The sequence below is a fragment of the Neltuma alba genome, unplaced genomic scaffold, assembly GCF_004799145.2.
Source record: "Neltuma alba isolate B1F8T4 unplaced genomic scaffold, ASM479914v2 tig00011960_pilon, whole genome shotgun sequence".
NCBI classification, from domain to species: domain Eukaryota; kingdom Viridiplantae; phylum Streptophyta; class Magnoliopsida; order Fabales; family Fabaceae; genus Neltuma; species Neltuma alba.
The window spans coordinates 44449-266448 of record NW_021636538.1 but is presented as its reverse complement, the minus strand read 5'-3'; the positions used below and the strand labels follow the sequence as shown (position 1 = coordinate 266448).

The window sequence follows — 222000 nt, the reverse complement described above, 5'->3', positions numbered from 1 at the left end:
TTTTTATCTTATTTATAGGGTACTAAAAGAAATTTTTTATATAGATATACAATTTCACTCTTTATTTATTATCATGTTAACTTTATTTAGATGAGGTATAATGTATATTAAATAGGGATAAAATTGAAAAGTTGTTAAATTTAAGTGAGAGTTAATGAAATTTAAGGGTTTTCTTGGTCTATGTAAAACATGTGGAAGTGACTTATAAATAGAATCAAATAAGTATATAATAATTACTCCTTTCATCCTATTTATAGGTAAAGAGAGAAGATGTTTTTTGGTCCTATTTATAAGACATTGAAAGAAAATTTTTGTATGAATGTACAAGTTTACCTTTTATTTGTTATTATGATGACTTTATTTATATAAGGTATAATGTATTTTAAATATGGATGAAGTTAGAAAGTTATTAAATTTTAAATGAGAGCTAATGAAGTTTAAAATTTTCTGATTTGTGTAAAATATGTTAGAAGTAACTTATAACTAGGACTAGAAGAGTATCTTTATAATGGAATTGGAACATCCCAAAAGTCACTTTATAGTTTCTAATTGATTCTCCTAAATATTAAATTAAATACTGTATGTTTTTTTGCCAACAAATCAAATACCATATATTGCTATAGCTTGTTTTTTATAATGATGAATCTTATTTTTGACGAGACAAAACACAATGAATGCCTCGCACCATTTTCTCTGCTGCTATTATTAGCTGTTCACGACCTAGTTGAGTCCAAATTAAATGATTAAAGCTTCAATTTTCACGGCTAAATCATCAATATATATATATATATCCTAAATAACTTATTCGTTAGCTCAACTAATTATCGTCATTTCTGCATTTTTTTAGTTTCTTCTTTAACATTTAATATGTCATTATCAATTTAAGACCATTTTATGGCACCAAAAAAATTTGACGAATCACTTTGGATCAAATCCCTTTAATAACTGCTCTTTCTCTACAATTTTTGAAGGTCCCTCTCACGGCATAACGAAAAATTAATTAGAAATATTTTTAAAACCATCAGTTTGTCCCTAAAAATACTTGAAGAATCTTCTACCCCAAAAATAAATAAATAAATTCTCAAGGAATCTCTTTGAATTAGTCCCTCCTGCTTGTTTTTGCAGCTAGGACCTTTCAAGGTCCCTCTCAGACTCTCATGGCATTAAGAAATAATTAAAAAATAATTTAAGAAATTAAATATAACCAACGTAAAAAGTCACAATTAAGATATGAATGGAAAGTTGAGGAATTAAAATGATAATTAAGCTATTTTTGATCAAAATTAACGGCGTTGTTGAATGGGGGGCTTCTTTAGTCCAACAGTAAATTAATGCTTTACGTACACGTGTGAGCCCAAAAAAAAAAAGGAAGGAAGGAAGCAAGGGTATGTGATAAGTTAAGAATGATAGACTTTAATTTATATCTCTATTATATTTTATTATCATTTTATATTTATTTATGAAGTATGATAGTGAGGATATTTTTCCATCTCGTCCTTATCTCCTCTGTGAGTAGAATGTATATCAGTGGATGTATGTGTAACTAACTACACATAGCATGTCCCATCAATAATATTTTCAACCATTCAACGAAGTTATCAATTAATGGAAGTGCATTTTTTTCAAACTAAATTAAAACCCATTGACGTCTCGTTCAGAATGTCTGGGTAAGATCAAAACTATGATTTCAGAAATATTTTTATAGTGTACGAGGTAAATATATGAAAAAATTTGTCTCGATTTATAAAAAAATACTTCTGAAAAGTACTTATTGAGTTTCCCAAACACCCCTTTATTCAAGTCTGAGCAGTTGGGGAAAAGTGTCATACATTAGATAAATTTAGGGTGAGGTTGGCCAAAAGGATAAATTTAGGGTGAGGAAAATCTATACTCGTCTGAAGCTATTTTTAAGTCACTTCCGATATATTTAACATAAACTAAAAAAACCTCCCCGCTAGGAGAGATGCCCACATTTAGTATCCGACAGTGTCTTGAATAGAATTGCCTCTAATAGGAGGATACTTATGCTTTAGCAAAAAAAAAAAACCTAAGAAAAACCTTAAACTCCATTAACTCTCATTTAAAATTCAACAACTTTACATCTTCATCCTTATTTAATATATATTATGTCTCATGTAATTAAAATCAATATAATAATAAATGAAAGGTAAAATTGTATATCTATATAAAAAATTTCTTTCTATAAACAAGACAAAACCCTATAAATAGGACCAAAGAAATACACGTGAAACACCCACATATACATATATCCACGTAAACTTATTAATGCCTTTTGATTTCTGGATATGAATTGAAAGTTATTTATATAATGTTTAATTTTAAGATTTTGAATCGCCCATTTAGATACTTTCTTCCAGAATTAAATGGACTAGTCTCAATTCTAATACACACGCAGTTTTATCTTGATGAGTAGTGCGTGCTACAGCTAGAGACCCATCTTTTATTTCTTCAACTACAGCACTCTACTGAAGAAGACTTGCATATTTTCTGGTGTGCATGGAATCAAAACGCACTATTCTGGTCCAAGTAAAATAATCTTCAACACTTTGTTAATCTTTATGAAAAGCAAGCCCATTAGTGTAGTGAACAGAGAACACGCATTAAGGGGTAAAAAAACAGAGAGAAATTAAGAGTTATTAATCAATTCTTAATTTGTCATCAACAAACAATATATCATCGATCATTAACAAACAAACAAACAAAAACCCAATTGATTTTCATAAACTTTTGAGTCAATAAAAAGAACCCTATCTATCAATTGCTTCTTCCAATGGGGAAGCAAGCATGAAGTTGTTCGATAAGAAGGCTAGTTATCTTTCAAATCAAATATATATAATATATATATATATATATATTTAAAAGAGATAAAGCAGATGCACTATACAGATAGAAGACGAAACGTTGCATGCATGATTCTTATTAAATTAATAAGCAAAAATTAAAGACATTAAAGACGAAGCTTTCATTGGCTAAATGATTGATTAATGAGTAACACTGAGGCTAGTAATGTTATCTATAACGAGGGAAATGGATATGGATCTTTGACCAGAAAACAACTTTGAAGGAAAGAGGGTGCAATAATGGAGAAGAAGATAGAGAAAATGGGTCAAAACTAAGAAAAGATGTGCTGCTAAAAGGAGTGACAACGCAGTATGATAGATTTTTGTTGGAAAGATAGATGGACGGACGATGGAGAAGACTTCAATTATTTTGTATAGAAAGGATTAATGAAATAAAGAGAGTGAGATCATTTGCTCAAAAGAATTAGAAAAAGAGCATATGGTTCCGCAAGTTTTGTTTGGAAACAAATCAGACCTAAAGTACGCAACATCATTCGCTGATATTTAGTTAAGTGGGAGCTCTTTATGTTGTTTTCGTTATAAAGACCCTTTTCCCTAAAGATGCTGATAAAGAACGGTGTGTACAGCCTTCGTCTTTCTCCTGCCATTGCATGTTTCAACTAAAATGCCTTATTCATTCCAGTTTCTTTGAACAGCCTGAAGAAAGATAATTAATCATCAGTTATCCGATATATGATATGTTCTTTCCGTTCTAAATATAAGATTTGTTTTATAGTGCGATACTCATTATTATACTATAAAATGAATCTCACGTTTAGAACCGGATAGAGTATGTATGTATATATATATTACTAATTAATTCAGATTGGAGTATTATCATCTTCAAGTACAAAGCTTTGATTGCTTCAGTACCGTTCAACTGGATGCACCAATTAAGACTGGAAGGCGAGGTGTCAATTATTGTAAGCTTGATGATATCTTCGAAGAAGTTATATATATCAAATGACTTTAATATAATATTTATTATTTTTTATGGTGCACGCTAATTTCAATATTTTTCTAGAATTTAAAAACGTCCTAATAACTTGTACCGAAAAGAAGTCATAATAATACAGAAGGAAGGTGTTTGAACTTTGAAGGCGCGCGTTGTTAGACATGCCCCTTAAATGGGGTCAAAATGTCATTTTTGCTCTGCAAGTTGACACAATAATCGAACACGCTAGCCAAAGGGTTAATTAAACCATTTAATATCTTTGTTTCGGAATGCCAAAAACAGGAGATGGCTGATTTGTCGTTTTACCTCTATTGAGGGCTATTTGGTGGCCACAAAATTAACGAATGAAATTGAATCATGATAATAGAGGGGTGGAAAAAAAGAAAAAGAAAAGAGTACAGCTTTTGCGAGATAATCTGGGCCTTGGCCTTTCACAGTGGCTTTAGGTCCAAAAAGAATTACGCCAATAATTCAAATACAGTGGATCATAAATCACCAATCACTATAATTTTACTAGAAATATTATAAATAGAGGACATGACTTATCTTAAAATGCATATTTTGCCTGCCTATATTAGTTTGCTGGGATGTTATTTTTAATATATAACTTGGAGTTTTTTTATCGGGAACTATAATTTGCCATATCAGTGATTATTCCATACATAAAAACTTATACAAGTCTACAGTAGTTTAGAATTACTCGTGCAAAGCTATATACGTGGTTAGCATTTTGTAGTTGGGGTAAAAATTTTGAGTGATTATTTAATTATCTTGTTACATATTCCTCTTATAACATACGGAATTTTGCTTTAGCATATCTGTGTAACAAGATCGTATCATTATTATTATTTTCTTTTCTTCCATAGTTGACCTCAAGGCGGCTGCCTGTGTTAAACCCTATTGTAGGGTGATAGGCCTTTTATCTTCATATATTCTTATAAGAATCACAGCAATAATATATTTTATAATACAATTGAAGGCAATTCATGGCACTTATACTTTTGCGTTCGATTCCCACCCACAAATATACCATATAACGCACAACACACACACACATTGTAGAAAAATTCTTGGCTATCACCATCTCTCTCAACTTGCCCATCACTTTGATGAATCACCAAAATATTATTACCTCCTGCGGATGATTAAGTTGTCTAGTCAGCCATTAATCCAATATACGCACCCACATTATCTATTCAATTCCAAGCATTAAATCATCTAACTTAATATATTGCATCAAAGATAGCTATTCTTCCCCCTCCCCCTCCAAACTAATCACAACTTTATTTAACAGAGAAGGCAGTACATACTCCTGATGAAACAAAGGGAAGCACGAAGAAAATTAATTATTCATCCAAAAGAATTATGTCCGGGAGTAGGGAGTAACTTCTAATTAAACCGCCCTTAATACTAGAATTTAGGTGGTATTTGACGACATGAAAAAGGCTACAAAACGAGATAAATTTCTTTATATATTTATTATAAAAATATTTTTAAAACTATGATACGGTTTCTATCTAAGCATCTATTTAATTGAATGGTAATAAATGTCAAGTTTAAAAGAATCTATCAGTAATTTGTTACTTTGTTGTCATTAATTTATTCTAAATATCTATACATGTTCTCAAAATATATCACTTCCTAAACGCCGTCCGTGGCAATACAGTATATAAATAAATAAACAAATAACTCTAGTTTGTGTTCCCACTACCCACCAACACAATGCAGAATAATGATATATGGAATACACATAATGACAGATTCTTTATGGATATATGAACTAAAGTGCCACAGTAATTAAAATAGTGGCACCAATAATCAAAGTGACGTATTAATTTATCCATAATTAGCTCTGTTTCACCAATCAAATCTCCACAACGCAACACATTCAGCTGATCATCAAGCCCTGGGTTGTTTTGGCGGGTATCATCAAATCTAAGATTAACCAGCCAAATTAAACTAAGTGAAATCCACCCCAAATGATCCACTCTCTTGTTGCATCGTGGAATCCATTTATTATAATTAATAACATGCTCATGCACGCCCAACAAATTAGAATCTTCGGAAAGATCCAAGTGCTTATTTCGTGCAACAAGTCGTATGATCGAGTTGGATCATATGGTCAGATTGGCTTCGGCAGAATTGGCCAGACAATATTTTGATGAAGCCAGTAACTGACTTGATGTCGATGTTGTGCATTCCCACGCACGTGTGAGGTATTTTCAAAGCGTGAGATTGGGGAAGGGTTGCTTCAAGAGACTCAGTTAGCCATCAGCTCACCTCACCAGAGAGGCTTATAAATAGGAGGGAGGGGCTAGGCTTTTCATTTGGGAGACAGTAACACGCTTGCTCCTCCTCAAATCTGTGATTTTTTAAGTAATCGATAGTGTTCAAAAGTGAAGAGAAATGGAAGGGAAGGGATGTTGTGTGAGTGTTATTGAGAAGTGTAGGCCGTACATAGCCATGATTTCTCTTCAATTCGGGTATGCCGGCATGAACATCATCACCAAGGTTTCCCTCAACCGAGGTATGAGTCACTATGTTCTTGTCGTTTACCGGCACGCCTTCGCCACCGCCGCCGTTGCTCCCTTCGCTCTTGTTCTTGAGAGGTACTCACTTCTTTCTCGATTCACCATGCTCATATTCCTTCCCTTCTCATTGCTTATTTCTTCCCTCTTTCTTCCTTGTCTCTCTCTCTCTCAGGAAAGTGAGGCCCAAGATCACATTCCTCGTTTTCATGCAAATTCTCGTTCTCGGACTTCTTGGGTTAGTATTTAGTTCCCTATTCCTTCAACTTCATCTCCTGCGTGGAATACAACCCCATCAACTATTCTGCTGCTTATTATCCGCTCCTCTGCTTTTACAGGCCTGTGATTGATCAAAATCTGTACTACGCGGGCTTGAAGTTAACTACCCCAACCTATTCATGTGCTATAAGCAACATGCTCCCCGCACTGACATTTCTCATGGCAGTTATCTGCAGGTACAACAAATACGACAGTTGTCGAAACTATTCTGTTTTTGTTTCTCTTCTGGTTCGATCTCAAATGGTGTAGTGTTGTTTGGTTGCCAGGATGGAGAAGGTAGACTTCAGAAAAGTACGATGTCAGGCGAAGGTGATTGGGACGATAGTCACAGTTACGGGGGCTATGTTAATGACACTGTACAAGGGCCAAGTCATAAACTTTTTCTGGTCTCATTACATGCGTCACCCCAGAGACTATACTCCTTCTACGGCCACTGATTCTGGGGGAAAAGACTGGTTTAAGGGTTCTATTCTGCTCATAATTGCGACCCTTGCCTGGTCTTCTTTCTTCATCCTTCAGGCAGTGACGTTAAGGACATACCCGGCTCAGCTATCCCTCACATCACTGGTGTGTTTCATGGGTACACTGCAATCAATTGCGGTCACGTTTGTGATGGAACATAATCCCTCTGTTTGGAGAATTGGGTGGGACATGAATCTGCTAGCCGCGGCCTATGCGGTAAGCCTTGATATCTCTCTCTCTCTGTTTTTCCCAGGAAACAAGAATCCCATCAATATGTGTTCAAATATGGTGAAACAGGGTATAGTATCGTCAGGCATTGCCTATTACGTTCAGGGGGTTGTGATGCAGAGAAGAGGGCCCGTTTTCGTGACTGCTTTCAGCCCTTTGATGATGATCATTGTAGCTATCATGGGCTCTTTCATCCTGGCCGAAATATCTACTTTGGAGGGTAAATTCTATACCCTTAACTTTTTTCCCCCAATCTATTATCCCTAGTTACCGCAACTACTGATTGTTAATTAATTTGAGTCGTGAATTGCAGAGTGATAGGGGCTGTGCTGATCGTAGTGGGTCTGTACTCGGTTCTGTGGGGAAAGTACAAGGAGAACAAGGAGAAAGAAGAGGCAGAGACAATCTCAGAGGCAATAAAAGGATGTTCAGAAAATGGAAGGATGGCACAAGTGAAGGAAGATATTGAAGCAAACCCTGTTGAAATGCAAAAGGTTGAAGGCCCTGTGGTTATAGCTATTAGTGTTCCCAAAGCTTAAAGGAGCAGAGACGAGACAGTAAAGAGAATAGCAGAGGGTGCTTCGCATGCGTGAGGGGCAGAGAGAGAGAGATTTCAGGGGACCTTTTTTGCACCTTCAATTTTTGCTGTTCTGACATTTAATTAATAACAGAGTATTGGATATATTATTAAAGCTATTTCTGAGTTAAGTACTGTTGAAGGAAAACACGTTTAGTTTACGAATTTCTGATTAAGGGATCAAATCTGGGAGAAGAAGAAGGGAATAATATGAAAGAAGGGAATCCGTTTTCAGACAATGCGTGGGGTTTAATGATTCGCGTTTGGATTCTCTGCACTGCAAATGAAATTGCCGTCTTGTCTTCTTGTGCTAATTGCTAATGTGGCATTTACGCTCCTGAATTGATCAACAAGCTCGATGTAACGTTCAGGAAGTTGACTTCAATTCTGTGAATAGATGTGAAGTAAAAGAATTCTCCCTTCTATTTTATGCTTGGATGCCTCTTCCACTCTTCACAATGTTACTGTAATTATATTTGATTTTTTAAGAACAATGTCTTCAATATTAATATCCCATGAGAAATTATTGTGTTCTTTTTAAATATCATCTCCATTTATATTATATATGCTAAAACCCACTAATTAAAGTTATTGTAATCCTGCGTATCATGCTTTTTCTCTTTACCATGATTGCACTACTTTACATTATTTTAATAATTTAACCTCTCTCTCTCTCTTTTTTTTTGTTGGGGAGGGGGTGCCTCTTCGCACTCGCATTCCTTCTCATTATTCTTTGCCATGGTCATTTTATCTTTTGTATTTGGTTATGTTGAATAGTATATCAACTTTGGGATTGAGGGTAACTCTTTAAATCTATTTTTTACATTTACAAAGTTCAAATATTGGATTTTCATTTTTTATTAATGATGTTTATGCAATAAAAATGAACAAAAAAAATAGATTTAATGTATATTACAGAACCAACTCACAACATACAAGGAAAACCTTTAAAAAGTCGCAACTCAGTTGGATCCAATAGATTTTTTTCCTTTTCTTTTGGATAAATTTCCGATGCATGTGTAATATATATATATATATATATATATATATCAAAATTGACTTCTCTTATTTATTGAATAAAAAAAACCTGACATTTTTCTAGCCAAAGATATCTTGCATGCAAATTACATAATTAAAAAAAAATATTTCTAATTAAAATCACACAATTAATGACGTTATATATGTTATGCGTGCATTGGATGGAATATGTATAATTACGTCACTCCACAGCTTCCAAGTGATGCATGCATGCAACTCTGTTCTATTACACAACTGCCTTGCACTTTCATTTGCAGGCCTCTTTCCCCACACGATGCACTTCCACGTATATTCTCATTTATTTTAATCATTTTAAGAGCACATATTTTTTTTTTTTAAAAATCCACATAATATAATTTGATTGAAAAGGTAACATTATGTAATTAATTTTTTTTTAAAAAATATGCATCCCTCATGTTTACACTTACATTTCACTACCCCTATTATTATTGTTGTCGTAATCACCAGTGGAAAATGATAAAGCAGAATCTCTGGCTAGATCGCAACATGTAGGCGTGTTTGGTTGAACCAAGAATCTTAATACAATTCGAAATAAAACTCTTCTTATATACTTATTTTATATATCATAAAATTATTTTTAAAACTATTAGTTTCAAATACCTCCATAGTATTGATATGAGCTAGAGTAAAGCTGATGAGAAAGCAACAATGGGAAGTGACCAAAAAATAAAGTGATGACCAAGTTTTGGCATATTCTGTTTCATTGCGCCAGCTAATGTGTTTATAAACAGGAAAAATTATTATCCGATCCCTCATAAGCAATTTAATAATTAAAATTTTCATAACAAATACATAGTAGCGGTATACAGTGATAAGTTTTGATGTGTGAAATAACATGTTCATACTATTTATTTATTGTAAGACTTTTAAATAATTAAATTATTTAGAAGAAGCTGCATGATAATTTTTTCACATATATATATATATATATATATATTTATAGAGGTGTACCCTTACCAGTCACATCCCTGCATATATGTGAGTACCTTGGCGTCAAATATGTGAGGATAGTTAGAAAAATTAAAAGTTATCGCATTTATGGTGCTGGGACAAGAACAGCATGAATCTAGCTTTAAAGAATAGGAATGTCTTTATTAATTTCCTTCTCCACTTAATCCACTTAATGTCTTTATCACTGGATTAACTTTCAATAGTTGAGATTTAAAATTACTATAATATTAAATATAATAAAAAATTGCAGTTGTAAACTACTAACATCAAATTCTAACCACATAATTTTTTAATCTATTTTTACTATCTAATATTTAATATTATAATAACATCTTTATATGATAAATCTCAATAGTTGAAACTTGATATAATGATGCAAACATTCCTCTCTCAATTTTTACTAACTAATAGAAAAAGAACTATGATTAGGCCGATAATAAGAATAGAGGGGTGTTTGGTATTAAACAAAAGTACTTTTAAAAAGTATTTTTTATGAATGGAGACAAATCTCTTCACATATTTACTTTTTATACTGTAAAATTACTTTTAAAACTATGGTTTGGTTTTTATCTAAACACTCATTAGATAAGTAATCTTTGCTAGGAAGGGATTTATCAAATCAAACAATATGATGCAGCTTGATTACCCTCCTAGCTACTGTATTCTGTAGGCATAGATATGTATATAAATAGATATCGATTCCTAACAGTGGCATTGAAGTGGAAATCGAGTTAACACCCTATTTTGTTCTAGTTGCGTGATACCACTATATCCATTATTCTCTGATCGCTCTCTCACTTTCACCAAATCTTAAATATTATATTCCAAACTGACCAATCTGCATCCAAAGTGATAGCAACAGGGAGCTACAACAAAAGCCCTTTATGCTTTATACCCACGTTTATGATGACCACATTATCCATGAGATTACTCTGTGGTTTTATAATATTCTTATTTGTCTTAGATATATGAGTTCGTTAAAAATCTACTCTAATTCTAAATATAATTTTTTAAATTATTTTCTCTTATAAATAATGAAGGAAGATTTTATATATGGCGACTGTTTCTTTTATAAATGATTTAAAAGATATTTTAAAAAGAAAACATAAATAACTAACATAATTAGTTTGCTTAATTTCTCTAAATTAATTACTTAACACTTAATTTTAGAATAAAAAAGCGGATAATGGGAAACAAATCAATAAAAAGGCATGATTCTATTCTAGGGGGAATCGTCCTAATTATGAAATTGACTAATATCTCAAATTAATCGAAATTTCGAAATATAGCAATTGCCAACTGGCATGCATGTCCTGTATCGACACCAGACCCTCATTGTTTGACTTTGACCCCAAGGCAGAGTTTCTGGGCTAAGAAGGCAGGGCCCAATTTGATACAGAGAAGGCATGCTTTTAGTAGGCCCACCATGGCCCAGACAGGGCTTATTGGGCCAGTGAAAGACGGGGGAAGTAGCATGGGACAGAAAAGGAAATATCTTTAACTGAAAGGTTTAAAAGGAGGGAAACCAACAACGGCTTATCCGCTCTACTTGAGACTCGGGAACGGACTCTGTCATATTTTTGACATATCAATGGCACTGTCTTCCCAAAACGAAGTGAATTTCGAACAGACAGAATTGCCTGAGACTCAAATCGGAAACGAGGGCCTCACAAAACGCATCCTCAAAACAGGACTCTCTTGGCAAACCCCATCTCCTGGGGACCAAGTGCAAGGTACGCACCTGAATACTCAGAGCATCTACCAGTCGTTAAACTCTGAGTTCTTTCTTCTTTTGCTTGGCGTTCAGTTCATTTCAGAGGTCAGGTTCTGAATGGAGCATCCCTTGAATCAAGTCACGACAAAGGGACCCCATTTCGCTTCAACTTAGGCCAATGTAAGTGCTCTGTTACTTTCACTTGTTGCCCACTCATGCCTCCCTTTTGCTTTTCTGTTTTGAATGCAACGTTTGCATTCTTGCGCACGCTTATTGTTTTCTTTCTTTTTCTTACATGACAATCTAATCAAGGACTGTGTTTAAAAAGAAAAAACTTGATATGGTACATTTCAGAAACTTTCTTTCTCAAAATTAGACCACGGTTTCATGATGTCTATAGTGAATGATATTTACAATAATCAGGAACTTTTTTTTTTTAGGGGTCAACTACAGTAATCAGACTCTTGTTGTTTTTAAAACATGCATAAGATGAACAATAACTATTTCAGAAAAGAAAGCTTAACTGTGGGTAAATTTTTTTTTTGGGGGGGGGGTGTTAAGTCCTGTGAGAATTTGAATGTTTCAAATGAATAAAATGAATCTATTAAGGTCACTTTTGAAATCTAATAAATGTCATAGTAAATAAAGATAATCAGCACTTACGTACAACTAAATATAAGGAAAACATCTAATCTGTCAATTATACATATATTAATATATATATCAATTATACTTATCAAAATTATAGCATTAACCACACTATTCAATATTCATTACCAACTACGTACAATTAGTGACGCTAACAAGGTTGGCATTCAAATCATGGTGTCATATGTGAGCAAGTTCTTTGCTTGCAGGTGAAGTTATCAAAGGTTGGGATGAAGGAGTTGCCACCATGAAAAAGGGGGAGAGAGCAGTCTTCAAAATACCACCAAAATTGGCATATGGGGAGAAAGGTTCTCCGCCGTTGGTTCCTCCTAATGCGACTCTCATCTTTGAGATTGAGATGCTGTCTTGGATTACCATCAGGGACTTGACTGGTGATGGAGGAATCCTGAAAAAGATACTCAGGGAGGGAGACGGATGGGAGACTCCTAGAGACGCTGACGAGGTCTTTGGTAATAAAAATGGCAGCTTTCTTCAATATTGATACAGTATATACATAAGACTTCACTCATTAACCCTTCCTTATTATCTGCTCATACTTCTTACTTACAGTGAAATATGAAGCACAGCTAGAGAATGGAATGCTTGCTCATGAGTCTAATGAAGGTGTAGAGTTTAATATAAGTGATGGTAAGTTCAACATGCAGCCTCACTATTTGGTTTGCGAAATTTATCCATATGTGAAATCATAAAATATGTGTGTTTTGGTCAGGCTATCTTTGTCCTGCCATGAGCATAGCATTGAAAACTATGAGAAAGGGGGAGGAAGCAGAGCTCAGTCTAAGATTCTCTTGTAAGTCAACTTTGTTCTACTTCATCTTTCCTTCTTTCACATGTTGTTTGGTGATTCAGACATTCCTTTCCAGATGGCGTGATACAAAATTCAAGTAGAACCAGTGAAACGAATGGCAGTGCCCGACCAGATTCTAATTTAACAAGTCTCAGACTAGAGCTGGTATCGTGGAAAACTGTAGTCGATGTCACGGGAGATAAGAACATACTTAAGAAGATTGAGAAAGCTGGAGAGGGGTTTGAGCGTCCCAATGAAGGATCACAAGTGAAAGGTAATGTATTATCTCTGCATTTGCAAACAAAAGCCTTGTGATTAGAAGTTAATGGTCGATAATCTATGCCCTCACAGTAATATATACGAGTAAACTAGAAGATGGAACAATTATTGAGAGGAAAGGATCAGAGGAAGAACCTTTTGAGTTCACAACTCAGGAAGGTATCCGGTCTTACTCTTGCATATGATGCTGGGGAACAATGTATTAGTTCTCCTTTCCTTTTTTCTTTTCCTCAAATGTGTCAACAGTTTTTTCTTGTATATTTCTAGAACAAGCACCTGAGGGGCTAGAAAGAGCAATCATGACAATGAGAAAAGGAGAGCAAGCCACTGTGGCTGTCACCGCCGAATATTTGTCCGATAGAAATAAGTTTCCCTCCACTCCAGCTAATAAAGTCCTTTATTATGAGGTCGAATTGGTTGATTTCATCAAGGTTCGCTTCTACTATTTATAACTACTTGTGGTTCTTCAAAAAACAGAAACCATACACACACATTCAGCATTCCACAAGCATATAACTTCTATAGATATATGTGCTATCAACTTGTACCATCATCCAGTAGTCACAATCTGTGAGTGAATATTTAAGGCTTTCAAATATATTGTCGTTTTCTTTGGCTTTAAACGATGTAAACTGAGGGTGGAAATCATTTTGGAAAATCATTCTAATGTATACAGGAGAAGCCATTTTGGAAAATGGACACTCAGGAGAAAATAGAAGCTTGTGAGAGGAAGAAACATGACGGAAATTTATTGTTCAAGGCTGAAAAGTTCAGGCGTGCATGCAACAAATATGAAAAGGCATACTATCTATCAACTATTAGAGAATTTTTCATGAACTGATCGATCTGCCTGGGAGTTTTTTTAAGCAAACAAAATTTCTTCACCATAAATGCAGGCTGTAAAATGCATAGAGTTTGATCACTCATTCAGTGATGATGAGAAACGTCAAGCCAATGCCTTACGGATATCTTGTTATTTGAACAACGCTGCTTGTAAACTTAAATTGGGGGAGTATACTGAAGCCTCAAAACTCTGCACTAAGGTATTAACTGTCCTACTCTCTTCTTCTCTCTCTTATAGTCTTCAAATCAAGCCTGAATTGCATAATTGAACAGGTTCTGGAACAAGATCCATTAAATGTAAAGGCACTGTATAGAAGATGCCAGGCATACCTGAAAACATCAACTTGGAGAAAGCTGAGGCTGACATTAAAAGAGCCCTCACTATTGATCCAAACAACAGGTAACATATCCCTTATATTCTCTCTATCTCTTTGCCTCTTTCACAGTTGCTCCTGCAAGGCATCAGGTTGAAATAGATGTTGGTTTGGCTTGTTATCAGAGACATGAGAATTGAGTACAGGGAGCTGAAACTTAAGCAAAAGGAATACAGTAGATATGAAGCTGACATTTTCAGTACAATGCTTTCAAGGATGGGCTAGTTAATTAGGAAATAAACTAGTATTGTACCGTTATTCCCCATTTGATTATAAACAACATATAGTTATATACCACTGTATTGTATAGTATTCTTTCATAAACAATCATGATTAGACAAACCGGCTTGTCACAAAAGGGAGAAACAAACCGGGCTAGTCTCGACTCACCATTCTTTTTTGTACGACACTAGATTAGAAGCCTCTGTTATTTGGAACTGGGAATGGACAACCCAAGTAGAATGATAGAACAGCAGTCCTGAAAATTTAAAGCTAGAGGCGTAAAAGTTATATTATCCGGGATTGATACTGTAAAATCGCCAATATCAAATTATTTGATGGAGTCGGATGGTAAGGAACTTTCTTGGAATCAAAGAATATGCTTTGGAAACTCTGGGAGAGATTAAAAAACCTGGAATTGGAGGGAGGACGAGATTCCTTTCTCCAAGTGCTTGGAATATAAATTACTCTTCCTGTCCTTAATATAAGACGTATTTAATCAATTTGATTAGATTAAGGAAGTTAGGTAAGTTAGTTAAGTATAAGAAAAGTGACATATTTTTTCTAAAACACCAGAATCATCTTTTTAATACCCCATCCTGTTCTATTTGATTATGGTTGAAGGAGTATCTATAGGGATAATTTAGAGAAAATTGATAAATATGAGAAATGGGTCTCATATTTAGGACTAAAACCAACTTAAAAATTGAGTCCTATATTAAGGACTAGAGGAGTACTGCACCTCCAGATTCTGCAATAATTCCCCATCCAGGTCATGCATAAATGCATAATGTGTGTAATCTGATATTGCACTCCGTTTCAATGGCTTCAATCAACAATATCATAAGTATTAGGTTTTTTTTTGGCCAACAATAAGTACTCCTCCGGTCCTAAATGTAAGACCCTTATACTAGTGTGTATAAGGGTCTTACATTTAAGACTGGAGGAGTATTAAATTTAATGGAATTTTGATTATTTCTATACGGGAGTCTTTTTTTTGGGGGGGGGGGAGAGAGAGAGAGAGACCGAGAGAGAGTATTTTTCCTGCATGATTTCTTTCCCCTTTAAATTAATGAAGCGTGCATGCATGCGCTTAGTTGGGATTTGGGCTGTGTATCTCCGCTTTTTTTGGGTGGTAAATAAAGTTATGCAGTTAAATTTCCAAAATTTTATATGTTGTTGATAATAATGACTATCATAAGTAGAGTTAATCATATTCCCATAAGCTATAAGTAATGCACAAAAATTAAGAATTCGATCATTTGATGCAGTTTTAATACTTTAATTAGAGTATTAATTTTTCATGTTAACATTCCTCTCAACACTTTCGATTTCTAAAATAAATCAGGACCCCAGAGTTTTATATATTTGAAATTGAAATGAAAAATAATTTTATATTTTAATAATAATATATAAATAAACGCATTAATCTATACATTCCTCCTTTTATTCTTCATATATTTATGCTAATAATTAGTATAACAATAATTACTGCTTAATGTTTAAATTATACTCCCTCCGATCTTATATATAAACTTCACTTTTTGGAGATAGGCCTGGTCCAAAATATAAACTTCATTTTTAAGTTTGTATAAGCATTTTTACTTTTTTTTCCCCCCTATTTTGGCCTTAGTTGACTGTATTTAGTACTCTCACACACACACACACACATTAATATTACCTCTACATATTCTCTTTTATTATTATTTTTTATTTATTGCCTCTCATTTACTCTCTTAATAAATAAGGGCAAATTTGAAAAAAAAAAATCTATTTTTGACCCATTTATTATTTTTAACTAATTTTAATTGCTAGTTTTGCTAAATGTGATTCGGTTATTTGAAGCTTATATGTAGGATCGGATGAAGTATTTTTTTTCTGTAGAAGTTTTCTAAATTATATAGATGCATACATGTATACCACTCTGGTCCTTTTTAATTATCATTAGTACGAGAGTATTTGGACCTTTTTTATTTGTCACTTGTACTCTTTTTAATACTTTATTTTTAATTCAGTTCCTATTAATTAAAGAAGACAAGTGTAAAGGTGAAAAGAGAGTGAATGGATAAAAAAATACATTAGTTATTTAAGAAGGGTAAAAGTAAAAGATTTTATGTATTTAATAATTTTTTGATATGTGAGAAATTATTATAAGTAATAATTAAAATAGATTTTTATTTTGGATCCGCAAAGGCAACCGCTCGGACGTGGATGTTCCCCCAACCCAACCCGGGAGCATTTAAGGTGTTTTATGAGCCGTGCCACCGTGAAATTTCGACCCTTGGGTAGAAAACTCCCCCCTTTTTTGCCTACGGCCAGAAAACTCTTATAATGATTCTTTTGCGGTTTTGTTTTTTTGGGCCAACGTTACATGCATGATTCTGACTCATAATGTTTTATGATTTTGACTTAATACATAGGGAATTTTAAATTTTGTTGACCTTAATGGCCAAAAAAAAATTGTTGACCTTTTTCCAAATTTAATTTCTGTACATAGATTCCTGTGCCCATGGTAAAGCCTACTTCCTTGTTATTATTAATATAACAATAACAAAAGAAAATTAAAGAAATAATTAATAATCTTTAGAAAAATATTCTAAAAGTAATAAATGAGTAGCCTGTAACCCATATTTACTAGCATTAATTATCATTAACAAAGCTTTATTCAATTAATTAATGAACATTAATCTCATAACCTGCCTATGAGTTTAAGTCCCATTATTAATATACAGAGAATTTATTGATGAACGATTTGCAAGTAATTTTTTAAACTTAAAAGCATATTCAACCCTATTGAGTCCTCGAAACTTAGTAAACTTAGTAGTTGAGTATTAAAATTAAAATTTTGATTTGTTACGTTGTGAGGGGCTAATCTTTTTTATTAGACTCAGGCCAACTTCTTATTTATCATAAAGGCATTATTATATATATAATTTTTTTGGGGGCCATCAAGGCAGAAAATTATTGATCGCCTGAAAAGGGCATATAATTAACTTCCTGGGACTAGACATAATTAGAAAAAAGTTATCTATTTATTTCTTCAAGACAAATGATGGGTTATTGCTTTTATATGGTATGCTAATATGAATGGACTTGTCATAGCTAACCCAAGTGAAACCAGGGTTGACATGAGTTTTGATGCTTACAGGGTTTAAACCACTGTTTACAGCCAGAGTTAAAAACAAACGTGACTATCCTTTATATATATAACTTGCGTTAAAATGGTAATTTTCATGGTGGCTTTAAGGTTACAATTAATTTTATATATATGTGTGTGCATATGTGATGAGAACAATCTGGTCCTTCAGAATTTATACTTTATATGGCCAAGCCGCAGCATATGAAGGGAGGGGGGGGGGACTACAACTGCAAAGAAAAACGCAAGCCGCAGCATGCTATATTGTATGCTCAGAATGTAGAATAAAAGCGAGATCCAATTCAAAATCTTCAAACAACATAAACCTTAACTAGTTTTAGTTTAATGAAATATTTGCGGCTGTAGTAGTGCAGATGAATAATCAAGAGAATGATAAATGCAGAATGAGTCATAAGGAAACCAGAATCCTGGGCAATAAATTCCAAGAAAGAAAGAAAATCCAGTTGCATAAAGTCCATGTAAGTTACAAAAGAATAATAATAAAAAAATTATCCTCCAAAGGGTTACAGTTGTAACCTGGACTCCCTCTAATCATTAGCTTACATTTAAATTTTTTCCTCTTATTTCGTATTCTCTGCTATATAAATACCCCCTCTTCTTCTCTCAGAAAGCCACACAACTTGTCTTTGTCTGGCACAAACATATCAAGTCAGTCAGAAAGAAGGAGAATAATGTCAGAGATAACGAATGTGGGAGGTGTTGAGGACAGAAAGATGAAGCGCAGGCTTGAGGAGCCGGCGGACCGGGAAGAACATGAAACTGAGGAACATTTTCTGTCTCTGAGACTCGGCAACAACGCCGACATGTCGAAACCTTTGAAGGTGTCGAAACCTTCTGGTGGTTTTGGCAATCATCAGAGACCAGAAGGAAGGAGGAAGGAGTTTAAGTGCAGGTACTGCATGAAGAAGTTCAAAAGCTCGCAGGCTCTGGGAGGTCACCAGAATGCACACAGGAGAGAGAGAGTTATCTGGAGGATGGAGAAGGAGCTCAGTACTTTTGGACACCCTCATTTGTGTCCCTGTTCCTCCATTATCACTAACAATAATCTTCCCATATTACCCTCTCGTGCTTCTTCTTCAGCCTTCAACCCTCATTTTCATCACCATCAGAGTCACTGTCATGTGCCTTATTGGACTCAATATCATCAAGGCCAACCCAAACCTAGTTTACCCTATGTGATGAACACTTCTGGGAATCGAAATGTTGAGGGAAAGAAGCCTGCTGTATCCTCCTCATCAGGTCTCGACTTGTCCCTCAAACTCTGATGAAGAACTAGTCCTGCCCGCTCTCGTGACTCCCGCCCAGGATCCAAATGATCATATAGCTAGTTTCTTCAGTCATGTTATGTTTTAGTGTCCATCGTTACTAATGTTTGTCCTCCTTGTTTTAGAATTTTCTTAGGAGTGTGTCTATATGGATCTTGGTGCTTTGCATCGAAATAAAATATCCTTCTTTTCACTGTCACTGTTTTTGTTTTCTCGTCTCTTCTGTCTGAAAGATTTCTGTGTTTTCCTGGGAACTGGACGAATGGCCGATAGGTCAAAAGGATTGTTCAATCTAAATGTTTCAATTTTATTTGATTAGAGATTTTGAAAGAAACCTCGCTCTAGATGTATATGCTGGATCATGTGTCTGATATTGAACCTTAACACTGCGAAGCGATGAATCAACTTGAAGAAGACAGGTCAACGCTAACTTAACTCCCATTTGTGCTACATTGATAATGATGAATGTGTCAGTGTCAGACTGTCAAAGTGTAGAAACCAACAGATAATTTCTTACTAATAATATTAAGGGTATTTTTGGAATAATGTTGCTCCACTCAATTTATGGAGAATGATTTAAACCCTACTAATTGTATTAAGTAAAGAATTCAATTGCATCTTCAAAGTCAATTGGGTATTGTTTTGGTTCCAAAAATGGAATAAACTGAAAAAATTATTTAAAAACTTACCCTCTATTCATATTCTATCACACTCTTGTGGTTTTTAATGAGCACGATGATAAATTTTCGTAGATTTTACTTTTAAATTAAATCCGTTAATTTTGTACCATGATTTTCGTTCATTGTCGATTTTTTAATACAATATGTTTTATAATGCTTTTAAGCGGAAACAGTGTACTCATTCAATACACCTATGCACACATTAACAGTAACAATAGTATATTTTTTACATCAAATATATACGTAAATGTTTTTCTTTTTTTCGGATGTTCCTCTGTCCTTTTTTTGTCAATTCAATCCGGAATCAATCTTCAAATAAAAGGTTATTGTTTAGCTTTGATGTTTCTCTCTTTCACTAAAAGAATTTTTTTTTTTTTACGTTTAGAAAATGGTATAATTTTTTGATGACATATTTAATGAGTTAATTCTCATTTAACTCTCCTCTTTAATTTTTCTATGCGACTAATAAATTGAACTTATATTTTAAGCCGGACCTCCAGAACTTATATGGGACCCACAACTTCTATAATCTTCTAGAACCGCTGCATCCCTTCACACTTTTTAGAATTTTTTTTTTAAAACCTTTTTTCCTTTTCAATTCCTCCCCTCCTCTTATTTCAAATTCAATATTCTATAAATTCATTTCTAAAATATATTAATATTAAATTTAATATTTTAAAATTTGATGTGAATAGTTTTAAACATGTAATGATGGCTATGGGGGAGAAATAAAAAAACGTTCACTTTATAAAACGTTTTAATAATAATCATCTCTCCATTGCATATATAAAAGAGGGGGATCAAAGTTTAACATATTTAGTTTATTATTTGATTGATATTTTAATTTATAAAATATCGAATTCGAACCATTTAAACTTAATCATGTAAAATGAGAAGCGAAGAGAAAGTAAAAAAAGAGGGATAACGATGGAATCATCTTCCCGCCCTTTTTTCCCCCTTCTTACATAGCATCGTCAATCGCTTGTTTTGATATGGATCTTGCGTTTAAGAGAGAAGGTACTATTTATTTACAACTTTGTCGTCCCCTTTTTTTTTTTTTAAGTTGCATCACCAAACAAAGCATGAACAGATGCTATTTGATGACGCTAACTAACATGTTTAATGAACTGCGGAAATATAAGAAAACGAAGGAGCATTAATTTGTCTGCTAGACAAAGCTTCTACAGGCTTACACAGCATAGCAGAATTCTGAAGTCCTTTTTTTTTTTTTGGGCACTATATAGATATCTTTTATGGAAGTCATTTTCTAGTGAAGATTCAAATTTAACTAAAAGAAATTTTTTTTGGTTAAATCCAAATTTAGTTTATTTTAAAGTTGAACAATGAAAGTAACATGCACATGCATCCTAATACAATACAATTTATATACCTTGTAATTTTACATCACAAAGGATAGGAACCCACCTGGGTCATAGTTTACAACTAAATTTAACACAAGAAAGGGATGAAAGAAGGAAAAAAAAAAAAAAGGAAAACAACAACGAAATATACCTGGCAGAATGAAAAGGATTGAATCGCTTCCCAATCACTGTTCCATCCTCGTAAAATATGACTTCACCTTTATAGACATCTACAATTGCCTACTTCTAAGGTGTTTTTTTTTTTTTTGGCATATAAATATACAATTATTAGTAAACTCTGGATTTTGACTCTATATATATATATATATATATATATATATATTGAAGATTCCTAACATCCATAGCTTGCACAAGGTTCCAACTTTTGCTTCAATTCCCGCACTTATTATCGTCAAACACTCCCAGCAAAAGCTGCTCAAAAGTTTCCAGAAACATTCCCCATTCGCCTTGGTTCATTTCTCCGAATGAAATGACCCCTGTTTCGCAATTCTGGTTCCATGAAGACATACTAACACTCTTTGTAAGAACCCCCTTTGTTTCACTCTCACCATCATCGATCTTTCCAGCATCCAAGGTTTTGTTTCGATTATCAGCCTCCTCACACGAGCCAGCCAATGATCCTGCAAGTGGAAAACCTGGCATTCCCAAGCCCTTGTTCAATCCGTTTAGAGTTGGATTGTCTGGTTGAAACATGTTAGACCCTTGTTCAGTTTCTTCTTTCATCTTCTCCACGTTGGAACCACGACGGATGATCGCCTTGGCTCGGGAGCAAATATCTTCCAGTTTACTAGGCATTTCTTCTCCCCCACAGAACTGTCGAGTCATCATTTGACCAATATCACCAATACAGATGCCCGCAGCGGCAGCTTGCTTCAAGAAAATGGTGCAAACAACAAGAACCCTTATAGCACATTCCCTCAGAGAAGGAAGCTTAGTTCTAAGAAGCTCAGCATCTTTAAATGGGTCGAGTTTGGATATGTAATCAAGCTCAGACTCAGAAAAAGCAACGGAGGCTTGTGGCCAATGAAGCCACTCGAAATATGGATCATCAAGCCACTCAGGAAGGCAAAGGCCATGGTCTATAGGAACAAGCTCGGCAACTCCACAAGCATTATAACTATGGTGACCTTGTTTCTTCTTCACAAGCATATTTCCTGCATGTCTGTCAAGATTTAAAAGCCTAATGTCTAAGATCCCGATCTTGTGAACAGAAGCAACAGAGAAAAAAGAAGGCCCCAACTCTGCCGCGTCAAAATCATGATCAACAAAGCGTTGGAGGGAAGCGATTTTACAAGGTATTGCTGATGGGACCGCGGCCGCAGCATCAGTAAAATAGAAGGCAGCATGAGAGAACTTGACTAGAGCAGTGGGAGGCACTCCAGCAAAGCTTGCATGGTCAAGGAAACAAGCAGCTAATTCACGTATCCCAGTTTCACCAACCCGAATGGAATGTTTCAACCCCGGTTGGCCAAACAATCGACCCCTCAAGCCTTTTGGATTGTTGAAGGCTAAAGGCTCCTCGTCTGCTGGCTTAGCCACGGCTATGTCCTTGCCATTTTGGCTCCGGAAAACATACGCACCACCTAACCCTTTTGAGACTGGAATAGGATGAGAGCCAGAGGCCATAGCTATGGCAACTTCTACAACTAGAGCATGTACTAGAGGAGCTCCGCTGCCACCAACTATCTCAATCTTGGGATAAGAAGCAAGCTCTTCCCCTGCTGAAGGGGTTAAAGGTAGGCATGGAGTGGAGAAACTGCGGGGAAAATTGTTGTTGGATTCAATTGATTGTTTGGAGGAGTGGTTATGACTTGTTTGGTCAAGTTCTAGAAGTTTCTGATCAATGTGACCATAGGATTGGAGTTTGCATCGGCTAATTGGCTTAAACCCATGATGTTGATCTATGGCTACAGCCATTGTGGAGAATCTCATCCAGATGAGAGTGGCAGCGGCGGCGCATCCAAATGCGATTCTTCTATTAAAGATCCCCGAAAAATTAGTTTTCTGAAGGCGACGACATCGGCAACTTCAAAATAAGAGTTTCCTGGAAATGCTGTATATGAAGAATTAATGTACGTGATTGAGATATAATAGAAGTGGCAAGATATGATAAAATGGACAAGGGAGCCAACTCATATTACAAGATAAACCAGGCCCCCATAAAGCGTACAAATGTCAGGTCCAAAATCTTCGACACATCAGGTTATAAAAAATTAATGTCTTCAGCAATTTCATGGTTGTAATGAAGGCTAAGAAATAAACATTCGTTCTTCACCAAAAAAAAAAAAGAAAAAAAAAAAAGAAATAAACATTCGTTGCCATTAATTGAAAGTGCGAGAAATGAGAGAAAGAAAACTTATAAGCAATTATGACAATTTATTGCTTCCCACAGACTTTGCTGGGTAAGACTGTAGCGGCAATTAAACCCAATTAAATCATTTATTATCCAAATAGTTCAATTTTAATTTGTTGAGGAACGATAACTTGATCAAATGAAGCCATGTAAAAACGAAATCAACACTTCGCGATATCTTTGATTTTCAATATCTTCAATTTTGAATAAATGGAGTCGATGCTAAGCATATGTTTGTTATGGCAGCTTAGCTTATCAGTTGAACATATGAGTGAATACATTATGATAAGCTAGATAAAACTCTGATGAGACATTTATCACCACAATTTAAGCTTTCAGTGAAAATCATTTGTTCGAACAATTATCCTTCAAAATCGTATTATGTTATACCCTGTTAGTTACCACTCAAATAACACATTTGTTATTTTGATGTCATTTCAATAACCTGCATGATCATCATTTTATTTGTCATCCCTTAATATCATACAAGAACATATATATGTATGTATACATGAATATAACAGATTGACAGATCAATAAAAATGCGATGCAATCCTTACTGAATATTGCTCGAAAGGGGTGCATTCAAGATGAGGGCTTAAACGTTGGATGCCGAACAGAAACGCAGGCTATTTTGTTCACATTTTTCTTGAATCCCTCATAACCTGCACGATTTGTCAAGTAGAAAAGAGGAAGCGGTCAAGTTTCAAAGAAGAGGGAGAACAAAGCAGTGAGAACAAAGCAACCCTGTATATAAGACAGGAGACACATGCAAGAACGCCCAGATAACAAGAATTATATCAACATCACGAGATCTGAAATGCATTCATTGATGAATGGCAGAGATGAAAATTGACGTGCATGACAGGGCATCCGTAATAAATGCGGATAATATAATAAATCAAGTGCAAAGCCAAAACTTAAAAACGAACATGAATAAATTCTGGAATGCCCAGAATGAAGAACAGATGATACATATGTAATGCATATAGACGAACGAGTGAAGAGAAGAGGGAGAAAGGTACCCTGAACACTGGTGAGGCATTCAGGGGAAGCGATGGAGAAGCAAAGGGAGCGCGAGAGAGAAAGAAACAGAGACGGGAGCAAATGGAAGAAGGATTCCACCGCCACTCTCACACACCCTGCCTTATTAAGCTATCCTCCGCTCTCCTCTTATGCCTCCCTTCCCCCATGCTTTTCTTCTCCTCTGCCTTGGGCGTTACTATTTTTGCAAATTTCCCTAATTTGGGGTTCCCCTTCGCGCACCATGTGACGTTCAAACCGATGCCTGAATTTCGTGACTGACAGACTACGTGGCCACCTGGGCCCACCTTTTCATCCTCGGTCCATGCACCTTCACTTCAACAGTTCAACTTCTTTTCACGTGATAATTAGTTGATTAATTTAAATTGGTTAAAAAAAATTAATCAAGTGTCATTTGATAAAATATTTAACATGTACTACTACTAAAAGAATTACCTTAATAAATAAATAAATATGAAAAACAAAATAAATTAGAATATTATATTTAAGACCGAATTAAAAGTCAAACTAATTCTTATATTAAGAATATTAAAAATGTAGTACTCCTCTGGTCCTTAATATAAGACCTAATTGTTGAGTTGTTTTTAGTATTAAATATAAGACCCATTTCTCATATTTATCAATTTTCTCTAAATTACTCCTATGGATACTCCTTCAACCATAATCAAATAGAAGAGGAATAGTGGGTATTAAGAAAGATGATTATGGTATTTTAGAAAAAATATGTCACATTTCTTATAATTAACTAACTTACCTTATTTTCTTAATCTAATTAAATAGTTAAATGGGTATTATATTAAAGACCGGAAAGTTTTTTTTTTCCTCATAAAATTCATCATCACGGTAATATCAATAATTGGCGATGAGATCTGTGCGTGCAGCAGTTGTACTAGGTTAAATTATAATAATTGCTGGTAAAAAAAGGTTAAATTATAATAATAATAATTATTATTATATTTAAGAGATAATATAATAATCAAACAAATTTCAGAATAAGTAAAGAGCATATAATAACAAATTAAATTATAAAAACCACCGAGTTCATATTAGTAAGTTATTATTGAGATTTTTTTTGGCATTACATATTTTCTTAAAACTTTATAATAATTTTTTCATTGCGTATAAAGCAACCTTATTGATCCAGACATAATTAATCATAGAATTTCAATTCATCCAAATTTCTTTTATTAAAGAAAAATAATCACTTTGGTTTTGACCGCATTTCGAATAAGACTGCCTCTCATAAGAAAAAAATACTTATACGTAACTAAAAAAAAAATCACCTTGGCTATAGGAGGTTAAATTAAATAGTACTACCTCCAGTCCTTAATATAAGATCTTATTTGATTTTTATTTTGGTCCTAATTAAAAGATCCCAATCTACTTTGTCTCTCATATTTGTGCATTTTTTTTAAGGTAGTTCCTTTAATAATAGTAGTTCTAACCAATAAACTTGATTAACAAGAATATTTTAGGAAAGACAACATCTATTTATTACAAATAACTAAGTTAATTTATTTTTTTAATCTCCTCAAATTAGTCAACTAACTCTTATAATTAAGACCAGAGGTAGCAATAATAATCAACTAGCTTATTTGTCCTCCTCCCCCAAAATGATCGCCAATTAACTCGCTTGCTTACGAATTATTGTCAATAATATGTGCTGTTTTTTTTTTTAATTTTACGATTAATTTTTATTTCCGGGGACGAAATAGATGAAGTTGTAAGACGATATACGTTCAACAAATTTAAGGAATTAATTCCAAACGTAATAAGAACCATAATATAAATATGAAAGAAGGAATAGTTTGAGGAAATTTATTTAGTGAACTGTATTCAAACTTTTATTTTTCCTTTACATGCAAGCAAGTCCCATTCATGAGCGGACAGGCAACGCATCCTTTGGTTGAATTCCATTGGAAACAGAGGACAGAGGCGTCTTCTCCCCAGCGCTGGCATTCTGCTGCTTCCCAGACGCTAAGCTTACTTCCCCTTCTAAGCCCTTCTTGGGAAATGATCTTCCACTCCCTCGCACAAGATTATTGATTATGGATGTCATTTCATTATCCTTCAACAAAGACTCCAGAGTCACATGTACACCTGACGACAGTTCAATGTACAAAACCTCAGACTCCGTTTCGTGGGTTACTAGGTAGAGCTGAGCATTATGACAAAGATGAAGACTTACGGTATCTCCAGTAGTGTTTGGGGTTTGTTGGGTCGTTGATCGTCTCTTCGTTTGCAGGGCGTGTTGCATATTCTTCTTTCAGGGCCAGCAAGTCCTGTCCACCAGAATGACAAAGACACCATGTAGGGACAAGTTTAGTTTACTGACCAACTTCGTTCTGTCTAGTTCTCCTGCTAAATTCATGGTACTAACATGCCTGTTAGAACTTGGTAGAATACCTGGAGGGGGAAAATGGCCCACATTGATGGGGATTCAAAATGTTGCCTTATGATAAAATATGCGATTTCTGGAGTACATCGATCAGGGGGCAACATGTCAGACTCCATCACGCTCCTGCAAAATCGTAGCCTTCTATCTTCGTCTTCTTCCCACCAAGCTCGCAGGGTAGCAGCGTCATGACATGATGGGGCACACACCTGCAGAACATGAACATAACTTTATAGCACAGACCTCTTAATTTTAAGACCGCCACGCGGCATTAAAAAATGTAAACTTTCGTTCTTGACAACATAAAACTAACAGGCCAAATGATGACCGTTCAATAATTTTGCTAGACCATCCAATTAGACGTTGATTGCTAATTCAACCTAGGTCCCAAGAAAGGGAAGTTTTTTCTTTTAACTTTTCAATGATACTTGCAGATATATCAGCAAATTTGAATTTTAGCAGCAACCAGAGTACTCATGAGGGAATCGTATAGGCTGCAATAATAAAGACATGCATCTGTAAAGGACAAAACGCAACCAGGTCAAAGATTTTGGCTATCGTTGGCTTTGTTAATTTAAACAACTAACTTCTCTTCAAAGGACGTTTCTCTTCCATAAGGTGGTTTCACTTGTTCACATGGGATAAAGTGAATTTGGAAAATATTATTTTCTTCTTGTGCAACCATACACACCACAATATTATAAGAACAACCACTTTTACAAAAGGCAACATAAAAAATAAAAAATCTCACCGTCATGTAGCTATACTGAGAAGGAATACCAAATTCCAGATCAGGTTCACTGGGCATGCGTTGAATGCGCAACCCAAGTAATCCGAGTTCTTGCATAACCTGCATAAACAAAATTTTGAAAACAAAAAAATCTTTCTCTAGTAATTAAAAAAAAAAGATCTCTAATAATACCTATAGTATAAGTGAGATCGTGTGTGCTGTGTCTCTGATACGTCATGAATGAAGTGGATTAGACATACAGGATGAACACACGAAGGAATGAGGCCGAGATCCTCCCCACAGGTTAGCATATCCGATGAGTTCATAAGGACAGGGAGAGTCTTCAAAGCGTTTTCCCTCCAAAGATTCTCTTGCCGGTGGAAGTAATAGTCGTAGTACAATCTTTTTAGAATATTTTTGCTGTGTAATGTGATGAATAGAGAGCGATCTTGTGAGGTAATATCTCAAGGAAGTGAAGATTTGAGAAGAATTTGACTTTGCACCAGATATAGATTACAAAGTTGCAGTTAAAATATGTTATATATGCATTATTCATGCAGTAAGCCGGTTTTATTAAGATACTACCTGTGGTCATCCAAATCCTTAAAACTTGAAGTGTCTTCTAGGTTGAAGCGAGGATAAAATTTTCTAGCATCCTCTGGATCTCGTATTAGAACTATGTTCTGCAAGACAATAAACATAACATGTAGTCTGTCTTGTAAAATCTTCAAAAATACATTAAAAAAATTGAGCCAAAAAATTAGAATAGTTTCCATGTGTAAATATCCACATCAGGGGAAAGATTGAGAGCGAAAGAAGAAAAAGAAAAAGGAAGTTAAATTGATAATGCTTCGTTACCTGTATTAGATCGAAGAGGTTGCGTCGGATTTTGTCTTCACTCTCGAATAAGGACCCATCTGCAAATGATTTTAGCTTGGCGGCGATTTTCTTCTCTGTGTTACAGTTCTCTTTGAACTAAAAATCATACATGGAAAGTAATATTATTTGAGCAAGACATTAATGAACAAAATTAAATCTATGCCATGCAAGCTTACTGGATTAAGAAAAATTCCTAAAAATAATAATTAATGCGAGAATGATCACCTCAAAGCATTGCTTCTCATATTCATTAAGAAAAGTTGCTGCAACAAATGTCCAAGAATCTCCGAATTTTTCCTGAAAATAAAATATAAAGTATAAAATAGAATATAGACTCTAGACATCAGCATCACGTGTTATGAGAAACCAGATAGCAGCAGGCTGAAGCATGAAGCATTTGCAGCTTCAAAGGAAAACACTGACCTGTAATTGTCCCAGCCTAATGTATGGGCGAATCAGGCGATTAAAGTCCCATATTCCTTCACTTTCAAGTTCTTCCTACGATAGAAAGTATAGCTCACATAAATCATGAAATGTTCAAAAATAGGAAATTAGATAGTTTACCTAGCTAGCTAGAAAAGTTCGGCCTATATTCACCAAGAAAGTGCCATTCCAATTTAAGAGACCAGAAGGATACCTGACCAAGGGGAATGGATGGTCGAAATTTTCCCACTAGACCTGTCATAGCATGATCAGGAAGCTCCCAGATTCGGAAGAATCCCAATATGTGATCAATCCTATAAGCGGTAAAATATTTTGCCATCTTTCATCGACAGAAGAAAATAGTAAATGTCAGATATTTTTCCCCATTAAGAACGGAAAAAATTATAAATCTTATGAGACAAAACCTGTGTTAACCGAGCTCGCCACCAAGCATAGTTATCTTTTGACATTTCCTCCCAATTATATGTAGGAAAGCCCCAATTCTGGCCATTTTTATCAAAATAATCTGGCGGTGCCCCAGTTGAAGTGTTCATTCGGAACAAATTTTGATAAACCCAGGTATCTACACTGTTTTTGTCAACACCAATAGGAAGATCTCCCTTTAGTACCACTCCCATCTTTCTTGCATATTTTGCGGCTTCCGACAGCTAGAAGTTTGAGATGAATGCAAACAATTAGATTTTTATTAACATTAAGCAATTTTACTGCACATGAAGTAGAACTTATGGGATAGGGATCATTCAACTTACTTGTAGATGTAAATGGTATTGGATGTAGTAGTGGAAGCATATTATGTCATAGTGTAGGCTTTCCTTTGATACAAGTTTCTCAAGCTGTAAAACAAACGGATCTTTGTTACCAGGCTTCAACAGAAAGGGCCATTTATGTATATAATAAATAGCAATAAGTAGCATATACGGAAGAATCCCAAAAATAGATCATAAATACTTTAAATATTAGGAATTTAAAAAAATCAAAGGGATATACCTTATCTTTTGAAAAATGAGAAAAACGACCCCACTCACTGTGATCCGATGTTTCAAAGAAATCCCGCAGGAAACAGAAGGCAGCATAGGGTTTCAACCAATCCTTTTAACATAAAAAACACAGCTGAGTCGATGTATAAATTGAATACAACAATATAATATGCACAAATGTCAACAGCCAAGTTCAAAAAGAAAAAGGCCCAAAAAAGGAAGAGACCAAAAACTAAGATCAAAGATCTTTGGCCACATTATTAGAAAGTGTTGAGATGAACCAAGACCTCATTCTCAGAGAAGAATTTCTGAAAGCAGCTAGAATTTAGTATCAAATTCTTCTCCAGGGCAAAAACTTTCTTGGCAATCGAGAGTTTAGTGGCCATTGTAGCCTCATAATCAACATCCTGTAAAGAAAAACATGAAGTTAACCAAACCTAAGGAACAGGCATCCATCAATGGAGCATTAAAACCCTTATTAATGAATATGAACTCTTCGTTGTCATAGCCTATAAGGACAACCTAATCTTCCAATACACAGGATATGATCCCAACTTCTGACTCACTTACCCGGAAGATGGAATCTTACCTAGATAATAGCCATAAAATAGTCTTTAGAGTTTGACACAAAGGTTCATTTAATGCTGCACGCATATGAATCATTACAGTCTTCGTAGATGATGTTAAGATAGACATGAACAGTAGATACTATTACCTTCCTGTCCAAATGTTGCTTTGCCTTCTCAATTTCTTGCTGCCATTGAAAGGAGAAAATTTTAAATATCAGCAAAATGATATGAAGTAACTAGCCAGCATGTTCTCCAAATAGAAAGTAAAATTCCATAATATAACCTTGATTTCATCTGGAATGTTCTCTGAAAGTGCCTGTACTCTCAGATATAATGGATGCAGCGCAAAAACAGAGAGTGAACTGCAAAACAAAAATATAAATGCAAGCAGTTTTAAATAATATATAAAGTATTACTAACAACAAATAGACACAAGAAATATTAGAGTGAGATAAATTTCATGTCACAGTAGGTTTTCAAAGTCCAAATACAAAGTTTGTTGCTCTAAAATCACAAAGAATAATTGACTTGAGTAAAGTTTTTGGAATAGTTCAAGCTTTAGGAATAATTGGCCCTTCAAATTGTATTAGCATAAGCTTTGGGAATGAATTGATTTTTGACAAATTAATGTAGAGTAAAAGGAAAAATATAGACAGACCAATAATGATATAAAGAGACAAGGCATATATATGTCGCACCTGTATGGATAAGAATCCCACCACATCCCATGCACAGATGTATCATTGATTGGTAAAAGTTGAACTAAATGGAAACCAGATGCTACAGCCCAGTCAACCAGTAACTTGAGGTCAAGAAACTCTCCAACTCCAAGATCAGATTCTGATCTAACAGAAAACATGGGTATTGCTACGCCAGCACCACGCCAAGGCACTTCCTAGCAAAGCCAATTAACAACCGATTAGAATCACAAACTTTTCAGATAAGCACAAGGCCAACCTTCTATTAGTGATGAAAAGCACTCTGTTCGCTTAGTAAATGCAGCTTAAGTTTAACATCGTACCCGCAGCATGCCATCTGAAAGAAAAATATATTTTGTTTCACTACTTGAGCAGTTAGTCGAGACTTCTCGGTTTGGACCATTCTCAATAGAAGTATTTCCAGCCTTGTCATATTTGCAATATCTATATGTGGAATTTCTGTTAAGGAAGAGAACGGGACCATAATGAAAATAAAAAACACACATATCATCTAAGATCAAGGACTAGGTCCAAAATGGATATCTTATGGGAAAGTCACTCCTTTGGATCGCACAGTCAGCTTGCCAGACAGATTCACCACAGTAATTGAGTTTCAGCCCATTGGGGACCTTCCACTGTCCTAGCTGTGCATGGCTACCGATCACACATATCTGCACGAGTCCAATATAGGACCAATCACTTAAATTAAGATAATAGAAGTTAAAATATATGCATTGCAATTTTTTTTTTTGGGAGAAATTCAAGTTTGAAAAATAAACAACACAGTTAATCAAATTTTTTTTTTTTGAGGGTTGGGGGGGGGGGGACTCACTGATGTGTCTTTTTCAATATTTGGACAGCAAATTCTGAACTGGACGACAATGGCATCTGCCGCTCATCAGGAGTCACAAAGGGCAGCTTATTAGCAACATGATATCAATGACACTTCAAAAGAGGAGTTGAAATCAAACAATGTCAGAAATTCAAACCTATTATATTAAAAAAGTTACCTTCTTGAGAAAATTTGAAGTGGCTAACTCCTGCTGGCGTCGCCACACCTGCATTCCAGCTCTGCCGAAAGATGACATCTTTAAAAGCGCTCCTGTAAGGGATGGCATCTGAACCACTCTGGACGTGATGATTAACAAAAAAATCTAGATAAGATATTGACATCATAGTAAGACACTAGTGTATATTGTATACCGAGAAATATTAGTGTATATTGTATACCGAGAAAAATGAGGAAAAGAATTCAAAATCTGCATGTCTTGCTAGCTGTCTTAAGAACCTTATTTCCATTATCTTTCATTCTTTGAACAGGCAAATAAAGTACAGACTGAAATATTAATATGAAATCGAAATTACTTTAGCATAGGAAATATGCATATCTTAACAAGAAGCAACCTTCTGAGGAATTTAATAAGAAAAAATGCGGAAAAGGACAAAGGCACCACCTGCCATAGATCGCGGAACTCAACCTCCTGGCCGCTTTGGATGCCTTCATGGACTAGTAATTCACGCTTCTTTCCCATTTCATTTCTCAGAATATTTCTGTTATCATCTACAACATAATAATTATACTGGCATTGGAACCCACAAGGCACCGTGATACTTCCGCGCCAGATGAGCTCATCGCCTTGATGAAAGGGCCTGAGCAACAGACCCTTCTTCACATTCCACGAACCAAGCAGAGGTACAGAGCCACACACGAGCAAGTTTTGTCCCCAGTGAGTGTAATATGGCAACTGAAAGCTTATCTTGACCGACTTCGCGGCCTTGCTCCCGGAAAACAATCCCGTATTCACCATTTCTTCCAAAAGAAATCAATGCTTGGCAATATAATGCAATTGTCAGTGCCAAAAGAAGATCAAAAGGATCATTACATATCAGAGAACAAAAGTAACGAAACTCTAGGCACTAAAGACTTACCCTTTTGGTCGGTCACTAAACGTGAAAGGAAACAATTATACAAGACTACATCAATTCCTTATTAGATTAACGAAATGAAATGCGTCAGTTTCTATCCTTTCACACAGCTCAAGTAATCGAACAATTTTCTCACCTCTGTTTAAGTAAACAAGAGGTTGGTTTCGGAAGTCAGCTCGAAAACCAGGGTCATGTAAACTAAAATTCAGATACAAAAGCCATAAAAGAAGTCACTCAAACGAAGTCAACAAAAGCGCTAATGTATGCAGTGGAATTGAAGATAACAAAAAGAAATCTCCAAGAATTAACACGAACAAGCCAAATCCAATTCACCTTGCTTAAAACGAAAGATATGATCTTGCAGGTCTTCCTGAGGGAATTAACAGCAGACTCAATCAAGAGGCAGCGAAGAGAAAGAGGAAACAAACGAATGCGAGAGGCCTTTTGTGTTATTCGACGCAACACGAATGTGGGGAGTGATTTTGAGCTTTCAAGAGATATTTTCCTCTGAGGAAAAGTGGGCTACCGATTGAATGGGGCCACAATCGGCCGTTTCTGGGGATTGATATTTGCTACCAAAAAGGCAATGATATTTTTCTCTTGCGGCTGAGGCTGTGACTTGTGAAGCTGCCAGGCCTACTGAATCGAGCTTCCAGGAGAATGACACTGTGACCGAGTCACTTCTCTAGGCCTTCCGCAAGGTATTATCATCCGTTAATTAATACTCCTCCGATCCTAATTATAAGACCCAATTGACTTATTTGAGGAGATTAAGGAAGTAAGTTAAGTTGGTTATTTATAATAAATGAGTGTTGTTATTTCTAAAATATCCTTGCTAATTAAGTATATTGGCTAAAACTATCATTATTAGAAGGATTATCTTGAAAAAAAATGCATAAATATAAGAGAGAAAATGGATTGGGTCTTATAATTAGGACCAAATAAAAAGTCAAATTGGGTCTTATAATAAGGACCGGAGGAGTAGAAACCAAATACGTGGGTCTGCATTGCGCAGGACATTCTGCTAAATCGCAAAATTCGTTTACATACATACATATATATAAAGAAAAAGCATTTTGCAGGTCCCTTATATAAAATATAATCCTCATTTGGTAAAAACTTGACTTTTATATTATAAGCAGAATATGATGAAAGTTAAAGGGTTATTATTGAGTTATAATAATAGGGATATGCTAATAAATACCGCATGCATCTATTGTGAGAGCCTTAATTTTTGCCAACATAAGTTTTTAGATATTGGTTTGTGTCTGGGATTATTTCCCATGGTGACGTGGATATCGCCTCGCGTTTACTTTAATTGGGCAAGAATCGTGGGATTCAATTAATTAAGATAATAGATTGATTTGGTTTTGGATCCATCTCGTCCGGAGTAAGATTGGAGAGTAGGATTAAAGCAATTAATAAATGTTTAGTCTCAATTATTTATATATATTTGCCAGCTGTAATGGCAAATTCATTATTCATCACTCACAGTGTTCATGTAATGTATATGCACTTTTTATCATGATTAAGTGGGAATCAACGTCAGTGTTAGCAGAAGATAGGAACTTTATGGGAACCGAACTACTATTACATGATGAATTAAAAGACCAAAATCTTGCATCAATTACGGTTAAAAATAGTAGACATGTTGATGCAGAATGTGGGATAAGAATGGTCCTCTAGTTATCATTGTTATAAAAACAAACTTGTTAATGAAGGATTAAAAACTACTATTCCGGTTCTTAATATAGGACCTAATTATTGAGTTAATTTTGGTTCTAAATATAACACGTATTTCTTATATTTATCAAATTTTCTTAAATTACTCATATGAATATTCTCTTAATCATAATCAAATAGAAGAGGGGGAGGATATTAAGAAAGATGATTATGATGCTTCAGGAAAAACATGTCATATTTCTTATAATTAACTAATTTACTTAACTTTTTTAATCAAATTAAATTTATTAAACATGTCTTATATTAAATATAGGAGGAGTATATATCTAAGCCATGGATTTAGATAGAGATCACTAATAAAGAGGATGAAGGGACGGAAGAGGCTTTGAAAGTCAACGAACGCATCATGTGATTGCCTTCATGATTCATTGAACCAGCTGGCGGGCAGAGGCGCTTTCTTAAGTTCGCGCCGTTCGTTCGTTGTCTGGTCTCTATTGTGGAAGGCTCCAGTGTCTGATAGCAATTTGCTCTTAATAATAAAATATGGGATTCCAATAATTCTTCATGATCCGGGAAAATCCCCCCATTCAAAATGACACTCATACAAATACTTACAATTTTGAAAACATCAGCAATATTACTTCCGTATCAGATGACTAATTTGAAAAGAATGAGGCTAAATTATTTAATTATGTCATATATTACATGATTTTTTAAAAAATATTTATGTATATTACTAAATTATATATCAATTTATAAGTAAGACAAATTAATTTGAAGAAAAATAATAAATATAAATACTTGAAAGTAGCGTTCATATAATTTTTGATCTCTTAGGTTTGTACAAATTTTGATTTTAGTTTTTTGAGTTTCAAATAATAGATTTTAGTCTTTTAAGAAGTTAAATGGTTCAAATTTTTATTAAATTATAAAAACTATTATTTTAAATATAAGAAAATTTGAGAAACTAAAACTGTAATTTGATGTTTAAGAAACTAAAACTAAAATGAGGACAAATTTAAAAAGTTAAAAATTATATCCACCTTTTAAAGTAACTTAATAATTTTTTTAATCTTTCTGAATTAATGAATTGAGTTTTATATTAAAAAACGAACGTAATATATAAAATGATTTCATAGGAACTCGTGGCTTAGCATAGCAATAGTACTTTGGGTTGACACATTTGGCTTGGAAAGAGCGCTGTTTTTTTTTTTTAATTATAGTTTTTGGCATTTTTTTGAGCTGTGACAAAATGAATTCTTAAAAAAAAAAAAGAAGCTCAAGTATTACAAACAGTTAAATAACCTATATTAACTACATTAAAAGAAAAAAAACTATTTTTAAAATTAGATCAATATAGTAAGAAAAGAAATTATAAACAATAGAAATAATTTCTTGCCCTGTATCCTTTAATTTTTTTAATAAAATTTAATAGTTAAATTACACTGTCCAAGTTGCCCTGTCCGCTGCTGTCCAGTCCGCTTCAGACGCTAAATCTGGGAGATGATTCTCACCGTTGATTTTCAGACACATCGAAATTGATAAGAATCCCAGAATGCGGACGCCAAAGGTAAGAATCCTCATGCGAAATAGGATGCATCCCGACGCCAGAAGTGGGACCCATACCCTCATATTCAACAGTAACATCGATATAGTTTTAAATTTTAAAGTAAACAAGTATTTAATAAATATTAATTTCTTCAATTTCCGACCTTCATATGGTATCAAAAATAGAATTAAAAAATATTCCTTATTTCTTGATAAAAATGACTAAATAATTATTTACCATAAAATGATAATATGAACTGTAATAGTTTTTTTTTTTTTTGCCAACGAACTGTAATAGTTATTATATGCTCCCATATTTATACAAATAGTTCCTATCCTTTTTAAAATTGAGATCTAACATACCCAGTTTTAAAAAAAAAAAAAACACACACACACACACACACACACAATAGCAGTGAAGCATGATATTTAATTCTGTATTTCTGACGAAATATATTATTCTAGGGACATAAATTTCAGGATAACTACAATAATTCTTGTCTTCGTAATAATGACTGATAAGAGGAAAAATTAAGAGCCATGGCATGCATTCATAATTTTAATAAAATATTATATTTTTAATACTACAAATTCATCCCCCTAATTTAAAATTGCCGACGTTGCCTTTGAGTCTTAAAGTGAGTAAAAAAATCTAATCATTCATAAGGGGAAAAAACAGGGTCATTGACATTCTATGGACTCGAAATAACTCCATACATGCGGCATGAACATCAATAATATTTGACAAAGGGATTCACCTGCGGGGTCAAGAAACAAACTTAAATTCGAAATGCAAAACAAATTAACCGAAAGAGAATTGCATCGTGGATAACTTACTGAGGTAATTCTCAACAATAATTATGATTTCGCATCGACCGTACAGGCACATAATTAGTTTAACAATTGCAAAGCAGTAGAACAACAAATGAGAATTGCCTCTAATACGGCAACTCAGAAATAATGAAAGAGGAGGCGAAACAAAAAGAAAAACGTTACGCATTTTCTCTTGCTTCCAAATTTCCCCCGTACATAATACACAAAACAGCAAGGCCTGCCACAACTGGACTTTGACCTGAATATGCAAAAAAAGGGTGTGGATCTTTTTAACTATTTACAAGCTTAATCACATCTTTATATCCCCTCAGACTCAGACGTAGAGCTTGGCCTTCGCGTAGCTTACATTTATGGTTCTCTTGACTTATTGTCCTAATCATACATTTCACTCCTTTATGATACATAACACGAGCGCTACAAATATTAAAGACGTCCACTCACAAGCTCCTCGGCAACCTGCAAAAGCTGTGAAAACAAGATGTAATTATGCATTAAAAAAATGTTCCTTTATATCATGAATTTATTAAATGCACTATACACCTCACAATTAGCCAATCAACCTAGATGGATGGCACTAAATGCAAGACCTTACTAAGCGGGACTGCATAACAAATGGATAAGACTCTAAGCACGACACCCTCAAGTTGTAGAAGCTCAAGTTTCCTTGAACCAATAACAGATATCACATTATTCAAGACCAATTTGAGCGAAGAAAAAAGATGGAGCGGAAAACAGGAGCAAAACAATTAACAGACAGTGTGCTTCTGAGGAGTTGAAGCGCACATAAAATATTCAAAGTTGTTCATTTACACTTTACAGTTCCACTTGGACAATAAAGCTAACCATTTCCAATTTCTTGATAAAATACAAGTATTTCTCATTTTTTTAAAAAAATTGATATAACCAGAGATGATGAATGATATTGATATGCAAACAGGTATGTCAAATGAGTTGCCCGTAATTTAGACTTAAAGTGGACATTTAGCTTCAACTCAAATAACAACACCAGAACATTAAGCATACTCACATGAAGATGGTGATGGCCCATGAATATGTGTGTCAGAACGTTCTGAAGCTGGTCCAGTCTTGGGAGGGGGCTCAGCATGAGCAAAGGCCACATTTGGCAACGGACTAAAAGCAGGAACAGAATGAGATGCATGAGGAGGTGATCCAACTCGCTGTTTTGGGGAGGCAACGGGATAGGTTGGGGCTATAGCAGGGGCAACTGCAGGTGTAGGATGAGCATGTTTTCCAGTATTCCGAGCAGATCTACAATTAGGAGACCTAGCTTGAGAACTTCTCCCTGGTGCGGGCAAACTTTCCGGAGCTGCAGGAGAGCCAACATGAGGTGAAAGTGCACCTTTCCCAGCTGCAGGTGCAGGTTTAGGTGGAAATACAGGAGCTTGATGGGCAGTATGGTGATGGCGATGATGATGATGCCTCTGGTGGTAGTATGGATGAGGTACAGGAGCAGGAGAAGGTGACCCTGTGGTGCCACTTCCACCATGAAGGGAGTGCTGCAAGATGGATGAAAGTCGAACCTGCTTAACCCGGCCAAATTCAGTGTTATTCAAGCCAAGGTTCCTAAAATGAGAACCTTGTATGGTTTGTGCCAATTGCTTTAACCTCTCCTTTGATGGAGAAATCCCAATCGCCATGAAAACAGATGACTGGACAATAGTAGGCGCAGCTACTGTTGAGCCTTCAGAATTAGATAATACAACATACAGGTTCTGCATCCCAACTCCCAATCAAGAAATCTTATCAGAATTAGCATGGTGCAGACAATAACAAACATCGTAGCATGTAACCAGACATCTAAAATTACTGAGAATGACTTTATAATCTGATGTAGGGGATTCCTCATTTAGGAACATCTTTCCCAGAGCCAATGAAGACACTAACATACTAGCAAACACTATAGCCTTATTTTTCACAACGTCCAACGTTAAATATGATTAATTCGTAATGTTGCAACACAGTCTCCCACAACAGAATTCTCAAACAAGAAACTTTTGGTGTTGCAAGTGTCATCATAAGTGAAAATTGACGTCGATCACAGTAGGTGCAAGCATGATTGTGAGAAGATAAAATAACTAACCTCATAGGGTGTCAGATGCAATCCAGACTTTAGCTGACTAGTCAATGCCTCAAAGCTTAGTTGTATTTGATAGATTGAGAAATTCAAGTAAAGTTGAATAGTGTTTGCCCAGCCTGCAGAAGAAATCCACTCTGTGGTGGAATTACAGTGAGTCCTCCCTTCAATTTCAGCACTTCAAAGAAGAAGGCATCTCCAAACAAGTTCGAAGCAAGATTGAGAAATGATTGTCGTGTAACCAGAGATTCAAATGATGATCTTATCAGACTAACAACAGCTGAAGACATTTCTGAATGTTCAGTATCGGGATCAACTGCAAACACAACTTTTGTCATGTTTGTCCCACGAAAGGGATCCAGAGACAAGATGACCACCTGATTTCAAAATAAGAATGAGGTCAATAAGTAAATATTGATAAAATGCAAAAAAAGGAATTGATAAGAAACCTACTTTGGTAGAGGGAACTCCTATCTCTTCAAAAATGTCTTCTCGTAGCCGCAAGATGTTTTCTTGCAGCAAAGAAACTGGCTTTCCAACAACAAAACTTGCAACAATATCATGACCTGCAAAAGTATAAAAACATTAAGTGCAGAGCATTCATAATTGTTCTTCTATCACTAATAATATACATTCTGCACTATAAAGTTCACATTAGATATTGAAAACCACGAGTTATGAGAAACGCACGAAAGCACAGATATGGAAACCATGCCACAAATGGGAAAAAATGCCGGGACAGACAACTAGAAACAAGCTAGTTTATGTCAAAAAATGTATCAGCCTAAACTGCGAGAGTCTTTTTTTTTTAAAAAAAAAAAAAGATATTTCTTAGCCAATAGTTGTGACTAGTTGGGAACCCTTCAAAAGTATCCAAATGCAAAAGCTGCTGCTTTAACCAAATGCATCTATGAACATTGTCAAAGGACAAAAACCAAATAAAGCAAACAATGTAAGGTCCAACTCAGAACATTTAGCACCAAAACCATTGTTAATGTGCAAACCTATGATTTTAAAATCTTCAAACCTAGCTTTCGTTCAGCATTAACGGATAAGCAAATAGAAACGGAAACAATAGATGACGAAAGCCCGAAAATACTGCATCGTCCAGCATTAACTTTTCCCAGATTTAGCAAATCGCAGTAATGTCGGCGAATTATTCACAAATATGCGGCTACGATAACTATTGCCATCATTTACAAAGTTAAATTAAGAATAATAACCATATCGCTGTCCAATCTTCCGACATTTTATTTTCGGAAACAAACCAAGGATCACAATGACCCAACAAACAGATGTCACGAATTAAAACCACATATAGTTAAAAAAAAAATAGACAAAAATAAAATCCAAAAAGAAAATAGATCTATGTCACTTTGCCGACGAAACAATGCCGCAATGCAGCAACCCAAAAATGAACAAGGGAATTAACCAGAACCCACCTTTGTACTTGGCATCGGAGTTCGGATCCTTCTGATCTGAGTACCGAAAAAATGGGGGTAACCAAAATACAGCAGAGAGAAACACGGCAACAGACAACAGCAGAATGAAAATGCATCTGAGACCAATGAATTTTCGAATCGCGGAGCAGCTACACCGACACCGGCCCTCCACATTCCGCTGGGGATCTTCGGAGGCTAAACTGTAAGGCGAAGGCTGGTCTTCGTCGGCCTTTCCCATCGGAAGCAATGCAGGTGAAGTGGATTAAGGTCCATGGCCGATTTGGTGGAGCTGGGATGAGCTGGATTCGTCCATTGTGGCTTGAAGAGTGAGAAAAGTGTAGGTGAGAGATGAACCTTGAGATTGCGTCAGTGTGAGTTTATTTATATATCCGATCGGTAAAATATTTAATTTTTAGGGTTCGAGGAAAGAAGTGAACTCTGAAGTAACTTCTGCGTCAAAGGACAAGTCTAGTCTTTTTCCGGGAGATGATGGCTTATCTGTTTTATTTTTCCCCATTATTATTTGTTCCTTGTTTATAAGTATATTCTTTAGGGCTAAGGCAAATTATGACTTCTCCTCTTTTTTCTTTTTTTTTTTGTCCTTCGGGGCAGACCTTATTCATTTTTTTCCTTGTTATAATTATAGACAAACAGCACCACAAATATAAATAGTATAATTAGTTTAATTAGTATGTCTTTTCCTTGGTAAGTTATCAGGACCCAACTCATAGGATTTGTAACAACAAACATACTAATAAAACTTAGGGGGTGTTTGGATGGAAACCAAACTATGGTTTTAAAAGTGCTTTTACGGTATACAAGATAAATATATGGAAAGTTTGTCTCGTTTTACGAAAAAATAAAAGTATTTTTGGGTGTATCCAAACACCCCTTTATGTTATCATATGAAAATATAGATACTACTTAGCGATATTTAAAAATTTGAGATTAATATGTTTCCCAGAAAAATAACATAATACGCAATATTTGTTGGTTTCAAATCTTACATTTCATACTTTTATAACTAGTGGTCATTTATGTCATCTACTGTTTGTCTTTTTTTCCGGATGATTTACGTATCTACGGCTTTTTATTTTTATATTATGAAATTAATACATCGATATTAATATTAATCACTAATAGATCGTTATTATTTACAATAATAGTCTGGCTGAGTTCATAGGCTCTATGTAATATTTAAAAATTTGATATTCATTTTTGCAATATCGTCGCGTGATAATAAAAAAATTAATAATTCCACGTTGGGCATTCATTTTCGAACCTTAGCGGCGGGCCAAAGTTAAAGTCAGCCTCAAATATCGTAGTTGCCATTTTTCTGGTAAGACGATCTGATTAACTATTTGACTCGTGGCATGGTGATTTTGGATTTGTGGCTGTGAACCATTTTATCACTAGTTTTCTTCAAGCCCGGGTGGGTCCCTCACATGGTCAAGCCTTCTGCGCGTACAACAGTACCACCGCCATACGAGCTGCTGAGCAAAACACCCCACGGACTGTCTTTTTTAGGGCTCGTTTGGAATCATTTCGCGTCTTTGTGAAACACTTGGTACAGATTTTGTCTTAGATTCCATGAAAGTATTTACAAACATTTTATAAATTTTTTCTAGATGCAGTCTTATTCGGGATATTATTGGATATTAAATCTGAACATATTTTTTAATAGAGATTCAAATATTAATTCGCTTCATTGTAAGGGACCAGTTCCTTTCGTTATATCCGATACCTGTTATTAATTAGAAAACATTATTCTGATCAGCTTTTAGCCTTTAAAACATTAATTTAAACTTTAGTAATTATGGGTAGTGTGAGATTTGAGCTAATATACTAACCACTTCTTAATCATGTGTGAAGGTAATTGTTTTATGTTAATACAATTTGTTTGTCCCTCATGTGTACACTTATTTTTTGTTCATCAAATTTCAAACTCTATATCTTATAATTTAATAAAAAACTGGACCATTTTATCTCGTGAAAGACAAAACTTATCATTTGAAACCCAAAAGATTAAAATCAATAGAAAGATAAAAGATCAAAATTAAGATGAAGACAAACTTAAATGACTACATATTATACTAACCCTTATAGAGTGTTTGGATTATCTTTTTAAAAGTAAATTTGCAGTATACAAATAAATATGTGAGATGAGAACACTTTTTTGAGGTACATTTAGTGTTTTTGAAACCTTATGGGGTGTTTGTTTTCCCTAAAAATGTTTTTAAAAAACTTTCATACTTCTCACATTCTTACTTTACATTTCATAAGATCATTTTTAAAATCATGATTTGATTTCCATCTAAACATTTTAGGGAGATTATATGAATATTACTACTTTAAATGTGATCCTCATAGAAGTTCAGATTTTTTAAAAAAGAGAGAGAGAGAGAGAGAGAGAACACTGAGAGTGGTTTTTATTGAGCAATGTATCCCCTTGGGATAACAACTATAGACCATGTGACCCTTCAACGACTTTTAATCCTTTCTTCCCCAAACTCCAAGCAAGCATTTTGAAACCTAAAGAAAATATATATCAGGTCGCTTGGGTAGTAATTGCCTGATTATACACTCAACTAATGGCATTTTGGTGTTTTTATAACATATCATCGGTCTCATTAATGGTTTGATTAAAGAAAATCCCAGCAATTTTTTGTTTGTTTGACCTCTTGCTCTTCTTCACCCACAAAATCCCTCCAAGATTGCCAAGTAAATAGCGCAAAATCTCAGAGAGAATGAAGATTACTGCTGAATTCAAACCCGATTAGATATTGTGCCTCCTTGGTAAAGGCGTTTTAGGGGGGGGGGGGGGAACTTATGAGTGTAATAAGTTACTCCCTCCGTTCCTTATTATAAGAGACATTTGATGCTTATAGCATGTTCCTATATATAAGAGACACTTAAAAGTTGTCTCTACTTTTTTGTGTTGATTTCCTATTTTACCCATATTTATTGTCTCCAACTCACACTCTCTCTCCCTCCTACTTCTCTTCTTTTAATAATTTAATTGTTCTCTCTCATGCTCTCTCTCCTTATTAATGAGGGCATTTTGGGAAAAAATTATATTTTTTACACATTGATTGTTAACTAATTTTAACTGTTTTTTGATCAACGTAATTCGGTTATTTGTCTCTTATAATAAGGAACGGAGGGAGTAGTTTACAAATTTAAGAGCTGCTTGTCATAATTTTTTGTCAATCTGACTTATAAGTCAAAAATTGTATTTTAAGTAAGATTGTAAAAGCACTTACAACTTATAGAAAAGTAACTTTTTAGGATTAAAAGAAATTTTTACCCGCATGTTTACGTTGTTATTTTGCTTCTCTCCATATATTTCTTAGACTTTTCAATCAGTTTTTAGTTATTTATTTTTAGTATTTTCTTAAGTAAAAATAATTTTTAACAATTTTTTAATAACATTTTTAATTTTTTTATATAAATCATGCAAAGTATATCATCTCATTCATTATGTAATATTATTTGATTAAAAAATTTTCACACTATTATAATTTCTAATTTAACTATATTTTATTTATTAAATATAATTTTTCCTATTATAATAATTTGAAATTATTATATTAAGTAAATTCATAATTTTAATAATTTATTATTATTTAATAAAAGTAATACTCATTTTGGTCATTTTACAAACTAAATTTACTTATTCATCATAACCCATGCAATCTTTTTACTTTACAAACTAAATTTTATAAAAGTGAATCCAAACATAAATCACATTATCTAATTTAACTTTTACTTAATCTGATTTTTTTAAAAAAATTGGATAGAGAACAGGTTTTTTTTTTTTTTACTACCAATCAAAACAGACCCATGAGCTCGGGATGCCATTTCATTCTTTGTTGTTTTCACCCTCAATCCCTCGTACAACGTGGTTTTTCTCCTCGTAGTGGCTTCTCTTTCCGTCATTTTTAACTTTAAGGAATAATTTTTTTGCTATATGTTGGCGAAAAAAAAATGCTATATATATTATGACTTATCTGGTATTGTTTGTCAATATGAGTATCATTTATCACACTTAGAATGGGGAAAATGACATGAAAAAAAGTTAGAAATTGCAATATTTCAATTCAGGCACCTAAGAGGTCAAAATCCCAAAAGAGAAAGTTGTGCCTAATCTGATATTTTGCAAATATAATCAAATAACTAAAATATCCTTATATCATATTTTCTATAAAAAAAAGATATCAAAGTTGTCATTGCCAGTATATTTCTTGTTATTGTTTGTTCAACACTTGTTATTACCAATTCACAACTTCTTAATAAATAACTTGTCATTGCTAATATATTTTTTGTCATTTGCTATTCAACACTAGTCATTATAAGTTCATAACTTGTAAATAAACTTTTTGATATGATGACATTTTTATTATTTAACTACATTTGCAAAATACTAATGCCCCATTTGGTACAATGGAATAGTTTTTGATGGAAATGGGAGTGGAAGTGAAGGTAGAAATGGGAGTGGAAGTGAGTTTCAAAACATGCTTGGTATGGTAGGGGAAATGGGAAATATTATAATGTTTAACTTTTTTTATGTCATTTTCCCACTGAAACATAGACATAAACTTACATTGAATTCAATATGTATAAAATTATTTATAACTCTTATGGCTACCCACCAAATTTTGGAGAGGAGCCAAGGCCAGAATTTTTAAGTCGGGTCTGACCCGTATGAAATCCGGACTATTACCATTTCCCCGAGTAGGTGCGTTTAAAGGGCGGCGGTGCTAGGGTTAGAAATCGGCCAGTTGCCGTACAGTGGGTGAGTTCAGACTACGTCGACGGAACCAACACAGCACAGACATTTCCCAAAGCTATGACTGCCCAAACTCAAGAGGAGCTTCTTGCGGCCCACCTCGAACAGCAGAAGATTAATGTAATTTACCTTCTCTGACTCTCACTCCGCTTTCGTGTTATTTGCTCTGATTTCGCCTTTTAATGGATAGATGTCTTGCTGTAAACTCGATCCCCGAGAAAGTGAGAGCACCGATTTTGATTTTTATTAGTAGTATGAGGATTTACATCTTCTTGCCCTGGTTTGTCCATACATTTAAGGTGGCTCACGATTAGGGCTTTTAGACGCAAGACTGTCCAAAAAATAATGGTTGAACTGCTGAATTGGTACTATCTTTTCATAATGGTTGATCTCAACAACCGATGCTTTTCTCACGACCTTATCTACTGTGTTTTAATCAATAAAGGGAGCTAAAGTACTTTTGAACCCCAAATTTAGTACCACACTGAGTTTGTTATCATCGAGTACTTGAACCCGAATAAAATCTTTTGCAGCCTGATGAACCTGTGGTTGAGGATGAAGATGACGAGGATGAGGATGATGAGGATGATGAAGGAGATGATAATGCTGATGGTAAGTTGGCCATTAAGATTAGTTGAACTATACTACACTTTTCTTATTCCACCTGTAAAGGCTTAGTTAAGATCTCTGAACCTAACATCTCTGTGATGTAAGGTGCTCGCAAATTATTGTTCATAATTAATAGTGTTTTATTCTGTTTCTCTTATTTGGGATAATCTATTTCATGGTCGGAGTCTTTGCTTGCTGAATTATTGTGTCTTTACAATCTGCAATTAGTTGAAGCCTACAACTTGGTTCACCTTTTGGTCAGAACTTTTGACACTGGAATCACTGCTAGCTTCTAAACAAAGCTGGCTGCAATTTTCGCTGTGATAAATCCCTATTTTAATATATTATTTGATATCTTTTTGGGGATATTTATCAATTAAAGTGAGATAATTTGCATTGATTGTGGATATTTTGAATTAAATACTTATTGCATGAAATTGAAGATTTGAAAGGAAATTTTATCATATTTTTATCTCTTTTTAAGTAATTGATTTTGGGCTTTATGATAGTATCTCACGCTGTCATTCTGTGTGAAACCAGAGTTCTGAGTTGTCATAAACCATGCTAGTGTTATGAATAAATTGGCTGAAATCTACTTGGCATTCTGTTATTCATCAGGGTTCAGGAAGAATAAAAAAATAGTGCTCATTGTGAGCTTCAGTTGTGGATAACTGATTTAATGCTGTTCTATATTGAGGCGTGATGGATGCGATTCTGCCAATCCACTGTCTCACCTGAATTTATATTGTATGCAGGACAAGAAGGTGATGTAAGTGGTAGGTCTAAGCAGACCAGAAGCGAGAAAAAGAGTCGCAAGGCAATGTTAAAGCTTGGAATGAAACCAGTCACAGGGGTCAGCCGTGTGACGGTCAAAAAGAGCAAGAATGTAAGAGTTAAATATCTTTAGTACTCTCCCTGTCTCAATTTTCCTTGTTTTGGTTATACACTCTAACTTTCGGGCAACTTCTGTTTCAGATTCTGTTCGTCATCTCAAAACCAGATGTATTTAAGAGCCCAACTTCTGATACATACATTATATTTGGAGAAGCTAAGATTGAAGACCTGAGCTCACAATTACAAACTCAGGCAGCAGAGCAATTCAAAGCTCCTAACTTAAGTAATGCAGGGCTAAAGCCTGAATCCTCAGCAATGGCTCAAGATGAGGACGATGTGGACGAGACTGGTGTAGATCCCAAGGACATAGAGTTAGTGATGACTCAAGCTGGAGTGTCAAGGCCAAGGGCTGTTAAAGCCCTCAAAGCTGCCAATGGAGACATTGTTGCTGCCATTATGGAGCTCACTACTTGATGGGCAGATTTGGGAGAATTCTAGGTTTTCAAATGTGGAGTTATATTTGTTGTTGATTTAAGTTTTGCTCACCTGGGATTTGAAATAGCAGTTTGCCAATAGTCATTGTTGTTTTCTATTTTCTTTCTATAGTTGTGTGTAAGAAAGGAAAACAATGAAACTCATTAGCATGTTTGATGCTGTGAATGGCTGTCATCATTATCTACATTGGTTGGTAAAGTTACAATATGGTAAGACTTTTTCTATTTTGTAGCATGGGTTTGAATCCTCTCCCCAGCTCTCGTGCGACATGATGAGGATCTTGTTGGGTTTGGATAGCGTGGGTTACTCAGGTATGGTTTTAAAACTGACAGAAGGGCAGCCCATCTTGACGGGTCTCCACCTCCCATCTACATGTAATCATTTCGGGTGATGCAAGTTATTTTCTAGGCTTCTGGAGTTGAAAGTCGCCAGTATGACCCTTGTTGGCAGTTGGAACCTTTGGGAACCATTAGTTTTTTGTAATTTTGGAACGCCCTTATCAAAAAACTCCAACAAAGCTAAATACGGTCCAAGGTATTGAACTTACTGTTGCTTAGTACCATTTGGGATCCTTTAGGAGCTTCAATGAATGAGTTGAACCGAAAGACACAGCACAGGTTACTACTATAAATTTTTTTTCCTGGCGAAAAGGCAGAATGATACTAAAAGTAAGAAAGCATAGTTAGAGTTTTACGCAGTAGGAAGACAGAACATGAATTAAATACAAAAGAGGAGGAGGAAAAACTAACACGAGTTAAGAGTTATTGTTGAATAACAGGAGTGTAATAGGCATTAGATGTCTTATGCTTTATTTCCTTCGATTGCCATGATTCCTGCCATTCAGATTGGATGTTAAATTTAACTTTGACTACACAAAATTATTAAAATATATATTGGACTACTGGTTGTTTAATTTCTACTTTGCATTTTGATTCACAGCCACAGCTGCGTAAATCATCGTGCATACGCAGTCGCAGTAATTTTAAGATTAAAATGCTTTTATTTTATTCCGTTGACTACTGTGAAGGTGATCCTCGAGAAAATATTAATATTATATTTCAAAAAATTCCATGCTCCATTCAACCGTGGGTCTGGGGTCTGGTTTTTGAAGTATTGGCAGTCTGGCAGCCTGCTTGACTCCACTTGTTTCATTTTTTAAAACATTCAAAAATACAGTTTTACGAAATAAAACTCTTTTTATATATTTATCTAAAATTTCATGCAGAGGCTAAAGCAATGAACCATGGTTAGGTTACTCGGCCTTCACAATCAGCTCAGCACACTTTCCGTACAGACAAGATGACGCGTGTCAGCTCGTTTCCCCGGACGACGCGGTTTCATCCCCATCACCGCCCTATTTATTAATCTCGTTCCCCTTTCATATTTCCCATTTCGCTTCCTCTTTGCTTAGCTCCTCGCACTTCTCACTCTCCCGTTGCATCCTCTCCTTCTTTCCCCTTCTCTTCAGTCCTAGCTTCTCTCCATAAGATGTCCATCATTCCCATTTGATCCCATTCTTTATCTCTGTATTCTCTTTCTCCTAACTGAGCAAACCAGCTACAAGTCCACAGCAATGGCTTCTTCCGATAATTTGGCCAGCATCGAGCCATGGACCATACGACCCAGCTTCACAGATTCCTTGTTCCCAGAGACATTCGCTTGCGACTATGAAGTTCTCACTAAAGCCCTCCACAAATCCCTCTCCGGTTCCACCTCTGATACTGTTTCCCCGCTTCTGAACCTCGTCAACCCAGACACTACGCCCTCCTCCACCGTTTCGGACCAGGAAACGGCGCCCAAACGCCAGAGAAGCACTGTCCTCTCTGCCACGGTAAGGTTTCGAAGAGGAAGCCCCGCGCGTCAAAGAGGGCTCAGACGACGTTCATAGCGGCGGACCCAGTGAACTTCCGTCAAATGGTGCAGCAGGTGACCGGAGTGAGACTGGACAACTCACAGATGCCAATGGGGCCTATCCTAAAGCCGGAGCCACAGAGACCCCGTAGCCGGTTGCCGAGCGGCGAACTGTTCTTGCCGACGCTGGACACTTCATCCTTCTTGCTGGATCATCAGCAACAGAAGGAGGAAACGGCGGGGTCCGCCTTGGCGGCTGGACCTTCGACTTCTGGGCCGGCCCCACTCACTTTTGAGCCACCCGTTGGGGTGGTCGACGCTCATCTTGACTCTGCCGCCTTGGAGTTCGACGCTTACCTGAACTTTCCCACACACTTTCCCACTCTGGAATCGTGGAAAGTTATGTGAGACTTCCAGATTTTTGACCCTGCTTCTGTTCAGGGTTGGGGGGGTTCTTAGCCCTCTGTTTCTGAAGGATGGATAGGAAGGCGATGAATCTAGTACTCGTTGATTTTATAATAGCCTCGTCCTTGGGGATGTGGGGTGTCTGAGGTTGTTGGGATCTTTGTTTCGGATTAAACTAATCCTTGGATGTCAAGTTTATGTATTAACAATGGTGGATCTCCGCCACATTTTCTTATTCTTCTGTCCTTTCAGGCCTCGCATGCCATTCTTTTTTCCTTTCTTTGGGTCAAATGTTGAACAGAACTTCGGCACCGGCATATAGCAAGTGATAGAGATGTTATGGTAACCAGAAGATCTATGAAACCGTGTAGACGTGGGCCTCTGCAACAAACGGTCTAAATTAAATAATGTTCTGCAAAAATATAGCTTAATATGTTAAGATCATTCAATATATATCCTTTAGTTTAAAACTTAATCCCTAATATATTTCCATTTCTCTTAATTTGTAGCTATCAGTACCTTGCTCTGTGTCCCATTGCGAGTGATACGGGAACCAGTACTCCTTGTTCGTTTCGACTGGTTCTCTTTCTCTGTCGTTCTTGTTGGATAGAAAATGGCAGGGTACTTCATCTCTGTTTTTTCATGAACAACTTCTCTTGACTTTTACATCCAAAATTGAAAATTTTCTAACAAGAAAGCCGAATATTAAATCCAGGAGAGTAAGATCACGTCGATATTATTTTATATTACACACAGCAGTGGTCAAGTCGCATAGAAATGTGACTGAAGATGCATGAAAAAGCAGAACGAACGTAAAAAAAGTTAATAATTTATTGTCAGGCAACTTGGTATTAATGTCCAACGTAATGGCAACCATAGTCTCGTTAAGTCAGAGGGATTAACAATAAGAAAATGGTGTATAAATTTTGTGTTAGGTATGGGAATAATTTGACTTGGGGTCTGAAGATGTCTCTCGAAAGCGATAATTCTGCAATATATAAACAAGTGAAAGTTATATAATTTGGCAGCGTCAAGTCCACCCAGAATACAAAACAAACGAAACTTAAGACTTTAATTAATTAACACAGAGGGGGGGGGGGGGGTTTCTCCATTCCCCAGTGGTTTTCCAACACATTAATTAAAGTAACGGGCATCGAAATCTAAGGCCATTTATATTTATATTTAATCTACATAGTTCAGATTTATTATTTTAAAATTTGTATTTCAGTAATAAGCAATGGACGAAACTGGTTATTTCTCTTCCCCGGAAGAACACGTTTACCGCATTTCCAGGTCCGCTGGAAGCACATTGACCCTAGATTACGAATACCCATGTGTTAGTAATTTATCTCCACGAGATCACCTAACAATTCTTCTTCTTTTTTTTTTTTTTAATAAATATCTACAGAGGACAACATAAAAGAAATGAAAAGGCAGAGTGTCACTTTTGTTCTTTAATAAGAAACGAAATTATTTTTTTTTTGTCCGAAATAAAACGAAATTTGTTTAATCCTGAATAAGGACATTAAGTATGCATTGCGGATGTTAATTTTTAAAGCTGTGTTTGTTATCACAATTGAAATCACTTATAAATATGTTTTATGTAAGTCGAGGCAAAACTCCCCTTATATATTTATCTCGAATTTTTTAAATCACGATTAAAAGACTACTTATAAGTTCTTCTAAACGGGCCCTAAACAAATGAGAATAACTCTTCATTCAAATCAAATAGGATGCTGAGATATGTGTGTGATTTTTGTGTCCGTGTATTAGTAACATCATCGAGAACAATGTATGGGGTAATATATAAAGTTATAGGGAAAGACGTGATTTATTTTAAATTCTATGTAAAATATGCCACATTAGTTAATTGTTGAGGTTGGCGTGAGTGTGCCACACAGTTCCGCAAATTTTAATTATATAATGTGCTGGTTATTATGATTTTTTAAAAACTATCTAATTTTTAAGAAATTGAGTTTCAATTAAATAATAAAATGAAATAACTTGATCAGATTAAATGAGGGTAATAATTGATGAAGTCAATATTATAAAAATTAAATGATTAACTTTATTAAAAAAAGGAGTTCAAAAGGGAGGAAGACCGGAGATGGGAAAGAGACTGAGGGGAGAGTGACGAGTGCAATAACGTAAGCAGTTGAAAAGAGAGTGAGGGGTAGATGGATGGGGATGGCAGTGCGGACTCCCTCTGTGCCCCACCGGCGGCTTTATTACTCCCAAAATTATACTACCCCGTCTATTTATATCAAATTATTTTAACTAAATCATACAGTTGAACAGAAGAGTTAAAATTAGTTAAAAATAATTAATATATAATAAATATGATTTTTTAAATATATTTTTATATATAAATAGATAATATAATAAAGTAATAGTAAGATAAATAATAAAAAAATATATTAAATACATTAAATTAGAGATAAAATAAGTAATACTACATTAAATATTCAGACAAACTCAAAAAGAATCTCATAAAAAGAGTAAAACCTATTTAAAAAATTAAATCTTATAATAAAAACGGAGGGAGTATACTATTCTCTCTTTTCTATTAAAATTTTTTCTATTTACATTTACTAGTCATTTTTATCTCTCTAAATTCTTTCTCTATTTTTTAAATAAAAATAATTATTAAATATATTTATTGAAAAAAATTCTGCCAATAACTTATAATAAGTACCGGAGTGGCATTTCACTTCAACTAATTTTGAAATTATAAATTCATATTTAAGTATTAACAGAGTAAAAGTTATTCTATAAATGATTTATATTATAAAAAAAAATCTTCTTATAAGTGATTTACACCATGAACTGAAGAAAAAAAGTATATAAAAGGGCAAAAGAGTTGCCATGCCGTTTGGTAGAAGTCAAGGCTTGGGTGCGAGTACTTGGAAGCATAATTTTTAATATAAGTACTAATTAATTAATTTCAGTAATTAAAAAATTAGTCAAGTTAATTATTTATAATAAATAAATATTTTTAAAAAAATACTTTTACAAATCATTTGTATTAACTAAAAAATCTAGAATTATCATACAGAAACTTCTAAGATAAACAAGTACTTCAAAAATTATCTTAAAAAATAAATAAATATAAAAAAAGATAAATTAGTTATTTATATTTAAAACTAAATTCAACATCAAACATAAACGTAAGACAAAAGGTGGTGTTATCTTCTGGCTTTGTGAAACGGTCTCTTCACATTCACACTCTCTTCCCTCTTCTCTTCAGTCTATTCATCCTCACATGCTGCTCTTCATTCATTGCCTTTTTGTGGCCTTTTTCCCTTCTGCTAAAAGGACAGTTGTATATAATGATTAAAAATTGAACTTCTAATTGCTTAGTTAATTACAAACTTGTGAGCTTTTACCACTTTGTGGAACCTCTGCTGGTAATCTGTGGGAGCAGCTCCGTTTCGTTGATTCCTTATTTATTGTTCCTTCGCCGGGCAATCATGGTTTACGCGCTTTGATGGGACCCACCCTAGTCTTTTGACCGTTCACTCCAACTTCCGCTTCCATCCATGTTCAAGAACTCACAGCTTACTTTAAGATAAATATGTAAAATAAATTTCATCTTCACTCACTTAAAATATGTTTATAAATATTTGGAAATTTTTTGCTTGCTTTTTAAAAAATTTAAACATTCCATTAAATAATTGGATAATTTTGCTTATAATTTAAAACTAATTGAGTAACCTTAAATAGTAATTTAAATAATGTTTTCATTTTAAAAGAAGAGGATAATAAACAAATGTATCTCTACCCACCACATGCATTCTTCTGTTTTCTCGAACTACGATTAATATTTTTCTGTTTATTTTTTATTATTTTTGGTCCTTAGCTAGTTTAATTTTTATTTTGATTTGGAATATAAGACTTTAATATATTTTACTTTTAATATTTATCTACTTTATACCTATCTATTTTTTTTAAAAATAGTTTTTATAATAATAACAATATAATTAATTTAACTAATTTAGAAATGAAGGTGAAGACAAAAGAAAGGGCGGGGGAAGGGCTATTAATGGGAGGCGGGCGAGGGAAAGCGACCGCGTTACGGGTTGACCTGAGTAGTTGTATGTGTCGGGTAGCTTTATAGGATGGCTTTGCACATGTGGACGGTGGACCCCACCCCCAGTGACATCTCCTCTGACTTCTCCGGTCCTCGTCAAACCTATACCCCTCCCCTTGAACCCACCTTTTGTCTGCTTACTTCAGCTTTCACTACTTTCTACTGTGTCTTTTGACGGTTATGCCCCCCCACCCTTCCCTCACGTCATGCTTCCTTCACGACTTCCTCATCGCCCCCACTCCTCCTCCGCCTTTTCACCGGAATGAGTTCGGATGCTAATCTCATCAAATTTAAACTATTTATTTCTGTATAATAATATTCAGATTTAATTTTTTATTTTTCTATAATAATTATTTTAATGTGTGTAAAATTAAAAGTAAAAACAATCCTTAAAATCTATTAATTTTATCTAATTTTAACCATGTTAAATTTATCCACTTTAAAAATTAAATAAGGCACGCCAAGATGCCAACAGTCAATGAGACGTAGAAGGAAAAATTAGTAATAAAAAATTAAGGAGATGCTTTATAATTGAAACCAAGATATTTCTTCTCTGCGATGCGCACACCCATGGTTCTCTGCAGAAGTAGAGCATGCCCGGAGTTATCACGATTTTTATTCATTTATTTATTTTTTTTTAAAAAAAAAGAAGCGAGTGAAAGTTGAAAGTTGAAACACCCGTTTTATCTGCCCCGAGTTGGCTGCCGTACAATCTTGGTCAAGGTTACAGACAACTAACAGTCTGAGACACCTCACTCCTCTCCACGTTTTAAGTGGTGAATGTCACAGGCACACTAGGGGCGGCCCTAGGAAGGGGTTCGTTGTAGCTCAGGCATCTGATTGAACCAAAATCTGCAGAAATCATGTAAACTTCATAATTCCCTAATTTCAATCTCTTCCTCTGGGGATTCTTTGTTAAAATGCACTCTACAATTAGCCAACAGTTATCCCAGTAACGAATTAGAATTCAGTTACAGGAGGAAGAAGAGATCCTTGCTTCCAGCCTCCTAAACTGGCTTAAAGATGAATTTCCAAGGTAAAAAGGCAGCTCTAGATAATCCGAAGACTTCTTTCACAATGATGAAGCTAGTTGAATCAGGTGTGCATTTCCAGCAGATAAAGCACGCCTACTTCTGAACAACTTCTTTATGCGCCTTATACGAAAGAATAACATTCCATATCAAAGATATAACATTAGCAGCAAGAACCTGCAATTGATCCACGCAACAGTTACATTAAATTCAAAAATGGAGAATCCAATCCGGAGGAGAAGGAAGAACTTAAAGAGTAGGTGCAAGACATGGTCGACTCGTAATAGCACGTGTCAAAAAGACAGCATTTATGGGGACAGAGGTTACAACACCGTTCTGCAAATGCAACAACAATGACCAAGATGCCTTCGTTCTTGGAACATTTAAATTCTTCTATATGAACTTAATTTGAGATAATTCTCTTATGAGTCCACATACATCAAACATGTGGGTGGGTACACGTGTTGATCCACGAGAAACCTACTAGTGATGACAATAATCGGATAAACAGAACATGAAACAACTGCATACGTACTGAGAACCAGGATAACACCTTGTATTATTAGAAAACGGCAACTGACATCTCAATTTGTCTGTGTACTTTCTTGAACAAGAAACAACCCCACAAGATTACACCCCAAAGACACAACAGATGGTGCGAATCACCAAAGAATTAGGAAATGTAACAAACAATGCTTTCCTTATGTATTATTCCCCTCTGTTATAGAAGGAAAATAGATAGCCTCCATACAGTCGTCTAGGCAAGCCAGTAGAAAATTCTTCTTTCAAAAGACCCCGGTTTTCGTTACCAAATATAGAAACCACTTTCAGATGAGTTAGGAGCTTCCATCCTTCAAATTGTAAATCTAAAATTCTTCTTCATAGTGATTAAAAAAGAGATTATTCTTAAAGTCAAATCAACACACTTCATGTATTTAGTCTGATAGCCTAACCTGGAATTGTTGTGGGACGAATCTAAAGTTGAGAAACTGAAAAGGTATCCATAGTTGCCAGTTTGCTAGAACAGCAGAAAACCACTCCTACAAAATGAACTTGTGTATAAGCATGAACTCTTTAAAACAGGGGGATTCCATCTGGAAAACCATTTTATAAGCAGATACAAGTTTGAACTATAGCACCACCTGTTGAAGCTTGGGTATTACTTGAGATGGCCTCCCTTCTAGAGTTACCAGCGTAGCCAAAAATACTCCAATGAATGTGGGAGCAAATAAGAACTGCAGTCATATTTCACTGCATTAACGATTAAAATGTCTGACAAGTAAAGTAAAACACAATAGATACAGAGTGGCACCAACAAATAAACCACACCTGATCCAGTAAAAGCCGCAAAAATGCACCTGATGCACCGGGCATGGTGACTAGTTTACTCAGATACAAGTACCTAAAAGATTCATAACACAAAATAATAAGGGAAAAAAAGGTGTCAGGGAAGCTGATGGATCAATGAATAATAATTTTCTTCACAAGAGCCCCGCAGTAATTTGATGCAGAATAAATGCGACCATACGTTAATAACAAAAATATCATCGCACTAATTGATAATACCCACATAGGAGCAGAAGCATTACCATAAATGCAACGTCGGACCCACTAACACAAAACCCAATAGAGTAAAGAGGAGTGTCCTCTTGCTATCCAGTGACGGAACTTGATCTATCACAAGCTGCAAAAAATAAGACCAATCAGGAAAAATTAAATTCCAAACATGTAAAAAAAAGCACAAGCATGCAATGGAGCAATACTTTTTTGGAAGAATGGACTTGACAACTACACAGAACAAACAAATTTTAATGGAGAATCCCCTAAAGCTTTACCCCTACTGCAAACATACTTGAAACAATATGATAGGCATCAGCAAAGAGAACCTTGCAAGGACCCTTCCTCCAAGTGTCATATTAATCAACTTATAATTCATGCCATAATGCAAAGATATGAAAGCAAATATTCAATTGTTTTGTCATGCTTTCATAGTTTTCCCATCTCAAAAATTGTTCTTATGAACTGCACATGCTTCTGACATCCAGTTGAGGACAGAAAATATGTACCAATAACAACTAAATGAGTATTACCTGACAAATCAAATCACCAATTAATGTCAAGAGTGCAGATGTTATAGCTTTGACTGCAATAGGATATTTTCCAAGAAGAGCCATGTACCTGCAGTGTAAGTTGGGACAAGTTTACAAAACCGAGAAGAGCGAATATAAATAGCTTGTGAAGAAAAAATGACCAAGGCAACCAATTCTTGCATTCCCAGACTACTAGGCCGAAGGCACAACTCTTGAAAAAAAGCTGTAAATTCAATAATAGATTAATCTTACATGCCACATTACATGGTCCCACCCAAAGAAAGTATAAGGGCTATGCAGCATTGCCTTAAAGTTAGAATCTTAAATCAAACTGCAATCTTAGCAAAAACATAAGCATCATTATAATTGATTGGCATTGTGCTACTTGATTGATCAGTATTTTGTTAACCTCATATTTCAACTTTCTAGCAACTTCCTGGAACTTCTTTTTGTTTCTTTAATAAGTGCCCGGGTACCTATATGATCGGAAATAGGGCATGGCCTGTTTTTGACATCCAATCCATAGGAGGTCGTGCACAGTGATGGAATTATCAATTGAAAGGTAAGGATGTATAATTTATATACAGCAGAACATTAATAGCAAGACCAGATATGTTATAAGCAAGATGTGACATAACAATTAGTATTAGCTGGAACCTGAGTATTTATAAGCGGAACGAAATAAAAGGCACTCTGAATGTTAAGCTACAACAAGTACCACGGTGACAACAAAAGATGATATGCATTTCAGTGACTGAGTCAATCAGCATACTAGAATATTTAAGAGACAATAGACCGGAAATTTTCAGTCTTGGATAAAAGCAGGTGGAGAACGAGAGGAATAGACAGAGTCGAAGACAGAAAAGAAAGAAGGAAAGTGTTTTCTAGCTAAAGGGAGACACAATCTACTGCACTTTTTGTCCGTTCTCTGGATGTCTGTTCATTGTGGCATAGCAATTATGTTACAAGGTACAATTTTTTCTTATGGAGAAGAAGTTCAACTAAAAGATTAAATTGAAACAATAAACGTGCAGAACCCAGAAGAAATAACTAGAAAAGCACCATATTACCATGACAACAAGGACCACTTTTCTCCTCCACCGCCCGGTCCATCGCTTCTGCCGCCGCTGCCTCCACCACTCCCGCCGGAATTCCCACTTCCAGCACCCCCATGTCCACCAGAACCATCATCCGCCACGGCCGAAACCCGAAAATGATCGGAACCTACGTGGTTAAATCCCGCCCCAGAGGAACGCAGGCCCCTAAACACTGCTGCATGGCTACAGTTCAGAGGATAATAGTGTAGGTGGCCTGAGTTGCTTCGAACCGCATTCGTTCCAATTGGAGTTACCGGAAGATGACCCTGATGGCGGAAATGTGAAAGGGGTCCCCGTGAGAATTTCACGGCACGATAAAATAGTAGAGACTTTTGGGTTACCCCTGGAGCAGCTGTGCTGTACACCATCCCTGCTCCGGACGAGAGGGTTTTCGCAGGTTTTTCGGTTGATGTCTTTACGAAGCGGCTCCATTTATTGGAGTTTAGACAGAATTTGTATGATGAAAAATGATTTTTAATATGAAATATTTTTTAACAACAGGGGAGATGGAGCCGGGAAAACGAACCAAACTCGTCGAGTCGGTCTGTTTAGACCCTAAAATTATAAGGGTAGGGTTTGATATTTTTCTTTTAAAATGATAAATAAGCCTTGAAGGGCCGAGAGCTTAAAAGGGCCGGCACTTTTAAGTCCTTTTATAATTTTTTTATTTTTTAAATTTTTTATATAATATTAATATTATTAATTTTTTACATTGTTAATAATATTTCAAATATTTAGTTATTATTATCATTTTAAAATTAAATTTAGTTTTAGACAATAATTTATCTAATTAAATTTTTAAAAAATGAGTTAATTTGGACTTTAATAATAATTTGATTTATATTATATACGTTGATATTTTTAAACTATATATATTTGATAATAGAATATTTTTATACTTATATAACTTGTGATTCTATAATTTGAATTAGAAATTCATGAGTTTCAACAATAATGTTTCTCACATTAAAGTAAAATAATAGTTAGATTGCAAAATTTAAAAATAAAATTCTTATAAAGAAGAAAAACTTGATATTTTTGTTACAAAAGAAAAGCATACTTATGAAGAAAAGTAATTAATTATAGTGATGATGAAGTTTCAAAAGATTAATGATAGTGTTTATTTATTGCACAATTGCATTACAGATAAAACTTTTAGATGTTATCTTGTTAATGAATGTTTTAGATGTTCTTAGATGTTGATGAATATTTATATATGATGATATTTTATATTTGTGACTTAATTTTATTAATAATTTTATTGGTTTATTTTTATATTTTTATAAAAAATGATAAATATAAAAAATAGTATTTTTTTTAAAACGAGTCAAAAGCCTACGGGCCGGCCTTGGCCCTGTAGCTTAAGGGCCGGGTCTAACAAATTGAGGTATTTTTAAAATTTCAGCTCTGGAGGGCCGGCCCTTTTAAGCCTGCCAGCCCTGAAGGACCGGCCCTGATTCCGAGCTCTAAGGGGAGAGGACCTAAAAAGATATTCTTCTAATCTTAAATATAAAACCCATTTTAAATATAAGACTAATTTTATAGTATAATTTACAGTATAAAATAGGTCTTATATTTGGCACAGGATGAAGTATTTATTGAGAAGGATTTTAAAAAATACAATTATTTTAAAAAAATAAAAATTAAAAGCATAAATATACAAAATAATCATCTACCCCTAAATAAATGATTGCAACAACTTTAATTTAATTAGATGGCCAACAAAAAAAAAACGACTTTAATTTATGCTCTATTTAAATTTTATATAAGTCGAGATGAAATTTTTTTACATCCTTATCTCATATTTTATAAATAATGATTAAAAAATTGCCTATATAAATTATTCTAAATAGACCCTTAATCTAATGATCAAGATAATTAAGATAATGACAGGGTAACATAATAATTATAGTTTGAGGCATGTATCATGTTGAGGGAAAAAAAAGACATGGACCATGTTGACTATATGTTTGTGATAGATTAAAAATATATATACTCATCCAGTTCTTAATATAAAGACCTATTTAACTAATTTGATTAAATTAAAGAAGTTAGGTAAGTTAGTTAATTATAAAAAAAACATGACATGTTTTTCTTAAAATATTATAATCATCTTTCTTAATATCATCTCTTCTTTTTCTACTTGATTATGGCTGAGGGGTATCCATAGGGGTAATTTAGAAAAAATTGATAACTATGAGAAACAGGTCTTATATTTAGGATCAAAATCAACTTAATAATTAGATCAGCATATATGTAATCTTTTAAACTTACATCAAATTTTAATATACTTCCTTAAGCTTACTAAATATGTTGGCAAAAAAGTTTATAAAATATATTTTTAATTTATATTGAAATGAATTTTCATCAATGATATAGTATAATATAGATGATTAAAAATAATTTTAGAAAAATTAATACACATTTTTTATAAATAACTAATTTAGTTAGTTTTATAAAAAAAAATTTTAATAAATCAGCACGATATATACTATATTATATCCTCTATAAGAGATGTTAAGCTTGGAAAGTCCAGAAATGTAAATTAATTACACAACACTTATGTGTAAGGGCTAGAAAAACATAAAATCTGAGACGTTGGATGAACCGACGGTTCAGATCATAATAATAGATATCAGCAGCATCCAAACCGGACAAAACAAAGGGCAGACCAAAACGCCAGGAGAGGACCTCACGCGGGTGCGGCTTATCCGTTCATCTTTCTCCGACCTCATTCCCCGGAGGAAAACAATGGCTCTTCTCTGCTTCAATTCTTTCACTCTCTCTTCTTCTTCTTGTTCACCGACTTTGGCCTTTACTCCCACCGCCGGTAAGAACCTATTTCCTCTCATATGCTACGAAATTAAGAAATAGAAATGAAAATCTGTATCGTGGATTAGTTTCCAGGTTGCACCTCAAACCCATCGACCTGTCTCCAAGGACTTCGAGTGGAATTCGAGTTGCAACAGCATTCCCTGTTAAGAAGGTAAGTGCGGTCATTGTTAGAGCTGCTTCTGATGATGCTGATGGGGAAGCTTCAGCAGCTGATGATGGATCCACGACAGAAAGGAAGGAAGAGGTTGTGCCAGTTGACAAACTTCCCTTGGAATCGAAGTTGCAGGAAAGGCAAGAGCAGAAGTTGAGGATGAAATTGGCGAAGAAGATAAGGCTTCGAAGGAAAAGGCTTGTCCGAAAGCGGAGACTCAGGAAGAAAGGTAGATGGCCTCCTTCTAAAATGAAGAAGTTGAAAAATGTCTGAACTAGAGCGCAATTTTTTCTTTGCTGGTTATAATTGTCATTATTATTTGTTATCCGCCTATCAACAATCTCTATCTTATTAATCAAATGCATTGGTTCTCAATTCGTTCTTGAATTTCTATTACTGAGGCAGGCATTTCATTTGAAGTACACACATCGTTCTGATAGACTCATAGAATAGTTGGTTTCATTAGATGCTTGATTAAGTCCCTCCAGAATAAAACTAACTGCTGCTTCTAGTGATCCTGGTAAATTCATATCATAATGAATTGAACTTAAAGCTAATTGATAAACTATTCGCATCCCTTGTCATTAGAGCGTCAGCTGGTGCAGAGATATGAACTCCCTTAACCATAAATTATTTGGGATGGCTGGATGATGAACAACAAAATAATCGAAGATTGAAAAGATTTAAATTTGTGATGCATCAGCATTCACATTCGTCTGTGTCGACAATATTTTTTCCCCCTTAGTGCAGAATTAAACTAACTACTTCCATTCTTCTCACTTGTTTTGTAACCTAAATTTGAAGGTGCGTGTCTGTAATTCTTCGGAACTACTCCAAGAAATTGTTCTGCAAAATTATTTCAAAAGGCAACAAAACATAAATAAATTCGAAACAGGGCTATATAAAGCTGAAACCATACAAATTTTTATTTACAACATAGAAGGGGTCAATTACATAAGTAAGAGGCTAGCAAAGATGCCAACTAGTACAGTTAATGGGAATTTACTGCACAAGACCATGCGTGTGAATACCCTCCTTCCCTTTCCCCCTTTTATTTTTAACGATAGTTTAAATATCTAGACACTTCAAATAGAAGACCTTGTGGGAGAATCGCTCCCTGGCATCTCCAGAGTATTGGATGCTTTCAATATATCAAATGAAGAGAATGAATATGGTGGGAGTGCCACATTTATGTCCTTCCCAGCAGTCTGAAGTGCACTTTGCATTGGCGCCACCTGTATCCATTTTGACAAGAACAATACCATAAGCTTATTTGGCATGGTTCGCATTCTCAAACAATACTTAAGCCTAGTTTTGATACAAGGACTTGAGATATGAGTGAAATCTACAGGATAGAATCCAAACCTTAAATTCATGCAGAAGATCATATATTTCAAGTGTTAAATGAGAGAGAAGCTTAAGCTACCTTTTTGGGCTGAGAGAAGGAGTTCTCATCCATTACTTTAGCAGATGTGAGCACAGTTTTTGTTGCCCCACTTAACTCTGCAGAGTATTGGTCCAGTCCATTGACAGAAATCTCAAGATTCACCCCCGTGCTTCCAAAGTTCACAACCTGCACAATTGCTCCACGGTGACTATGGTGCTAATAAACACAAATAGTTGATCATAAAGTTAAGAGAGGCTTAGGCAAATCCAACTGATGCTTTATCACTATAAGACAGGGCGAAAAGAACAGGATTCTCAATTGGAAAAGTATGCAAGATGACTAAGAAATGAATATAACTAACACAAAAGTCATCTGTTATTTTACCTTTATTCGGATGTAATTTTTCTTATCTGCAGAATCTTGCCAAGAAATTGCTGATGCAACAAGTGAGAAAGATGTTGTCTGAAGTGATGAATTAAGAAGTGTTGCTCCGCTTGACTCTGAGAAAAACTTCTGCACCCAGTAGCTAGGAGTTCCATAAGACTGAAAGGAGTTGAATACAATTGCATCTGGGTTCCACCTAATGACAGAAACCGGAGAATTTGAGTATGGTCATGACAAGAACAGACACAACTAACTTTTTCAGGGTATCTTTGGATTATGGACTGTCAGAATAAAGAGGAGTAATAAATTCTGGGTATGTTTGGATTATAGAAGTTAGAGATCTCATTCGTAACATGAGAGAAATACCTCCTGTTGTTCGCATTCACGAAAAGCGGAGCATAGCTAATCATGTGGACGATATCACTGCATCAGAAAAGAACAAATGAAAAAGTTGAATATGAGGTGGTGAAGTTAATTGGCAGCTTAGATCCATACTAGCTTACTGTAACATAATTTTAGGATCGAAAAATGCGTATATTCTCAGTTAAAGGATACTTCATCAAGACAGATATGTATGGTGCCTTGCTGGAGGAGAAAGAAATAATTCCTGAGCTTGAAATGCAGCTCACTTAACAGAGGTGATTTAAACTTGACATTAGGTATATAAAAAAAAAAAAAAAACTTGACATTAGGCTTGGCTTGCTTTAGCCCATATTTAATTCTTTCAGGCCTGTTTAGGGCATTGCCTAAGCTCAATTACATGGGTTACTTGCGAATAATATCTTATCATAAAAACATCTCCATATGGCTTACATAATTTAATTCGTATCCAATATTGACTAGCCACCAGCCTCTACGTATGAACAGAGAGCTAAGGCGGTCTTCTTCACAGGAACTGATAAAGAATCTGGAAATTCCAGTGTGTGTGTGTGTGTGTGTGTGTGTGTGTATGATTTAATATCTTAAATAGTTTGCCAAATAGTGTCAAACTGCTAGATAAGACTTATAATAGTAGAACGACATTTTTTCAAGAGATGATTTAAACCTGTTCTTTTCTAGTCCAACTAGGAATCCTGCTTCAGCTAGGGCTGCTAAAAGGCTTCCTGTCCCAGCGTCTCTTCCATTGACTGCATACTCACTGACAAAAGCCTGTAGAGAATTCAAACAGCTTGAGCATTCATCCATCAGCCCCCCCCCCCCCCAAACACACACACACACACACAGAACGCTACAAGAATCCTGTTCGATAAGGACTACTATACCTTTGGACCGTCACGTGATGCGCGGTTAAATACCTGAGCCCTTGTAAACATGTCATTGGCACTAGTGTAAACCTATTCATTTAGAGTATAAGAAGGGATGAAACATTAAGTTCAACCAGAAAAGGACGGAAAAAACTAAATGCGTACATTATTTCTCAAACATGTGATATGAAGTAGACCAGAACATTACATGATAATCATAAAAATCAGCTGGGTGAGCCAGTGGTCTAGAAGAAGCATCACAATTTGAGATCATTTGGATGTCTGGATAGGCACTTCTGATTGCATTGTAGAACTTAAGGTAGTTTCCTGGCCAATCAAAGAGTTAAAAGGAAAACAAGTGTCATTTAAATACAGGATTTGTTCTTGCTTATGCATTATCGGGAAAAAAGGAAGAGCAAAAGGATCAACATAGAACTAATTTGCAAGGAGGAAAGAAAGTTATATGCGACGCGGAAAAGCTGCAGATGAATAAAATTCTATCTAAACAACTTCAACTCTCTGTGTAGCACAGCACAAAATACCTTAAGAAGACTGTAATGAGAACTAATTCATGAAGGAAACCAGATACACAAGGCCACTCATTAAAAGTATTTTTAAAAAAAAACCTAGCTGAGGCAAATCTTCCATTAGTGAATTCACATATGCATTAAGAGATAAATCAATGATTGTGTAACTCGTCACAATATATACAGCCTTATGTTAAAATATCTTGATAAAGGCGCATATGCATTATAAAGGGATTTATCAGAAACATGTGCATGCCTTGGTAATTTTTCTTGCCGCAATCCTCATTCCCGATAGCAACATATTTCAAGTTAAATGGCTCTGGGTGTCCCATAGCAGCTCTAACGCGACCCCATTTTGAAGTTGGATCACCTCTGGCAAACTCGATTCCATCAAGGGCTTCCTGCAATAAAGATCCCACAAGAGAGATGTTTCTTAAAATTCTTAAGGCAACACGGAACAAAAGGGAATGAAAAAGTTATGAGGAGGGAAGAGAAGATTGTGAAATTATACTTGCACAAAAGGTAAAACGGCGGATGTGTCAACTTCATCATTATGGCTGATACCTGAAATGAGAGAATCAATCAGTAAAAGCAGAAATTCACCATTTTCTTTGTTAACAATCAACTTTATTTAAGATAGCAAGAATACCATTGTTAAATACCCATATTGGCAATGTGCCAAGGTCCTCTGCTAGCTGCTCAAAAAGAGAGAAATTATAATTACCTCATTCAATTGTTTGCAAACTTTCCATGAGATACGAACATAAGAATCACATGATTGGAAAAAGAAACCTACTTGAAGAAACTCAAAATAGCCAAGTCCATCATCAGTCCAATACATCCAAACATCACCAAAATGCCCGGGTCTTTCTTCCCAAGGTCCAATGGTTTCTTTCCACCTAAATGCATTTCTTAACCATTCTCCCTCAACAAAACAGCCACCTAGAGCAATGTTAGAGAAGAAGAAGTTAGCTGCAACACTACTTACTCAAACTGGAAGAGGGAATTATCAGAAGAAATGCCTTGAGATGCTATAAAACATACTCTAAGATAACAAAAAGATAGATAGATCACTATATTACATGAAATTCATAAAATCAGGCTCTCTGGCATAATTGACCCTTTTACACAACAAGAAAGAAAGAAAAAGAAAGAAAAGAAAAGAAAAGAAAAAAGGCAAAAAGGGAAACAGCCATTCTGGCTCTCGAGAACATCCATTTTGTTATACCTGGAAATCTCATAAAACTTGGCTTTAAATCTTCCAGCATTTTGGCAAGATCACTCCGGAAACCATGTCCCTGGTCAAAGATCAAATTAATTATGTTACTAAGAAAATCTCAAGCTAATGAAATAAGAAATCCTATTTTGCAGCTAAATTATTGCAACAGATTCTATTGACTCAAAAAGTTATGTATTTAAGCAAAACCTATGTACATATGCTTAATGTTGAACTTTCAGAATTGCAATCCATCTCTTATGTCGAATTTCAAGAGTACATGGGTGTTTTTAATATTTCCGTCATTGTACCTTTAATTCTAAGGTTATGATGTAGCTAAATATTAAATTAGAGTTCACACACTGGAAATGAGATACGGAAAGATAAACATTAACCTTACATGTGGAACGGTGTTGTTGTTTCATCACATGATTGCTAGTGCAATATCAATTATGGTCATTATAAAAGCTTTTCTTGCTTAGAAACACAGACCTTATATGTGTCTGTGGGCATAGCAGACACTTGATCCAGCCATAGTACACCTTTGCTGGTTGTCGTGAATTGAAGTCTTGCATTGTGATTTGTCTGACTCGCTTCTAGTACAGTCTCCATCTTTGTCCAGTTTGAAACATCAGATGCAGAAGCTCTGCAAGATCAACTATTTATATTACTCACAAATACAAAACATGGTATTTTGGGGACACACTGCTGTGCCTCTACAGGCAACAGCATGTTAAAATCAAGCTCACTTGATGTCAGTCGAAGCAATCTTTGCTACACCATTAGAATCCGTCAATGAAACTTTCAGATTAATTGGTCCAGTGGAACGAACATAGAAGATCACTTTGTATTTCTTCCCTTGCTCAATATTCTGAAAGGAGGTAAAAGTACCAAGATACAAATTGCATTCAATCCCAACCACGAAAAAGAATAAGTGAGTTAACGATTGAAAATATAAAACAGCATAGATTTAAAATCATGATCTTAATTGGTGAAGAGTATCAATTAGGCTCACCATGCCCCAGAAACCGGGGTTGTAAATGCCAACACCATCAGCTGGGCAGGTATTGTCACCTTCACTGTCACAGAGAACCTCCAATCGTACTGCTACCTTATTACGTTCAAAGCATGAGGTACGATCAGTTGATACATTTATAGTTAATTCATTTCCAATAATTGTCCAAGGATCAATATTCGATGGAACGTTAGGACCACCAGCTTCAAAACCTGAAACAAATTTTCATAAAACCTCAACATTCAAAATATTTTTCTTTACTTGAACCTACTATAGGCCAAAAAGAAAAACTTAAGTATGCAATAGACTGTTCATTTTTCCAAGAATACCAAAGAAAATTTCAAAAACTCTGAATGCCTGAAGATGGTCAAAATATATCTGACTGTAAAATTTTAGTCTTTTTTTTTTTTTTTAAAATTTTATCCTCAGTCATCATTTTTTGTTCTGTTTTCATTGATAAGAGACAAGGTTAGGGGGAAGAGGAAGGGACCAAACAAAATATATTACCAGAATACTTAATTGTATTTGACACTGTCTCCCCAATTTCTATTTATGTTAATACTATAACCACAAAGACACTTCCTCTTAACATGGTAAACATTTCCTTCGCCTACACAACTTCCTAAATGCTTAATTATTCTTAACAAGAATTAAGTACAAGGGATAGTAGGATCACAGGAATGTTGTGCAATTATAAACATAAGTTGTGACCTAGCAAAATTATAAAGTAAATCATGAGAGAGTTCTTTCAGCATAATTTTTTCCACTTTTAAAAGTTTATAAACATGGATATGACCTCTGTTGCTCACAAGCTCTGCCCACAATCCCCCAGCACCAGCATGATTGATCTCCTGCAGAACAGAGTTGAAAAATCGATCATTCTCCAAGATATGAAATGTGCTGGATTATCAAATTGAATCCTCATACAACTCTATCAACTATGAAAACTTACAGAAATGTCCAGAAATATAAAACAAGACAATTAGCTGAAGGATAGGTAAGTTTAACCAAGCATAATTTCACGCAGATGATGATTACACAGTTCTAACAGAGAGGATTGACGACTCATTTATTTCTTTCTTTCATACATAATTTCAGGTCTGGAGCCCAAAATCAGAAATAGAAAAGTTCTAAAGACTTTGACGTGTCTAACTTAATGAATTTAATAGGAAATAAGATTATACGTTAAACATAGCATATAAATAAGAACAGAGAGACCAACATTGGAGGTTGATGCTACAAGCTAATAAGTTTACAGCTGCCAGAGTTATCAAAAAATGAGGCAAACAGAAAAAAAGGAACTCAATCCCAGGGTACAGGTTTATTGCTCACCTCAAAGAATATTCCAAAAAATGTTTCAGGTATGGGCTTTCCAGATGCACCAGAAGCATCTACAACTAGCGCAGCGTTCTGCTCTGCATCAACTTTAACAGCAAAGCATTGACAGAGAAGATAAAACACTGTAAGGAGTTGGATCAGAGCAACACTGCGTGAAGGCTTGGAACCCATAGTTTGTTCACAACATTCAATCTAGACACAACCTGAAACATCACAAGGTAATGGAAGCTAATAGGATGACTACGAGTACATAGCAGGGATAGAAGAAGCAAACAAAAATCAACGCTAACAACAAAATGACCCTCCAGATAATCAGGAGAAGGAATGCTCAACAATAGAAACTTCGGTGACAATTAATGCGTCACATGCACTATATCCTACAATTTGACAGAAAATACCGACACCTTCCTCCCTTCATCTCTCTCTTTTTGGCTCTTAGACATACATGACAAACACCGAGAACGAGAAAAGGATGAAAGTTGGATAACTATGCAGAGCTCGACAAAAGTTGCGGCTAAGACTAATCAGAACTATTCAGTCCCACGAAAAAAAGAGAGACATTTGAACATTTGAAAACTTTTCAATAATCTCAAATTGTTCGTTTTGAATTAGTCTTGCATGATGCATGGAACTAGCTTTTCACAAAAGAATTGACCAATCCTCTCAGAAGCCCGGAGGAATTGACTGTTGGCTGCAAGTCAGTAAGCTCACCTTAAGGAGGTTTAAAACAAGACGAAATTGCAGGTGAATAAGAACGGAAGAAGAAGAAGAAGAGGAAGAAGAAGATCACCCGTATTATCAGAATCGAAATGCTGTGTTACCGAAAAGTCAGTCTAAATTCACGACTTACAGGCAGACGAGGGAAGTGATGAGCGAGAACTTCAAAGAGAGAGTGAGTCACCCATGAGGATCAGCGCCTGGAGGTTTGTCTCTTTATAGAAGGTGGGATCGGCAAGTAGAAATGGCCTATCGGACATGGATTTGGTTTTGCCTTTGCTTCCACGCTAGTTGCGGCTAATCTTGGCTGTCGCGAATAATGAAATGTGACAATTGACTCTGAAAAACTAAAGAGTGACTTAACGGCTTTGTTGGTCTAAGCCATTAGATTGCGTCTCTGGCTCTGGACACCCCATCATCGTTTCTGCCGTCTAGGTTTTAAGCCAGCGCGCAGTGACAGCGCGTGCGCCCAACAACACAATTTGACTTTGAAGGTAAATAACACCATGATTCATATTCACAGTTTCATACAAATCCGCGATTGCTGGTAAAAAAAAAAAAAAATCCGTGATTATGGTAATTTCCTTAAAAATCGGGCAGATTTATCAACCATTGTGCTCAAAACATTACCAGTTCAGGCTCAGCTCTATAAATTTTATATTGGTGTATTAGCAATTTGAATATCAATTGATTATTAGAATAAGTCAGGTGAAATAACAGTGTCAAATTGATTTGTATACTGGATTACTTTTATTGTACTGTTCTTGAGTTATGTAGTTTGTCTAAGTTTTTTTTATATTTTGTACTGATTTTATTACTCAATCATTGATATTCTATTAGTTTTTTAAAATTTGGCATTGAATTTTTCCTTTAAAAGGTTAATTTTTCAAACTGTCTTTTGCATTGGAATAAAAAATGCATTTGATGAATTGTGTTTGCTGAGGAATAACTTATGATTCATGATCATTCTGATTAATCTCTTAGCCAAAACAAGCTGATCCAGCATTAAATTTGCACCACTCGTTAATTAATACTCCCTCCGTTCTTTATTATAAGAGACATTTGATTCTTATGGCATGTTCCTATATATAAGAGACACTTAAAAGTTGTCTCTACTTTTTTGTGTTGATTTCCTATTTCACCCATATTTATTGTCTTCAACTCACACTCTCTCTCCTTCCCACTTCTCTTTCTTTTAATAATTTACCATTGTTCTCTCTCATGTTCTTTCTCCTTATTAATGAGGGTATTTTTGGAAAAAAAATTATACTTTTTACACATTGATTGTTCTTAACTAATTTTAACTGTTTTTTTGATCAACATAATTCAATTATTCGTTTCTTATAATAAGGAACGGAGGGAGTATCTTTTTTTAGATTTTTTCGTAATAAATTAAACACACTACACATATCCACCTATTTGGGCATCTTCCAGTGAGGATTTTAGCATTATTGTGGCAACACACCATTGGCTTACGATACTTGTCCAGTTTTAAATATATTTCTGGCCCTAATTATAAAATTCTATTTATAATCTAAAAACATGGCTTTATAATTAGGACAGAATGTAATATAAAATTTAATTTGTAGTACAATTTGTATTGCAAATTAGTTTTTATATTTAGATCAAATGCAGTAATATCTTTTTAAGATCAAATACATGGTAAAACCGCGAGAGTATTGACACAGCAAAAGCTTTAAACTCAAAATGCGAGACAGCAACATGTCTTTTTTTTTCCTTTCTTTCTCTGTTTGCTTTGTTTGGTCCTATTTTCATTTGCTTGGCTAAGGTCATTTTTCCTTTGAAGGGATGTAAACTGTATCAATCATCCACTAGCAAGACATGGTTATTCCTTGAAAGAGAGAGAAAGAATACTATCCATTTTAACAATGATGTATGATATTCTAAGTGAAGATAGGGCCCACTTTTGGATATAGCTTTTGGACTTCTTTTCCCCTAAATAATAAAAATGCTGTCCTCTCCAATCATGAAGGCACATAAACGACGAGTCACGCGTGTTCGTTTTGTCAAGCCCCTGCGTTTACTCAAAGCGCTTGATGATAATTTCGAAAATTGCTGACTTCCCGTACTTATCCACAATAAGTCACTGCCTGTATCCCATCGTCATCAAACAGGTTATCGGATGCACCCCTTTTGGATTTAATTATAAGGATCTCTAAAAAATTGTTTAGGTTTATTATCCCAGGAGTTTGTTAACTAATACTTCTCTCGGCGTAATTTGAATCGTCTGTATTTTTTTTAGATCCTGGTTATAAATTTTTCATTGATATTTTTAAAACTCGTAATAAAAACCAATTAATTTAGATTTCACATGAGATGTATTTATTTTGTGACAATCAAAATATTAGTTTTAATTTACATTTATTTATTTAGAACTAAATAAACAGCATACAATTGAATCATCAAGCCAACCATCCAAAGACTAACTTAAAGGAAGGTTTCAAAACGCCGCACTCTCAGTTGCCAATTAAAATCTCTGTTTGGTCCTATTACGTGAAATATTAGCATCAGTTAAATTTTTTTCCAAAACACGTATAAGAGACATATTATCTTTTTAAATAGTAGGAAAATAGATGAAACAGATATGTAATTATTTTAATATGTAAACTAAAAAGATTAGAAGGGCGTTTGTGTCATTCTACTCCTGTTTCTGGGAAGGGCCGCCCATCCCACTCATCGGGCTTTTATAAACGGAATGATCATTCTGGCCTGGATTTTCCATCGTGTCCCTGAGTAGATTTTTTGCCGCTTTCTGTTCAAGAGAAGACCCACTGACCCAGGAACCCAACTAAACGTCCGCACACGTGATGTCCGCCAAATATTACATCATCTGCGGTGACTTGCCGGTTTCCGCTCGTCCAATCATAGGTGTCAGGGAAGAGCTCAGAAAAAGTTAAAAAGCGGGGGAAAAAATTGTTGAGATTTGATAAATATGCGCGAATGATGCCCGTACAAAGCCTGATGAGTGATGATCCGACCCCTATCAATATCGTGCATTTTTTTAAGTCATTACGTCATTTAAAAATAATACTACCTCCGGTCATAATTATAAGACCCAATTGATTTATTTGAGAAGATTAAGGAAGTAAGTTAAGTTAGTTATTTGTAATAAATAAGTGTTGTCATTCCTAAAATATCCTTGTTAATTAAGTATATTGGCTAGAACTATCATTATTAGAAGGACTATTTTAGAAAAAAATACATAAATATGAGAGAAAAAATGGATTGGGGTCTTATAATTAGAACCAAACAAAAAGTCAAACGAGGTCTTATATTAAGAACTAGAGGTAGTATAATTATGAAAAAGCCTCGTAAAAAATAAATGATAAAATTGCGCGCAATAAGTGACAATTAATTTTTTTCCAACGACAATAAAATCTATGTTACTCATTCATCATTAAATTTTGTGGTAATTCTTTTTATCGAGAAGGATGATTTATGTTTATAAATAACTTTTCATTTCAGTATGCATACAAAGTCTGAGATAAAAATAATTTTTTAATTATAGTTTCTAAGAAAATACCATTTAAAAGATTACGAGTTAAAAATTTTAAATCTAGAAAGTCAATGTCACTGAATATGGGCAAAAAAATAAAAATTAGTAAGTGTTTGGGAATCATCAAAACCATTTAAAATTATATAAGTGGGGACAAAATTATTCTCACGTATTTATTTTAAAATTCATAAAATTATTTTTTAAAAATTAATTCAAACATTTTTTAGATGCATACACAGCGAGTCTATTTTTGTTTTTGCCTTGGTTTTTTCTCATTTCTGTGCTGCCGGCTCAAATTTTTCATGGGATCGTGACTTTTAATTTATACAACGCTTGAATATTTCAGATATTTTATTTTGATAGTATCACTGGAGCAATCAAATTTTCTTTTAAAAAGGTACTAATAAATGAATAAAACAGGGGAATACCAAGGAAAAATGGGACTCGAGATAAAGTCATGAGATAAAAATAAATACATTGAGGGATGAGATTGAAAGATGTTATAAAATTAATAAATTTTTAAGGACAAATAAAAGGAAATTTGAAATGGAATAAAAGATGCTTCACAATTAATTCAAGCTGAACAAAAATGAAATAAACGGTTAAATAAAGTTAAGCAATTTAAAAATATATTTTTACTTGTGACATTGGGTCTATTTAAAATAGCTTATAAATAAAATTTTAATCATGATTTACAGAAGATGAGATAAGTATGTCCAAATAACTTTATTTTGACTTGCGTGAAATATGATTATAGGTGTTTTTAATCCCTTGCACAAAAAGGATCATTATAGTTTTACATACTACCTTTGGTCCTTAATATAATACTAACTCCGGTCATTAGTATAAGATATCATTTAACTTTTACTTTAGTTAAAAATATAAGATCCTAATCCACTTTGTCTCTCTCATATTTAAGTATTTTTTTAGAATAATCATTCTAATAATAGCAATTCTAATCAGTACACTTGATTGATATCTTAGGAAAGATAACACGTGTTTATTACAAATAATTAACCTAACTTATTTTCTGAATTTACTTAAATCAGTTAACTAGCTCTATATTTAGGATCAGAGGTGATAGTTAGTTTGCTAATTTAAGTAGGTCAAGGAAGTTTTATAGCTCAATTATTTGTAACAAATATTTGTTATCTTTCCCAGAACACTTGTCTAGTCACATATTACATATTAATTAGAACTACGGTTTATTTTAACATTTAAAATATATAACTATTATAATGACCATATTATAGCATTTAAAATATGTAACTATTATAATGACTATTTTAAAAAAAATAAATAAATACGAGAGACAAAATGATTAAGAGACTCTTTCGATCCTTAATATAAGACCTATTTAACTAATTTGATTAGATTAAGAAAGTTAGGTAAGTTGTTAATTATAAGAAAAGTGACACATTTTTCATAAAATACCATAATTATCTTTTTTAATACCCCCTTTCCCTTTTCTACTTGATTATGGTTGAGGGAGTATCCATAGGGGTAATTTAGAGAAAATTGATAGATACGATAAATGAGTTTTATATTCAGAACCAGAACCAACTCAAGAATTATGTTCTATATTAATGACTAAAAAAGTATTATATTTATGACTAAATTAAATATGAAGTTAGCTTTTATACTAAAGATTGTCATTTTAAACGTCAACTAATTTTGCATTGCCAATTAGTTATGCTGCTTTCTCTCTCTTTTTTTTAAACTATTGCACTATTTCTAATCCTTAATATAAGAGACAATTTGACTTTTATTTTGATCCTAAATATATGATCTTAATTCACTATATTTCTCATATTTATCTATTTTTTGTGAGGTAATTTTTGTAATAATAGTAGTTATAACCAATATATTTGATTAGTAATGATACTTTAAAAAAGACAGCACATATTTATAATAAATAACTAATTTAATTAACTTTTTTAATCTGCTTAGTTAATTAATCAGTTTTTATATTAAAAATCGCGATAGTATAAAACTATTTAGAACCGATTCACTCGCTCTTTAATCACGCGTGGTCGCTGGACCGTGAACTGGCATCCCAAGGACTAAGAGTTCAGTGGAAGATCCAGTTTTCTTAGCATTAACAAAATACTATTTCCTTCTTATACTTAATATAAGAACTATATGACTAATTTGATTAGATTAAAAAAATTATTTAAATTAGTTATTTATAATAAATAGGTGTTGTCTTTTTTAAAATATCATTACCAATCAAATATATTGACTAGAATTGTTATTTTTACAAGGACTATCTTGTAAAAAAAAAAAGAATAAATACGAGAGACAAATGAACTGGGATCTTATGTGCATGACTAAATTGAAAATCAAATGAGTTCTCATACTCCTCCGGTCCTTAATATAGGACCCAATTATTGAGTTGGTTTTGATCCTGAATATAAGATCTATTTATCATATTTATCAATTTTCTTTAAATTACCTATATGGATACTCTTTCAATTATAATCAAGTAGAAGAGGGATAGGGGTATTAAGAAAGATGATTATGATATTTTAGGAAAAACGTGTTATATTTCTTATAATTAACTAACTTACCTAACTTTTTTAATCTAATCAAATTAGTTAAATGAGTTTTATATTAAGGACCGAAAGAGTATTAATATTAAGGACCGCAGTAGTACATGCACATACCTGCTGTTTATTGATTATCTGTCCCGTCTCTTTATTTCTGAATGCTATTATGAATGTACATAAATTATAGCTTTGAAAACACTAATGAACCTTTGGAAAACAGAATATTTGACCGGTTCTGTCTTTTTTTACTGATTAATCAAAGGCCAGCGATCCAATTGGTAGAATCAGTCCGCCTAATCTGGTTATCATGATATTGTATTTTGCACTTAGCAAGTACGTAAATAAAGATAAATTACAAATATTCTCTAATAAAAACGTCCGTTTATTTTTGCGTGAACTGTCTCAATAATGTTTAATGTGAAGCGATTGAAAATTTAAACGCGCACAGAATGAGTAATAAGACTGCAATAACCTTAATGTACGCAAAATTATCAGCTATGATTTTTTTTTTTTTGCCAGGGAAAAATTATCTTCTACATGTATGATTACTTGTATAGGTTTAGATAATGATAGTTATAGTTATTGTCGTGGGTATTAGTGATGGTCTGGCGGCTCCTACTTCATTTTGGGAATTGAATGGTATTATTTACAATTTATGATCTATATAATTCATAATAAAATTTTCATCAATTAGTATAATCTATAATTAAAAATAATGCCAACTGTCCCCCCCCCCCAAAAAAATGCGGCTTATTTTTTGAACATCTTGAATATGTGAAAAAACACGCACATATAGATCAACCAAGACTGGGAGGAAAGGCTTCTCAGCCATTATTAACCACGTTGATGGTATGCACATTGATTATGATCATTTATGCACTGAGTATTACACAACAAATTAGAAGGGGAAGATATCTTTTCAATCCCACACTTCAATTGTATTCTGTTCTTAGCCGATGTAGCCTATTTTTTCTTTGTTCTTTTTTAATTTTTTTCTGCTTGCCTTGCCTAAAACGTCAGTTTCTTTATTGTTGGGGAAAAAAAAGTAAATTCCTTTATATTAAAAATACTTAGAAGGATGATAAACTGAATATGCCAATTCTTCTAAAGCGAACTTAACCTGCTAAATCTACCAAATGATTAAAACATATTAAGCCAAAAAAAACAAATTGTTTGATTAACAACATTAAAAAAAAGTCCTGATTCCTCAAACAAAAATATGCGAGTGAAAAGGAACAGAGAATAAGAGAAGTATTGGTTTTTTTTTTTTTTTTGATAAACAAGTACTGGGGTGTTAGATCTCACTAAAATTGTTACTTTTTTTATGGCGAGCTCGTAGTTATTCTTAGGGGTGTGTATGGGTTGGGCTGGACAGACAGGACTCCTGCCCGAAAGATGAGCGGATTGCATTAGGCCTACCCAGTAGAAGCCCTAGTTATCTTGGATCAAGCTACTGTGGGCTAGGCAGGATGAGCTTTCTTTGGCCAAATTTACAACTTAATTCATAAAACTGCCGTATGTCTTAATAGATATCCATACTTTAAGAATTTAACAATATCCATAATTTATTAAAAACAAGACAATAAAAAATCGTAATTAAAGTCTTAAAGTCCAAATGATTTGTATCAACCTCCACAAAGTTGAGAAAATAACAAAACGTATAAAAAAAATACAAGCTATATTAACATGTTCAATTATATTATTAACTTATAGTTTAATATAATTTATAAAGATCTATATATTACATTCAAATTGATATAACCAGTATCATTTCATGATATATGAAATAATATCAACATGTAAAAGTTAAAAGACAATTATAGTACGCAGCAAGACAATTTAAAAAAGTTAAAAAATATGGTATATTTTTTTTAAAAAAACTAAAACTTTAAAAATATAAAGTCTAATAATATAAAGGAGTAATGTTCCTTTTGGTATTGAAGTATAATAAAATATAGTATATTAATATTATACCATATATATTATAATTTTGAAAAAAATATACATTATAATATAAATAATTATATATATGTTTCGGACAGGACTGCATGCCGTGCCTGCGGCCTGGCCTTGCTAGTGATTAGCAGGGATTGAAAATTACAAAAACGAGAAATAAAACACTATTTAAATGTAGAAATTCGGAGTGATATTTTTTCCAATAAAAACTGATTTGTTGCCTACAAATACAATGAATCGATAAGACGATAACAACATTAAATACTTACTTCGCGTATTTTTTGATGTGCCCTTTTCTGGACAAATATCGCATGCCCTAGATATTACCTTGTCTGTCTTCAGAATAGATAAATCCTACCGTTGGTTTTATCATCATTCTCGGTAAATGAACTCTCACTCCATCGTAGCCGCTAGATGAATCAACATCCCACGGTTTGTCTGTTCCCGTCCAATAGTATAATGCCACGCTCATGTCAGAAGAACGGTACCAAATTACATACCAATCCTCCGAAGCATCTGACTATTTCACGAACTGCATAGAGACGGGCAAGAAAATATTCGGGGCTGTTATCACCCTCTCTCTCCTCAAAAGAACACACAAGGGCCTTGGTTTGGGAAAGCCGGGAAGCCTCCGGACTTAAGCTCAAATTCGAGCATAGAAACATCTGATAAACTCCTTTCGGGTATGCTTATGTTTTTCCTGCTCGTGCGTTTATATACTCTCATCTAGTCCGCGAAGTCCAACCCTATTTTCTGTCGTGCCCTTTCTCAGCCCCGGATCTGTAGTGTCGATGGATCTTCTGTTTTCTTTTAGAGTTTAGAGATGGAGTGTGCCCTAGTGTACCGCTTCTTCTCATTTTTTATTTCTTGTAGTCACCTTTTCAGTCGTTTCTCTTGGGGTTGTTAATTCGGGTTTCTTTTCATATTGATCGACTAGTGAAAATTTCGTGGTCTCTTTTACGCGTTCCTTTTGGTTAGCGGCTTTCACTTTTGTTTTTATGTATGCGTGTACATTTTAGTTGGATTTCTTTGTTCTCGTGCGCTGTTTAACTTCAGATTCCGTTGCATGTTTCAGGAAACGTGTTATGTGCTGGCATCGACTCCTAATTTCGTCATTTCGTGGCTTTCTGTATGTAATTAATGTAAAATTGCAGTCCATTGGCTTTACTCTTGAGATAAAGCGATCATCATGCTTGTTAGCCTTCTCATGTTGCTCTGTTTTGTATAGATGCGTGAATATTAAACGTGGGGAAGATTGTTGTTAGGGGAGCGTGTCGGTAAACCTTCAAAATATAAATGGAGAACAGTTTGGGTCAAGACTCTAATCCAGCACATGGGTCCTTTGATAAGTCCAGGGTTTTGAATGTTAAGCCATTGCGAACTCTTGTTCCTATATTCCCTTCACCATCTAATGCTTCTTCGTCTTCAAATTCACAAGGCGGGGCACCCTTTGTTTCAGTCTCTCCGTCTGGCCCCTTTCCCCCGGGCGTTTCCTCCTTCTACCCGTTCTTCTTCTCCCCGGAGTCTCAGAGATTCTCTGAACAAAATCTTCAAACCCCAGCAGCTGGTGTGCCTGCGGTTCCACTTAATTCATTTAGGACACCAACGCCAAGAGCTAAGGCTACTACTAATGGAGTTGCCGGTTCATCTGGAAGACGCAAGAAGGGTTTGACGAATGATGATGGCTATAGTAATAGCCAAATCAATTTTGAGGTGAATGAAACAGATGCGGAAGATGGAAGCCAGGATGGAAGGCTTAGATCGCATAAGAAGAAAAAAGGAAGGCAGGGAGGTGGCTCTGCAGCAGTGGAGGTTGATGTGGATGCGGTAGCAAATGATGTTCTCAAGTCAGTTAATCCTATTGTTTTCGATGTCTTGAATCAACCAGATGGTGGCAAAGACTCAGTTTCATATACACTTATGATATATGAAGTGTTAAGAAGGAAGATCACACAAATTGAAGATCTGAGAGACGGAAATCCTGGAGTGGCAAGGCGGCCAGATTTGAGGTCAGGCACAATTATGTTGAGTAAAGGGGTTCGGACAAATAGTAAGAAACGTATTGGAGCTGTTCCTGGTGTTGAAATTGGGGATATTTTCTTTTTTAGGATGGAATTGTGTGTGGTGGGGTTGCATGCACCATCTATGGCTGGAATTGATTACATGGGTGTCAAATTCGGTCAAGAAGAGGAGCCATTAGCTGTAAGTATTGTCTCGTCTGGAGGATATGAAGATAATACAGAGGATGGGGATGTTCTGATTTACAGTGGCCAAGGTGGGGCTAATGGAAGTGATCAAAAGCTTGAAAGAGGTAATCTTGCATTGGAAAAGAGTCTGCATCGGAGCAACGAAGTTAGAGTAATTAGAGGTCTCAAGGACATTACTAACCCTATGGGGAGGATATATGTGTATGATGGTCTTTACAAGATCCAACACTCATGGGTAGAAAAAGGAAAATCAGGTTTCAGTGTATTTAAGTATAAATTAGTCAGGCTGCCTGGGCAGCCTGCAGCATACATGACATGGAAATCCATTCAGCAATGGACCGAGAAGTCTACGTCAAGAGTTGGGGTTATATTGCCTGATCTTACTTCTGGGGCTGAAAAGGTGCCTGTTTGTCTTGTGAATGATGTTGATAGTGAGAAGGGCCCTGCGTATTTCACCTACTGCCCTTCTCTCAGGAATTTGAAGCCAGCAAATCCCATAGATCAATCTGCTGGATGTAATTGTGTTGGTGGATGCCGTGCCAGCAACTTCTGTTCTTGCATTCAAAAGAATGGAGGTCATCTCCCCTTTTCTGCAAATGGGGTACTCTTGGACTTAAAATCGGTGATATATGAGTGTGGTCCTTCCTGTCAGTGCCCGCCAACTTGTCGAAACAGGGTTTCTCAAGGTGGCTTGAGAGTTCGCTTGGAGGTTTTTAAAACCAAGAATAAAGGGTGGGGTTTAAGATCCTGGGATCCTATTCGTGCAGGAGCTTTTATATGTGAGTATGCAGGGGAAGTCATAGATAATGCTCGAGTGGAGGAGCTTGGCGTTGAAAATGAAGATGATTACATCTTTGACTCTACTCGCATTTATCAGCAGCTGGAAGTTTTTCCTAGTGAAACAGAAGCTCCAAAGATTCCGTATCCCCTCTATGTAACAGCAAAGAATTATGGGAATGTTGCACGGTTTATGAACCACAGCTGTTCTCCAAATGTATTCTGGCGCCCTGTTGTGCGTGAAAACAAACATGAATCTGATCTCCACATAGCTTTCCATGCAGTCAGACATATCCCTCCCATGACCGAGTTGACATATGATTATGGAATAGTTCTACCTCTCAAAGCTGGCCAGAGGAAAAAGAAATGCCTATGTGGATCAGCAAAATGTAGGGATCACTTTTTTTAATTACCTGCTGATGGGTTGGCTTCCAGTTGCTTAAGACTTGTGAAAAAGGTTGGTTTCCATTATGCCACATGAATCCTTTTCTTTCTTATTTCTTTTTCATGATCCAGGATTAAGCAATAATGTTGATGGTTTAAAAGAATAAAATTAAGCATGTTATTGCCGCTATTCTTTGAATTTCGGGTTCCTGAGCTGTATTACGATTTTTCCGTGCTTGATGCCAATTATGAATTTGCAAGGTCATTCTCCTGTAACTAATTTACACTGCATATTTGGGAACTGGTTCTCCGGAACAAATAATTTAATTTCCCTAATTTTCTATATGCTGAAGGAAATATGATGATTCTGTAGCCAAGAGCCGGTTGGGCTAGCAAAATGCAAAGGAGTGCAAAAGAAAATTTAATGAAAATGTCATTTCATCAACGAGAAATAAACATTTTTGTCCTTCGATTAAAGGAAAGTGATGCAGCATAATAATTGCTGTTGAGTAATCGTATCAAACTATCAATGATATAGTGTTGTATATCATGATCTCTGTGTCAAGGGAAGGGAATACATCCCCCTTGATTATACCAAACAGAGTATTAACAAACCTTTTGATTTGAGGAAGGAAATAATCTTTGTGCCTTTTTTTTGTGTGTGTTTGGTTTACATGTAATTTATTTGTGCTTCTCTCTCTCTCTCTCTCTCTCTCTCACACACACACACACACACTCTGAATACAGAAGTAATATCAGATTATCGGTATTTGCCCGTTAAAAATCATAGAATGTTTATTGCCTTCAATTCTGATATTCTCTTTACTGTTGCATAAACCGAAGGGTGATAATAGTAAATAGCATTTGTCTTTGCGACGGTTTAAAAGATTTAGCCAGTGTTACTATGTGGTTTGGTTGCATTAGGAAGAACATGAAAGTTTCAGAAGTAAAATCTTATTATTCCACTGTTCTGTTCTCTGTCAGGTTTTTGTTAATTTGACAGACAGTATTAGCAAGGAACGTTAAGCTGACGACCTGGCAAGTGCAGCAGATAGTATGTCCCGAAGTCGCATGTTTTTTTTGTTTTTGACCAGCGAAGTCGCATGTTTATTAGTTAGCAGATGGCAGATCAACTTTTCCTTTTGGCAGTTCCTGTGAATTGTCACATAAATGATCAGGCTGCTTATTTACTATGTGTTAAGTTGTAGAAGTATAAATTCTATGACTGATCGTGTAATTCTGGTTCCTTCGCAATATTAGGATGCTTTCCTTCTCGAAGTGGAGGTTTGTAGTGGCAATGAGTATTGGAGGTTCCTAAGCAACCGTTTCAGAAAATCACGTTACTCTTTCAATTTATTTCTGACGTGGTTTTTCTGTGGGAGGCCCCTGCTTCGCGTAAGCTGTTTATAGATGACGCCATCTTCTCTGGGTTTTCGCCAAGTGGCGACGGGCCCAAAAGTAACATTTATGATGTTAATATTACCATTTAATTTTGTTAGGCTTAATATCATTATTAATTCTTTTAGTTTAATTCAGTTTTGGTCTCTATAGTTTCATAAAAACTTAGTTTAGTTTGAGTTTTCATGTAGTAATTAAAATCAAAACTCATTAGAAGTATATGGATTATTCAGACAAAAAAATTATAAAATTATAATGACAAAAACTAACTATTTAGAATGATATAAAAAATAACTTTAAAGTTACAGATCAACAATCAAATTATAAAAGATAATAATAATATTAACTTTTTCGAAAGCTCCGTATTTTTCTGCCCTCGCGCGGTTTGGCGGGGTCCCCGTGCCAGCACCGTGGGTTGGTTTTCAATTTTTCATGACCCCTAATGTCACCGATTTCAAAAAGAGGACAAAGTACACAATTCAAGGCCTTGAGCTCAGTTGTGGGGTGATACGGAGTCCGAGATCTAATGCCCCGTTTGGTACATTGGAACTGGAGTTAGAGAATTGAAAGTGGGAGTAGAATCAATAAATTAGATTGTATGGTATGTAAGAAGCCACTTTCATGCGAGCCCACTTTCATAAAAAATGATGGAAGTGAATTCTTTGGGTAGACTGGGGACCGAGATGGGTTCCGAGGAAGTGAGATTTCATGACCATTATACCCTTATATATTTTATCATTTGACAATTTTGTCCCACCTGAACCGTCCCTCTCCTTGCTGTCGCCTCATGAGATGTTTAGATAATCCTGTAATCACCTTTTTTGAAAACATTTTTGACACAAACTCTTTTATATATTCATTTTATAAAAAATTTCAGCTCTATATAATTATTTTATAGAAATATTTCTGAAATTTTGGTTTTGTTCTTACCAAACTCCCCCTCAGCCTCCCTCTCCCTCTCTTGCGACGACAGCGATGGCAAACGACAACGACTTCATCGGCTGCATCTGTGACGGTCATCGGCGAACCTTCCCTCTTGTTCATCCACGACGGCAATGATAACCTTCAAGCATCAGGTTCTTCGACGTCAAATCTAGATCAGGTCAAGCCTTCAAGTTCGAGCTCAGATGTGACGGTCGCCGGTGACCTTCCCCCTCTTGTACGACAATGCTTGACTGACGACCCTCCTTCCATTCTTCTGAATCTCACCCTCATCCCCTGCGTCATTCCCACTCCTCAACCTCTTCACCTTTCTTGCTCTCCCCTTGCATGTTAAAGACGAGTTGGATCTCAACATTCCTTTCTTCCTTGCGATTCCTGAAGCTATTCAAATGATCTCAACTTCCCTTGCTTCGTCTTCTGCGATTTATTTCACTTTTGCCTTTGATCGCTCCATCTTTGCATCTGCCATATATTGGGGTTGAAGATGAATTTTTTTAATCTTTTGTTCTGGGTTTGATTTCAATGAGATCAATCATTAGTAGGTTTATTTTGTTATTTGGATTCTGGATGAACTTGTTCATGTTAGAAGTTCACTTCTTTGGGAGCAAGCCCGGTGAAGAAGACGATGAATAGGGAAAGTTTTTTCAGTTGGGCATTTTGATACTTTTACGTTATAAATGTTAATATAAATTAAAAATAATGCTACACTTCTATGATCAAACCAAACACACTTTAAAACTTACTTCCTCTTCCACTTTCATTTCGACTTCCACTCCCATCAAAACTTTTCCATTATACCAAACAGGGCATAATATGCTGACAGGCGGACACGCAGCACGTTGCGAGCTTTGTAAGTTGCTTTGTGAGCATAATGCTGCTCACTTTTCTTGGGCCTTGGATCCTCAATGCTACATTTTTTTTGGGAGAAAACCTCTTCTTAATTTTTTGGCCAAAAAGAAAATTTATTAGTGAACTAATTTTGAATATAAATATAAGACTTATTTTTTATATTTATTAATTTTTTTAAAAATTATTTATATTGATATTTTATCAATCACAATCAAGTAAGAGAGAGAAGGAGGGGATATTAAGAAATACTCCTCCGGTCTTTAATATATGACTTGATTATTCAGTTGGTTTTAGTCTTAAATATAAGACTCATTCATCATATTTATCAATTTTTTTTAAATTACTCCTATGAATACTTCCTCCACCACAATCAAGTAGAAGAAGAAAATGGGATATTAAGAAAGATGATTATGGTATTTTAAGAAAAATGTGTCACATTTTTTATAATCAACTAACTTACCTAAGTTTCTTAATCTAATCAGATTATTTAAATGTGTCTTATATTAAGGATCAGAGGAGTATTATTATGGTGTTTTAGGATAAACATGTCATATTTTTTATAATTAACCAACTTATATAATTTTATTAGTCTAATCAAATTAGTTAAATAAATGTTAGAGTTCAACGTCACGTTTTTTTTTTTTGTCAATAGAGTTGAACATTACTTCATTATTTTTTAATATATAGATGGCGAAAAATATTATTTTTTCATATGTAGAGAATCAAGATAAAAAATAATTAATCCATTAAAATATAAACAATGAGATGAACTAATTGACTCTTCGCCTTCGCCCCCTCCCCCAAAAAAAAAGAAGAGAAACGACGAACTATTTTTCTTTTTGGCCAGAGAACTAATTGACTCTACATGTTAAAAACATTCTCTCTTTTCATATTAAAATTCGTGCTGCGACGTCACAAAATTTCCGTATAAATTAGTTGAGCCCGCGAAAAAGCCGGTGGAACTTAAAGATCGTTACAGGAGTGCTGGTCTGTGGTAGAGGAGGAGGAGAAAGAGAAGCAGGGCCGGGAGATGAGATGAGACGGCCGGACAGAGAGGAATGTAACGACACAAGGGAAATATTCCAAATCCCAAGCATGGCCATTTGATCTCGTTTCATTCGCTTGCCCCACCACGATCCCTCCACATTACATGTGGTTTTTTTGCGAATAAAGGAGATCATCGCAAGAGAGCTTCAACGAGTGTGTATCCTTCATTATGATGAGCCACTCTCGAAATAACTCCAGCTCTTCCTCTGATTCCATGGCCGTAGTCTCTCTCAAACCCTCCAAACCCAAACCCAAACCCACAAGGCTTTACGAAGTCTGGAAGGGAAACAATGTATCTCTCCCTGCCTCTCTCCCCCTTTTGTTATTATGTCTTGCCCTTTTACTATTGATGCATGCCTTCTTGTTGTCAAGAACATTGGAATAAGAGGGTTGTCACTTGCCCTGTTAGTGGGATTTTTGGGGGACGTTTGAACTTGAACAACTCGGAGTGAACGCTTATTATATTTTACATGTGCCCATATGCTTTTTAACCCACGTTAGTAAAAGTTTCAAGTTGAGGTTCTGGGTTTTTAAGGTGTGAATAGACCAATCCAATAGTTCAAGGCACCATTGTTGTTGGTTACCAGGATAAATAAATTGATGTATTTTATGAGCTTGAGAATACTTGAAGGTGCATGACTTCGCTTTTCTGAACTGAGATAGATGAAGAGGCATCTATAACTGGCCTTGAAATACAGGAGCCGTTCTCCATGTTTAAGTGCTTTCTTTGCTCAGCAACAGAGATTAGAGTTGTGCTGAGCTGCAATTTGTGTAATGATACGAGAGAGACTTCCTGATTGGTGTATATGTGTTTAAAGCTCACTCTAGTTGGTTAACACTAGAAGATTTTAACTTATAAAACTGATTTGCACGACTTATATGACATTAAGAAGATTAAAAAACCAGATATCAACACATCCAGCATAGTATGCAAGTAAGGTCGGAGACTTGCTTTCTTTATAAAAGTGGCTAAGAAGACTGACTAGCAATGTAAAGTTTTATGTGGATAATACGCTGATCGAGAGAAAGAGATATAGGTGACATGATGTCTATGAATCTTCATGAATGATATACATTTGTATTATTTATATGATAAATTTTGTTCATCCATATATTTCCTAGACCAGACTATCACTTTTGGCTTTTGAAAGAGGAAGTGCAAGAGATTAAGAAATTCTTTAGCGAGAGAATGTCTGTTTCTGTTAGCGTGTTCCATTCATATTTTTGTTAAAATTTTCATGATCAAGAATAGTACTGGCTGATGCACTTAGTCTCGCCTCCTAAGGCAGAAGAAAGTCAATGCTGAGAGTTTTGTACTAGCTTAGCAAAACCACAGCTACATACTGCCCACTGACCACTTTTCCCAACTAAATAAATGAATTTTTTTTTGGCCAAACTAAATAAATGAAATTGGGAATCTTGTTTTGTAATCCTTTTGAACATGTTGAAGTCAAATTTAAGGTTCTCAGACATCTCTTATTTCGCTTGATTTTAAAAAGGTGATTTGTTAATGAGATAATAAGCTATTCTGAATGATAAATGCTTGAATTATTATCATAGCATTCATTCTGCAGGGTCGTTGACTTTTAAGAGATCGAATAAGCCATCACGTGGACCGAATTCTAATGAGGCTTCTTTCTGCATGTCAGAAATTTTTGTGTGGCGGAAGATTAGTCTTGGGTCATGATGCGTCATCTCTTTTTTTGACATCATTCCTAATTGGATGTCCTGCGATAACATTCTGCGTGAGAATGTTTTTTCACACAATCAAAGGGGGCAATCCTCTCTATGGCTATCCTGTACTTATCGGAGGAGCAATCCTCACAATTTTGGTCAGTAAAGTGTCTTTAGCTTTAGTGAGTAAATTTGGCCTCCCCATGATATTTAAATGTGACTTCTCAATGGTTGATGCAGGCCTTTACTTTTCTCTTCTTAACATCTGCTAGAGATCCAGGAATTATCCCCAGAAAAGCACCAGGAGAAGAAGCATTTGACTTAAATACACCATCTATGCGGTGGATAGACAACAGAAATTTCAGTGCCAAATTACCTAAAGTGAAGGATGTAAAAGTCAATGGCCATACAGTGAAGGTGAAATTCTGTGAAACTTGCTTGCTCTTTCGCCCACCACGTGCTTCACACTGTTCTATTTGCAACAACTGTGTGCAAAAGTTTGATCACCACTGCCCTTGGGTTGGTCAGTGTATTGGACTGGTAAGTTATCCAAATCTGCCTTCAAACCCCCAGAAATCTAACTTTTGGGCATCTCAAGGGGCCTTGGTGAAGATTGATCCAAGGGACCGGGGTAGTTTGCAGGAGACTCTTGTTTGCCACTTTTTACTTCTAATGTTTTTCTCTCTCTTGATTGAGTCTTCTAACTTTCATTCTTCTCCACGGCTCCGGCTTAAGCAGAATTTAACAGCATCTGTCCTGTTCATATTTTTGCAGCGCAACTATCCATTCTTCATCCTATTCATATCATCATCAACCTTGTTGTGCATATATGTGTTTACATTTTCTTGGGTTAATCTTCGTCAGAGAAAGGGCACCTTGTGGCACAATATGTCACACGATGTCATATCAGTTGTTCTCATTGTATACTGCTTCATATGTGTCTGGTTTGTGGGTGGCCTAACTGTTTTCCATCTCTACCTGATTTCCACCAACCAGGTATCTTTCTTCCTAACACTTTATATCTCTTTCAGGCTTTTGCTTCTATGAGCTGAAGTTGTGTCTTACAAATTAATCAGTATGCTGTATTTTATACACTTACATAAGATTCACATCTGCCTTCTCACAGACAACTTATGAGAATTTCCGGTACCGCTATGATAAGAAGGAAAACCCACACACAAAGGGACTGTTAAGTAACTTCAAAGAAATTTCGTGTTCTAAGATCCCTTCTTCACTGGTCAACTTCAGAGCGTTGGTTACAGAAGAAGGTGCACCAGGTGTTACTTCAGATCTTGAAAGAAGCCTTATAAGTTCCAAACAAAAAATGGATGCTGAAATGGGAGGAAAGTATGGCAAGGATGGCAACATGCTAATGCCAAGTATGTTAAATGATTTGGACTGCAATAGCATCGATGATCATCTGAAGAAGAAGGCAGGAGAAAAAGAAGCTGCATTTGATATTTTCGTTCCTACTAACCAAGAGCTAAAATATTCCCAGCAGAAATCGCCAAAGGGAGCCAGCACTGCACAATACAAGGAAAAGCGATAGCTCCTTCAGATTACATTGCTGTTTCTTAAGAGAGGTATCATTTTGATATCTTCTTTGGTTTCCATTTACATTTAACAATTGTCTTCACGAGGCTTAATGATACTCTGATGCACAATTTATGTCCTAATTAGTTAATAATAATTTTTAGTTTTTGGGACATTGCCTGAAAATGATCAATCACTTGCAAAATCATTTCCAAAATGACCTCAAGCTTCGATTTATGAACTAAGAGGAATGAGGGGAAGGACCTGTATGATCAGATAGTGATACACAATGAGTTGGTATGTGTAGAAGCGATAAGGCAAGGGATTATGTTGTTTTGGTGTTAAAATGTTGGTTCCCATAAGGCCACCGCGTTGGCTTGTGTTTTATGTAAGTGTCTAGGATTACCTTACAGTGTCTGTTTTTTTATGCAGATCCTTCTGGGGCATTTGCTGCAAGGGGTTATATGTAGATAAGGGGTTTCAAGGTAAGCATGCTGATTTGTCGTGACTGAAGTGGCATGGAATGATGTATAATGGAAAATAGAAAAGAAAAAAAAGAAACGAAGTGAATTAAATGAAGTAACTCTTCAGTTTCTCCCCCTATGAAAACCAGGTTATACTTTCTTTACTCAAAAAGGCAAAAAAGATTGACCAGGTTATTGTAAATTGGCGCATGCAACGGAATTTCTAGATGATGGATGACTTGGCGTCTTCTCTTTCTGTGGTCGGAATGGATTATTGATTTTGTAAAGTCTCTAATTCTTTTGGGTAAAGAAGCCTTGTGCATTCCTCTCTCTCTCAAGTCTCAGATCAATCTCCTTCCCCACCTTCTCTTCCCCCCTCCGCACATTTGGTCACATAGACGGGTTGTGGAGTGTATATTTATTGTCAAAGAATAACACACCAGATTTTCCTATGGTTGTCCCCATTGTGTATGAATGGTTATAAATACCTTCCCTTGTACTGCCCTAGTATAATAATACCTCCGGTCCTAATTATAAGAGCCAGTTGACTAATTTGAAGAGATTAAGGAAGTAAGTTGAGTTAATTATTTGTCCTAAATAAATGTTGTCTTTCTTAAAATATTCTTACTAATTAAGTGTATTGACTAGACATGTCATTGTTAGAAGGACTATTTTGAAAAAAAAAGTATAAATATGAGAAGCAAAGCAGATTGGGGTCTTATATTTATGATCAAAATAAAAATCAAACAGAGTCTTATACTCATGACTGAAGGTAGTATTTGGTATTTTTAAGCCCAGCTGGTGTCCAGTTGTGAATAATCGTACGAGCAAATTCATTCTTATATTGTTACGATAAAATACGCCACTTTAAGCTCATGGCGCCATAATAGAATCTACTATGATTTGTACTAATAACTGCATGAGAAAATTTTCAATTGAAAATGCAAAATCTCGGGATTTTAAATGTGAAGACCCAATTAAAACACGTTATCTGTTACACAGATTTCATTGTTAAATATATTTATTTAGTTATTTTTTTAAAACTCTAGTTTGAAGGCTATGCAGCCATCCTTCACATTCTAAATCCTAACATTCTTTCCGTATGGGCAGCCTTTTTAGAATTTGGTCCTACCGTCCTAGAGACAGTTGAGTTGAACGGACAACAGAAGTGTCCGTACTATACCGTTTATAAAAGTTGACCTGTAAGGTGGGTCCTATTTCATATTTAGCACCAAAAAATGCCAAATGTCACTTTCTTCGGGATAATATCTCCTGTTGGTAATATAAGAGCTAGTTGATTAATTTGAGTATATTAAGTAAACTAGTTAAATTAGTTATTTGTTTTTCTTAAAATATTCTTACCAAGTGTATTAAGTGTATTGGCTAAAATTAATATTATTATAAAGATTATTTTACAAAAATATATAAATATAAGAAAATTAAGATATTATATTTAAGACTAAAATAAAAGTTAAAGAAATTTTTTTATTAATTATAGGAAGTAGTAGCATCTTTCTGCCGGTAAACTCAACTGCCACCTATTTGTTAAGTCAAGCTTCGGCGTAAGTTGATCTTGGGACTTCGAAAATATTTCAGGGATATTCTACGTTGCTCGGAATTTTTTCACCTCTCGGTCATTTCGACTCAAATATTCACGCGCACACGGGCCGGCCGGCCGGTTTTTCTCCCACAGTATAATATATAGATTCAAAATTTATAAAAATAATTTATAGTTAAAATCTTGTATCATTCAGTAAACCAAGTATTATTTTAGTTTGATATTTGATTTTTTTGTTTATAATTATTTTTGAATAACTAATATAATATATAAAAAATTGCTTCTAAAAAAATATTCATTTACTACCTCCGGTCCTATTTATAAGAATTAATTGACTAATTTGAAAAAATTAAGAAAAGGAGTTAAGTTAGTTATTTGTAATAAATATGTCTTATTTTTTCTAAAATATCCTTACTAATCAAGTCTATTGGCTAGAACTATTATTGTTAGAAGGATTATCTTGGAAAAAATGTATAAATATGAGAGATAAAATAGATTGAGATTTTATATTTACGACTAAAATAAAAATCAAACAATGTCTTATATTGAGAACCAGATGCAGTACTATTTATTTCTCATTATCACCTTTATTTTTTTACTTTCCTTTTTTTTTTGGGGTACAATTGAATAAGTATCTCCTTTGAGATGTGGATACTCTGCTGTAGACAGCTGCAAAATATCCTTATACAAATGCATAACAGAAATTCTTTATAATTACTCATATTTGGTTTAATAAAACATATTTTCATGATAGTAATATACGGAATAAGAGATGTACCGTCGCTTACCGTTAAAAAAAACAAAAAAAGAAATGTGCTCTGGCTAGGCTCTAGCTTCCATTTGTAAATGTCACAACTAACATCATAACGAATAAGAAAAAGTTACCCGCGTAAATGCCGCAAGGAATTGGAACATGCACCCAAGAACGCCAAGGTGCCAGCAGTTCAGATTGAAGGGAGAGAGAGAAATAAATGAACTTCGGAAGGGAGAAAGAAAGGGACACGAGGACTCTCGTCTTGGTATGATCCGCCTCAGAGACAAAATTTCATGAGCCTATGAGTTTGCAGGCTCTTTCGTGAATTGTTGTGATCCAGGGATATTCTTTCTTTTCTCTTTCCCTTCTCTCTTCTCTCATCTGCATTGTCACCTAAACTGCCGATCCAGGGAGGATTATAATTTGAGATACCCAGAAAGGAATTCGAATCTGTCAGAGGACCTCTCGATTGAAATTTGGATTGGAGTATGGATTTTCTCAGGAGATAAGACCAATTTTGATATTAGAGGTGGCTGCCATGCATGGGAATAGAAATCTAGACGTGGGGTCTTCTCCACCTGGCAGTATGTCTTCCAATTTGAAGCCGAGGAGACTCTACCAAGTCTGGAGGGGTAATAATGTGAGTCATTTTCAGCTTTCTGTATTGTTCTCTTAGTTGGGATGCTTGTAATGTAGAAAGGTATGTTTGATCACATTCCAAACTCAACATGAACTCATTATAACTAGTCCCTTTTTTCAATTTGGAAACTCGAGTTTGGAAACATGACCTCACTGACAATTTTCATGGGGTTTTTCTACTTTTTCCCCCAAGGGGAAGGGAGTGAGCATTGATGAGCTTTTGACATGCACATCGATGACATACATAAATCATCTTTATGGATGCTTGCTCTAATTGCAAAATCGACTTTTCTAGTAAGTTGTGATGCAAACTTTGCCAATTTGATACGGTAAGCCTCCAAGAAAGATTCTATTCTTGCATGAGGTAGTATGCCTCCCCATGCTTACACAAAATTTATGTGGGAGATTAGATAATTCATACCTTATGCCTATCCTCCTAAAGCTACATTTTCAGATGAACTGTGAGCCCACCAACATCAACACTGTGATTCCTAAAGTCACTTGGTTGCAACTTTAGTTGGAAGGCCTTTAGTTAACTTCTTGTCTTGTAATCAAAATGTCTTAGCCATAGATGAATTTTCATGGCTATAGATTTTCTTAGCCCATAAGTGTATTCCATCTGAGAGCACTCATGGAGTTGTGTTGGGTTGAAAACAAGCAATTTACATGGCTGAGGTATTCTTGGATTTATAGGAGCTATAATAAGTGAGCTATGTTCGACTAATTCAACTTTTCCTTGCCTTTATTCCAGAAATTTTTCTGTGGTGGGAGACTGGTCTTCGGTCCCGACGCAGGGTCTATATTTCTCACCATTTTCTTAATTGTTGGGCCTGTAATTGCATTTTGTGTGAAGATATATCTTAAAAGCAGAAGTCTAGAGACCGCTGATGTTCGTTTCTGGTATTCTATAATGATTGTTGGCTCTCTTCTCGCTGTTTTGGTAAGTAATCTGTGTTTATTTACAGTAATACCTTTAACATTTTTCTTTCATCATTCTAATTTCCATGCAAATACCCCCAGAAAAATAAGAAAGAGAAAGTACCTTCCTGACCTTCACATGCGCGGATTTGAACTAATTTGCTCACTTTCCTGTCAACTATATTTCTCGTATGCTTAATTCAATGCTGATTTGTTTTTGCAATAACTGCTTATGTGGTTCGGATTGTAGTTATTTACGCCTTAAAAAAATGGTATGTTTAAGACAGCAAATGAGTTTAATCCAGATATTTGGTGTGCATGGAGGTGTCTTTCAGCTTTCATAGTTGAGGGAGGTACTTGCAAATAACTCAGTCGAAGTTTGGATTTCTCCAAGTTTATAACTATGCCATTTAAGACAAGAAAATTAAAATGAATCCGACTCCCAGGGGCAAAAATGATACTTCCCATAACCCCAGACATATGAATGATTTCATTTTATGATGTTGATGAGATCCATAATTATATTATGTTGAAGGTAAAAGTTGATAGAAACTCTTATGCAGGACTTAACATTCCTCTTATTGACTTCTGGGAGAGATCCTGGAATTGTCCCTAGGAATTCCAGGCCTCCTGAGATGGATGAAGAATTTGATATGCATAGTACTTCCATGGAGTGGATTAATGGTTCAACCCCTCGTCTGAAACTGCCTCGAACTAAAGATGTAATTGTTAATGGTCATAAAGTAAAAGTGAAGTTCTGTGATACATGTTTGCTTTATCGCCCTCCTCGGTCGTCTCATTGTTCCATCTGCAACAATTGTGTCGAGAGATTTGATCACCACTGTCCTTGGGTCGGCCAGTGTATTGGAATTGTAAGTTCGCTTCAAATTTGAAAAAGAGATCAGGTTCCATTTTTATTCGTATGAAAATTCAAACCTCAATTTTATGGTGCTTGTTAGCCAGTTTAGAGAATCATAATATAAAAGTGATTCTGGACTCCCCCTTTAAACTTGGATGATGATTGCCATTTGGCAGAAGATGAAACTTATAATTTTCCTTGAATCTACTGAGTGAGTTGTTAGAACGTTCTGCACACTTAGTTACTGGAATGTATAATTTTATTGCTAAGCTTCCTAAATCCTATCAGGTGTAGAAATTAACACTTCTAAACCATTTGACTGACTGACAGGAAAATTTAGATCACTGTTTTATTTTGCTTTGAGAAAACCTAGAGTGACTTGGTTGAGAGAGGGCCGATGGATCCCACCCTTTCCTAGACATAGTTTACTCTAGGACCATCCGTTTAAATTTCTATCTGGTTGAGGTTATGATGATCAACTGTTACTAAGGCTTACTGCGTGTGACTCCCTCCGACCCTTCTTATTATGGAGACGATGGGAAAGAATAATAAAACTGATTTTTCACGTGGCTGCTAAATTGGCTGTATTTATTTTTATTATATTTTGTACGAATTAGCAAAATGAATGGTTTGTTTTAATGGGCTTTCCCATGTTTCTTTCGATGCCGTTTCTTACAGGAAGTAACTATTCTTGTGCATGATGGTTGTTTTGCAGCGAAACTATAGGTTCTTCGTCATGTTTATTTCAACATCGACCATCTTGTGCATATACGTCTTCGTGTTTTCTTGTATCAATCTGGCCCAGGGTGACATTTCATTTGGGAAGAGGATAGCAAGTGATTATGTATCAGATTTTCTTGTAGTATACTGCTTTATAGCTGTCTGGTTTGTTGGAGGCCTTACAATCTTCCATTTCCATCTCATATGCACAAACCAGGTGACTCTCTTGCCTTCCAAAGTTTGAACTTCCAATTCTTTGAGATGCATTTTCCCTTCTGCTTCATGTGGTCTTATCTATAATTTTTAATAATTCCTGAGATGTTAGGTGACTGAATTCTTGTTAATTTCACAAAAGCCACATTGCTACAGACCATTTGTTAATTGAAATTAATTATAGGAAATGCCCTTATCTAACAGGTCTAAAAGAAGTCACTGGACGAAAATACTTTTACGTGGTTGGCACTTAGTTCAGTGTAGCTTCTATGCTGATTGAGTTTCTTTAGGTTAATATTAATGAAGACAAGCATTTGAGATATAAGCAGCTTATTACAACACCTGTCTGTATGATAATTTCTTCCAACACTGGCCATCACGTTTGCAGACTGCTTTCCTTTAACTCCTAGACTGTTGCTTATTAGTTCGAGCTTGCTTATACTAGAACTTTTTGTTGGTGCGCAGACAACTTATGAGAACTTCCGATATCGGTATGATAAGAGGGGGAATCCATACCATATGGGAATGCTGGGAAATATTAACGAAACATTTTGCTCCACTATTCCCGCTTCAAGGAATAATTTTCGATCTTTTGTGCTGGATTATCGTCCTGAGAGGGTTGAGTCTGTGACCACAAATTTTGGAGGCAGGGGATTTCTGACACCACATGAGAAAAGTGACCTTGAAATGGGATCTATGCGTGCAGAGGACATTAATATGCCAATTCCTGAAATTTTGAGAAATTTTGATTATGATCATTTCGGCATGAGATTACCAGATGAAGGGCAGTCTTCTTATGATCCGTTTTTCAGTGCTGAGCTAGATATTATGAAAGATTCAGCTCGAACTTCTGCTGCGACAGTGCTAAATTTCCATAGCATCAATGCTGAAGATGAAATGGAAGAGCCACAAAGCTCCCAAGCTGGAGATGGAGTCAGAGAATCAGCCCAAAGGCCCATCGATGTCAACAGAACAACTGCGACCAAGGAAACCGATGATAAAGAAGAATAGCTCATATTAAGCGCCACAGAGCCAGCTTTTGCTTTGTCAAGCTTAAGAGGTTTTTTCGTCGCTCTTGATTCCCAAACTTTGCCAGTTCTGAAATTTTAATAAGTTATTCTGCAGTGATCTATGGCAAGAACGTGCAGGAGTTTAAAGTTTGACCACTGGCAACTAGACTCAATATATCACTCAAAACCAAGAGGAATAAAAATCAAATTTTGTAATCCTGTATAGTGACCAAAAAGAAGGAAAAAAAACTTGATTTGTGATTCTGTAATAGTGACCTTGATAAACATTTGTAACAGGTTTGCTGCAGCCGGTGGATTCCTTGTTTACCATGAAGTAGTTGGAGCAAATAGTGATTCGTGTGAAGATGAAGATCCATTGTGCAAGCTACATGCAAGTTATTTGATGCCATTTTTGGCCGAAAATGAAGAGACTGACGTTGCACTTCTCATTCTTGCCAGGGTCAAACAAGTGTTACTGTTGTAAGCTGTAAAACACCACTTTTTGTTCAAAATAATGCACAAAGTTTGTTGTTCCCCAAATGGGTGCTTTGTTAGGTTTGCTTCTATTCTTCCAGCCAGCCGTTTGTTAAGATCTAGATTTGATGTTTGCTCATTTACTAGGGAGAAACTTAGAACTCTTGTAAGTATCACATTTGACAGAAAACTACATCGATTCGTAGATTTCACTCAGCAGGATGTAATTTATCTTCCACTCATCTCACCTCAGGCCTCAGAATCAAGAGAATATTCATTGAACATTGTAAACCAAAAAAAAGAAAAAAGAAAAAAGGAACATAGCTAAAAAGATCCATCAACTCAAAAGAAAAATCTTGGACAAAGGGCCTAGAAAAAGTTGGGTGCCTGTGAAAACTACAAATGGGGTCGCTTCACTTCACTTAACCCCAGAACCGAAGAAAAGACAAGTTTTTTAGGGCGTCCTGTAACGCAGAGCGAGCATATCGCCGAAATGTGGTTCCCATTTTGAACTGCTGCTTCTTGTTACTTCATTGGGTTGTTTTATCCTCTATACGCGCATGAAAGATCAGAGAAAATATCACCTGCAAAGAGCTAGATTATTGCCCGAAGAAAGAAAGACAGAAGCAGAATAGAATATTAATGAATTGGAAGGGAAAATTAATCCCTTACTCGCTATAATTTTCACTCATTTATAACTCAGTCTCATTGGCTCGGTGTAACTCAGTTTTTCTAGTTTTGACTCGACTGTAACTTAGTTCTTAAAATTTGACTAGCTGTAACTCGGTCCCTATATAATTTTATTTTTCACAAATTTATAAGTTAGTGCTTGTGTTTTTGAAAAATAAAATTACATAGGGATCGAGTTGCAGCGAGTCAAACTTCAAGGACTGAATTACAACCGAGTCAAAACTAGAAGGATTGAGTTGCATCAAGTCAAAATATAGAAATTGAGTTATAAATGAGTGAAAACTATAAGGACTAAAAGATTAATTTTTCTCAAAAGGGTTGTCAAATTTTTTAAAATAAACTAAGTCAATGAAAAACATAGACCACTTTTAATACGGGGAATTAATCTTTGTAATGTTCTTCTCATTAGACTGTGATAAAAGTTGAAGGGGCAAAACTGAAAGAAAATACGGAAAATGAAAAATAAATATCCCAAGAGGCCGTGAGAATGGAGACGCAGATAAATGAGGGCCACAAAATCTGATCCGAATGAAATTATCCCCGCCAATCATTCAATGAGAATGAGCTCACAAGAGCTGCCACGTGTCAAATTTCGATTTACGGTCACGGATTTCATCGGATGAGATGGAATGCGATGACTGTCCATCCGACCAAGATATAACTCCAACTTCTGCCCTTTGGCACTCCTTGGTCTTTAAGCTCAAATCTGCAGAATTTCCTCCGGAGGATCAATGGCAGCAGAAATGGCTCTTGTGAAACCCATTTCCAAATTCAGCAATGTTACTCCCAAATTCGGGAACCCAAGGATGGGTTCATACACCAAGTTCAGCATCGTAAGAATGTCTGCCTCATCCACCGCTACACCCACAAAGCCGAGCAAGAAAGGTAACAAAACTGCCATCAAGGAGACCCTTTTGACGCCGAGGTTCTACACCACAGACTTTGATGAGATGGAGACACTTTTCAACACGGAGATTAACAAGAACTTGAACCAGACTGAGTTTGAAGCTCTGCTCCAGGAGTTTAAGACTGACTACAACCAGACGCATTTTGTGAGGAATAAGGAGTTCAAGGAGGCTGCTGATAAAATCGAAGGACCTCTCAGGCAAATCTTCGTGGAGTTCCTTGAGAGGTCTTGCACTGCCGAATTCTCTGGCTTCCTTCTCTACAAAGAGCTCGGAAGGAGGCTTAAGGTGCGATGCTCGGTTTCAACTTTATTATTTGATTTTTTTTCCACTGATAATCGAGGTTCTGATTAGTTAAGATGGAAACGATTGCTAAAGTTTTGAAACCATTCACCAAAAAGACCAAAAAAAAAAAAGAAAGGAAGTTGGGACGTGGCAAATGTTGCTCTTCAATTCAGTTTGACTACAAGTTCACCGATAAAACCTAGTCGTGTCTTGTTGCGCTGTGTGCTGAATCTCTATCATTATCGTTGCTTCCTTGGCTACGTGGGGGCTTAATTAGCTTTTAGCCATGTCTTTGAGAATGTAGTTCATGCTTTACCTTAAAATAACTTTTTTAGTGTTGTTCTGTGTCTCCTATTCCTGGACTGATAAATTGGTTGGATTGTTAATGATTATATTACAGAAAACCAATCCAGTGGTTGCTGAGATTTTCTCTCTCATGTCAAGGGATGAAGCAAGGCATGCAGGGTAAAGACGCAACTTGATAGTTATAATTGCCATCGAAATTTTCTTTTCCTATCATGATCAATTGGATGGTTTATGACCTCAGTGTTAAAAATTCAATGCAGCTTTCTAAACAAGGGTTTATCTGATTTCAATTTGGCGCTGGACTTGGGTTTCCTGACAAAGGCTAGAAAGTACACATTTTTCAAGCCAAAGTTTATCTTCTACGCAACATATTTGTCTGAGAAAATTGGATACTGGAGATACATAACCATATACAGACACCTCAAGGCCAATCCCGAGTACCAATGTTATCCCATTTTCAAGTACTTCGAGAACTGGTGCCAGGATGAGAACAGGCACGGAGACTTCTTCTCTGCTTTGATGAAAGCTCAGCCACAATTTCTCAATGACTGGAAGGCAAAGTTGTGGGCCCGTTTCTTCTGTTTATCAGTGAGTTTTGCTTATGCACACAATGTCTTTTACAGTATTGTGTTGAAACCTTCATACTTTGTGCCAGTCATCGCGCCTTGTGAAGTTGCTATTTGAAGAGCAGTATTGAGAAGGGGAAGACTGTGTAATGAATATCAAAGATATTATCTGATAGAAAATCAGTTCATTGATGATAGATACAAAGCATATTAGAAGTAGATTCCACTGAAAAATGTGCTTAACATGCTTTTGTATCTATTAATCAAACTGTATCTATAGTTATACTTGAGGATATCTAACAGCAAGCATATCCAAGATGCAAAATCTTGTTCACCTTAAAACACCCGACGATCTGTTCCCATTTTTATTTATGCCAAATGTCTTCATAGTAGATTGGTCATTATTTTTCGATCTCTGAGTACTAAAACTTAGCTCTCAATTTTATCCCGCAGGTCTATGTCACCATGTACCTGAACGACTGCCAACGCACAGCTTTCTATGAAGGCATTGGGTTGGACACCAAAGAATTTGACATGCATGTCATCATTGAAGTAAGTTTATGCTACATGTTCTTGCATCCTACTTTAGAAAGCATTGTTGCAAATATAAATTTCAGTATTTCACTGTCACCTTCTGTTAATAAGTTTGAGCAATTCATGGTTGTAGCAACCGAGTTTTGTGGATTAGTCCGTTATAAAACTAAAACCATATTCTTAGCATCATAGAACAAGCCAGTAGCTCAGAGAATAACTAAAGCTGCATTCTTGGATTGCTGTATTTGCAGACAAACCGCACCACAGCGAGGATTTTCCCAGCGGTTCTGGATGTGGAGAACCCCGAGTTCAAGCGGAAGTTGGATAGAATGGTGGAGATAAACCAGAAGCTTCTTGCTGTTGGTGAAACTGATGACATTCCCTTGGTGAAGAACTTGAAGAGGATCCCACTAATTGCGGGCTTGGCATCTGAGCTCTTGGCTACATATTTAATGCCACCAATAGAGTCCGGATCTGTGGATTTTGCGGAGTTTGAACCACAGCTTGTGTACTGAGCAGGCATAAATCCCTCATGATCCCCTTCTTCTTGTTCATCTGAGTGCTATTGGTGTGAAAAACGTAGCGAGGAGTACACAGCACTGAGAAAACTTTGAAATGTTGCCTTGTGTATTATTTATGACAGTAGAGTCCATTAGTTCGCTCGTTAGTTGGATGTCCCTAGTTTTCTTTTATTTTTGACTTTACGTTTATTCGAGGGCATTCACCCAATGAGCTTAAAAGTCAGAGAGAACCATTTCCTCTGTTCAATCCTTTAAAAAGGGAAGAAAAGGAAAAACAAAATACATTGATACTAATGCTACCAACCCATTTCTTAACTTCTTTTTTGGTGTTTAGAATTGTTTCAAGCCCATGTCCATGGACATCGCCTTCGAACCGGGTACTCCGTTATGGCTGTTAATATGGTATCGGACTGGGTATTCTGTGATGACGATGAATGTGGTAATACTAAACATTACAAGCATTTTTGATCACTGAAAACTTTTTAAAACCATGACTTTCGTGGTTTTTAACGTAATACAAGATTTTTCGCTTAGATCTCCTATTACCGATAAGGAAGCATATTGGTGTAAGACTCCCCCCATGTCACGTTTTACTCGAGCTAATTTTATGATTATTGACCAAAAATATTAATAGGAGATGAATAATTGATTCCTTTGGTTGAGGAGATGAAAAGGATTGAGCTGGAAAAGGAGGAAGAATTATATAATCATGTTATTTGCAATTGAAAGCTCATGCATGATACATAGGCTATTAAGACTGGGTGCATCATTAAAGAATGGATATTGTCAAATATTGGTGGGAAATTACGCATCAAATCCAGAGCATTAAGAAGGAAAATTAATGACGCAATTGTTCTCCCTCGCTATAATGTAGATCGCCCTGATATTAACTGTATCAGCCTTGTCTCTTCAAGCTTGCTCTGGGAACAAGTGACACCTATTCCCTCCTTTTCCCTTGTATCATTCTTTTTGCTATATTCCTTTCACATCACTTCACCTTAGACTCCCTTCTAAGTTCTAATCCAATCTCTCTCGAGTTCATTTTAATTTTAAATTTTAATCCCCCTTGCTTTTCGTTTCTTTTACTTCGTCAGGTGAGCATAGCTTTATGTTACATCACCGGCTATCCATCACTGTAATTTATGTTTTGCGCTTGATTTGTCTTCTTTTACGGGCCGTACTAACAATTTGAAGGTCCATACTGCCAGTACAGTGGCCTCCATAGGGGCAATCCAGTATACAACGAAGTGTTCCTTGGTTATGTGATCCCCGCGAGCATAAGCCCACCCCATTACCTGAACAAGTGATTTAAAGTTTCTGATCAGAAAAAAGAAGGGTTTTTTGTTGTGTGATTTATGTACCAAAAAAAAAAAACGAAAGATCAGGAAGATATAGTAGTTCTTACAGAGGCTGGATTCATACAACCACCAGTTAGATCAGAACCAAATATGTGAAGTGCTAGCTTGCAGACACTGGAGATCCAGGTCTTCATGAAGAAACCTTCAGGGATTTTTGTGCCAAGCCGAAGTGATATGGTAACAACTGTAAATGTTAGGATTCCTTCTATCAGAGCACCTCGATGAATGTCGATATTCAAACGTGGTCCCCGTCCTACTTCCGGAAAGGTATCAATCATAAGCTTGACCCCCATAATAGATCCAATCACCTGAAAAAGAACGGAACAGAACCATAACCATGGAAATGCTGATCCTCAATTTAAGTTTTTTGCCGAAGATATTATATCCTGAGAATGAGATGCATGATAAGAAAATTTTTTCAGCCACACAATAACCGCAGAAACTAGAGACGATGATTTGTACACGTACAACTTTCAAATAAGGTAAGTGGTTTCTTGCATGGTTATCTCATCAATTGATGTAGTCTCAAGATTGCTAGAGATCTTCACTTATGATGAAAAATCAGTTTATAAACAGGCCACTCAGGATTTTCCCCTCTTTCGCAACTAAAATGCATACATGGTAGGAACCTTTCTGTCAGAAAACACTGTCGCTTTTTTTTTTTTTTTTCCGTCCTAAAACCAGTCACCAGGTCACATGTAGATTGATGCAGTACAGCTCTCCACAAATGATAGTGACTTCAATCACTATGGTTTTATCTTCAGCTGACATGCGTTTGATATACATTTATTGTGTAAAATCAACGTGGGAGTCTGTGGATTTGTGAATGTTCGTGAGAGAGGGGGGATTAATAGCAGTCAAGCAGTTGACTAAAGAAGCGAGGCCTCTAAATTCTAGCAAAATGATGGTTTTGGACGCTGCAGATATGAAAAGATGTAGTTGACAAGTGTTTGCAGTCAATTTTTTTTTTTTTTTCAAATGATTAAAGAAAACAGAAGAACTAATTCACAATCTACTGACCTGAACAGGAATTCTAACAGCAACGCAGTAAAGGAATTTGCTTAAATCCCCCGAAACAGCATTAGCCAAAACAGTGAGTGGATTGTAGGCGCCCCCACGGGTAATGATTCGGAGAAACGCAAAGAAGAACATGTTAGCAATGACGATCGCAATCTTCACGATCTCACGGAGTGGCTCACGACTCAATCCCAGATATTTGTTTGCGACCAGCTTAATCAGAACCCCTGAGCATACCCACATGAATGACAAAATGAAGTCTGATACGAGCAGCATAGTCCGCCCCATCCTCTGAAGCAGACGGAATTCCTGTGTATGGCACTCTATATAGTCTATGCTGGAACCAGGCTTCTTAGTAGATTCGTTCTTCACTATTTGCCATTGCCATGAAACATTGCTGGTTCGAGCCTCGAGGAATGTTATCTTCATATGTGCTGGATTTCGTTTCCTTCCCCATGTTGATCAATAATAATATCTAGATATCTTGCCTCCGCGTTGCACAGAAAATTTGATGGCAGTGTCCACTTAGCTCAGTTAACTCAATTATTTACCCATATTTTAAAAATTGGTTGAAGTTAATTTTTTCATTAAATTTATTCCAGAGTATAATTTTTTTTCGCGTTTGTCAAAATAATTAATGCTCGACAAACCTGTCAACCATTTATATTCTGAACTAAAGAAACAGTCCTGATAGGCGAGTAATATTTTATTATAGTGAACTGTAGTAATAATGTATGGAAGATATATGTAATGCAAATAATAATTAAAAAAAAATAGCTGGAGATTTGGAAAGGTGCTAACAATTTATACATTCCTTCTTGCCCTCGGAATATATTCGCCTATAGTTTTTTTATTTCCTTATTTTATGAGTCCCCGTGGAATTGGAATACATTCATCCATTCTTTTTTTTTAAATTTGAAAACACACACAAATATATTAACATCGCACTTAAGCATGATATCTATATTTATTGAAAGTTGATTATGATTTACTGCAGGACACCAGGAGAGCTTATGGCAGAACCTTCGGGACCAATGTGAAATTTATTGAAAGGTAAGAGGCATAAATGCAATTTTTCACATTTACTCTCCACCGTGATAAAATTTAGCCATTTTCTTGAGTCCGAAGAAAAACATTTCGCCCTTTTACTTCTTGCGGTGCCGAAGAAGCCCGGGTAAGCGGCATAAGACGGACAAAGTAGATTTTGAACAAGTTGATCGTTTGGAAGCATGAGTAGCATTGGAACAGGTTACGATTTATCAGTCACTACATTCTCTCCTGATGGTCGGGTTTTCCAGATCGAATACGCTGCCAAGGCCGTCGACAATAGCGGGTACCTTGCTTTTGCTCAGTTTGCTTCCTTTTCCTGCATTTTCACTTTTCTTCTTTGTGTATGTTCAGTGGAAAAATGCTGTGAGAGAAACAAAATAGGATTTTTAATGTGTGTAATCGCTACCTAGGACTGCATGAAAATTTACTTTCGTAACAGTGAAGCCTTCGCCGGGTTTTCCTGACTCAATTAGGGTAAAATGTTGCTTAGCCTTTTTGCGAAGAACTTGAATGATGGCGTTAAGATGCACGGATTTGTTTTTCTTGGCAGGACCGTCGTGGGTATCAAATGCAAAGACGGGATTGTGATGGTAAATACTTCGATTTTGCTAAGCTCATTTTTTTCAGTATCCATGCCCCTTCGTTTTTTAGCTTTTCCTGGACTATAGGGGGTGGAGAAGCTTATTCCGTCGAAGATGATGCTGACGGGTTCCAATAGAAGAATACACTCTGTTCATCGCCACTCGGGCATGGTACTATATTGTCTACAGTACTCTTTTTTTTTTTTTTTGGTAATACTCTTTCGTTCCGTCGAATCATTTAATAACGGCATGTAATGTAATTAAAGAGACATGTTTGACATGCAAGGCATGTATGAGTTAGTGAAGTGTGAATGTTAACAGAATCCATGCTTTATACGCTGCTGATGGTAGTGCTTTCGGGATCCCCGATCATGTCAAAATAACAAGACTCATTCTATGCATGATGAAGAAAGAGCTTTGAATGTGTATTATTCTTCTGAATTTCATTATGTACATCTACTTACGGGACAATAACCAAGAAAGAGAAAATAAAATTCATTAATGCATGGCCAAAGAACAAAGCAGAAATATAACAATGAATATTCACCCAAAAAATATTATAATAAGACAGAAAAATCCTCCTAAATTGTTGGGGGGGGGGGGGAGGAAATCCGTGCATGAGCATGTCTATACACTGTATTAGAAGTCACGCGAATCTTAATACTAAATGTGGTTAAGGAGAAATTCGTGGCTACAGAAGCTAGTACATACATATAGCATTGTAAATACTTAATTTTTTAAAATTTTAACATGTGCTTTCTTTTGTTACTTTTTAGCTGCTTTATTGCCCTGGAATAATTGAACATGGATTTTCTCTGTGGTCTTAGTAGTTTACCTTTTTGTCCCAGTCAGAGTTTAAGTATTCTTCTTTCTTTTCTAAATTTCTTTTTTGTGTAATCATGACTGTTCTTCCAATCTTAGGCTGTGGCTGGATTAGCTGCCGATGGGAGACAAATTGTTGCCAGGGCTAAGTCTGAGGCAACTAACTATGATAGGTTTGCTCTGTATTCCAGCAACATCTTAGGATGATTCCCTTCCCCCTTTATTTTCACTTCTTGTGTTCATATTTATATGTCTTCATCAACTACCTACATTCTTTAGTTTCCACCCTGATGTAGCACTGGTATAAAACATACGCAGACTTATTATATCTCTATAGAAACACAGTTCTCACTTTTTAGGTTTTCTTTCTGTTAGTTCTCTGTAGTTTTCTATATATCCTTCTCAAGAGAAATAAATAGCAGGTGGGAAAAGTCATCACTTTTCATTGTTTTCCTACCCTGCTTAAATAAGTTTTGGTTTTTGAGAGCATATAAAGAAACAATTGGAATGACGTCCACATATTTCGACAGTTCTCTAAGCTAACAGACAGAATATAGTATCAGCATGTACGGTTTAGCTTGTCCGAAAATGACAGTAAACATGATGCTTCACCCTTAGAATGTTACAAACATACAAATATATCCATATATCTTAAACAATTAATCTGTGGAGTCTGGTTGTTGAATCTCAAAGCCAATAGTAATTTATTTGAAGTCCTCGTCCTAGGGACACTACTTAATGTGTTGTCTTGTAGTTTCAATGTGCTAGTGATGTAAATTAAAGTATTAGGTCTTGATATATGTTGTTCAACTTATGGAAAGAAATGATCTCACCTAGATTTATTATTCTTTTTCAGTGTGTATGGTGAACCAATTCCTGTTAAGGAACTTGCTGAGCGTGTGGCTAGTTATGTGCATCTTTGCACGCTATATTGGTGGCTCAGGTTTATTAAGATTTGACTGTCATTCACTGCTCACTTTCAAATTGTATTCCTCGCATTTAAATTAATTGAGAGAATAATAATGTTGCTGCAGACCATTTGGTTGTGGTGTCATATTAGGAGGTTATGATAGAGATGGACCACAGCTGTACTTGGTTGAACCTTCTGGTGTTTCCTTTGTGAGTCCACTTTTGTTTATTGCTATTTGTTGTACGATGGATACTTCCTTCTTTTTCAATACTTCCTTTTTCATTAAGATTCTTTTTACTACAGTTTCATCTGTAATTTACGTGCTTACATGTTTGGTATTTGTCCTAGAGGTATTTTGGTGCTGCAATTGGAAAGGGTAGACAGGCTGCTAAGACGTGAGTGCAATTGATTCGTTAATTCATTGTGCTAGTACTCATTTCTTATCAGATGCATCCCCACACATTTAAATTTGCTTATCTGTCTTTTTAATGCAATAAAGTATACAGTTGCTTCTCTTTTGTTCCACATGATAGAATTCATTTTTTTGAAACCCACATGATGAAACCTTAATATAAATTCATTTATAGTAGTTATGCCCTTGTTCTCAAGCAACCAGAACATGTCAAACTTGTTTCAGTGTGATGGTAATTTTTTCAATTGTTATTATAATGCTTGGCAGGGAGATCGAAAAGCTAAAGCTTTCTGAGATGACTTGCCGACAAGGGGTTATTGAAGTAGCCAAGATGTAAGTAGTATGTATTATGTATTTGAGTAATTTTATTGTCAATTTACAATGTTATCTATGTCATCTATACTTGGAAACATTTTATACTGGAATTTTGTGAGTTTGTGGCCTTGTGTTCTGTTCTATGCTATGAGTATTGGATGATAAAAATCTTGGCTTAAACTTTTAAATCGTTAGGGAAATGAATGTAATAGTGGAAGAGTGGTTATAAACTTATAATTAGTGGAAGAACAACATGAGATGGTGCAGTTTTTCGATGTACTGCAATTCAATGACATTTGTCCAAAAGCTATGGAATTCAGTATACACGTTAAAGCTTCAGGCTTTACAATGTACTTGCTTGTCCATATCGGAATCCCTGAAAAGTCAACTATCAAGGGACCAAACTAAAGTTTTATCCATCAAGAGAAAAGTGATAATAATTTTCTGACCACTGCCTGGGATAATTTACCTGTTTCGGCAATGGCTGTGGCCTTTGAGCTTCTGAGTTTCTTTGTGTTATAGGGGTACTGAAAGTTGTTTTGTTCCTGTAATTAATCATTATAAATGTTCTGTTGGATGATTAACCTTGTAAATGATTGATTTTGTTACTTCAATAGGGGAGAATTTGTTTATACAGAAATTGTATCTTCTATCGAAGCTGAATGCTATAATTAAATTTTTAATTGCAAAAAATATGCCTTATTATTGTTGTTGTGATGATGCTGCTGCTGCTGCTGCTGCTGCTGCCGTGCAGTATATATGGAGTGCATGATGAGGCTAAGGATAAAGACTTTGAGCTAGAAATGAGCTGGGTCTGTGATGAATCAAACCGCCAACATCAAAAGGTAATGCTCATCCTGCTAAGGATAAAATTGTCATTTAAGATGTTAGGTGTATGTGGTTTTATTTGCAATTAGCGATTAGCGAAGATCTATGGATTTGTTGCCTTTTCGTTTACTTATCCAGCAATTTGTGGTTGAATTTCAATTTCTATTTGAGGGTTTGTTTTAGTCCTAAATGTGAGACCTTTATCTACTTTGCCTTTTAAATTTACATTTTTTCTCCAAATTATCTCTATTGATTGCATAAATTAAATAGAGTTTTCCCTTAAGAGGACTAGTTTTGGATGGAAACAATTTAAGGGGATTTTTTGGGGACACTAATGCACAATTTTTATAGATAATTAACTTAACTAAATTTTTAATACCTATAAATGAGTTATTTAACTTATATATTTAGGACCAATGAGAGTAGGAAATGAAATGGCTTTTGACAGTCAGATGATGGTTAGGGAAACGAATCGTATCTGGAGCTGGCCCATCCTCTTGCATTACAGCACAGCACCTTCTTCATGAGATTCGGCTAGGGCATCACTATTTTATCATCTTATTTATTTCATTGCACAAGAATTCAATCCAAAATGGCTTAGTCCGTGGATTATGGATTTCTGCTTTTTGTTGGTTTTATAATCCTCTGTTTGCGTGCTGCAAATTGTCCCTAGCTTCATCGAGAGGAACGCCCTAACCCTCATGTTGTGTTGTGTGAATTGCCGGTCACCACTGCCCTAGTGTAACAATTATTTGTGCGCATTTACGGCTTATCGTTGTCGTTTGCAAGCCCGTAAATAACATATTTCATTATAACCGTCTACAGGTCCCAGATGAGCTGTTAGAAGAAGCCAAGGCGGCGGCCAAAGCAGCCCTTGAAGAAATGGATGCAGATTAGCAGAGTAAAAAAAAAAAAAAAATTATTCAAGTTCATTATCTACGTAAACATTTAATCAACTACCTGTTACATCAATAGAAAGTGACATGCCGTCAACAGTTATGCATGATTTGGTCCCATGTATTGCATTTTTGCCTAATAGGTTAGCAAATGCTTGAAAAACTCGGTTGGCAAAAGGGTGCAAGTTTCCTAGTCACCTTTGCATGTTCAAGGTAACTTTGCACGCCGCTAGCTTCGTGAAGCTGGTGGGTTTATTTCCCCATGGATATCAAGGTTAACAGTCTCGAAAGCATTAGACCCCCTAGAAAAACATGCCGGAAGACCATGGCGAGATAATGCCGCTCATACATGGAAAATGGGCAAGCTAAAGCGAAAGGGCAGGATGAATGGTTGATATCTCACGTCTGTTTTTCTTCTTTTGTTTTCTTAATTACAAAAGGCAAGCTTTATGGGTTGAAAAAAACAAGCAAAACACACAAGAACAAGTCAGCGTTATCAGGCCGTAGGACCATTAGCAATATAGATTGAACCAAGCTTTGTCCCCCTCAATGGGCAACTATTCCAAGAAAAATGTAAGGGCAAAAATTTAAAACTACCTCTCTACTCTGAACGAGTGAATAACATTCAATAAGTCCAAATCCTGACAGATCAATTTGAGTAAGGGAAGAAAAATAACATGACAGAAAAGCAATGATGGTTTAAGCGGCTTGATCTGAAACCTCCAAGAACACCAAACCAACCCATTTACAGAAAATGACTACCCACAGTGCAGCATGAATCGCTCAAACCAGTCTTGAACCACTAGGGCATGCCAAAAGACCTATTATCTTTACAAAAGGAATATTGTTATCAATATAGCTTACATTGATAGGAATCTCATAAGAAAATTGTAAAGGAAAAAAACAAAAAAACAAAAGTGATTTGATGCTTTAGCTCCTCAACAGGCACAGGTATACATTGTATACCATCTCATGCTCCCCAAATGCCTCCGATCAGATTTATGTGATCAAAGTATGAAACCATTGGTTTCCAAGTTTTATTTACCACCAAAAAATTCAATCATTGCAATGAGAAACATGTCATAGATGATCAACAGTGCTCTTTCCTGGAGTTGGAATCAATTAGAAAGCCTAGCCGGTAGCATCGATTTCTTTTCCATGATCTCCATCATGAATATTTCTCCTCAGCCTTCTTAGCCATATATCATAGTCCATGGGATATGGTGTTCCACACAGACTGTCAACATAGTCAGCAAAAGCTTTCAGCACTGTAGAGATATCACCAAGCTTTTGCTGAATTAATCTCCTTGACCAAGACGTCTCTCTCCATTGCAGTGCTCCCTCAACTGAATCTAGTTCAGGATAGGCCCCACCACATGAAAAATAAAGCATATACACTAGGCTTTCTGCATCTGAAGCCGAACACAGCTTTCCTTCCTGAAGTGCGTAAGTTGAAGAGAAATGAAGGTTCATAGCAGGGCGATCCCTATCTTCAAGAATTGCATGCCCCCAACCAATTAGAACAAAATAAGGATGCCTCACACCAGACTTTACGCAAATTACATTCTCAGGCCTTATGTCCCCGTGTCGAATTCCAGCAGAAGCAGCTGTTGAGAGTGCTGATAAGCAGTCATGGCAACATCTAATAGCCTCATCGAGCCAAATTGGCCTTTGCTCACCATTTGAGCAACTGTTTCACCAACAGGACTGGTCACAAGAATAGGAGTCCCACACCAAGGGTGGTCGCAATTTCCACCTGAGTTAGGTCTTTGACACTGACCAGGGTGAATAATCCTACCAGATGCACTCAGTTGAGGGATATATTTGCTTGAAAGACCTTTCTGTTTCATTACTGTCAATACCTTTGTCTGCCTCTGAACTTGATACCACAAGTTCATATCTTCCCAAGCAGGTTCCAGAAGATGAGAACCCACATACAGAAAAAGATTTTTTGCTGGCTCTTCAACATAAGATGCAATGTAATATGTCAATTCACCAGTGGTGATGACTTCTTTTATCTGATAACCCTTTTGCAAATCTGAATCCTCCAGCCACAATACGGATCCTACTTCTAACTTCATTGACTCTTTGGGCTCAATTCTCACAGAATCCTCACGAACTTCAACAATTTCTGGGGAAACACTTCTCTGCTGATGTCGGAATAGACCATTTTCATTCACACTGGTATCCCCTAATTGCCTATCCACTCTTCTCGTTTGGAGACGCAAACTGTGATCAGCAGCTAAATCCTCAATAGAGTGCTTGGGTTGTCCAGCATACTGCACTATACTGTGGAAGGTTGCAAACAGCACCTGTAGAGCACCAATGTCCCCCCAGTTTGCATTTCCGAGTTTGTTCCAGATTCTATCAATGGGAGAAACAGCAATTCTTGAATGATTTTTCACCCATTCAGCTGCACATTCATAAACATTATTTGTATCAAAATTTAGTTTATTTACATCTCCTTCAACCTTTACAACTCCACCATATTGAGAATCAACTAGAACAACAAAGACTGTGTTTGGATCCTCAAAGAAATTCAGCCTGCTCAAACTTCTAGCCAAGAGCATGCGAAGAGCACAGAAAAGAGCATCCCCAAGAACTGATGAAGATGGCCTGGAGTCCCTGCCCTCCAGACTTTTGATATCAGGCCTTAAAAGAGCTATTTCAAGGACATGATCCCATTTTCCATGGGGATGTCTAGGATTATTGAGTAGTATACCAGTAGCACAAAGACCTCCAAGCTTTCCATTAGCAATTGCCTTCTCAGCCTGATAAAACTTCATGTTGGAATTATACAGACAGGCCACTGAAAAAGGCATGGGGTCATCTTGACTCCAAAAAGCCTCCCATAAGCCCTTCACGCTTGCATGCAGAAAATCTTCAATTGCAAGATAAGCAGTAGCCTCTACAGTATCAGATGTAGAAGCATGAACAGCATTAGGCATACGTATTAGTTGTTGAAATGAAATGCCTTCCAGTGCATAATCAAATTTTTGTAGTTCTATCAGCTCAAAAGGAACATCGAAGGCATGCTGTTTTGGTGCACATCTTTCTGCTAGAGATTCAAACCAGTCCACAAGTTTTTCAGTCAAGTTGTCACTCTCAAGAAATCTATAGAAAAATTCCTTCTGATTTCGAGGCCTGCTGCCTGATGATACACTAGACCTCTTTGTCCCAGACCCAACTGATTCTTGGTCAGGGGATATACCTGTAAACATCAAAGGGTGTTACAATTACCAATACAGTTCTTCTTCTTTTGGTGGAAAGTAAAATCAGTCATTCATTAGTTAAATGAATCACAATTACTGAACTACATCAAGAATAATCACATGACAAAAAATACAGAAATAATGGACAAACTGACATACAAATAGCGAAGTAGGCATTGCAAACAGAAAATAGATGCCATCTTTACCCATAGCTAAATTACGAAGGTGTCAGTTATCATCACATACTGAGAGTAAGGTTAAAATGGGAAGATATGTCTTGCTAGTTTCTCCAAGGCAACATTAAATGCAGCCTCTAATCTCCACTCAATCTCTATTTCTGTAACATGCTGCCCATTTGGGCTTTGAAATTTATAAGCACAAGTATGTAAACACCTCAAAACCAGAAAATTTGTTTAACTGCATTGCGTATCATGCGGACTTGTAAAATTTCCAGAATTCAATCTTAAATCTATATTCTTTCTAAAATTTCAAACATAAGCAGTTCTCTGGAATGAAATAAACACAGCAGGATATGAAAGGATAGTTATTTTTATTTTCAGGCATACCAACTGGCTTCCAAAAGCCACATCGGGCCCTATCTAAATCTAAACTGAGTCATGTAAGACCACACGAGTGAAATACTCCCCTCGTGATAATTTTCCCCCTCCTTAAACCCAATACCTAACTTAAGAGAAACAAATGCCAAACCACTTGTATCAACTGCCATTGGTAAAAGAATAAAGTTTTCCGATGGAGGAAAACTTAACACCACAGCTACGTCTATGATCACAACAAGAAACATTAAGCATTTTGTTCCCACAGCTTCAATTACTTCCAAATCATTTCACCCCAGTCTACTCATCATTCTACACAGCGCAGTATACCAAGTTAGAGACATAATACACAATGGCATTAGAGTAAGTAGAAGAAATTAACTACCGTATAGTCCTCGTTACCACATATTGTTAAACAAAATGTTTCATGAAATTTTCAAATGGAAGAGTTATTGCAGTTATAGACTTATAGTAGAAAGGTGATGAGACAATCTCAATATTTAATACCCTACAGGTGCAAAAGTAAAATCCTTTGGACATTAGTTTATCTGCTCACTTTGGCAAACAAACTCTGAGCTGCGCAGCTATCAACTGAGGATAGTGAACTCAACTCATACGACTCGGAATTCAGTGAGACTTCACGCAGCCTCTTCGACATTGTTACACTTGATATCTTATTGACTTGAGTTTTTTTATTCCTTCGCTTCGAGAAAGAAAATGGGATTACGGACACAGAGGATTGTCGACATTCACAAATAGAATAATTATCGCACAAAGCCAAACTCCCGGAAGTAAAGAAACCTTTCTTCTGCCTACATTAAAGAGCTGTTTCATGCTGATAATTCCAAGCAGGAAATCATCAACCTTCTGCGATACTGTCTGAGTCTAACTAAAACCAAAAGCACTATAGCCCAAAATGCCCAGCAGAGTCAACTAAAAGTTACATCAAAAAACAAACATGGACTCAAATTCAGTACCTAGGGTAGTTTCTAATTCTAGAACAAAAACAAGAGAATGCAGGAGAAGTTCAATTCAAACGAACCCACAGAAATTGATGGCGAGAGTTTTCAAAAGACGCGAATTATCGACAGCAGATAGCAGAAGGTAATGGGGAGTGAGATAAGTGGATCGTGCTACAGATGAAGTCAAATTGCGTCAAAAGGAGTGGCAACGGAAAGAGAACTTAGGGTTCCGAAAGATAAGAAGATGAAGATGAATCATATGCTCATACCTCGCATTTTTTTGGGGTCACGCTTGTTGGTACGAAGCTTTCAGATCCTCCTTCCGCTGGCGTTGCGGGTTAAAAAAAACATACGCTTCTCTCTCCCTCGCGCCTGTCCCCCCAGTTGTTTTTCTTTTTTTCCTTTTCAAAATCCAATCTTCAGTTTTCTTTTCTATTCTATTCTGCTAATACAGTACGCTGTAAAGAAAATAATTCAACAAGCCCCGACTCTGACCCAGTTCTCTTCCCTTCTCTTTTCTATTCTTTCCTGTGTCGGGAGGAAAAAATCAATAATTAATAATAATTTAAAATAAAAACATTACTTTTCTTGCATGAAAACGATATTTTGTTCCTTCTCGTGAAGGTATCCCCGTATTTTGTTTGCTCATCTCTCAAGAGGAGCTTTCATGATGTGAATTGGGCCAGCCAGCGGCGTTAAACAAAAAGAGATGCCTTTGGGAGAAACCGATGAGGTGCAGGGTAATAATGACTTTACCACTGGAATAATGGGCATTTCTATAAGAATTTTAAATAAGGTGACATGGAAAAAATAATTGAGTTGATTAATGACGCTCGATTTTTCTAGTTAGTTCCCTTTTTTTCTTTTTTTGCTGCCTATCTAGTTTACCGGAGTTTTATTCTGACTACATCTGGATCTGACTCGCGACTCGAACTTGAGATCTCGTTTAAGCAATACCAAACCACTTATCACTTAAATCAACCCCCGTTGATTAGTTAGTTCCCGTTTAATTCAGGAATGTGTATTGGTAATTGGCTTCTTGATTTTATTACAGGAATGCATTAAAAAAATGTCGTGCATCGATGACATTGCCTTTTGGCGTAAAAAATAAGTAAAAATGGGCTATGGATTCCATCTGCCTCTTTGCAGGCGTTGTCGCGCCGGTGGTCCTAGTTGGCTCTTTGCGTGTGACTGAAAAAATTGTATATATATATATATATATATGTTTTAAGAATAATACAAATTTTAGTCCTTTAAATTTATTTTTATTTTAATTTTAGTCTCTCAAATTTTAAATTATAGATTTTGGTTCCTCAAATTTCTTTTTATTTGAAATATTAGTTCTTATAATCCAATAAAAATTTATACTATTTTGTCCCTTGAGAGACCAAAACCTATAATTTGAAATTTGAGGGACTAAAACAAGACAAATTTAAAACACTAAAGATTATATTAACTTTTTTTTTAATTAAAGATCATTCTATCCAAAATAGTATTGAATAAACATTTTTTAAGTGAAGATTCATATTTTAATTCTCACAATATAAAAAGGTAAAGAATAAACGTGTCTTAATTAGTTTTTTTCGTTAGGGCTTATACTCCAACCATGGTTTAAGAGTGTGAACTTCTACCCCTCTTACTAATAAAGTTAATGTGAATTATTTAGTTTTTAGGAAACTAAATTAATTAAATTATTTATTTACAAAAACATGTATTTAATTTGTTTAAAATATTTTATTTAATCATCTACATCAAAAAATATTTAATGAATAGAATTCCTTAATACGTATAATTAAAAATACGTATATAAACTTGGAAGAGAAAGGAATGTCCATTATTTTTATTATTCACGTGCCAGCCGGGCTTCACATGCACAGAGAAGGGAGAACTTGCACTGGATCTTTTATTTTTTTGATCTGGCACTGGATTGAGTCCAAACTGCAGCGGGCTCAGGTGACTAATTAACTTGGGCCCCAAGTGGCCCAACAATGAACTCCGAGGAAGAAGCAGCTATGGCCCCTGGCACCTTCACTTCACTTGGTCGCCGGTCTCTGTGGAGTCAGAAACCAGAGCAACTTCGAGCGCATATAGATACCGGTAGTGACGATCAAATCCCTAAATTGGATCCAGACTTGTGTTGAGTCGACATGGCTTCCGGTATGTGTTGCTTTATTGATTCTCGATATGATGCGAGGGTTTAATCGTTCTTCATGTTTCGTGCCCTCGAAATTATTATCGCCATTGCTGTGGTTCCAAAGAAGCTTTTTTTTTTTTATTCAAAATTTTAGGATACTTATTTTCTATCTCGACCATCTACCCGATTCCTGTTACGACTTACGAGTGCTTTGAACTGAACCTGGAAACTTCTGGGATACTTTGGTCGCGGCCGAACGTGTTAGTGTTTATGCATGGCACTAGTGTTTTCATTTGTGTCAATAGGTGATGACGAGTCGTGGTTGATATGGTATAGGAGATCCTACCTTTGTTGATGTCACTCTGAGCCATCTAAATTATTGAAAACAGTGGAGGGTAAAGGTGGGGAAATTCAAATACAGGCCGGTGATACAATGCCAATTTGGATTATATCTTGCCATCTAATGTATGGAGATTGTTAGTCCCAGAAAGTAGCTGGTTTTGCTTCTTTGTTCTTTGAAGTATTCTTAACCTTCGAGACGTTGTCAAATATGGACTTGCATCGCTATAAGTTCTGGTTTCCTTATCCTCACTTGCCAAAGAATAATTCAGTTTGCGCTTCTTTTATTCTGTAGATGCCGATATGGAGGACTACGGATTTGAGTACTCAGAGGAGGAGCCAGAAGAGCAAGACGTTGATATTGAGAATCAATATTACAATTCAAAAGGTATGCCCGAAAATATATTAGTCGATTCTTATGACCGTTCATGAGTAAGGAATTTTTTGGTTAATCTTGGGCTTTAAGTAATGCATGAGTCCGATGCAATAAAATTGATGCTATCTACTCTTGTAAAAACTTGCTGTTTTGTCTTGGAGCTGTACTTTTTGCTTGCTTATATTCTCGTCAATAACTCAGTACGTGGTAAACATTCTTCTGTGGCAACTTGGGAAAGTTGAACTAGTTCACATGGGGGTATCAACATTATTGTTGAATTTACTAGTCAAATAAACCGATTTGTTCATTTGACATTAGATCTTGCAGTGAACAAACTCGATTGCAAGTTGTTGTGACCATTTCTCATGTAAGCATCATGATTAATTTGTCACATCCAGAAACCACTTTGTTATCCTGCTGATGTATTGTTAATAATGGCATAGCATTTTTTTCCTTGTGAAACTAATCGTAAAATGACCTGATAAATAGCACTTAACAGTTTATTTTCTTTATGATCTTGGAAGTTTAGGGTTCTTATGGTTGTTATTTTAGGGCTGCTTTATCTTTTTCACACTTGTTTTATTAGGATAGTAATATTTCTGCTGTATGTAGGTTTGGTTGAAACTGATCCCGAAGGGGCACTTGCTGGTTTTGCTGAGGTAGTTCAAATGGAACAAGAAAAGGCAGACTGGTAGGAAATCCATGCTCTGAGTGATGCTTATAAAGAAGGATAGGGAAGTAGAAAAGAAGAGCAATATCAATATCACTTGGTTGCATCTCCTGTGGTTCTTTCTTTGTATCAATTCGTGATCTATGGCTGCTTTTCTTTTGTTTTCAGTCAGTTGCAATTTTTTTTTCTTTCCTTTTGGTTGTCTCTCCAAATATTTACTAGCTGTATAATTCTGGTTGCACTATTAACTGTTGTGCTTTTCTGAATTCATCCCTATCTTCTGAGTTTAATTCTCATTCAGCAAATATTATTTTTGTTGAGCCTTAAGCATTCCACTTGATCTTCTCCTCCTCTGTATTTGTTATTGATAGTTACTTTTTTCCTTTTAACCAGCATAATATATCCTTTGAGAATTGCTAGTATTCATGCGTGCCTTTTTTGTCTTAGCTCATCACATTTTGATATATATATTTTATTTTTATTTTTTAATAAACAATTACTTATGTTATACCTATTTCACATTCCATTAGGGGATTTAAAGCTCTCAAACAAACTGTCAAGATTTATTATCGACTGGGAAGATATAAGGAAATGATGGAATCCTATAGGGAGATGTTGACTTATATTAAGTCAGCAGTGACTCGAAACTATAGTGAGAAATGTATCAATAGCATCATGGACTATGTCTCAGGTTCAGCTAGCCAGAACTTCAGCCTTTTGCAGGAATTTTACCAAACAACTCTGAAAGCCCTTGAAGAAGCAAAGAATGAGGTTAGGCAATTAGACATTATCTCTGTTGCTTTTTATGCCTTGCACCTCCCATTTTGTGATCCCACTTTTGTGCTTGTCACCCATCATGCAGAGATTGTGGTTCAAGACAAATCTGAAGCTCTGCAAGATTTTCTTCGATATTGGTGAATATGGACGAATGAGTAAGGTGTAATGTTTATTTCATAAGAATCCAACAAAATCTTGATGTCTGTGCCTGATGTTACAAGCATCTATGAGCATTTAATAATTCAATGATTCACTGGACCTGATTAGATATTGAAGGAACTTCATAAATCTTGTCAAAGGGAAGATGGCACAGATGACCACAAGAAAGGAACCCAACTTTTGGAGGTATATGCCATAGAGATTCAGATGTATACGGAGACCAAAAATAACAAAAAACTCAAGGTTAGAATTAAATAAATTCTTCATCGTTTGGCTTGTTTGGCTTGTTTTATTCAATTAACAGTTATTGGCCTTGTAATGGCTTATTGGATTTTGCTGCAATTGACTACCATCTTGCACATTTACTGTTTCTGGTTGTAGACGAATTTTTCAAATAATGCCATTTCATTTATGTCTTTTTGTTTGACAAATAATATGCTTTTTGCTAGTTTTATAAAGTTCATGATTCTAAATCCACCGAATTCTTTCAAAATGAATGGGGGAATGCAAGCATACCATTTTATGCTTGTATTGGATATTATGACAGGCACATTATGTATTTGCCTTGTTCTATATTCTTAAATTATTATTGTTCATCTGAATTTCCACCCGCTGTTGAAAAAATGGTGAAGCTTAAGAGTTTTTGGATTTATGAAGGTATAACTTCATTCTCTGTTTACACATCTGCTTACAAGGAAGTATATTTGATGTTGAGACTCTAATGTCTTTGGCTAATGAGGTTGTTCACTTAATGATTCTCCTCATTGACTTGTTGATCAAATTTATGCTGGGTTTGGTGAAGTTTGTTTATGTATCTTTACCAGTCTCCATGCATTTAATGCAGCAACTTTACCAAAAAGCACTCACTATTAAGTCAGCAATCCCCCATCCAAGGATAATGGGGATAATTCATGAATGTGGGGGGAAAATGCATATGGCAGAGCGCCAGTGGGCTGAAGCAGCTACTGACTTTTTTGAAGCTTTTAAGAATTATGATGAAGCTGGGAATCAGAGGCGCATTCAATGCCTGAAGTATGTAGCAGCATTTTCTTCATAATTAATTTGAAACAATTTTTTCACTTCACGTGGATTTTATTTACACAAAAAGCATGTGCTTGGATATGTATCAATAATTCATTGGCCAAAAGAAAGAATATGCACAATCAATTTAAACTAGGATTTTCTTCCCCACACAAACTAGGCAATCCTGCGTTTTAATTCCTCATTTTACCTGGATTGAGAATTCATGTTTAATTTTCAATAATTGACATCTGTGCCCAGCTGCACAGCTATTCTTGCTAGAAATAAATCATGTACCATTGACTTATTATCCTTGCCAGATACCTCGTCTTAGCCAACATGTTGATGGAATCTGAAGTCAATCCATTTGACGGGCAGGAAGCTAAGCCGTTAAGTCTTCTCTATCCTATTTCATTTTGCTTGTCTCATTTTTCCTCATCCTATACTATGTCTGATTTCACCTTTCATTTACTATGCACTGCAGATACAAGAATGACCCTGAAATTTTGGCAATGACAAATTTAATAGCAGCTTATCAACGGAATGAAATATTAGAATTTGAGAAAATTTTGAAGGTAAAATGATGAGTCTGGCATTACGTTATGTTATGTGCAAATTCGACCTTAAGATCTTTCTCTCTTACTTTTGTGACATGTAAGTGGATGTTTGGTGATTAACTTTCAGAGTAACAGAAGGACCATCATGGACGACCCTTTTATCAGAAATTATATTGAGGATCTGCTGAAGAACATAAGAACACAAGTCTTGCTGAAGCTCATCAAACCCTATACAAGGATCAGGATCCCATTTATATCTAAGGTAATTTTACTCACGTCCCTTCCCTCCTTCCGTTTAACCCCTGCCACCTCCAACAAAGGAAAGGGGGAAAATAGAATTGTAGAAAAAGGCTTGGACAAGTTAAGGCTGATGTCATTGGTTTAAGGGGGAAACACTTGCAGAAAGTATATTTGACAGATTTCTTTTGCTTCTTCTTCCTCTTCTTCCTCCTCCCTTTTTTATAATGCGGGTTTGGTATGCTAAATTAGTTTTATGGGGACACTCAAGTTATGAACTTATAGTGAGTTCAACATATTTGATGAAATCCACTGTTGAGCAGGAACTTAATGTGCCTGAGCATGATGTTGAGCAGCTATTGGTGTCGCTAATTTTGGATAACAGAATTCAAGGCCACATAGATCAAGTTAATCGGCTATTAGAACGCTCAGATAGGTCAAGGCTTTCTCACTCCCATCTATAGTTTTTATTTGATTCACCCTTTTCAGAATTTCAGTATTTCTCACAAATCGTAACCTTGGAGATACCGTGATACAGGTCAAAAGGAATGAAAAAATACTCTGCTGTCGAGAAATGGAACACGCAGCTTAAATCTCTTCATCAAGCCATCAGCAACAGGGTTAGTTAGGATTTGATTGGGAAATGGTTATACTTATCTGTCTTGTGTACCCTCGCCTTGCGGTTTTGTGATGAGAGGTAATTTAGCTGTATGAAGCATCGGGAATGTACTACCTCAATAGGGAAACCCGCGTGAAACTCGACTTTTGGTCCATGTGTTACATTCTGCATATAATTATTTGCAAATCCATGTTCGAGGTAAATTTAACCAATTTTTAGCCCCGAAAATGTCTGCAGTGTTCGCAAGGCCCCTCCTACTTAGCCAGTCCTATGTTTTCTTTTCTTTTTTTGGGCCGAAAGTCCAGTCCCATGATATAAGCCTGGAAATATTTTACTGTTGGTTAAGATGTCTAATAAGCAGTGCCATTTTCTGGTGAAAAAAGAGCAAATGTAGAAAAAAATTGCATTTTGTGATCTGGACGCTGATTTCCTTTTTTTTTTTTTTCCTCCAAATGATGTGGACGCGGATTCATGATACTAAAAGGAGGACGAATTTGTTATCCATAATTCATTATCCATAAGTTCATTAAAAAGGTTATGAGTTATGAGTAATTTCAAATGGTTGTCAAAAATCATGAGTTAGCTGTGTGTCTGTATGAACATGTGACAGGGTGCTTGCTGGCACCGCAACGGCTACTTGCGAAGGCGACCCTGTAACGTTCATCTCACGAGAAGTTGGTATCGTCCCCGTATAAATTAATATTCGGGGCCCCTCACTTACCCCAAGACAATAAGTACAGTCACCTGAATAATGAATAATTTGAGAATTTTTTATCTTCTGAAATAAATTTTATTACGATACGCTGGAAGAGTTTATTTAAGGGAAAATTATAATAAGATTTTAAAAAAAATTAATTATAAAATAAATTATAAAAGTTGTTATTTTTTATTTTAAAATTTGTTATTATAGACTGTTTAAGCTATTATAGGGGTTTTCAATAATTATTTTTTTGAGACCTTGTTATAAATTTTCTTTTATTTAATATTAATTGATCAATTCGTGTCCAATTATACCACTCCAATTAATACTTCAGTAATAATTGGCCTCAACCCAGAAAAGAAAAATAAATAAATACACTTCTTATTTATAAATTTAAAAAATAAATAACTAATTTATACATGTTAAGAAAATTAATTTATTATGTTGTTTTTTTTTGTCGAAAATACACTTTAATTTATACATGTTAAGAAAATTACTCCTCCGATCCTTATTATAAGACCCCATTTGACTTTTTATTTGGTCCTAATTATAAGACCCCAATCCATTTTGTCTCTTATATTTATGCATTTTTTTCCAAGATAATCCTTCTAATAATGATAGTTTTAGCCAATATACTTAATTAGCAAGGATATTTTAGGAATGACAACACTTATTTATTATAAATAACCAACTTAACTTGCTTCCTTAATCTCCTCAAATAAGTCAATTGGGTCTTATAATTAGGACCGGAGGAGTAATTTATTATTTTTTTTGGTCGAAAATACACTTTTAAGTGTGTATTGAAGACTGCTCTAACCATGAAAGCCCTCATTTTTTAAGTGTTCTTGGTAAAAATAGTTTAAAAGAAAAATTAAAAATGTGATATTCTAGACTAATAACTTTTGACGGTGTACTTCACGCTCGTAAAAAGCACGTGGGGCGCCTCTACAAGAAGAATCCAGCGTGCCCATTAATCCATAATGAGAAACATGGCAAGCAGACAGCGCAAAATTATTTAAATAAATTTCAATTTTTGGCACCCAAACAGGCAAACAATAATCAATTCCAATTACAATCAGATTATTCATAATAATTAACAAATTTATTTTGTTTTGCATGAATAATTGACAAATTTCCAATAAGATTATTTTGTTATTAGCGTATCCCTTCTCGTTTACATTCGATTATAATATATGCGCCCATTCATTTAACCTTTGATCAAATCATTCCAAGGTGGGATCGCTTTTTCCGCTCTCACCTGTGTAATTTCATATACTCTCCCTGTCTCTCGTCTCCCGCTGGCTTTAGTTTCGCACCCGGGAGGCGTCTGATTAGGTGAATTCGCATTTCCATTTTCTTTGTATTTGGTTGCGTGGGTTTGACATTTAGTGTGGAATTGTGGGAGCTCAATGTCCTCTTTTCCCTAATTCTGAGTCCCATGTGTCTATGTTGTGTACAGTGTTATTGATTCTCCCATCCGATAGGACATAGATATGATCTCTTTCTTGTTCAATTAGCGATGTTAAGATTCTTGGGTTTATGCTGCGCATTGGGTTTTACTGGGTGATTGGTTTCGTTTAATCTGACATGGATGCTCAATTATTTGTTTGGCTTCTTTCTTCTTTTGTGAGGAAAATTGATTCTCTATTGCTCGGATATGCTAGATACATGTAATTTAGGAGCTTCGGGTGTGTGTATTCGGGTACTAGTCAGTACTGCCAGAGCGAAAAAAGTTTTAAAGTTGTGTTGACTGTAGTGCCATTATTAGCTCATTCATTCTGAAGCTAAATTGGGATGTGAATAGTGAAACATTCTTATTGATTCTCTAATCTGTCTCGTCTGTATTATTTTACCTTTTCCTCTTTGTTATAGCTTTTCTAGTATTTGATTTTGTTGTTTATCGATATTGTATGGTAGTTAATTCCCTCATTATCATGTTGGAGCTGCATTTGTTTACTTAGTCCTAATTAGAAGAGTTTTGCAGGTGCTTTTGCTTTGGTTTGATTGCTTCCTTTACTCCTGAACAGGAAATTTTGAGAATTCAGTAATTTGTGTAGCGAAGGGCTCATTGCTACTGGGTGACATAAAAAAACATAGATTGCAGTTGTATTTGAGGCCGATGGTAAGTATTTTTTTCTCTTATGTTACACAACTGCTCTTCTGTAGTTTGACTCCTTTGGAGGTAGTTCCCCTAGTTTGCATGGTTTGGCCTGGCTCATATGTTATTTGTGGTGTAAACTTATTGTGGGTCGGGTCTGACCTCCAGGACATCTCTTGGCATCCAGTATTTGATTCATCTTTTGATAACTGCTATGAGACTGATTACATGTTTATTTTTGGTAAACAGACTGGGAATTTATTGAGCAATAGGTTAGAATATATATTGTTGAACTCTTCCCAGGAAAATAGTGGTGGCTGTGAATTCATGCCAACATATTTGTCAGTATCTATGTGCAACTGGATAGGAAATTGTAGGGAGGAAATTTTAGTGGAACCCATATCCTTGCCCAAGAAAATAATTTTGGTGCCTGGAGTAATCATGATGTTGATAATATGTTTGCAGTTCATATTCAACGAACTTGGCATGGTTGTCAGTTTTGGTCTTCAGTATCTTGAGTGTTTTTTCCCGGTTGCAGGCAACTAACGAAAATCTTCCACCCAATGTAATAAAGCAACTTGTCAAGGAATTGAAAAATCTTGATGAATCTCCTCCTGAGGGAATCAAAGTTGTGGTAAATGATGATGATTTTTCAACAATACATGCAGACATCGAAGGCCCAGGCATGTAGCCTTTTATTTTAAGTTGATACTTGAGTGTTAAGTAAATAATTCAATTTAACCATGAGCTGTTTATTATTCTTGCAGCTGGGACTCCATATGAGAATGGAGTTTTTCGCATGAAATTGTTACTGTCTCGTGATTTTCCGAACTCTCCTCCTAAAGGTATATTTACATATTATGAGTTTAAAATGAGTTGAACTCACGCATGTGATATGAGCAAGGGGCATATGTTTTTGTAAGAGCCCTGCATGGCTAAATAATCCTGTCTAAGCATTTGTGAGTTTCACAACTTTACTAATCTGTGAAGCTGTCAAACCTAATTGTTGTAGGTTATTTCTTGACTAAGATTTTTCATCCAAATATTGCAACAAACGGAGAGATTTGTGTCAACACGCTAAAAAAGGATTGGAATCCCAGCCTTGGGCTACGCCATGTTCTTATCGTAAGTGTTCAGTTCATGCAAGCAAAATCTCTTGTGCCTGTATGGAGCATAGCTACATTAGGCTTTATTAAATTTAGTTTGACATGTGCAGTCTTACTTTTAACTTTGATAATTAACAGGTAGTTAGATGTCTATTGATTGAACCATTTCCAGAATCAGCTTTAAATGAACAAGCTGGCAAAATGCTGCTTGAAAATTATGAAGAGTATGCTAGACATGCCAGGTATGTTAAGCCGATAATGCTATTGGTGCTATCAACTTGGGTCTTATGAACGTAATGTGACACCTTGAGCGCTAACAAAGACTAACGATGTTCTCAAGTCTTATGACAAGTGAACATTGAATTAACACATTTTGACGAAGTTTACCATGCTGAAGATAATTTCATTGAGTTAATTTTTCTGTGAAATTGTAGTTCTTTATACTGATTTATGATTTACAAGACATTTTGCTCACCTAAATATAAGAATAAACTAATAATCTTGATTGGAGACTTTTATGATAATTTTTACTTAAGTTTGATGCCTTCCAAATCACTTTGTTTCTTTTCTTTTCTTTTCTTTTCTTTTTTTCCCTCTTTCCTCTTTTTCATATTTGATTTGTATATTTTTCTCCTTAAGCATGTGAGCGAGTAGCTTTATCTTTTTCACGCAGGCTTTACACAGGAATACATGCCAAGTCGAAGGCCAAATTTAAAACGGGTGCTATATCAGAATCTACTACCGCATTGAATGTTGATCAGAGTAACCCCTCAGTTCTTACTACTGATGAGAAAAATGCATCTCTCGGTGCTTCATTGCCATTGCAGTCCCCTTCAGCCCACTCGGCTATGGCAATTAGAGGAAGCAGCCAAGAACAGCCCGCTGCTGTTACAAGTGACACGGCTGGTAATGGCTCTTCTGCTGCAACCGTGGTTTCTCCTGCCTCTCCTGCCCCGCAAAAGAAGGAAAGTGGTCTACCAAAAGCTCAGGCAGACAAGAAGAAGATTGATGCCAGAAAGAAAAGTTTGAAAAGATTGTAATGAAGTTGAGGAGTAATTGAATTGAACTTTTCATTTGCAGTTTTGTTGAGTGACTGAGAAAAAAGTGAAGGGGGCCTAGGCATTGGCAACTTACGTTAGGCTCAATGAGAGCAGATGCCTCCAGAAACCTTTGAAGTATGCATATGTGTAGTTATGTGGTTGATATCATGCCCTCACCACCCCTTCGTCTATGCGCTCATTGGCTGGGTGGGGTAAAGCAAAACTGGCTGGAGAACTAAGGTGGGTAAGGTGAAGCGGAATTTTATTCACGAATTTACATTTAAATACAATCCTGTTCCACTTTATCCCTTCTATGTAACGAAGTTCCATTTTCAAAACATCTTACAATGTCACAATAAGAAAGAATTCTAAATATCCAGCAATTAATATAACATCTAAAACTAAAATATTTTGCAAAACTATGGAATGTGTTGCTTCATAAATGGCTGCAAACATTAGAAATACACCTGCATGTATTAAAGAGAATTTTCAAAATATATAATCCTATTTATATGAAGTTTAAAATGTCAAAGTAATGGCTGAGACACTGATTTAATATATATGCGCGCGCACATGACAATTTTATCTATAAAAATATGTATCATATAAATTACTCCTTTGATCCTTAATGTAATACCTAATAAATTCATTTAAATAAATTAGTTAATACGGTATATTTTTTTAAAACGCCCTTAATTTCTAGATGGTTATCTTCCTTAATTCCTTTCTTCCTCTTATATTTGATTATTGTTGAGAGAATATCCATAGAGTTAATTTGAAAAAAATTAATAAATTCTTAGATAATTCTTACATATAGGACCAACATCAATTTCAAATTAGGCTCTACATTATGAACCAAGAGTACTATTTTATTCAAATATGCGGATAAATTAAATAGAGAAGAGCAAAACAACGTAATATGGATTTTATATTGGTATTAATTTAATTGTATTAAATAAATTTAAACTGAAACTTACATACATCATCAAGCACTGATGCGCATCCCCAAAGTGGCTAAATCTGGAGCATACTTAAAAAAAAAACAAAGAAAAATAAAAAGAAACTAAATGTAAGCTTAAAATATTTTAACTAACTTTTTATCTTTTTTTTCAATTCAAAACATAGTCAGATATATCTTGCTCGTGATAATTTTCCCTAATGAAGGTTTCTTCGTAGCTTTAGAGGACCAAATATATCCCTTAGCAGTCATGGCCGGTCAAGTAAACTTAAAATTTTATAATAGTATTGCTCTATAATAATAAAAAAGAACAACAAAGATTGGGAACACAAGTAAATTTAAAATTTTGTTTGCATTTTTTCTCCCAAACTTTTTTTTGGCCAGATTCTATTTAACTCTAACTCTTCAAATCTTTCCCTCTATGTATATTTATATACAATATTAAAGATATAATCTCCAATAATCAACTGTCAAAGGGCAAGGTGCGAGAAGCATCCATACTAATAACAATTGGTGCAGCTGATTCACTGATTGTTTTTTGGCCAACAAAAAATCATTGATTGTTTGGCTTTGAAAATAAATCTAGAGTAGAAAAATATTGTGAATGGAAACCAAAAGTTTTATACTCGCATTATCAATTATATTCAACTCAATTCAAATTACCCTGCGCTTAATATAACTTCCAAAAACCACTAAGGGCAGAGACCACCAATAATAAAAAGGACGAGATCTGTAACATTGGCTGAGACGTGCTTCATGAGCAGCAGCAATAATAAGAGTTATTGAAGGATCACTCCAAATATTAGTCCCTGAGGAAATGCAAACACGTGCAATGATCCAACATATTGCACAATACACATGGCTAACTCCATTTTCGTATTGTGCTGCAATGTCAATAATTTCAAGAGCAACGGCCCTAAAAAATTTCCTAGAGTTTTTTCTTCTGCACAAAATTTTCCACGAGTTTGGATATCAAAATTTCAGCCGCAGCAGACAGAATTCAGAAGATCTGCTCGTTCAAACTTAGAATATTGAATTTTAAAAAAAAAAATGATGAGTAGGGTAAAATGGAGTGAAATAACCATTAAAACCTGGGAGACAATGACTAGGCAAACTAGAAGGACGCAATATCATAATCGACAGCTAATCTTACAGATATATGTTGCAAGGGTTGGATTTAAAAACATCAAATTGATAAACATTAAAAAAAGAAGGGGGGAAAGGTCGAGGGGAACTAGGGTACTAAATATTATGTGGGTAAGACTTAAATTTCTTATGTCCTTGCTACCAAATTCCTTGATTAAGATATGTCAAGTGCATGACTTTGAAGTAATAACATGACAGATGTATGATCAACTGGAGAATCATACACTTTTGTATGAACCATATCCTGGCATATTATTCTTGAAAACCCGTACACACTGATCATATTTTAATTGAAGAATCTGACAAGGATATAAAAGAACTGCATACAAATTTTTCCATGTTATATATCTCGAGCGTTTTGGTTCTTTTCATAAATATAGCTTCTAGGAGAATGAAATGGTCACTTGGCCATCATCACCTTAACGAACTCCTCATAGTTGATTTGGCCATCACCATCAACATCGGCCTCACGAATCATCTCATCAACTTCTTCATCAGTAAGCTTCTCTCCAAGGTTGGTCATCACATGGCGGAGCTCAGCAGCAGAAATGAACCCGTTCTGATCCTTGTCAAAAACTCGGAATGCCTCTTTCAGCTCCTCCTCAGAATCAGTATCCTTCATCTTTCGGGCCATAAGGTTTAGAAATTCAGGGAAGTCAATGGTACCATTACCATCAGCATCTACTTCATTAATCATGTCTTGAAGCTCTGCTTCAGTTGGGTTCTGCCCCAATGACCGCATAACAGTTCCCAGCTCCTTGGTTGTAATGCAACCTGAAACATTATGTGAGCATTCAACAGTAGACTCTAGTTTTTGTGATCATAGACAGAAAAAAATGCTCACAAACTATACCAAACTATCGATGTCAATAAAATGCAACTAAGAAAACAACGAGTGATGTCTCTCCATGTAACATTTGAAAGTTATGTACAAGAGCTGAGCATGGGTAAGTTGATATAACCAAAGCTGTGACTTTCTCACGTCAACAAGGAAAGGCCTTACTAGGCCCAGGTTCAACAGCGTTGCAACCCTTTAGAAATCAAATGCCAGTGCCTGAAGTTCGGCTCCAGGCCTCTAGGTCTAGCATTGTATTGGCCTTCAATTTAAATATGCGAAATTAGGGAGGTTCAGAAAACATCACAAACCAAGAGTAACGCAATCATATTATATTCCAACTCACGCGCTCTCTCATAGACCAATAAAAACACGCGCTCTCACTTCACCTAAAAGCAAGAACCACGCGCTTCTTTCCTTGTTTATATTTGCCCAAAGACAGAACGACAAAAGTGGGAGACATGCAAAGTCTGTTTTTCTGGCCCCATTACATATATGCTTACAAGTTATTCAGATCACACATCAACATGAATATTAATATAGTGAAATATAACATCTATAAGATATAACATAATATATTCATTTGTCAGAGTCGGCTGTGGGAGACTCATTCCAGACTAGACTACGTGTATAGTTGCGAAAGAAAAAAGAGGAGAAAATGTAACCCGACCATTCTTTGCTGAAGCAGACTAATCTGCACATGCGAAGACCCACGCAATTTTTTCTCATATTCCTTCAGGCAACGAAAGATTTTGAAAATAAAGAGAGCCAATTTATAATACCAGTCAAATCAAAAACTAAGACGTAGAATAATCCTAATAAAAGGCAATATTGAACCCTCCACTCTTCTCATCCACGGAATTTTCACGTCAACCAAGCACAGGTAAAAGGGGGAAATTATATCACCGCTAATCAGGAAATGAAAATATCACCTAGATTTATACAAATATGAAACAGCCACAGATTCAAATCAACCAAAACCAGTTCTAATCAACAGCGCCAAATAACTCTTCCAACTCAACAATCGTGTTAATCTTCTCTTACAAGAAGCACCAACAGCTGGAAAAACACATCTAGAAGAACACATAGATCTAGGAAAACCGGTCAAATCGAAGCAGAGAAAGAGACACAAACCGTCGCCATCCTTATCAAACAAGCTGAAGGCCTCCTTGAACTCAGCGATCTGTTCATCGGTGAGCTGATCGGCCATTGTTCGCTTCCTCTCTGAAAGAGAAATCGCTCTAACTTCCTTCAAGAGAACTCTGTGTCCGTTTTAACGATGAAAGAAAGAGAGAGCGAGGCACCCAAAAGCAAGAGCCCTTTAATTTCTCTTCGGACAGGAACTGCCGTTTTAATAGGAGCTCGTCGGTTATTGCCATCGAATCATAATTCACTGTTCAACATTTTTTTTTTTTGGGTTGAAAGACGGGTTGACCTTTACTCGTATTCTCCTTTTGCCCTCTAACCTTGTCCGCAATTGCCCGCGGCCTCTATCTCTTTACCGCCTTTTTCCCTGTATTTTTCTCTTCCGTTTCAGCCTCCGTAAGTCACAGAAAAGTTTGTTTATAAATATTAATAAATCACCTTATAAGGTTGTTAATCACTTTTTAATAATTTTACACGTACCAAATATAATAAAAAGAGTGAGATAAAATGTATAGCATATTTTTTTAATAACCTTCATTTAATAGGGATAAATATAAAAAATTTCATGCAAATAATTTACTTATAAAAACTGGGTGATACTTTGAGTAGATTAATAAAAGTCTCCAAAAAGAATTATAGTCACCAAAATATCTCATAACAAGTTGGCAGCTTATAAGAAAATGACAAGTCCTATTCATTTATGGTGACTTTTTGAGGGTGTTTGGATGAAACCAGACCATGGTTTGGAGAGTAATTTCTGGAGAATAGGTTTTGTAAAAAAAATGATTTTGAGAAATTAGAGTGTTTAGATAGTTGTTACTAAAAGCACTTTTTACATGTACAAATTACTAAAAAAAGACATAAGTTAATATGATAATTATATAAGGGATAGATTTTATAATATATTTTGCTTTGAAGAAATAAAATTGTTAATAAAATTAATAAATAATTAATATGTGTATATATTTATAAATTATAAGATTAAATAGTGAAAGACTGAGCGTGGAATGAAGAGTGAGGCGTCAATTATGGGGGCTGCTTTGTCATATGCTGTTGGGCTCATACCAACGTCTAGAAAATTTGAGCTATAAGCAACTTCAAACTACTTCCACTATCCCAAACCATGGTTTCACATTTTTTTTTTTCTCCCTGTTTGGCTGACTTCTTCCCTAAACTATGGTTTGGGTCTCCAAACATAGTTTGAGGAGACATCCAAACAAGCCTTTGATCATTACATTTATACAAGGAGATTTCATCGTGACTTTCTTTATTATTTTTTTTGGTTTCCGTGCATATTATTATTACTGTCGTTGCTTATCTTTTTGGGTTGGTTTGAGTATTTTTCGTAGGCATTTCTGACGGACATGAGGCTAACAATGTTACATTTCACCGAAACCATAAGATTAATTTTAAATTAGTTTAAAAAGTAAAGTTGCATCTTACACACTGATTTCATTTTTCAAGTGCATGTAACATCTTAATTTTTTGTATGGTCAAGGGTGCATCCAACACTTAGATTTTATTATTGCGTCCATTCAGCATCCTAATCTTATTTTTTATGTATTTAGCATCCTGGATACCAAATGCAACTAAAATAATAAAATTGGGGGGCCAAACGTTCTAAAAATAACATTGAAATGTTGAATATATCATATAAAAAATCAAAGCATTGAATGCATTTAAAAAAAGATAAGGTCCGCGGATGATCCACTGGAGAGGGGCAATTGAATCGCCTGCCGCGTTTTCTTCAGAGAACTCGACACGTGTCAGCCCAAAGAGAGTCCAGATATTGTACGGCCTACCGTAGTCGCATCACAACCGCATGTGAAACTTTTTTTTTTTTTGCCAACCAAGTGTATGTGAAACTTACCGCACCTGAATCCCCCTACTATTTCCCCGAAAATAGCTGAAACACGGTTTGTTTGTTTGTTTTTTAGACTAATGAAACACGGACACGGTTAATATTTTGTTGCCCCCATGAAACGCGGTTAATATATAGGCAGAGAAAGTCCTCCGCGAGACCTGTTCGTGACGGATGCGTCGTCACGAGAATAGCTTGTTAACCCAAAATATTAATATACTCTCTTCGGTTTTAAATATAAAATTTATTTTACAGTATAAATTATATTATAAATTATAAAATAAATTTTATATTTATACTATAAAATGAGTTTTATATCTAGAACTGAAAAAATATTTATTATATTCTTTTAATAATTTTAAAATAAATAAATTTTTGACCAAAATTGAGGTGATTTGAGTCTTATAAGACAATATTTATACGTTACTTAAAAAATTTATTTTAATTAATGACTTTATTTGTCTAAAATAAATACAGTGGGTTCCAATTAAATTTTATTTTACTTTTAATTATATTATATTATATTTCAATCTTTTTTTCGACACACCGGAAAAAATATTATATTTCAATCTAATGATTTTTGTATGAAATATTCTCCAGTCCTAAATACAAAACTTTTTTATAGTGTAAATTATACTAAAAAAATTTATTTTTTGGGACTGGAGGAGTATAAACTTCATAGTGACTTCTATATTTTTTTAAAAAAATTTTTTAACTGCATATAACCTATATGAAGTCATTGAATTATCTATAAATAACTAGAGCAAAAGCTTTTAGCTTTTTCACTTTTATGTGTTATTTTACTTCCTCCAACTAAAATTATCCTTTTATTAAGAAAAAAGTGGTGAGATTTGTTTTTTAATGACTAAAAGATATTTGTGAAAATGAAAATACAAAAAAGTTGGATGTGTACAATAAAGTTGCGATATTGAGAATTATCGTACATGCATATGTTCATAATATTATTAATTATCAAAAATAAACAATTCATTTGTATAAATTTATTTTTTACCAGAATTTTTGTATAAATAACTTTTTGTATTTATACTTAAATAATTTCGTTCATATCATTCAAATTTATGCTGGTACTTTTATGAAACTTATTAACCCAACCTTCCCTCATAATTTTTATCTAATATATTTTTTGGGTGAACTATATATTTTATGTTAACGGTCTCTATTGATTAGTTAATCTCAATGCAAATGCATGTTATAGTTTTAAATTTCAACAAATGATCAATAAAGGAAATCCTGTTATGTGCATAATGCTTAGTAAATAATCAGATAATTTAATTTTGTGATTGATTTTATTAGCATAAATGATAATATAAAATATATATAATACCACTTCCGGTCTTTAATATAAGAACGAAATTAATTTGAGTAGATTAAAAAAATTAATTAAGTTAGTTGCTTGTAATAAATATATATATTATATTCTTTAAAATACCTTTAATAATCAAGTGTCATTTGATAAAATATTTAAGATGGACAACTATTATAAAAAATTTTAAAAATAAATAAATATAAAAGATAAAATAAATTAAATCTTATATTTAAAATTATATTAAAAGTTAAATAAACTTTTGTATTAAGAAGCGGTCGTACAACCTTTTGGCCAATTTAGAGATGGGGACCTGCGGTTGATACGCAGCCTGTTCCAAGACACCGTAATACAACCCTTCAAAGTCCACCCAGCCATCCCACCTATATGGTCTCTTCCGGCAAAAATCATTATTCTTTTTTTTTTTTTCATTTTATATTTTATTAGATGATTGATATTATCCTCTGATGCCAAATGGACACGTTGATTCCTTACGCGGTTTGAACGCGGAGAGGTGATCACCTAGGCCCACGTTGTCTGCCACGTCTGACCTCCTCGCTCTTCGGCGGCCACGTCAAAATATCGAAAAAAGTTGATATAAATAGTAATAATTGTTATTATTATTCAACTACTCTTACACTTGTTTAATTATAATTTATAAAATATGAGATAAGTATGTAAAAAAAAATATTTTATTTTATATAAAACGTAATTATATAAACACTTACAATGGCAGGTCTAAACGAGCACTTGCAAGAATTTGGAAACCAATATTATCCATCAACACGCCATCTTCTTTTTTTCTATCTCTTTCCTTCTCATAATAATTGTACTAGCTTATTTTATGTTATTGTAAATTATGTATCCTGCAATAATTTACAAATTTTTCTTAACATATGCAATTAATAAAATAGTTTAATAAAAGAAAATATAAATATGAGAAACAAATAAATTGAGTTGTTATAGTTAGAATAAAACTCAACTCCCAGCTAACTCGTGTATAGGCAATGGTTAATTAATACTCATTTGGTTCTTAATGTAAAATTAATTTAATTAATTTGACTGGATTAAAAAATTAGATAAGTTAGTTAATTATAAAAACTGTAACTTGTTTTTTCTAAAATACCATAATCATGTTCTTTAATATTTTCCTTCCATCTATTACTTAATTATAATTGAGTTAGTATCAATAAAAATAATTTTAAAAAAATGATAGATATGAAAACATAAGCTTGTTAACTCAATAATCAGACCCTACATTAAGAATGAGAGGAGAATTATGTTGTTTAAGCTATATAAATATATAAAACACGGAGATTACATTTTATGATCTATCAGTCCGCGACTTTCTTTGCCACCTGACATTTCTCCATGAAATTTCAACAATATCTATTCGGAAATTTTCACGACGGTGATCTACAGGGGCTTTGAGTCAGCGTACACGAGGAGTTCAAATTAATGTTGGTCGATTAGTATGCGCAAAATATATAAACGTCCGCCAAGACTTCCCATCGCCAAGTAATAACGTAGATGCAGACATTTATCATTACTACTTCTAATTTTTACTATAAAAGCTAATTGACTAATTTAAGTAGATTAATAAAACTAGTTAAGTTAGTTATTTATAATAAATAGATGTTGTTTTTCTAAATATCATTACTAATTAAGCGTATTAGTTAAAACTACCATTATTACAATGACTGTTTTTTTTAAAAAAATAAATAAATACGAAAGACAATAGATTGGAGTGTTATATTTAAAACCAAAATCATAATCAAACGAGTTCTTATAATAGTACGGAGGGCGTAAGTAATATGATACTACCCTATGGTTAGGAGTATTAGTTAGTCTCTCGCATGTGGAAATTGTATATGCACTTGGTGCATTTTCTTGATGATGAAATAATCCTCTTGCATGAGAAGATGGTGAGTTGCATCCCTCACAAGCCACGCAAGTTTAACACCCCCCCCCCCATTTTCAATTTAAAAAAATAATAATAAACCCATGTCTAACTTGATTAGGCTAAATTAAATGGCGAAAGTTCTTGTCCATCAATAAGTGATTAAACTTTCATTTAATTTTTTTTATACTTCTATAAAACAAATATAATCAAAGAGGATTAGGCTAAATTAAATGGCGAAAGTCCTTGTCCATCAATAAGTGATTAAACTTTCATTTAATACTTTTTTTATACTTCTATAAAACAAATATAATCAAAGAGGGTTCATCTTTTACACCTAAATTATATCTCAAAGCAAATTGTTTTCTCGTCATGATGGAAGAAGCTCCGGGTCTTAAAAAGGCATAGTTAATTCCAGGTGCTGGTTTTTGTATATTCAACCAAAAAGTACTTTGTTACTTTCTGGCCAAATTAAATATAACATTCTTGCTATATATCAATAAACATGTGCTTAAGTTGCTAAAAAAAAAAAACAAGTGCTTAAATTCCTACAACTTGTTACTGCACATGATCTGACAAAAAGCCAAGAGCTTATAAGCACTCCAAACCTCGTCTCATAAAAGAGGTCATGGGTTCTATGTCCCATGCTGTCCGTTAGTGGTGGGTGTACATGGGTGTGTGTGGGTTCTCTTCCCTATGATCGGGGTTTTAAATTCTTCATGTGAAAAAAAAAAAAAAAATCCGACAAAAAGTTTGGTTTTTTTCAGAATTAACCATTCCACCTCTTAATGTGCAGGTTTTTGTAATAAAACCTCTCCCAAAATGAAGCCTACTACTAATAAGTACCAACAAAATGCAATATTTAGTGCCTGTTTAATTTAGCGGTTTAATGGTGGAGGTTTTAAGTGACTCTGATGAACATAAAAGTAACATATTTAGAAAATTACGGTCCTAAATTCACATTATCCTGACAAGTTCTTTGTCATCCGTTCTCATAATATTTCCTTAACGATGAATTAAGTTATGTTTCGGCATTCGCATTTGTTCTGGAGAAATGAGAATCAATATATGGAAATATACTAGACTCAATTATGTAGCAACATGAATTTGAGTAGATCGATCTGCTGAAACAATCAAATCTATGCATACGACTATGGTTTTTCTTTTTTCCCCTTTTGGGTGATTATTTTCTGTCCACTTCCTTAATTATCCCCTCATTTTTCTCTATTTTCCGAAAGAAAAAGACTTGTGTGTACCTATTGATGATTTCTGGGGCAATTAAATCCCAGATTGGACGTCCCAAGAGCTATCTGATGGACGAAGAGCAAAACCTTAAAGATCTTTCCAAACATTAACGCTTGGGCTAGCAGCAATAGCAATCTCTTCCGCCCCAACGGCCACTTGAACATACCCTTCCTCACCAACCTTGCCCTTCTCCAACTGCATATATAGTTCCGCACCAGTAAAGAGAAATTACAAAAATTAGCCTTGGTGATCAAAGAGAACTGCTTCAAAAATTGTACATATGCATGCAGATATAATCTTAGACTACTGTGACATGAACCCTGTCAAGAAATATGATCAAGCTAACTATAGACGCATCTTAGCCTAATTTTTGTTGGAGCACCAAAAGAGAAATGTGTGGTTACGATCGTGGTGTCTGTGATTTCCTCTACCTGCCATCGTGTTTCTCCAACAGACCCAACCACAAGAGACAACCTGTGGTGCTTCGCATAACTGCAATCGTCTGCATAGTGTCTCGCCTTCTGTTTCAGCTCTCATCTCTCTGCTTCAGTTTCTCCGGCTCTTCGTTCCCTCGATCGTCTATCTTATCGGTCACAAGTTTCTGAGGTTTCTATTTGCTCCACTCTCTCTTAGTAATCAAATGGTTACTCAGCTTCACAAGTTGAGTTGGCGTTCCCCTGCGGTGACAACTTGGGTTCCACTGACCTCACTATGCGTCTGATAAAGCTGAATTTAGAGACTTCATCTTTGCCTTGTACCACGCTTACTTGATTAACCTTTTCTGTGGTCTTTGTGGCTTAACTGGAATTAGAAAATGAGTGATATTACTATACCTCCGGTATTTAATATAAGGCCTCGTTTAACTTTTATTTTAATCCTCAATATAAGACTATAATCTATTTTATCTCTCTCTTTTTTTTAAGATAGTCCTTCTAATATGATAGTTTTAACTACTGAATTTGATTGGCAAGGATCTTTTAGGAAAAACAACACGTATTTATTACAAATAATTAACTTAATTTATTTTCTTAATCTACTCAAAATAGTTAACTAGCTCTTATATTTAGGACTGGAGATAGTATATGATAGTTGCACCCCTTATATCTTGCGGCTGTTAGCAGCATTCTTGTTTTGTTTACCTTGTTATATCGATGATTAAGAACATAGGGTGCTATTATCCTTCGAAGAGTATGTGAAAATCTTTGAAGGCTTTCTTCAGCGTATGTTTTTGTTTAATTTTTCAACGTTGCACTTTTTTTTTTTTTCTTTTGTGAATATAAACTGGATAAGCAAAAAGGGATTACAACGTGTCTCCCTCGTCACTTTCCACCTCTGGACACAAAGGTGGAACTTGATGAAAGATACAAAAAATACTGTTAGCAGTATGAGAGTATCTATTTTTTTTTAATAAAGAATTCTATCTGTAATAAACCGTAATTCGAGGGAAAAAATAGGTGAAGGGTGAAAAGGTATGTAAATTTTGTAATGCGAGATATAATCCTTTATAATTAAAATTTGTTAATGTTTTAGGCCTTTAAAATAATTATAAATTTTTAAAATGTTAACAAATATTTTTTATATTGTATAATTTAAAATTTTTTTCTCCATATAATTTATTGTATTTGTCATCCCATACCTGAGGCTAGTAGATCTTTCAAGGCATTTGGCGTGAAATTAATGCTGAAAAGAAGTTTAAAAAAAAATTGTAATTTATTGGATTTTTCAAATCAACTTAGCCTTCTTTTTGGGCCACAAATCATGAGCCTTTTTTCTGGAATCCCTTGGGGCCCAAGGCCCAAATTTCCTAAAAGAGGCTTTCAAACACGCAATAATCAAATTCATGATAACGAGCGCAAGAGTTAAGCAATTCGCACGTGCCCTTCACGTGCGAATTCCTTCGCGGCTTAGCCGTAAGCCGATAATATTTTCATGGGGTTTTGGATTCCGAGAAGGAGAGGACTCTCCTGTCCCCTATAATAGCATCACGGGCCAAAAGCCCAGCTGCTGAATGCAAGAATAAACGGATAAAACGATAGGGGAGCTGCGCAGGACTACAACACTATCTCTTTCCGACTATCTTCAAGAATCAAGCCTGTTCAGGTAATTCATTTCCCTTTCCATTCTTGCTCAAGTTTTCTGAATTCATATTTTCATATTAAACACATTGTGGATAACACTACTTTTTCGAGCCTGTTGCAGTTCTCTCTGTTTCCATACTGGGTTTTCTACCGGAATTTACCTCTTCATGCAGATGACTTATATTGATTAAATATGCAGTTAGTTGTACACCCTTCCATGCAAATATTTAGCCTCGCTCCGTTTTAGTTGTTCTTCGGGCCACTCTTGTGGGCGGGGATTGACTGAAGGAGACAAGTAGTTGATTAGTTTCTTGCACTTGGTTTACATTTTTATAATTTTTAGGGATAATCTGGGTGATATACACTGACTTCCTTTTCTTAGCATATTGAGTGGAGCTTTTTGGAGGGAACATGAAGTGATTCTGGAATTTTGTTTTTGTTTTTGTTTTGTTAGAAAACCCACACAAATGGGATCTCAAGCAATCCGTGAGTGGGCAGGAATCAATACATTTGCTCCTGCTACGCAGACAAAGTTGCTTGAACTGCTGGGAAAAATCAAACAAGAGGTTTTTAATTTTTGCCTCAAATTCATGTCCTCGTCAAGACAATCACTCAAGCATACACATTATATATGTTTCAAGAATGCACTTTTATCCGCAATTGTTTGGTTATGCTTTATAAGCTCTTTTGTTAGTAACAAGTTTCTTTGGTTTATTTGAACTTCCTTCGTGATTTGTTGTAGAATGTGAACACTCTGACTATACTTGTGATGGGCAAAGGTGGTGTTGGAAAATCTTCAATTGTGAACTCCATCATTGGCGAAAAAGTCGTTTCTATCAGTCCTTTTCAGGTATAGATTAGCTAGTTTTCTCTCATGTTGCACTCAGTCTTTGTAGCTTCTTGTCATAGTAAAATGTGTCATTCTTGACAAGTCGGAAGGACCGAGACCTGTGATGGTATCTCGAACAAGAGCAGGATTTACGTTAAACATTATTGACACTCCTGGTCTCATAGAAGGAGGATACATCAATGTTATGGCACTGGACATTATAAAAAGGTATGTCAGAGGCGGAGCATGCTCTCATCACTTCACTTGTAAAGTACGTTTATGGTTTAATTTGAATTATACATGATCCTTTCTCCTCACTCGCTTCATTTTCTTTACATGGGATCTGGGTTTGTGTGAGTAGTTTCCTTTTGAACAAGACCATAGATGTGCTGCTTTATGTGGACCGTTTAGATGCGTATAGAGTGGATAACCTGGATAAGTTGGTTTCCAAGGCCATCACAGATAGTTTTGGTAAAGGAATATGGAAGAAAGCAATAATAGCACTCACACATGGTCAGTTTTCACCGCCAGATGAATTGCTTTATGATGAATTTTCATCCAGAAGATCAGAGGCTCTATTGAAAATTGTTAAATCGGGCGCCCGCTTAAAGAAAGATGCCTCTCAGGTACATTGCTACATTTTAGTGATTGAGTTCCGATACCTGGCCCTATGAACGTGTATCCATACTGTTGTACAATTTTAATTGGTTTAATAATGACGTCAGAAGCTAATATATCTGACTTCATTGAAACTGAGCTTTGAATGGCAAGGACAAACATCGGCCTTTCTTTTAGTTGATTTTATATTATTCAAAGGCTTCCCTTCATCTAGAAACCAGTTTACATGGGTTCTGTTGATAGACACTGGGACAAGTTGTGTAGACAAACCTTCACATTTTGGAGCAGTTTCAAGTTTAAAGGAAAAGTTTTCATGTAATTGCGCTATATATACTGTCTTGGTGTATTTGGTTGGTGCAAAGTATTTGGAGTTTGCCTTGCTTGCGCTTATTTGTTTATTAAGAAATTCACCTTTGGAATTTTCCTTTTCTACCTTGAAGGATTTTACCATTCCTGTTGCTTTGGTTGAGAACAGCGGGAGATGCAAGAAGAATGAGAGCGATGAAAAGGTTAGACATTTATCTCATGATACTTCCTTATATCCTCTTCCAGCTCATTGACCCAAACAGGGGTTGCAGTTGATCTCTGTGTGCGCTTTTCTTGGTGACAGGTTCTTCCAAATGGAACCGCCTGGATTCCTCAGTTAGTCCAAACAATCACAGAAGTAGCATTGAACGGAAGTGAGTCTATTCATGTAGACAAGAAGTTGATTGATGGGCCAAATCCAAATCAAAGAGGAAAGTTGTGGATTCCTCTCATCTTTGTGCTTCAAGTAAGCATTTTGGATTTGGGTGGTTTTTATAGTTTTCTCTGCATATTGAATATTGACAGATAGATTGATAATCCCTTGTTTTCGTATGCCTGTGATCAGTATATCTTCATCATGAAACCCATAGAAGCATTTATCAAGAAGGATATTGCAAACGAGACTAGGCCATCGTGGGAGATAGATGAGTAACGCGGATTTTCTCGCAAAGATCTATTTTTCGTTCTGTTCCTTTGCCTTCATGAAGTTTAGGTTTTCTTTTTTGCCTTCCCCTTTTTGGGCTCTCGTGAGTTTTAGTTTATGCATAGTTTCTGCTTCTCGGTACTCAGAATTTATTGATTGACCGTCTTTTTCATGTTTATGGAATCAATTTCCTGGTGTCTTGTTAGATTCTGATTTCTTTGTAATGCGCCTCAGTCCATCAGTCGACTGACATTGACCACTGTTAAGCTTTCGCATTCTCAAGCTCTTTTCCCGAGGAAGGGTTTTGGTCCCAATAATTTGGCACAAAAACACCATTTAATTCGTCTTATTTCGTCAATTTTGCTTCATACGAAAATTAAATTGTACCAGAAAAACATTTCTTATAATAAATACGTAATCAGACTTGCACATTATTAATGTCATTGAAATTTAAAAATTGAAATTACATAATTAACCACGGAATCAATAATTTTATGGCATAATTTCATTTTTTGGTAGATAAATAAGTTATCAACAAATTCTAATACACATAATATAACATGCGAAGATTTCATTCAAAAATAAACAACAAACCTACATGACAATGCCACATTAATAGGAAGCACTTCTAAGAAATGGCAAAAATTAAGTGCTCATCCAAGTATAAATAAGTGCACTTGTATTATTCTAATAAGTTTGACAAACAAGGCAAATTGGTACTTGGCTGTAGAGCTGTCAAAACGGGCCAAATCCATCAGGCCAGTCCTTTTAAGTCTTTTTAAGTGGTTTAAAAGGAAATTGAGCTTAAAAGGACTAACTCTATATGGCTCAAAAATAAAAGGGCCAACCTTTTAGGGTCAAGGGCTAGCCCTTTTAAACCCGCCTTTTTTTATTATTATTATCAATATATTTATAAAATTATAGATTAGTCTTTTATGAATAAGTTTAAATTAGAAAAATACTTAGAAGAATCAATATTCAAGCTAGATAATTGCAAAGAATTAAATGTCTTGAACTTATGGAAGAATAATTAAAATCAATTTTCAATTCTTTCAAAAATGATAGCTGATATTCTTAACATTTTAATCACCATAATAGCTAGTTCATTTACCATTGGTTTACATATCTTGACAAAGTGTAAAACTTTTCTTATTTGAACAAATGTTCAGACTCTTATTTGTACTTATAACTACTCATAGTTTTATTTTGGACAAGGTAAATGAAGACAAAAATCTTAATATTTTTATCACTGAAGAAGAGCTCACTTGTAGTAAAAAACAATCAAATATTACTGATATTGATGATACTGATAAAGATGAAGATAAAGATAATAATGATGTTGATATTGTTAATCTTTAACTGCTAGGTTTTTATCTTTCTGTTTTTTGTGTTTTGTTAGATTTTGATTTTTTTTATTTTGGACAATAGTTTATTGCATTTATTTTTTTTTCTATACACCACTAATTTATTTTACTTATATTTATAATTTGAATACAAAATCTTTGAAGTTTTGTTGTTTTATTTTTTATTTTAAAATAATTAAAAAGAATTAAAATTTTAAAAAATAACATAAAAGAGCTAGCTCTTTTAAGCCCTGGGCCTGCATATTTAAAGGCCGAGCTTTAATAATTAAATAATTTTAAGGTATTTGAGTTTTAAAAGGCCGGTCTTTTTAGACCCTGACTCTTCAAGAGCTAGCCCTTTAAGGTCAGGCTGGTCTTTATTGACAGTTCTACTTGGCTGCCCACAACATCGCCTGACCACATTGGAAGGCATGTAGCATATTGTACTACCTGCACTTGTATTGGTGAAAACCAATTCCAGCTCTTCGATAACCTTGTACTTTTACGGTATCATCATTAATTCAACTTTCTACTGCATATTGATCCAATGTTAATTAATGTTGGTGATTCAATACTTTGTTTGGATAGGAAAGAAAACAGGGAGAAGAGAAACTTAAGGGTATGTTTGGCTCAATGAGAGGAAGGGGAGGGGAGGGATTTTAATGGAAGGAAGAGGAGGGGAGGGGAGTGGAAGGATTTTAATATTATCTTGTTTGGATTTATAAAAAAAGAGAGGAGGGGAGGGAAAAATATTTTAATATGGACAATTTTGCTCTTATTTTATTTAAGGCGTGGGCATAATAGTCACAACATGACAAAATATAGACACAATAGTCACAACATGACAAAATATGAGCATAATGGTCATAATATGACAAAATATTACCCTTTCCCTCCAAATCCTCCCAATTTTGGAGGGGAGGTTGAGGAGGGGAGGGGAGGGGAAATTTTAAAAAATTTTCCCTCCCCTCCTAAAATTTGTGTGTTGCCAAACAAGGGGAAATGATTAAAATCCCTCCCCTTCCCTCCCATCCCTCCCAAATCCCTCGTACCAAACACACCCTAACGGTATCTCCACACCCCCCCCCCCACCCAAAAAAAAAAAAAAACCACTTTCCCCTTATTTCTCCCTGAAGAAGGGGGAAAAGGAAAAATTTACCCCTCAGGAAGGAAAAACGTCGTCGTCTTCCGATTTTCTATCCTTACTATTTTTCTTCTTATCCAAACAAAAAGTAAAATTCAATGAAATATCAATGTCAACGTTGCAACAAGATACAAATTTGTAATTTTGTATCACAATCCACTAATCCGCTAATGTATACAGGCAAGTTAAGGCTGGACCCAAATGAAACACCTCCAAGGACGGGGCTGGGGTATACCAAAATGTAGGTCAGAGCACTAGGAATTATTATCGTTTTCTCTCAAATCGCCACTTGTACACCGGTCTTGATGTTGGACAGACAATCTCATCTTCACGTAGTTTCCGTTTCCGACCTTTCTTCTGTTTATACAAACCCCCCCCCCCCAAAAAAAAAAAGCTTCTTTTAAGCATAATAGAGATACAAATTAGAAACAAAAGCAAATTCAGAACAGAGTATAACAAAATGGCAAATACCTGTAGCTCCTTCTGCATTGCCATATCATTGTATATTCGCTCCAGTTGACTCAGCCTATTCTTCCTTTCTTCTAACCCTCTATAAGAGGCAGCTGTTCGCCTGAACATTTTTGTTAAAAAAAAAAACATTAATTACAGTATATAAGTCATAACAACAGAAGTTTTTTTTTTTTAAAAAAAAGCATTGATAGAAAAGAGAAAAATAAATCTTATTTTCCATTTATCATGCAGTTGTACCTCTTAATCTCGTCAGGAACATCACTTGACTCGAGATTCTTACTTCCCTTAACTTGTGACTTCATCTCTTTAGCTTCCTTCCTACGTAAATATAAAAAATAGATTTAAAACAAAAAGGAGAACTTAACAAGAAATTTAAACAACGAACATATATACACCAGCAATTATGGAATCAAAAAAGACTTTCCTTAATTTTGACAAGGGTTATAACTTTCCGAAATCTAATGTTTTAGAATACACAGAAGGTTCTCTTGCTCTGTTCTTCATTGTTATGACATGAAGAGTTTAAAGTGGAGGATGGAAATAGACTTAAACACAGCTTTAAACCAATTTGCCATTCCCCAATATTATTGCTGTACAAAATAAGCTGGGGGTATCTGTCTCACCAAACACAAATTCATATATAAGTAATCCCTACCTCTTCGTTTATAAGGAAACAATATCCTCAAGTATGTTTACAAGTCTCTTAACTATAGTGGTCGATGGTTTCATATTCCTACCAGTTATGTTAATCAAAGATATTGCATTCTCTTAATCTTAAACTTTTGTCCACATCTAAATCAGGTACAATGCGTTGATCTAAACTTGGCTTGAGTTGTCAGGCCAAGAGAAGAAAAGCTTAGGTCTAAGTTAACATAAGAACTTGGAAATAAGGAATTTTTCATAAAATTTACAAGGAGCTTCTATCCAATATCAAAAGTCAGTAAAATAATGCGACAAGGCTCTTGAAACACGTTTAACTGAACATGACAAATATGAAATCCATAAAGATAAAGAACACTTATCCAGCTATGCGTGCTTGTTATTGAAATGGGAGCTCAAACCTGTCCTCAGCAAAGTAAATGTGCCCAGACGGTTGGTGATCAACAAAGTGCAATGAAGCAGTTAACTTTTCAACCTTCTGCATGCAAAAATTCATAATTAAGCCCACATGACAATTCCACATAAATTCTTAATAAGAAGAACATTCTAATGCATTGACTTACCTTTCTCTCACTCTGAACTTTTTGAAGAACATATCCTATATCTTGGGTCTTCATCAGCATAAGCTCTTCATGGGTATATTTATTTGCTTCACTCCTAAAGGAAAAAAGCTATCGACTTAATTCGATTCACCAAGTAATTGTGAACAAGTCACTGAAAAAAGCTACAAAACAACTATAAGGTGAGAAATATCCTACTCGGGTCTATGAACTCCATCAACCACTTTTGATCTGATCATTTTGAAATAAAACTCATTTGGGTTTCTGAATGCCGCTTTCTCTTTAAGTTTCTGTAGAGCAAGTACAGAAAAAATCATTAGTAGTTAGCAACTGATGTTGGTTAAGCCTGTTATTGTTGTTAATGACAGACTTAATATTGAGAGAGTTAGTAAGAGTTCTCCACTAATTAATCCTTATATCATACAAGGGAAGTAAAAAGGCAGATATGGTGGTTACTTCAGTTATTAATTCTAATTCTCAGCTATCAAGGGAGGTAGGGAGTGAGTTGAAGTTGCCGATCCTTATAATGGTATAATAGAATTATTAAGAAAGCACCTAGCTATGATGGGCGCCAGGATTCCTGCACATCTATATCTAATCTGGACTGCATCGGCAAGATCCAGTCATGTTAACAAATTTCCGAAATCATAATTTTCCCTCTATTTTCATGTTCATTCTATTTCTATTCACTTTCCCTTATTGCAAAGATAAGCATCAACGCAGTTAGACCAATCAAGCAAAATCAGAACGGAAAACAAATCGTACCCGTATAGCCTCCTCTTTTTTATGGAATGCTTTTGCACGGACGACATAGTCTTTGTGCTTTTCGAGAAGGCCAAATTTTTTCCTCGAGGACCTGATAAAATTGCAAACAAACTCAAAAATCCAAACAAACCAATAGCTATCGAATCCATTTTGTAAGGTAAAATAAACATGGAATTTTGTAAACTTACGGCTGAGCACGCTCTTTGTGAGCTCGTCTGGGAATGGCGTTCTTGAAGGAAGACATGTTCAAGTAGAGAGAAGCTGCAATGGCCTAAGCTCAGTCCCGCCTGTGAGCCCGTCTGAGATGTGGCGGTGGCGCCAGAGAGTATTCAGCCGCACGAGGGAACGGCGCCGTGTGAGAGGAGCCGAAGAACGAGCCTCACAGAATGTCCCCAAGAGCCGTCTAAAACCAGTAAATCATGAAAGTGCAAAAAGCCTTCTTAACACGAGGCCCGGCCCAAAATTTGAAAGCCTCTTTTAACCCTTTTTTGGGCCAATTCTTTTAACCCATTTTAAGAATGATAAATACTAACATGTTACAAATTTAAATTTCAACAGCTGACCAAGGTTTAGTAGAAAGAATTAGTTCTCATAACATGAAAAATCAAAATTTGAATCTCGTTAGAAAAAATACTCACATTTAGTACCAGATAGTGTTTCAAATAGGAGGATACCTATGCTTTAACAAACTAAAAAAAAAATCAATAAATCTTGTTTAATGTCCGATAATGTCTCAAATATAATTGCTTTCAATAGGAGGATATTTATATTTTAGAAAAAAAAATTCAATGAAAAATAATTGTCTTAGTTTTAAAATATCAATACAATAAATTAATGAATAATTAAAGTTTATCATCCTTTAAAAAAAACACAAATGCTAATTAAGCGCGGGTATTCCATTTTAATTTTTAGACTCTGGTGTTGCTGGTTTATTGGACATGGAGGATTGTAACATTATTAGATAATAAATAATATACAAATTACATAGAAGCTTTTAAATTTTTTTTGACCAAAGTGCGTTGATATTTTAACATTACAAATGTATAAAAATTACCAAAAAATATGGATATATCAATCAAATATGTTTTTTAAAAAGTACTTGATTAATTTTTCTATTCCCCTCTTTTGTTTCTCGCATCCTTCACGTCCTCCAAACGCGGGGCGTATCATAAAACAAATAGCACAGGGACAGGCACGAGGGACGCGGGACCCATCGCTCCGTTTCGTCCATTTAAACGCCGCCGTCTTATTCAACGCGGGGGTTTCCTAATGGGATCCTCTCTCCCTCAGGTCCAATCATTTCCTGCGAGACAAAAAGAGCTCTCACGCACACCATCGAATCTCAATCCCAATCCCCAGTCTTTCCCGGAAAATTCCTTTTTCTTCCCTAGATTCCCTTCCTCTCCGGCCAACCCTCAATTTCTCTCCCCCCATTTTCAACGCCTAAAATTTACTCTTTGCCACTTCGGAGCTGCCCCTGCTCCGTTAATTTATCACTTTCCGATCCTGGATGCTCCGGTTCTGTTGGGCTCTTCATCGTTATACGTGTGTCTGGGTTGAAGTATGAGTGCTCCGTGGTCCTCCGGAGGTTGTCTATTTGTTGCCTTACCATCTTCCCGTTCGGATTCTCTCGTCTAATTTCAAGTTTGGAGGTAAACTTGTTGTGAAGTGGTGTCTGGTCCTTTTGTTGAAATTCTTGTGAAAATCTTTCCCTTTGCTTATCCAATATGATGCTGGTTATAGCGTCCAATAAACTTTGCCAAATATTTTTTTTTCCTTTTTGGCCTAAAAGATGTAACTAATGACAGCCTGGTTATGGAAGGCTATGCAAGGCTTTTATGCTACTCTATGGATAGAGGGTATCCTTATTGTTTGCACGAGGCAGTCGCTAGCTTAGGTTAGCCGAATTTAAAGACTTAATTCTATTGTTTCTGACCAAAAATTTTTTAAAATTTTTTTTTATACTGTAGTCAGTATAACTATGTATCACGCAAAGAAATTTCCCCCGGGAACTGTCGTGCCAAATAAAGCTCAAGGTGGTGCTGACCAGCTTGCGATTATGACGGATTTGAGTGGATCTGCTGTGAAAAATGCCACACCTGTGGGAGGAAGTGGGAAACAACGATTACGGTGGACGTCAGATCTTCATGACCGTTTTGTGGATGCCATTACTCAACTCGGTGGACCAGATAGTGGGTATCTATTATGAGTATTGTATCGCATCCTTGGAATAATGAGTAGTTATTTTTATAGTTAGCATCGGATATAAATTCGTTAAATTCAATGCTTTTTTCTTTAGTTAATTATAATCTTGGAAAAACGTGTATGAATGGGAACGCTTTGAAGGAAATATTTGCTGTCCTTCTGATTTTTTCCCTACTATGGATCTACTGCACCTGCCTTGCACTTAACGTAAGTCAGTCGGAGTATGTACAGTATATGTTTGCGTCACTTCGTGCAACATATCGAAGATGCCTTTCCTTTTCTTAAAGTTTTGATAATTTAATTCCTGCAACTTTTGCAACTTGTTGGTGTATTGATAGATTTTAATTACGCACTTATTGACGACACCATGTTGCACTTCATGGGACACAAAATGGGTGTTTAATTTTTTTCATGGCAAATACCGGTTGAATGGGTGATATTAATTTAGTCATAAATGGCTCTTAAATTATGCCGCTTTTTAAACTCAGTTCACCAGTGACTTGTCCTTCTGGAAATTGCTTCTCAAGTGGGAACATGTTTTGTAATGCAATTTCTTTTTAATTGTTCAGAATCTTAAAAAAAGTAGAGGGATTTACATTCCTTAGTGAACTTGTTAGCCATTTTGGGTCTTCTAACTTCTCCTGGCTGCTTTTTCGATCTTGCGGGTCAAATGTCTCACCTAAAAAAAGGAAAAGTAAAGAAAACTGAAACTGCCAGCTTCAACTTTCATGTGGCTTTGTTTATTTGATGTAGATTCTAAGCTTGTAATTGCTACTCACTTGCCTTTTCCCTTCACTTCTTTGGCTTCTTGATCTGCTTTATTTTAGCATATTTTCTGAAGTTGTGATTTCTTTCACGATATTCCATCTATTCCCAACAGGGGCAACTCCAAAAGGCGTTCTGCGGGTTATGGGCGTGCCTGGACTCACAATTTATCATGTTAAAAGCCACTTGCAGGTAATGTCACCTAGTTAATTAGTCTGGGTATATAAGTACATGAAATGCCCGTTTGTTTATTTTAAAACTGATTTTAATCTTTCTCTGTTGTTACACTGTGCAGAAATACCGCCTGGCAAAGTACCTGCCAGAATCTTCTGCTGATGGTAAAGTGTTTTGTTTCTTTTTTTCCGCTCTCTTTTTTTCATTTTTTTTTGCCTTAAGTTGGGAGGAATAATATCTACTAAAAATATAATTATGTTTTCATTTCTTGCTAAACTGAAAGTTTGGGAATTCTCTTCTTGAATTTCAGAGTCTAAGGATGAGAAACGGAATTCTGGAGACACTGTATCTGGCACTGATTCTTCCCCGTGGGTACCTCTGTTTTCAATTGTTAATTATACTTTCTAAAATGTCTCTTAGCATTCAACTTCTTTCGCCTTTGCTGTAGTAATTTATAGAACCTTCATGGCCTTCAGGGGATTGCAAATCAGTGATGCTCTGAGGATGCAGATGGAAGTTCAGAAACGTCTCCATGAACAGTTAGAGGTTTGGCACATTTGCCTTACTCTTTCCTGTTTCCTAAATTTGAAGACTGAGATTAATCCAGCAAGCCCTCTTAATATTGCCCACTTCTGTTTACCTATAGGAAGTTTAGAAATAGATGTTTACTGAAAGAACAGAAGAGCTGGTTAAAAAGATGATAATGCAGACTGAAGTTGAAAATAGGAAACAGGCATAAATTGAATATAATGAGCAATGGAAAAAATTTCCTGAAACACCTGTTGTTGACATAGATAGCTTCTCTTTTCTGTTCATCAATAAGAAGGGGCAAGAACAGTTTTTGGTCCCTATGGAGGTTATCTTGAGTTAAGGTCCCTGTTTTTTTTTTTTTTTTTTAAAATAAGGAATCAATCATTAGAACTACGGCAAACTTTGTTCAAACTCCCTGCTGTTACAAAACATCATTGTCACATGAGCACCACTCCATGGACCTTGACCAAGTTGGCCATAATTATAAGGATTAATTCCTTAATAGAAAAAACTACAGGGACCTAGACCCAAATTGACCAAAACTCTAGGGACCAAAGACTATGTTTTCCTATAAACAAAATATCCTGTGAATCAGAAAAAATTTATATTGATAAAACTCCTCCTGTTTGGGCTTTGATAATGGTTAAATTTGGATTATTAGTACTGAATACCAGATAGTAGTTATCAAAAAATATATAAAATATTTCTGCGATGTATTTATGATTTGTTGTTTAGAGATAGATATTCCACAGAAACCAAGCTTTTAGGTTTAGAATTTCATAACATGGTAGATGTGCATCACTACTCTGGTTAGAATTTGAGGAGCTTATAAATTGTGTCATGCCACCATAGGATATTGTCATACATTAATTGGACGTATGCACAACTCATATTTTGAAAGATCATGTTGAGTTCCAGTTATACATTAAGCTTATCAGTAAATATGATTAGTCCAGATTCTATGTGAATGTTTTTCTTCTTTCTCCTCATTTCCTAATCATTCTGTTATGGTTATAGGTTGAAAACAAATACTTCAGTATTCATCCTTTAAAATCATTTGTATTTCCGTGAAGTATAGGCATTGTATTTTGTTTGTTTGATCAGCTAGTTGTGCACTAACATGCTGGTGGGATATCGAATCAGATTTTCAGTACAACTATGTGAGGCTTCTGATTATGCCCTTTTTAAAACAAGCATCATATTGTGTAATGAAGATGCATGCTGCATTTGAGATTTCGTAGCCTTGTGACTCTCGAATCGCATCTATCAGTTGTAACAAAAGCGACATGGCTGCTAATGATGATTCTTTTCTTGATTTGCTTCAATAAAATTTCAGGTTCAAAAGCAGTTACAAATGAGAATTGAAGCACAGGGTAAATACTTGCAGAAGATCATAGAGGAACAGCAGAAACTAGGTAATTCCTTGAGAGCTTCGGAAACATTACCATCATCGAAAGATGAGCAAGATCCTCTGCAGTCAGAACCTTCAGGTGATGCCTCTGCAGAGACTCAGTCCCCGTTGAAGAAACAGAGAGTTGATGATGGCTCCAAGAATGGCATCATGACCCTCTCAGCTGCCAATAAAGATTGCACAGAAGATTGATTTCATTGTAAGTGACTTAGAATTCGTTCAGAAACTGAATTCAAAACGGATGAAGGACCGGTGGTAGTATGGAGTAGGTCCGATTTGCAACTCAACGTTGGGTTTCTCATACTTGTTGTATTGTTATGGTAGAAAATACAAAACAAAAACATGCTTATGTACGCAAACCACTTGTATATATATTGTAGCTGTAACTGATAATAGTCAATCCATTCTTCTCCTGTTGTAGCCAGTGAGAGCGGGGAACTCTGCTCTTACGCCCGATAGGGCTGTGTGCATTGACATTTGACCGTGATCCTGCATGTGACTGCTTGTTGTTGGAAGAGGGTACTAATCATTGTTCTGTAACTTGCTGGACCAGTCAATATCAAAAGGATAGTGATGGCGAGGTTTTCGGTTTTATGGGTGCTAATGTGTAAGGAGTAACTGCTGCTTTGTTATTCAAAGAGAAAGCTCTTGCCAAGATTTTTGTGGATTTGGTAGAGAGAAAATGCTAACAACGGACTAAACTGTTCTCGTCTTTTGGGAATTAGATAAACAGGCATTTATGGCTCGAGGCTACCGGTCAGATCAAAACCTGCGTTTAAATTTTGAGTTGATAAATTCATTTTTTTTTAAAAAAAATGAATGTTGAGAGATTATATTTATTTCAAATTTTACATTCCTTAAAATAAAAATGTATCAAAATTAAAAATATAAAAGTAGAAAAATATGATATTCAGACCATTTCGTTTTGACAGACAGATCACATTTCATTGCTCATATTTCCTTATGAGCCACGAAGACACTTCCTCTTTTTCTGGAATTTCCTTTTTGGGGCAGCAAACGTTGGTTGAAGGAGTGTGAAAAATATCATTAAAAAAACTGTAATTCGCAAGTATTGAGAGCAATCGTTAAGCGCACTTCTTTAGCTGATGCCAAATTATCATACATCTTTGAGAATGTATAATACCCCCCCCCCTTCCCCCTTCCCACTACCCAGCTCACCGCCCGTTTCGCTGCCAGGGCTTCTACATCTTCATGTTATATTTTAATTTCGACATTATTAATGGATGTAAACACCACTGTAATTAAAAATATCGAGTTTTTAATTATGAGGAGTACCTATCACAATCAACACTAACAGAAAATTAACAATGTCTCCTCATTTTATCTGGTGGCCCAAAAACTCTAGTAGAAAATTATTTCGCCAGATATCAAATCTTTGAAAATACGGCAGAAGCCACCCCCATCGTTTCTTCTATAACTACACCGTGACACAATAAAAATACCTACATGGTCCATTTCCTCTTCTTATACGTCCCCTTTTACTTTCTTTTTTATTTTTCTTACAACATTACATCAACTATCAAGTAATTTATTTCAGGCTCCCCCTTACGCATGAAAAAAAAATATTCCGAATAAATGGCATTGATACTCCCTTCATGAAAAAACATTGAAGGCAAACACACTGTTCTCATCAAATTGTTAGATGATCCTGTAAATTAGCAGAAATCCAAAAATACAAATTATATTATTTACAACTCATTAGTGCAAATAAATAGTATAACTTGTCAAATTTAAGGACAACAAACACCTCCCTTAACTCCTTTTCAAGCGAAAGGAATCGAACCAAGGGCATACGATAATAAAGCCTTTGCAGGGAATAAACAAGTATAAGTAAATCTATATGGCAAAAAAAATTTAAACATACAAATAAGGAAAAGGCAGGCCTCATCCCACATGTCCATTAGGCAGTTTCCCCATCTCTTAAATTTTCGGCCGAGCCCAACCCCGCCTCACTGGGTCGCGAATGAGTGGGCTCGCTAGGCCCACAAATAACATTCGTAAAACAACCCTTCTTCGGTTGTTTTGAATGATCTTCGTACGGGAAGACAGAGTAATACATCTGCATTCGCTGCGACCAAATAATATCTCCCTCGGAAAATAATGGCACAATGGTTACACACAAATAATTAATTTATTATCATTCATATTTTTGTGAATTCACAAATTTTACTTGAGTCATAGACACCACCATCATAACACAACCCCGAAAAAACTTAAAAGGATGACGCCTCCTTGTTCCTAAAAGGAGACACAATTGTCCGTCCCCAACGAGGATCTGAGGCGGGGACGACAAAGGTATGTCCTTGACCCTCAGCTCAGCTCGATTCCCATCTCAAGCACATGTAATTCCCAGTTACATGACTGAAAGCAGAAAAATTTTCATTTGACTTGTCTTTCCCTACGGAAATGGGAACCAACTATATGGGAGCAATCGATTTTGGGTTCAAGGGCTAAATAACAGTTCTTTGATCCAATCCTTCCCGCAAAACTTGGGTACAAGACATCACGCTCCGAAGCTGCAAGTTTCATCAGAGGCCATTCTATACCAAAGCTTCCCTCACCAATCCCAAACACCGCCACTAAACATTAATAGAGGAACAGAAAGATTGCAGCCTTTATCTTTCTTGTCGCAAACCCACTTACCCTCCAAAAAAAGAGCCCCAAAAATATATCAGGGGTCCTAAAGGTTTGAAAATAAAGCATCATGCCACGGCACAGATATGTAACAAACACGAAGTGGAAAAAATAATCCAAAATAAAGAAAAGAAAAATTAAAAACAGAAAAAAGATGCAAGAGTAAACTTCATAAATGGAGGGGAAAACGTTTTTCCAATTAAAAAAAAGATCCAAGCATTGTAGAAATGCAGAAGACGGGATTCTTGCGAATTCATCAAAGAAAATTCTAACTTCAGTCAACCAATCTATTTGCATCGGAATTTGGTGCTAGAATTGACAACAGAAAGTGAGTGAGGTCACAGTCGTTTAAAAATTAAAGTACGAAGAAATTAATGATTGAGTTTCTCAAAAATCACTTCTCTATCCATTTGGCCCTCTAAAGTGATAAAGCTTCTCAATTCTCTTCCTTCAAGAATTTTTTTTCCCCCAAAACCACAAGCGTCACACAAACACACTCAATTGTCCACAAACATATATTTAAACTACATCCTTGAAACTGCTACTTACCTTCCAGCCCTTGTAAGCCGCCTAGTTCTTTCAGGATAGCCAGCAACCGACTAGGCCCTTATCACAATTACTAAGCAAACCTCATATTTTTGGATGAAGCAGTTTTTTGTAGAAAACTTAACGCCTATAAGATAAATTTTAATTGATATGATAAAAGTACAGTTTTCTGTTAGAAAACAACATGCAACAGTTTGCTGGTTTTGAAATAAATGCAACCTTATAACAAAGAATGTCAAGAACCCCACATATACTTCAGAATCATTTAATAATAAACTATTCTATAACTGCTTCAGCAATTATAGGCATATACCAGGGTGGCAGTGAAAGATTTGCTTCAACGAAAAGGAGGTATGGAAACAAAAGCTAAAAATGGGAGGATCACTTTACCCAAAGTTATAAACAACCCTACCCTGAAAAGATTTGTCCCAAATCTGGTTTTCAGCAGAAAGAACAATCCCATAACACTTCTGACTCAGGAAAAAAACCGCCAAGGTTCACAGATGAGGAAACCTAGTCCCTGCCCTCCCCTTAAAAAATCCAAAACGTGCATAGCACACAATCAGATAAAACTCAAACTTGTATAAAAAGCATTTATCTTTTCCCCTTTCATTTACGGAGATTTCATCATGAACACGTACTAATATGCTTAATATATTTAATTTAATATAACAACATAATAGTTATGACTTTCAAACCTGCAACACAAAGAAACCTGCACAAAATCGGGTAAGCATGCATGTAGAGTACAAATAATCACACAAGTTAATTGTTTCTAAGCACTTATCAACATAATCTTAAAACAACTTAGCATCTCATGAAAAATCCATTTCAAGCATCACGTGTTCAAAAAATAAAAAAGATAATGTAATTAACAAAAAAATTAAAGTTATTAAAAACGAGAGAGAGTAAAAAAACCCCATAATACAGATTATAGAATATCAACTGCAGACACAGTGAAACACACAAGCATAAACTAAAATGACTTTAGTTCATCATCTGAAACTGAGTACATATAAAAATACACTCACGGTAGTACTAAAAGTCTAAAACATTTCCAAAGGTTTTTGAAGATGAATAAAAAGTTAAAATACAATATTTTGAAATAGAACCCAGGATGGGAAAAGAGGGGGAAAACAGAACGCCATTTGATAGTTTAAATACTGATCATTGTTGTAAGTAACATTTCATTATAAAGACGCCATTGCATCAGCTCCTTAAACTTCAGAAGAATCACCAGGCCAGTAATAAAAGACTGATTATGTGGAATCTGCAAAATGAATAATAGAGCATGAAAAACAATTTCAAGATTGAAAAAAGATAGGAGGTGTCCAAAAACCAGATTTTAATAAACTTGGTTGAATGAGCTATTAAGAGTCAAATGTCAAAACGATTTGATGTTCTTAACTTGCTGGGAACATCAGGCAACTGTGTTAATATAAATAAGGGTACATAACTAAAGATGTCTATGTAGTGAAAACCGGCTGCAATCGTAAAAAGCACAGCTTAACAAGACTACTCCACAAGTGAATATAGGATGTGTTCTGCCAGAAGGGTCCTACAACACAACAGGAACCAGCAAACAAGGATTTACAGAAAAGAGAGGATCACATTAAGAATATAAATCCGAAGCTTTCATCCATGCAAAAGAATTAGAGATCATAAAAGAAACCAAGTTGTTCCTCCAAATTCAAGTATAAACCCATTAATCTCAACAAACAGAGCATCAACTCATCATCAAAAATTCGTTTTCTCTAAGCTTCATGGTCCTTTAGCTTTTGTTACGGGATACACGGCACCAATTCTATCATCATATGCATATCATAGTATTTAAACACAAAGGAAAAAAAAACCAAGATAGGAAGACTTCCTTGTGCAGGAACATAGGTTCCAGCAGGAAAAAAAAACTAGAGTACGAAGTATGGGAATAAAACATAGGCATACCTAGTGCCCCATGTAAGGGGCAACACCACCATATTGGCCAACACCATGCTGCCCTCTTCCAGAACCACTTTGTCCCACCTGCTGGTTTGGATAAGTACCCTGTAAGCCGCTTTGATTTCCATATCCACCAATGACACCCGAACTTATGTTTGGTTGGTTACTGTAACCACCCTGCATTCCATGGCCTGCGGAAGGAACGGCTGGATTTACTGTAGCAGCTGATCCCAGAGTTCCCAATAAGTTGGTCAGTCCCAGGCCAGCCCCTTGAGTTGCAAGCAGTGCTGTCAGTGCCTGGCCAAGAGCTGGGTTTAGGGTCTGTGCAGCCGCAGCCTGCTGGTTAAATCCAATACCAGGTCCTGCTGGCGCCATCAGGTGCCCTTGTCCGGTAGCAGCCCCACCAACATATGTAGTGGTGTCATTTCTCTGGAATTGGGTTCTCTGAGGATTCTGATGTTGCTGATATTGAGGCTTTCCCGGCTTTGGACCATCTATTGCCTTCTGACAGTGCAAAATATGGCCCTCAAATTCCTTGTGAGGCTCTTCCAGCGCCTTTCTGGCACCCTCAACGCTCTTGTACACAAACAAGCAGAACCCTTTTGGTTTCCCAGTCAGCTTATCAAGCCCTAGTGGTCCTTCCTCGATCTCCCCAAACTTCGAAAAAAACACATGCAATTTCTGAGGATCCAAATCGGCCCCAACATTGCTGACATAAATCTTCCTTTGGGTATACTCCGATACCGGTTGTGATGGGGTCGATGGTACAGGGGCTGGCTGTTGAACCGGGCCAACCGAAGCCAGCTGGCAGGCCGTCATTCGGTTCCCAATCTTCTTCTGCGGTTGCTTCAGCGCATTACGAGCCCCACGACGCGATTTGAAGAGGATGAAGCCATACCCCTTGGATTTACCGGATACCTTGTCACATACCGCCTTGCAATCTTCAATTTCACCGTACTGCTTGAAAACGTTGATGAGGGTATCAGCGTTTGTGTCCCATCCGAGGCCGTGGACGAAGATTTTTCGATGAACGGGGTCCTCGTCAGCCACCTTTCGGACCCGATCCGCTACATCGCGATGTTTATTGGCCGCTTCGCACAGCAGATTTAAAATTTGTTCCTTGCTGAAAGGCTCCAGAAGCGTATGTATCGGCTCGTCGTCCTCCTCCCCCTCCTCCTTTCCATATTGACCGGTTACTGATGTTGCAGCCGCTGATGTTGACTGGGCCTTAGCAGCCTGATCGTTCGCGTTTTGGGCGTGATCGGCATTATCGTTATCATCTCCAGATCCTTCTCCTGCTTCTTGTTCCTCCTCTTCCTCTTCTTCTACCTCCTCCTCTTCTTCCACTTCAACTTCTTCGTAATCGGCTCCATTATTTTGGTCTTCCACAGCTTGGTCCGCTTCTGGTTCATATTGCTGCTGTTGATGCTGTTGCTTCAATGGGGGTTCAAAGGATTCGGCGGGTTTTGGCGTGAGCTTTCGCTTCCTCCCCATTGTTGGATGGACACTGACTGGAGCGCAGCCCAAGAAGACCCTAGGGTTTGGGATTTGGAATCACCATATCGGAACTCAGATATTTTTATCCTGTGGTTTTATATCAATATTTTGCTCCTTTTTCTTTTTTTTTTTTAACATTTTATGCCGGGTGGAAGCAAAGGTTGTGGCGGTTAAAAGGGCCTGGTAACAAAAAAAAATGGCGGTTAAAAGGGGATAAAATATTTCTTGCTTTCTTTTGGGGAATAATTGTGAAGAGTGACATTTAAGTTCAGAGCGTTAAATTAAGGGAAAATTGTTAAAAAAGACCTTGAAATTACAAAAACGCAGATAGAGACTCTTGACAACTTCACTTTGGGTTTTGACAACTTCAGGGCATATTATTCTTGTCAAAACCTAAAGTGAAGTTGTCAAGGGTCCCTATCTGCGTTTTTACAATTCCAGGGTCTTTTTTTATAATTTCCCCTTAAATTAATGGTATGACTTAGTTTTTTATAAACACATATTCAAAAAGTGTTTGAAAATTTCAAAATTACTTCTAAAACGTATTTTTTTACGAAACGAAACAAACTCCTTTATATATTTACTTTATAAATTATAAAAATACTTTTAAAATCATAATTTAATTTCCATCCAAATACCCCTTAAATCAATGATAGTTAGCTTCCTAAAAAAAATCACAAAATGAGTTGCAAATATTGTCTCAATTAGCTGAGAGTTGCATTTAAATTTTGCATACCTTATTTATAATTAAAACCCTTAATATATAATTATATGAATTAAAATTTATAACTCATTTTTATTTAACAAAAAAAAATTTGCCAGCATTTTATAAAAATTTGTTAAATCTTGCCCGTCATTAATTCTCACTTTTAGCACCTAGTTGTTATTCACTCTCAGTCGTAAAGTAACGTTGGTCCAAATGTTAGTGTGGTTCAATTGCTTTGTCCTCACAGAAATATACTGATTTTATCCACACGTGGTTTTTTTTTTTTTGGTTTCCTTTTTTCAGCTTAAAGCTCTTCAATTTGGTAATTTATGAGTTAAATATGGTTGCTTTTTTTTAATAAAACGATAATTTTATTCAACCAACAAAATGTTATATACTAAAAAGGCTCCCAAGTCTAATTACTAATAATTAGAGAAAGGGTCAAAGAACAAACAAAAAGGAAAAACAAAATATTAATGATCCTGTTAAAAGCAGTATCCATGTTTAATGTCTGATACATTGAACAAAGTTACGTTTTTTTTTTTGTATAAAAATTTTTGGAAAGGGGTTGGGCTCACCCACGATCTAAGGACAGGGCGAAATCTCCCTTCCTTCTAGGTCATACCAATGTTGGGTAGGGTGAGCCGTCAAATACCTTCAGGCGTTTACCTAGGCACCCAAGAGCTAGGATGCCTCTCCAAGCACCGTGACTAGAACCACAACAAAGTGGTATTCTCCAGGGATCGAACACATGCCAACTTGGTCATATGTCTCACCTCTTCGCCAGCTGAACTCACAGACGATGAGTGAACAAAGTTACGTTTGATAAGAGAATATTTGTGTTTTAAAAAAAAAAGAGAAAAAAAAGAAGCCCAAACAAACATCATGTGTCAAGAAAAGAGTCCTGAGCGAAGTCTTCCACCATGCAAAACTTGACTTGCTTCAACGCGCAGGGTCGGGATCATGATGCGGGCAACTGAGAAGCCAAGCATACGATATCCGACAAAGAAGACCACCACAAGGCATCCAGCTAACCACCTAATTCACTATGTCTTAATTCAGCTTATTTGGATTTGCAATTATAAATAATTTTGGATAATTTAAGACAAAACTTTATTCATATTCTATAAATTATGATTGGAAAACTAGTTGTAAGTTATTCTAAACAATAGTAGTCCAGCGAAGCCAAAAGACAATTGATTATACATTTGTCACTCAAAGGGTCTGTTTAAAATAATTTATAAATAATTTTTTAATTATAATTTACGAATTATAATATAAATATATGAGACGAGTTTTATCTCAGTCTACTTAAAACATACTGATAAGTGTATATGTACGTGATTACAAATAGGTCTAAAAACATGTACTTTATAAAAAAATAAATTTTACAGTTTAATTCTATCTAAAATTTCTTCCTCACACAACTAATCCAAAATTATTATTATTATATGCAACATTAGCGAAGGATCAAAAAGTGACATGGAGGAGGTTCAGAGAAAAAATGACGTGGAGACTTGTTTACGGGTAGGCGACGCTGAAAAGATAGAGAAGACGCGGAAATTGCAGCAGAAACTGGCAGTTAGTTAGCAAGTCGTCAGGAAGGGCATGCCCCGTAGCATCAGATCTAACAACTCTAATGGCCGAATTGTCGTTTTGGCATCGCACTTGACCTCCATGGCTTCGGAAAAAGAAACTGCTCTTGCAGCCACTCCCTCCGATTCTCCTACCATGTAAGCTTCTCTTTGTTTTCATTGCTTCTTCCCTTACTTTCCGCACTTATTCGATATTCCATTGCGCATTTCCGGAGACAAATCTTTCTGCGATCATCCTGTTTAACTTTCCCGCTACCTCATTCAATGCATAAAGAACCTAAAACTTGATGTCGCCTGATATAACGGGTAAATGAATAAACGCTTCAATACAATTCTGGGAAAAAACCAAGAAGAGTGGAAAATTTTCCTACTGGAAAGTTAAGGTGCCGTTCACAGCTTTGATGGATGATTTTTCGTACTGTTTTCAAGCTGGTATCCATTCGCCCACAAAGCAACCATAGATTTTGGCTCTCCGGAGTCTGTGGTTATAGCAGGGCAATTAATAACATCATTGTTTTTAGCGCTCGTCAGTGCCCAGAATTGATGTCTTGACTTTTGTTTTCTCCGTCGCTCAGATTTGACAAGATCATCAACAAGGAAATTCCTTCTACCGTGGTTTACGAGGATGATCAGGTACTTCTTGATGCTGTGTGTAACCTTTATTTTTGCGAGCAGGAATTCAATGTGCTTGTTATAGACAGACAAAGGCAGCTGCTACGCCGCTGTTTCTATAGACAAATATTTATCACTGAATCATGCCTCAATATCACACCTAACAAAGATAATATCATTGAGAGGTCGGTCGCTTTTTATGGTGGAAACGGAAAACAATACAACAAAGAGTTATGCTCAAATTGTTCAGGCAAGCTGGGTTGGATTTTTTGCTGCTGCTTTTAGCTTCAATGGAAGTCATGCACTTATATGGTTTTTGGAGTCTTCTGTTTTTGTCCTCACTTATCCTCAGACATCCATTTTAATCCACGTTTTATTTCTTAATTGTTAATGAAACTTATGACGATTTTGAGTTAGATCCATCAAGTACTATGATTTGCACTAATAATTTGTTAAAGGTAACAAGGTACCACTGATCAAATCTACACTGAGGAAATTATTGTATTGGTATTGTTGGAAAAATAATATAAATTTGTATTTTGCTATTTATGTTTCTGAACTTCTGTTTCTGAACTTCGAAATGAGTTGTGGGTGGCTAGGTTTTCTTTATCCCTTGACAATGGTTCTGGCCTAATATGTTTGTTATTTTAACAGTATCACTGCAATTGATTATCTTATTTCGCTTGCATTTTTGACAGGTCCTTGCTTTTAGGGACATTTCTCCTCAAGCACCAACACATATCTTAATCATTCCTAAAGCCAAGGATGGGTTAACTGGTCTAGCCAAGGTACTTGTTATTGGGTTGTGGACTGGTGATCTTGCTGTTACCGTTGTTATATTTTGTTGCTTCTGATTGTTAAGTAGGAAAAAGTATCGCAGATATAAACATGCCCAGTGTAGATCTTGATTATCAGAGACTTTTGATAACAATATCTTTTCATCTATGAGATGGATATCAATTTTGGCATTCGTACTATTACTTGTCTCGGTCACTTCTTCTAAGCAGCGGTTCAAGAATCAAGTTGACCACTTTGCTTAGCCCTTCTATTCTAATCAAATATTCAACTATGTGTTTGGCCGTAATCAGATTGAGCTAATGTTAGACTCGACTAACATTTTAGTTAAGCATGGCAACGCCATATTGATTATTGAGTGGTGAAAAGATTTAGAATAAATTAACGAGATAAGAACAAAGGGAAATACATTAGGCACTGGGAAGCAGTTATTCTTTCCTTGTTTACGAGTTCAGTGAAGAAAAAATGGGGGAGGCTGTTCATTCTTTCTGCACTTGAGGCATTCTGTAGCAAGTGGAGGACATAAAGTGATAAAACATATTCAACTGGATTGCGCTTACTCGTTACTATAAGTCAAATTGATCATTTTTCATATTTTCCGTTATGAGTTCCTCTGTTTTTAAATCTTTCCTCCATTATGTAATGTTTCCATTCCACATCTAGTGGAAATATCATAAATTAGCAAGAAAAAATGTGCTTCTGTTGAGTCGTGTATATGAATTCAGAGGCACATTTTAATTTTACCTCTATTGGAACTTTCAACCTTGTACCTTCATAGTAGCAGCTAAAACTGTTCAACTTTCAACTCTGGCTATTTGTGTGCTTTTATTCTGACTTATCATGGTGCTGTGCTGTTGTCCAGGCTGAGGAAAGGCACTGTGAGATTCTTGGCCGCCTTCTATACACTGCAAAGCTGGTTGCAAAGCAAGAAGGTCTTGATGATGGTTTCCGGATTGTAATTAATGATGGTCCAAGTGGATGTAAGTGCTCATCCCCCTGTCAAAATTTTGGTCAGAAATTGCTTGGGAAACATATAGTGTCTAGTTAACTGATGTAGTCAGCCATTAGAAACTCAATGAATTGGTCATTTGATCCCACCATATGTGTGCCTTCGTCTATCTCATTTAAGCTCGCTTTACGTCTTTAACTTTCATATTGAGTTATTTTTGGCAGGCCAATCAGTTTATCACATTCATGTGCACCTCCTTGGGGGACGACAGATGACCTGGCCCGCCGGCTAAAATTGAGGGGAGGATTCGTGGCGAGCCACATGACTTGCAGGAAACTTCCGGCAGAAGGCATTTATTTGCCCCAATGCTATCTAAATTAATAATGAACGGTTCAAGTGATCAGAGTCTATCTATTAGTAGTTCTCCATCTAATAACGGATTCATGGTGGCTGTTATTACGTGTTGATGACAATTGACAACTAGAATTAGGTATAATTTTATCCTTACTGAATGGCGTGCTTCCTGGACTCTGAATGCCCGTACGAAGCTCCGAAGGATGTGCTATTAAAGTTCTGGATGGATTTTGTCTATGTGCCGCGCTGATATATTGGTAGAGCTTTTTTCAAAATAAATAAATAAATATCTAAAGTGCAAGCGCTTATACCATGCGATAATCTCATAATCTTCAAACCACGTAAAAGGAAGAAACTGAATGTACAATACATAAATATAAATTTATGGAAGCTTTTTAAAAAAATAAAATAAAGAACACAGTGTCCCTGTGCAATTTACTAATAGATTCACTATGGTAAATTTTATGAATTCTTACAAGATACTCATATGCATTATATGATTCTTGGGTATTTAATTTGTTGGTATAGCTTAACCCTAACAATGGATTAATATATTATAGGGACTTGTCCTATATCTAGTCCTACAAATGGATTCATAATAAATGAATAAAAAGGTGCAATTTGGCGCTGGTCCCAGATGAGAGAGAACCTCCCCCCCAAACCAAAAATATTTTTTATTCACAGTTACCAAATCCAAAATCTTATTAGTGCTGATTTATTTTCAACTGTAGTCATTCAAGTGTGACTGATGAAGACGTTCGTAATAATACATGAATATAGTTGTAATCAGGCAACTTAACCTGCTTCAGTGATTTGTTAAAGAAAACATTAATCAATCCTAATAATAATAATAATAAAAGTGCTGTAGAAGAACCCTCTTCTTTTCTTCTCATCACTTTCCCCCTCTTCTTTTTCTAACTTTTAGATCTTAAATCAATATTTTAATGGTTCAGAATCCAATGAGTATAAAAAGAAGAGGAGGGAACATCTTAGATTTGATTCTAATATGAGAATTTAATTCATTTTGTCTCTTATTTTTCTTTATACTATTTTTTTTATACACATAGTTAAAGAGGATAAATTAGAAAAATCAACACACGTTTTAAATAAATAACTAGTTTAATTAATTTTTTTTAATATTTTTAAATTAACCATACAGCTCTTATATATTATGAGGATGTGATAATAAAAGAGGAAACCAGGAAAGGAAATAGAGTATAACGTAGTTTCTGCGGTACCTGTCTGGATGTAATTGGGAACTTGACATGAAAAGCAGGACAGAGGTAATAAAATGCTGCAAATTTTGACATCATGCGAGATTACCCTGATCAGTTATCAGGGTCTGAGGTTTGGCTTTCACTCCAATCATCAAAATAGAAAACTTCGACGTACCATTCATTGAAGCGGCTTCTATGATAAGCCTTCTTGTGATCCAGCTTCTTCTTCTTCCTCCAGACACCACCATTCTTCTTCTTCAAGGTCAAAAGTGACGACTCTTTCTCAGCTTCTTCCACAAGGTTATGAAACTCAAGTGGCCCTCCTGAAGGGATCCTTGAAATCCTCATAGGATGCCTTCCCATTACTCTTTTCTTATCAGTGATCTCAGCGGTGACCCGATCTGGCACAGCAAATGAGATTCCAAACTTGCGTGGAGCTGACCTTATAGTGCAGTACTTCAAGCTCATTCTCTTCAGGGGATAGTGTCCTCTGTTTTCTTGCTTAGTACTTGCCCCGGTAAGAAAAGTTATCTGATTTATATGGAGTTTGACGAATGAGGATACCATAGGGCCATTGGAAAACTATGGACTTTTCATAGGCCTGTGTCTCTTCTGCTGCTTTTCTGATTGCTTTTATGGACCTATAAAGAGATAAAGGTCAAGTTTTGAGCAGTTCACAAATTCCGACGGCAGCGTGAAGATTAGAATTGGACTTTTGGCATTATTTTGATAAGAGCGAATCGTACTTGGCAAGCCGCAATGTATTGCATGCCGAAACAAGAAAAAGATGGGCTTAGGCGCCTGGCTGTGCTAATCCATTGTCCAAGGCCTGGAATGGTTAGCCCACAGTTTCGCTTATTAGTTATTACTATTGGTTCCTTTAATTTAATTGCCACCTTCAGGAACCTATGAAGCATATTCTTCCTTACATTTTTATTTCTCGAACATGTGTATCGTCCTATCAGAGTTAGTCAATGATGTTTGCATCCAGCACCAGAGATTTGATATGTCCTAAATGGAATTTAAATTTTAAGCTCTTGCCTTGTGAATCGAAAAGAGTACACCAAATATGTGATTTTTTGTTTTGTTTTACCTGCTAGTGAAGTTGTGTTTAGTAAAAAAAACTAGTTTTTGTTGGAAAATGGTGACCTCATTAGTGCTGAGCTTCTCTCTCACACACTATGTTTGTATGTATATGTGTGTAAATAGTAAAGCTTCGTTTAAATACATAAAATTTATTCAAAAGATTTTTTTGACAGCAAATTTTGGATCTCACTATTATTTTAGGACGACAGGATGAAGAACCTAAATCCAAATAATTGTGATGCGCACAGTGGGGATTGTTTGGATTGTCCTCAAATCAATGATGACGATGACTGGTGAGCTATAAAAGCCGCTTTTATGTAAAACGAAAAGGGGACCAGTCCCAGCAGCCCATTTCCCCCACATTGAACTTCAAAAAAAGTTTGAGGCACATGCAATGGACCCAAGTTACACAGAAGGACCTTCTACTTTCCGTTCGTTGCCCTTATCTCCAGGACCCTAACGACAAGATAGCTTTTTGTGCACCAGTACTATAAGCATGGAATTTATCACATTTCCGCTCAATAATCTCAGCATCATGCAAAGATTAAGCACTTTTGTCTAATTATCTTGTTCGGTTCTGTGGGCCAACAAAAATCCTTCTTCATATTCATGAAAACAACTAAAACACAACCTCCTAGATTTCCAATATCAGTATACTCCTGATCAAACCAAAATATCAATTCTCCCTACATAAAGAATTAGCTTAACACGCGCTACAATCTCTGAGACACAATGGAACACCGATTCCACGATAAATGAAATCTGATACATAATCCCAAAACGAGAGTTAAAAAAGGGGATTCGTGCCTCTAAAGAACATAATTTTGCCCTGCAACTATAAGAAGGAAGCATGCATGCACGCACATGACAGTGGAAATTGCTGAACAAATATACAGAATTATAAGCCATGTTCAGAAACGCGTAATGGCTACGTCGCAAAAGCAAGGGAAATGGGAGCAGTTTGACACATTGCGAGCGGAGAGCCAACGTAATGGGTTTTCGCTGTTTCCCCATGAGCTTCGCCGGCGTCGCCGAATTCTGATGCCTTAACAGGCAAGTTAACAGCACCAGTTGTGTCAAATTCAAAACCTTCTCCAGAGCTCATACTCCAATCGATGCTAGCCTCCCTGGACTCGTGCTTCTCTGTTATGGTTCTTGTCGTTGATTCCTTACTCTTAAACAAAAACCCACTGTTAATAATGGTATCTAACGGTTTCGCATCGGAGTTGGTTCCTGAATGTGTCGATGTGGCTTGAGTGGGGAAGCTCACAATCTCGAAAAGATCCGAACTTGCATCGCTTGCGGCGTCGTCATCGACGATTCCTGACTTGGGACTCTGTGAAACACTTCGGGGTTCAATATATGGGGGACCAAAAACTTCCAAAGAGTTACAAGGTGGATCTTCTTCTACTGATTTTGGGTTTAGCAGGGGAAAGGTGAAACCATCAGTGACAGGCTTAACACAGGCCATGACTTGCCGGGGCCGCAAAATCGTAGAAGCTTCATCATCATTCTCAGCTGTGTGGAGCATTTGAGATTTGGTGGTCAGTACATCCTGGTTCGAAGGTGCCTGGTCGACCATGTTGTTGGGTGAGATTGGAGTCCTACGAGCCTCAGACATGTTAGATACAGTCTCCGACATGGCAGGCTTTTCTATTGGGGTCCTCGGATTGGATTCAAGATCCTTCCTTTTGTGACTCAGAGAACCTCTACCATTTGGATTGTTTGATGGAAATGGAGGAGGAGGTGGTGGTAGTGCTGGTACTTTGGTTTTGGTCGCTGGTTTCATCTCCTTAACTTGAACAGATTTCTTATCGGCGCAGGGACATTTCCTTCGGCAAAGCCGTATGGGTTTCGACAATGAAGCTTTTATTTTCTTTTTGAGCTCAGTAGAGCGAGATTGATTGCTCATAGAGACTGGTTTCGCTCCTGAAAGAAGAGGAAACAAACCAGTGTGGCTATTATTCCAATTGGCTTCCGAAGAGGCTGTTGTTGCAGTTACAGCACCACCAAATGAACGATCTGTGTAGTTTCTGGGGTCAGCGTAGTCTGTACCAACAACATCACCCAAAGGAGAAAATCTTGTGTTGCTGCTAATGGTCAATTTTTGAATGTGATGGTTGTTCACTTGGTTGAAGAAGCTCTTGTGGGCATCGAAAATACTGAGCTCAAAGATGGGATCATCTATGGTAAGATAAGAAGAGAAATATGCATCTATATCTCTATTGGTCCGTGATTTCATAGCCAGGCTGCCATGAAAGGTCTTCATCGAAGTTGGCTTTTCCATTTTGCCTACTATTAGGGAAATTAGAATAAAAATTGTGATTAGAAAAACTAAGGATGAAACTGAACTGCTGAGTTGTTGCCTTCTGAAAAATGCTTTATGCTGATTTATATAGATCAGGATTATTGCCATCTTGTCTTGTAACTAATCATACGGCAAGCTGGAACAGTATATTCAAGTGTTTCATGAATGTAGAGATAGTCTTTTTTTTCCCCCCTTTTTTTGTGGGCGCAAGATAAAGTCTTTATTTAATAATAGAGCATTCCCTATATTCTATTATGCCTATGCAGTAGAATGATATATAACTGATTCATCTGCTCCTTGGCCATTTGGATGCATCATGGCCACCTCTCAAGTGCCAATTTCTTTCTAGAGTTAATCATTGAAACAATTTCTAAGCGAAAGCTAAATGTAGCAATCAGATATTGTATTTGTAGATGTGATTATAATAACATATTTTCGGAATTTACTGCAGGATAATCCTTTGCTGTCCTCAAATACTTGTCGGTACCAACCATCTTTAACTATTTTGTCACGTTTTGAATTGACTGATTAATAAACAACTATTTTTAAATTAGCTCGGGTAAGATAGAAAAATATGATGTTGACACGTGATGGCTTTTCTTTTTGCAAATTTATTGAGAACCTAGGGTCATGCATCTTGCCCAATTTATACAGTTGAAATCAGAAAAGAACGCTAGATGCTTGTAGTTGTAGGACTCCAAAACAATGTGTGTAACCATCAAGAGACCTAAAAAGTGAATGAACCACTTTTTCTTCTGATGGATTTTTCTTTCCAAACTCAAGATATGTGACCATTCCTCACCTTTCTTTCTTTCACTTTGTGAGTAAGCTTTATCTTCATGTGGCCGCGTGATAAGTTGAGTGGCATTGATTTAAAGAGATCAAGAAAAGAAGTGAGGCTCATCTGATCTGACATTAAGCATTAGCCAGCTGCCAATGTGAATGTCATGTGAGGGTCCATTTCATTTGACATTTATGAAAGGTCTCCAAACTTTGAACAACCCATATAGATCTGTCTCTAAGGGTTACCCAAATCGATCTTTTCAGAGTTGGATTGATTTTGGAAGCAGAGCATGGTGGGTCACCATTAACCTTCCAGGTAACATGCAATGCTTTATTATTATTGTTTCCTTTTTAGACCATTCATGCATGGCCATTGCCTGGGAGGAACGATTTTATTCTCAGTAAAGTTTTGGCCATTCAAATTTATGATTTTCTCATTCAGGACCCGTGGGTTGTACAATAATTGACATCAATGGAGGTTCAAAGATTCCTTCTCGGAGGTCAGATGTTTGGTCGAAGCAGTAGCCGGTGAACATGAAGCCATTCACATGAGAATTCTTATAAAACTTATCTTAGGATAATTATTAATTTATGTCATATATAGTGTGTGGGTAATAGGTAGAAATTCTGGTGCATTTCACCAGAAAAGACAGTTTGTTCAGTATGCTATAGGCATATTCTAAATATGAAAGTCATCTATTCCCAACAAGGGAATAACATAACTATTCATTCATGTTCACATTGTCTCGTTTGTCTCAATACTCAATTGACGAAAAGAAAAGAAAACCCTTAACTAGAACTATAGAGAAATGAAGAAGTTGGGTGAATATAGAGTTCAAGTATAATAGCTCAGAATTCAGAAAATGCGCATATAAAAGAAGTGATTCTGCTTATGTCTTCAAAGACGCAAATGCTATAGCACATTTAAGGGGAATGAAAAAGTTTTCGAAGTCATAAACAATCGTAGGCCCTCAACCGAAGGGGATGCCTGATATTTATCCTTTTATGGAGGTAAGGACAACGATCCCTAACAGTTTATTAGTGGCCATCATTCTTCACCAGAGAATCTATTTCAGCTTCGCAGTCATGCGTGTTTGGGTCAGTTTCATGGACTACTAGGATATCTTCGTTTAAAGCAATCTTAAACTCGAACAAAAGCTGCAGAAAATCCCCGAGGAATTATGATCAATAAAATTATATATATCTAGTCTTTGTATTTTTCAGAATAATATTATCCATGCACTAAGAGATCCCATGCCAACAATTGAACACGCAAAAATACCTGAAAATCCCTGTTTGCTCCCCAATTAAGCAAGGCTCTGATGTTCAGTTTTGCTTTTCCTGACTTTGGATGCCCGATGGTGGAAGTAGATAAATTGGATTAAAATCTAAAACTGATTTTAAGGAAGACATAGTTTTGCTACATCACTTAGTGCAAATTGCTCAAAGCAAGAATCTCATGTCTCCACTCTCTTTCTTTTCACATGTTTCAATGTCAGGAAATCACATGCTCTAAACTCAAATCCTATGCGTCGGCCCAAAAAAAAGAAGAAAAAACTCAAATCCTATGCATGTCTAAGAGTTTGGATAATCGACATAATTAACTATTAAAGTTAATAAGCTACCCTAAATCATACAGTTCTGTTGATCCTAAGCAATTGCTACTTTTACAAGAAATTCACTTTCTCTAACAAGATTAATATGCAATAATACAGATAGATTAGAAGGATACGAAAATATCAAGAAGGACACATCCTGCAGCATCCACGAGCCAAGGCAGGTTTGGTCTAATTTTTGACCATTCCATACTGCTCACTAGTATGCTATAGAAAAGGCAAAGCACAATTTCATGGGTATATCTGAAGATGTAAAAAGTCACTTTTGTACCAACACTCCAAACAGAGAAGAAAACATAACTGGCGGCATACCTTCCTACGTAAGTGCCGTTCCCAATCAAAGCAAATAAAAACATCAAAGGATTGAGACCCTGCATATGAAAAAAGGCAGCCATGAACGTTGTTGCTTCATGTAACCGGATAGAAAAATCGTCACTTCTCTCGTATATTCAGGAGAGGGGATCAAGGGAAAAAGATGGCTATGCGATGCTCACAGCTCACATATGCATATTAACGGCTTTGACAGTTAGAGTTTCTTACCTCAACATTACCCCTTTTTATCTGCAAAGTTGATGAAAATTTTGTCAACATGAATGATCAAGATATGCATACAAATAAAACCACTAAAACAGTATGGTTCACTTAAAAATGGAATTTTATTCATTAATTCTTGCAGTTTCAAAATCTACAAGAATAGCTACTTTTGTTTAGAGTGCTATAATTTGTGTCTTCCTAATATCCTTTTCGAAGTCCAAAAGCAAGGTATACCAATGATGTGATGGACTACTACAATCCACATCCACAACCATGCAATAAAGATTTCTTGAAAGTAAACTTTCTGACCTAACTGGCACCAAAATGTAACTCACATTTAAATGAATCTGAGGAAGTCTACCGCTCATATACAATGCTGCCATTGCCCAACCAAGTAGAACCCCAATGCCACTGCTCCCTTCCGAGTCATGCTCTGGCAACTGAACCCCATTAACCTGTATTTGCTGTAACTTAATGATCAATAGGGAACTGGAAATTCCCTTTTTCCTATGCTTAAAATCATTACAATCTTCCTGGTTGTGAAGGGGAAAGTTTATAGAAGACGAGAGAGAGAGAGAGAGAGTTGCGTGCAATTGTAACGCATCCCAATTGACCCCAAAAAATGTATTAAAGTTCAAACGAAAATGATGCTGAACAGGTCTCTTCCTATCCTTATAGGATGCGATGACTGAATTGTAAGCTGCCAGGCCAATATCCTGGCAGCTGTGAGCTGCACCTTACACAGCTAAACAAGTTGCAATTTGTATTACCTGAAAAAGCTTTCTACCAACTAGTATCACAAATTCATGCCTCGGAGATTTGACCATGGCATTGGGTCTTGTATCTGGTGATTGAATCAGATTTAAACCGGCAAGTAAGGTAAATGCAGACACCTAAACCAGGGCCAAATGCATTACACGTCAATGCCGGAGCTCTTGTATGTTTATTCACCCATAAGATAGTTGAAGGAAGTTTACCAAACATAGTGTGTTTTTTATCTTCAGAGCTGGCGCAGACTCTGGTGAAACAATTGGAGCAAGCAAGGGCTCCGCTTTAGAATCAAAATTGTCTGCAGAAGTAGGGGACATCCTCTGGGCTAAGACAGATCCAGCCGTGGGAGTATGACTTGTTGAAAGAGATCTTGCGGACCTAGTGTGTTTAAAATAAACTGATTACTCATGATAACTTTTCCACATTACAAAATAGAAGCCACCGGAACTCCAGTTACTTGCATGCTCGTGCATTTGAATCTCAGTGAATTTCAACATCCTAATGAAGAAATAAATGCAAAAGGAAGGCAAAATAAAGTGTATACAAATAAGAATTTCATTATGGCAAACACCTCATTTGAATATGAGTTGAAGCCTGATGTTCACAGGAGAATATGCAAAGCAAATCATGGAGCATTTTGTTCATTTATGCATGAATTGTTTTACGTTGTTCAATCAATGAAGGTTCAATAATCACTTTTTCAATAAGAAAGTAACGGTAAGGACCTTGAACAGGATAGGTTAGAGACTAGAGAAATAAGTTTCCCAGACAATCATATCTTTTAAGACGAAGGAGAGGACATTGCCAGTTACCCACAGAACATGATTGACGCATCCTTTCTCGAAGGCCAGAGATATTTGCATTATGAACTGAAAGGTATTCGACAAACTACATCTGAATTTTTAATATTTACTCAGATAAAGGAAATCAAATATAACCCTTGTACCAATACACATCAGGAGATGGAAATCTATAGAAAAGGATGAGCAAAAAGGGGCGCGTTGAGTAATTCTAAAAGAGAAAGATCAATTACTGGTAGTATAATTCTCCAGTGAACATCCGAGGAAGGGCTGGAAGGGGAATAGGAGAACTGTAGCCGCTGTCTGTGCTGAAAGCTTCGGCCCCATTGCGCTGGTAAGCAATATCAGTGCTTTTCGTCCCTTCATTACTGCTTCGTGCAGCTTTTGATGCCTCAGCCTGTCCGTCCAATGAATGCCAGAATAAAATGGAATTATCCATCAATTAGAGCATAAAAAAAATATGGTAACATATTTTTACAAGGCAATTATAGGTACAAGACTCTTTTCCATCACAGAATATGATCACATAGTTCCAACTCTCGAGAGACAAAGGAAAAATGCTACCAAATTATGAATCTGATGCTGTGCTTTAATATCCCTAGTTAACTAAAAAGATGCCTTCTAATGCGAATTCATTGTTAAGGATCTGATAATTATTTGTCCTTCAGTATGAAATAACTGAAAAATGGTTCTACGTGACCAAGAAATTCCCCTGAAGTAAACTGGACAAACTGATGCATAGTTACAGTGCATTGAACAATGAGGTTAGTATTATATCTGTGATTATCACTATAAAACAAACAAAAAATTAGGTTATGAGGTGCGCACATGCAGTGAAAAGTAATAGGCTTTGCACCTTGTTCTGTCTGTAGCATTCGAGTCGAGGATGTATGTATCCGTAGTATATGGTTTGCAAAGTAAGTGCAAGAGTTATAAAGGTATACAGCTGCACATTAGTACAACAGAAGAAAGATCACTTCAACCAGTTGTGGCCGGGAGGTCAGATATAAGAAAGGTTTAATGGGTATTAAAAGTCGCCAGAATTTAGCAAGAATTCTTACCACTGCTGTATAATATTGAGTTGGAAGCTGCATAAACATGGAAAAGCTATCACTTAACATATCCTTAATAGTTTAATTTAAACAATAGGATATGTATGCGTGCAAGCTTTTATGTATGGATGCGTGTGCTAATGGTGAACCACAATTTCAAAGTAAGTTCCACTACAATTGGGTAAAAGAGCACTTATGGCGATCCTTGAAACAGCCATCTAAGGGAACAAAATGAAGAGAACCTTCTATATGAAGCCAATGACTAGTTACTACAAAGGAGATCAAGGAAGGTACAGTTGACAGTGCAAATCAAGCATCCATAATCAAAGTGAAATCTAGATTATCCGAAAATTAAGGAATGCAAGGCCAGAAGTGAATAATTTTGATAATGATTAAATTATAGCATGAAGCAGGGTTCAATTGCTGGTAATGCGTTCTGTTATTCAAATTTGGTCATTGGTTGCATTTCAAATTGAAATGAGGCAAATTGTCGTGGCTGCTCAAGACAACATGAGTGTTCACTTTTACACTTCCCGTCATGGCAGATTTGTCATTCTGCACTCTCTATACATGGACTTATCATTCAGTATTATGTTGTTTGAATATTTAAGACGTTTTTTATCAAGCTGCCCCGGCATTGTCATGGTTTTAATGGTATGTTAAGGAATTTCCACGCTGCAGAATCCCAACTTAACAGAAAAAGACGAGCTCTGTTTTCGTAGAGATGTAGTGTTGCTTCATGCATGTAGCAAGTTACTTGAACTGAAGCTTTTACAGATCATGGCAAGAACAAAATCACTCTGAGATTTACAAGAAATAAAGCACTTAAATACTCACAGTAGCAGGTTCTAACGAGCAGCCTATGAGGTTGAATAGATCTCTGCACAAGGGAACAAAAATAAACTGTATCAAAATATTGAACATAGGTTGAGAACTCTAAGCTGGTATTTTTTAGAAGATTCCATCGAAGAGAGACTAATAGAACAAGAGAATGGGCAATTAGATAAGAACATCGTCCTAACAAAGTTAGCAGCTTACGAGAAGTCAAAGAGAGAAATGACTAACCCGAGAATCCATGTCGTCAAGAAAAAGGTAGAGAGGCCTTCGGTGGATTTGTTTCTGAAGTTCGTGATGATTTGAGGAATCTCAGCCACAACCCAAGTAGCAACACTGATCATACCCAACGTGAAAGAAGTTGTCTCCTTCACACTGAAAAGATGCATTTGAGCCCATTGCGAGCAATGCTGGTCGCTAGGACATGACGGCGTGAAACTCCCAAAGACTCCCATCGCATCAAAGTGTCTGCGCAGTTCCAGAAATGCAGCAAGTCAATGACAGAGTCCCTCCTCAAGAAGACACAACATAGTGACCAGATTTTGTCATAAGAAGCCAAAAGATGCCAATAAAATAGTATATCCCCTTGGAAGTGTCACGAATGATATAGCAAAGTAACAATAATATAGGACTGCCTTTCATAAAGTAAATATCTTTTCAACTTTAATGATTGCATGAAATTCGGCGTTCCTTAAATTAAGCCAAGAAAAAGAAGCACCCTTTTGTCCTAAATGTGAACGACTGGAACCACTAGAAAGCAGAGCAAGGAAGGTAGTAAACCATTAAAAATTTAAGGTATGATGCAACAAGTCTGGACTTAGACAGAAAGGCACGAACCCAGAACCAGAAAGGGAGCAAGCAGAATATTGACGATTATTATAAATAGTGTGATCGGAAGCACCGAATAAAATCATTGTGAATAAAATATTGTTTTCAACAATTATTAATGTTTGCTACAATCTCACTTCGGTGGAACGCAGGAGACGACAGGTCATTGGAACGAAACTCACACGTGAAACGCAAAAATATGTCACATGCACAGAGGATGAATACCGTCAAAAGAAAGGAAAAAAATTTCGACTACACTGATCGGAAAAGCTGCGATTCATGCGAGAGAGACTGCTTATGCTTGCGTTGTAGGTTGACGAATTCGAAAGGGCTTTGGATTTCCGGCGAGGAAAAAAATGGCGTTCGTCGCTGCTCAATTAGCAGTGGGTGGCGGCCAACGCTAGTTACGTGGAGACCTGAGCCCTCCTGAGGCTTCCTTATACATATGAATCATGCAAGCAAGCACATTCCATGTATCCAAATCGATTTTGGATAACTCAAATATAATTTAAATTTTTCATGCTCCTTAGATAATTTTTTAATTTTAATATATACATGTATTTATTTTAAAAGATACATGTAGAATAATGACAATATCATAACTGATAAGAAAAACCAATTTATTGCTAATAAATTATATATTAAAAATTTCAAAACTTAATAAGTACAAAATACTATAAAATAAAGATAGCATTATAACTAATACAGTATCTTTTAAAAAAATAAATTTATTATTAAAAATTTATCTCTTTGATTTTTATTATAAGGTGTTTTTAACTGATTCTCATGTTTTAAGGAATGACCATTATAGAGAAATATTTGTTATGAGTTTTTTAATATGAAACCTTAGTAATAATAAGAGTAAAATTAAAAAGTAGTGATTAATGAGTAAGTTAATAATCTATATATAAGACAAAAAGTTTCTTAGAGAAGTTTATAATAAGAATTAGAGACTGTATAAATTAAATTTTTTAAAATTTAATCATTCAAATCAAATTTTAAATAGTGGTCTATGAATAACCAACAAACTGTTGGTTGAGGTAGTAGTGGCCTCATTCCCGTAAGAAGAGAACATGAGTTTAAGTCCGGGAAAGTATATTTATTGAGGGGGCTATTCCTTGACCGTTGCAGGCCTGAAAGGGATTAGTCTCAAATCTAATATGACTTGGAAATACCCTTGTTTCATCCCAAAAAAAAAAGTAAAAATAGTAGTCTATGAATAAACAATTTTATTTTTGACCAGACTATGAAAAAACGATTTGATGAGGTGAAATCGGATGAGCGACAACCAAGTGACGAAAATGATTTGGCAACAAAAAACTAGCTAAAAACTTGATTGGGGAACGAAGATTTCGTTATTCTTTTTGTTGTTTTAAATTTACATTTAAATAATTGGCAAAAAATACATTTACCTTTAATAAATAATTCACAAGTTTTATTTCGTATTAAAGTCAGGGAATCGACTCTCCATTAATTGCTTGATATTTTATTCGATTAATTTTGTTTTTTAGGTTATACTATATTGAAGAAGGTACAATATGAGTATCTTAACAATTGTTGCTGTTGGCCCAAAAAAAAAAACTCTTTCATATTTCTTTATTCGATTAATTTTTTTTATTTTAACAATTATACTAATATTTGTTGGCCTGAGTGATGATTCGATTATTAATTATTCTTAAGCAAATTCTCAAATTTAAAATTATAAATAAAGAAAATGATGAAAGACCCCCCCCCCAAAAAAAGGAGTTTACTTGATTTAGTTGAGATTAGCCATGACTCAGTACCATAAGATACGGGATGATTTTAAATAAGAAATTATCTAGTCTAAGCTAATCAAATTTAAAGAGAATTCACAACAATTCCTTCCAAATAATTTGCAATCCTAACTCAAATCAAATGTTACAAGCAAGATGAAGAAAGGGAACAGCTAGCATGGGCATAAGATGGAACTGTGTGTTAATTTTGAAGATTAAGACCGATTATAGACTATTAGGGCATTGATGATATATCCATGATCCACTATTCCACTCTATCTAGCTTTCCTTCATAATAAAATACATTCTCTTTTTTTGGTTCTAATGACTAAAAGGCATAAAAGGATAGAGTGTAAAGTATAATGTCAGGTGATAATGACGTTGAGGGCACATTAAAGACGAAGGCGGAGCCCCTGGCTCCCTCCACACTTGCTGCGCCACTGGCCGTGAAAAGCACCACTATGGCCTTCCCTCTATGTTTTTATTTTTGTTTTTATTTTGAATTGTTTAGACCAAATTGAAAGTGGTTTGATTTTAATGTTTTTAAAAAATTATTATTCGAAAGTATTTAATGCGTAGAAGATCTTTATAGCAAATACCAGAGAGAGTGATTTATACATAAAGGACTGAAGAAAAATTAAAACACACACACCCACATTTTTTTTTTTTTGGAAATAAAGGCAACTTCATTAAAACAAGCAGGATAAAAACATTACAAATAAAAACACACCCGCATATGTTGTGTCATACACAGTTTCATGTACTTCCTACTATGCTTAATATAAAGCTAATTTACCATTCAATTTGGTTCTAAATATAATATTTTAATTTATTTTGTCTCTCATATTTACCTAATATAGTCCTTACAATAGTTGCATATATTAAAAATGTCATCAACTAACAAGGTGTTAGTTGAGATAATATGTTATCTTACCCTGTTAGGAGAAGAATACAAATTTAAATCCTAAGAAGCATATTTGTTAGAGAGGTTTTAACCTTAACGCTTTTGACCTGATAAAAATTAGTTTTAGGTCTAAAATGACTTGAGAATACTCTAAGTTATATATAAAAAAAAAGAAGAGGTGAGTTAGGTCCAGAGACTCACCAAAACCAGGATATACCTTCAAGTTCATAGAGTTCTTACAAAAGTATTTACAGATCACTCACCAACAAAGTCCTCACAGCAATCGAACTCGCAGCTGTCGGGTTATGAGCCAATTTCTTACTAATTAGACTAACTCTTGGTGGTAGTATTCATATAATTCTGCTTTCAAACATAAATATATAAAAGTAGACGATTCAATGTGATGAGGAATAGGATATAGTCAGAGTAAATTTATTACCTCCCAAGTGGTCTAAAAATGTACCTATTTTAAGGCCTTAATTTGCTTGCTTTTCAGGAATCGGATATACTGCATGGTAGCAAGATTGCAAGCAATAAGTCCAATGGCATAAATTCGGTCTCGCTTGTGAAGAATATCGACCTCGTTTATTGGCGCCAAACTGAGTAACTAAATATTGTTTCCATTTTGGTGTTGCAGATGTGGGCATATTCTATTATTACACATACAGAGAGAATAAAATAATCCTAGTTTCTTCAACTTTGAACGATATATATAGGAATCTAAATATATTCTTCTGATTTTCGAACCCCATCAAATTAAATTCCCGTTCATTCTAATATGCCCTTATGATAATATTGCAGACGAAGAGGATATGATTATTTAAGCATGCATGCCACAGTTTCTGCCGGGACATGCAGAACAGGGCGAAATTAAAGAAGCATTGTTCTGCTTCATCGGCCATAGAAGCATTTCAAAATCTCCGGAACTGCAAATAGCAACATGTTTGGTTGGCCATTTGGGAAAACCACACTTCCCAATGCCCTGTCTGTAAGTACATATCAGTCACCTCTGCATCGTATGTAACCGATGATATACATATACATATATATATATATATATATGATCCTCTTAACAATGATCTATCAATATTCTCCTCTGATTGGTTTGACATCAAGTCCGTGACTGTGAATTCCATGGCCATATATAGATTGTGGAACTGAAGGTGCATATGGACTGTGAAGGGTGTGAAAAAAGGATCAGAAGAGCAATCTCCAAACTAGATGGTAAGATCCCAATTCTGTACTGAGACAAATCTGAGTAGTTAACAGAATTTACTTCTCTTTATCATCTTATAATTATGTTTTGGTGTTACAATATTACGAAGGAGTGGATAGCTTGGAGATAGAGATGGAGAAACAGAAGGTGACCGTGACAGGGTACGTGGAGACGAGGAAGGTGTTGAAGGTGGTGAGAAGAACAGGAAGGAAGGCAGAGTATTGGCCATTTCCATATGACACTGAATACTATCCATATGCATCGGAGTACTTGCACGAGTCTACCTTCACTTCTTCCTATAACTATTACATGCATGGGGACAACGAGAGCGTTCATGGCTATTTTCCAGAGCAGGCATATCCCACTGTCCCAGATGAAACTGTTGCTCTGTTCAGTGACGACAACGTTCGTTCATATTGCTCCATTATGTGAGCCGCTCTGCTATAACTGATATCATAACATGTAAAACTCAGCAGTGGATATCATCAGACAACTTCAATGTATGTCTATGAAATCTCCTTCTGACACAGATTATCACATAGATACTTGAGATTGTTGATCATGCTGGGTTTTCTTGGTCATGCTAGTTTTATAACGATTGAATTCACCGATATCTACAACTTGCTTATAATTTAAGATGTTTATTGCCATGACATGGATAATATGTAATCGTTGAAATGCGTCGAACTTCATAACTTAACCGCTGTGAATCTGAGAGACTCCATAAATAGAGAAATCACAACAATTAGTATCAGAAGCGCTGGGAAAATTGTCACGAAAATCAAATTTGTAAGGAGGCATGTGATGAGGACCACGTTGAAGGTACATGGGAAGGGGTTTCTGATTTCGAAGGAGTTCACGTATGGCAGGATTTGAAAGGCATGGCTTAAATCATCAAACGGCGTCCGTCAACTTGTGAAAAAATAGACGTTTGGGAGGTTGGTCGCAAAAAGCCCATGAAGCCAAGACACCTGGGGATGCAAACAATAGACATTTTTTCCCATTTGATCAAAATTTCTTTTTAAGACGTCGAGTGCCAAAAGCTTTCGCTTCCTTACGGAAATAAACCGCTCATCACCTCAACTAATAGATAATTTTTTTGGTTCCAACCTCCAAGTTCTAACAAGATATTTATTTATTTAATTTTTTTCCCACGTGAAAGACGATAATTCATTTTGTTATTTTACACATTTAAAAGTTATCAAAATAATTTTTAAAAAAATTGAGCAAAGGCTTTGAAAAATATACAGGTTGGACAAATCAGCAGAAATAAAAAGCAGTACTGCCAACTTATAAACAGCTCGATTCTATATAAATGTGATATTTTACATTGATATTGATGCCATTGGAATAGGTATTCCTATTGTTTCAAACAATCAGCTTGTTTGTTCGGGGGTTGGATTCTCAACACCCTCAAAAACAAACAGTGGTCAACATCTCTCTCCCCATACATTTAAAAAAAGCTCTCCAAATAATCATGAAATGTCACCTTTGCTATTTAGAAATTATGTACATTCAGTGCAACGAGAACAGACTTTCTCCTTCGTACTGTCTCATTGTCGCTCGCCTTTCGCTTTCTGAATTGTCTCCATGGCTTCTTCGAAGGATTTCTGAATTCAAAATATAATCACAAAATTAGAAGTGTACCATTTGGTAAGGTGGCAACAGATCCCACAGGTTGCCAGGATTAAAATAACAGAGATAGCTTAAAATCGCTCCCTGAAGACCTGCTGCATAATTTTAAGTAGAAATTTCAATTTGTAAAGCGCAATTTTCCAGCCAAATGCCCAAATGCGAAGATGTGTGTGTAAATATTGTTTGGCTTTTCTCTGGCATTATATTTTAAACTGATCTTGTGACTACAAATATGTATTTTTGAAGTAATTGCACAAGACAGAAAAATCAAAGGACAAGAACTTAGTTGTAATGGGGTACTTAAACGAATATGGATCATCAAGTAAAAGTCGAAAAAAAGAAAATGACAATATCGATAGTTTACCCCCGAATTTTGCATCTTCCATATGGCTTCTCGGCTTGAATCAATAATGACAATCCCTCCTAAGAAAGCTCTGCATTAACATCCCATATCAGGACATGAGATCGTAAAGCTAAAAGCAGCTAACATTTAGATAGCATATTCCAGACAGTATACTAAGGATACCAAATGAGCGTAAAACAAGTTCTATCCCTTTCTTATTTGGAAATGCACAAATGATAGGCAACAAGAAACCAAAGTAATAAATCTTCAGTTCCCAAAATATTTGGACACTTCTTTCAGTTTATTTCTTAATCGAGAAAAGTTTTATTATTAGAATATAATCCAGTCAAGAAAACAATGGGCAGGACATGTATTAATGCATTGTGTACCCTATTTATTAAGATATATTATGCATACATCTAACGCATGCTGGGCTCATACTTTGAACAATAGAGTTCTAAGTTTACAGTTTAAAGTAAAGGAAAAAATAATTCTGACTCATTAAGATTCCATATCTAAGCATAAAGCAACATCCACCCATCTGCAGGAGATCAATATTGATATCAAACTTGAAGGTATAAGCAGCTTAATACAACATCCCCATCTTGAACACCCAACAAATGAGTAGAAGACTGAAAGTGAAATGCATTGTATGTCACACGCAAGGACATGAACATAAGAATCGTAACAAGCTATTTTGTTAGATCTTATAATATTAGGAGACAGATTCTATAATAGAGAAGAGACAATTAAAACAAATCAGTTTAAAATGTAGGTATGACCCCAAAAAAAAAAAAAAAAACGAAATCATTGAAGAAAACACAGAGAAAAGGGATTGCTTTACCCAGCAAAGCCAAGATTGAGGAGAAAAGCTCGCGTAGTCAGAAACCGAAGAGCTGACTCAAACTTGGACGCCATGCCGCCAACACTAAAGCCAGAACCAGATTTATAGCTATATTTGTAATTGTTCGTGTTTCCTTTCCCACCATAGTTATAACTATAGTAGTAATAATAGTTGTAACCGCTACTCCCACCAGCAGAGAAGCCACTTCTGCCAGTGCCAGCCCGCGATCGTATATTGTAGTCCGCACGCTTCCGATCATCCATGAGGACCTCATAAGCCTCAGAGACTTGCTTGAATCTGAGAGTGGCATTGTCCCTAACGGCCTTGGACGATTGCGAATGCTTGTCTGGGTGGAACTGGAAGGCCAATTTCTTGAATGCCGCTTTGATTTCTTCTTTACTGGCGCTCTTCTGCAAACCTAGAACCTTGTAATGATCCATGGTGCTCAATTAAACTCAGTATTGATGAAATTCGCTATATTTCTTGAACTTTCCCACCGGGAAACAGGAAGTGGACGAGTCGTTGAGGGAGGCATAGACCGAAGATCACATGTTTTCTGCTTCGGCAAGTTGGATGAACGAGTTTGGTTCATGGCGCCAGACTCGAGCGCGCAGCAACGCAAGTCGTGGCGGAGCCGCAGCCGCTTCTTTGTTCTCGCCATGGGGTTGGGCTTGGGCCAAGCCAGCGCTAGGGGCCCATGCCCTATGGTCTGGTCACTTCAAAGTTGAAATTCAACGGCCTCATGGAATTTGTTCATTGCTTTGCGCGCGCGTATAAAAAGAATTAGTTCATTACTTGGTGGGTAATTAAGCCGATCTAGGCGGTTTTCCTATTAAAATTTGATATTGGTTTTTTCCTTTTGAAAAAAGAGCGTAGACTAAACGGAGGATGAATTATATTTGGAGTCACCAACGACTTTTAAGCAATTATTGCATTTATATGTTAACCTAAATACATTTTCCCAGAAGGATATGAAACATGAGTGACATTATTTCCTCATTTATTATATATATACATACCCTCCCTAAACATAGGGCGAAATTTATATAGATAAAATTCCATTCTATAATTTGAATAAGAAGAGGTATATGTGCATTATAAATGAAGTATTTACATCTTATAATAGAAATTTAGGATGGTGTATAAGTTGACTGTTAAGAAGAGTCTGATCTGGTCATATATAAAAAAAAAAAACTTAATAATGATGTCACGTGAATATGAAGGGGGTATTTGAATTAATTTTTTAAAATTAATTTTAAGGTGTCAGGAATAAATACTCCTCTGATCCTATTTATAAGGCATTTTCAATATGACACAGATCAAAAAATCTTAAACTGCATTAACTCTTCATTAAAATATATAACTTTCTAATTTTACCTCTATTTAATATATACATATTTTAAAAAAATCATTAGCTACACTATAATAAATAAAAGTCAATATAGTATATTTATAGTAAAAATTTAATAAAGTGACTTATAAATAAGATTAAAAATTTTTCCTCCACTTTATAAATAGAACTAGAGGACTGCGTGGGTAGTTTTGTTTCAAAAACACTTGTAATGTTGTAGGGGTTCTCAAACGGCCCCAAAGTCTCTGGTTAAAAAAAAAAAAAAAACAGCCCCAAAGTCAAGAGCAACTACTCTTCTGCTTCATATTATCCAATGAGCATGTCATCTCTGTCGTACCTAAAAAAGAAAGAGTTTGTCGTCTCTGTCCTTCAAAGTCAAGCGCAAGACCCCGTAAGCAGCGATGATGACACGAGGGCACGTCGTGAGGCACAAAGAAGAAAAACCAAAAGAGAAGCGGGCAACGATCTCATTCACCAACACGGCAATTTCTTCCTTCTTTATCCGTCATGGGTCCGCTTAAATATATAAAATATTGATTTTAAAGTGCAAATTATTCAATAGTAATTAAAAATAACCAAACCAGGCCATATGAATATTAAACGAAACCATATAGCACGCACCATAGATTTCCTGCCTTGGGTTTCACAGCATTTTGCCATGCTAGCTCGTTGAGAGAGAGTTGGAGCTAGTTCAATATCAAACCCAATAAGCTTTTAGAGAAAGAAAAAAAGGAGATTAAAATAGTAGCGATGGTGTTATCTTTTCTCCTTCATCCCTGTCTCTCCCCCTTTCGTGCCGTCCCACTCTCTCGCTGTCCAACGATCAAATTCCATGGCAATGCCATATAATGCATCAGAATCAAATAAATGCAGCTCCTTATAGCCTTAAGGTGTAACTAGAGGAAACACAGAAAAGCGGAGGATTCCCATTGCACTATATTTTCGGTTTCCTCAATCTCCTTCAAAGTTTCCTTCCTCTATCCATCTCGTCTACTGTAACTCATTCATTCGCATATCTGTGCATCGGTTTTCAGGAGTTGCATTGTTCGTTATGATTCCGCTTAATATCTCTTGGTTCGTTGTTTAGGTTAGTTTCATCTTATATCGCATGGCGTGGTTTTTTCTCATAACTGTTTTTCGTGGAGCGTAAGGGTCTATGCTGGTTCGCTTCTGCATGAATGGTTGAAACAGATTTAAATTAGAGGATATAATATAAAGATAGACGGAATCAGGGAAAGAGAGGAAGATGGGATCTGCACTGGAAATTGGAATCCGAATGAGGAACATGCTGACTTCTCTAACCAAGGCGTGTTACAGATTTGTCCGGTGCCATCCATGTCTTGTGTCTTTTCTAGGATTCTTGGTTATTCTGTGCAGACGGTTTCCTTTTGTGGTTTCCATTTTGGTATATATGTCCCCTGTTCTGGTCTGCACTGGTGTTCTGCTTGGCACCCTTCTGTTTTTCGGTCAATTCAACTTAGCCGAAGTTCAAAAAGAAAAGAAGTTTACTGATAACGTTTCATCCTTTCATATGGGATTTTCAGAGAGTGCCACTGTTATTTCCAGGAGAAATGAATACAAAAGTATCACAGAGGAGAGGAGCATTGGAGAAGCAAGTTTGGTGAAAGACAAAGTAAACAAGGCTGATCAAAATGATGGTTTACTTTCGTTAAATGTGCCGGTGGTTGATAAAAATTCTCTCAATATTCAACCTGAGAAACAAGTGAAGGACGAAATGAAGAGGGAAGTTCTTGAGGAGAAATTGAAGGCCAAAGGTGTTACAAGAAATGCTGAAGCTATTCACGGGGAGGAGGAGGAGGAGGAGGAGGCATCAGAGCAAGGGTCTGATGATATTGAGAGCTCCTCACCAGATGCTTCCATGGCTGACATAATCCCTGTGCTTGATGAGCTCCACCCACTATTAGACATGGAAGGCCCACAAACTGCTCATTCGTCCCGTGGTGGTTCTGGCATTGAATATGAGAAGTCTCTGAAAAGCGATGATGGCAGTGTTGAATCAGATGAAGGCACTGAAATGCCAGATTACGAGGAAGATGAAGCAGAAGAAAGCGGCATAGAGGATGAGAGTAAATCTGCAATAAGATGGACAGAGGATGACCAAAAGAATCTCATGGATTTGGGTTCTTTAGAGCTAGAAAGGAACCAACGTTTGGAGAATATCATTGCAAGAAGAAGAGCTTGGAGGCAGATTACTGAGAAGAATCTAATAGACTTGGAAAGTACTGAAGTTCCCTCAAATGTTCCACCCATTGTCACAAGACGCAATCCATTTGATCTCCCTGATGATTCCTATGATGATTCAGGGCTACCCCCAATTCCTGGGTCAGCTCCATCCATTTTGCATCCTAGAAAGAATCCTTTCGATATTCCTTTTGATCCCAATGAAGAAAAACCTGTCCCCAAAGGAGACAGTCCTAAAGAAGAGTTCCCTGTGTTTAATCAGAAAGATACATTTTTCCGTAGGCACGACAGTTTCAGTTTGGGACCATCAGTCTTAAGGATGACTAAACATGAGAGACAGGATATTTATTGGAAACCCATCTTTGTGTCGGAGCAAATGGCTTCACAGGGAACAAGCTATTCCTCGTTCCTGATGCAACAAAGTGAAGTAAGTGATTCAAAATTGAGTTCTATTCCTGAAACTGAATCAGCCAGTTCAACTGATCAAGAAGAAAGGATGTCCAATGAACAAGATTTGCCTCAAGAAGCAGAATCCTCGGGCGAGGTTGACTCTACGGAGATGACACCAGAAAAGCAGAGAAATGTTCACCGTGAAGAAGTTGAAATAGTGTTGGGTGGGGTGGAAAATAATTCTGAGACAGAACTTTCTTCTGAAACAGGAGATGCTGTAATTCACGAGGAATTCAATATAGGCGAAACACATCTGAGAAGAGAAGTTGATGAGCAGAGCAGCAGTAAATCAAGTCGGTCTTCTCTATCAGAAAGCGATTGACGAAAAATCAGCTAGTGTGCAGCAAGAAGAAAAAAACCACCTTCAGGAGTCTAGAATTATGACACAAGCTTCTGTGGAGGACTCGGATTTGCAGTTTGAAAGTAGTGAAGTGGAAGAACATCAGCACAAGGAGCCTGTTTATGACTCTAGCCCACCAGCTGCTAGAAAGCTTCAGTCTTTTTATTCTATATATTTTGATTCAGCTACAGACTTTTTAGAAAGAACTTCCTCTCCAGCTTCAGTAGAAACGGCTGCAGATGTGACCGATGAGAAATCTGAACTGCATGATCAGAGAGAAGATCATAATACTTGTGATCATGCAGAAGACCACTCAGCCTCTTTCCAGCCACATATGGATCAGGATAATGCAGAACTTCATCGAGATTTGGACAAGAAGGCTGATTCTGTAACTTCCAATTGTCAACATGTGCAATCGGAAGAAAAACCTCCGTCTCACATGGAGAATAACCTGTCAAGCTCAGATACACCTGTTGCCGCAGCATCTATTAGTGATCACAATGAAAACCAGGTAAGATAAACAATTGTTACCACTTGGAACTTCGTTTTGATTTAAATCTACATTGTTGTCCCATGTTCCTTTTTTACCCCTTGCTTTTGTCAGTTACGTAACTATTCACAGTCATTGCTAATGAAATTGACAAAATTTGCTACTTGCTGTGGATTAGAATATCACATAAGTTTTCCTCTCGTCTAACTTTCACTGAAGCCCCCCTTTCAAGAAACGGAAGAAGAGATCACATAGTGGGAAATTTTACAAAAGTACATTCAGATGGATGTCTAATATAATGCTTGGTGTTAATGTGAAATTTCAGTTTCATTGCTATGCTCAAAGTGAGGATTTTTATTGTTTCTCATCAGTAAGTATTCATATAATAAATTCATTGTCTGTACTTGCATGCGCATGCGAGATGTTCACGACCTCTATTCAATCCTTCATGTATTTTATCTAGTGAACATCAACAGCTGTGCCGGCATTGATTTGGCGAACTATAAGTTCAGTTACTAATCCATGACTGGGAATCTAATCATATATTCTTTTGACATTGTGGAAAATCATGTCATCTATGTAAAATCCATTCAGGATGTAGGCACTTCCAACAATGGAGATGGAGAATTTTACGATGCCATAAATAAGTTTGATCGAAGCATCTCATCCTTGAGCGATGATTCATCCGTGACTCCTGAATTTAAATCGCCCGCTAATGGATCACCAAAAGATATAAAGAGGGCAGAGGTTGAGCAGGGTATTCCAGTTCTTGAAGTAAGATCAGCCGAAGAGATAGACTTGGCTTTTAAACAACTTCAAGAAGGAGCGGATGTTGAGGAGGTCATCCTTCCATCCATGATTAAAGATCAGCTTGGTAGAGAAAAGTCTGGAGGTAACTCAGAAGCTAATTCACACTTGAAAGTTATTGAAGCTGGATCATTGGACGATATTAATGTTGCTTTTGAGCTAACCTCAGAAGTTAATAAAGAGAAGCTGTCCAAATCCTCAGATTTGAAGGATGGAATAGGGAAAGGGGAAGCAAATGAAGCGGGAGAATTTATAGGTGGAGAATCAAGCAACCATGAAATAAGCAAAATCTCTACGGAAATATCAGAAAAGGTACCCAGGAGCACCTCTAATAACGAGGCAACAACTCAAAGTAAACGATCAAGTTCTAGTTCCTGCTCTAGCTCGGGTGACTCTGATTGACACAAGATTCAGCATGAGCAGCGTTTTTCTGCAACTGAAACAATTTTGAATATGCAGAGGTGGTCAGGTTTCCCCCTCTGTTTCTCATTTTTGATAGATCGTTTTCTTCAAGAAAGCGCTTTGGTCCCCCCACAACCCCATGGAGAAAGATATTTATTCTAATGCGAGCGGGCAGGACCAAGGGGACATCGCATATAGGGCGCCATCTTATTTGTTTATTCTTGGCCGCGGGGTACATCTTGTTTATTCCGACTACAATACGTTGTTTATTCCAACCCGAAAAGACATTGTAGACCATAATTTTGCTTGTAGTGCTGATGTCCGGAGCTGTCATTGTTCTTCAAGTTACTAATCCGTTCTGGTGAGGTTCTATGAATGCCACAGCGTGAAATTCTTTTGATATTAATTTGTCCTGTGATCTCGCTTTGTGCTTGCTTTGATATTTGTTTATTGTATTTGTTATTATAAACTAGCATCTATCGTCAACCTGATTTGGTCATGAAAATGAGGCTTCACCCTTCCAGAGTTAACATCTACGATGTGTTCAGCATTGAGATTTTTAACATACCATGTAGAATCAATTATCGAGACATTTTTTTAAACACGTAAAAAAGATTCAGCCCACGACTGAATGATGGCGAAGTGCCCAAACCATTGATTACAATGATTAGCCACTCTCACATAATTGAGAAGGAATATACAATAAAGGACATAAATTACGTGCAGTTCGTTAGATACGTTTTGTGCTGTTTTCCGATGAATTAGTGGCATTCGCATCATTTAAACACGTCGTCAGTTTAATCGCTAACGATGCTGTTAACTCACCTTTTACCTTCATCCGCTCAGAAGCCTACTTCTTCCTTCGGCACTATCTTTCTCTTCACGTCTTGACTAAGAATGATTTCTTCAAAGAAAATGGCCTTCAACTCCTCGTTTTCTCTCTCTACCTTCTCTCTCCTCCAAACAATTTCCCCCCTTCACCTATCAGTTTCACCTCCTCTCCCCCTACTTGCAACGCCAATAAGCCATCGCCGATTAACACCCCCGCCTGCCACCATTCGTCCCCTTAACCCCAACCCTCTTTACCTCAAGATTCTACCAGATATGAGTTATCATTCAAATCTTCTTGTCTACCACAGAGACCACCATATGCATTGTCAGCTTCGATCTGGATACTGTTTCGGATCGTTGATGCGGATGCAATCAGTGAAGGAGGTTATTCGTGGGGTTTAATGGATTGTGGCAGTAAAGAAACCCAGACATATACTGCCTCAAAGCTTCATGAAAAAAGAAGAATGCATTTTTTGTCGCATGTGCCCAACACAATAAAGGAACGAGAAAAGGATAGGGCAAAAAACATTTTTCTCTTTTTTTTTTGGGGGGGGGGGGGGACATGGGGGCTTTGGTTTGCAGACGTGGAAGACGTGAAGGAGATGATAAGAAGGAAGAGGTTACAAGGGGAGTTAAAGCCGTTAGTAGTTAAGATGATGATGTGTTGAAAAGAGACAGATGTCCTTGCTTGACAGGATAACAAACCGTACATGAGTTTTGTCATGGGAAGCAATGTCAATTACAATAAGTCAATAACAAGCTACCGCTTTTGCTTCTTGTTTGCTGACCTGGAACTTGTCCCTCCCTGCAAAAGCCATTCATGGACGACTCATGAGCCCCGTGCATAAAATACAATAGTACGCACCTGTCTAGAAAGCATTAAAAATAAAAAAACCATGACCTGCAACAACCTTCATCAAAGTTCCATTAAACGTCAGTATTATTAATATAACATGAACCTAGATTAGCTTATGCTCCTACTGATATGTAACTTGGAGGCCTCAATTGGCATATCCTCCTATTACGTCATACAGAAAATATAGAGTTCTTCACATTCTGGATTTGCCAGAAAGCAGTTATTAGTTATCCCCCATAACTTGTACTATCTATCTATCCATTGCTGCAGATAGCACAGCATCACACACTACTCATGAACTACTTTAAAAAGATCGAATTCAAACAGTTCATTGGATACTGCCAAGCATATGGACGGCATTAGAATTACTCTGTTCTCTTGTAAATTCATTTCTTCCCAGCAAATCTAACATCTAAAGAACTCATCTGCACTTCCTTTTTGATAACAATCCGAACCAAAGTAAGGCATTATTCTGACCTCTTGACAGAAGACCAACTAAAACACTATGCGTCATTTTTTCTTTTGATGCATTCCCAAAACCTAAGGAATACTTGTCCGATTCATTATCATAATCATGACAAAAAAATCAAAGTTCTTACCACAGTTGATAGCTGTTCACTGATGTAGGTCAAGGATCTCAACATAGCATCAAGTATATCCCTCGAAAGCTTAAACCTCACGTCAGTTTCACCAGGAGAAGACTTGCTATGATCATGCAGCTAAGAGTAAATCAAGAATTGTAATTACTATCCATAATATTGATCAACATTACAAAGTAATAACAGAATGTCAATAACGAACAATTATTTTAACACTGCTGAACAAAATAGTCACTTATCAATTTGTTTTAATTAAACCGCTTCTAAAGGAAGCTTTTTTGACACATAATTACAAAACACAGTTATCTAGAAGCTTATCCAACGAGGCAATCTCACCAAGGTTTCCAAAAGAGAATCAACAATGCAAAACAGGACCTCTAGGACTCACCGTGCTAAAAGAAACTAATAAAAAACCTTCAGATTTGACACAAAACATCAAACCCACAATTGAATGCTGAACAGAATTTGATGGTTACAACTCTCTTTTATACAAGGACCAGAACTCATCTGTTCTTATCTAAACGTGATCATAGATAGAAGTGATCTGTCCATCATAAAGGCCTTTAGCTTAAGGTATTAATGATCAAAGAATTACTTTTCTCTTCATTACCTTAAGACTAATGATAGCCACTTTATCTCCTGGGGATGTGCCATGATTCTCCATGGTCCAAGTCATTGACTTAAGGCGGGGAAGGTTTTCCTGTGATTTTGTTGGAAGATTAAAAGGCATATATGCCAATAAAAAAAATATATCATCTCGAGTATGCTATTTCTAACAAACATCACAACTCTATAAGATAATGATCAGCAGATTTTATCAGATATGATACAACCAGGCATCAAATTCAGCCAACTCATCCACAGCTACGTGCATGGTTCCTCGTCTAAACTGAATGGAATATCTTAATCCAAATTAAATTATATTTCTGGAGTGCTCATTTGTTATTATCCATTATATATAGTCACATCACTCCTAACAACCTTTTCCCATCAATAGTTTTCTTTACAAACATTACTACTTCCAAGCATCTTTCTTGACCAATTGTCTCGCGGCACTAACTCCACCACGGTGAACATGAAAATATTCTCTCCCTTCAGCCTATAGGCAATGGCTTATACTTAGAGAAGCATTAAAGACCTTAAAAAAAAAAATCACATAGATTCTTCGAGAAAAATGAGATAGTTGCACTGCTCAAGTTCAATAATAATATAAAATCACCAACCTAAAGTTCGTACAGAAATCAGAAGAGAAATACATCAGCAGCAATCAATTACCAAGTTGTCCGAAGAAGCAATATCAGGTTGGAAGCATGCACTCAGCCCGGATCCATTTATGTCAGCTACAAGCGGCATTGGAATTCCAAAGTCATTGTGACTCAATCGGGTAAGAGGATCGCCTTGACGTGGCCACTGAAATGTTGGCATCTCTGAAGATGGGAAAGAAGTCAAAGATGGTGAAACATTTGTTCTGACCTGACAGGAGACACTTGTTCTTGGCAATAAATGCTGAAAAGACAGCAAATGGAAACAACGATGAGATGAGAGTGGGCAGAAGAACAAAACAGTCTAATCTTTATTGGTAAGAGAAATATCTATAAGTAAAATACACAAGTCTTCTCCTAACTTACTAACGTATTTTACATGTGGAATTTTGAGAGAAAACTGTATTTTTCATTAATATGATACATTCCGATATATATACACGGAGGGAAAAACTGGAGAATAAAGGCTAACGAAAGCTAATAAAGTTATACAGATATTTATAATATTATAAAATAGAAAAGATGACCTCACAAGTCGACTGTCAAGACTTTACTCCAACAAATAGGTTACAGTAAGACTGTGAAATCATTGGGAATTAATTTTGTAGCATTTGATAAAAGGTTCAAGAAACTGAAACAGTATATTCGACTTTTACTCCATAGTCAATAGTACATCAAAATCTAAGACTATATTATGCATATAATGCAGAAATGTTTTAAATCCCCATTTCGCGCATTGACGCATGGAACGCTCCTAAAGCATCGCCAACAGGACTACCACTCTAATTTTAATAGAACACAGCGAGCATTGAGGATGTGAATCACAGATTATCACATAAAGATGAGAACAAGCATGCATGTTTTTTGGCTCCCATAAGATGGGCATTTTAACAATTAGGAAAATGAATTCATGTATAACTTGTCTCTACAAGGGCGAAAGAGGTCACCTGTTCACCAGACACATCCTCCTTCCATTCATCTTTATTTTTCTGGAACGATAATACAAGAATGCTTTGCAGGTCAAGTGGCAGATCAGGGGGAAACAATTTCAGAAGGTCATCGCCAGTGAAGTTTTGATACGCTACCACTCTAATTTTAATAGAACACAGCGAGCATTGAGGATGTGATCACAGATTATCACATACAGATGAGAGAGACAAGCATGCATGTTTTTGGCTCCCATAAGATGGGCATTTTAACAATTAGGAAAATGAATTCATGTATAACTTGTCTCTACAAGGGCGAAAGAGGTCACCTGTTCACCAGACACATCCTCCTTCCATTCATCTTTATTTTCTGGAACGATAATACAAGAATGCTTTGCAGGTCAAGTGGCAGATCAGGGGGAAACAATTCAGAAGGTCATCGCCAGTGAAGTTTTGATACGCACATTTTCTGATGAGTGAGCGCAGGCATGCCAAGACCTATTTTGACTGTCACATTATTATACATAAATTCCACCATGCATGTTTCTACAATTCAACAAACATACAGTAAATAACAAATAATTAGACGTAACAGAGCGATCGCAACAAATAAGGAGTATTGTATGAGAGAAAAAGGGAGGCGCTGAGAGGCAAGAATTGAAAAATGCTGACTTAAAGCATCCTAGGCCTGCACAATATGTAAATGCAAATCAAGATAATAGCTCAGCGAGAACCGAACACGTTAGCCTTCTCAAATTCATGGTGGTATAGAAAAACAAACTAGAGTATTTCCCGTACTCTCTGCAGACCAGTTGAATTTGAGAGAGAAAACACATGTTCAAACCAATAATGGGGAAAAAAAATTATAACAGTATTACTTTACGTATGGTCCTAGTCTTAGCATTAGTATTACCATTATTAACACTTAATTAATAATTGGAATACATTTAAATAACAATCGCATGAAAGTTTTACAGAAGAAGAAAAGAGCTTCGTCTTCATAAATTTACAATCAAACGGGGTTCTCGCCAAGAGAAGTTACCCCAAAAGCAATGGTCAAAAAGGTGCAACGGATATAGATGGAAGTATCCTGAGAAATGTCCCAAAATGAACAGCAAAATACAATCCATGACTTCAACAACGAATTCAAGAAAAAGCAACTCGTAAAAGGAGTTAGATATGCATTACGGGATCGAGTTGGGATAGAGAAGGGAGGTTGAGGAGGGACTGAAAATGGGACTTCTCCGAAGAGGAAAGACCGGTTTTTCTTGTCTTCCATAGGGTGGAAAGTATGTGGTCGATTGCTTCCTCTGATTTTATGGCCGAGAGTTTGTGCAAATGCAGGTGTAGAGTGTCCTCCACCATTTTTCCGGGCTCTCGGCGGGTGGCGGCAGCACCTGCTGCTGCTTCTTCAGATGGGGGAAGCCGGCTCTTTATGGCGGTTGGGATTTTCCTTTTTCTCCCTCTTTTTTCCTTTTTACAATGTAAATTGCGACAGTGTCGGCGTTTTGGAGCATGGGAGAGGATCTCGTTTTTTGGGTTCCCACTTGGTGAAGGTTTAACGACTAATACTCTTCTCATTTTTAATATAAGATTTATTTAATTAATTTGATTAGATTAAAAAAATTATATAAGTTAGTTAATTATAAAAAATATGACACGTTTTTTTTTAAATATTATAATTATCTTTCTTAATACTACATCTTCCTCTTCTGGTTGAGAGAGTATCCATATGGGTAATTTAGAAAAAATTGATAAATATGAGAAATGGGTCTTATATTAGGACTAAAATCAACTCACCAATGGGTTTATATTAAGGATCGGAGGAATAGTATTTAATATTTTAGGAAATAGTAGTACTTTTTTTTGCCAATATTTTAGGAAATAATTTTAATTATATAAAATGACCACAAAATCCCAAAACAACTAAGCCAGTAATTGGATTGAAATTAGGTTTAGATTTAAAATTTTAGTAGTGACATAAAAATCAATAATTAATTTGTTCTAAAAAATAATAATTTTAACTCTTTAAAGTAACAAAAATATATACCTAACTTTCTAAAATATTACTCCTCCGGTCTTATATAAGACTCAATTTGACTTTTTATTTGGTCCTATTATAAGACTCAATCCATTTTCTCTCTTATATTTATGCATTTTTTCCAAGATAATCCTTCTAATAATGATAGTTTTAGCCAATATACTAATTAGCAAGGATATTTTAGGAATAACAACACTTTTATTAAATACCAACTTAACTACTTCTTAATTCCTCAATAAATCAATTGAGTCTTATAATTAGGACAGGAGGAGTAGTTGTCTTTGCCAAAGTTTTGTTGTTATTTATATAACTAAAATTATTTTTTAAAGTCATTCTCCATTTCCATATTACAAATTTCCAACTAATCCGAGATTATTGATATGTTCCCGTGAGAAAACAAACTGGGGAAATCCTTACTTCCCATTGATGGGGGGAAAACCGAACGGTGGTGGGCCAAAAAAGGGTAAACGAACGTTACGAAGCTCTCCCTCGCAAATAAAAACCCTTTCCCACCAGGAGGGGGAAATTGAAACCAACAGCGGTTTCGACGGAAGAACAGCCAAGATACCGACTGGATTCTGCTGTCAACGCTGAAGTGGATTAACTGCTCGGAAAAGATAGAAAAGGCTAGAGAACTCGCGGGAACCTCATCCCTGAGGCGAAATATTCATTTTTTGACCTCCGTGATTCTGTTGCTTGTCCAGTAAGTCTCCCGAATGTTGTCTGCTTCACTTTCTGGTGCTTCTGCGACTTATTGCTTGTCAATGTTGGGTTTTTCTTCTGAAAATTAATACGAAACTTAATAAGGGCTTCGCTGGAGCTTTTGTTGAATGCTCCATTCGGGCATTGTTCTTAACAATCCTTACCAGCTTCCTGTTCCTGGCCAATTTCGTCCCTCAGATGGAAGACTAGCCGCTTCCTCTGTATTGACAATCCTCTTATTGAAAGCCAAATCCTGAAATCTACGTCCATCATCGAAGAAATTAGCAACCATGCTGTTATCATTTTGCCGAGAGATCTGAGTTTGTCGTTCGTTGGGTTTCTGGATGATTTCTGCTTCTGCATTCTTTGTCTTTTATGCGTGACCCTGAAGCATCTCACGGTAGAGTTTTACTGTTAATAGAATTGGTCTTTCTTCTCAGTTGTCCCATGCTTTGACAATTCCAATGACATATGACATGTTTGATTAACCAAGCAGCTGAGGCTATTGAGGTGCTGGCAAACAGAACACCTCCTCTGCCTCCTTGTACCCAAACTTTCAATTTACATGCTTCTCTCAGCATTACTGAGGCAGAAAACAACAGGGCAGATGTTGTTGCTGCGAAGCTTCTTGCCTCCACATCATCTGCTCTGATGCTTACATTTGTTCTTTCTTCCCTTGTGCTAAGAAGAAGCCGCCTCCGTGAACAGCAGATTAAAACCCACGGGATTCAATTCAGAAGAACTTACGTTCAACCCAGCGAAAAGACCCAACATTGAAAAGCCTCTGCCTGTTTCCCGTATTAGCAGTTCTGATATGGGGAGCTTTTCCTTTTTCGCCACTTTACAGCAGTCATCGATGTCAAATGTGCCTGTTGCGCCTTCTCACAGGTTGCAGTCCACGCCACAAGCCAATCAGCTACAATCTACCTTTACTCCAGCACCCCCCCCCCCAAAACCTCTTTCTCCATCAAATCAATATGTCCAACCCACAGGTTTGATGCTTGGGGGGATTCCTCTTGGATATGGATCAAAGAACTTACCCTCACTTCCATTGCCTCCGCATTCGGCAATAGGGTCAAGGCCCGGAACTTAGCCATCACAAGCGCAGCAACACAGCAACAGCCAGCAAGAGGAGGATCTTACAGACCTCCAGGCATAGGGGATCATGGGCAAGACCATGCATCGACACTACCACCAATTCTTAGGCAATGAGCATTGGTGGAAGACCACTAGCCAACATTGCTGCAATGATAGTAGAAAAATGCCTTTGCAAAAATCTATTTGTTGGATGATTTTCCCCGAGGCTGCGTAATGTAAATTGATAGCAAATTAGATGTGACATAGGTTTGTACTTTGACATCATAGCCATACCTGTTTACTTGAGTTAACCTTCAACTGCAACTACTGTCAACAAGAATCTGACGAGACGTGAAGGGGTCCTAATTCTCAAATATCTCAATGTCCCTCTCATGAAGCTGCTTTTTGGAATAAATTTGAGCGGCTGCCAACTAGTTTGAGTCACCTCTTCAGAAGTTGAACTGGATGATGTCTGTTAGACGGTCTTTATGCAAATGCTTTTGAGAAGTTTATGTGATTCGCTATGCACATTGACAGACAGTATTCCGTTAAGTCAAAAAGACTAGGCGTAGATTGAGAAAAGTAATGAAGCATCAAATATATTTTATGGACATGATCATGCGACTCCTCTGAGGAACTACTTATAGAACATCCTTGTTTTTTCTTAACTTCCTATTGCATAAGGCATTGAAACGGACTATGTCATAGAATGAAAACTTAGAAATTGCACTGGGAGGAAAAGGATTATACCCGAAGTGACATGACAGGGTCAGAAAGAAATTGCACTGGGAGGAAAAGGATTATACCCGAAGTGACATGACAGGGTCAGAACTTTACAGTATGACTCTTGTCCCTGCTATAAATTGAAATTCAAAAATAGATGGAGATGAGTTCCAAAAACAGAGCAGTTTTTTTGCCGGGGGAAAAACAAAGCAATTGCGAAGCATTTAATTGGTGAATTAGACTCCACGTTCAGTGAAGATGTATGGGACATCTGCCTTTAGCCCTTTTTTCTTTGAAAATAAGTTTTCTTCTCTTTTCTTTCTTAATTCTTACTTAATTTCGTTTGCCGTGCAATATTTTTCTTTTTGTCATAAAACAGGGACGGTTTCTCAAGCTCTGCAAATAATTGCCTCTCTACGAAGGCAACGCTGACGCTGATTTCTAGGTCATGCAACTTTGGAAAACTACACAAGCGCGACATATTTTTAGTAAGACAACTAGATTTTCCTAAATATACGGTATTTATTTGCGTCTAATCTAAGTAAAAGATTCTTCTCTTTTTCCTTTTCTTTCTTTTTGATAAAATTCCGAAATCCGAAATAACCTCTAATTAGGAATTTAACATTTTCTTGAATAATTAATTCAATCCAATTCAATTAATTTGAAATATATAAAAATTAGATAGATTTTAGCGTTCTGGTGGCGCAAGGCTGAGTTTCCCGCCGAAGAGGTCTAGCTGGCTTGGCGGGGTTGCGACACGGAAATCAATCCTTCTTACTTGCCAAGCACGAAACGGTCACCTTCATCTTTGGCGCATTTCGTTATCCACAGAAACTCATTGCTTATGTGCGCCATTTGCTGTTTATATTGTTACAATTTAGGTAACAACAATACATGTTGATGATTCGCATTTCCATTTCCAATTTCTGAATTTTTCCAGCTAAGCCATTATCAATTGAGAATTGAAGGAACGATTTTTATTTGCTCCTTGGGGTCTTCATCTGTTCATTTTTTATTACTTTTGCCAGTGCTTCATCTATTGTTCGATTTGATCTAGCTGTTGCCTCCCCGTATTGAAGTGTTGCTATATTGCCTGACATGTCGCGTTCCTACTCGTTGTGTTAATCTGACGTCCCTTTATCTGGTAGTTGCGAAACTGAGGGAATAGATATATTGTTCGATAATTATCAACAATTGAAGAGATTAAAAGATGGCTATTGCGTGGTTTCGTGTAGAAAAGAGACTATAAAAGTTGACGTTGATCTTCATGTTGCGGGTTCTCAGAAATGACTTGCGTTGATATGCAGGATATTGAAGTAAACGCATAAATGTCACCAAAAATATTGAGAAGAAGACTCCATCATGGAGACATTGACGGCAAAGTGCAAGAGCATTTGGACACTTCAGAAAACTTGGATGCTTCAAGTGAGCCCTTGTTGGAGGACCCTGACTATAACAAGAAAGGAATTCAAAAGTTGGACAATTCAAAAGTGAAAGTAAGAGTTCTGCATTTCAAAAATTAAAGAATCCAATTCTACATTTTTTTCTTTTGCAACTTAGGTAATTTTTTTGAACTTACTTTCTACATTCAGGCATCCACGCTTGAAGACATATGGAATGATGAAAGAAAAAAGGAACAACTACATTGGACCTTCTTATATTCACAACTGATTACACAATGGGCGCATACTCTAGGTATATGTACATATATGATTTTCTAGGGTTTTCTTCTAGTACATTTATCCAGACAAATGAGTATTGCATCACTGTTCTATTGATAAATCTTGATCACTTGCCCAACGTGGATAGTTGTTTCATTAACTGATGAGAGGGATGGGGCACAACGTAACATCAACTCATACGTGCTTCAATTTCACTTACAAAACTTGACCATACATAGTATATTGGCAATTGACAATCGAGTTAATCACATTTTTCAAATATGTATCAATAACCAGCTGTATTTGATACTATTAAGTGCCCATACGTGTTCATGCATGTTTAACGGAGCAAAACTTATCTACGAAATGTAATGCTGAAATATGTGTTGATGCATGGCAAAGTCAAAGCATGTGAAGGAAATACCAGCATGTGCGGTATTGAGGTTTCCCCCTCTATTTGATGTGCGACACGATAAGAATTTTATTTGTTTTGTTTGAAATGTGACACAGGAAGGTGGACTAGTGTACGGGTTTCAACAAGTCCTCTGTCAAAGTGTTAGTGTTCATTGCTTTATATACCTTGAAATCTTTGCAACTATAATATTTGTATGGTTTGTTTTTTTTTTTTTTTTAACATGCAAAATTTAATTAGAGAAAATAACACATGGAGACGATATTATATTCTCCTAAACAGAAAACGAAAAGAAAATGGAGGTCCAAAGAGGCTAAAAATGCGACATAGACGTCCTTTGTGCTTATTGGAAAGTATTTGAATAGTGAACCAGAGAAAGGGCACAAATGCAATCCTTTTCTATACCATATACGGGCAATGAGGCAAGGAAAGTAGTGATTGATCTGTAGAATGAAATCTTTTGTCAGTTGAGCATTACATATAGTTGTATCAGAACCAACCATATTTTGACTTGTGCTGCAAATGTGCTTTTTGGCATATTGGAACTGTGGTTGCATCTGAAATATTCCCTGTTTTTTTTTTGGTCTGGAAAAGAAAAGGAGTCACTTTCTATTCAAAAGTCGGACCCAATGTTAATGAGCCAAAGAGAGGAGTGTTTATCAGAGGCGAAAGATAGAAAGTGGGAAACATGGAAATGAACTTGAAGTCCGGGAAAAATAGAGTATCCTTTTAACTTATTTATCGCATGGTGCAGTTGGCCAGTTGGGGGATGGGGATTTGAGAAGGAAAGCTGTTGTGGGGTTGGGGATATTAGAATAAGTGTGGCTTTAGTGTAGGCAGGGTACGGAGAGAGAAAAATATTGGGTGTGGTTGTTAAAGACGTTGGCTCTTTCGTGGTGATGCTAACATGCTATGATAGAGTCTCACATCAGGTAGCCACAAGTTATTCTTGTGATACTAATGTAGTATGGTTCTTCTCCCTTGCAAGTTGGTATTTAAGAGTGGATTCCCCATGTTTGATTGGGTCTCCATCGATTGGTAACTGAGGTTGCCAGAGTGAGTGACGCAAAGTGCAGCTATCAAAGACATTGGCTCTTCAAGGAAGTGCTATGATGGAATTTCACTGTGATACAAGTAATTGTTATGTTTCTTAATAGTATGGTTTTGCCCATCACAAGCTTATTTTTCTGGTTGGGTTTCCCACGCTTACTTAGGTCTCTATCAAAAGAAAATTCTTTCGCAAGTTATGCTGCTTATGTACGGCTGCAATGATGGTTCCAACCATTTATTCGTATCTGAATCTTGATACTGGCAGTCTGTTTTAGCACTGAGACAGTTTTTACTAGACAGTGCTTGATATTATTTATTTTTCTAAGAGCCACATTTGCGGTGATTGGAAAGTGGAATAGGAAAATATTGGAGCTATCATGTAAGATTAGTAAGCATCAGGGTGCTATGTATGTTAATTTCCTGTAGCTAATAGATTTTTCATCTTTTCTTTTAACAAATGTACAGATAATATCACTTTGGTTTTCCTGCACAGTTTAGGTGATGCATTCTGCAACTAATTATTTCTTTTCGGTCTTTGCAGCAAACAATGCAGTTGGATCTAGATCACTGATTTCTCGCCTTTTGTCCCACTCTCCTAATACTCCAAATAGACAAAGCAATAGGATGCTCCCTCCTTCTCTTAGTCCTTTGCAGGTATATTCTATGATATCTTATTTTCACTTCTCACCATTGTTATTTTTCACATCCCACAAGAGAATGCTGCTAAATTTACATGAAGTAGTATTCGTTATGTTTATTGGATGAAGTGACTGATAGAAGTAAACTTACAGTGTTCTAGAGGTACTACATGAAACATGACAAAAGACCAAGAAACTAATCCACAAATTAGGGCTTTGGTTTCAAAAAATTAGGCACTAGCAATAAATGGTTGATTGTTGCAAAATGGCACTTTGTAATTATTAGCATTCTTTTGAAAACGAGATTGAATAAGCTAACTCGACTAGTTAACCTATACAGCAGACCATGGTCTGGTTGACCTATGTGTAAATTGTGCTGTTCTTTGGCGTATGTGATTGGAGCAGAATGCATTGGATTTGGGGAGTGTTTCTATGGTCTCTCTTTTCTGCAGATGTGATGCACATTATTTCTTTTTAGTGAGTGTCCCTGTCTTGTATGCAGAGAGATTGGGTAGCTTCATTGAGTTTTGAGCCTCATAGGATCTCTTCTTTTACTCAAATAATCTGTTAGTTGTGACTGTAACCCATGTTGTCCTTTCTTAGGAAGAAAGACTCAGACATGTACAGGAACGGCTTCAAGTTTCCTTCGATGGTTCTAGAACAGAGCACCAAGTATGTGACTTAGCCCATTTATTATCCCCTAATAATTTTTTATTACACTTATCACTAACCGGCATTCCATTTAGCCACACTTCATTACTCACTGACTCTGCTGTTTGTGGGCATTAATAAATTAGTATATTAATCTACACTTTATTTTGCGGATGTTCTATTTTGTTATCTATTGATGCTAGACAGACAAGCTTATAACGTTTTTTTCTCATTTAGATTGTGGCTTGGCTGACTGCTTCACTTCCAATTGCATATTTTTGGGGTTTAATAACTTCAAATTCTGTTCCCCCACAGGGACTAACTGAAAAAATGGCAAGATACTGATTTTATGCTTCTTTTTTGCCTGCCTATCTATAAAGCTGTACCCTCAGTCCAAATTATTAAATAAAAAAAAAAAAACATATGCATAAAGCTGTACCCATATTGTGTTTATGAGACCTTATTATGAATAGGAAAACACATAATGGTCAATTGTTACTTTGTTATATGTATTAAAAATAATGCAAAATTTTTGTGTTGCAGGATGCACTGAAACAGTTGTGGAAATTGGCTTTTCCCGACAGGGGCCTTCCTCCTCTTAAATCTGAGCTTTGGAAGGAAATGGGATGGCAAGGTGAGGACCCTTCAACAGATTTTAGGTATGGAATCAAACTAATATATTGTACTCTGAAGAGGGAAAATGTAGGCGGATAGAGTTAGTTTAATGGAGCAATTGGTAATGAAATTTTAGAGCATTGATTTTGTAGGATGAAAAGTGGGAGTTTAGATTTGAGTGAATAACAAGTTATATAAGAATTTGTTGATCTCTTCACATGGGCGTGAAACTTAGCTGTGATCATTGTGGCAATAAGGGAGGAAGGAGGAGTGCGACTAAAAAATCATGCTGTAAACCGATCATGTTTGCATTCTTCAAATCGGGGGAACTTTTTTCCCCCCTCAATTATGTGCTTGTAACAACCATGCATTTGGACTTATTGGCTTCCAGACATTAAAAATGCAGTACATCTTTGTGATCAAGATTCATTCAAGAAAACCTACATTGGTAACTGCACTTGCTAACATATAAAAGAAGTCAAGGACTTCTAAAAATTAAATTCTCCCCTTTTCAAATTACAGGTCCCAGCCATATACTTTATGAAACTTACAGTTCTTCCCTCGCTAATAGAAATCCTCTAGTTCAAAGTCTCCTCTCTGTCTAGTGTTTATCTCCATGGCCCTGGACCAACAGTGTCCTTATCATTAGGGCTTAGTTCTGGATATCTTGATAGCTTGATTTTGGAAAGCCCGCACAGTCTCAAAACACATAGGTTCAAGATTAAAAGTTAAGAGCAATCTTTATCCAGTTAGCAGTACTTATTTTGAGACCTATAGTATGATATGTTGACATGAATACTTGTGCATTATCTGCAGAGGTGGAGGGTATATATCATTAGAGAATCTTATCTTTTTTGCCCAGACGTTTCCAGTAAGTTTATTTTCTTGCTTATGCATTTTTGCACGTAATTTTTTGACCTATTAGTTTTCTTCATCCTGCTTCGGTAAACACGAGTCTTATCTATTGAAATAAAATGATTGAACTTGTCACTTTTCTTACCCTGTTTTTGTCAGATCAGTGCCAAACTTTGATTCCTAACCTGCTATTAGACTGTGCTTTATGCTTTTTGGTGTTATGCATGTATTGTTATTTTTTCTTCCCCATTTCTTTGTATGAGCATAGTCCGCTAGGTCATGTCCTTTTGGTTGTGGTATAACACATATCCTTGTGGCTCTGACAGGACTCATTCCAGCGGTTATTGCATAAAAAGGATGGAACCAGAGCAGACTGGGAATATCCATTTGCTGTAGCTGGAATCAACGTATCTTTCATGTTGGTGCAGATGTTGGATCTTAATGCAGGTAATATAAATTTCTTAACTGAAGAAATTCGGTGGAGTAGGAGTAGGGGCTGTCTCCAGAAAGTCCAATCTTCCAGTCGAATATTGTGATTGGACTTGCTCCACATATTCAGATAAGAGGAAGCTTTTTCTCACAAGTTACAGGAGTGCTTTGATAAGATGTTGTTGACATTGACGCACAAATAACTTCTTTTTGTTTATAACTGATGTTAAGTAAACCGACCTAATGAAATGTTATTTTATCAAGCGACCTTCTCAGGTAAATAGTCTTTTATTATCCTTGCAGGAATTCCATCCTCTTCGGCGGGAATCCGTTTCCTAGAGATGCTAGAAGAGGATGAAATGACATTTGATAACCTTTATTGCATTGCCTTTCAAATGATGGATGCTCAGTGGCTTGCCAAACATGCTTCCTATATGCATTTTAATGTAAATATTTCATTGTATTCTGTGATCATTTTAATTTCTTTTGCCCATATAGGGTACCATTCATTTGTTTTATTAATTTTATTTATTTATTTATCAGGATGTTCTGAAGTCTACAAGAACGCAGCTAGAGCGTGAGCTTGCGCTTGAGGATATAACCACTGTGAAAGATATGCCAGCTTACAACTTGTTGAGATAATTGTGTGGAAATAAACCACATCAAAGCATACGCTCAGCACCAAGGAACTTGTACATAAAGTGTCTCGACCCAATAAATTCATGTTGGTTTTGACCCTCGAGAGTTGACTCGCCGCATAGTATCTGGTAGGAATAGTTAGTATATTCTCTGTTGCTATGGAGTAAACATAATGTGACTGATAATTGTTGCAGGGTTAACTAACCGAAGTTTCTTAGTATTTAGATGAACTTTTTAGCATTTTAAGCCATGTTAGCTCATGATATTTTCTGTTCAGAACTATGCTTTTGTAAAGTTTGTTTTGGTTGTAAAACCTATTGGTTATATATATGAATGAACATATTTTCCTCCTTTCTCTTCTGATCACCAAGCAAACTTGAAACCTACATTTTTTTTTTTGGTTAAAGAAACCTACATATTTTCACATTCATTTCAGTTAAAACAAATTTTCTTTACGTGATAAAAGCTAATTTGTTTTTGTTGGGTTGTTATAATACCAAAAAGCAACAGAAGGAAACCATTACATCCCATAGTGAGATTTATTTACCAGGCACTTAAGAAAACAAACGATAATGTCATTTCATATCAAAGAGCATCAGGATAGATGATGAGGAGATTACTAGAATGATAATCTTTATAATCCTAGTTAAATAGCAGAAGTTTGATACTCCAACAATAGAGAGACCGCCTCCGGTCTCCTACCAAACTTGAAAAGAAAACCTCAAAGCATTTAATTTGAAGTTTGGATAATTTTTTAATGGTTTTAGAGCATCAAATATGCATTAGCACCTATTTATCGGTTCGTGCATATACTTTTTAAACTAGATATTCGATCTGTCGTTTGATTCTTGTGAGTGCACTACAGCCCACTTGTTAACACGATTGCGAGCTATCACCACCTGCAGACATTAACATATATATAACTCTCATAAAAGAAGAGTAGTAGAAAAGACAAATATTGGCGTCAATTACCTGGTTGTCCCAATCAGTTTTAAATGTGATAATAGCAAGAACAACAGTTTGGACGAACGTCCCAAATAGCATTCCTATCCAAATACCCTGCAAAAGGCAATATAATTACTGGCATTTTCTTTTCTTTTTCCCTAAAGAAATTTGTATCATTGTATGAGAGAGAACGAGAGGGTAGATGGCATAATTTGTATACCTTTACTTGCAATTTTAAAAGATGACCAAGAACTATTCCAACAGGAATACCGATTATGTAATAGCAGCCAATGTTTACGTATGCTACGATGCTTTGCCAGCCTGCTCCAATGGAAACTCCTGTTCACAGTTAGATATAATCAATCCCACTGACTTCAAATTCACTTAACCTCCAAACAAGATATTCTTGAGATTTATGAATCTTTCGTCTCACATTTTCTCTCTATTTTAACATCTAAGTTTTGGATAAAGTTGTTTTAAAATATTTATTTTACACTGACTCTTCACATGCGGATTTAAAACAAGCCGGCATATTTTAAGTTCGTGACATTAACGTATAATGTTAAAAAGGGCATAAATTATACTCCTCTGGTCTTTAATATAGAACCCAATTCTTGAGTTGGTTTTTGTCCTAAATATAAGACATATTTCTTTTATTTATCAATTTCCTCTAAACTACTCCTATGGATATTCCCTCAACCATAATTAAGTAGAAGAGGGAGAGGAAGTATTAAAAAGATGATTATGGTGTTTTAGGAAAAATGTGTCACTTTTCTTATAATTAACTAATTTACCTAAGTTCCTTAATCTAAACAAATTAGTTAAATGGGTCTTATATTAAGAACTGGAGGAGTATGTCACTTTCATTGTTGACATAATAGACCACGTATGTTATTTTTTGTCTCCAGAATAGTAGAGGAAAGAAATTGGAAGAGCTGATCAAATTTACCAGAGAGGACAGGTTGAACACTGTTCAACAACATGGAGACTGATAACAAAGGTGACAAATGGCCGACGGCTTCGGCCACTTCTGGATTTGGAATGAACATGTAAGCAATTCTTTCCCTCAAGAATAAGAACAACAAAAACAGCATGAATCCAATGGCCAATGATGTAAGAACAGTGACCACAATTGAGAATTTTGCAGCGTTTGAACTCCCTCTTCCAAGCTCATTTGCTACCCGAACACTGCAAATCAAGCAGTTTATTGTTTTTCCCCCTCTTTTAGAAGATAATCAGAGGCATCAAATTTATGACGATATTATTTTTGTTGAGAAACATCTCAAGGAAAATTATTATTGAGTACCTAGCTGCAGCACAGAATCCAAGGGCTATCATCATTTCCCAACCATTTATGTTGAGGCTGCAAGAGAATGATATTTTGAGGGCAATCAATCAAAAAGGTTTCTCTATGAAGAAGGTAGATTATGGAAGTTAATGTGAGATTGTGAAGCACAGTAAAAGTAGAAATGAAGTAGAATTACCATATGGATAAAGCATCAATGGAAACCTGGGCATTCTTCATGTTCCCTGTTAGAAGAATCAAAACTGTGTTGTACCAGATCTCCAGACTGTAAATAAAAAGCATCAAATCAATAGCTTTGAGTTGATAGAACTAAAATACAATAATGCACGCTAGCTCCATTGACATTTGAGTCCTGAATGAAGCGCAACAAAACCGATTCTTTCTTTATTCTTCACGACTAGAAACTTGGTTCTTTTTCACCCGTTACTTACCACAACATAGCTCCAGAAGACAAGGAGAGCTTGATGACAGGCCAGAGATCTTTGAAAGCCAAAAATGAGAAACCTTTCCAAGTTTCTGGGCATTTATGAGTAATAAACAAAAGCTGTCCCACATTAGGAATCCAATATGCCAAGGCTGTTGACGTCATTGCTCCATTAAGCCCAAACTTGAACTTAACAGTCAAAAGCCATGACAGAGAGAGGTGAATGGAAATCGAAAATGCGGCAAGGTAGGCGATGATCATGTTCTTGCTCTGTGCTTGTAGAAACATTTGGCAGGTGAATGACACTACGAAAGCAAGAATCACAGCTATAGACCAAAGAGAAATGCTTCCTGCTACTTTTGCAATGCTCTCTTCTTGGCCTAACGCCTTCAGAATTGGGGTTGTAAAGATGAAAACAGGAAGAAGAAAGATTGAGGTCAAGAACAACACAATCCAAGACCTCTGCAGATATAATCCAAGCATCTCATAATTTTTTGCCCCAAAAGCTTGCCCGCATAGAGTTTCCAATGCACTTGCCATTCCTAGCTGAAAAGTTTTTCCTCATTCTTCATATTCACTTCACAAACTGTTTAATCAAAGACCAAGTTGACAACAAGCAAAAGAAAACTCACCAAAACGCCATTAGCGAACCTGACTAGCACTGTCATGACCAGAGCATAAGCAGCAAGTTCAGAGGAGCCTATGTGGCCAATGAAGGCTTGGCTAACTACAGTTACACCAAACGTCGAAAACCTGGTAAAGATGGCAGGACCAGCGACCACCCACATCTTCTTGCTCTCTTTCCATACTCTCTTCTTCAGTGACTCTTCCTCTTCTTCGTCAATGAGCTCCTCTGGATTGGTTTGCTTCAGTAAAAGCTTCTCCTTTAGGTCCTCTCTCATTTTCTCCAGTAGGGATTAATGGACTGCTTGGCCTGTGACTGGCAATAATAAATGATGCAGCGCAATAACTCACGAAGAGACGAGAAACATCAATATGTTAAAGAGAATAAAGAGAAAACGATGGCATATATTATGCCCCTTCATGGCCTTTTCAGGAGGCCATTTGCTTTCGTACTGCACATGGTGTCTATCTTCACAGGGATATCAACTTGAATTCCCGTTATTCTGCATGCTGACACGTTGTGTTCCTTTCTACACTCGGTTGCCTTTATCTGTATTTGTAGAGCATTATTTTCTCGTTTGTACCAGAAGGGCTTTTTTATATATTTATCTGAAAGATTGATTTTGTCATCCCCAAATCATTTTACACTGATTGGCTTAGATTAAGGGAAAGAAAAATAGTTAGAAATATAGATAAAGGAATATAAAATTATGATGAGTGATTATTATTATTTGGATAAGCATTAAGTATAAAAGGAGGGAATTATTTAAGTATCCTCCTCTAATATTCTTCCCAGCTCACCGTTAATTTTTTCATCATTGATAAAGATACGACAACATGAATAATTTTACAGTTGAATTAAATGTCTTGTCTCATCCACATCTTGTATTTTTCTGAAGTAACCCAAGATTTAGATATTTAAAATTTTTGCCAAGTGAGGCCCTTTACAATACTCAAAAGTCACAAAAATGTAGTATTTACTATATCGTTTGAATTGTCTCTTGAATTTAGAAGGCGCAGCAATAGAGGAAGGTATTGAAAACGCAACCATGAATGAACCGGTTGATACATTGATTCATGTTTCAATAGCTTCGTTGGATCAATTTGGGATTGGTCTGGTCATGATTAAAATACTATTTCAATAAAAAAAACAACATTATCCATGGTTTGTATATATCTTCACATAATCCAATAAAATAGAGTTATTAAAACATAAATATCATAGCTTACTATTTTTTTCTTAACTTCTAAATTCATAAACATATTGATTCAGATCTTATAAGGTAAATATATGATACGATTATATTAGTAATATATATTTGTTATTATCTTATTGTTGGTAGAATTAGATTAACAATGACCAAATTCAATTCTAAAAATTGGTTTTTTTATATTAACATGAATCCTCTCATAGTAAGTATTATATTTGATATTATCAATATTATATGTGGAATCTTTTTTATAAAATCTATTCTTTAAATTATTTGTCATTTTGTAAACCAGTCTCTTTTATTCATCCAAACTCATCCTAAATCAAGATCCCTCACATGGCGCTCTTTCGTTAAAACACTCAGCGAACCTTGTTGCCCAAAAAAATCAGTTGTAACAAAGCCCAATCTGATTTAATAAAATTTGGGTGGGCCTCAATGGAGCCCAAAAGATGACACTGTCGTGAGCCTTGGATACCCAGCATGTGGCCCGATGTGGGGGAGCCACCGAGCAAGGATTTCGACGGCCACATGGCCCGTATTAGTGTGACAGGTGGCCCCCTTCCAAATTCGACCGTTATCCACATATAACACCATGCTCCAGATCGCAGAGCTTAATTATAATCAGGTCAGGGGATTAGGGAGCTAGTGAGGAACATGTGCAGTGAAATTAAAAATTCTGATATGATAATTTAAAATAAAGGTGCATGCGAGTTGTTTTGAGGAAGGTGAATGGTAGATACGGGCTGGAGGGAATTCATATAAAAATAATCCTGCAATTAACGGGAAAATTAAAAAAAAAAAGTTGTTATAAAAAGTGTATCAAAGTTTGTGCTATCTCATTTTCATATATGTGTGTGTGTGTGTACATAATTACGAACTACGTGTAATAGTCTGAAGCTTAGGTCCTAACTAATATCCAACAGAGGGTAACTTTCAAGTTTAAAAGGAAAGCGACCAACAAAAAATGGGAAGCGAAACAGGTGACCCGACACAGAGCCAGTCAAAAGTCCAACCAGAACCAAGCTGTGATGTGAGATAACGACAACCTCTTTTCTACCTAAACAGGGTTAAATGAAACGCATCACCGTTTTGGAGAGGCAATCATGGAGTTACTTATTTTGCCTATATTCAAACAAAAAAGCCTCACTTAAACTTGCAATCCAGCATACATATGACCAAATCAAAATTAATAATCATCTTAGCCCGACAGGAGAAAACTGATCAGCCAAAAAAAAAAAAGGTTAAATAATTTCATTTAAAAAATTTTTAAAAAATTGATAATTTAATTTATCTCGGGTGGAATCTTAACAGCCCCTGAGTGGAAAATCAGGAACCCTTTTTTTATTTTCATGACATAAAGTGTAATTTTTTTCAAAACGAAATAATCAAGGACTTGTTTTTAAATTATACAAAATATTATTATATCAATTAATAATTAACAACCCTTCCTTGCGGATTGGAGTTTTAAAAAGTATAATTGGGGCATATTAAACGGAAGGGAGAGTTGGATAATGCCGGAAACGGACAAAACTAAAGCGTAAAGCGAAAAAAGATAGTAAAAAGAAAATAAACGTTGGCATTTGCTCTTCCCGGTGCCTCCCCACTTCAAAAACATCACGCTATCCTCTGTCCCTGAGTTGGATCATTACATGATTAATGGGGCGAATTAAAAAAGGGTCTTTTTTTTGTGGGTGTCAAATAAATATAGCCAAGAAATAAATCAACTGCTGTTTCCTTCTCTGGTCTTTGTGAACCGATTTCGGCCAACAAAGGCGTTGTTTCGTTTTTCAGGGGCTTCTGATCTTCTTCCTCCCTAATTCTAAAGCCCTAAAACCCAAGATCCGTCACTGCCACGGTGCAATTTTCAGTGCTTGGTTTGCCTGCTCCTTGGCTGAATTTGCATTCCGTGACGACCCGGTGATTTTGATCACGGTTTTAGGGTTTTTACTTCCTGATTGCTCCGTCCGTTTCTTTGATAAATGGCGAGCAGAAAGGAAGATGAGAGAAATGAGAAGATTATCAGGGGTCTCATGAAGCTTCCGCCTAATCGAAGATGTATCAACTGCAATAGTCTGGTATTCCCTGTCTCCCTTCCGAATTTCTCTTTCTCTCCTTCATTTCTTGGTTTGGCTTCTTCGTCCATCTTGCGCACGCATGCTGCGTTTCCGATACATTTCTGTTTTTAGGATGTCTATTCTGTAGTTCTTTCAGAGCTAAACCCTCCGGCCGTTGAGTGGTTTAGTAGCCGAGAATCTTGATGGCTTGTGAGTGTTACATGTTGTTGGCCTTGATAGTTTAATTTCAAGGTACTGCCTTCCCTGTTGCGGTCCCCAAATCGTAATGCCTTAGCTGAAATTTCGCGTTGATATCAATAACTATCAAAGACGTGACGCAACCAAGATTTTTATGGTAGCTCCAAATATATATTTCTTTTCCTTTGCGAATTGATCCTGTGACAATCCTCTTCTTAGCTCTCAATGCAGGGTGGTCTAATTTCAGGGGGTATTTTCTATGAATCCTGTACTATATGTATTTGTGATCAGCAACACTTGAACTTCCTGTTTTGATAGTTTATCTCTTATCAGACGATTCACAGTCAATCGCTTAATTTACACGTGTTATTTATTTATTTTTGCAGGGTCCGCAATATGTCTGTACGACTTTTTGGACCTTCGTTTGCATGACATGCAGTGGCATACAGTGAGTCCCCCCCTCCCCCAAAAACCAAAAAAAAATCGTACCTTGGATTTCTTCATCAAATAAAAAAAAAAATGCCTTGGATTTCAATAGAGACAGAAGATTCCATATATAATACTTTATCTATATATCATAGACAATTGATTTGAGAATCTGATGCATAACATACTTGCAACTTATTTCCTAAATTCTGTTAGTTGCTGTGCTTATAGCTGTAGTCAAGAAAATGACCATTTCAAGCAATAAAATGTCGTGCTTGAGTGACCGATCCTTTGGCTGAAAATCACGGCTGGGCTGTCTGCATTGTTGTGGGTAGTTTCTAGAACCTGAAATTTAATTCAAAAGCCTGAAATTCTAAATGAGAAATTGTCACACTATTTTATTTTGGTTTCCTTTTGCAATTTTTTGGTATGTGATGACAATCATGGAAGGGAGGAACAACTAATGCAAAAATTAATGCTTTCTCATGGAGTATTTCCCCCACAATTGTGTGTCTCTTTAAGTACAAGCATGGGACGTCATCAAAATTAACAGTTTTTTAAACATATGTTCCTTCTATTTGGTTCGCTTTGTGATTTTGTGTAGCATTATATAGCATTTCGCTCATATTTTAACGATCACATTTTATCCTTTGCAGAACTAGTATTTATTCCTGATGTTAACTAGTGGAACTTCATTGGAGCTTCACTAGTTTTTGTACATGATATATTGTGTATGGTTCTTAGAATTGCCTGTCTAATTTAATGTCATGCAGTCGTGAGTTTACCCATCGAGTTAAGTCTGTATCAATGGCAAAATTCACTTCTCAGGAAGTAGAAGCTCTTCAAAATGGTGGCAACCAGGTAAAGGGTGAATTTTCTTTGGGCTGATATTTGGAGCCGGCGTTAGTTACATCCTGAAATGAGTTTATCTATGTGTAACTCAATACAGCGTGCAAGGGACATATATTTGAAAGATTGGGATTTCCAAAGGCAGCGTATGCCAGATAGCAGGTGCAATTGTTGTTAAGAGCAAAAGAAGTATCATGATAATGGACAAATATATTTGTGTATTTGTAGACTTAATAACTTAAAATACTTTATTTTTGCAGCAATGTTGACAAAATAAGGGAATTTATAAGGAATGTGTACATTGACAGAAGATATGCTGGAGCAAGGTCCTCTGACAAGCCTCCAAGAGATACGCAGGCAATATATTTTTAAATATTGATACGTTGCTGTGATACCAGTATCTTCCTGAAGCTAACTTTGTTTTGGACTTGTATTTTTTCTTTTTCTTTTTTTGCCCCCCTTCCTGAAAGGAAAATAGACTTGCTGAATTTCTGATAACATTTGGTAGTTGGTAGCTTGGATTGTAGGATATGACTGTTGATTCCATTGCAATAAAATATAGATATGGATTCAATACGGATCAAAACATTATACTAGTTCATGGATATATAATTAGAGTGATCTGACTGATCATTTTTTCCTTTATTATGTGCACTTCATGCAAATTTTCTAATGAAACTTCAGTTTTTGGTTTCAATGATGTTCAATGAGTCTTTCGTAGTACTGATAAATGAAATCAATAACATGCCACAATACTATAGATCTGAGTTAATTATCACCCTCCAGTTCAATGCTTATGTGTTTGTTTGGCAATTGACTGTAGAGTCCTAGAATCCATGGAGATGACACAAGGCGTGCTAGCTCATATCATTCTTATTCTCAGAGTCCGCCATATGATTACCAATATGAGGATCGGCGGTACGGAAGACAAGCAGCTGCATTGACCAGGAAGCCTGGTTCAGACAAAGGTCGTTATGAAGGGAAGATATCTAGTATAATGTATAGTCCTGGGCGCTTCAGTGACCATGCATCTGAGGATGGTTTTGCTAATGACGGATCTGGTCCAAGAAATTCGGACTATTCTGTGTCTAATGCTGGTGAACAGTTTAAATCTGCTGTGCAGTCTCCTAAGTTTTATAGGGACATGCGAAGCAGTCCGTTCCATCAACGTTCTAGTGCTGGTTCAAGTGAAGATATATGGTCTCCATCTCGGTATACTTCTTTGGAAACAATCGTCAAGGGTAATTCAGATGGACATCATCCACAGGTAAGTTCTTTTTCGTTATTCTATCTATGGTTTAAAAAAAAAAAAAAAAATCATGTGTGCTTGCTGATGATCTAGGAAATTGATAATTGTTTAACCCAAGTAAACTTAAAATCATCAGTGTGGGAGTGTTTTGATGGTGATTTAGTTTTTTTTTTTTTTCCCCCTTTTCCTTTTCTTGCTCCTTTCTGTAGTTTGAACCAAATGACATATCATCTAGAAATACATTCCTTTCTCATGGACTATTTCCCCCTGAAGATGGCTTTTCTCTTTGATTCAATTGACCGGATAAAAGCTTTAGTTTCTTATCTCCATGGTTGGAGCCTGTAGATCTGGAATTAACTGCTGAAGGGAATTTTTTCAGTCTTTGGTTGCAAAAGATTTTAGTTTGCTTTTCTTCTATACCAGCCAAAGAAGGGAAAAAGGGTCCTTCCCTGATAAAAACAGGTGTTGAATCCTCTGGTGTAGTAAATGTGCGTGTGTAAAAACATATGAAAGGCTAAGAACGACGTCAATACAAAAGTTATTCATAAAATAGTCATTTGCCGGATGTTTGTAAACCCTCAATTGTGCTGAAACTATAATGCTTCTGTCAATTTATTTGTTCAATATCAGTGTGCAAATACTGACCTTTATGTAATTTCCTTTTTAAATTGGCGGGGAATTGGCTGCATTTTATGAAGTTTGTACTTTTTATTGTCTGGACTTGATGACTGGTGATTATGTAGACATGTTTGATTCTATATATAACTTGTTGATTCTTCCCTTCTCTGTTATTTGATATGATATTAACTGGTGTCCTTTACCCAGAGAATCACACCACAGGGATCAACCGACTGCAGTTCATCATCCCAGAGATCTTACAGCTCTGGTGGTTTAGATTTTTTTTCAGAGCCTGTCCAAGCTTCTGGATCCAATCAAGATAAGGTGTCTGCCATACCAGTATCGCAACAATCACGTCCAGCAAGATCAGTTAGCTTGGATCTTTCAAAGGTAGCAGTGGCATCTGAGCCATTGTCTTCCTTAACGCCACCTATTGATCTGTTTGAGTTTCCAGCATCATCTCAGGCTCCATCAGTGGATTTGTTTCAACCGTCTATTTTGTCTTCAGCTCTATCTTTGAACCAAAATCAACCTTCACAGGCATCACAGTTCTCATCTATTGACTTCTTCGTGGATGTTTCTAAGCAGCAGTCTGCTGCTCCATCTTTGAACCAAAGTCAACCTTCACAGGCATCCCAGTCTTCACCTATTGACTTCTTTGCGGATGTTCCTGAGCCGCAGCCTGCTGGTCCATCTTCAGCTCCATCGTTGAACCAAAATCAACCTTCGCAGGCATCCCAGTCCTCATCTATTGACTTCTTTGCGGATGTTTCTAAGCAGCAGCCTGCTGCTCCATCAGATGAGAAGTCACCAGAGTTCTTTGTGCCTAAAAATGAAGGATGGGCAACATTTGATGTCCCTCAGCACGCAGCAGCATCTCCTGCACAAGTTGAAATTCCAGCAGGAGTTCCATCAACTGACAAGTCTTTGCTGGAGTTATTTGATCCATTTTCAACTGCAAATGCCAGCAAGCAGTGGCCATCTTTTGACACTTCTGGTGTTCATGAACCTTCAATCACTTCCAATGCATGGCATGGTGGTGTGCAGAATGGAGAACAAGCTTCCGTTACTGCAGCAAATGCTCAAGTAAGTAACCTCAGATATTGGATTTGATACTTCTTGTTTTAAACATCATGAGTAATTCATGATGCTATATATTTTCTTTTCTCTGCCCCTTCAAGTATTAGACCATGGAACAAATTGAAAATTAAATCAAGTTTTGTATGCTGATCCTGAACAGCCATGGAATGCATTTGAAGATTCTGGTTCTCACCTTCCTGTAGATACTGCTAGTCAAGGGTTGCAACTGCATAATCTTCCTTCAAGTGGTGATCAGTTTTTAAGCTCAAAAGTTTCTGAGGTTGGTGCATGTGTGCCCTAATATGATAATAGTTGCCAAGGTTTTCAGGGAAAAGAAATTCTAAACTATTTGCTTTTATCAGGGCCCCAAAGGTGGGCTGCAAGACTTTGCCCCTATTGGTGCTTTCAATGATAATGTCCAATCAGATGTTGGTGGTTTACCATATCCTCCAACTGCGCTTCCTCTGATGGTTTGTGCTCTTTAGGTCTCTTGAGCCCCCTTTTTTTTTTTTTCCAATTTCAATTGGTGTTTTTGTTTTTGTGTTTTCTGTTATTAATTTTGTCTCCTTCCAGGAAGAGACTCAACGCAGTGCAACCAACCAGAAATCAACTAATCCGTTTGATCTTCCCCACGAATCTGATGTAGAGCACAACAGTATGGTATGTGATGGATTGTTGGTCGATATGTGTTAATCAGGATGTGATTTTTTTATGTTCCTGGCTTGATACTTCCTGCTGAAGATGGTAGTAAACCAGTTCTTGAGGGTTCGTCAAAAGGGAAAAAGATCTTGAGGCTTTTTCCAACAACTTTAAGTTTTCAAACAAAATGGTTCTTGAATCTTGACATAGTGTTGGGGCTGTATGGGTTGGGAGTTCTATCCTTTCTGCCCCCATTTTAAGTAATTCAAACTCTAGGCTTCTCCAAGAGCTTGTAACTATTGGATTTTGGCTCTGAATTCTGCATAATTTGAGTTTGGAAGGAGTGAAAGAAGTGCGCCCAAAATTTGGTTTTTGACATTTCAATCTCTTGCCCTGCCATATCAAACACTGCCAGGGACTCATCTGGATATAATTTTAAAGCTGAGCCTTTATTATGTTTGAATCTTAGCATGCTAGAGTCCACTACCTAGCTTTCTCCTTTCATATGGTAAAAAATGCATAGTAGATTTGACATTGTGACATTTCTCAATGGAGTTGTCTCTCATGATATACTTCTATTGTAAATAACCCTGACTGCATCATAATGTTGAACCTAAATACTCCCTCCGTTCCTTATTATAAGAGACGAATAACCGAATTACGTTGTTCAAAAAAACAGTTAAAATTAGTTAAGAACAATTAATGTGTAAAAAGTATAATTTTTTTTCCTAAAAATGCCCTCATTAATAAGGAGAGAGAACATGAGAGAGAACAATGGTAAATTATTAAAAGAAAGAGAAGTGGGAAGGAGAGAGAGTGTGAGTTAGAGACAATAAATATGGATAAAATAGGAAATCAATACAAAAAAGTAGAAACAACTTTTAAGTGTTTCTTATATATAGGAACATGCCATAAGCATCAAATGTCTCTTATAATAAGGAACGGAGGGAGTATAATTTAAGCCTTGCCTGAGAATTTAATTCACTTGCATGGTGGTTACGAGAGGTAAACATGTTCTTCTGCATTTATCTAATCTGTTTTCTTTTATCAACTGCAGTTCCTTGATCTGAGCTCATTGCAAGCTGCTCTGCCGGATTCCCCGTTAGCTCCTCCATACAATGGTGGTAATGGTATAGCTGAACCATGGCTCCCTCAAAGTGTGACACCATATATTTCTTCTGCAGGACAAGGTAGTCTTCCAAGATTCTCCTAGAGCTTAAACATGACCAAAGTACTTTCATTTTTATTACAATCATGACCAGATTTCTTGCCCCCCTGCAGTTTGAAACGTCTTTTATTTGCGTGCACAAGTAAATGTAATTATTCAAATACATGTGGTGGCAGGATTTTCTTTTTATCCTTCATATTCTGATTTTGGTTCAATTATGTAGGTGGTCTAACCTTCATGGCTGCGCAGCCACCTAGCTCTCAAATACCGTAAGTTGCATCATGTCCTTGTATTTTATTTGTGAATCCAAATAATGGTGGTTGTGTTTATTGCTGATTTTGCCTTGAATCTAATAGCTTGTCTTTTTTTTTTTATTCCAATAAATAAAATTTTAAAGTAGTCATGGACGGAAGTGTTAAAGTTAGTTGTTTGGGCATTTTTCATTGGACTCCGTGACCTTTCCATACAAATGACTTTCTGAGTTGCTTATTTACAGGAACATCCCGACCCAAGGACCAGTTGCATCTTTTGGGGGAAATCCGTTTGCATAGGATTTGGTTGTGTAGTGTGGTGTTCTTTTCACGTAAAAATATGTGCATGGCCATCCAGTAGCTCCTCATAGGAGTCATTAGTGTGATTTATTCCTAGTCACAATGTCTTCAATTGCTACTGCAGTAAGTGAGGCCTTGCAATTCATGGTTCCTGCGGCATGCTGGCCATGATTATTAAATTACGTTGTTCTCAGAAATCAGAATTATTGATCAGCAGTTAGTGTTCTGGCGGGTATTGTAATTTAACGTAGACAAATTGGAATTTAGGGTGAGATCTTCGACGCATTGATTGATATACATATTGTAATTGTAATTGATTTCCCCTCTAGATGCTGTATACAAAATTAAGATTTTGATTTAATCCTTGTGCAAGAGAGGATAAAAGATTATTGGAAGACGATGAATTTAGTTTTGCTATATTGAAACCCCTTGACAGTGTGTGCTCTGTAAATAATTAGAAACTTTAAAAGGCTTTGGCCCAAAGGAAGAAACTTTAGAATTCTTATAAACTAGTTTAATGGCACATACTTGGCTATGGCCAGTGTAATTGCTGTACGGGCTAAATTATGCAAAAACGCCGTGGGGTCATCAATCTCCTGAGGAAATTTCCATTTAACCGATTAATGTTGCCGCCATTGAAGAATGGCGATAATAGTGAAAACGTGACGGTAGAACTACGATTTACACATTTTCTTATCTAGCCAGTGAAGCCGGACTTCGAAAACAGCGAACAATGGACGTACTTGGGGTGGAAAAGTGGTACCATGCTGTTACAAGTTGAATTTTCATTTACGGAGAGTTCGACTCTTTGATGGGTTCACTTGTTTTGTCTATTGTTTCAATATTAGCATGGTTATCTTCGAAACATCGAGATATCTGTGAGGTAGAGAGGACCGACCTCCCTACTTCTCATAAAGAGAAGCGTCGTCTCTCTCCGCTGGTGCAGAGAATATGCTGAAAAGAGAAGGCAAGGCAAGAACCTCTTCACAAGAAAGTGGATTTTGAGGTCTCTAAATAATTTGAGCACTACCATAAAAGATCTCTCCATGGGGATGTACATAGTAGTAGTTCCTTCCTTCTCATCGTAATTGTCAGAAGGATGAAACTGACTGACAAGTGACAACCAGTACCCATTCACCTGCCTTCTGTATTATCTAAATTTACCTAAGCCAGCTACCTCTGACTTGAATAAACAACGCTTTGCCAAAAATCTCCAACCCAAGTGATCTTCTCTCCCCTCTCTCTCTCTCCTGTGCAGGTCTCATTTATTATAGCAGTTCCACTAAATTTTATCAGTACCCAACATTCATTGTGCTCTTTATAGGGAAAACAGCAAATCCCAAAAAAAAGAAAAAAAAGAAAAATGATGTCATTCTGCGTAATGAGCTTGATTGCTTTGAGGTGAGTTTCAGTCAGTGATCTCATTCACTACTGATAAATCTCAAAAAGCAAACTAAGGGGTGCTCAAATGTCAAGGATCCCACGCATAAACTTTAATCTCATAAATGGGAACAATGTGCAGATTAGACGAATAATCAATCTCAGAGTGACATGATTAGAGAAAAAAATAAAGTGAGGGGGAAAATAAAATTTCCTAGCTTTGCTGACGAGCCGTGGTGCCACGTGACTCAGAAAAAGAAAGGGAGAGAGAAATTAAAATATTGAAACTCCTCTCGCTGACTTTGGTTTCTATATTGACTATGTAATAAAGTTAAAGGTTGGAGGCAATAAAAGGGTCAGGTAGATCAGTGAGTGTAAAAATAAAGTGGTTCCTCTACTTTCTAGTCATCGAGTATATAACCAACACTCACATGTAGTGCTACCATGTAAAAGCTCTGTATTGCAAAGTTTTGCCTGAAAACAAAAATTAAGAGGAGGGTGGGACAGAGTGGAGATTGTAGCGCCATGGGAAGACCTCCTTGCTGTGACAAAGTTGGGATCAAGAAGGGACCATGGACACCTGAGGAGGATATCATCCTTGTTTCTTACATCCAAGAGCATGGCCCAGGAAACTGGAGATCAGTGCCTACTAATACTGGTAATTTCAGTCACTTCTCAGCTCCAAGCTCTTTCAAATTTTCATACTTTTGATCTCTGATTAAAGTTTGGCATAACGTTATGATAATGGTTTGTTCTTGATCTATCGTAGATTTCTCACTAAACTGATATAGATGAAATCTTCTTCTGTGATTAAAAAGGGTTGTCAAGGTGCAGCAAAAGCTGCAGACTGAGATGGACTAACTACCTCAGGCCAGGAATCAAGAGAGGGAACTTCACACCTCATGAAGAAGGAATGATAATTCATTTGCAGGCGCTTCTGGGAAACAAGTAATCTGCAGAAACCTCCTCCTACTGTTTGCTTTTTCCCTTTGTTTTAATTAGGAAAAAAAACAGGAAGAAAGAAGAAAATTTAGCCACATAGTCACATACACAGCTTCACCAGTCACCTCTCATGTCTTTTTCAATTTAAATGGAAATAAATTTTTATATTTTTTAAATGATATCTTTCTAAAGTTGCGAAGTTATTGGTGGTTGAGCAGATGGGCAGCCATAGCTTCGTACCTACCACAAAGAACAGATAATGATATAAAGAATTATTGGAACACACATCTAAAGAAGAAGCTGAAGAAATTTCAAGCAGCCTTGGACCCCCACCTTGTGTCACCGGACTCAACTACGTCTGCTCAGTTTGTATCTAAGACCTTTCATGACAGAACAAGTTTAGATATGAGCAGCACTTCATCTCTTAGGCTTAGTCAGTCTCAGTCTCAGTCACAGTCTCAGTCTCAGTCCTCCTCCTCCACCTATGCCTCAAGCACTGAGAACATCTCACGCCTCTTACAAGGTTGGATGAGATCATCACCAAAGCCGGACACTAATCTTCTCCAAGTAACCAAAGACAAAGAGCTTGAAGACAACAACGTTAACAGCTTCGAAAACAGTAAGCCGATGATGAAGTCTGCATCAGTACCTGCTGCTTTAAATTTTGTGTCCTATCATCATCAAGCAAAAGATGAGAAAGAGGGTGGAGAGATGGTGTCCCATGAAGAGTTCGATTCCATTCTGTCGTTCGAGAACCTTAATAATGCTGCTTGGGACAAGTCCACTTGTGATTCTGTGCATGATAGGAGTTCTGAGGCTGCAGCTGAGAAGGTTTATGATAAACAGAGATCAGATAGCAACAGTGCTCCTCCATTATCGTTCCTTGAGAAGTGGCTGTTTGAGGAAAACGTGGGCCATGAGGAGATGATGGAACTATCCCCTATGTTCTAACATAGCAGCAACGTATAAGATCAATCCCTGATAATAATTCCGGGGCATGACAATTAAAAAACATGACCAGTCAGAGAGGAAAGGACACCCAAAAAGGAAAAAAAAAAGTTAGGATTTTTATTCTATATATGATGAGGGTCTTGTAGTTTGGATCTCTCTCTTCCAACATGTAACTTGAAGTTTATGAATGATTTACCTCACGCAAGCCTAGTGAATCAATTAACCCAGCTCACTGCCTTGTGAAAAAAACTACAAATGTTTACTTGAGCATGAGGCCATATAATAAGTAATTTTCTGATACTCCCTTGGTGCCCTTTTGAAATTTTTAAAACTTGATGTATATTCTTCTTATTTTCTGTTTTTTTTTCATTTTTTTAATTGCTGCAGCAGTATCTATACAAAATAAAAGAGGCGAAAAATACACCAAAAAAACACTGTACGTTAGTAAATATATAACATGCATATATATGGTCGTTCCATATACAGGTGATTAATTAGAGTGGAAGCTATGACGTGACCGCTGTTTCCAAAGTGTAGAGGCTTATTTGTTCTCACTAAAAGTCATTGATGTCATGGCCAGTAAACTTTAATGGCTTAAATGGTGCATTATTAGGCCAAATCATCAATGTAATTATACTATTGATTACGAGTCTATATATGACGACCCTTGAAAACCTACCAAGTCTATTGGTCGTAATGATCATTATTAATTGATGCTAGCTAGCTACTAAACTTTTCAGAGAAAGGGCATTTGAATTTATGAGAGACTAAAATATAGGCAAAATACCCAAAAAAGAAACATATATCAGCAAGGTGGTGGCCTTTGGCCGTAGGGCTCGAGCTATTACAATATATAGTAAGTATTATAGAATCAAATATACTACCATAATGAACTCTCCACCAACATGAATGAATTTCAATATACTGAGACTAAAAAGGACTATACGGAAGAAACAAAAGTATCCAAATAAGAGTGAAACAGGATGGTGTCACGAAAGTCTTGCAAGCAAATAAGGAAAAAATGGGAGCCTCAAAGTCTTTTCCTTTAAGAAAAATTTTGTATGGGAAACCTGTGATCTTCTTCAGCTTTCGGTGTGGCATATGGCCACAGATCATGCAGCCACCTATGCCCATCACAAGATATCTAACAAAATGGGTTCCAATCTTCTGCTGCTGCATCAGCTTTCAATGCAGAAGCTCCAACCAATCATTACTCGCCATGTGTTCTCATCACGCCCTCACCTTCAGATCTCGTATAACATAACAATGCTGACAAATATTAATGAGTAGCAATAAAAACAAATAATAAGGCAACTATTTGGTGGTGTTGAAGACCAGTTAATGCAGCATGTTGTGATTGGCAGTGGACAACTAAAGATGAGGTGCGTCATTTAATACCCCAAAACTATTTTTACAATGTAATAATCCCAGACAATTATTAAGCACTAGACCATATAGGTCTGTGGAATGAATAGTGATCGAACAAAAACCCAATTATTTCCTCCTTCACAATTATTCTCATATTGGAGGTAATTACTGTCATACTCCCTCCGTTCCTTATTATAAGAGACATTTGATGCTTATGACATGTTTCTATATATAAGAGACACTTAAAGGTTGTCTCTATTTTTTTATATTGATTTTCTATTTTACCCATATTTATTGTCTCCAACTCACACTTTCTCTCCTTCCCACTTCTCTTTCTTTGAATAATTTATCATTATTCTCTTTCATGCTCTCTCTCCTTATTAATGAGGGTCTTTTTGGGAAAAAAATTATACCTTTTACATATTGATTGTTTTTAACTAATTTGAACTGTTTTTTTTATCAACGTAATTCGGTTATTCGTCTCTTATAATAAAGAATAGAGGGAGTACCATCTTACTTATCTTTGTAATCAGCTAAAATTTCCATTTCCCAATATATACACAAATATTCCTAACCCATCGCATATTGTTCAACATACTCGCACATGAAGATCAAGCTTGGCCCAGCATGCTCCCAAATCACATTCAGAAGTCCGTGCCAGCAAGGGTTTCTCTTCTAATTATCTAAAGTCAATATCAATATTGGTCTTTCAAGTTTTTTCTCAGGTTTTCGTCCTCTAAGTTTTAAATCATAAGTTTTAATCCCTCAATTTTTTTATTTAAAATATTAGTCCTTATAATCCAATAAAAATTTGGACTATTTTATTCCTTGAAGGACAAAAAACCTATGATTTGAAATTTAAGGAATCAAAACTAAAATAAGATCAAATTTGAGACCAAAAATTATATTAACCTCATTATCTATCATCACCATGTACCGTAAATCTAAGTATTCCCTGCTTGTTTCAGCGGGAGAAACCCACAGTATTGTGAAACTGTAAAGGACAGGAGGCATGTGAGGTAAAGCTAACAGGAAGTGGAAACCCTAGAAGCTGGAAATTAAATGAAAGAAGGAGAAGAGAGATAAAGATGAGAGGTGTTGGAGTTGGGATCATTTAATTTATTTGTGAATTTTATGTGTCACATACCCTTTTTTTCTTTTGCCTCCTTTCTGGGTAATGGAATAATGTGGGGTTCCTCAATATGGGAACCCTGGTTACGTTTGTTATTTTGGTTCCTTTTTGCTTTTTATCCATCGTTTCCATATGCATGGTGCCTTTATATTCATTATTCTTTCTGACTCATTAATATTCCACTGTAACACCACGCTGGTGACAACCCAGACATTCCTTATATTTTTCTTTATTATTTAAGTTTTCTAATTTTACTGTCACGTGTTCTTTTTAATTTGTTACTCTTATATATCAATAATCTCGAAACCAACAAGGGTCCGTTTCTCTGTTTGTGTTATCTGAAAAAACAAAACTGAAACCGTACAAGGGCTTTGCATGTAGTCGTGCAGAACTTCGTCCTGTATATAGAGCTAAGTATTTGAAGAATAAAAACTGAAGCAATGAGAATAATTAATTTTCATGTTCTGGTTGTAAAATGTAAGACTGTTTATATATGAAAGCACGAGCCTGCCAAGTTACTGTACGTAGCTGGAATTTAATTAATATGCAACTGCTTATTAAAGACGGAATGGAGTTAAAATGACAGAAAAAAGCGCGTATAAAGAGTTCAGCTATCAAAATTAATATTAATATTATTTAATAAATCTTGAATTATAATTAAATGTTCATAACTGTAATAAATATTCATCAGAGCTCGTTATCCTAATGCTGGAAATTGGGGTATTACTGTACTCTCTCATTTATTACTGTACTCTCTCATTTATAATCTTCAATTTTGGAAAGGAGTGAGATACATTTATAAGTTTCAATTTGGATTTGTTTTAACATTCAATACAATTTTTTTCAATTTTATCCTGAATTATTTATTTTCTCTCTTTTGTCATGCTCTCTTATTACATTTTTCCACACATTTTCTTTCATCCTCTTTCACATTTACTATGTAGGTATATTTGAAAATAAAAATATATTTATAATATATTTATTACTTTTAACTAATTATTTATTTTCTACAAATTATTTATTTGAAGTTTACAATAAAAATCGGAGGGAATATATCTTAATAAAAGGGGTATTAGCCGAAAAGTTTATATTATCTAAAGGAAGACTTCTCAGAATCTAAAGTATATATGGATGCATTCCCCTATCCTTTTCTATTTGCGTTTTATACTATTGAATTTTAATATAACATGATGCTGTCTTATTTATACAAAGTTAGCTTTGAAAAGTGTAAGGAGATTTCAAAACTTTAAGATTAGTGATGAGAGGCATCACATCAGATTGCCACACTTGTACCTACCATTGCATGGCTGTCATGTGAGAGATAAGAGCTTCTTCAAATCCTCATGAGCAAGATGCCTTCTCTTTTTCACAAATCTAATCAGTTTGGGACCACCCCAAATTAAATTGCTGTGAAACTACCTTAGGCATCCAACCCAATTTCGAGAGAACGTGGAACTAATATGTATTAAGGAATTTTAACAAGCCAGAAGACTCACTTACACTTACTGGGACTGATCCGTCTTTAATACCCCAATTTACAGAGTGATCCCACTGCCTTGAATGCAATTAAAGCTGTGTCCAATCATATCCTCAAAATAAACCATCTGGCTCTCTCTCTGCTCTGAATCAACGTCTGCGCTATAATGTCTGAAAATGAAGTGAGGTTGCTTGCTGCCAGAACCATTTAATTGGCCTTCAAAATTAGGCTAAACACCCGTACCAGTGATCCCAGAAAGAGATTGCCGCTTCACTTTAAGCCACGAGATCATCATCATCATCACCATGCATCATATCATA

General features: G+C 36.0%; 31 protein-coding genes, 1 long non-coding RNA gene and 5 pseudogenes across 50 annotated transcripts; 22 read left to right on the top strand and 15 right to left on the bottom strand.

The window, feature by feature from the left end:
* Positions 1–6160: 6160 nt before the first annotated feature.
* LOC114719953 (WAT1-related protein At5g07050-like) lies at positions 6161–8204 on the top strand (annotated as a pseudogene).
* Positions 8205–11477: 3273 nt separating this feature from the next.
* Positions 11478–14890, top strand: LOC114719979 (70 kDa peptidyl-prolyl isomerase-like; annotated as a pseudogene).
* A 3723-nt stretch (positions 14891–18613) lies between these two features.
* Positions 18614–19207, top strand: LOC114719978 (zinc finger protein KNUCKLES-like). The gene has a single exon (XM_028905561.1). The coding sequence runs from the start codon at positions 18614–18616 to the stop codon at positions 19205–19207; it is 594 nt and encodes a 197-aa protein (XP_028761394.1).
* Positions 19208–21237: 2030 nt separating this feature from the next.
* LOC114719966 (phosphatidylinositol 4-kinase gamma 1) lies at positions 21238–24788 on the bottom strand. The gene is made up of 3 exons (XM_028905548.1): positions 24648–24788; positions 24183–24287; positions 21238–23322 (listed from the first exon to the last, which is right to left on the bottom strand). The coding sequence occupies exon 3, from the start codon at positions 23199–23201 to the stop codon at positions 21639–21641; it is 1563 nt and encodes a 520-aa protein (XP_028761381.1). The 5' UTR covers positions 23202–23322; positions 24183–24287; positions 24648–24788; the 3' UTR covers positions 21238–21638.
* Positions 24789–26400: 1612 nt separating this feature from the next.
* On the bottom strand, positions 26401–39990 carry LOC114719946 (4-alpha-glucanotransferase DPE2). 7 transcript variants are annotated; one of them, XM_028905528.1, is made up of 24 exons: positions 39985–39990; positions 33803–33806; positions 32813–33067; positions 32369–32486; positions 32191–32246; positions 31902–32029; positions 31682–31808; positions 31359–31555; positions 30944–31022; positions 30807–30845; positions 30379–30498; positions 30102–30203; positions 29864–29947; positions 29519–29761; positions 29308–29433; positions 29094–29168; positions 28896–28967; positions 28650–28766; positions 28377–28474; positions 28052–28211; positions 27813–27911; positions 27073–27270; positions 26855–26948; positions 26401–26766 (listed from the first exon to the last, which is right to left on the bottom strand). In XM_028905528.1, the coding sequence occupies exons 3-24, from the start codon at positions 32888–32890 to the stop codon at positions 26543–26545; spliced, it is 2634 nt and encodes an 877-aa protein (XP_028761361.1). In that variant the 5' UTR covers positions 32891–33067; positions 33803–33806; positions 39985–39990; the 3' UTR covers positions 26401–26542. The 7 variants fall into 7 exon arrangements, with proteins under 7 accessions (XP_028761361.1, XP_028761357.1, XP_028761356.1 ...); XM_028905524.1 differs by lacking the exon at positions 39985–39990 and adding an exon at positions 33421–33482 and having other exon boundaries at positions 32813–33172; positions 33618–33869; XM_028905523.1 differs by lacking the exon at positions 39985–39990 and adding an exon at positions 33421–33482 and having other exon boundaries at positions 32813–33168; positions 33618–33869.
* On the top strand, positions 33889–57381 carry LOC114719952 (uncharacterized). The gene is made up of 3 exons (XR_003737948.1): positions 33889–33960; positions 50017–50019; positions 57371–57381. It is a non-coding gene; the product is annotated as an uncharacterized LOC114719952 (long non-coding RNA).
* On the bottom strand, positions 37345–41137 carry LOC114719948 (uncharacterized; annotated as a pseudogene).
* On the top strand, positions 45647–47840 carry LOC114719951 (nascent polypeptide-associated complex subunit alpha-like protein 1). The gene is made up of 4 exons (XM_028905531.1): positions 45647–45795; positions 46209–46287; positions 47040–47170; positions 47260–47840. The coding sequence occupies exons 1-4, from the start codon at positions 45736–45738 to the stop codon at positions 47590–47592; spliced, it is 603 nt and encodes a 200-aa protein (XP_028761364.1). The 5' UTR covers positions 45647–45735; the 3' UTR covers positions 47593–47840.
* Positions 49015–50104, top strand: LOC114719950 (calmodulin-binding protein 25-like; annotated as a pseudogene).
* On the bottom strand, positions 54622–58592 carry LOC114719949 (protein sym-1). Its single transcript, XM_028905529.1, has 7 exons — positions 58151–58592; positions 57081–57168; positions 56580–56674; positions 56320–56392; positions 56133–56225; positions 55944–56030; positions 54622–55167 (listed from the first exon to the last, which is right to left on the bottom strand). The coding sequence occupies exons 1-7, from the start codon at positions 58543–58545 to the stop codon at positions 55087–55089; spliced, it is 912 nt and encodes a 303-aa protein (XP_028761362.1). The 5' UTR covers positions 58546–58592; the 3' UTR covers positions 54622–55086.
* A 2205-nt stretch (positions 58593–60797) lies between these two features.
* LOC114719968 (50S ribosomal protein 5, chloroplastic) lies at positions 60798–61550 on the top strand. Its single transcript, XM_028905551.1, has 2 exons — positions 60798–61007; positions 61078–61550. Exons 1-2 carry the CDS (start codon positions 60929–60931, stop codon positions 61434–61436), a joined length of 438 nt encoding a protein of 145 aa, XP_028761384.1. The 5' UTR covers positions 60798–60928; the 3' UTR covers positions 61437–61550.
* Positions 61551–62040: 490 nt separating this feature from the next.
* On the bottom strand, positions 62041–69335 carry LOC114719934 (alpha-L-arabinofuranosidase 1). 2 transcript variants are annotated; one of them, XM_028905507.1, is made up of 18 exons: positions 69125–69335; positions 68269–68477; positions 67733–67787; positions 66937–67148; positions 66671–66792; positions 66414–66567; positions 65934–66003; positions 65502–65647; positions 65355–65400; positions 65217–65269; positions 64962–65106; positions 64387–64505; positions 64197–64268; positions 63980–64083; positions 63301–63357; positions 62935–63130; positions 62590–62736; positions 62041–62398 (listed from the first exon to the last, which is right to left on the bottom strand). In XM_028905507.1, the coding sequence occupies exons 2-18, from the start codon at positions 68443–68445 to the stop codon at positions 62249–62251; spliced, it is 2025 nt and encodes a 674-aa protein (XP_028761340.1). In that variant the 5' UTR covers positions 68446–68477; positions 69125–69335; the 3' UTR covers positions 62041–62248. The 2 variants fall into 2 exon arrangements, with proteins under 2 accessions (XP_028761340.1, XP_028761341.1); XM_028905508.1 differs by lacking the exon at positions 69125–69335 and adding an exon at positions 68986–69004.
* Positions 69336–77572: 8237 nt separating this feature from the next.
* LOC114719933 (histone-lysine N-methyltransferase, H3 lysine-9 specific SUVH1) lies at positions 77573–81679 on the top strand. 3 transcript variants are annotated; one of them, XM_028905505.1, is made up of 4 exons: positions 77573–77696; positions 78089–78155; positions 78242–80454; positions 81366–81679. In XM_028905505.1, the coding sequence occupies exon 3, from the start codon at positions 78310–78312 to the stop codon at positions 80404–80406; it is 2097 nt and encodes a 698-aa protein (XP_028761338.1). In that variant the 5' UTR covers positions 77573–77696; positions 78089–78155; positions 78242–78309; the 3' UTR covers positions 80407–80454; positions 81366–81679. The 3 variants fall into 3 exon arrangements, with proteins under 3 accessions (XP_028761338.1, XP_028761337.1, XP_028761339.1); XM_028905504.1 differs by having other exon boundaries at positions 77574–77696; positions 78089–78142; XM_028905506.1 differs by lacking the exon at positions 77573–77696 and adding an exon at positions 77749–77986 and having other exon boundaries at positions 78089–78142.
* A 3152-nt stretch (positions 81680–84831) lies between these two features.
* On the top strand, positions 84832–88768 carry LOC114719977 (probable protein S-acyltransferase 1). Its single transcript, XM_028905559.1, has 6 exons — positions 84832–84909; positions 86267–86449; positions 86532–86831; positions 87066–87287; positions 87418–87874; positions 88257–88768. Exons 1-5 carry the CDS (start codon positions 84832–84834, stop codon positions 87838–87840), a joined length of 1206 nt encoding a protein of 401 aa, XP_028761392.1. The 3' UTR covers positions 87841–87874; positions 88257–88768.
* Positions 88769–90780: 2012 nt separating this feature from the next.
* LOC114719976 (probable protein S-acyltransferase 4) lies at positions 90781–94936 on the top strand (the record flags this gene model as incomplete). The annotated part of the gene is made up of 5 exons (XM_028905558.1): positions 90781–91240; positions 91991–92179; positions 92721–93029; positions 93732–93953; positions 94415–94936. Coding segments are annotated over exons 1-5 (1344 nt in total), but the record flags the coding sequence as incomplete, so codon positions are not given.
* Positions 94937–96810: 1874 nt separating this feature from the next.
* On the top strand, positions 96811–99555 carry LOC114719938 (magnesium-protoporphyrin IX monomethyl ester [oxidative] cyclase, chloroplastic). The gene is made up of 5 exons (XM_028905514.1): positions 96811–97316; positions 97714–97778; positions 97880–98207; positions 98639–98737; positions 98971–99555. The coding sequence occupies exons 1-5, from the start codon at positions 96855–96857 to the stop codon at positions 99232–99234; spliced, it is 1218 nt and encodes a 405-aa protein (XP_028761347.1). The 5' UTR covers positions 96811–96854; the 3' UTR covers positions 99235–99555.
* Positions 99556–99952: 397 nt separating this feature from the next.
* Positions 99953–101914, bottom strand: LOC114719939 (probable aquaporin SIP2-1). 2 transcript variants are annotated; one of them, XR_003737947.1, is made up of 4 exons: positions 101619–101914; positions 100646–100906; positions 100238–100535; positions 99953–100177 (listed from the first exon to the last, which is right to left on the bottom strand). XR_003737947.1 is itself a non-coding variant. In XM_028905515.1 (3 exons), the coding sequence occupies exons 1-3, from the start codon at positions 101901–101903 to the stop codon at positions 100371–100373; spliced, it is 711 nt and encodes a 236-aa protein (XP_028761348.1). In that variant the 5' UTR covers positions 101904–101914; the 3' UTR covers positions 99953–100370. The 2 variants fall into 2 exon arrangements, 1 of the variants encoding a protein (XP_028761348.1); XM_028905515.1 differs by having other exon boundaries at positions 99953–100535.
* Positions 101915–102768: 854 nt separating this feature from the next.
* LOC114719940 (proteasome subunit alpha type-3) lies at positions 102769–107626 on the top strand. The gene is made up of 10 exons (XM_028905516.1): positions 102769–102948; positions 103216–103255; positions 103334–103417; positions 104168–104241; positions 104925–105011; positions 105103–105187; positions 105327–105373; positions 105658–105723; positions 106460–106550; positions 107359–107626. Exons 1-10 carry the CDS (start codon positions 102845–102847, stop codon positions 107428–107430), a joined length of 750 nt encoding a protein of 249 aa, XP_028761349.1. The 5' UTR covers positions 102769–102844; the 3' UTR covers positions 107431–107626.
* A 405-nt stretch (positions 107627–108031) lies between these two features.
* LOC114719980 (uncharacterized) lies at positions 108032–112582 on the bottom strand (annotated as a pseudogene).
* Positions 112583–114204: 1622 nt separating this feature from the next.
* LOC114719931 (COP9 signalosome complex subunit 2) lies at positions 114205–119300 on the top strand. Its single transcript, XM_028905502.1, has 12 exons — positions 114205–114314; positions 114926–115018; positions 115619–115697; positions 116207–116447; positions 116539–116613; positions 116721–116855; positions 117457–117644; positions 117953–118021; positions 118117–118207; positions 118317–118451; positions 118750–118862; positions 118965–119300. Exons 1-12 carry the CDS (start codon positions 114305–114307, stop codon positions 119053–119055), a joined length of 1320 nt encoding a protein of 439 aa, XP_028761335.1. The 5' UTR covers positions 114205–114304; the 3' UTR covers positions 119056–119300.
* Positions 119301–120942: 1642 nt separating this feature from the next.
* On the top strand, positions 120943–124294 carry LOC114719943 (ubiquitin-conjugating enzyme E2 22-like). Of its 2 annotated transcripts, none has more exons than XM_028905518.1 (7): positions 120943–121080; positions 121773–121867; positions 122382–122526; positions 122611–122688; positions 122856–122968; positions 123088–123191; positions 123623–124294. In XM_028905518.1, the coding sequence occupies exons 2-7, from the start codon at positions 121865–121867 to the stop codon at positions 123987–123989; spliced, it is 810 nt and encodes a 269-aa protein (XP_028761351.1). In that variant the 5' UTR covers positions 120943–121080; positions 121773–121864; the 3' UTR covers positions 123990–124294. The 2 variants fall into 2 exon arrangements, with proteins under 2 accessions (XP_028761351.1, XP_028761350.1); XM_028905517.1 differs by having other exon boundaries at positions 121730–121867.
* A 2078-nt stretch (positions 124295–126372) lies between these two features.
* LOC114719944 (calmodulin) lies at positions 126373–128273 on the bottom strand. Its single transcript, XM_028905520.1, has 2 exons — positions 128063–128273; positions 126373–126867 (listed from the first exon to the last, which is right to left on the bottom strand). The coding sequence occupies exons 1-2, from the start codon at positions 128136–128138 to the stop codon at positions 126494–126496; spliced, it is 450 nt and encodes a 149-aa protein (XP_028761353.1). The 5' UTR covers positions 128139–128273; the 3' UTR covers positions 126373–126493.
* Positions 128274–141420: 13147 nt separating this feature from the next.
* Positions 141421–144204, bottom strand: LOC114719957 (probable U3 small nucleolar RNA-associated protein 11). 2 transcript variants are annotated; one of them, XM_028905535.1, is made up of 8 exons: positions 144010–144204; positions 143822–143912; positions 143255–143346; positions 143060–143153; positions 142898–142971; positions 142074–142154; positions 141837–141936; positions 141421–141722 (listed from the first exon to the last, which is right to left on the bottom strand). In XM_028905535.1, the coding sequence occupies exons 1-8, from the start codon at positions 144063–144065 to the stop codon at positions 141630–141632; spliced, it is 681 nt and encodes a 226-aa protein (XP_028761368.1). In that variant the 5' UTR covers positions 144066–144204; the 3' UTR covers positions 141421–141629. The 2 variants fall into 2 exon arrangements, with proteins under 2 accessions (XP_028761368.1, XP_028761367.1); XM_028905534.1 differs by having other exon boundaries at positions 142898–142974; positions 144010–144203.
* An 892-nt stretch (positions 144205–145096) lies between these two features.
* LOC114719965 (myb family transcription factor PHL7) lies at positions 145097–149564 on the top strand. Of its 3 annotated transcripts, XM_028905545.1 has the most exons (8): positions 145097–145473; positions 145644–145718; positions 145792–146013; positions 146907–146983; positions 147087–147129; positions 147276–147333; positions 147442–147511; positions 148833–149564. In XM_028905545.1, the coding sequence occupies exons 2-8, from the start codon at positions 145670–145672 to the stop codon at positions 149097–149099; spliced, it is 786 nt and encodes a 261-aa protein (XP_028761378.1). In that variant the 5' UTR covers positions 145097–145473; positions 145644–145669; the 3' UTR covers positions 149100–149564. The 3 variants fall into 3 exon arrangements, with proteins under 3 accessions (XP_028761378.1, XP_028761379.1, XP_028761380.1); XM_028905546.1 differs by lacking the exon at positions 145644–145718 and having other exon boundaries at positions 145100–145473; positions 148833–149262; XM_028905547.1 differs by lacking the exon at positions 145644–145718 and having other exon boundaries at positions 145102–145473; positions 145792–146017; positions 148833–149262.
* Positions 149565–153021: 3457 nt separating this feature from the next.
* LOC114719958 (UBP1-associated protein 2A) lies at positions 153022–155608 on the bottom strand. Of its 2 annotated transcripts, none has more exons than XM_028905536.1 (2): positions 154053–155607; positions 153022–153378 (listed from the first exon to the last, which is right to left on the bottom strand). In XM_028905536.1, the coding sequence occupies exon 1, from the start codon at positions 155538–155540 to the stop codon at positions 154053–154055; it is 1488 nt and encodes a 495-aa protein (XP_028761369.1). In that variant the 5' UTR covers positions 155541–155607; the 3' UTR covers positions 153022–153378. The 2 variants fall into 2 exon arrangements, with proteins under 2 accessions (XP_028761369.1, XP_028761371.1); XM_028905538.1 differs by lacking the exon at positions 153022–153378 and adding an exon at positions 153565–153666 and having other exon boundaries at positions 154053–155608.
* A 2171-nt stretch (positions 155609–157779) lies between these two features.
* LOC114719962 (14 kDa zinc-binding protein) lies at positions 157780–160855 on the top strand. Its single transcript, XM_028905543.1, has 5 exons — positions 157780–157982; positions 158420–158477; positions 159155–159244; positions 160114–160231; positions 160425–160855. Exons 1-5 carry the CDS (start codon positions 157858–157860, stop codon positions 160490–160492), a joined length of 459 nt encoding a protein of 152 aa, XP_028761376.1. The 5' UTR covers positions 157780–157857; the 3' UTR covers positions 160493–160855.
* Positions 160856–163785: 2930 nt separating this feature from the next.
* On the bottom strand, positions 163786–165144 carry LOC114719975 (protein PHYTOCHROME KINASE SUBSTRATE 4-like). The gene has a single exon (XM_028905557.1). It carries the CDS (start codon positions 165142–165144, stop codon positions 163786–163788), a length of 1359 nt encoding a protein of 452 aa, XP_028761390.1.
* A 1503-nt stretch (positions 165145–166647) lies between these two features.
* Positions 166648–172044, bottom strand: LOC114719959 (uncharacterized). 2 transcript variants are annotated; one of them, XM_028905539.1, is made up of 13 exons: positions 171787–172044; positions 171559–171601; positions 170731–170757; positions 170526–170615; positions 169903–170066; positions 169076–169247; positions 168869–168991; positions 168434–168562; positions 168105–168125; positions 167877–167935; positions 167681–167771; positions 167231–167336; positions 166648–167106 (listed from the first exon to the last, which is right to left on the bottom strand). In XM_028905539.1, the coding sequence occupies exons 1-12, from the start codon at positions 172008–172010 to the stop codon at positions 167256–167258; spliced, it is 1224 nt and encodes a 407-aa protein (XP_028761372.1). In that variant the 5' UTR covers positions 172011–172044; the 3' UTR covers positions 166648–167106; positions 167231–167255. The 2 variants fall into 2 exon arrangements, with proteins under 2 accessions (XP_028761372.1, XP_028761373.1); XM_028905540.1 differs by having other exon boundaries at positions 168434–168553.
* Positions 172045–175981: 3937 nt separating this feature from the next.
* On the top strand, positions 175982–176689 carry LOC114719963 (heavy metal-associated isoprenylated plant protein 45). The gene is made up of 3 exons (XM_028905544.1): positions 175982–176029; positions 176190–176265; positions 176367–176689. The coding sequence occupies exons 1-3, from the start codon at positions 175982–175984 to the stop codon at positions 176687–176689; spliced, it is 447 nt and encodes a 148-aa protein (XP_028761377.1).
* Positions 176690–177540: 851 nt separating this feature from the next.
* On the bottom strand, positions 177541–179694 carry LOC114719961 (chaperone protein dnaJ 72). The gene is made up of 3 exons (XM_028905542.1): positions 179080–179694; positions 178257–178326; positions 177541–177867 (listed from the first exon to the last, which is right to left on the bottom strand). Exons 1-3 carry the CDS (start codon positions 179517–179519, stop codon positions 177811–177813), a joined length of 567 nt encoding a protein of 188 aa, XP_028761375.1. The 5' UTR covers positions 179520–179694; the 3' UTR covers positions 177541–177810.
* A 1665-nt stretch (positions 179695–181359) lies between these two features.
* LOC114719973 (uncharacterized) lies at positions 181360–183473 on the top strand. The gene has a single exon (XM_028905556.1). It carries the CDS (start codon positions 181677–181679, stop codon positions 183402–183404), a length of 1728 nt encoding a protein of 575 aa, XP_028761389.1. The 5' UTR covers positions 181360–181676; the 3' UTR covers positions 183405–183473.
* Positions 183474–183872: 399 nt separating this feature from the next.
* Positions 183873–185235, top strand: LOC114719960 (uncharacterized). The gene has a single exon (XM_028905541.1). The coding sequence runs from the start codon at positions 184435–184437 to the stop codon at positions 185119–185121; it is 687 nt and encodes a 228-aa protein (XP_028761374.1). The 5' UTR covers positions 183873–184434; the 3' UTR covers positions 185122–185235.
* A 1346-nt stretch (positions 185236–186581) lies between these two features.
* Positions 186582–191025, bottom strand: LOC114719937 (uncharacterized). Its single transcript, XM_028905513.1, has 7 exons — positions 190784–191025; positions 190047–190093; positions 189617–189740; positions 188683–188913; positions 188018–188107; positions 187408–187527; positions 186582–186757 (listed from the first exon to the last, which is right to left on the bottom strand). The coding sequence occupies exons 1-7, from the start codon at positions 190958–190960 to the stop codon at positions 186713–186715; spliced, it is 834 nt and encodes a 277-aa protein (XP_028761346.1). The 5' UTR covers positions 190961–191025; the 3' UTR covers positions 186582–186712.
* Positions 191026–194924: 3899 nt separating this feature from the next.
* Positions 194925–201430, top strand: LOC114719936 (ELMO domain-containing protein C). Of its 3 annotated transcripts, XM_028905510.1 has the most exons (11): positions 194925–195019; positions 195446–195634; positions 195731–195833; positions 196310–196354; positions 197803–197915; positions 198503–198571; positions 199094–199209; positions 199982–200036; positions 200347–200467; positions 200753–200895; positions 200993–201430. In XM_028905510.1, the coding sequence occupies exons 2-11, from the start codon at positions 195467–195469 to the stop codon at positions 201089–201091; spliced, it is 1032 nt and encodes a 343-aa protein (XP_028761343.1). In that variant the 5' UTR covers positions 194925–195019; positions 195446–195466; the 3' UTR covers positions 201092–201430. The 3 variants fall into 3 exon arrangements, with proteins under 3 accessions (XP_028761343.1, XP_028761344.1, XP_028761345.1); XM_028905511.1 differs by lacking the exon at positions 196310–196354; XM_028905512.1 differs by lacking the exon at positions 200753–200895.
* Positions 201431–201792: 362 nt separating this feature from the next.
* LOC114719972 (protein DETOXIFICATION 21-like) lies at positions 201793–204665 on the bottom strand. Its single transcript, XM_028905555.1, has 8 exons — positions 204396–204665; positions 203771–204309; positions 203518–203604; positions 203340–203396; positions 202983–203221; positions 202254–202372; positions 202061–202147; positions 201793–201987 (listed from the first exon to the last, which is right to left on the bottom strand). Exons 1-8 carry the CDS (start codon positions 204663–204665, stop codon positions 201910–201912), a joined length of 1476 nt encoding a protein of 491 aa, XP_028761388.1. The 3' UTR covers positions 201793–201909.
* Positions 204666–207290: 2625 nt separating this feature from the next.
* Positions 207291–214847, top strand: LOC114719935 (probable ADP-ribosylation factor GTPase-activating protein AGD14). The gene is made up of 13 exons (XM_028905509.1): positions 207291–207673; positions 208237–208298; positions 209050–209137; positions 209226–209287; positions 209386–209482; positions 209949–210392; positions 211200–212078; positions 212233–212352; positions 212435–212542; positions 212646–212732; positions 213769–213901; positions 214103–214148; positions 214376–214847. The coding sequence occupies exons 1-13, from the start codon at positions 207578–207580 to the stop codon at positions 214428–214430; spliced, it is 2277 nt and encodes a 758-aa protein (XP_028761342.1). The 5' UTR covers positions 207291–207577; the 3' UTR covers positions 214431–214847.
* Positions 214848–216221: 1374 nt separating this feature from the next.
* On the top strand, positions 216222–218003 carry LOC114719956 (transcription factor MYB60). The gene is made up of 3 exons (XM_028905533.1): positions 216222–216468; positions 216629–216758; positions 216971–218003. The coding sequence occupies exons 1-3, from the start codon at positions 216336–216338 to the stop codon at positions 217701–217703; spliced, it is 996 nt and encodes a 331-aa protein (XP_028761366.1). The 5' UTR covers positions 216222–216335; the 3' UTR covers positions 217704–218003.
* Positions 218004–222000: the final 3997 nt, after the last annotated feature.

Coding starts and splice junctions, on each gene's coding strand:
- LOC114719960 (XM_028905541.1), top strand. CDS start 184,435: ATGACTGGGAATCTAATCATATATTCTTTTGACATTGTGGAAAATCAT.
- LOC114719958 (XM_028905538.1), bottom strand. CDS start 155,540: ATGGGGAGGAAGCGAAAGCTCACGCCAAAACCCGCCGAATCCTTTGAA.
- LOC114719951 (XM_028905531.1), top strand. CDS start 45,736: ATGACTGCCCAAACTCAAGAGGAGCTTCTTGCGGCCCACCTCGAACAG. Junction 46,288..47,039: donor AGGAGATGATAATGCTGATG/GTAAGTTGGCCA, acceptor TATTGTATGCAG/GACAAGAAGGTGATGTAAGT. Junction 47,171..47,259: donor CGGTCAAAAAGAGCAAGAAT/GTAAGAGTTAAA, acceptor CTTCTGTTTCAG/ATTCTGTTCGTCATCTCAAA.
- LOC114719962 (XM_028905543.1), top strand. CDS start 157,858: ATGCCCCGTAGCATCAGATCTAACAACTCTAATGGCCGAATTGTCGTT. Junction 158,478..159,154: donor TGGTTTACGAGGATGATCAG/GTACTTCTTGAT, acceptor CATTTTTGACAG/GTCCTTGCTTTTAGGGACAT. Junction 160,232..160,424: donor TAATGATGGTCCAAGTGGAT/GTAAGTGCTCAT, acceptor TATTTTTGGCAG/GCCAATCAGTTTATCACATT.
- LOC114719961 (XM_028905542.1), bottom strand. CDS start 179,519: ATGGATCATTACAAGGTTCTAGGTTTGCAGAAGAGCGCCAGTAAAGAA. Junction 178,327..179,079: donor CTCAATCTTGGCTTTGCTGG/GTAAAGCAATCC, acceptor ATGTTAATGCAG/AGCTTTCTTAGGAGGGATTG. Junction 177,868..178,256: donor GGAAGATGCAAAATTCGGGG/GTAAACTATCGA, acceptor TTTTGAATTCAG/AAATCCTTCGAAGAAGCCAT.
- LOC114719965 (XM_028905545.1), top strand. CDS start 145,670: ATGGATAGAGGGTATCCTTATTGTTTGCACGAGGCAGTCGCTAGCTTA. Junction 146,984..147,086: donor ATGTTAAAAGCCACTTGCAG/GTAATGTCACCT, acceptor TACACTGTGCAG/AAATACCGCCTGGCAAAGTA. Junction 147,512..148,832: donor GTCTCCATGAACAGTTAGAG/GTTTGGCACATT, acceptor ATAAAATTTCAG/GTTCAAAAGCAGTTACAAAT.
- LOC114719933 (XM_028905505.1), top strand. CDS start 78,310: ATGGAGAACAGTTTGGGTCAAGACTCTAATCCAGCACATGGGTCCTTT.
- LOC114719956 (XM_028905533.1), top strand. CDS start 216,336: ATGGGAAGACCTCCTTGCTGTGACAAAGTTGGGATCAAGAAGGGACCA. Junction 216,469..216,628: donor ATCAGTGCCTACTAATACTG/GTAATTTCAGTC, acceptor GTGATTAAAAAG/GGTTGTCAAGGTGCAGCAAA. Junction 216,759..216,970: donor CAGGCGCTTCTGGGAAACAA/GTAATCTGCAGA, acceptor GTGGTTGAGCAG/ATGGGCAGCCATAGCTTCGT.
- LOC114719977 (XM_028905559.1), top strand. CDS start 84,832: ATGGCCGTAGTCTCTCTCAAACCCTCCAAACCCAAACCCAAACCCACA. Junction 86,450..86,531: donor GAGCAATCCTCACAATTTTG/GTCAGTAAAGTG, acceptor TGGTTGATGCAG/GCCTTTACTTTTCTCTTCTT. Junction 87,288..87,417: donor ACCTGATTTCCACCAACCAG/GTATCTTTCTTC, acceptor GCCTTCTCACAG/ACAACTTATGAGAATTTCCG.
- LOC114719944 (XM_028905520.1), bottom strand. CDS start 128,138: ATGGCCGATCAGCTCACCGATGAACAGATCGCTGAGTTCAAGGAGGCC. Junction 126,868..128,062: donor GTTTGATAAGGATGGCGACG/GTTTGTGTCTCT, acceptor ATAATGTTTCAG/GTTGCATTACAACCAAGGAG.
- LOC114719966 (XM_028905548.1), bottom strand. CDS start 23,201: ATGAGATTCTCCACAATGGCTGTAGCCATAGATCAACATCATGGGTTT.
- LOC114719943 (XM_028905518.1), top strand. Junction 122,689..122,855: donor TCCGAACTCTCCTCCTAAAG/GTATATTTACAT, acceptor TAATTGTTGTAG/GTTATTTCTTGACTAAGATT. Junction 122,969..123,087: donor GGCTACGCCATGTTCTTATC/GTAAGTGTTCAG, acceptor GATAATTAACAG/GTAGTTAGATGTCTATTGAT.
- LOC114719978 (XM_028905561.1), top strand. CDS start 18,614: ATGTCAGAGATAACGAATGTGGGAGGTGTTGAGGACAGAAAGATGAAG.
- LOC114719939 (XM_028905515.1), bottom strand. CDS start 101,903: ATGGGGCGGACTATGCTGCTCGTATCAGACTTCATTTTGTCATTCATG. Junction 100,907..101,618: donor CTGTTAGAATTCCTGTTCAG/GTCAGTAGATTG, acceptor GTTCTTTTTCAG/GTGATTGGATCTATTATGGG. Junction 100,536..100,645: donor GTTGTATGAATCCAGCCTCT/GTAAGAACTACT, acceptor TCACTTGTTCAG/GTAATGGGGTGGGCTTATGC.
- LOC114719957 (XM_028905534.1), bottom strand. CDS start 144,065: ATGTCTTCCTTCAAGAACGCCATTCCCAGACGAGCTCACAAAGAGCGT. Junction 142,155..142,897: donor ATTTACTTTGCTGAGGACAG/GTTTGAGCTCCC, acceptor ATATTTACGTAG/GAAGGAAGCTAAAGAGATGA. Junction 141,723..141,836: donor CAATGCAGAAGGAGCTACAG/GTATTTGCCATT, acceptor TTGTATAAACAG/AAGAAAGGTCGGAAACGGAA.
- LOC114719963 (XM_028905544.1), top strand. CDS start 175,982: ATGTTTGGTTGGCCATTTGGGAAAACCACACTTCCCAATGCCCTGTCT. Junction 176,030..176,189: donor CACTTCCCAATGCCCTGTCT/GTAAGTACATAT, acceptor GGCCATATATAG/ATTGTGGAACTGAAGGTGCA. Junction 176,266..176,366: donor AGCAATCTCCAAACTAGATG/GTAAGATCCCAA, acceptor AATATTACGAAG/GAGTGGATAGCTTGGAGATA.
- LOC114719975 (XM_028905557.1), bottom strand. CDS start 165,144: ATGGAAAAGCCAACTTCGATGAAGACCTTTCATGGCAGCCTGGCTATG.
- LOC114719940 (XM_028905516.1), top strand. CDS start 102,845: ATGAGTAGCATTGGAACAGGTTACGATTTATCAGTCACTACATTCTCT. Junction 103,418..104,167: donor TTCATCGCCACTCGGGCATG/GTACTATATTGT, acceptor TTCCAATCTTAG/GCTGTGGCTGGATTAGCTGC. Junction 105,374..105,657: donor GGTAGACAGGCTGCTAAGAC/GTGAGTGCAATT, acceptor AATGCTTGGCAG/GGAGATCGAAAAGCTAAAGC.
- LOC114719949 (XM_028905529.1), bottom strand. CDS start 58,545: ATGGTGTACAGCACAGCTGCTCCAGGGGTAACCCAAAAGTCTCTACTA. Junction 57,169..58,150: donor AAGTGGTCCTTGTTGTCATG/GTAATATGGTGC, acceptor CTTACACTGCAG/GTACATGGCTCTTCTTGGAA. Junction 56,226..56,319: donor TGCGGCTTTTACTGGATCAG/GTGTGGTTTATT, acceptor ATATGACTGCAG/TTCTTATTTGCTCCCACATT.
- LOC114719959 (XM_028905539.1), bottom strand. CDS start 172,010: ATGGGAGTCTTTGGGAGTTTCACGCCGTCATGTCCTAGCGACCAGCAT. Junction 169,248..169,902: donor ACTGGAGAATTATACTACCA/GTAATTGATCTT, acceptor TAAACACACTAG/GTCCGCAAGATCTCTTTCAA. Junction 168,992..169,075: donor TAAAAAACACACTATGTTTG/GTAAACTTCCTT, acceptor GCCCTGGTTTAG/GTGTCTGCATTTACCTTACT.
- LOC114719931 (XM_028905502.1), top strand. Junction 118,022..118,116: donor GACGGGCAGGAAGCTAAGCC/GTTAAGTCTTCT, acceptor TATGCACTGCAG/ATACAAGAATGACCCTGAAA. Junction 118,863..118,964: donor CTATTAGAACGCTCAGATAG/GTCAAGGCTTTC, acceptor ACCGTGATACAG/GTCAAAAGGAATGAAAAAAT.
- LOC114719934 (XM_028905507.1), bottom strand. CDS start 68,445: ATGGGTTCCAAGCCTTCACGCAGTGTTGCTCTGATCCAACTCCTTACA. Junction 65,107..65,216: donor CCGTTTTACCTTTTGTGCAA/GTATAATTTCAC, acceptor TCTTTATTGCAG/GAAGCCCTTGATGGAATCGA. Junction 64,084..64,196: donor CATCACGTGACGGTCCAAAG/GTATAGTAGTCC, acceptor AATTCTCTACAG/GCTTTTGTCAGTGAGTATGC.
- LOC114719972 (XM_028905555.1), bottom strand. CDS start 204,665: ATGAGAGAGGACCTAAAGGAGAAGCTTTTACTGAAGCAAACCAATCCA. Junction 203,397..203,517: donor ATTGATGCTTTATCCATATG/GTAATTCTACTT, acceptor ATTCTCTTGCAG/CCTCAACATAAATGGTTGGG. Junction 202,148..202,253: donor TTTTAAAATTGCAAGTAAAG/GTATACAAATTA, acceptor TGCCTTTTGCAG/GGTATTTGGATAGGAATGCT.
- LOC114719938 (XM_028905514.1), top strand. CDS start 96,855: ATGGCAGCAGAAATGGCTCTTGTGAAACCCATTTCCAAATTCAGCAAT. Junction 97,317..97,713: donor AGCTCGGAAGGAGGCTTAAG/GTGCGATGCTCG, acceptor ATTATATTACAG/AAAACCAATCCAGTGGTTGC. Junction 98,738..98,970: donor ACATGCATGTCATCATTGAA/GTAAGTTTATGC, acceptor CTGTATTTGCAG/ACAAACCGCACCACAGCGAG.
- LOC114719946 (XM_028905524.1), bottom strand. CDS start 33,166: ATGGTGAATACGGGATTGTTTTCCGGGAGCAAGGCCGCGAAGTCGGTC. Junction 31,809..31,901: donor AGGAGTGACTTTCCCATAAG/ATATCCATTTTG, acceptor CAGAAATTCCAC/ATATAGATATTGCAAATATG. Junction 28,767..28,895: donor ATGAGAAGCAATGCTTTGAG/GTGATCATTCTC, acceptor TATGATTTTTAG/TTCAAAGAGAACTGTAACAC.
- LOC114719937 (XM_028905513.1), bottom strand. CDS start 190,960: ATGGTGGAGGACACTCTACACCTGCATTTGCACAAACTCTCGGCCATA. Junction 190,094..190,783: donor CTCTATCCCAACTCGATCCC/GTAATGCATATC, acceptor CAGTCAAAATAG/GTCTTGGCATGCCTGCGCTC. Junction 188,108..188,682: donor TTGCTTCTTCGGACAACTTG/GTAATTGATTGC, acceptor ACAAAATCACAG/GAAAACCTTCCCCGCCTTAA.
- LOC114719935 (XM_028905509.1), top strand. CDS start 207,578: ATGGCGAGCAGAAAGGAAGATGAGAGAAATGAGAAGATTATCAGGGGT. Junction 212,353..212,434: donor TAAGCTCAAAAGTTTCTGAG/GTTGGTGCATGT, acceptor TGCTTTTATCAG/GGCCCCAAAGGTGGGCTGCA. Junction 213,902..214,102: donor TATTTCTTCTGCAGGACAAG/GTAGTCTTCCAA, acceptor TCAATTATGTAG/GTGGTCTAACCTTCATGGCT.
- LOC114719973 (XM_028905556.1), top strand. CDS start 181,677: ATGGGATCTGCACTGGAAATTGGAATCCGAATGAGGAACATGCTGACT.
- LOC114719936 (XM_028905510.1), top strand. CDS start 195,467: ATGTCACCAAAAATATTGAGAAGAAGACTCCATCATGGAGACATTGAC. Junction 195,635..195,730: donor TGGACAATTCAAAAGTGAAA/GTAAGAGTTCTG, acceptor TTCTACATTCAG/GCATCCACGCTTGAAGACAT. Junction 200,468..200,752: donor GATGTTGGATCTTAATGCAG/GTAATATAAATT, acceptor TTATCCTTGCAG/GAATTCCATCCTCTTCGGCG.
- LOC114719968 (XM_028905551.1), top strand. CDS start 60,929: ATGGCTCTTCTCTGCTTCAATTCTTTCACTCTCTCTTCTTCTTCTTGT. Junction 61,008..61,077: donor GGCCTTTACTCCCACCGCCG/GTAAGAACCTAT, acceptor ATCGTGGATTAG/TTTCCAGGTTGCACCTCAAA.